The sequence below is a fragment of the Vipera berus genome (genome assembly GCF_964194415.1).
Source record: "Vipera berus genome assembly, chromosome: 5".
NCBI lineage: Eukaryota > Metazoa > Chordata > Lepidosauria > Squamata > Viperidae > Vipera > Vipera berus.
Genome location: NC_138207.1, coordinates 46,695,653 through 46,938,445, shown reverse-complemented (window position 1 = coordinate 46,938,445; position 242,793 = coordinate 46,695,653). Strand labels below are relative to the sequence as shown.

General features: G+C 39.0%; 3 protein-coding genes across 4 annotated transcripts; 1 reads left to right on the top strand and 2 right to left on the bottom strand.

Moving 5' to 3' along the window:
* Positions 1-15,780: 15,780 nt before the first annotated feature.
* Positions 15,781-177,574, bottom strand: ARMH3 (armadillo like helical domain containing 3). Its single transcript, XM_081328954.1, has 26 exons — positions 177,556-177,574; positions 169,629-169,740; positions 169,353-169,409; positions 169,088-169,234; positions 168,410-168,517; positions 167,511-167,603; positions 166,328-166,402; positions 165,536-165,622; positions 162,805-162,861; positions 161,906-161,949; positions 160,777-160,837; positions 160,495-160,541; positions 156,487-156,562; positions 154,235-154,328; positions 148,663-148,764; positions 145,554-145,612; positions 141,421-141,486; positions 139,871-139,940; positions 135,051-135,111; positions 131,465-131,553; positions 118,899-118,981; positions 116,307-116,433; positions 113,597-113,672; positions 67,900-67,978; positions 22,191-22,307; positions 15,781-17,196 (listed from the first exon to the last, which is right to left on the bottom strand). Exons 2-26 carry the CDS (start codon positions 169,728-169,730, stop codon positions 17,104-17,106), a joined length of 2,070 nt encoding a protein of 689 aa, XP_081185080.1. The 5' UTR covers positions 169,731-169,740; positions 177,556-177,574; the 3' UTR covers positions 15,781-17,103.
* Positions 177,575-180,217: 2,643 nt separating this feature from the next.
* On the top strand, positions 180,218-185,813 carry HPS6 (HPS6 biogenesis of lysosomal organelles complex 2 subunit 3). Its single transcript, XM_081328291.1, has one exon. It carries the CDS (start codon positions 180,816-180,818, stop codon positions 183,261-183,263), a length of 2,448 nt encoding a protein of 815 aa, XP_081184417.1. The 5' UTR covers positions 180,218-180,815; the 3' UTR covers positions 183,264-185,813.
* Positions 185,814-186,046: 233 nt separating this feature from the next.
* On the bottom strand, positions 186,047-229,641 carry LOC308668414 (prominin-1-A-like). Of its 2 annotated transcripts, XM_081328293.1 has the most exons (26): positions 229,616-229,641; positions 229,395-229,433; positions 226,890-227,184; positions 213,122-213,183; positions 212,652-212,857; positions 211,125-211,245; positions 208,606-208,669; positions 207,998-208,087; positions 207,117-207,307; positions 206,558-206,632; positions 206,136-206,199; positions 202,568-202,727; positions 201,780-201,938; positions 201,244-201,367; positions 200,784-200,875; positions 199,136-199,220; positions 198,758-198,907; positions 197,619-197,687; positions 196,343-196,435; positions 196,202-196,255; positions 195,594-195,674; positions 190,860-190,928; positions 190,287-190,376; positions 189,220-189,332; positions 188,835-188,861; positions 186,047-188,206 (listed from the first exon to the last, which is right to left on the bottom strand). In XM_081328293.1, the coding sequence occupies exons 3-26, from the start codon at positions 227,017-227,019 to the stop codon at positions 188,158-188,160; spliced, it is 2,418 nt and encodes an 805-aa protein (XP_081184419.1). In that variant the 5' UTR covers positions 227,020-227,184; positions 229,395-229,433; positions 229,616-229,641; the 3' UTR covers positions 186,047-188,157. The 2 variants fall into 2 exon arrangements, with proteins under 2 accessions (XP_081184419.1, XP_081184418.1); XM_081328292.1 differs by lacking the exons at positions 229,395-229,433; positions 229,616-229,641 and adding an exon at positions 228,587-228,855.
* Between the last annotated feature and the right edge of the window lie 13,152 nt (positions 229,642-242,793).

Genomic DNA, 242,793 nt, shown 5'->3' with positions numbered 1-242,793 from the left:
GCCTGTGGGTTCGGCAGTTGGGTCGGACGATTCAGAGGAGGAGGAGGGGGGTGTTGGAGAGGCTGCTGAGGGTGTTGGAGAGCTTGCTGATGAGAGCCCTCAGCCAGGCCCCTCCCACCTGGTTACGACGCAGACCCAGCTGTGTGAGCCTGACAGCGTGGATGAAGATGACCCACAGCTGGTCCTGTTCAAGGACGCCCGACGCAGGAGGCAGTCAATCAGGAGTAAACAGAGGAAGGCAATGGGGCACCTCGGAAGGAGGCAGAGAAAACCCACGCCCTGAACTGTTTAAAAGGGGAATGCGCGGGAGGGCTGGTTTGCTGAAGGCAACCGTTTGAATAGCTCCTGGTTCATGGTTCGTGTCTTGTTTTTGCTCTGTTTGCTTTTGTGTCCATAAATTTAGCAGGCTTAATTCCAGCGTCTTTCCTTCTTGTAAAGGGGTTGTCCCTGCGTTATCTGCAGGGCCGGTAGTAGGCTGGTACAGAACAGTGTCTTTTGTATATGTTGTAAGTGTTTGCCCTTGTTGCACTGCTTGCTAATTGCTTGCATTCAATTGCTAAGTGCTAGTTCACGTGTATATTGTAATGGTTGCTAGCCGGCCCAGACTGGTGGTCTCCAGCTGGCAAAGTAGGTCTTTGGGCAGGAAACCTATGCTTCAAACCTATTGGTCGCTGCCTATCAGCCAACCATATAAATAGCTGCGCAGCAGCTCCCTTGTTGCTTCTGTTCTGTTCTGACCTTCAATAAAGCATGTTGCTGTTTTGAACCTTTCATCTCGCTCAATGCCTGCAAAGAACCAGCTACACAACACTGGAGACAAAGGTGGGATGGGATGCTTCATCGTAAGAGCCTGAAGTCACTAGGGGGTGAGACCAACACGGAGCCTGGTAGGGAACAGCATTCCCCCCCCTCGGTCTGCCTAGCAAGCCACACTGGTGACCACCCCGCCCTGAGGATCAGTCCCAATGCCTACAGAGAAGCCAGCAGCATGAGGCAATGCGAGAAATGAGCCGTGGAGACTACGCACCATGGCGAAGGTCGGAAAGCTCGAATTCAACATGATGTGCTCGAGATGGTCGTTCTACATTTCCCGCGTAGAGAACTACCTGCATGCAAATCAAGTCAGCGAAGATGGGCTGAAGGCCGCGACCCTCCTCTGCGTGTGCGGCCCAGCCACCTTCGATATCGCTGAGAACTTGGTCGCCCCACTGCTTCTAGAAACTGTCACGTATGCTGACCTCAAGAAGAAACTGCACCACCATTTTGAGCCTAAGCTATCGGTGATAGCATGGAGGCACACCTTCGAAAAACACGAACAACAACCCAGTGAGTCAGTGACAGAATTCATTGCAACACTTCGTCAAGCTTCGCGACTCTGCAAATTCTCCAACCTAGAGGAGCGACTAAGAGACCGCTTAGTCCACAGGTCGGCAACCCGCGGCTCCGGAGCCGCATGCGGCTATTTAAGCCGTCTCCTGCGGCTCCCAGTCGCCCAGTGCGTGTGCACCTCTCCGAACGGGCAGTGGTGCGTGCGCACCTCTCCGAACAGGCAGTGGTGCGCGCGCACCTCTCCGAACAGGCAGTGGTGCGCGCGCACCTCTCCGAACAGGCAGTGGTGCGCGCGCACCTCTCCAAATGGAGAGTGGCACCTCCCGTTTAGAGAGGTGCGTGCGCACCTCTCCGAACAGGCAGAGGTGCGGGCGCAGCTCTCCAAACCTTTGGAGAGGTGCACGCGCACCTCCGCCCAAATGGGCAGTGGTGCTGCATTTGGAAAGCTGCCGCGGCCCGTTTGCAGGCTGCTGCCTTCCTCCGAAGGCAGTAGCTTTGCAAACAGGCCGCGGCAGCTTTCCAAACAAGCAGCGCCACTGCCCGTTCGGGTGGAGGTGCGCCCGCACCTCTGCCCATTCAGAGAGGTGCGCGTGCAGCTCTCCAAACCTTTGGAGAGGTGCGCGTGCACCTCCTCCCAAACGGACAATGGTGCCGCATTTGGAAAGCTGCTGCGGCCCATTTGCAGGCTGCTGCCTTTCTCCAAAGGCGGTAGCTTTGCAAACGGGCCGCAGCAGCTTTCCAAACAAGCAGCGCCACTGCCCGTTCAGGCAGAGGCGCGCGCGCACCTCTCCAAACCTTTGGAGGGCTGCACGCACACCTCTGCCCGTTCAGAGAGGTGCGCGCGCAGCTCTCCAAACCTTTGGAGAGGTGCGCGTGCACCTCTGCCCGAACAAACAATGGCACCGCGTTTGGAAAGCTGCCAGATCCCCCGCAACCTCCAGGTGAAAATCCTCCATTTTCCCTCTCACAGCCCTCCCTTAAAAATTCCGTTCCCAGCGAGGCCCCGGGCTTTTAAAAGCCACCGGGGCCCGGCCGCTGTAGGCAAGGACCAGCTTCCTGGCTCGCTCCCTATCTTTTCCGCAGGCATTATTTGCTCGAAAGTGTTTAGGTTTATTGCTCAAATGATGTTTCTAATTAGTGCTTCGGACCATAAATCCGAGCTGCTTGTTTTCCAACTGATTTATTATTTACCAGACCATCGACCTCAGACGGGGAGAGAGGGATGGGGAAGCCTCAAACTGAGAGAACAGTGGGGATCCATCCACTCGAGGCCTGCGAATAAAAAGGAGGCTGGTGCCGAGCTAAAGCTGCCAACCCGCGCCTTCTCCCTGGCAGGAGCCCCGGGGATGGGGGGGGTTGTTGAGAAGACTGGCCCCTCGAGCGTAACTCGGCTCTGGGACACAGCCACTGGGAAACCGAGTTGGGGGACCTCTAAGTAGCAGGCGTGACCAGCGGAGACGCGGCTGTGGATGGGTTGGAGCACTCTCGGGTGTGGAGGCGAGGGCGCGGGGCCCTGGGCCGGAGTTGTTTCCTTGGCCTCTCCGGAAAGGCACGGATTCCAAGAGAGGCAATCTAGCCTGCGCCAGGAGATGGGAGGTGTCGTCGATGAAGCCGTTTGCCTCCCGCCTTGTGCCCGAGCCCGTCCCAGTTCCGGGATTTCTACTCCTGGCCAGATTAGATCTTCAACTGTACCTCGCCACCCAGGTCCCTCTATTTTTGAGGGAGGGGAGAGGGAGGAGAAACTTATTGTAAAAAAAAAATAAGAGGGAAAAGACTCCACTGGAATGTTTTTTGCACATGCGCATGTGTGGACGCACGCGCGTGCACTTTTTGCAGCTCCCACTTTTTTGTTTGTGTGATGGAACCGGTTCTGAGTGGCTCTTTTCCTTTTTCCGGTTGCTGACCCCTGGCTTAGTCTGTAGACTCAGGATCAGAGAGCTCCAACAAAACTCTTTGTGAAGGAGACTCTCTCACTTCAAGAATCCTTAAAGGAAGTTATGGCAGATGAAGCCGCCGGAGGGGCCGTGAAGGCATTGCGGCCCTCCAAAAGCACGCCATCTACAGAAACCATCCACCATGAGGACACCGAATGAGTGGAAGACACCGACTCTGACCACGAAATCGACAAGATTCAGCAGCACCACGAAAGAGGAATGAGGCCAGCTGACAAGGCAGTTCTGTTCCCGAGGTGCTTGGGCTGCGGAGGCCGCCATCAATGCACATATTGCCATTTCAGGACAGCCACGTGCCGGGCGTGTAGAAAACCAGGCCACATCACTGTCTGTCGAGGCTGCCAGAGGGAATGCCAGCCAGACGAGACTTTCAGGAGAGGTACCAGGGCCCCAGGGGCAACACTAAGTAGGGTTCTGCTCCAGCCGCTGGAGCATTCTTCACACTGGTGCCCACCGACCTCTTAGACAGAAGGTGCAACTGCAGGTTGAACTTCAAGGAATTCCATGTAAAATGGAACTGGACACAGGATCCGCTATGTCCATCATCTCCATCGGAACTTTTTGGCACGTTTGCAGCCGTAGTAACAGATGGGTCAAGCTACGACCATCTAATATCCTACTTACTTACTTCCAGAATTCCAGAGTGGCGGTCAAGGGTGAGGCCACACTTGCAGTGAAGTTCAAGGGGTTTTCAGACCCGCTAAATGTTATTGTGGTAGATGGCCAACGAACAAGCCTCATAGGGCTCGATTGGTTCGATGCATTGGGCATCCAGGTCATGGCATTCACCGGACTCAAACAACAGATTTGTCTTCTGTCTGCAAGGAATTCACAGATGTTTTTGGCCCAAGTTTGGGAGAGTACAAGGGCACTCCGATAGCTTTTAAACTTAATCCCCAGGTCGCACCAATTTGGGTTAAGCCCCGCCATGTGCCATTTGCATTAAAGCATAAAATCAATGCAGAGCTGGACAACCTTGTTAGTCAGTGGTTTTTAGAGCCTGTAGACAGTGGGGAGTGGGAGACCCATATTGTAACACCACTCAAGGCCAATGGAGAGGTACGAATATGTGCTGACTACAACTGTAGCATTAACCGGGCAGTACAGCAGTACGTGTACCCCGTCCCAGTCATCAGCCATATTCTGGTGTCGTTGCAAGGTGGCCATATGTTCGCTAAATTAGATTTAGCGCAGGCCTAGCAACAGCTGCCAGTGGATGAGGCCACGGCAGCCGCACAAACGATTGTTACGCACAGGGAGGCCTTCAAGGTAAAGCGCCTTCAATTCGGGGTAAGTGTAGCCCCAGGGGATCATGGAGCACATGCTCAAGGGTATTCCAGGGGTCTGCTCCTACTTCGACAATGTAGTCATCGTCAGGGAGTCCACAGAAGTTCTGGCTGAGTGGCTTGGAGCTGTCCTTCAGCGGTTCTGCGCCACGGGACCTAGATTAAGGAGAGACAAATGTAAGATTGGGGTTCCATCCACAGAATTCCTTGGGTTTAGAATCGATGCTGAGGGCATCCATCCTGCACAGTCAAAGCTGAAAGTGATTCAGCTGGCACCAAGCCCTAGGTCCAAGAGAGTTTCAAGCCTTCTTGGGCCTCCTGAATTTTTATCATTCATTCCTCCCCAACAAGGCTGCAGTGGCAGAGTCGCTATACCAGTTCTTAGACAAAAACTCCCCATGGCAGTGGACCAAGCTCCACGAAAGAAGTTTTCAGGCAGTCAAGGCGTTGTTGTCCTCAAACTCAGTGCTCACGCACTTTAACAAAAAGCTGGCAGTTTGCATCGCGTGTGATGCATCCCCATATGGGGTTGGAGCTGTGCTGAGTCACTTGTCAGTGGATGGGAGACAGTCACCCATCGCCTATTACTTGAGGACCTTGTCCTCAGCAGAGCGCAATTATGCACAAATCGACAAAGAGGCCTTGGCCATCATGGCTGGGATTAAGAAGTTCCATGATTATTTATATGGGAGGCAGTTCATGGTCTTTACTGACCACAAGCCCTTGCTAGGCTTGTTCACAATGGACAAGCAGACACCTCAAATTCTGTCACCACGAATGTTGAGGTGGTCTATCTTCCTTTCGGCCTATGACTACAGGCTGGTTCACAAACTCAGCAAAGAAATGGGCCACGCAGACGGCCTTAGTAGATTGCTCTTGCTGCATGTAATTCAAGACTTGCCAGAGTTTCCCCTACATGTGGGAGATGTTGCTGCAGAAATGGCAGCCAACAAAATCCTAAGTCGCATGTTGGCTTGGATTCACACAGGATGGCTGGAAAATAGCAGGCGGCCCAAGTTCCAGAGTTTTTTCAGTCAGAAAAATGAGCTTTTGGCTCACAAGGGGTGCATCCTTTGAGGTAGCAGGGTCGTAGTCCCCAGTGCACTCAGGCCCAGAGTTCTCCTGTCTCTGCACGAAGGCAATCTGGGCATTGTCCGGATGGAGGCACTGGCAAGGAGCTACCTCTGCTGGCCAGGGCTAGATAAAGCTATCGAGGCAAGTACAAGGGTGTTACACATGTCAACAGTCCAGACCAGAGATGCCGCAGGCCCCTGTCCACCGATGGAAGGAAACGCACACACCGTGGTCAAGGATACATGTAGATTTTGCCAGGCCCTTTCAGGGATAATTGTTTTTAATAGTGGTTGATAGCCATTCTAAATGGTTGGAGGTGGTTCCAATTCCCAATATGACTACTGCAAGGACCATCCCAGTGTTGCGGTCACTATTTGCAATGCATGGGCTTCCGGACATCTTAGTCTCTGACAACGCAGCCCAGTTCACCACGTCAGAATTCCAAGCCTTCCTCAGGGCTAATCTCATCAGGCATGCCACATCAGCTCCCTTTCACACGTCGTCAAATGGGCAAGCAGAATGGATGATTCGCACAACCAAAGAGTCCCTCAAACACATTACTACAGGCTGGCTGACTTCTTGTTATGCCAGCATACAACGCCTTGTACGGCTACTGGCAAGAGCCCCACAGAGCTGCGCTGGGGCAAGAGACTAATAACAAAACTGGACAGACTGCACCCAGATAGAGTAGCCTCCGACACGGCACGCCCAAAGGCACCTAGGCATTTACAGGTGGGGCCCAGGTTTGGACTTGGAACTATGGGCAGTTGTGGGTACCAGTGAAAGTTGTTAAAGTGTCAGGACCACTCTCCTACAAGGTGGTCCTGGAAGATGGGCGAGTCATTCGCCGACATGTTGATCAGTTGCACCAGTGACTAGCGGAACAGTCATTGGCTCAGGACTTCCAAGGGGAGCAGACTGGGAGCCCACAACCTCACACTTCAGCAGAGCAGTTCAGGCGCTGAGACATTTTGCGTGACAGAGAACGGGACGGGGCTGTAAAAGCGCTTCCCCTGACCAGACTGCAGGGGTTGGGCAGTCACCCAACACCCAGCAGCAGCCATGCCGATTTAGCAGCACCGTTAGACTTTGGGCTAGGCCAACCGGGACAGGCCAGCCAAAGGGACCTGAGTTGTTTTGACTCCACCAAACCACAGAGCCCGGGTCTACCAAGCACGGCAGACGAACCGGTAGACCAGGAGATTCCGGCAACCCCTCAATGCTCTGAACGAGCCTGAAGACACCCGAAATATCTTCAAGATTTTGTAACCAAATAATTGTGTGTTCCATCCAGGGGGAAAGGGTGTAATGTATTGGCATTTTGTATATGTTGTAAGTGGTTAGACTTGCACAACACACTGAGCCCCAATCAACCAACTGTATTTCAACCTAGTGAGTTGTGCAAACTCAACCACGTAAATCATGGTTTGATATCTTAGTATGTTGTACAAACTGATAAACTTACAAATTTACAAACTATAGTTCAATGAACAATGGTTTAATTGTATGTATTAACAGACCACAGCATAGTTTGCTTTGGTGCTGACATTTTCTCATTCTAAATGATGTTGCTGACCACAGTATGAAAGATGCTTACTGGGAATCTACTGGTTAAACAAATGATGCCAATTACCCAAAGTCCAACATTTAAAGGCAATATAACAGTTTTGAGCCAAGTTCAGAAACTCTGTTTCTGTGCCAATAGAATGAAATATGTTATGCCACATGGTGGCTTACAATTAGACAAGAAAAAAATGAGAATAAACATTTGCCAAGCTGATCTCAAATAGATAGCAATGTGCTGTATTATTGGTCCATCACTAAGTATTAAGCTTATCCACTAATTATTGTTCTATTGAGGATATACAGTATACTTTCCTACAGCCAAACAAGAACCGTAAGTTCTTTTATGTAAAGCAGAAACAATATTCTCCAGTTTTTTATAATAGCGTTTGAATCACTATTTAGTTGATCACCCTCTTCAAAGCTTGTTAGGTTCATAAGGCAGAACAAGAGCAAAAAGAAGAAAGCAGCAAAAACAGATTACGTTCTGTGGAAGACAGGCCAAAAACTGTTCAAAAGTCCCAGCTTATCCTGAAAAAAAAATTCCAAGTACTGTTTTTGTTTTGTTTTTTTATATCTCAGCAATCAAGGAACACACATTTTTGGAAACTGATTGGCTCACATCATTCTAGGACAGCACTTATGTAACACTGAGCAAAAAGTAAACTTCCATTGTTTGGGGTATAACAAATCCAAGGTTGAATCAAAAGTATTTCATCCAAATACGATCTAACTGTAGTTCTCACCACAGGTAGACCTCAATGTCCGACTGGTATTAGCAACTGTTCAAAATTATGATAGCCCTGAAAAAAATGATTTACAACTGATCCTCATACTTACGACTGTTGCAGTGTCCCTGCAGCCATGTGATCCAAAATTTTGGCACTTGGGAATTGATAGGGTCACATGAAAATTTTCAGTCTTCCCAGTCAGTTTCCAACAAGCAAAGCGAGGGAGAAGCTTGATTTGATTAACAACCACATGATTTAGTTATTTACTGCAAAGGTTTATCTTCTGTTACATGTAACATCTATAAAAAAAATCTGCCTTTAAAGGTTTGAAATAGGTTAAAATCACATATTGTTTCCTTGATCTTTCAACTCTTTGACATTAAGACTAACTTAATTATTTTAGCCTACGAATATACAGTATATCACTCAAATATCAATATTTTATGGGACTAAAACACATGTTTGTGTGTATACATATAAAGTATTCTTAAAGTATAAAAATAAATCTTGCTTTCAAAGTTGTGCATTAACAGCTGAAATTCACCTGAATACAAAGTAGGCATACAATATGTATATATGTATATACACACATACACACACATACAGAGCAATATACATTATTATTACAATAGAACATTATTACAATAATATTCTAGGACAAAATGTTATTTCTTCCTTTAACTGGAGTGGCCTGTTTTGCCATATCTAATTAAACTAGTAGCCATTTGTCACATTGTGTAACTAAAATCAGATGTGTCTTTAATGGAATTCTCTTTCTTGGCATGTCATATGGATTGATGATAAATTTGTACAAACCTGTCATAATGTCAGTCATGTGTCCAGTAGGCATATAAAGTAGCACTTCTTCAAGAACAAAGTGTTGAGATCCGCAACCAACAAACATAAAAGAAGCAACACACAGTGCAAATTATGGCAATCCCCTATAACTTCTATATATGTAGTTTGCTCCATGTTTTCTTCATCCCGCCCCCATCCCCAAACTATGAAGGAGGAACCCTAGCTTCAATCTTGTACTATACTGCAAATATTTTGTAGAGTACGACCAACCTAGAGTTGTGTTTAATAAATTGCTAATTATTTAATGCATTCACTTTTATTTGAACAACTCTTGCCTTTACACTGTTCACACTAGGCACTAGCAAGAGCTGCTATTTAATTGGCTATTATGGTCTGCTTTTCCCTTCTTTGGGCTCAAAAGGATGATGGAAAACAAGAAGCCTCCTCCTTAGTAGTATGATTCCATGGGAGCCAAGGAATAAGAGTGTACAGTGGTGACCTCTATTTACATATCCAAATCCCAAACTGCAGTGTGTGACAGCAGCTCTTGGACTCAATTGCTATCACCATTTGTGCCCAATGAAAATGAAGAAGTAACACAGAATAATATAGGGCAGGATTACACCAAAATTGCTATAATATAGCAATGCCATGTACAAGTTGTAGCAAAATTTAGATTGGTGAGGTCCAGGAAGAGAGCCTTCTCTGTCATCACTCCTACCCTTTGAATATTCTCCCCCCCTCCCCAAGGTGAGGCGGGCCCCACTCTCCTGGCCTTTGGCAGGTATCTGAAGAACTGGCTCTACTGACTTGCTTGAGGTTCACAAAGGAGCATGCAAGCTTGGGGTTGATAGCACATTGAAAACCCTCTGCCCACCTTTTTAATTTAAATTATTCTATTCTTGTTTTAACGACTTCCTATTGATATATATTTATATGTTTTTTATGTTTTAATCAAGATGAGAAATAAGCAAGCAAGCAAGCAAGCTTCTTGGATGAGAAGCAAAACATCTACAAGGAAAAACAAAGTCCCGTTGCCTTTTGAAAAAACACCTTTGGGATGTACACTGCAAAAGTAGCTCTATGAGTGAGATGGGTGATTTCTAAGTTTGATAGATAAATAAATAATAGCAAAATGCATCCTTTCTCGCACCCCAAATGTTAATGTGGTATAGGTAAAGGTAAAGGTTCCCCCGCACATGTGTGCTAGTCGTTTCCGACTCTAGGGGCCGGTGCTCATCTCCGTTTCAAAGCTGAAGAGCCAGCGCTTGTCCGAGGACGTCTCCGTGGTCATGTGGCCGGCATGACTAGACGCCAAAGGCACACGGAACGCTGTTACCTTCCCACCGTAGTGGTCCCTATTTTTCTACTTGCATTTTTACGTGCTTTCGAACTGCTAGGTTGGCAGAAGCTGGGACGAGTAACAGGCGCTTACTCTGTTACGCGGCACTTGGGATTCGACCCGCCAAACTGCCGACCTTCTGATCGACAAGCTCAGCGTCCTAACCCACTGAGCCACCGCGTCCCTAATGTGGTATATTTGTCTGCAAATGTTCATATTTGCTTAAAAGGAGTACCAAGCCTATATGTGTCACCTTTATGCATGGGCAAAGGGCCATTTGAAATAATGGCAGCTAAGCAAGCAGATCAAAACATGGCCACAACCACCCATCTTATACTGAGCACAACATCTGCAAAATCAGAGATGATGCATTTCTCCTTAAAGCAGTGATTTCCAAATCTGGGTAAATTATCCAAAACTGGGCAAAAGTGGTTTTCGTAACAACATACAAACCCATTACCCAATGACAACAGGGACATCAAAATTGACTAAAGGGTTTGACCTATATTGGATAAAAAGCATTTTCTGATAAGCAGTTTTGGGTAATGGGAGGAAAATATTTTGGGAAGTGCTGCCTTAAAGTATGGATAGTAAATAATATTTTGGGCTAGCTGGTATATTTTACTACCAGATCCAGTATTTGTAGAAGTGCTACTGCACAGCAAAGAGGATGAAACTTTGATTTTTATCCAACCTTTATTACTTTATTGTCAAAGCGGCAGGCATACCTAATATTCTTCCCCCTTATTTTCCCTACAACCCTGTGAGCTGAGTTTGGGCTAAGAGTGATTGGCCAAAAGTCACTTTCAAACCCAAGGCTTTGGGAGTAGAGTATCTAGGCCAGGGGTCTGCAACCTTGACAACTTTTAAGACTTGTGGACTTCAGCTCCCAGAATTCCTCAGCCAGCTATGCTGAAGTCCACAAGTCTTAAAGTTGTCAAGGTTGTAGAACCCTGATCTAGGCCAACACTTTCACTATTACACCAAACTGGCTCTTCTTCATTCTTATTCTTCACTGTGAAACATGCTCTCCTCTCCAGTGTGAATCATGTACCAAATTTGTGTTTCGTAATAAGTTTAGGGAGGTGTAGTGAGTATTGCAACAGTGGTACTGTGTTAGGCAAGTTTCCATCAGAGGAAACAGTGTTTAAATTCTGCTCTTGAGGGAAAGTTATTGAACAGATAAATATGCAGAAGACTATAAGCAAAATGCTAATCGCTATCATAAAGGCAGCCAAGACAAGCACATTCAGGCTTATAATGAGAATTGGTCTAACGCCTTACTGTTCACAGAGACAGCTTATTTTCTGAGTACTTAAGTGGAAATTCTGTCCAGTTTTGCAGGGAAATTTGGCCACATTCACATTCTACAAAAGTTGAAGACAAGACAGCGTTTTACATTTCTTGTCACTTCCTCACCTGGAGACTTACAATATGAAAGGAACCCATCATACTGAAAGAAAGAGGAAAGAAAAAAAGAATGCAGACCCAGAAAATATGCTAATCAATTTGGCTCCACCACCTTCACTCCAAGCAGTTACATGGATGCTTCAACTGGATTATCAAACTAACTGTTGTAGGTTAAGAAAATGATGAAGCCTATTGGATTCCTGCTCCCAAATGCTTCTGACTTTAGTTAGACTTGAATATCCTTCAATATACTACCAGGTTACAGGATTGCAAGTAACCCATTGACTGAAAAATCTCCTGATAAATATACTGTATGTAGGAAGGCATGAATCCTGGTAATCACTATGCTGAGAGTTATGCGGCCTCCAAAACTGCCTTACCTAAAGGATTTTATATCCAACAAAAAGGTTTTAAAAACAGTTAGAAAAAGAAGCATACACACAGATTTGTACATCATCATATAGGTACACCAACTATAGAAGAGTGATTCTTGCAAGCAGCGTAGATTCTTTTTTTCTTTGTGTCATCTCTATAGTTTGGACTCCAATTAATACTTTTGTAGTTTACTAGAATACTCCAAACCTCAAATTTTGCTCTAGAAATTTCTAGAACTATAGATGAATAACCCAATTTTAGCAGTTAATTTTTTTTTCATCTGCTTCTGTTTTTTGGAAGGTAAAATTAGATAACAAAATAATCTAGTTCCTATGTTAACATCTCTGCAATGAAATCAATAAAGGTAACAGGAAAGAAATGAGAAACATTTTTCTCAATGTAATATGTCTAATTTAGCTGATGCTAGGGAAAAAAATAGTAACTTTTGTACATACTCTTGAAAACTATTTTGAATCTAACCATTTATTACAACTAAACCACTTTAAACAATTATTAAGAATGAAATATTCTTAATTTGGATTTTACTTTTACTGTTTGGACTGTTGTGTGTTTTGAAAAATAGATTATTAAGAATCTAGTTATGTTTTACTTCAGTCTTTAAATAATTAACCTTGTATATACATAACAATATATGATGTTTTCCATGGTGAGCTTAACATCGATAACAACATTTATTAAAAAGGCTAAAATAATTTCTGGTGATTATTATCTGTACATTTAAATTTTGTTTAGTCACAATCTTTCACTTTTCACATTCTGGAAAAGCAGTGGTCATGTATCCTAGCAAAAGATGTTACATATGTGCATAAGCGTAGTCAGTACCATATGCCTTTTTTAAAAATATCAAACATGCAAAGGAACAAAAATGTCCAAAATATCTGGATTACATCCAGAAATGCCAACTTTGCAACCAATATTTCTCATCCATAACTATGGCACCCTAAGGATACCTGCATACATGCAAATGCTTCTCTAGGATCAGTAATGTAGCAGGGATTGCTTTTTCCTTCCAGTAACAGATTGCTTGGAAATACCAAACATGGCATTGAGAATTCCAATGTTTGTTACAAATTTTTCTGGATGTGGTTGGAAAGAGGCCTAGAAATGCCAGCACAAATACATCACACTTGCTGAATGTGCACACACAACTAATTACAATCTTCAATTATATGTGATATATCCAGGGCTTTTTTTTCCCCATAGAACGCTCAGAACGGCATTCTGGCACCTTTTTTTGCACACACACAAAAAAAACCTGAAGGAAACTGTTCCGGAGAGCCAAATACTCTTCAGGCAGCCAGGTTGCAGAGCAGCAGAATGCATTGCAGCGACAGGCCTTCAGATGGCTCAAATCGAAGGAAATGCAATCCGTACAGGCTAATTTAAAAGTGGGAGGGCCGAGTGTGAACAGGTTGCTTAGCAACCTGCTTAAACAGTCTCTGTAACTTTCAGCTCCCGGTGCCTTGCCTTTTTTAAGCTGGGAAGTTGAAAAAAAGGCTAAAAAGAAGGCAATAGAGTGCTATCAAGGAAAATGTATAGATATAGCCAGCACACGTTTAGGTAACCTTTATTTTTCATACACTGTTCAAATTCTGTTTTAATGCCATGGTGATATACAATCAAATGTAGTCAGTCTTTTTTTTTTTAATCCCAAAGCATCTGATCGTTAAATACAGTATAACAAAGTTTTGGATGATGGAATTATTTTTTATCTAAGGATAACTAATGATAATAGCTCTTAAATCTGTTATTTTGTTTTATTTTTGCACAAAAAATTGTAAAATTTGCATTTGCATTCATTTACAAATAGAATATGTTGTTAAAATGTATCGGTGTTGAAATAATTAGTGCACACATATACCTAAAACCAGTTTATTGCATTTGGCAATTGTACTAAAAAAATCTCATTGTCAACCAATATAATTCATTTAATTTGAAATCAAGTGAAAAATTGATTTAAATTGTTTTATTAAAACAAATTAATGGCAATTCTTTTATAAGAAGTTGCCTCAAACAAAATGAGTTTGACATGCCTGCTCTAGATAGTTGAATGCTCCAAAATAAATTCTAGACCAGGCCTGTACAGGCAGCCTACCAAGCACCCTTGGACAGAGCACAGACTTTTTTTTTTAAAAAAAAAGTAATAAAATCACCACCACTGCCCTGAAAGTCATGTTGCCTAGTGCTTCCATGGCTTACCATGACCACGAACTCCAACACTGTAGATGCTCCAAATCATTGATTAGCCCACCAGCGTTCCTTTGCAGACAACAAAGATTTTTAATTTATCAGTGTGGACCTTTCCCTTCTACAAGTTGCACAGACTTCTTCTAGATTTTCCTCTTGCCTTTCCGAGTTAACTCCTTGGTCTGTCATTGAGCAAGAACTGACTTTGTAGGGAAGCATATTATCATTTGATGTATATTTAACATATGCTCTACCTTTATTTACCGATTATATAATATTTGTATGCAATCCACATGGCAAGGTTTGAGGCAATTTACAATATTTTTAAAATCATAAGATTAAAACATAAAAGCAGGGCTTTTTTTCTCATAGAATGCTTAGAATGGCGTTCCGGCACCCTTTTTTGCACACACAGAAAAAAAGCTTTTGCACAAGCTATGCTATTCCCTTTATTGGCTTTCAAAAGCCTATTGGCTTTCAAAAGCCAATAGGAATTGCTGCTGAGCAAGTCAAAAGACCTGGCCGGCAAACGTTGCACCGGCAAGTTGTCTGCAGCGAAGGTGAGTTGGCAGGAACTTTGCATCCCTCCCTGCTGCCCAACTACACCATCTCAACTAGGTAAGTAAGAGAGGACAAGGAGTGGGAGGTGGGTTCTGCAAAGTCCATGTGCACTCCTTCCTTGTGCTCACCCGTGTCAGCCAGGCTGGTGGCCTACCTGGTGCTGGACCTGTGCCACCGTCACCTCGCCCTGCATGCCTAAGTGGCCGCCCTGCATCGCCTGGCCCGCACCGCCTCCACCACCTGCCCCGCGCAGCCCCGCCATATAGAGCAGGCCCCGCTGCTCCCACAGCACCAGCCGTGCCGGCTCTGGTCCCGGGGGGCAGCCTGCCACCAATACCCCTCACACCCGAGACCACAGCAGCACCGCCCCCCCGCCTCCTGCACCCGCAGAGTTCCGGCACCTTTTTTTTTTTTAAAAAGAAAAAAAGCACTGGTGGTAGACATACCCTGTTAAAGTCAGAGGATACTGGTATTACTCTTCCAAGCCAGCTAAGGCCCAGTCCAAGTCACCTGGGAGAAAATGGATGCAATAGCAATTTATACAGAAATCTTGAATTAAATGAAAAATTGCCACATTTTCAACTCCATTTTCTCTCCAACACAAATGTTCAAGTCTAGGCTTTAATTAGATATTAAGGATCCTAAAATAAAGATCTGTGTACTTTTATCAACTATGATATACCAGGTATACCAGCTATGTACCAAGGAAATACAACTAGTAGTGGTAATAATATTACTCCCCAAATGATTCACAAAAAATACATTGTCTGCAAAAAGCCATGGACATTGTAATCCCTTCCAAAGCTTTATTGAGTTCTAATGATAGCTTCTTGAAGGTGCTGTTGGGCAGCACAACTTGTCCCTTGCATCTCTAAACTCATAGTTCAGTACTAGGAGTAGGTGAGTTCATCCGTAGGTAAGAGAAGAGCCCAGGGTTTTCTCTGTTCAAAATAGCAAGAATTTACCCCAAATTACAGTCATCTCTGAATTGAAATCTCTCTGGTTATCATTGTGTTAGTAAGAATGCCCAAAGTGGTTTGGGAAGAAAAAAAATAATATGAATTCGGGGAACACTGAATACATCTTGAATCAAAAATTAAGATTACCGTAAATTATAGATCTAAGAACATACCTATATAAGGAGCACAGAATGCCAGAATCACAACTTTTAATTTTCCAACAAAGTGCAGTTGTGTGAATTCTTTACATACAATGCAAAAAATTGTGTCTTAGTTATCATTTTCATTAAAAATGCCTGGAAAATAAATCCTTCAAATGATGAGAAAAAAATTGACAGAATAATTGTACAACGCTAGTTCACATGAGTTATTTCATTTGATGGGACAGGAGTAAAGAATGAATACAAATATATTTCCCCTCCCAAATAAATATTTCTTTTTAAAAAAGTAAGACCTGATAAAGTAGACAAATTATTATTTTAATTCTGAATTTCCAATGAAGTACTTTATTGGAATGCATAAATTGTGAACTGACTTAAACATCTGCAATCACTGTGGAATTCAAAGAGGTTATTTTTGATAGAAAGGACAGTGACAAGCCTGATGGGAGCACTTGATTACCCTACCAGTACGTAGAGAACCTAAGGCTACAAGGCCAGAAAAAAGTTAAGGACTCTAGGGCAAGACCTCAGTCATTCTTCTGGGTACAGGAAGAACTAGCTTCTTTTGATGCACAACAATGGTAGAAGTAAAACCATACAATGTTTTTCCTTATTGCTCCTTTGGGGAGAAAAATCACTGATCCATCTTAATATCTTCATTCCCAAGGTTTTAAAGCATGGCACAGTGGAATAGTAAGAATATACTCATAGAGGTAATCTCTCAACTAAGAAACTCCAAACAGCGAGAACTTTAGGTTGGGCACCAAGACCATCCTGAGGTGGAGTTCTGTCAAGACCATTAGAATAGTAGGAGGCCTTGTGCAGAATGAAGACAGAGCCCGTAGCTGTTAATTTCAGCACCAACTAAAATGGACCTAACAATATACATGAAGTACAGATTCAAAGCATCCAAGTACAAATTTACATAAAATAAGTGTCCAACCAGACTGTTCCATATTATCAAGATCTTGGTTCCTGTTTCCCTTTCTTGCTTCAGGCTTCAGCAGTCTTCAGAGAACCATTAACTATGCACTCTCTAAGCAACACCCTTCTGCTCTATTCTTGCTCACTCAGTAAACAATTCTTATCTCTACACAACAGTTGTCACAAAGAAATTAAAAAAGAGAAATAACCCCGTGCCCCTTCTTTCCCACTCCCAATGCAGTCTATATTGTTAATTCTCTATGCTCAAGAGTATGGGGTAAGTCTAGGCCTTCCCTTCATCTTCTCTGTAAAAACAAAAGAAAACAAAAACAAAACCACACAGTAGAGTTAGACTGTTCCACATCCAGGAGCTATTCTGCAGGAAGTGATACGGTAATACCAGGACTAGTTATGAAGGAAGTAGATAACTTCAGGAGATAGTTGAAAATTCTTTTAGCAGGGCTTCCTGGCTAAGAGTGTTGAATGCCAGATTTCGCCGTACATTGATGCTGATGGACCGAACCTGTAGGAGACAGAACATTCATTATAATATTCCTTTCATCATACATTTGGCCCAGTACTCCAGCATTAAGGAGGCCTTGAATAGGCCAGTGTTCAATGCAGTAGACTGTTTTGCGTGGAAGTCCATATTTGTTAGATGCAGTTTGCATTACTACTAGATGAGAAAAATGAGCTTTTGTGGTTATACTGTAGCGTTAGCTGCATAAAAATATCTTTATGAAAAAAAGAAACATAACCCAGTGTCAAGGCTTAGTCTACAAGCCCAGACATGATAAGAAGGCATTCCTATCCTGAGCAACGATGAATTTATCAAATTTTTCCTATACTTTATTTAAGAACAGACACGTATTTTCATTCCTTCCACCAGGTACGTTCCATATAGAGATATTAATTTTTTTCTTCAATCAATTAGTTCCACATGCCTGCCCCTAAATAAAGACATAGATACTGTATGTACCTACAAAGCTATCTAAGAGCAAGCATATTATGGTTCCATTAACAAGGAAAATTCTTATTTGATAGGGATCCTGGAACAAGCAGTGCATACCAATCAAACAACCAGTTTGAATATCTAATAAGCCACTTCATTTGTTAACTCTAAACCATGTCTATCAGTGGTTCATTCATTCAAGAAGTTAATAGACCCTTCAAGAGAAAATAGACTAGAACATAAGTTTTTTTTAAGTGGTCAAAGTCTTAAAAGTTTTGTAAGTTACAGGGTCTGACCTACTTTAAAAGTTAGTTTTGTACAAATGTTTGTATCAATCTTAGTCGTCTCCCAATTTTCATGACTGCAGGACTTTTACAAGCTGTGGGTCAGACTCTTAGTATATGATTATTTCCTGAATTTACCTCCATGTGATTCTGCTCATTTTCCCAAAACTCTGCTTCATCATGCTTAAATGAGGGAATAGAAGGGGAACTCATCAAATTTTCAGATGACACTAAACTGGCAGGAATAGCCAACACCCCAGAAGACAAGCTCAGGATCCAAAAAAATCTTGACAAACATGAACAATGGGCTCCTTGGTGGAGCAGTGGGCTAATGCCTCCTTAAGTAACACCAGCTGCCTGCAATTAGTGCAGGTTCGCATCCCACCAGGCTCAAGGTTGACTCAGCCTTCCATCCTTCCGAGGTAGGTAAAATGAGGACCCAGATTGTTGGGGGCAATAAGCTGACTTTGTAATAATGCCGCTTGGGGTGTGTGTGTGTGTGAAAGCCCTAATAAGCAGGCATATACATAGAATGAAGGCTACTGCTAAGCTTGTAAGCCGCCCTGAGTCTTAGGAGAAGGGCGGGATATAAATGGAATTAAAATAAATAAATAAAAAATAAAAAATAAAATGAATTTTAATGTGGAGAAAAGCAAAGTTTTACATTTAGGCAGGAAAAATCAAAGATACAAGTACAGATTGGGCGAGACCTGGCTCAAAAACAGTAACTCTGAAAGGGACCTTGGAGTTCTAGTGGACAATCACTTAACCATGAGCCAGCAGTGTGCAGCAGCAGTCAAAACAGCTAACACAATCCTGGGTTGTATAAACAGAGGCATAGAATCAAGATCACACAAAGTATTAGTACCGCTTCATAAAACCCTAGTAAGACCATACCTGGAATACTGCAACCAATTTTGGTCACCATACTACAAAAAAGATGTTGAGACCTTGGAAAAAGTTCAGAGAAGAGCAACTAAAATGATCAATGGGCTGGAGACTAAAACATACGAAGAACTGCTGCAGGACTTGGGTTTGGCTAGTCTAAAGAAAAGAAAAAAACAGGCAACATGACAGAAGTATTCCAGTATTTGAGGAGCTGCCACAAAGAAGAGAGGGGGGGGGGGTCAAACTATTCTCCAAAGCACCAGAGGGCAAGACAAGAAACAATGGTTGGAAACTGACCAAAGAGAGAAGCAACCTGGAATTAAGAAGAAACTTTCTAACAGTGAGGACAATTAACCAGTGGAACAGCTTGCCTTCAGAAATCGTGGGCACTCCATCACTGAAGGTTTTTAAGAAGAGACTAGACAGTCACTTGTCTGAAATGGTATATGTTCTTCTGCTTGAGCAGGGGGCTGGACTAGAAGACTTCCAAGGTTCTGTTCTGTTCTGTTCTGTTCCTATTCCTATTCATACTGTAGGTTCCCTGAAATGTGTGACCAAGCAGAGTTTTGGGGAAATGAGCAGAATCACATGGAGGTAAATTCAGGATGAAACCATATACCAAGAGTCTGGCCCACAGCTTGGAAAAGTCCTGCAATCATGGAAATTGGGAGATGACTACGATTGATACAAACATCTGTAAATTGTAAGGAAGAGTGAGGAGGCGGATTTTGCATTTGTCTATTAGACTATCATTCAGCACAGTTTTTATTTATGCTGTTTCTACATTGGTTTTCCTCCTGGGGAGCTCAGAGTGCTTTACGAGAGAACAATTAAAAACAATCTTAAATAAAATCATCACAATAAATGAATAAATTAGAAAAGTACACTTTGTACAAAAAGGTAAACAGCTTTGACCTTATTCAGCAACCTATGTGACAAAATCTTATGGAAATATATATTCTAGAGATTGTGAACCTAAAAGGAAAAAAAAACATTGTAATGGTAAAAAGAGAAGTAAGGTATTTTGTCAGCAGAGGATTACACTGGATCAGCTTGATTCCTTTCTTCTACTCTGAAATTGAACTCAGGAAATGCAATATCAGGAGGTTGTAGCTTTCAGTAAAAGGTTGGCTTGGATGAGGCTAAATTAGTCTCTAGGTAAATAGAGATAAATATTCCTCTATAAATAAATTACCGTATATACTTGAGTATAAGCCGACTCGAGTATAAGCCGAGACCCCCAATTTCACCCCCAAAAACTGGAAAAAGTTATTGACTCGAGTATAAGCCGATCCGCCGTTCTGCAAGCCTCCGCCACCGGCGGAGGCTGGATCCGCGCTCTGCAAGCCTCTGCCGCCAGCAGAGGCTCGATCCGCCATTTTGCAAGCCTGAATACACAGGAATACCCTGTGTGGCCGCGGCTCTCGGGGAAGCCCTGGCTGTCCGCTTCCTCGCTCCACGCTGCCATTCGGGGCCCGCGCGTTCCTCGGGCAAATCGCGGCGCCCAGCAGGCGAGGAAACACGCCCGCTCCAGTCGCCCCCCCTTCCCTCAGGAGACGCGAAGCAAGTGACCGCCCGGAGCTTACCGAGGACTTGCGCGCGGCCGAGGCTTCGGTGCTTCCAGGATCGCGCGCACCTCTCCCAAGCCGCCGCCGTCCGGAGACCTGCCGAAGTTTGGGGAGGTTTGGGGAGGTGCGCGCCTCCCCAAACCTCCCCAAACGTCGGCAGGTCTCCGGACCTCCGCGCCCTGCCTGCCTGCTTCTTTCCGCTGCGGAAAGAAGCAGGCAGGCAGGGCGCGGAGGTCCGGAGACCTGCCGACGTTTGGGGAGGTTTGGGGAGGCGCGCACCTCCCCAAACCTCCCCAAACTTCGGCAGGTCTCCGGACGGCGGTGGCTTGGGAGAGGTGCGCGCGATCCCAGAAGCACCAAAGCCTCGGCCGCGCACAAGTCCTCGGTAAGTTTTTTTGTTGACTGGAGTATAAGCTGAAGTGGAATTTTTCAGCCCAAAAAGTGGGCTGAAAAATTCAGCTTATACTCAAGTATATACGGTAAATTGGTTGATGTTTAATCACCAACTGAAAAATAATGAAAAAGGCTTCCCGGTCCCTCATTTGGGCATACCACACATTGAGAACGAGAGAGAGAGAGAAACATTTGTTGGCAGTGACATGAATTATTCTCAGTGATAAAGAATTGAACTCTTAAGTGTTTATCAGAATAGTTTCTTCAAAGAAACAAAATTTCCATGAATTAGGAAAAACAATGTCCTCATTTTAATCAAAACAAAGGTAAAGCTCTTCATCTAATGAATAAAAGGATATTTAAAAAGTGACAGTGGCCAAAGGGGAAAAAAAGAGAACAGAAGCAGCATATTTGCTCCCTCCTATCCTCAAACACAGCACTTGAGGATAAGAAATGCTTCCCCCCACCTTCTCTTCAGCTTCTTGGATGACAAGTGAAACATCTTCAAAGAAAAACAAGGAAGTCCAATTGCTTCTTGAAAAAAACACCTTTGGGACAACCATGACCTGGATGACTGAGAATCTCCATAATTTAGGAACAGGTTACTATCATGATACAGTATTTTACAAATGAAAAGCATTAATGGTAGCTAGCAGCCATTGTTTTATATTTGCAATGAGGAATATAGGAATAACCTGGGAAGGAATGCCCAATAAAGCACAGGAATAGGTTTGAGTGGAAAAAACATTTTGAAGCGGTGGGGGAATAGGAAACTAAGCTGTGCCTATCAATGAAGGTTTAGTGACGTATCCCCTTGAAGCTGTTTCCCAAAGCAGCACAATTCCTCCTGACTAAAGTGGCTTTTGCAAATGTCAAAAGGTATAAGGGCATCATGCCCAGGCAATTCCTATTGCCACTTCATCTCAGTGAGGTAAATGGCCTCATTTTCATAGTGCAAAGCATCTTGTCAAAATGAATCAAGGCTGCTTGCACAAGTCCAATAAGCAGTCAGTTCTTGGTATGCACAACTTGTGAGAATTGGATATCCTAACAGAGCATTTCAAATTACAGCATAAAGTCTGCTTGGGGAGAAAACATTTTTATTTTTCCTTCATCAATAGATTTATTGTAAAATGCTGATCTAGTAAGCACAGGATATCTCTGCTTTGGAGAAAAGTCTTCATGATAGCTCTCCAAGACTTATCTCCAACTTTCTTCAAGACTTCAAGGAATCCCAAACCAAGCAGAGATAAAACATGTATTTAAATATACTTGCCCACCATCCAACTGAAATCAATAACCAGGCCTCTACAGTGATATAATTCATACATTTTGTGAATATACACGACAGTTTTTGTTGCATTATGGCTGTAACTGTAAGCTGGATCATGAGCCAATTATATGACCCTTTTATGACAAAATTAAAACTCACCAGCTCTTTAAAGAAAGAGGCTTCTTTGTGTTGCTCTGAGTAGCGCTCATATTGGTCAAGCCCATCCTGTAATTTTAAGGTAAGTGTATCATAGTTGGAGCGCACCACTTCCAAAACCTGCAACCCAAAAACACAATGGAAATTAAATGTCAACATGCTAAATACCATTATATCTGAAATACATAACCCCAACATCATACAGTTCTCTACAGGGAACTCAACTCCAAGATTACAAAAGTCTCAAATCTGCTGGGGAAAAAAAAGAACAAATGATTTATTATTTAATTATTAATGAATTAATTAAATTATTTTAATTCAAATAAATAATTCAATTAGATATACAGTCTGTGTAAAAGATGCATTATGTTTTTTATTCCCAATTTGATTTGCGGTCCATGGCATTAGAAATGCCCCCATCCTCATCAATAAGTCTATTGGACAGTAAATTGAGAGGTTAAGGACTCCCAAATTCAGTTTAGCAGATTAAAAGCCTGAAATCCTATGAAGCATCCAACACAACAGAACAAGAATATTTAGAAAAGACAGATCGGAAGATGGAAACTTGGTAAAATGTACTTTTATATTGTCTTTCAAAGGTATGTGGAGATATCCCTACAACTGTTCTTTCTTATTTATGTTCTCCAAGTGCATAATTTCACAAAGGTCTTCTCTAGATGAACCTTTTATCAGAGGCATTGTGAAAGAAAAGCTCAATTGCAGGAGAAAGAGCATTTTAGCACAGTTTCTTGGCATCTATGCTACAATCTTTCAATGCCAGACTGAGAATTGTTTTTAATTGCATTTTTAAAATTGTTCTTTTACTTAATTTTAAGCATATTTTCTGTTTTGTCTGTGTTAATTGCATATTGCTTTGAAATGTCAAAAAAACCTGATGCATAAATATATAATTAACCCCATTTCTAAAATTGCAGAAGTAATTATTTTGCAAAATAATAACCTATCAGTACTCTGATTCAAACATAGTTTGCAAATACCCAGCCCTCTGGCAAAGGCTCTGATCCTGGGAAAGGAGGGGGAAAAAAGGATGATCAAGCGGCAAGGTGGATGGACTCAGTTACAATGGCAATAAGCACAGAAATGGAACAGCTGAAGGTCCAGGTTCAGGACAGATTATCATGGAGAAAATCTATCTATATGGACACTAAGAGTCGGCACTACACTGACAACATATATGCAATCAATCAATCTCATGAAGAGCAACATACAGTAACAGCAGATAGCACCACTATATCTCAGAATGATAGAAATTTATATCTGCTTTCCCTAAGAGATAAGCACAAGAGAAAATGAGACTTCTCAAATTTGGTCACGTAACCTTAAAGCCTGCTTGAGTGAATGCAAATGTCTGCCTCTATTCCAGAATGCCGGATCATGTAGAAAGAAATAATTTTTATAATTTAGGAACCAGCATACTGTAATTAATTTGAAAGAGCTGCTAAATGTCAGCTCCTCCAGGCCCGTAGGTCCTTATTTGCTGACATGAATGTCCAGGAAGTACACGCCTGACCTGAAAAAAAAGTTTAGCCATTTAAGCATCTTCCAGTTTCCTACCATGCCATTCTCTGTCGAGCAGCAGTTACTGATAAAAGGAATACATGTACAAATATATCCAGACTCCTCTACTCTTGTCATAGAATTCAACAGGATATTGCCAAATAGAATTTGCTGCCTAATCCCCACACAGCACACCATTTCCAAAACAATGCACAGACACAAAGAAATGAATAAAAGTTGATACACTGCAAGATTACTTTTGAATAGTTTGTCAACAATCCTTGGTGGAGCAGTGGGCTAATGCCTCCTTAAGTAACACCAGCTGCCTGCAATTAGTGCAGGTTCGCATCCCACCAGGTTCAAGGTTGACTCAGCCTTCCATCCTTCCGAGGTAGGTAAAATTTATTTATTTTATTTTATTTTTATTACATTTATATCCCGCCCTTCTCCGAAGACTCAGGGCGGCTTACAAGCTTAGCAGTAGCCTTCATTCTATGTATATGCCTGCTTGTTAGGGCTTTCACACACACACCAAGCGGCATTATTACAAAGTCAGCTTAATTGCCCCCAACAATCTGGGTCCTCATTTTACCTACCTCGGAAGGATGGAAGGCTGAGTTAACCTTGAGCCTGGTGGGATGCGAACCTGCACTGATTGCAGGCAGCTGGTGTTACTTAAGGAGGCATCAGCCCACTGCTCCACCAAGGCTGAGGACCCAGATTGTTGGGGGCAATTAAGCTGACTTTGTAATAATGCCGCTTGGGGTGTGTGTGAAAGCCCTAACAAGCAGGCATATACATAGAATGAAGGCTACTGCTAAGCTTGTAAGCCGCCCTGAGTCTTTGGAGAAGGGCAGGATATAAATGGAATTAAAATAAAATAAATAAATAAATCCTGCTGCAGGAGAATATGCTGCCCGCTTTGCAAGCAGGCTCATTTAATTCGGTTGTCAGTTTTATTGGCAATGAAAAAATTACCCAGCAAAAACCACTATGCCTAAATTCAATTGACCATTTTCTTGCATATCTGCTGAGACTGTGATAGGAATAGGAATAGTAACTTACAGTGAAATGCAACTACCCATGAGAGACTAAGCATAATAAATAACAATTCTCCACCAAACAATAAAATAGCAGGCTATCACCAGAAGTTCCATGAATCACATCTCTGTCCATTTGTCAAAGAGAGGGCTTTGGATAATAAGCAATAAGCCAGAGAGCGGAGGGAAAATAGATCTAAAAGGTCAGGGGAACTCTGGCAGAACTCTTCTGGAGTTATCCTTTAAGGCTACAAACTGGCATGGCATGGCAGGCATATGGATGGTACCGTATTTTCCGGTGTATAAGACGACTGGGTGTATAAGACGACCCCCCAACTTTTGAGATGATTTTCAAGATTTTTTGTCTTATACGCCGGAAAATCAGCAAGCCCGGGAAGGCACGGCCTCCCCTCTCACTGTGGAGGAAGCAGGGCAGGCTGGCGTCTGGCGGGAGCCGGCAGGGCAGTCCTGCGCACGCACGCGCACCCTGGCTGTTAAGGAGCGTGTGCAGGACTGCCCTGCCGGCTCCCGCCAGACGCTCTTCCCTCTTGAGGCAGCATTGCTCCCCGGCTCCTAAGGAGTCCTCGGGGATGCTGCCTCAAGAGGGAAGAGCGTCGGGCGGGAGCCAGCAGGGCAGTCCTGCACACGCGCGCACTCCCCGGCTGCTAAGGAGTGCTCCTTAACAGCTGGGGAGTGCGCGCATGCGCAGGACTGCCCTGCTGGCTCCCGCCAGACGCCAGCCTGCCCTGCTTCCTCCACAGTGAGAGGGGAGGGCGTGCCTTCCCGGGCTCGCTGATTTTCCGGCGTATAAGACGACTGGGCGTATAAGACGACCCCCCAACTTTTGAGGTGATTTTCATGGGTTAAAAAGTCATCTTATACGCCGGAAAATACGGTACATAAGGTTAAAGTTTAATGTTGATTTTAGAAACCACTTTATTAGGTCAGCCATTTTGAGAATTTGGAATACTGTAAACATGAGACTATGCCCAAAACAAAACATATTATAGAAAAGGGTCAGACAAAAATAGTTATGGTACGCAGATTTATTGGAATACTCCACAGATGATACTAAATTAAAACCCAGAGAATACCCAGAACTAGGTTTCAATGGCCAATGGTTTTCGTATTTGCAACTCACAGAGAGGTGTAAAGTTGGTAAGAAATTGTACAATTTCAAACATGATAAAACTATCTTTGACATGAAAACGTGTACAAATGATGACCACCTTATCACTAAAATATATAAACTTTTGTTAAAATCAGAAACAGAAGATGAATTATTTAAAAACTGTATGACAAGCTGGGCAAAAAAAATTCAATATAACATACCAATTGATCAATGGGAAAATATGTAGATAAAGTAACTGAAATTTACCTTATGCTTTAACCTCAAAGTGAATTGCTATAAAATGATATATAGATGGTATTTATCCCCAGATACAATGGCTAAAATGTACCCCCAAATTAGTTGCTGGAAATGTCAGAAAATGTTGGTGGAATCTTTTATCACCTTTGGTGGATTTGTAAAAGTGCTAAACAATTTTGGATGGAAATTAGTAAGGTAATTTAAAAAAAAGAACATTAATATACAATTTAGATTACAAACCTTTTTGTTAGGGTCTATGGAGAAAACAGGAAAAAAATTGCATGTGATTGGTGTTTTATTGTTATATATGATAACAACAGCATAACTTTTATATGCTTAGGGTTGGAAAGGATCCTACGACACCCACAACAGGGGAATAGTTAATAAAGGTGACAGAACTGGCAATGGAGGCCAAGTTAATAGCCCTTGTGAGAGAAAAGTCACTGAAGAAATTCATCTAAAATTAGAAGCCCTCAGTGGACATTTTGCAGGAGATGGAAAAACATAAAACTGACATATGGATTTGATGATTCTTAAATTTAAAAAAGAGAAAAGAGGTTTTTTTAATTTCCCTTTTCTTTTTTGTGGAAAATAGACATTTTAGTATAGTCTTAAACTAAGAATTGAATGTAAGTGTTCCTTTATATTCTTGAAAGAAGACATCAGTAGTCATTCTTTGTGTTTACATTTGTGTTATCTTTTTCTCTATACCTTTTTCTTTTTCTCTATACCTTGTCACACTTCTCTCCATATTCTCTTTTTACCACTTCTCTTGTTTATATTGTTTTTAGATGTATTCTTTGTAAAATGGAAATGACTGCTCATACAGGAAAGCAGCAAATGACTAAATGTTATAATAAATGCCATAACAAAAGACTATAAAGTGTTCCTAAGCGCTAAGCTCCTTCTCACCTGGTCAAACTGAAAATATTCCGATCATCTGGTTTTGAAGTTTGAACCTAAGAGATGGTAAGAATTAAATTTGAATGCAGAGTTTTCTAGTTACATTTTAATTGCTTTCTCACGCTGTTCTAGTTTAAAGTTCCTGATATCATCCTCAGCAGAAGTACACGCTAGCCACCTCTACCAGCTTGGAATGAGTCTTGGAAAATGGGGGAGGGAAATAGAGAGACTGAACAATACAAAGATGAAGAGACTAAACTTGTTTCTTTCTTTTATAAACTGATTTTCAAGGTGAAAAATGTCTCAATTCGTAGGTAGCATTTTAAAAAACATAGAATTTTGGCAACAAGATAGAGCAGGTTGGAGAATAGCGAATCATTTTTTAGACAACAATTTTACAAGGAATACTTCTTTATCTATTTAAAATCCCCATTCTCAGCTGAAGATCATCATTTGAACCAGTATTATTAAAACTGTTATTTTCCATGGTTTTGCTGCATTCTGCCTAAATGAGCATCACTTTAACTCAACAAGAGTCCCAACAAGCAAAACAAGTAACATCTGAAGCATTATGCAACCCTTGCCCAATGAAGTTCTATAGCTTTCATGTCCTATAGCCGATTTTCCTTTATTTAACAAGACTTGCACTACCTGAATACCTGTGAATAGGTGGTCTCTAATTAGAAGAGTATGGCATATGAAGAGAATAATTGAATTGGTTTTGTGATAAATTCTTGCCCTAAGAAGGAATTTACTCCTTAGCTTTCACCATGATACCACTGAACAGACCTTAATTCCTTGATCTCTTTATAGATTTAGTTGAAGAAAAAAATTAATGTACCTCACTGCAAGAAAATAATTGTAACTCTAGGGACTGTGAAACAGCATATATAGAAATACAAGCTATTACACTTTAGTTGCTATGTTGGAAATAAAAACATTATTTCATTCCAATTTTGCTTTTCCTAATATCTCCCAGTTTGTGCATGCATAGAAAGTCACATGAACTAGCTTTACCTCTTGTCATAACTGTTACGATGTTATTCCCTATTATCTGCAAAGAGGAGAGGAAATTAACATTAATTAATTAGTAAGCTGCCCAGAGTTATTTCTGGACAAGATGGACAAAATGAATGAATGAATTAATTAATTTTGCCCATCTTGTCCAGAGACAACTCAGGGCAGCTTACAAATTAATTAGTTTAGTTTCTTCTGAAACTGACAATATATACAAGCTTCCACAAAAGCAAGTGTCGTGGTGTGGAATGTTTGGTCTCACTAGTACTGAGAGTTGGCTCCAGGTGCTAAGCTTCTGATTCAGATCTCCAGTAGGTGGATGAGTCAGTTCTGAACAGCATTCACACATTTGCTAATTTCAACTGTTCTACTGAAGGAGATAGTTGTGATAAATAAAGACATCTCTGACATGCAGAGAAATCTGGAAGAAAAAAGGAATTTTGATCAGGTGACCATCAGGATACTGCAATGGTCATAAGTGTGAAAAACAGTCATAAGTCACTTTTTTCAATGCTGTTGTAACTTTGAATAGCCATTAAACTGTTGTAAGTCGAGGACTACCTGTAAGTAGTGTCTATGGTAGACCATTATATAAGCAAAAATGCAAAATAATAATAATAATAATAATAATAATAATAATAATAATAATAATAATAATAATAATAATAATAATAATAATCCCATTACAGTTTATTTGAATCACATCAAGAAACCCCATATTTACCATGTCAATCTATTGTTCACAAAGATATCCTTTGTGGATAATATTAGCTGCTTATGGAATTACTTTTATCTGAAAGACTTACCGTATTCATTTTTTTAATATAAAGAAAAAACTAATTAAGAGCCTATCATAATATATGTTACCATTAAAATGGAAAAGGGTAAAAATTGCACCAGGGTCTGCAAATCACTTCTTGAGGTTTTGCTGATGTAGCTGGAACACTTATTTGAATCAATTCCCAGTAGCAGCAAGGACAAAGTAGGTGTCAAGGTCATTGGTTGTTAAATAAAAACAAAATACTGGGCACATTTTAGTAACCTTTATTAGAATTCTGGCCAAAATATTCCTTATTGTTTGATATCCTCAGTATATTTCCATTCATTCCATTCCATTTGTATTTAAATCCCATTTTTAAACAAAAACAAAAGACATATTTGTGTATTTCTTGTCTACTTGCAGTATTTGCTATTCACTTATATAAAGGTAAAGGTACCCCTGCATATGCGTGCTAGTCATTTCCAACTCTAGGGGCCGGTGCTCATCTCCGTTTCAAAGCCGAAGAGCCAGCGCTTGTCCGAAGACGTCTCCGTGGTCATGTGGCCGGCATGACTAGACGCCAAAAGAGCACAGAACGCTGTTACCTTCCCACCGTAGTGGTCCCTATTTTTCTACTTGCATTTTTACGTGCTTTTGAACTGCTAGGTTGGCAGAAGCTGGGACGAGTAACAGGCGCTCACTCTGCTACGCGGCACTCGGGATTCGACCCGCCAAACTGCCGACCTTCTGATTGACAAGCTCAGCGTCCTAACCCACTGAGCCACCGCGTCCCCATTCACTTATATACAAAGTATTTAAATAAATCTGACAAAAGGAAGAAAGCAAGGCTGGACATGAAGAATGAATAACAGTGGTTGTACAAAGTTTACAATTCTACAAAGAAAAAGAAAATATATAGCACAGAATCATAGGATTTGAAGGGACTTGGGAGGTCTTTTAGTCCAACTCCTGCCCAAGACAGGAGACCTTATACCACCCCAAACAATTCTCCAACTTTTGTCTAATCAATTCTATAAAGAAGTGACTTCTCCATTCATCACAGCTGTTCACATAGTCCTTGATTTATGACCATAATGGAGCCTGCCCATTAAGGTTGTAAGTCATGATGGTCATAAAGCGGGTCATCATGTGACCAACCCTATTTTACTGCCTTTTTTTGCAGCAGTCAAGCAAATCATCATAGTCATTAAGTGAATCCATGGTTAAGCGAATATCACGGTCATTAAGCAAACTCATTGTTTGGTATGCGGTGCTTTTGTCAAAACTGGAAATAAAAGCTGGTTTGCACCAGAACATTATAAATTGCAGTCATGTGACTACAGTTGCCAAGAGCCCAAAATAATGTGATCAAATGACAATGGAGGGGGGGGGGTTGTGTGGCCTTTGGAATCAGATTGCAAGTACCTTTGAGGACAAATGTCAAAATGTCAAACAATCTGATCGTAAGTGGAGGATTTTCTGTAAACAATTTTAGTAAGATAGCACCTTCTCTTGCAGTACAACACAAGGTCTCTTATTTCCATATCCTATCTATTATGTATAAACAAATCCACAAAAACCTCATCATTTCAGTCCTGATATCAGCAAAAGTCCATTAGGGGTTACTGGAGGAGATAAAAACTATTTAGAAACCTGACCAATAAACCAACTTTATATTCTTTCCTTTTACTTCCAATGATATCGATGTTTAATCTCTTTAAATAATGTTCTGAAATTTGATTTTTGAAATCATTTTTTTCTTTGTCCTTTCTCACAAAATTCTTCAAAGCTTTATCAGGCCTTTTTTGTAAATCTAATATTAAAAAAATCATCCAGATGCACTCTCTTGGTTTCAGAAAGTGATTACAAAAGGAAGTGTGCAAACCCAGTGTAGTTTTAAAGGTTCTAAGTACAGTTTCCCCTTCATGGATTACTGCCTTGTCGTGGCGAAGGGGCTTGCGTAATTCAATGAAGCTATGAACTATGCCGTGCAGGGCCACCCAAGACGGAAAGGTCATAGCAGAGAGTTCTGACAAAACGTGATCCACTGGAGAAGGAAATGGCAACCCACTCCAGTATCTTTGCCATGAAAACCCTATGGACAGTACCAAAAGGCAAAACGATATGACGCTGGAAGATGAGCCCCTCAGGTCGGAAGGCGTCCAATATGCTACTGGGGAAGAGCAGAGGGCTAGTACTAGTAGCGCCAGAAAGATTGAAGTGACTGGGCCAAAGCCGAAAGGACGCTCAGCTGTGGACGTGTCTGGTGGTGAAAGGGAAGTCCAATGCTGTAAAGATTTTCTCTCCATAGGAACCTGGAATGTAAGATCAATGAATCAAGGAAAGCTAGACGTGGTCAAACAAGAGATGACAAGACTGAACATCGACGTCTTAGGTATCAGCGAACTAAAATGGACAGGAATGGGTGAATTTAATTCAGATGACCATCAGGTATACTACTGCGGGCAAGAATCCCTCAGAAGAAATGGAGTAGCCTTCATAGTCAATAAAAGAGTAGGAAGAGCAATACTGGGATACAATCCTCAAAATGACAAAATGATCTCAGTTCGAATCCAAGGCAAACCATTCAATATCACAGTAGTTCAAGTCTATGCCCCAACCACCAGTGCTGAAGAGGATGAAATTGACCGGTTCTATGAAGCCCTACAGCACCTTATAGAACTAACACCAAAAAATGATGTTCTTATCATCATGGGGGATTGGAATGCTAAAGTAGGAAGCCAAAAGATAACTGGAATAACAGGCAAGTTTGGCCTTGGAGTACAAAATGAAGCAGGGCACAGGCTGATAGAATTTTGTCAAGAGAATACGATGGTCATAGCAAACACTCTTTTCCAACAACGCAAGAGACCGCTCTACACATGGGTATCACCAGACGGTCAACACAGAAATCAGATTGACTATGTGCTCTGCAGCCAAAGATGGAGAAGCGCTATACAGTCAGTAAAAACAAGACCAGGAGCTGACTGTGGCTCAGATCATGAGCTTCTCGTTGCAAAGTTTAGGCTTAAACTGAAGAAAGTAGGGAAAAGCGCTAGGCCACTCAGGTATGAATTAAATTATATCCCTGTTGAATTTACAGTAGAGGTGACAAATAGATTTAAGGAATTAGATCTGATAGACAGAGTGCCTGAAGAACTATGGACAGAGGTTCGCAACATTGTTACAACAGGTAGCAACCAAAACCATCCCAAAGAAAAAGAAATGCAAGAAAGCAAAATGGCTGTCTGAGGAAGCTTTGCAAATAGCTGAGGAAAGGAGGGAAGCGAAAGGCAAGGGAAAAAAAGAAAGATACGCCCAATTGAATGCAGAATTCCCGAGAATAGCTAGAAGAGATAAGAATGCCTTCTTAAATAAACAGTGCAAAGAAATAGAAGAAAACAATAGAATAGAGAGGACCAGAGATCTCTTTAAGAAAATTGGAGAGATGAAGGGAACGTTTTATGCAAAAATGGGCATGATAAAGGACCAAAATGGCAGGGACCTAACAGAGGCAGAAGAGATTAAGAAGAGGTGGCAAAATTACGCAGAAGAACTATACAAGAATGAGCTTAACATCCCTGATAACCACGATGAGGTGGTCACTGACCTCGAGCCAGACATCCTAGAATGTGAAGTGAAGTGGGCCTTAGAAAAGCTGAGCAACAACAAAGCTAGTGGAGGTGACAGTATTCCAGCTGAGCTATTCAAAATCTTAAAAGACAATGCAGTAAAAGTACTACACTCAATTTGCCAGCAAATTTGGAAAACTCAACAGTGGCCACAGGATTGGAAAAGATCAGTTTACATTCCAATTCCAAAGAAAGGCAGTGCCAAAGAATGTTCAAACTATCGCACCATTGCACTCATTTCTCATGCTAGTAAAGTTATGCTTAAAATCCTACAAGCTAGACTCCAGCAGTATGTGGATCGAGAACTACCAGAAGTACAGGCAGGATATCGAAGAGGCAGAGGAACTAGAGATCAAATTGCCAACATACGCTGGAGAAAGCTAGAGAGTTCCAGAAAAACATCTACTTCTGCTTCATTGACTATGCCAAAGCCTTTGATTGTGTGGATCATAATAAACTGTGGCAAGTTCTTAAAGAGATGGGCGTACCAGACCATCTTATTTGTCTCTTGAGAAACCTATATGTGGGCCAAGAAGCAACCGTGAGAACTGGACACGGAACCACTGAGTGGTTCAAAATTGGGAAAGGAGTCTGGCAAGGCTGTATACTGTCGCCCTGCCTATTTAACTTATATGCAGAGCACATCATGAGAAAGGCAGGGCTAGATGAATCAAAAGTTGGAATTAAGATTGCCAGAAGAAATATCAACAACCTAAGATATGCAGATGATACCACTCTAATGGCAGAAAGTGAAGAGGAACTAAAGAGCCTCTTGTTGCGAGTGAAGAAGGAGAGTGCAAAAGTTGGGTTGAAATTTAACATTAAGAAAACCAAGATCATGGCATCTGGCCCTCTCAATTCCTGGCAAATAGATGGAGAAGAAATGGAGGTAGTGACAGATTTTATTTTCCTGCTCCAAGATCACTGCAGATGGGGACTGTAGCCAAGAAATTAAAAGACGCTTGCTCCTGGGGAGGAAAGCAATGGCAAATTTAGACAGCACACTAAAAAGCAGAGACATCACCCTGTCAACAAAATTGCGTATAGTCAAGGCTATGGTCTTCCCAGTTGCAATGTATGGCAGTGAAAGCTGGACCATAAGAAAGGCTGAGCGCCAAAGAATTGAGGCCTTTGAACTGTGGTGCTGGAGAAGACTCCTGCGAGTCCCTTGGACTGCCAGGCAATCAAACCGGTCAGTCCTAGCGGAGATCAACCCTGACTGCTCTTTAGAAGGTCAGATCCTGAAGCTAAAACTCAAATACTTTGGCCACCTAATGAGAAGGAAGGACTCACTGGAGAAGAGCCTAATGCTGGGAAAGATTGAGGGCAATAGAAGAAGGGGACGACAGAGAATGAGGTGGCTGGATGGAGTCACTGAAGCAGTAGGCGTGAGCTTAAATGGACTCCAGAAGATGGTAGAGGACAGGAAGGCCTGGAGGAACGTTGTCCATAGGGTCGTGATGGGTCGGACACGACTTCGCAGCTAACAACAACAAAGTACAGTTTGAGCAAGATGGGTGTTTTCTTGTGTCCAAGAGCTCTGAACCTGCGAAAGATCACTTGCCTTGCTTGTAGGTTGCTTATAAAGTGCAATGGTCTGGAGCACTTGTGAGCAATCTGAAGTCCTCTCCTTGTCTCGAGAGGAATTATGAAGAGCAGGTCTACTCACCAGCTTTTCATTCCACTAAATTGTCAGTTCACCATTTCTTCCCCAGAGGTTCAGGCTATGCAAACTGTTCAGAAGGCCATTTTGAATTGCTACTTATACAGCCTGATGCCCTTTCTCAGTTTTTAGAGCATGCATTCCATGCATAAAAGACATTTCTGTAGGAGATATGCCAAGAAGCACACCAATTCCCATGCTCCAAGTCATGCCCCTCTGATGGCTTGCACAGCTCTAGTAAATATGAATATTGGACAGGAAAAGGGTGTGTGTGTGTGTGTGTGTGTGTGTGTGTGTGTGTACACACATGCATGCATTTGTGTGTCTGTATGTGTGTTTCTTTTTACGATCCTATAATCCCTTTTATCAGGGTGGAGTCTGGGTGACTGAATGAAGCTGAGCATTTATTGGCCAGATGTCCTTTCTGAGGCCTACACAGAGATTGCAGCAGACAATTACTGATTGTACTCAGACAGAGAAACATCTGTCGCTGTCTAGGATTGAACTCTCAACCTCCTGAGTGTGAGGGGAGCATCTGCATCTCTAGGCCACCATGCCATGTATGTGTGTCTGTGTATAATATCTATATTTAGATATTCAGCCTTTCTGTTCAGATTATTTTAATTTCCAAATCTTTAATTTGTTCCAATTTTCTTCAGTTTGGTCAATTTAGTTTTTATTGTTATTGTATTTAATTTAAATTGCCAGCCACATTGCTCTTCTAGTGAATGACATTGGGCAGTATATCAATTAGGAGCAATAAAAAAAGTACAAACAGAGAAAGAATGGCACCAAGAATAATCTATCAGTAATAAACTATCAATCCTTCATGGGCTCATCTAACTTCCTGACCCTCACAAGTGGAAGAACAACCCAGTCTTAAGTGTTTTTTGAAAGGCCAGCAGGACCTGATGACAAACGCACACATACTACAAAATCCTCATTCCTATAACCTTTAACTGGGTGAAATATTTGAACCAAAGTATTTGAACTGGCAACAATATTTGAACCAAAGTATCTCAGACAGGCCAACTTATAAAAACACACCCGAAGTTCTGAACCCAAGTTTCCCATGAGGTTGAAATTTGGCAAATTTTAAAAAATATTTTATGACATCAGAATTATCATAAAACAGTTTAGAAAACATTTGTGCTGATGTTGAACTATGCTGTACAGTTTAACATGAATATGATATATCTCTGAATATCTCCCTGAATTTTTAAGTACTTCTGAAGCATAACAGAAGTTTGGTTTTTTTATAGGCATTGGGGAATCTGGTAAGGAAATATCTCTGAAACAATGACCCAGAAGGTCACTGGTTGTCTAGTAAATTCCTATAATCTAATTACCCAAAGTAAAATCTATCAAATATCATCAATCCAATCTTCTGTCATGCACTATTCATTGCAGAATACAATTTCAAGAATAGGTCTGCATGCTTGAACTTTGCACAATTCCTTGAGGTCAGATCTGGACATTTCTTTTAAAATACTGTTAACACATGTCATTTAAAGTCAGAATAGAGGTGGAAGGGACCTTAGAGGTCTTCTAGTCCAACCCCCTGCTCAAGCAAGAGACCCTACACCATTTCAGACAGGTGGCTGTCTAGTCTTTTCTTAAAAGTCTGAGGCTGTGCAGCCATAAAACATATTATTCAAAGATGAAGTGCAGTCTTTGGCATGAAAAAGGTACTATACTTCTTTCCTTATGGGAGGTAGTAATGATACAGGCCAATTACTAAACATCCTTTAAAATAAGTATCTGTAAATTGATCTCTTTTTTAAATTGATTACTACTTTAGTCTCTGTTTTTACTATGTACACTATTGCATGATTCAAATATATTGTTTAGCTTTATATTGCATACAAAGAGAGGATATACATTTTAAAAAGAAGAGTACCATAGTGATCCCAACTGGACTAAATTCAATGTGCACAGTAGTTGCTTAGTTACAACCTGATCACTCAGACATGATGTACTGAAAAGAGACTCTGAGCTGCAATTTTCATCAGAGTACATGTTTTAAGACCAGGATCTCAACTGGGAGATCCCTTCTCCATACTCAGAGGAACCCAACCAAGAACTATACACAACTTCATTAAATGTGCTGTGGTTCATTAATAAGCCTCCCTTTATTTGTATAGCAATGCCACTTCTAACAAATAACAAATCGGTTGTTATTTCAAGATAAATCTCAAAATCAAACCAGATAGGATCATTGAAACATATGGTGCTCTCTTTTGGGACAGTCATCACATTTAAAGCTCTTCAAATACAGATTCTCATGCGGAATTGAAACTAGGCTCAATTAATACAGCCCCCCCACCAAAAAAGCTGGAGAAATCAGTAAAACGACAACAGTTATAAAACAGGATGGCATAACCTGAGTAAATATCAATTCATGTAGCTCCCTTTAGCTGGAATGAGGGCAATATTAAAATTTCATGATGACCGTGGCACATGGAAGATTGCATAAATAAAGAAATAATTTAAAAAATTAACTAATAGAATTAATGAAAGCAAATAGGTATCTTCTGTTTCTATGAAATTAAGAGGAAGAATGTGATAAAGCTAAATCCTGTATCATATACAAGTAGTTGTCAACTTATGAGAACAATTGGGATCATAATTTCCGACACTAAGCAATACGGTTCTAAAGTGCAACCTCATCCCTTAGCAATAGCAATCTCTGTAGTCCTGCTTGTCATTGTTAACCAAATCCCAGTCTTTAGATCCCACAGTCCTCAGGTCGGGCAGCTTCCTGCTGGCTACTCACATTTGTAGTCACTGGGCAAGCCAGCAGAACATAATTGGCTTCTGTCAGATGGGGGAGGGAGGAAGGGGTATTTGAGAGTAAGAACAGGCATAGCAAATGTCTGAGGGAATGCACGAGAGGTACAGTGAGAGTTGGGGAAGGGGTACAAAGAATGCATGAGAGATGTGATGCTGTGATTGAATGTTGTCTGATTTTCAAGAGGGGAGGGGCTACATTTCAAAGGGCAAAGAGGCAGCAAAGCTTAGATAATTTGGTACAGAGTACAGAGTACAGAGCAGAGCAACAAAGATGATTAGGGAACTGGAGGCTAAAACATATAAAGAACGGTTTCTAGAATTTGGTATGTGTAGTTTAATGAAGAGAAGGACTAGGCATGACAAGATAGCAGTGTTCCAATATCTCAGGGGTTGCCACAAAGAAGAGGGAGTCAAGCTATTCTCCAAAGCACCTGAAGACAGGACAAGAAGCAACAGATGGAAACTAATCAAAGAGAGAAGCAACCTAGAATTAAGGAGAAATTTCCTGACAATTAGAACAATTAACCAGTGGAACAACCTGCCTCCAGAAGTTGTGAATGCTCCAACACTTGAAAATTTTAAGAAGAGACTGGACAGCCATTTGTCTGAAATGGTAGGGTTTCCTGCCTGAGCAGGGGGTTGCACTAGAAGACCTCAAATGTCTCTTCCAACTCTACTATTGTTATTGGCTGGAAAAAAGACAATTAAAAAGGCTCCTCCCTAGCAATTATTTAAGTTATTTGGAAAAATAATAAAGGTAGGACACAAACAAACAAACAAATAATCTGAATTTGCTTGCAGTCTGGCATGCAATCTACAGTGATAATAACAGGTAATTCGGCTTTTATTCTATTGACTGAAATAAACTCATTGACCTAAAAAATTAATGATGTGAAGTGGAAATGTTTTTTCTTTTCTAATTTGTACATTTTTGCAGACATCTATTTTTAGCAATATATTGCTGCATGCAATTTGTTATAACACAAAGCATAAAATGTAAATAAAGCCAAGCAAGTGGGACAGACAAAATACTTGTCAAATATAAAATTTTGATTGCAATTATTTTTTTTCCGATTGACTATTCCCAATTCCTCTTCATGGGGTATTACTTGTAATGATAAAGAGATTACACACCCTATACTGTATACTATAAGAAAGTGCACACTCTAAAAACATCACCCATGAAGGCAGATTACAGTTTAGGGGTCGTACAAAATAAAACCTACTGGTAAAGAAAATGGCATTCCACTGAAGTATTGTGCTAAAAAACACAAAACAAATAGAAATTAATAATAGGATAATGAAAACATTATACAGTACTGAAATAGAATCCTCTAAGTTGGAAGATATTGGAACTGGACAACAGCAAATGGCAAAAGAAAGGTTTGATAATGCAAAGATTGCAATATGGAATGTAAAAATCATGAATCAAGACAAACTTAATAATGTCAGAACAGAAATATCAAGATCGAATATTAATATTCTGCAAATCAGTAAACTCAAATGGCTTGTGATGAGTCACTTCACATTAGAAGAGCATCAGATCTTCTAGCATAGACACATAACTATCATTAACAGAACGTTGTCAAAGTCACCCCTTCGAGACAACTCAGGCAACAACAGAATGGTCTCAATTTGAGTCCAAGGCAAGCCATAAAATTACAGCTCTCTAACCACAGGAGATAAAGCAGAAGTTATTATGGCAACCTGAAGTATCTTATCAAGACACAAAAAACAGTGATACAGTAATTATAGGATAATGGAATGAATGCTAAAGTAGCATTCATCCGGACTAATCAGAATATTTGGCCTCAGTATATAAAATGAAGCAGGACACAGATGAACAGTCCCACCAAAAATATCAACGTTTATAAGAAATATGTCCTTCCAATAACATAAAGGACAATTCTACATATGGAAAATGATAAAATCAATTGGCTATGCACTCTGCAAGCAAAGACACAGAAACTGTTATAGTCAGCAAAAAAAAAAAAAACCAGCCTTGGTGCTAATTGTACCTCAGGTCAAATTCCTCCTTGCAAAATTACAACTAAAGAAAATTAAAGAAAACTTCATGATATATCATTAAAGCTGAAGCAAACAAAATATGCCAAAATGAAAAAAAGAAAACAAAAAATGGAATGGCTGTCTGCTAAAATAGTAAAAATAGCAGGAGAGAAGTAGAAATAAAAAACAATAGATACACAGAAGATTTCCCTAGTTAAGCAATAAATTCCAGAGTAGAGTACAAACTGACAAAGAGTTATATCTAAATAAGCACTGCAAAGAATAACAATTGAACAGGAAGGAAAAGACAAGAAATTCTGTAAGTTACAGAAACAAAAAGGGGCAAAAGACAAGGCAAAGATCTAATGAAGAAAGATGTGTAAGGAACAGATACTAGGAATATAGGGAAGAGCTGCATCAAATATTTGTTTGTTTAATCAATTTATATAGCTGCCCATCTCAGTACATGATTCTGGGCAGCTCACAACATTTTAAAAAATCGAAAGATAATGAAGGTTTGATTGTTGAATTAGAGTGAGACATCATTGTGCAAAGTGAAGGGGGCCCTATCAGCACTGCTATTTAAAATTTTGCAAAGTGATGCAATTAAAGTACTATTTAATGTTTCTTAGCAGATATGTAAAATAAAAGAGCCAAAGCAAAGAAAAATGTCATTTTATATTTCAATACCAAAAAAGACAATGCCATGGAATGCTCAAACCACCGAACAATGTACCTACCTCACACACTATAAGTTAATGCTTACGTTTATCAACAACTGGAAGGAGAACTAACAAATATACAAACTAGATTCAGAAGAGGAAATGGCTTCCAAGATCACATTGCTGATTTCTAGTGACTAATGGAGAAAGCAAGGAAGCTGTAGAAAAATATCTATTTTTGTTTTATTATATACTTTTCCACTTAATCCACAACCAGTTAAAAACATGAACATATTAGGTCACCATCTATGCTTACCGAAGATGTTTATGATGATACTAAGCAACGATTAGAATAGAACTTGGAACAATGAAATGGTTCAAAATTGGGAAAGGAGTGTGCCAAGATTATGTAACATCTTCTTTATTTAATTTATATGCAGAATATTTCCCAAAAAGTGCTGGATTGGAAGAAATGCAAATCTGACTTCTACTTGCTACGAGAAACACTGACCACCTCAAATATGCTGATAGCTGTGATGACAAGATGAGAATGACTTCAAGTACTATGACCCTGCTAAGGGATGTCTTCAGATGAAGAAGAAATGGAGCCAGCAATACCAGTAGGAGCAGCAGCCTTGTCACTGAAGATTTCATCAGTCTTGCAGCCAGTAACTCCACTCTGACTCTGACAGGCCCTACTGAGGATAACTCAGAAGTTCAGATATTTGAGCCTAGGTAGAAGTATTGAATGAAGATCCCGGATCATCATTTCAACTCCGTCTCTTGCTTCTCCCTTTGGGTTTGTCACCTGATTGATAGTTTCCCAGTCTCAATCTGTAACTTGCTTATGGAACCATGAATGCAGTCTGTCCTCAAAGATATTGTGAAAGGACGTCTGAAAGACTGCTTTACTTCTGCTAGTTCTGATGGAGCCTGAGCTTGCTTACCTCTGGCTTGCAGAAATTTACTGCCTTCTTATTTACTCTTTGGCAGGCAGCCAAACATGGAATCTCTTGTTGAGGATAAAGACGCAAGTGCTAAAGTCAGTCTGCTGCTCCATTTAAAAAAAGAAAGAAAATAAACCCTAAGAATATATCAACAGGCAATCCTAATCTTACATAAATAGAGAGAGATGAACCTGAAGCAGTAAGAGACTTTTATCTTCCTAAGATCAAAAATTAATATGGTTGATTAATGTAGATATCTACTGGCTGGGGAAAAGACTGTTGCATATCTAGACAAAATATCAAAGTGCAGAGACATCAGACTGACAATAAAAATATGTACTCTATTGATTTCCCAAAAACTAGACTGCTCACTGGAAGCACCAATAATGAATCTAATGCCTAATTATCCTATATACACAATGTAAAGCAATAGTCACTGGAGAAGACATGACGCTTGGAAAAATGTAAGATTACTTGGAGGTTTACAAGGAATCAAATATATAATTACTGACATACTCAAAGAAATGGTGTCTGTTGCGTTGAAAAAGACTGGCAAATCACAATGAACAACGGAGAAGCAAAAATCCCTTAAAATAAATATATTTATGTACATGTTTCAGGACTTTTAAAAATAAGATTAACAGTTTTCAGTATTTTCCTTTTTTTCCTTTTCTTAAAATCTATGGTAAGGGAAGTGACTGCTGTAGAATTATAATGTAGAAACTTTGCTTTGAACTGTGGTATTACAACTAAAGTTACACTGATCAATTATTTTTGTTTCTAAAAAGCTTCTAATATGATGTTTGCGTGTTGGTTTTGTTTAATGCTAAGAATGATTTTGAAAATCTGGAGGAAACTGAAGGCTGCAGAAAAGGCAGCAGAAGGCTGGGACCCTCGATATCAGCCCATAGCCTGTGGAGGGGGGAGAAATCAAATCCTTCATTTTAAGAGATTTCAGGAAAGCATGAGTGAGGTGGTCCCTCTTACCTAGGGCCTTTCAACTTCAATAAAAAGCAAAAGCTATTGACTGACTGATTGATGAAAATTTATTATGGCTGCCCACCTCACTCTCACTGATTCTGGGCAGCTTGCTATGTAAAAACAATTTAAAAAAAACAACTCCTCCCACCAAATAAGCCATTTGATGGGTTCCATCCCAGTCTGGAGTCCCCGGGCCTGTTAGCATCCAATATTGACCTCCTCTATCAGTCCATAAATAGTCTTGTAGTCCCTGGATGAAATGTTGTCGTCATCTTGGTCTCACCAAAGAGCACCACCACCACCAAAAGATGACTTTGGGTAGTTTATCTACAGATTTAGTTGGATGCCTCTCTTAGAAAGTCAGCCCACATCTTTCTCAAGTATTAGTGATGGAGATGCTGCTGTCTACTTTATTCTTAGTACTTGCTCTTCCATTGGGCACACTGACCAAGTAAAACATTGTAAGTCTCAGCTGGCAGTATGGAGCTATGAGTGAGTGAAAGTGGGTTATAAGATTTAGATAAAATTGTAAATTTCTATTTTTTAAAAAAGATTGGAGTCTTTTAAAGTCAGCACACAAATAACTGATTATGGTGTAATTTTGTAGAATAACTCTCAAACAAAATTGGCTCTTTGTTGTTTGAATATGCTTTTTACTACTTACTGAACATGCATTAGTTCAGCCGGACAGAATATATATGAATAGAAAATTTGTAACTTTTAAAAAATATGCCTCAGGCAAGAGAAGAATTTGCACTAGGATGAACACTTTAAAATACAGGTAGCCCTTGACTTACAACCATTCTTTTAGTGACTGTTGGAAGTTACAACAGCACTGCAAAAAGTGACTTATGACCATTTTTCACATTTATGACCATTGCAGTATCCCCTGTCATGTGATCAAAATTCAAATGCTTGGTAACTGGATGTATTTATGATTGTAGTGTCCCGGGATCTGACAAGCAAAGTCAATGGGGAAGCCATATTCACTTAACAACCATGTTAACAACCTGACTACAATGATTTACTTAACAACTGTGACAAAAAAGTTTGTATAATGGAGCAAAACTCAATAACTGACTTGCTTAGCAACAGAAATTTTGGGCTCAATTGTGGTCATAAATTGAGGACTACCTGTAAATGAATTCTACCCTATTTCATTAAGACAGAACAGCACTGACATATGGGAATAGTATGTATTTTTAATATAGCAGTAAAGGAATTAAGCAGAAAAGAAATTTCATACCCTTTTCTAGTTTTCCAAGTCTACCGATAGCTGTCAAGTGCTTTCTATAGGTACAAAGAAACATAGCACCAAAGAGACTGGCATGTCTCCTCTCATCAGATGAACTGTGTTAAGACTATAATTTTTTTATTAATATTGTAATAGACTAGTTTACTGCAACCTATAACTTTTTTCTTTGTTTACTCATTGTTTACCATTTAATTATAGAACATTTTCACTTTCTGTATGGAAGTTGGCAGCAAGAGTTGTAAGATATTATTGTTGCAATATATTTGTCAGTGCTCAACTAGGGGGGATAATATGTGTTTCTATTTTTTGTCTTTTTAATTCACGTTTTTAATGTCTTTATTTAGCTTCTTTTGTTCTTGTAAAATCTCCATTTCCCTCCCCTCTTGGAATTTGTGTTTTAATTTTCTGTATTAAAATGAAAAAATTAAAAATATAATAGAAATTAAATATTTGAAGAGTTTGGTTTGGAAAATGTTCTGGAACACTGATTTTGTAGTAAATTAAGGGAAAAATCTAAGGTGATTGTCAGAACCCACTGAATCCTGAGGGGAAAAAAGGAGCTGCAAGTAGAACACAGGACAAGTAGTAATATGAGCTTTCCCTGAGGAAGACGGCAAATAGAATAGTACTAAAATGGTGAACTTGAACAGCCAATCCAGGACCCTACAGACACATAGTTGTCAACGACTTGGGCAGTTATCTTCTATCAGTAGACACTACTTCATACAACTGTTGTAGAGATAGGTTTAGGGAAACCTCCATATATATCACCTACAGCTTTCATAGAAGAACTGAAATATAAATACAGTCAATCAGACATTACTGAATTGTTCAACAAAATAGTATGAACTCACCATTAAATAAATGGGAATTTAGTAGTTCAAGAGTAGGAGGATTTCTGGTCACTAGCTAGGACCCCACTTTCCAAATGTACTCAGCTATATACTTCTACTAATGTTAATTTTCTAAATAATAAGAAATAAGCTAATACTGTATATAAATCCAAAATAGCTATCATTTTTCTTTTTCTGTGTGATATACTTTAAAAACCAGAGATGCAGACACTGATTTTTACTTTTATTTTTTTATTTTTTGTTAATCACATCCAGGACTACTCTTCAGTCCAATTCTGGTCAATTTCCATCACAATAATTGATGTCAAATTCCTAAAGTGTTCCCTGCAGATTCAATCAGGGGAGCAATTTGTTACTATTTCTACGAATTTCTACTATTTCTCGTATTTTGATATCATTGCCATACCAATATAGAACATCTGCAATACTCCACCCAAGAGGCTGCTGAAGGCCACACATGCAGATGATATTCACCAATAAATTTTATTGAAGAAATTTATCTTCACTTTTTTAAAAAAAAAATAAATCAGTATAAACCTTAGTTCTAAATAGTACAATAAAAAACAAGTATTTGGCTGTTTGAGATCCGGGAGCTGCTGATTCACTTCTAACTGGTGCTATTTTTTAATGTTTGTACTCAGAACTAGATACATAGTAGCACTGGCAATCCTGCTTGATAGTAATGAAAAAGCACACAGTTCAAACTATTAGGGATTATTTTATTTTATTTTATTTAAAATAACTGTTTCCTATTTGCAATCAAGGATAAAGTATAGGTAGTCCTCAAGTTACAACTATAATGGAGCCTGCCCATTTCGGTTATAACCAGTGGTTTGATTCAAATATGTGAGCAACCGGTTCTCCGTGTAGATGCCGCTTCCAGAAGTCCATTCTGGGCCTGGACAACAAAAAATTAGCTACCGGTTCTGCCGAAGTAGTGCGAACCAACTGAATCCCATCACTGGTTGTAACGTTAAATGAATCAAATGAATGAGTCCCCATTCCTGCTCTCTCCAATGTATTCGTTAATTGGATGTGCTGGTTGTTAAATGTGCACAGGGTATCTCAGGCATGGGGAAGATTAGGGGGTGGGTCCTAGTGCAGGAAGACCACCTGTCGCCAGCCACCCAAGGCCTCCCCCCACTCACTAATATATTTCATGCTTGGGGTCCCCACAGCTGCTTGGGATTTCTCTGCACCAACCCCCTGCATCATTGATCACTCATTTACATTTCAAAGCTCTCTAGAGTTCAAGATGTCGGAGTAGGAAAGGAGAACAGGCTGGGCCGCATGGCAAAAAAGCTGCCATTTTTTTCCTCAGACATTGGTGAAACTGTTTTCCTTTCGTGGTCACTAGTTCTGCTAATCTTACACTAGCAGAGTTAATGGTGGAGGAAGGAAGGGGATGCAGCCAACAGCAAACCTCTCCTTCCTACAGGTTTGTGTGTGTGTATCCTTACACATGCTTGCCCCCTTTGCAAAAATGCTTTTCTGGAGAGGGGAAGCGTGCATGCACAATGATGCATACACACACACACATTTCCCCTTATTGTGGGTTGGCACTGTAAGTGCAGGAACAGATCATTATTTTGTTAAAGAAGACATGGTCCACAGAGGATATTGAGCTTGATAACTCTGTAGTACATTGTCTCAAGTCCATTTAATTAAGGAAAATGGGGAGGCCAAGTGGTGGTCTATGCACTGGTGTCTCAGATAAGATCCACCCTGTTGTGCCCAATGAAACTCTGTAGTTCAGTAGCTATAAGACTTTGGGTTGGCCACCTCAACCTTGTTATAAACACCTATGTCCCCCCCAAAATATACAAAAGCAAGTGAAAGAAAACATGTTACAATTATATTAACAGAATACATTCAAAGGAGACTCCTCAACATGCCTGCTGAGAACTCCTCTCTGACATGGCTGCTGAAGGGTAAGGAGTTTTTCTGCTCTCTGGCTGCTGATCTGCTATTTTTGCTGCCAAAGTTGGCTGTCTAGCAGTACTGCTCCCTGGATTTAAATGGTAACACTTAGAAATGACCCAAGATGACTTCCAAATGGCCATGGATCCACCTGGGCAGTCTTGAAGATTCGAGTTCCCTGTGGGAGTGGTCGGAGTCACTGGTCATCCATCTTCCTCTCAACAGTTGTTTTTCTTAAGCCTGCCTGGGTTTTAACTTCACTTTTTGAATGTTCTATTTTACTCTGCTTTTTATCTTTAAAAGTTGATTGGTTAGTTAAATGCTGATGTATTTTAACCCACTGCTGGACTCTAGTTGTTCTTTTTTCCTTTTTCCCTTTATTTTGTTATTTTGGAAAACTGTTGCCATTCCGTAAGAAAACAGCATGCTCTTGGATTCTGAAAATGCTTTACAATAATACTGGACTCTCATCACAGAGCAATGTAATGTAACAGATTACACACAAGCAAGGGTGGTTGATATCTGGAAAAAAATTGTTTGGTAATATACAATTTTTAGCTGAAAGCATTTTTAAAACGTTTGATGAAATGATAATGGCTGTGGAAAATATTCAGATGCATGTAGCTCTGGATAAATTAGATTCACAAAAGGAATGTGATTTGAAAGTTGCAGGCTCGTTAGAAAGATTTAGAACTAACATAAGTTGACTATATAGGCTTCTTTGAAGTTCAAGCCTGCATTATTTTACAACAGCAGAAGCCTGATTGAATGGAGGTGATAAATTGGCTTTCACTCAGAGGACTGAAGATTGGGGAATGGATTTATCACAATCAGAAACCATTTTCATATGGACTTTATTGGGAAGACAGACCATTTGTGGAGACTGAATTTATTATATTTAACCAGACAACAACTGATGAGATGATATTTGGAAACAAACATGGATATTTGATCCAGGATAAATTACTCTTAATTCTTGTAATGATTTGGGATAGATAAAATCCCTTGGTAAATTTTCTATGAGATGATTACAATAATATTTTGTTAACAGAGGTTTTGAAATTTTAACCTTGCCTTTCTTTGATTATTGTTGTTCTTATTTTATCACACACACACATACACATATGACAGATGAATAATCTGCAAATAGACTTAATAGTTTAAAAAATTTTTTTTGCAAGGATGGGAAAGTAATATTGTAGTAATGTATTCATCAGTATTCAATTGGGGGGATAATATGTATATATGTATTGGGGGTTTTTTAACACACTTTTTTGTTTCAATGTCTTGTTTGCTTTTGATTTTTTTCCTTCTTTTAAAATTTTTTTGGGAGTTTCATATTTCAACATTTTTTAAATAAAATAAAAATAGATTACAAAAAGAATATAGACAAAAGGACTTAGTACTACTAGCTGGATACTTTCATGCCAGGATTAGCAAAAATGATTATATTTTTTAATGAGCAATATTGTGTCCTTCTTGATCCAATCCAGAAGCCAGTTTTCCCATTAATGAGCAACTCTAGAGACAGAATAAATTTTGCAGGATGTTGTCTCTTCAACATGGTTAATAATTTAGATCTGCTAATCTTAAATGTTAGTTGAGAGCAATGCCTCTGGAGATCTCACTTATTTGGTTCCCCTTGGAGCAAACGTAATTGAGTACTTCATAGTCTTCCATTGGATGACAAATGTGATCTCTAATTTTAGAGAATAATGGGATATCCTTGAGCATGATCACTTTCTTCTAAACCTGTGTTTAGCTTTAAAAGAAAAATATAAATACAAAAAAGTTACTAGCCATAATTTCCCTCAAACTACAAATTATATTCATGTAAAATGGGCAGAAGAGATGGATAGAATACAGTTTATACGTAAATCTGGTAAGGTTCATAGTTTATATATTTCCTTAGCTAATGAAACATCCCCAGAAAGGATCTATAATTTGTATCATAGCCTAATCTAAATATAAAGATCAAAAGTGGAAAAGGGGTATATAACTAAGGCAGAATATCAGCAAATAGCCCAAACCTGCAAAGATGAGGTCAGGAAAGCTAAGACTTAAAATGAACTGAAGCTTGCAACAAATGTTAAAAATAAGAATGTAAAAAAACCAAGAAAAAATGTCAAGGAAGCAATTGGTCCATTAATAGAAGAAAATGGCAAGAAGATACAGTAACTAGCAGCAGGGAGAAAGCGGAACTGCTTAACTCATTTTTTGCATCTGTCTTTACACAAAAGGAAAAAAAACCAGTCCAGCCTATTAAAAAAATGCCATCAAATGCAGATTACGAATGCAAGTCAAAATAAGTAAGAAAATGATAACAGAACACCTATCCACTCTAGACAAGTTCAAATCACCAGTACCAGATGGATTACACCTCAAGGTTCAGAAGCAGCTGGCAGATGTGATCTCAAAATCACTGAACTATACCTTTCAAACATCCTGGAGCACTGGGGAACTAGCAGATGACTGGAAAATGGTTGCTATGGTTCCCATCTTCAAAAAAGGAAAAGGATCCAGGAAACTATAGACCTATCACCTGACATCAATATCTAGGAAGATTGGGAAAGATAATCAAGCAACGAATCTGCGAACACCTAGAGGCAAGCAAAAGAATACCCAGAAGCCAACATGTGTTTGTGACAAACAGATCATGCCAGACAAATCTTATTGCATTCTTTGACAATGTGACAAAATTAGTCGATCAGTGAAATACTGTAAACCTAATTTATTTGGATTTCAGTAAGGCATTTGATAAAGTAGATCACAGTCTATTACTTGATAACATAGAAAAATGTGGCTTGGACAGCATCACCACCAGATAGATTCATAGCTGGTTGACCAGCTGCACTTAGCGTGTAGTCCTTAATGGAACTGCATCTACATGGAAGGAAGTATGCAGTGGGGTATCTCAGCCTCTGCCTTAGGCTCAGTACTCTTCAATATTTTCATAAACAATTTTAGATGGTGGGATAGAAGGGGAACTCATCAAATTTGCAGATGACTCCAAGCTGGCAGGAATAGCAGGAATAGATTATGATACAGAAGGATCTCGACAGACTTGAATACTGGGCCATATCTAACAAATTAAACTCAAAGGTAAAAAAAGTAAGGTTCTACATTTAGGCAAGAAAAACCAAATGCACACATAGGTGGTATTTGGCTCAACAGTAGTAATGTCGGCTGGCGACCCCCAGAGGGAGGGCCTTCTTTGTTGGGGCACCTGCTTGGTGGAATCAACTCCCCCGGGAGCTCCAGATGACCCCAGACCTTCGGTCCTTTCGCCGTGACCTTAAGACATATCTTTTTCAACAGGCCGACCTGGACTGATGATAATGGGGTTTTTAATTATGATTTTAAATGTTTTATTGGTTTTAGTGGGACTTTGACACAATTTAATTCTTTTTTAATATTTGTATTTATTTGTATTTTATTGTTGTTAGCCGCCCTGAGTCCTTCAGGAGATAGGGCGGCATATAAGTCTCATTATAAATAAATAAATAAACTTGTAAGCCGCCCTGAGTCTTCGGAGAAGGGCGGGATATAAATGGAATTAAAATAAAATAAAATAAATCTTGGAGTCCTACTGGACAATCACTTAAATATGAGCCAGCGGTGTGTCGCAGCAGCCAAAAAAGCCAACACAGTACTAGGCTGCAATAACAGAGGGACAGAATCAAGATCACGTAAAGTGTTAACATCATTTTATAATGCCTTGGTAAGACCACACTTGGAATGCTGTATCCAGTTTTGGTTGCAAAAATATAAGAGAGATTTTGAGACTCTAGAAGGAGTGCAGAGAAGATGAATAGGGGACTCGAAGCTAAAACATAAGAACAATGGTTGCAGGAATTGGGTATGTCTAGTTTAATGAAAAGAAGGACTGGGGTGATATGATAACAGTGTTCCAATATATAAGAGGCTGCTAGAAAGAAGAGGTGGTCAACTCCCTTAATTCACTAAAACACCTAAAGCAGACATGTCAAACTCGCGATGTCACATGACATCGCGCAACATATCGGGATGGTTTTGCCATTGCCGGCAATGGGGTGGCTTACGAATGATGCATCCGGCCCGCGGGCCAGCAGTTTGACACCCCTGACCTAAAGGGAGAACAAGAAGCAATGGATGGAAACTAATCAAGGAGAAAACCAATCAAGAAAAAATTTCCTGACAGAACAATTAATTAGTAGAATAGCTTGCCTTCAGAAGTTATGAGTGCTCCATCACAGGAGGTTTTTAAGAAGAGATCTAGTTTTTTAAAATGGTATAGGGTCATCTGATCGAGTGTGGGGGGGTTGGACTAGAAGACCTTCAAGGTTCCTTCCGACTCTGTTATTCTGCTATCTACTAGTCAGTAAAACTAAACAAGGAATAAGTAAAAGAATTTCCCTGTGCCAGTGCAATGAAGAATATATAAAAGCTAAGAGCTTCCTAGCTGAATGTTTTAAATTATATAAGAGTAAAGGTTTTTTGTAATTCCTGAAATCTCTTCAGAAGCAAAAAAGGGAGTATAAAACTCTATGGGGAAAAAAGAGATATGCAGAAAGCTATTTGGGAAAAATTTATTCAGGTCACCAACATCAGGGATAACACATTTTGGTATATCATCTCTGACCATGTGAGTGAAACCAGCCCTAAATTAGAGGGTCCAATTACAGTTTCCACATGGGAGATTTAATAATGATCATTTTAAGGTTTTTAAAGTTGTAACCCTATAATCACCACAAGGTTCAGGAGAAGCTAAAATATTAGGCTCCTGTCACTCCAAATAAAATCTCCAAACTAGTTACACAACTGAAAAATGGCAAACCCCTTTGGAGAGACATCATCTCTGCAGACCTGATTGAACTGAGCATTGACTGGTAGGCATGAATTCTAAAAGTTCAGTTTAAAGCTGTAACTTCTACATTAAAAATGTCCCTGAATGGAATACCTCTATTGTCCCTATATTTAAAAGTCAAAGACATTGGGTCCATTCAATTAGCCTACTCAGCATTGCCATAAAACTCTATACCAGATATCTTTATTGAAATAAATGAACTGGTTGTAAGAAACTATTCTTGTGGAAGAACACACTGGGTTCAGGATAGGGAACAAAATTAGAACATCATCCTCCAATCCTGGCTGATTAACCTATTGCATGTTTCATGTATGCAGATAATACAGTCATCATTTCTACTTCATCCACAGATTTGAAGAGGACGCTAAAATAAAATTGCCTTCTATTGCACAGAGAATGATTTTATTAATTATGAAAAAAAAGAAAAATTATGGTCTTTTTAAAAAAAGCTTTCTAGACTCAATCATTAGTGACAAATACATGTGAATGATATTGCATAGGTTCAATTTTTCAAATACCTCAGAATTGTTTTTCATATTATCAACTTCAAACAGTTGCTAAGTCAGGGTCATAAGTCAAGGATGAGCTGTAAATAAATTGTCATGCAGGAGTTGAGATTACAGGAATACCTCATTTTATTGCATTTTGCTGTATTCTGCTTAACAAATACTACTACTTTTTTTTTTAACAAATTGAAGATTTCTGGTAATCTCAAGCAAGTCTTTTTTCCAGCAGCATTTGCTCACTTTGTATCTCTGTGTCACATTCTGGTAACTCTTGCAATATTTCATTTTTTCATTATTATTAAGATGATGATTAGCAATTTTAGCAATAAAGTATTTTTAATAAAAATTGTGTACATTTTTAAAAGAAATAATGCTATTGCACACTTACTAGGCTATCGGATAGCGTAAACATAACTTTTATAGGCACTGAGAAACCCCAAAATTCATATGACTCACTGTGATATTTGTTTTATTGCAGTGACCTGGAACCAAGCCTTCAATATATCTGAGGTATGCCTGTATAGAATTTCAGCATTTATATGAGAAGCCATTCATTTTTAAAAAACATCTTAGAGAGATGGCCAAGGATTCAGAACTGATTAATAAATGAAAAGGTGGATCTGACCTGGCAGTGTGTGAAAACAGTTAATGGAAAGGCAATGAGAAAAGCCTATACTTTTCACACACTAGGAAATTAGATATGATCCATTATGTGACATTGACGTTCGTTCAGTTTCCATTATGAATTTCCTCTACATAAATTCAACTCAGAAGCAAAAAGTCTCCGTTAAAATGTATCTAGAGCAATGAACAATGATATATATGTACAGTGATGTATGCATAGGGTTAGCATACAGTACAATATTTCAGTGTATGCACTCCTCAAACAGAAGTCAGATATACTGTACAGCATGCTCAGTCTTAATCAGTTATTTATTCATGACAAGTTCTCTGGGCTGTCTGGTTAATTTCTACTGATTACAGAGCAATGTACACTGCAGCAAATCTGTACACTACAGTAAAGCTGTTCTCTAGTTTCTTGAGAAAGAACAGCTCAATTCCTCTACGTATACCAATGAGGGTTTCCTGTGTAGGGGACCCCACATTATGCAACTTGCTTCTTCTGAAGGGTGCAAATGGTCTCTACCTTTCTTGCATCCAGGAAACTCCTTGAGATCATTTTAGTTCAGTGAGCTTTGGGCTTTCTGACTTACACTACACATGCTTATTATTATTTTCTACTACTGTTATACTGAATACAATTTTGATTTAAATTATTTAAATATTCTGTAGTTGGTTTGCCAGGTATACGCCCAGGAGTTGGCCAAATGGTTGTGCTTTAGTTATTTATTGTCAAATAAAGAAATAGGGCACTAGTGCATAGCTTCAAGCAATAAGCAGCATCTAGCCAATCAACATCTTGGCTGATCTTGGAAACTAAGCAGAGTTGGCTGTAGTTGGTACTTGGTTACAGGGCCAGCTGGGAATTCCACATTTGTTAGCTATGCTATGATGTTTTAAAAAATCCTGAAAGATGGCAATGATGAAGTACTTTCCCAATGCTGCCAAGAAAACAGCGTGCATGCTGCTAATCATCAAGAGTCAAACTTGAGGATGTCCTTATTGTTTTATCTTATTGGCATGTAGCAATAGCATGATGCAGCTGAAAGCATCAAACAAGCCAAAGGAAGAGCTGCTTACAAAGACAGTACTGATGGTTTCTACATGAGTGACAAAGCGAGAAGTGAACACAAATTTTTTTGAGCTGTCCTAACATCCTTCTCCAAATCTGTTGCAATGGTGGTTGGGCGGAGGAAAAAAAATATCACAGGGAAAAACTTCACAGAAATAACAAATGAAGAGACTGTGTGTGCAACAGTTCATTTATATGATCAAAAATAGGGAGGGAACAAGCTATTTTCACCTTTTACATAGGAAATGGTATAGCATGCAGGTAGAGGGGAGAGACAGCAATCAACTTTACAGAAGGCCCCATCTGCAGAAAGCACATTTCTATATCTCATATTTGTGGATCCCCCAATAAAGCAGGATGATCTATATAATTTTAAAATCATGCATTATTTGTTTTATTGCAGATACTGTTTGATATTGTATATAATGTTTGATTTTCCTGTGGTGTCCTTAGTTAATAAAATTATTACTCCTACATCTATCATTTTCATATACGATTTTGCTCAACATACATATAAGTATAGCAATTGTAACAGCAAAAGCAGTATGATTTTTTTCATTTTCAGGGAAGAAATATCAGACTGTCTCCTCTATACCACTTTACACTAATATCTTATGTATGGATTCGAAAAAGGCAAAGGCAGAGATGAAAGTTGGATTTCCAGATCTCATTGAATTACAGCTCCTAATACTGGTTTCTTTCCATTACCTACACTAGTAGGGATAACTGGTAGTTGTAGTTTAGCAACACTTGGAGAACATAAGCTCCCCAATCTTGCTTTTTGGAAAAACAATCTGACTAGCAACATAATCAACTGCCAGTCATAGTACACAATGGATAGTTCAAGGCAGTTCAATAATTAAATGAAGTAATTAATGATAAGATCCAGTATGTACAACATGGAGGTACTCTGTATGAAATTACAGCTGTTTACGATAAAACCATTAAATGTATGTTGAATTACAGATGCTAAAAATATATGCATCCAGCAGTTCTATGTTGTTTGCAACTGAACTATAATACAGTAAAAGCAAGATACTGGGAAGTTCTCATACAGGAATGTTTTTAATAAACCTGTTTTGGCACATAGGTTCGTGTGGTTCCTGTTTTTTATTCTAAATGCTATGCCCCTTCAGTAACATCAGCTTCTTAACACCATCAATTTAAGTTTACAGTAAATTTTGTCCCATTAAGCCCTATAAGTATAGATCTGAGGAATACAGAAAATTGATAGTGGAGGTTCTCTTTAGAAAAATTAATTAATCTTTATTCTGCCTTCTAGCCCAGGGTTAGAATGATTCTATGCCTAAAGGTTGCACTAAACGAAAGAGGGATAAAAAATTATCTTGAGTGCTGCCTACACACAACAAATGTGAAGCTAACTTTCTGGAGACTACAACAGGGAAGGGAAGAAATTAGTCCCAGATGCTATACCTAGGTACTTTAAGGGTGCTCCTGTGTCCTTAAAGGAACCTTTCTAAAATTGAATCTGAAAGCCCTACTATTTGTAACTTTATATAAAGAAACAAAATTGTTTACATTTGTTCATTAAACACTTATGGAATGGTGGAGGCAAAAAGCTTTTGCTCAGGCAATGTAGAGTGTTAAACAAAAGTACTATAGAAGTAGAAAAGCAATTACATTTGTTGGATTTCCCTAAAGATTTTTTTAAAAATAGCCCAGGTTCTTTGTTTAGATCAGCAGTACATTTAACCTGAATAGGGCACTAACTCTAACATTTAAAAAAAAAATCAAAGAGCTATTGTTGGGGGGAAAAAATCACGAAAACCCTTCATTCTTTGAGACTCTCTCCTTCTAGCAAAAAAGCTGTTGAAAATACAATTCATGTACAGTTGCATTAACTATTTTATATAAAAAAAAACACAGCTAAATTTTATATTCTCCTTATTAAGTAAATTTCCAGGTTTTTCAGATTTATTTTATTTACAGTTGTTATTAGATGGTCAGTATGACTGAGTTGTTGAAATACTGAGATTCTAGAAAGACTGAAGAACAGCAACAAGATGATTAAGGGGAGTGGAGGCTAAAACATATTAAAAATGGTTGCAGGAACTCGGTATGTCTCGTCTAATGAAGAGAAGGATTAGGGATGATATGATAGCAGTCTTCCAATAAATAAGGGGCTGCCACAAAGAAGAGGGGGTAAATCTATTCTCCAAAGCATCTGAAAGCAGGAAAAGAAACAATGGATGGGGGACTTCTGCTTTTGCGTCATGGTGAGACGGATGCAGGAAGGCAAGGCTCTGCCTTCTGCGCCCGATTTCAGCCTGATGGGGGCCCTGAAAAGGGCCTAAAGTCGCCCTGAAGAGGCAATGAAGAAGGAGGGGTGCCTTGTCGATCTGATCCAAGGAAAGCCCTCCAAACCAGCAGGGGAAAGACTGGCTACATCTCTGTGGCCGACCATTAGCTGCTGACAACTGAAGAACAAAAGCACCAATTAGCACATCATAAACAGCAAGTTTGGAACTGGGTGAGAACATTGATCCTTTCTTTACTATTTTACAACTGAATTTCCTGGGAAACGCTCCCAAGAAGCTAAAAATCTCTGGATGTGAAAGGAAGTGGTGTTTCAAATTTTTTATGGGGGACAGAAATACACAATACTGAAGTGGAAGTAACACAAAGCTACAGTATTGATGAATTTGAGATAATTGTTAAGATTTTTCTCTTTGGAAAAACAAACAAACCATTGAGGTAAAATATAAGAAATCAACCCTTTGATTTAAGAATGGAAAATGGATTTTGAATATCCATGGATACTGTCAGGCTCTTGAACGGGAAATAACTTTATGTATGACTGACTTGCAAGGCCGGTGTGTTGTGTGCAATTAGCTCACATGGTGTAATAAGATGGTGGATTTGTTGCCACTGTGAGTTTTGATGGGGGCACGAAGGGAGGCTCAGCCAATCTCAATGTATACATGGTTGTACTTTGACAATAAAGGTTCATTTGTTCGTTAATTTGAGTATAGCACTACAACTAGCTCCTTGGCTGCTTGGTGATTTTTGGCTTAAGGGAGAACAGCTGGCAATAAAGGAAAATATTTTGGCATACTTATCATCTTGACCTTCTTGGACTATAAATACCTACTGAGTTTGGACTCAGTAGTGGGAGAGAAAGAAAAAAATGACTTTTGAATATGTCTGGCTGGGAGAGACTTTTGAGCTGTTTTCAGGGAGGCTGAACTTTTTGAACACTTTGAACATTGTGGATTACAACCTTGCCTGACTGACAATTTTCAGGATACTTGAGACAAAGGATTAATACTATAAAATATTGCCATTAGGACTGGATCATAAAGGTTACATATAAAGACCAGAAAACTAGAGGAAACTTTGTTCCACTCTTACTGAGACTGGTGATACTAGAGGATTTCTAGGAATGATGCCTCAAGAAAAAACAAACACCCTTCAGAAGGAAATATACTCGATGCTACAGCTAATTCATCAAACAATTGTTGCACACAAAGAGAACATAAAAAGAAAACATGAATAACCTAGATGATAAAAATGACGAAATCTCCAAATTAAAGCTACAAGTGGAAAGTCCCCAGACAACGACTACAAAGTATAAACAAATAAACCAGAAATCAGAAGATGAAGCAGAAGAAATGGACCTAGATATGGAGGAGATAGGAGAAGAGAAATATGGACTGCCATATGCAAATAAAATACTGCAAGACCTACCTATATTAATGAAAATGCAAAAGACCCTTTACTTCTTAGGTCTTCAAAATACACCTGATGACAAAGAAGAAAATTTTAAAAAATGGAATATAGAGTTGTCAGGGGAAATGTTAGAACTTGGGAGACAAAAAATAAAAAGAGAAATTGAGGGAGAAGGAAAGTGGGAGTTGCTTAGGGAATGTGGATGGGCGGAGTTCCCCTCCCAAAAATATCCTATCTAAATTGTCTTCCTCATGCCAAGCAGCTTTCACAAAAGTAGAAAGAAAAATCCTGGGTGATTTAATTGCCTTGGCTTGGAAAGCTACTTGGCAAAGAAAGAAAGTCAGAGTTAGATTTTAAAAAACAGAGGATCTGATCTATTAGAAGGGGCATTATTTGTTTAAATACCTGTTTGAATATGAGTAAAAGAATGGATGACCCTTAGATATAACTAGATTTTTATAATGAAAGATATGATTTAGAATTAAAATAGCATTTTTTCTCTTTTTTGATATGGGAAATATGAAAATAAGAGGATTGATATGAATAAAACCTTTAGCTATATAAATGTAATTAATATTGAGAAAATCATAACTGACAAGGATACTTCAAATATTGATGGGAAATCAATAAAAGCACGAAAAACAAGATACTGATGTATGAATTGACATTATTTGTATAATATTAGTAAAATATGATGAAGATGTTTAACTATGTATACATCAATGTACTAAGAATTATAACTGTGTAATGAGAGGAAAAGGGAAAAAATTTGGGGAAGGAAGGTGAGCCAGAGAAAAATACTGGATTGTGCAGTACTGAACAGATTTATATTGAAAAAGCTAATGTTAAATATGTGAACCCAGACAACATGCTGTTTAATAAGCACTAAAGGTTGTAATGTTTAAAAAATCAATAAAACTTAAAAAAAGAAAGAAAGAAAGAAACAATGGATGGAAACTTATCAAACAGAGATTCAACCCAAAACTAAGGAGAAACTTCCTGGCAGTGGGAACAATTAACCAGTGGAATGGCTTGTCTTCAGAAGTCGTGGGTGCTCCATCTTTGGAGGTTTTAAGGAAGACATTGGCAGCCATATGTCTTACATGGCATATGGTCACCTGCTTGAGCAGGCTGTTGGACTAGAAGATCTCCAAGGTCCTTTCCAAGTCTGTTATTCTGAGTTTCTTTAAAGGTGGCCAAATTTTGTTTTATTGTCTGTCAAAATCACTGTATTGTTGTTATTTTATCTTTTACTTTGTAAGTTTTAATTTTTATCTTATTTTAAGTGGAATTTTGTTACTGAGCATAATAAAGGACTGACTGACAGAAGGAATTAATGGTGGAAACAGAAAAGCGTCTTGCTCATTTCAGTGCAACCATAGTCCATCCTAATTTATACACTCAAATAAAAACAAATAATACATTCATAATCAGATCTAGTAATCCTTCATGACTTTGAAAAATCATACTTTGCAAGTCGAAGTATATTTAAATATATTTTAGGCTATTTTCAAGAGTACAATTCTCAAAATATCTTATATGTAGTTAAACAAAAAAAGAAAACAACCACCACCTTTTTTAAAAAAGAAAATAAATGCTTCAAAGCACAATATTTATTTATTCATTTATTTGGCATTCACATAAAACAGATTATGATTAATGTTCACAAACAAGAAAGGATTCTGAACTTCAGTTTTATTAGCCCGAGGATAAAAATAATTACCAAGCCACTTTTTAATAATATAACTGATACTTTACCATTAAGTTTTTAATTCCTAGCTATTTCAGTTAGAGAACAGCACTGTATTACAAGATTCAAGACTGGGGCTTTTAATTCTTATTGGGCACATAACCATTGCTTCTGAGAACTAAAGTAAGAGATTCAAATAATTGAATCTGGCAAAGCTTTGTCTGCTCATATCCTCTACAGTAAGTTTATTTCTATCAACCAGTGGACCAAAGTAGCAAGCCACTTTAGAGTAATAGAAACCAGGAGAACAGGAGTTCTTTGGCACAAAGCCAGCTAGGTGACCTTGGGCCAGTCACTCTTTCTCAGCCCTAGGCAGCAGGCAATGGCAAGCCACTTCTAAAATCTTGCCAAGAAAACTGCTGGTACATGTCACCAGGAGTCAATGCTGACTTGAAGGCATAGGGAAAAAAGTGAACTGAAATGCCCACTTCAACATGTTATTTCTGGATTCTAACCCATCTACTTCTAATAGAAATTTAAATCTTCCCTTTTCAATATAGAATTATTACACCAGTTCTTGTTTGCTAACTGCAAAAAGTTTTATTGTGTATTCAAACTGCTGAACCTGCCAGTGATAATTGTCAGGTCTTGAAATGAAAACTTCCATGGAAAAGAGAGCCCATCAAAATGGTCTCTGCCTTTTTCTCTCTCTTGGGCCTGTTAGGCTTTGCCGATAACACCTTACACTTCAATTTGTAGCATTGGAAAATCAGAGGGAAATTAACCTCAAGGGCAGCACTCATAGTTTAGCTTTCATGCAATTTTACTACAGACAGTGCACCTTTTTGAAAGACAACTAGATGACACGTTGATGGATTTGCTACATTACCATTTTACAGAGAACAGGGGGGAAAATAACAGATGCCCTAGTTTATCATCAGAAAAAGATTGTCACCCACGCAGGCTGAATAATCTAGGACAAAGCAATGAGGCAAAGAACCAGTCTCTATTGAAATGTCCCAAATGTAGTAAAAAAAAATAATATAATCACAATGTATTTAAGCCTTGGTAATGAAGGCTTTAGAAGGCCAGATCCTGAAGCTAAAACTCAAATACTTTGGCCACCTAATGAGAAGGAAGGACTCACTGGAGAAGAGCCTAATGCTGGGAAAGATTGAGGGCAATAGAAGAAGGGGACGACAGAGAATGAGTTGGCTGGATGGAGTCACTGAAGCAGTAGGCGTGAGCTTAAATGGACTCCAGAAGATGGTAGAGGACAGGAAGGCCTGGAGGAATGTTGTCCATAGGGTCGCGATGGGTCGGACACGACTTCGCAGCTAACAACAACAACAAATGAAGGCTTATCTCCAAACATGGAGCTTGGAAGCATCTGGTATCTACTGCTGCCTTAACTTCAGGGAAGATTTAAAAGAGTAAAAATACACTGAAAAGGCAAATAATTAAAGGTTTTAATCTTAAATCTAATAAATTGTAAAATAATCTCTCTTAAATGTAGATTATTTTGATCTTATTTCACTAATCCACAGAGGCACATTAGCAAAGTGCATGAGACAGTTAATGGCAAGGTTGACCAACAGCATGCTTTTGAACTTGAGAATATTCTGTTTTAAGAAGAAGTCTCAATATATACCACAAATTCCACAATATTAACTTACGATACTAGGGAAGTTAATTTCTCATGAAGAAATGAAGTTTAGGAGATTATTAGGATTTTTTTTTAACGAGCAGTCACTGACCATCTCAAAAAACAATAACAACTCAACTTGGTGTGTAGGAACCACTGGCCCACAACCTAGTGCTTCTTTTACTTAAAACCGCTAAGGAATTCTTAACTTTCTATTTTGGCAATAGCAATTTTATTGGTGCTGGATCTTCCCTCAGAAATTACCAAATGTATTCTTTAGATATAAATATTAAAAGTAATATTTAGCAAGGGAAATGAAGAAGTAGCTAGTACTTGGATCTATGCTCTACTTCTCTGGTTATCAGTACTTTTTAAAAAATTAGTACACTAACATTGTTACTATTCTAAAAGAGCCAGACTGGTCTAGTGACTAAGAAGGCTAGAAATCAGAAGTCTGTGAGTCCCGTCTTAGGTGTGAAAGCTGGCTGGGTGATATTGGCCAGGTTCTCTCTCTCTCAACCCAATTCACTTCGTAGGGTTGTTGTTGTGGGGCAAACAGGAAGGATGTTTCCTGCCTTAAGTAATTTTATAAAAATAATAAAGGTGGGATAAAAAAAGCTTGTATATGCTTTCTAATTAGCAAAATTAAGTCCTATCCTTTTTTCTTATATATATGTAAATCACCCTGATAAATTAAAAAAAAATATGTTACCATAAATAGCCACAATGTTTTTATGTAGTTAATACACAGCTGAAACAATTAAGAGAGCAGTGGCATGGTTGGGATTATTTCTTCATAGCAAATAAAAATGAAATTCCTCTTGGTACACCATAAACAATCTTAGCTCAGGAAAGGTTCTTTTGTCCATTTCATTCTGTTTCGCTGACATTTGTTTTAATGCATATGGCACATTAAATTTAATGGAAATCACTAAAATGCACTAAAACAATTATTGTGAGGCTTAATTCTCCCTCTCCTGTTAAAGAATTATATTTTCTGGATACAATTAGTGCTGTCATAAGGATGCTCTAAAGCAATCAAAAGATATTATTGAATTTGAATGTGTAACCACCGCTGTAAATGAGCACTATGCATACTAAAAATAAATATATATATATGCAAAACTGCTACTTCAGCAGTTCAACACAATCAGTTTGTCTGGTATTTAAACCCTGATGACAAAGGTTAAGATTCTAATAATGTTTTCATACTTCATGAAAGCCATGAAATTTTGATAGATGTAAGTATAGGATGTTGTTAATGAGGGCCAGCTTACTTCCTGCATCTGTTTTGAGTACAGTACTGAATATATCTGAATAATGCAATTTATTAATGGATTCAATACATATTTTTATAAAGAGACATACATGCATGCATGCATGCATGCATACATACATACATAGTGTACCTAGAGATTCAATCAAAATACTGTTGGTTTATTTAGCCATGGTCATTTCTGCTTAAACCATACAAGAGGTATGTTTCATTTTTACCTATTTCTGTTGGGGCTTTGTACATTCCCAAGCAAATCCAATATAGAACAGTAGAGAACCTGGGTACAACAGCAGTTGTGCAAACAAAGTTCTGGAAAGGGTGTTTTTGGAGTGGGGTATGTTTGAAATAAAAGAATGAAAATAAATGGATAAAAGGTTTTTTTAAAAAGTGCTAATGCTATACTGTATACAAAAAACAGACTACTAAGAGTAACAGAACTCTCGCAGTATAATAATAAACTATGACTATTAAACACATAAGATCTATAAGTGTACCAAAAGAAATTAAAAATTGCTATTAGATAGCCTGGGAAGGAAAAATCTTATGATGCAAAGTTAACCATTTCTGGACATCTTTCAGTTACTTTATCTTCAGTTACTTTAGTTGTACTGCTGTAAAAATGGTATATGGACAAATATGCTTTGTATGCATATTTAAAGGCTATCAGAATATCTAGTACTCTGGTATTATACAATTACATGATTTCACCATCCTCTGAGAAAGGAAAACTGATCAACAAACTCAGCAAGCCACTCTTAGAATCAAACTCAATTACTCTGCCATGAGCACTCTTGCCAAATGCAGAAGGTAGGAAGAGGCAACCAAAGATACACAAAGATACACCCATATATTATGTGAGTGAAAAAGTCTGCACTGGGTCAGACGCAATTCTTCCTGCTTAATATGAAGTTCAGAAGCTTAATATAATTTAGGACAAATTTCCTAGCCAGAGAAAATAGACTATTTCAGTGATGAGTAACTGTATGGAATATGAAAAAAGGCTGTTTAACTGTTCCCACAATGGCACACCTGTGGTAAATCAAATAGAACTACAAATGATTACCTAGGCTTAACTGAATAGACAGCATGCAATAACTGCAAACAAATAAATAAATATTGATGTAGATTTCACTTGCAGGAAGTAGATAGATTAGTGTGTAAACGCAAGGGTTCTCGCAGCATGGATGAAGTGTTGAAGTTGACTTTTTATCTGAACCTTTCCTTTTAAGCCTCAAGGTCAAAGTTTATCTAGAACAAGCTAGTTCCTTGTAAAAGTTTTGGTTTTGTAACCAACAAACAGGATGCTAAAGGGGAGTAGGAAGAATAAAACAAAGAGCAGCTCAAGTATAAGGCTTCAAAATCTTTTTATAACAGAATTCTGCAGGTTGTCTTCTAACTGATAAACGTGATACACTGATCCCAACTAGGAAGCTTCAATGTCCAACTGAAGGTCAGTATTTGATAATTTTATAACACAAAATAGGAAAATCCTGGAGGAGTTTGACGAAAGGCAGATTAGAATTCTTTTTTTTTTTCTACACTGAATACAGGCGGAGGATTTTTCAACTACTGCATAGTGTCAAGTTCTTTCTGTGAAATCTGATTTCTCTATTCCTGTCCTTCCTTCTTAATTAGATGCTCTATCAAGTACCAAGATCCACTTTCTCTTTGATGGTTTACAGTATTATTATCAATTTGTTTCCAAATTGCCCAAAGTATGCTAAAACCTGTATGAAACAGGTTAAAGAGAATCCACACCTCATGAGTAAAGTGGTGCTGTACTTCATCACAATTAACTATTTTGTTAGAACTGATGCAGTAACATAAACGACAAACTGTTCACTTAGTCAACCTATAGCTCAAAATACCATGATATATATTTTAATGCAATTTAAATCAAGTGGCTGGTTAAAGTTTAATCATTACTCAAAATACAGATTGGTCCTATATCCAGCATTATAGTGCCAAATACAGATCTCAGGCTCTTGTAAGATGTTTATCTAGATTAGAGTTATGGGTGGGTGGGAGAGGTTAGGTCTCTCAAAACTATCCAATAACTGCAAAATATAGCCATTCTTCTTTCAGTGATTTTTGTGATGACTCTGGAAAGGAGCTTCAAAATTTAAGTACGTAGTATCTTCCAACGAATCTTCCAGGTAGTTTGGCTAACTCAGCACCAGGGTTAAATTCATTCTTTCTTCATCCGAGTTTGCTGAGCAAGGAATATAGTTGAATAAATCTATCCTAACATCCTTGTCATCTATATACAATTAAAATTCTTGTGTCTTTTTGTAATTTTCACTCGGGCAAAACAGTGCATCATAGGAAATCAGTTATTGAGCTACGGTGCCTCAAATGGGTTAACTTACAGAATGTGTCCGAAATGAGAGACCCATCACTTTGAAATTGGAAATTGAAATTTGGCAAAGTTGCAATTGTTCAACACCGCTGTGCCTTTCAACTACGCTTCCTATAAACCTGTAGATTGAATGATGCAAGGGTACATGGGACGGGAGTGTCCCTGCCCTGTTTCTTGCCTCCCTTTGTCTCCTGTTGGTGATGGAGGATGATGGGTGAACAGTTGGCTGCTTTGGAACTGTGGCCCAAATCTGAAACCTCTTAACAGTGGTGGGCAGTAAGGGAAGGGTAAGACAACAATTTGGATGTCTGCCAGAGCAAACCCTCTTCCTCCTGGGAGGGAGGGGTCCTTGGGGGACACACCAGAATGGGGACAGTGGGTTCAGTTTCCCTTGCAGTACACAATTCCCTTTGTTCTCCTCCACCCAGCAAAGTTGCAGGCAGTTGCTTGGCATAGCCATGGAGGCAGATGAGTGATTTTCACACTCCCTACCACCTTCCCAGAAGTAACATCAATAGGGAGGCCGGCAGGAAAATGGAAGTCATTCCCATTCCCACTACTTTTTTGCTTGTCTGGGGTCATTCTGTTTCTCTGTTTAGGTAAGGATTTCTGAAAGGATGACCCAATGGGTCACAGGTTATCTAGTTTATTCTGTAACAGTCTGCTTGCCAGTTTTTAGAAAGGTAGTTCAAAACAAATATGTTCCAAGTCAGGAGTCAAATTACACAGCACATAAAATGGAAGATAACTTAAGAAAAGTAGACATTTCTACATTTGGTTAAAATGTGGCACCTAAGCCAAAGCTTTAATTTGGAAAACCAAAGCTGGCTACCACTTAACGCTGCTCTAGCTTAATTCCTCTCTTCCTTGGTTATTGTTTTATGGATTTTTTACTTCTTTGGGCATTTCTGCCAATTTACGATAATACTTCTCTTTGAAATAGGAAGCCAAACTGTTTCTCTGCTTCCTAATAATCTCTCTTCAAACTGTTCTATGTAGCAAAGCCGATTTCGTTACCTGCCACCTGCTGCTGTTGCTACTGCTGATGGTTTTATTTAAAGCACAGGCATATGGTGAAGAAAGAATTCATCATGACCCCCCGAACTACTGCAGATGAATGCTGTACTGTAGTGACAGAGAGAAGCTGCTGATGCTGCTGCTCTTTCTTATGACTCGGTGTCAAAACCAACTAATGGGAAGGAAACCTCCCACGTTCAGTCCTTGCCACCCTTCCTCTCAGCCATTTTTAAATACTATAAAGGATTAAAGGATTTTTTTTTCAAGGCTTCTCTAATCAAGAGTAAACAGATACAATATAGGAGGTTCTGCAAAACATAACATCATTGAAAACAGTAGTATGACCAGCAAATTTTGCCAGGAAAATTGAGTTGGCAAATTAAATATCTTAAATGTTCATGAAAAAGCATGCTGGAGGCTAACCTACAAAGTTGAAAAAAAATCCAGAAGGTGACAATCATGTTCATATTATTACAAAAAACCTCTATGTGTACTTTTCCACAAAGCCAGGAGGAGTAAAGTTTGGCTCAAAAAAGATCTTCCCTTTTTATTCTTTCTGAATATCAGCCCCATAAACTGAACCCATCAAGAATGAGAATCTGCCATCAGCTGCCTTTTACTTTACTCACTTCTTGTAGAACATCTCAATCATTAACTACAGTAGAGAAAAATGGACCCAGGCTATGACAAGTAGCTGCCTTAGTCTGAAATTCACAAAACCCCATTTCTTTTCTACAGATGGTATTTCAACACAGTTGACAATTTTTTCTTCCCTCAACCTATTACTTTCTTCCATTGGGCAGAGAGAAACCAGGCCAAATTATGGGGAAAAATATCCAATTATTCTTTTTTTTTATTTTATTGAAAAGTTTTAACATACAATTTTTCCCTTAAAAATCCCCCCTCCCCCTCCCTTCTCCCTCCCCCCTTCCTCTCCCCCCTCCCCCCCTCCCCCCCGACTTCCCAGAGCTAAATACAAGGTATATATAAAAAAAAACAATCATAAACAACCATATACTAACAACCATAAACTCTAAAATCTATCACTCTCTAGCTTATATAGGATAAAACAAACCTTAGTAATATTAAATATATATATAAAAAAACTAATATAGAAAAAGAAAAAAAGAAAGAAGACTTATTCAAATATGAAACTTCTTAACCCTATACTTATTCTGGATAAACTCAAGCCATTTTCTCCCTTCCATAATATAGCGTTCTTGCAAGTAATCTTTCAAATAGGCCGAAATCTTCGCCATTTCAACCAGGTCGGAAACCTTTAAAGTCCACTCTTCTATGGTCGGCAGTTCCTCTTTCCAGTACTAACCTATCAAAAGTTTTGCTGCCGTAATTAAATTCAACATCAACTTAGTATGTTCCACCAGACTTTTATCCAAAAAGCCTTAACCTTTTTACAAGTCCACCATATATGAAAATATATTGCGTCTTCATCACCGCACCTCCAACATTTAGGCTAATAATTCAGATACATACTTAGCTTTTTAAGATCTAAATACCATCTATAAAACATTTTGTAAAAATTCTCTCTTAGATTTCAAACTTGTGTAAATTTTACATTCCTCACCCAAATCTTTTCCCACCTCCCACTGCTTGGCTATAAGTACGTTGTGAAAGTTCCATAGACTTCTGCTGATCTTGTTCTTTTATCTTTTTTGATCGTTTTAAAGCAGCACGCGTCACCCTCTGTTCTCTGGGATCATCCAAAGATATTATAACTTGATCTCCTCCAGCACCATTCTCCTCTGTCTGTCCATCTTCAGCCTCTTGATGTTCTCCTTCTCCAGATCCCTTTGCAGCTTCCAGAAGTGTTAATGGGGTTGCTTTTAAAACATTATTGTAAAAATCACGCGCTTGCATCACAGTAACCAGACGGTACCTTTTACCTTCATGCATCACCATCAACCCAGCTGGGATCTCCCATCTGAACCTTATATCTCGTTGCTTGAGCTCTTGCACAAGAAATGTAAAATCCTTCCTTCTCCTTAAAATCTTTGGAGGAATTTCTTTTAGAACCAGAACTTCTTGATCAGCAATCACGACTTTAGTATCATAGGCAGCTTGTATAACTTCATCTCTAATTTCCCTTTTTGCAAAATAAACCACCACATCTCTAGGCAACTTTCTCTGTCTAGCAATCCATGAGTTCACACGAAACACTTTATCCATGCCTCCTTTTATTTCAGATGCTGGCTGATTCAATACCACTTCGAGAGCCTCAGAAACCAGCTGCTTTAGATCTTCCTTAATATTCTCCTTTAAACCTCTGATTCTAATGGCAAACTGCATCTGGAAATATTGAGCAAGACTCAATTCTCTATCCATTTTGTCTCTTAAATCTTCATTCTCCAATACTTTTGCTTCTAATATGGCATTCTTTTGAGTCAAATCTTCCACTTTTTCATCCAAATCTTCCACACATTCAGCCACTTTATACACTGAAGACAAAATGTCTACCTTCATCACACTGAACTTCTGTTCCATCCTCTCCTCCATTCTCTCCTCCAACTTCTTCAATTTCTCCTCCATCTGTGCAAATTTATCACCCATTGATTCCAAAATTACCTGGGTATGTTTTTCAAGAGCATCTTGTAAATCCTTCGATGTCAATACATCAGGAGGATGCAATGCCTGCAATGATGATTGTTGCACCGGAGAAGTTCCAGCACTCCGAAGAGTTTTAGGGGGAGGTTTAGCCGCCATCTTTTACTTTCAATTGTGACGCACTTTCACTTTAAGTTTAAAAAGTCCATCAAGCTCGAGAGTAAAATAAAATAATCCTCTTCACCTTTTCCTCTTGTACCGCTCTGCCTGCTCTTTTTATTCCATAGTCCTTCCTTCAGGCAGGGGTGGTCGCAGACGCCTGGCTCTGCTCCATGAAATCAGGAGCAGAGGCGCTGGCCAGCTGGGAGCGACCCAGGCTACGGGGGAGTTCGATCCTTCGGCCGCCCAAGCTGCAAGCTCAGGCGGCCCCGGAGAACTCGACCCCTACCTGGGGCCTCACCCCCTCCTCTTCTCCCGAGGAGGGGGCTTCAAATTCGCCCGAACAGCTGATCGGCGCTGTTTCGGGCGAAAATCACTCAGCTGAGCCGCGGGCAGCCCGGGAAGGCTGTCTCCGGTGCCGCGCAGCCACCGGAAGTCCATATCCAATTATTCTTATGAAAAATATTTTTATCCAGAGATGTACTTAAAATAGATATTTAAGATTTAGTGAATCATTAATCATGAAAACACTACATTTACCCACTATATATGTCTTAACTTTGTTTACCACAATAAAGCAGCATCCCATCTCTATTGCTCTAATAGTACCTGTCAATACCTTATTACATATTTCCAAATCCATTAGTTATGAGGAGCGCACATTTAAAAAGGAGAACATTTTGATTCCGTTGCCACCCTTATGCAATTCTAAATCATTCTTGCGGACGTCTTTCTTACTTGTCATGCTGCTTTCCAGGATTATAACTGTCTAAGATCTGAAGTTCCATTTCCTGCTATAGGAACTGCTATAATAAAAGTTTGGTAAGTATGTGCTTTGCTACAAAACTCCTTTTGTCTTAGCTAAATGGGAGAATAATCCTTTCCAGACTACAGTGTATAATCAAGAATGATCTAGGTATCACTAGCAAAAAGAAGTATGCAACTTACCTGTTCTTCAGAGAGCTGTGAGATGTGATTAACAGCAGCATAGGACTCTATCTTTGGATTGAAGTGGTTGATGATAGCTCTGAAAGGGAGAAGAATATTATGCTATACGTGAAGGTTAGAAAGGGGCAATAGAAATATTTTAATCCACAGTAGCATATTAGCAGATAAAACTTAAAGTGAACAGTTGTAAGAATATATGGCTCTAAATAGAAAAATGGGAACAAAATTGAATCGTTCATTTGTCACCAAGCTTTCTTTTCATTTTATATTTAAAACTGGTCCATTTTTGGACTTTGCCTAGAATTGAAACTATGATGTTTGTTTAGAAACTACATAGGCATGAGCATGTGCATACTATTTCTTTGCTGATATGCAATTACTGAGATGTTTACATTTGAGAGAACTTTTCCTCTTTCACAGCCAAAAATGACGTCTTTACAATGAAAACATAATATAAAACACTTTCATCCTTGATTTAAAAAGAGTCAAAAGACATTCATTACTTTTCATAACCAAAGTAACTGCCCCGTCAGCAACTTCATAGTTATTTAAGTTAAAGACTAAGGGCAATCCATGGCCAAATTGTGATATACATCGTAGGCTTTATATGCAATGTACTAACCGATGAGTCATGGCAGATGGGATAATCTAAATACAGATGTCTCCATAATATTTAATCCGCCAATTAAATATTATACACAATGCAATGCAATTATAATTTGGGAAGTGAAGATAATGTATAATAGGAAGTTAAAATTATGAAGATAATGAAATACTGCTAAAAAGATTTCATAAAGTTCTTATGTTTTAAAAAATCAGGATCTATGGCTATAGAAACCATCCAACTACGGTATTATCTTTTTCAAAAATTTGTTTTTGTAGTAAATGTGATAATAGTTCTTACTATAGAGATAAAAAAAGAGAAAATAAGGGCACAATTTCATATAGTGCAAGAACTTCCCCACTGGGGAAAAAAAATTAAACAGTAGCACTTTCTAAAATAAATAGGCTTTCTCATTTGTAGGAGGTTAACAGCTAAACAAAAGTATTTCAGAAAATATGCAAATATATTTTATGTAATATAAGTCCAAAGATATAGGGTATGTTCTTTATATGCAAAGGAATTATTTTATTTCTATTTTATTTGAGCTGAAGGAATTAAAGTTTCAAGGCTAATAATGGTCTCATTTATTCTCTCTATGCTCTATCATTAGCTTAAGGGATAAATACCGTATATACTTGAGTATAAGCCGAATTTTTCAGCCCACTTTTTGGGGTGAAAAATCCACTTCGGCTTATACTCCAGTGAACAAAAAAAAAAAAGAACTTCGGTGCTTCCCTCCAGAGGAAGAAGGCGCTGGATGCGGCCGGCTCCGCGGGGAAGGGGGAGTGGCGGCGGGGGCGACGGAAAAGCCGCAAAAACGGTAGGAGAGATGCTGACTGGCGGCGGCCTCGGAGGAGGCGGAGGGGGAGGAGGGAGGGAAGGGTGACCGGGCGGGGGAGGGGGGGTTGAGCCAGAAGGAAAAGGGAAACTCATCCCGCAGAGCGGTTGCGAAAAGAGGGAGGAGATAAGCCAGCCCGGTACCTGGATCCGCTTCCTGTGTCTCCTCCGCTCTGCCATGATGTCCCTGTTTTGGTCTCCTGGTGACGTGGGGCTGAGCCGGAAAAGGGGGAGGGGGAGACCGAGGGAGGGAGGGAGGGAGGAAGGAAGAGAGAGAGAGAGAGACGGAGCCAGCGTCAGCCAGCGGGCTCACGAGGGGCAGCAACCTCGCGATTAGGACGCGCGCGAGCCCTTGGGGAGGCAGGGCGGGAGCGCAGTCCGGCCGCTCGGCTTCCTTTCCCTCTTGTCCGCATCGCTGCAAGGAATTGCGTTGTTTGGGGACGGCGACGCTCGCCCATTCACACGCTGTCCAAACGCTGGTCATTTGCTGCGGGGCTCCCGCTTGGAAGGGAAGGGAAGATTTGTGAGGGGAAGATGCCCTATTGGGGTGGACATAAGGATCCTCCTCCTGAAAAATGTTACCCCAAGTATTCAAGCCAGTCTGTCCCAATAACCTGGGAAGCCTTTCCAAATCCGAGGCTGGTTGTAGTCAGGGTGACCTTTGCGCATCTGGAAGGCACCGAGAGAGCGTTTTTTGTTGAATTGGAGCCATGGGCTAGTCGTGGTTAAGGCACTTGTAGGCGAAGCAAATCACAAAAGCCCCCAAATCCTTCTAAATGCAGCCCACGGGCGAGCTTCCCAAGTTGTTTTAATTTAGCTTGCACGTGGCAATAGAAATAAGCTTTTTTCCTCCTCAGCGGATCGGTGCGGTGAAGAGGCTGGGCTTCCTTGGGGGGCCTTTCATTCCTGTACAAGGGGGAAGGGGAACTCTCTGCTTTTGTGTGTGTGTGTGTGTGTGTGTGTGTGTGTGTGTGTGTGTGTGGCCCATCTGCAAAGCTGCCGAGGAAGGAGAAGCGGGATACTGGTTGGGTGGAGGAGGCAGTGGCCCCTCACAAATCTTCCCTTCCCTTCCAAGCGGGAGCCCCGCAGCAGATGACCAGCGTTTGGACAGCGTGTGAATGGGCGAGCGTCGCCGTCCCCAAACAACGCAATTCCTTGCAGCGATGCGGACAAGAGGGAAAGGAAGCCCAGCGGCCGGACTGCGCTCTCGCCCTGCCTCCCCAAGGGCTCGCGCGCGTCCTAATCGCGAGGTTGCTGCCCCTCGTGAGCCCGCTGGCTGACGCTGGCTCCGTCTCTCTCTCTCTCTTCCTTCCTCCCTCCCTCCCTCCCTCGGTCTCCCCCTCCCCCTTTTCCGGCTCAGCCCCACGTCACCAGGAGACCAAAACGGGGACATCATGGCAGAGCGGAGAATATACTGATAATATATTGTTTTTGTTGACCCTCTTTTCCACATGCCTCAATTAAAGCAATTTTATTGTTATCTACCTGTATTTTTATTTTTGAAATTTACCGTGAGCTGCTGCATTTCCCAGCCTCGGCTTATACTTGAGTCAATAACTTTTTCCAGTTTTTTGGGGTAAAATTGGGGGTCTCGGCTTATACTCGAGTCGGCTTATACTCAAGTATATACGGTACATGAAATGAGTATATCCAGCAGATTAGAAAATGAACCTTATCTAAGATCCTTTGTCACACAAGAACCTCTTTTTTTGTTGTCTGTCTGTAACTGCATGTGGAAAAGACCTTGGGAAAGTGGGCAAAGAGACACTAGCAAGGGAACAGTCAAAGAAGAGACAGCATAGCCCACAACTGGATAGTGGGTGGGGCAACAGGATCAGAATAGACTCTCCCTAGTTTTTTGGACTGTAAAAGAGCCTGGGTTGGGGGTGAGTGGGAAGAATTGTATTTTCAGACTTGCAAGATTGATGTTTATGAGGTAAACCAGAAAGGAAAGACAACCAGATGAGCTAATTCTATTTTACTGTAAAGCTACATTAATAGAATCTTGCAAGACTAAAATTAAAAAAAAATCCTCTACTCTCTTCTTTATATCATCAATTTACAACTACTGTGCACACTTACATCCATATTCCTGTACCTAACAACAAGGCATACCAGAATGAGAGTTAACACTGGGGTTGCTGCACAAGCGAATTTTATCTAAATGAGGCAGAAGCAACCAGTGACCCTTATAGTCTGTCTGCCTGTCTTTCTTTCTCTTTTTCTCTCTCTCTCTCTCACACACACACAGTCACTTAGTGATCATGCACTTGACAAACATTTCACCAGACTGTATTGCAATTTTCTATTGTTTCAAGTTACCTTCCCTGTAAGCTTCCTCCAAATTGAATCTTTAAAATTAATTGTATTCTTTAGCTTCTAGAGAATGTTGCAGAAGTTATTTACTTTTCATTTGAAGGATTTCATTTTATCAAACAGTTATACAGTACAATTCAATATTCCATAATGAGAAAAAAGGACAAGGAAAACCAATTTTAAATAGACAATTCTGCTTATCTGCAAAAAGTAATTCTCAATTATTCTTTATAACAAGGAAAATGTCTGACTATAAAGTCTTATCTGTGATAATAAACTTTGGATTAAAACTCCACTTAATTCTATAGAAAAGATGAGAACATGAATTTATTTTTTCCTTATTTTCCTTATGAGCTAAGACTGTGGCCTTGTAAAGGAGGATCCATTGAATTAACTGGCTATTTTGTGCCATAGTGCAACTTCTATAAGGAAGCAAGGAACTCTTCCATATCTCTCAGACTATCCTGATTCATTTTATATAAAGCTGCTTCTGTCAGATTAGTATGATTTTGTTTGCTTGGATATGGCAAAAAAATTGTTATATTGTTTGTAAAACCTGACACATCACATCTTGACTGCCTCAATTATTTAATTACAATTTTATGTTTCTGTTTTATTTTACTTGAAATAGAAAGTGTTTAATCATTTTGTTAACTTTTGGAACTATGGTCAGTGAAAGAGAGAGGGAGAGGGAGAGGGGGAGGGAGAGGGAGAGGGAGAGAGGGGGGGGAGAGAGAGAGAGAGAGAGAGAGAGAGAGAATATCACTCCCCCACTTAGTCTTATATCAAAACTACATTCCACATGAAACAGCAGGAAAAACAACTGAATCCAAAAATATACTGCTTTCCTCCACCTACTGAGGAGGTTAGATTTCACTATGCTGGCATCATAATGCAGTGCTAATGTAGTGTAGGAGCAGAAAAATAATTAACTTTTCTGAGGCTTGGTACTTATAAAAGTTACTGATTCGCTATAATTTACATCAAGCATGACCTTTCTTCTTACTGTGCTAGCATTTGGAAAAGGAATATTTGTTATTCATAAACTGCTGGTAAGGAACTCCTTCACTAACAATAACATGGGATTGAAAGAATATTTCAATCATCCTTGCCACACATTCTCATTTCACCTAAGCTATTTGTTGGAGAACAGGGCATTTGTTGTGCACTATACTCTTCCTATCTATTCAAGAGTTTGCAAATTGTTATTTTTGAAATATGAGTTCAGTAGGAAGATTTGGTGATTTCAGTGTTCTCTATCAACAGCACTATCAATATGTCTGAATAGTTGGAAAGGATTAGCAAGCATTCAAGAAAGAGAAGGCAAAGATGTAGTATTTTGTCACTTACTTCTAATCTCATTTTCAGCCTATGTCACACTAAAGTGTCATAATCCCATATATATTGGAGATATTAGAGACCAAGTTGTGAAAAAGGCAACTAATCAGCCAGAAATACTGCCCACCTCTCGGAGAGTGTCTCTGGATAATGTACACAATCTAACTTACCAACAGAAAACATTCAGTATCAGTAGATCAGAAAACAAGCCAGGGAAATAGAAGCTTACCATATCTGATAAACCAGGGAATACTGTAACAGGTTTTTTGTTTTTTAAGTGGGAACTTCTGAGAAGACAATGAAAACAGGGTTCCTCGTTGCTTGTTAATTCCTCAGTATAAATTACCAACTAGGATGGTCAGACTGGTTCCTTTCTCAAAGTCCACCTTGGATCCAGACAGAAATGCACCTAAACAATTTGTATCATTCAAGACTGTTTTGATGGTGGAACCACTACCCATTCTGGAATCTTATTCAGAAGATCTGATACTAGTGGACTATGTCTAAAGGAAAGTCTTAATTCCTCTCTCTTTTAAGGCAAATGTCTCAAAGAACTATATGAAGTACTGCACCTAATAACATGGTGAAATCTAGAACAAGATTTCCCTCTCACACACATACACTTTTTATCCATTGAATTTTTTTAAGCATAAATTCAAACATTTCGATTTTTTCAATTATTTCCCCAAAAAAGATATGATAACAAATCATTCTTACCACTGATTTACCCAAAGAAGGCAGCTGAACCTCTAAATCTCATAAATCAATGATTTTTGACCAACATTCATACGATACCAGGTCTACCCCATGACTACTTAGAATTTTGGAAGAGTGTTAGTATATTTCATTATTGCTGTCTGAAATTTCCTGATGATTTCATTATTGCTGTCTAAAATTTCCTGATGATTCTGCTACAGTGTAGCTTAAAGATTCTTGTTAGCTTTAGGCCAGAGGTCCCCAACCTTTCTCGGTTGGCGGACCAAAGGGAAAGGGAGAGGGAAGCATTTTAAGCGTACACACGGGCAAAGGGGGTCGCGAGCACGCAGCGATGCAAACAGAGCAGCGCTAACGCCTACGTGATGCAAACGGGGCGACACTAGCACCCAAGTGACACTCGCTAGCCCTGCCACGCCCCATTTAGGCCGTGGGGGCATTAGGGCACCCCATTTTGCCACACGGCGGCCTGTTTTTGCCACATGGCTGCAGCCTCTCCCATGGCCCACCTGTCCAGCGGCCCAGGAGCCAGCAGGCCATGGCCCGGTAGTGGGCCATGGCCCATAGGTTGGAGACCCCTGCTTAGGCAACACAGATTATTTTCTGAGTGTATTAAACTTGTTTCACAAACAATATGTATCTGGACCAATTTGATTCCACTGGGTTAAGCACTTTAGCTCAGATTCAATTCCCCACAACTTCAAGGGAAATTATGGGAAAGAGCTGTTTAACTTTCTGGGAAATTGTAGTAAGTTTAACAATGCTTATATGACCTAAATCAGTACATAGTGGTACTTTATACAGTAGTACACAATACTGTGATTGTGGTGCTGATATGCAAAATATTAAACATATTGTGCAAGACTGCCCACAACGTACATTCTCTGGTTCCCTAGAAGATCTGCACCAAGTGATGCCAAAGGTGATTGCCTGGATAGCTAAATTGGACATCCAGTTATGAGGCCACTGCCATATCCCCACAGAAGTTTTGTATATAATTATGTGTGTATATGTTTACTTCCATTCTGTCATGTTCTCATCATATCCTAAAAAAGTACACAGTAGCTTCCTATAATTTATTTATTCATTCATTTTCAAGGCTGACTTCACAGTGACTCTGGACAGCTTGCAATTAAAATTCTAAAAGAAATGTAAAAGAAAACAATATATACCAGAGAAAAAGAATACAGCTGGCTGAAAGATAGGAATAGCAATAGCACTTAAGACTTATATACTGCTTCACAGTGCTTTACAGCCCTTCCTAAATGGTTTACAGAGTTAGCATGTTGCCCCCAACAATCTGGGTCCTCATTTTACCAACCTTGGAAGGATGGAAGGCTGAGTTAATCTCGAGCCAGCAAGAATCGAACTGCTGGCAGTTGGCAGAATTAGCCTGCAATATTGCATTCTAACCTCTGTGCCACCACGACTCTGATAGTACCAAAGAACCCAAAGACATTCAACCATTATCCTAACCCAGGTGGGGGGGAGGTATAATTCCACAGACCAAGAGCTGTTACTAGGAAGGCAAACGTCTTGCATCCTGCAAGGTGGCACTGCTTAATCAATGAGACCCAGAGCATGCCCACTTTAGCTAATTTCACCAGATGGGAAGAAACATATCGAGACTGGGAGTCCTTCAATCATGCTATTGTACTATTTTAAATGTACGACCTTGTACAGAATTAGAGACCTAATTTATAATTTTTGAAATATAATTTGCCTCTGAGCAGATGTAATAAATCATTTATTGATCCTGCTCATACAAATTCTATGTAATCTACAAGTGCACAACCTGTGGCCCTATAGCAATATGCAGCTGCCATTGCTTTTAGCTTTCAAGAGAGTCCCAACACAAGACAGAAGAACAAAAAGAAAACTCTTTTGTAACTGCTTTGTATTATTCTCTCTAGTTTTTTTTTAAAAAAGAAGACAATTTGTTTTTAATTTGCTCTTAATTTTAGTCTCAGCAAACTGCAGTACCAGTTTGAATCCTAACAGGTATTTTCTTTTAACTGTTGAGAAATGTTGGGGGAAGAGGGTCTTAGCTTTAAAAAGATAACTTGTACTTGATAACTAAAGTATTAAATCTGCCTGCCTACCCTTTATGATCAGTTACTTTAGAGCTGCACAATGTGTCTGTCCTCTGACCCTCAGGATTTCATATTCATTAAGATGTCCCTTTAGACAAAATTTGTCTAAAGCAACATGCTTTCCAAAATCTTCCTTGGAAAAATTCAGACTAGAAAATATTTAACCATATTGTTTATTTTGGAATGTATTCCAGAGATATGAGAATTAAAAAATAAAACATTTTTTTATTTTTATTTTTTTAAAATAAAAGGGTCTGGAAACTAGAATAAAAAATATGTAAGTAGCTGTTCCAGGGGAAAGAAGAACTCCATTTGCTGGCAGTCACCACTTGATAACCTTGTCCTGGGTACTGGGTGGTCAAATTTCTGGCACCAATGGCCTCAAGGTCCTGGTAGTAAATGCCAGATCTGTTTGCCATAAGTCCATCATCATCATCCATGATTATGTATCACCTTTTCAATCAGAGTTCAAGCCCTATCTTGGGATGGAGACGGTATTAGTCACTGTCCTGAATTTTGTCATGACCTGAATAGAGGAAGTACACCCTATTTGTTCTTATTAGTTCTTTGGGCAACGTTTGATACTGGTGACCATGGTGTTTGTGACCATTTGCTGTTTGTGAGGGCTGGGGGTTGGGGCCATTGTCTTCCTCTCGTTCCTAAATGAGCAGTTGCAATCTGTGTTAGTAGGGGAGGATAGGTAAGCTCTAATTCAAGAAACTTGGAATGTTTAGCCTTGAAAAGCTAACTAAGGAGGAATAAGATACAAAATCCAACCTACCATGGTTGTCCGATAAGTCCATTTACACTAAAAGCCTCAACAGAAACAATAACATTTCCCAAGAAAATTTTCATCTAACCAAAAAAGAGGGCATTATCCATATCTTAGTAGAATAAGGAACAGAGCATGTACTGAAAAAATGTACTCCTGCCCAACAGTGTCACACTGAGGGACTATAAATATCCCAGCCTGAAAATAATGTACCAGATGCAATGAATTTACATGTAGGTGATAACTCCATACAGTACACACCCAAATACCAAGTCATAAGGGGCTTTATAACTTAAAACTATCACTATCTGACACTTACTGAAAGCCAAAGGAGTTCTTATAGTTCCAGTGAAATATAGCACTACAGCAGCTGGGGACCAGTTTCGTGGTAGAACTGGGGACTGGGGGGAGATGGTTTTTCTTCTGCTTGCTTGCCCACCACTCATCTCCATCTCTGCAGCCCAGCTCCTAACAGATTGGTATTAGTCCATGACCTGGAGGTTGGGGGGTTGCACTAGAGGTTCTCAGCAATAAGCATGTGAGCCACCACATTTTGCACTAAATGCAGCTTCTGAGTAACCTTCTAAGGCAGCCCCATGTAGACCTGTTATTTCTCATTCCAGAATGCAAAACAAGATATAATGGACTTAAGGTACAAGAAAGGATAATCTTGATTGAAATTTAGGAAAAAAAAACAAACCACTTTCCAGCAACAAGAACAGCACTACAGTGATTAGTTAAAGTGATGGTAGATCCCCTTCACTGGATGCATGTAATGGCTAAGCAATAACCTGTCTGGATGCTCCTGCATAAGCAAGAGGTTGGACTCAACAACGTAAATGGCTTTTTCCCTAGTCAGTAATTTTATAATTCTACCTATTCCCCTCCCCCATGCGTTTCTGCTATTGCACGTGCAATCCCATGAATCTGTGTCAAGCAAAGAGGCAGAAAGGTTTCTCCTTCTAGCCAAGCTTTAATCTCTTACTATGAACAAGGTTCTCTCTCTCTCTCTCTCTCTCTCTCTCTCTCTCTCTCTCTCTCTCTCTCTCTCTCTCTCTCTCTCAAGTAATAAATATAAAGTGGTTGGGTCATGGGTTAAAAGAGAACTCTAGTAGGCACACAAATAAACTGAATGGGCAAAGCTAAACAAAGAGATAGTTTAATCTGAGAGCAAAAGTGCATTCATTTTTCAGCCTGCAGGAAAAGATAGGAGTCAAAAGCATTGTGAGATGATAACAGAAAACGTCTTTCATACCTGTTCATTTCCATCAAATAGGGATGTATCCTTTGTGTAGCTGTTGTAGACAGATGAAGGAGGAGGAAATGTCAGCCTGCTTGGGCAGGCTGAAACTTCAATAGCTTTTCAAAGCTTTTTTTCCTTTTATCTGGCCCTGGCTTGCTTGCAAGAGGGAACACACTGAATGCTTTTGATTTCTTCCCTGGCATGTAATTTTCTATATCTCATCACATTCTAGATATCAAGCAAATGGACCTATCTCCTTGGTTTGAAGAATGAGCTAATTTTCTGCCACATCTCACAGCTATAGATTTAAGACAGTGAGGAGTCAGAGTATTCTTCCTCCAACTCTGCTAAATCACTGCTCTTTGACTTCTTTGCTATGGCAAAAAGCAGAGGGGAAGAGATTAAATATCTCAGTATGACCATTTTTCATTTATCACTAATACTGCATACAATCAGTGGCTCTAAAAACATTTTACAGAGCACACAACAGCAAGAGCTTTCTTAAGAAGATGAAAAGATGGACAATTATCTGTGGATTACAGTACTGATTACTTAGCTAGGCAGAAACATAAAGACTGTAATTGGAAGTTTTTACAATGCAATTGTTAATTATTGCTGTTGCTGTTAATAATAGAGAATTAATCTAATAAACAGTACAACAGTCTCATTCAATCAACTATTCCCAGATTCATTGTACTCTGAAATGTAAAATTCAAAATTGCTTTTTAAGTGAATAAATGGAGTTGCCTTTATATCAAATATCCTCTGTTCATTCTGAACTAGTGTAGGACTAGTGTTCAAGGACTCAGAGACATGTATCTTAAATAATCCCTCTCATCTTTTTTTTTAATCAAATTTTCTGTGGTTCTTATCCAGAGTGCAGCACTGGATTTTAAATTTCTTTTAAAACCTGTTTCTAAAGCCTGATAATCAAATATTCAAAATTCTCAGAAATGTGAATAATGTGTATCTCTCCTATAATGAAGTTTTCATGAGCTGTATGATCACTGATTATTATGTATCATGGATAATATAAAATATGCATATAAATACAAGTCTCAAAGATTAGATTAGATATTTTGTATCTCTTTTAGCCCTTTATGATGGTGCTGAGTTTGCCTGCCTTCTTGAAATTTTATTTATTTCATTAAAATAAAAAATATTTTCACATTTTTGAATCATCCATTTGCTTTGAAGAGGGAAATAAGTAAGTGAAGGTCTAATTACTTTAATATGTAGATATATCTTTAATGTTACATTTAGTTCAGCTTTCAAATAATATTGGATCACTAATAAAGAGATACACTACAGTATGGAATAACTTATTTTTTTTAAAAAATAAGTTTTTATAAAATCAGATGCCATATTATAATTTCCTAGCCATGATTTTTAGCAAGTATTGATTTATCTTCTATAGCTGAGATTATACCTGGGCTTATAATTCTACTTAATACTTCAAAATAGTTGATAATAGATTTTGATTGCAGTCCTCCAACACTTAAAAACGTTTCAAGGTCTTGCAAAGGCAAAAAGTGAAAATATTTTAATTATACTTAGTAATCTAATTAGCCATTTCATTACATGCTTTTTCCATTTAAAAAGCATGATGCATCTGTGGTTCCTGTTACAGAGACATGTTTTGTGAATCATACCTAGTTTCCAAAAGTATAGAAAAATGTGTTTATCCTTTATATTAGAGATGCCCTTTCTAGATCAATTTAAAGGATTGTATCTTCAGTCTTCAAGAAGAGAATAAAGGGATCCAGAAAGTAAAGCATTGCCTAGTTGGCTAAAAATGGAAATACTATACTGTTATTAGAAATCAGGATAGGCAGATTTGGGAAAACAATATATTCTTGAATAAAAAGCCTATTTTAGCAATTGACTTGACCCCTACAGTAACCACGGAAGGGATTAATGTCATCCTGATTTTCCTTAAAGAACCGCAGTTTATTATGCATGTGAATAAAACGGTATGGAATCTTTTCAATTTTTCAGAATAAAAAATGAGTGTATTATTGTTGGGAATAAAATTATCAATCTTTTATGCAGGTTTACATTTGGTTCATACCTCTGGTTTATTTCTCCTTTTAAATGAAACTTTCAAATCACATCATGCTATTTGTTTACTGTCACATAATATGACTAACAAAATAAAGGAAAAACAATGTATATACTCATTCATGATGATGGGAGAATGTCTTCCAGTTACATAAATTCAAAATGTTACAGAAAGGTTGCTGAGGCACTTCAACCCCCTTCCTCCCCCCGATAGTTAACCCTTTCTAATAATTAATGGGGCACGATAGCTTAGCGGTTAAAGACGCTGAGCTTGTCAGCTGGAAAGCTAACAACCCGGGTTTGAGACCTGAGCAATGCACAAGAGGATGAGCTTCCATTTGTGCCCAAGCTCTTGCCCACCTAGCAATTCGAAAGCATGCAAATATGAGTAGATTAATAGGTACCACTTCACTGGGAAGGTAAACTGGAAGGGAAAGTAGTATTCTTGCTATTCCTTCCACCAAACGTTCACAGCATAAGAGAGAACAAGATCCTGGAAGTGAACAACTGGCAACATACCTGTAGATCAGGGATGTCAAGCTCAATTTCATTGAGGGCCACATCAGCATTGCAATTGCCCTCAGGGGGCCGGGTGGGTATGGCCAGGGTGGGCGTGGCTAGAGTGCGTATGGCCTACTGGATGGGCATGGCCAGCTCTACATCGTTTGCATCAAGGGTGCCTATGGGGGCCTGGGCAGGAGTGGGACAGATCTGAGGGTCTCTGGCAGGAGGAGGGTCTCTGGGCCAGGGCCAAGGCAGTGGAGGCCGTTCCCTCACTGTTTCCAGGATGGCTTCGCGGGCCACATGAAACCACTTCGCGGGCCGCATCCGGCCCCCAGCCTTGTGTTTGACATGTCTGACATAGATGGTGCTACCAAGTGTCTGGTTTCCTTGATTATGGACTATGCAACCTAACTGAAGACTTTGGTAAGACAGTCCACCAAAGACACCTTTCCAAACTAACAAAGTTTGGAAAGGTACGTTTGATGAGCTCCTTGCCAATTTCATCAGGCAGGTGCTAAATTAAGAAAAAAGGAAGGCAATGAGAAAAGCCCTGAATTGACTATTCTGTCAAGGACAACACCAAAGAGAAGGGAAAAGCAAAAGAATAAAGGAAGGACTTAAGAGTCTTGTAGGAAACTACAACAACGAAACCAGTAAGGGTGCCATTTACAGCTTCAAAAATGTCTACATTGGGGCAGAAAGTATAGGAAACAAATATGGACAACTTGAAGTCCTATTGCAGGGGGATAAATAGGATCGGCATCAGTGAAATTTGATGGGATGACCAAATGATTTGAATATAGCTGTGGATGCTACGTCTTACTCAGAAGAAAAAGACTTAACAGAAAGGAAAAAGGTATTTTGAAGTATATCACTGTAGAGAGGAAGAGAGATATCTTTGATAAAAATATGGAAGAACTGTTACATGAGGAAAGAAGGCAGACACATCATGCCTTCCCATAATTAGACTCTAGAATTCTTTTCCAGCTATATATGCAAACATATATTATCTGCCATTTAGTGTATGGAAAGTCACTATCCGATTTCTTCTAAACAATAAACTTGATAGCGAACTAACACTGCTTATTTGCAAAATGGTTCTTCTATGTGTCTCTATAAATCAGTTTCAGTTATACTTCCAGTTCCTAAAATAATAATAAGAAACAGTGATATGCTTGCATAAAATCTAGGACAGAAAGTATAATCATAGCAAACTGATATTTTTTTAAACTATGAAAGATGGTGAATAAATAGTCAAACCCCAAAGTCACAGAAGAAGCAGTCTTACAAATGGATTCAAGGATATTTCTATGTTCTGCATCAACAGAGGACTCTTCTGATGTTATGATATCCATAATTTTAACATGTACACTCAATTCATACTCTGCATCAAGCCACTGTTTGTTTATTCATAGAATTCTGAACAAGCATAATTTGGATATAACACTAAATTGTATGCCACAATTTACAAACAATAATAGTTGGATTCCCACTTCTCATAAAGTCAAACCAAACCACCCTATGGCTTAATATGATGATTAAGCTAAAACATAGACAGCACAGGGTCAGATACCCCAAATTCCATATACATCTACTGTTCAAACTAGAGAAAGCTGAGACATGTACACGTAATTGCATGTAAAAGTAGTGTATCTTTCAGTAAGACATTTAGAAAATAATTATCACAAGCTATGTAAGTCTGTAGATACATTTTAATACTTTCCATAATGGTTAGAACTTAAATGTTATCTCATAAACATGTTAACTAGTCATTAATTGCCTTGAGAAGAAAAAGCTTATCAGTATTTTTAAACAATTATTTAGCAACCAGGATCTTCTAATAGAAATATTATTGATGGTAAAGTTACAAGGAATTATTGGTTGCATTCTTACTGCATTTTGTACAGTAATTTCCCCTTTGCTAACCATATCATTAAGTTTAAAAAGAAAAGAAAGGGACCAGAGATTTTAAAGGAGTAGCAACAAATCTAAAACCAAAACATGCTGTGCAAGAATTAATAATCATTAAAAGTACAGAATAAAGTAGTGTAATTAACATACAAAACTGTGGACTGGTCTAACTAATCATGCCATGAAGAAATTGATTTTTTTTAAAAAAAAGTATGCAGTTTTATGAAGCAATTTAGTGTGGCAAGCAATTAATCCTCAAAGTACTACCGTATTTTCCGGCATATAAGACGACTTTTAACCCATGAAAATCATCTCAAAAGGTGGGGGGTCGTCTTATACGCCCAGTCGTCTTATACACCGGAAAATCAGCGAGCCCGGGAAGGCACGCCCTCCCCTCTCACTGTGGAGGAAGCAGAGCAGGCTGGCGTCTGGCGGGAGCCGGCAGGGCAGTCCTGCGCATGTGCGCGCTCCCCAGCTGTTAAGGAGCACTCCTTAGCAGCCGGGGAGTGCGCGCGTGTGCAGGACTGCCCTGCCGGCTCCCGCCCGACGCTCTTCCCTCTTGAGGCAGCATCCCCGAGGACTCCTTAGGAGCCGGGGAGGGATGCTGCCTCAAGAGGGAAGAGCGTCGGGCGGGAGCCGGCAGGGCAGTCCTGCACACGCGCGCACTCCCCAGCTGCTAAGGAGTGCTCCTTAACAGCTGGGGAGCGTGCGCGTGCACAGGACTGCCCTGCCGGCTCCCGCCAGACACCAGCCTGCCCTGCTTCCTCCACAGTGAGAGGGGAGGGCGTGCCTTCCCGGGCTCGCTGATTTTCCGGCGTATAAGACGAAAAATCTTGAAAATCATCTCAAAAGTTGGGGGGTCGTCTTATACGCCCAGTCATCTTATACGCCGGAAAATACGGTAAATCAAATGAAAAGATTTCTCTTTAAGAAGATCACATTTATCATCACTAATGTATTCTAAGCAATTTATCAGATATAACAGAATTTTACAAGAGGAACCTTCTTCTCAAAACACAACTTTTTGACCACCAACAACAAAGGCAATAGGCAGAGCTGTCCACAGGGTACCGTCAAAAAAGTCAAGGTGAGAATCATAATAGAGGGATTGAAGTTCTGCCTGACAATAATAAATATTTATGTGCAACATCAATAAAAAAATAGAACTTTGATTGCACCGTCACAGCCACCATTTTGACTTCTTAAATCATATACTGTAAAATTAATTATGGTACAGATCACCCTCACACTGTTTATTAAACAGAAAAGGAATAGAATAATTGTCAACACTGCAAACATCTTGGCTGAAGCCATTTTTGCTTCGTTTTTGGTTGCCACAGTACTGGGAGCGGGGATGGGGTGTTTTTAATGTTAGACTAAATTATATTGTGTCCCGTAGAAACCAAGGTCATTGCTGCCTGACTTTTGGCGGGCTGAGCCTTCCATTAGAAAGTCCACTAAAGTATTCTATTGGGGAACGTAGTTGATTACATCGTGCTGGGGGTGGGAAGTTCAACTTTGTAACATGGTAACACTTTGGAGGGAACTCCAGACTTGGTTTCACTTTTGACTGTGCCGATACTTTGTAGCCCATAAACATGTTCTTTAAGGAAACCTCTTGCCAAGGAGTTCTGCTTTTATTGGTCTCATCTATCAGAACCTTGACATTAAACCAAGTCTGCTTAAAATTTTAAAACTTGGGGTCTTGGGCCCCAGTCACCTACTAACCCTTTTAGGAGGATGACAAAGACTCAGGGAAGAGATCCAGATGGAGAAGAAGGGAGGATTGGCCACTGGCCTCAGCGCGACATAGGGTGACAGGACACAGGCTACAGCCCAAGCAGAGTACAGCCCCTGCAGCTGGAGCGAGGCCAAAAGCCTGGACAATCCCATTGGAGATGCTGAGGAAGCAAGAAGTAATACTGACTCTCAGAGAGAATGGGCGATTGGGTATTGCCCTGCATGGGGGAATACCTTTAAGGCTGCCGAGGCCAAGGAAGGCAAAGCGGCCGGCTGGGTGGGATGAATCCGTCAAGCGGCTGAGGGAGAAGTTTGACCGACCTGAGATGGGGAAAGTGGAGCCGATTGCCCGCCAGGTGATTTCCAGTGGATAAGGCAACAGACACTCCTGAACTCTTTCACCTCCTCGGTGAAGCCCAAGTCCCATAGTGATGGCTCGTGCTGCATCCCCACTGCCTAGACCAGCCTTAACATTGATTCCAGTGCGCTGGTAGAGCCCTGACCAAGATCGACACCCTGCAAGCCCAGGAGCCCAGCCGAGGGATTTCCAGGGATGGGCCCTTCTGCGACCCCAGCGCCAGCAACCAGGTATACAACCATCTTACTGGGGGCAATGGCCTGTGGATCCACCTCATATCAAACCCACGTTTGATGGAGACCCTGAGAAACTGTCTTTCTTCCTGTATCAGGTGTGGCTCACCTGAATCGTTATGCAAATTCTTACCCGTATGGGGGCCAGAACGGCTGATGCTGTAGCAGCAAACCTGGAAGAGGAAGCTGCCGAATGGGTGACTGGCCTACACGATGAACAGGCACCAGAATTGTGGGACATCAATCTGTTTATAAGCGAACTGAGAGCCACATTCAAAGAGGAATCTCAAGCCCTGCAAGCTGAAAAGGACATCCATAATTTGAAGCAGAGGGGCCAGCCAGCAAAAGAATATGTAAGAGAATTCCGGAAAGTGGCTGGACGGATCAGGCAGTGGCCTGAGCAATCACTAATTCACCACTTCAAGGCAGGCTTAGATCGTGAATTATTCCATGCGTGTACCTACAGGGGGATCCCTGACCAGGTCCACGAATGGTACCGCCTGGCTATCAGGTGGTTATCAGAGACCCACAACATCAGAGTCCAGACCAAGGCAAACCCAAGAAAGATGCCCGGTGGCCTGACACCCCCCCACCTACCACAGCCTCTGATTTTCCTTGAGTACCTTCTGGACCCCCAATCAAGTGTTTCAGGTGTGGATAGCTTGGATATCGAGCAGCTGATTGTCCAGTCCCATTTCCTCCAGCTAAGAGCATGCCTACTGCCTCCACAAAGCCCAAGAGGAAATCTTGTGCAGTGCGAGAGAAGTCAAACAGGGCTAGCCAGGAGCAAGCTGCGTGGGTCACTTCTCCTTCCCAGGGAAAACATGAGACCCTGGCAGAGCGCTTGCCTATACCAGCCCCTTATGACAGTGACGAGGGAGAAGACGACCTGATGGGGAGTCAACTCGTCCAGCCTTTTGCCCTCTCTGCAAAGCTCTTAGTCCCTAAGACAGGTGCCCAAATGGACTTGCATGTTTTAATGGACTCAGGCTGCACCAGATGCCTAATCTACTTCCCCATAGTACTTAAGACAGGCATTTGTGCAAAATTATTGCCCATAGCTATGAGGTTTGAACAAGCTCTTAAAGGGGGAGCTCCTGCCCTTCACCTAACCGAACCAGTGCAACTGGAAATGGGGGAGCATTGGGAACTCATCCATTTCGTAGTGGTCCCCAAAATGATTGAAACTGTAATTTTGGGATTAGCCTGGCTTGATAAGTGACACCCTATGATCTGATGGGAAAATGGAGTGAGGACATTAAGATTGGCGATGGGACTCTTGCCTCCTACTCTGGCCAGTGATACACGAGGGGCTATTTCAAATGAGGACCAAGGGAGATTCCTTGAGGACCCTTGAGATTCTGAAATCCATTGTGGTCCCCCCACCTGGGACTCAGCTCATCCCAAGCGAATACTGAGACTTAGCTGATGCATTCAGAGAGAAGGAATGTGACATCCTCCCACCCCACCAAACGACTGACTGAGATTTTGCTGGGCACCAAACTTCCCAAGCCCAAAATGTACTCTATGACCTCCCAAGAGTTAAAAGAGCTGAGATAGTATATTGATAAGAACTTAGCCAGGGGATTCATTCAGCCAGCTAAATCCCGTGTAACTGCCCCTATGCGTTGACTTCTTAAATCATATAGTGTAAAATTAATTATGGTACAGATCACCCTCACACTGTTTATTAAACAGAAAAGAAAAGGAATAGAATAATTGTCAACACTGCAACAATCTTGGCTGAAGCCGTTTTTTGCTTCGTTTTCAGTTGCCACAGTACTGGGAGTGGGGATGGGGTGGTTTTAATGTTAGACTAAATTATATTGTGTCCCATGGGAACCAAGGTCATTGCTGCCTGACTTTTGGCGGGCTGAGCCTTCTGTTAGAAAGTCCACTAAAGTACTCTATTAGGGAACGTAGTTGATTACATTGTGCTGGGGTGGGAAGTTCAACTTTGGAACATGGTAACACTTTGGAGGGAACTCCAGACTTGGTTTCACTTTGGACTGTGCCAATACTTTGTAGCCAATAAACATGTTCTTTTAAGGAAACCTCTTGCCTAGGAGTTCTGCTTTTACTGGTCTCATTTATTGGAACCTTGACATTAATAATGAATTTGCAAATCAGTTGTTGACTGAAAAATATATTAACTGAAAAACATTTTATGTCCACTGATGATAATCAGATTTTTAGCATCAGAAGATAACTGACCAACTTAGCAATGGACAGACATCCATTTTCTCGAAAATATAGCTCCCTTTTACAACTGTCAGTTTTTTCCCATATAAATTCTAAGAAACATTAACAAATTTATAATGTAGTTTATACAATTTTATATATTTTACAGAGAAAACTATCAGTTATTTTCTATTATGACAAGAATTTTGTATCTCTCCACAACATACACATTCTGTCCCTTTCCATGCATCTAGAGTTTTAGCAGTTCAATGGCAAGTTAAGGAGGCTTAAAATTCACCCAGTGCACATCAGAAGCGAGAAAGCTACTGACTTTAGAAGTATTGGAAAACTGACCACATCTTGCCAAGGAACCTGAAGATAAAACAACAAAACATCAGCCTAAGTAGTGTCATTTGGACTTGATTTCATCATCTCTAGTATTTGCCACACCAATTATTTACCTATAGCATAGCTAACAATTTACCTACTGTGCATACTGACTCTTCAAATAAGGTATAGGTAGTCCTTGACTTATGACCACAATTGACCCCAAAATTTCTGTTGCTAAATGAGACTGTTGTTAAGTGAGTTTTGCCCCATTTATAAACTTTCTTGCCCCAGCTGTTAAGTGAATCACTGCAGTTGTTAAGTTAACAGTATGGTTAAGTGAATCTTGGCTTCCCCATTGACTCTGCTTGTCAGAAGGTCACAAAAGGTGATGACATGACTCCAGGGCACTGCAACTGTCATAAATATGAACCAGTTGCCAATCGTCCAAATTTTGATTATGAGGCCATGTCAGTGCTGCAATGGTTGTAAGTGTGAAAAACTGTTACAAGTAACTTTTTTGAGTGTTGTTGCAACTTCGAATGGTTACTCAACGAATGGTTGTAAGCCAAGGTCTACCTGTACTGACTTCTCTAAGGTAGCAATGGATCACAGAGTGTTCTACAATGCAGGCATACTATTCCTTTTGAGCACATACCATCCTAGAGTTAGCCACTAATCATTATTAGAGAAGCAGGTGATGGAACAGATTGCAAGGATCGTAAGAATGGTACTTTCTTCTAGTATGGAATTTGATTGTTAATAGTAAAATAGCAAAATTTGAAAAGCTTGATATTTCCATCTGCCACCTATTATACCAAACAGAATCTAGATGCAAGTATTTTGAGATTTTTTTTCTCACACCTTCCCCTTTCCCAGGACAGTTGTCTATTTTTCCCCCCTCTTTAATGGCTCCTGCATACTTTTGCCAAAGTTATCTCTGCACTGTACATATTTTGCCAAAGACCAAGTTTCTGTCCCAATTGTGTTCACAATTGGTGGACTATCTTTGTTAGTGAACCCTTATTGAACTCTTGTAAGAAACTGTAATTTTCCATTTCTTGGTGTTCTTGTTGACCAAACCAACCATGCTTCCATTAAAATAATCCGTTCTGCTATGACAGTAATATTTGTGTTATTGTCAGCTTACATTGTATTATCTCTATGATCTCTACTTTGTTTTAGAGTTAAATCAACTTAAATGTGATCTCACACTGGTAGGACAATCCTTCATCTACACCACAAACCTAATCCTCTCTTGCCATCCATACTACAATACTGCAATACATCTTGTTATAACGGATTAACCTGAATACGGTTTGATGAATTCATCTGAGAGATACCAAATATGAAGAAAACTGCAAAAAAAATTTATAGAACTTCCATCTCTTCCTCTGTGGCCCATAATCACTCTAAATTGTTTCAAAATGTAATTTTTTGAATCTCAAACTAGGCCACTGGACAAAGAAAAATGACAATAAACAGAAATAAATTATTTGTGGGGTAGTCAGGTCAGAGGGGGTGCAGGAAAAAATCAACATGATAGAAGGACAGAGAGGAAACCTGGATATCATCTACTTCAAATCCCTGCTCAATTCAAGAACAGCCACAGATGATTCTGTTACATTATCCCCAATAGATAATTGTCCAATATTTCCATAGGCCTGCCTATCCTCCCTATGGCAGACTGAACAGCTCTTACAATTAAGAAATTTCTACTAACAGTTACCCAAAAATCTGTTTTCTTACAATTGCTATCCACTGATTCTACATCGACTTTCTGGTGTAACAGAGAACAATTCTGCTCCTTTTTATTCATTACAGTACTACCAACATTTCAAGATCGTGATTCATCACTGCTTAATCTCCTCAACTTAGGTTAAACATATCCAGCTGTTTCAATTTCTTCTTCTATGGCTTATTTCTAAACCCAATTGCCACAGTGCTAGTTCCTCTCTGGACAAACAAGATGCAAATCCAGTCAAGAGCGCATTTTCAAATTGCTATTTCTAATAGAGAATTTACCTTGCCCGTCTAGAAGAGGTTAATTTAATTTATTTGGCCATTAATCCACAGTGCATTTTTATGGAACATTAACTGGAAATTTTAACACATTCCGTTTCAGACAGACAGCAATGAGTCTTTCCCAGATACACAGTGGAAATACAATATTCTGTTTGCAAGTGAACTGGGAGCTCCAGTTCAGAGCATTAATCATACTCAAGCTCATTTTCCCACACAAGTGACTACTTTCAAAAATGGAATTCATTTGCAAGAGACAGTATACTGACAATTGATAACAAGTAGAACTAGGGCAGCTACTCAGGCTTCTCTTCCGAGCTTTTTTCCCCCCAGAAATTATTTGAAAAATGCTATATTAGCCAATTTAAATTCAGTTTACTAGATCTGAACTTATGGCAGCCTGGCAGAATTTCATACTAATATTGTTAAATCTCTCCCAGTGCAAAACAGATACCTCCCTCCTTTAGACATTTCACAGTAATACTACTTCTCAAAGACCAGACAAGTCAGGCTAACTTACAGTTCTGAAACAGCCCAATTCATTTTTACCCTTTATCACCTCTCTCAAAAATCATACGGTTCATCCTTAAGGTTGTGAACTATTTTATAGATAAGCAATTAACTTGAAATGGTGCAATATCCCAAATCTACAAATGGGTTTGTTTTTCAAAGGGACATAATGTACATAATCCCACAAATCAAAAATAACAACCTTAGATCTCTTAATTTTCAATCTATAAGAATAGCAGCAGTGTATCAGAGAACATTGTGGCAAAGTACCCTATGCTGTGCAATGTGTATGCATAATGTTTCAGGCTATTCTCATATAGAAAAAAATATTACTTTTATCAAAAGAATTAAAATAAATAAAATAAACACTATGATCTCCTGGCTCATCCTTCTTGTATGCCTTCAATTGAACCCAATGTGCAAGACTTTTGTACTTGCAATTATCCTGATGTGTTCTCAAAAGCATCAAGAGTTTTTCAACATTAAACAATCACAACAATAACAACTAGCATATGATAGACATGCCCAGAAAAACATGGAACACTTGCATCATACCAGCTTGCCTCAGACAACGATGAAAAGCGAATGCAAAAAAATCAGAATTTGAAGAAGGCACTAAGCAAAAAGCAAGGTCTTAAATAATTAATTAGAGGAAGAAAGTGTATATAATAAAAATATCTCTGCTTTGCTGATACACTATCTGTGTCCCTAGAGAGTCAGCAAAATAGGTAACACAGAGATAAAGCATGGGAATTATGACACCAGCCTATTTTTACACAAATAAAAATTACATTGATTTGAAAAACAAAAACTCTATGGTACAGCTTAGTAGCATTTCCCCTTTATTCCAAATCAGAGGCTTGTGGTTATTATAGTATTTGTATGTCAAAATTATTGTTCCTAGCAGTCTGTACCACCTACTCCATTTCCTATAAATAATAACAGGATTTCAGAATTAACCTAGGCAATTACTTCTTTCCAAGTTCAAGAGCTGGATTATATTCTCTTCTGACAAACGTAGCAAGTTCTAAAAATATTAGAAGCTTCATAATTCAAGTGAAGGGGGGAAAGAATTATAATAATTAATGCATGAAATGATGGCTGTTGATTAATTAATCATTAATCAACAGTGAGAAAAGTATATTCCTTGGACAAGGTCTTATGAAAATAAATAACCAGACTCTTCTAATAGACCACCAAGTATAAAATCATATAAAAATGTAATTTTTATACCAAGCTTCAATCTGTTAAAGAAATCATAACAGTCCCTAATCGTAGGCTACATAGAACACTCGAAATATGTTAAGGAAAACAACATATATTCCAATATTTGGGACATGCACTTATTTCGACAACTAGAGGCTGCTTTAATATGTGTGTGTGTGCGTGTGTGTGCGCGCGCACCTATCAACCTCATCACTGTACATTGTACATAAAAGAAGCTTCTGTGTGAGTTCTTTGAATATACATCTTCTATAAGTACTTATTGTAAGAATGTTTACCATATGTGTTTTATTCTAAAGATATGTATATTATTGAGGCAATGTATAACAATAAACCAGGGAATAGTTTCTTTACAAGTATGAAAAAGTTCAAATCTATTCAAATAAAATAGAAGATTCAATAATGTTTAAATTTATTACAAAGATAAAAAAACTAATCAAGCTAAGTAAAATATAAAAAAGAAAAAAAGTGTAAGGAAATGAAAAAAAGAGAAGAAACAGAAGTTATATAAAAGATGAGTCCCCTCTAGACAAATAATAACAACTTTATTGTCACTTTGAATGTACACCAATTTTGTTGAATACAGCTCTCAGGGCCACCACCTCCGATATACACTCCTTGTTCGTGGCCAGCTCAAGTTTCAGATCAATCATTTTCATCTCTAGGGAGTGAATGATGGCAAACAGGACAGATGGAAACGGAGCTTCATGTGGATTAGCCCTCAAATTAGCTTGTATTCCTGCACGACAACCTTGCCTCCTTTCCTTTTTCTGATCCTGACTCTTCCACTTTTTCCTTGGCTTGCTTCTTTTCCCCCCTGGAGCATGCTGCCGCTGCCACAAACTACTCCAAAAGCCTCTCTCCCTTCCTCTGGGCCTGCCGACAGCCTCATCCAGTTCCTTCGCTCCATTAAGCCCCGGGACCTCTCCTCCTCTGCCTCCTTTGGAAACAGCCCTGATTTACAATAGAATCCGTTGCTAGGCCAGCAATCAGATCTTGCTTCGAGAGCCAATGCAGCTGCAGCCGATCCAGGCGCCGCCATCTTAGAACAATTTCAGTAATTTAACACCTTCTCTAATATTTCAATTAAAAATATCTTTTTCTCCTAGCTCATTCCTTATCAATAATCAAATTATAAAAGCTCAGCATTCAATCCTAACTGCAAAAGTCTATTAAAATCTCCCAGAAACAGTAATGCATATATTTTAAGCTTGATGAAATAAATCCACATTGTATTCCAACTTACCACTTTTCTAAGAAACAAAGCAAAAAAAAATATATCTTCCCATTTATAAATAGGCCTTTAAAGCCTTGGCATCCAGTTCTGGTTGCACATAAACACAAAAAATCCATTAATAGTGACGAGAAACAACAATACATGTATTTTAACTCTGGTAAAATAAGCTCACTTTATACTTCTTCTGTTTACTTTTAAAAAGCTTGATCTTTAATCTCATCAAATAATGTCCCACAAGTTGATTCCTTATCATTTTCTCTTTGTCTCCTTTCAGGAACAATTTTAGTAGTATAACATGCCCCCTTTATAAGTCTAAGATAAGAAGGCTTTCCACAACATTGTTATGATTTATTATTTGTATGTCCTCTTTAGTTATTAAGATATCAGCCAGTTTCAAATGTAAATCCACTGTGGCATGTTTTCTCATATTACTCTTGCAGATTAGCATTTCTAAATCCTTTTCAACTCAACTCTTTTTCCATATAACTTGCATCTAGCATTTTTTGCCCCAATCCATTTTCAAATCCACATTCAAAGCAGCTTCAGTTTTTGTTTTATTTAGTAAAATCTGTTCTTCTTTTTCTTCTATATCTTGTTAATTCCATTTTCATAGCAAACGATTTTGTAAGTAAGCCAACCCAGTATGGGGCAAACGTATAGGTGATATGGAAACCATATGACTTTATAGATTTAACAGCCAAACTGGCTGATGTCTTAATGATTAAAGGAAATTATAAATAATGTATTAGAAGAGTGACTTGGAAAGCCTTCTTATTAGAGATATACAAGAGAGACATGTTAAACTACTGAAGTTGTTCATGACAGGGGACAAAAAGAAAATGATTAGAAATCAACTTGGGAGACATTATTTGAAGGGATTAAAGATCAAGCTTTTAAAAGTAAATGGAAGGAATATAAAGTGAATTTATTCAACCACAGTTAAAATATATATGATGTGGTTTCTGGGAAGTATTAGTGGATATTTTTTTTACCAGAACCGGATGATGCTTTAAAGATTTGTGTATAAATGGGGGAAGATTTTATTGCTTTATATTGCAAAGAAAATTATAACTTGGAATACAAAATGGATTTATTTGATAAATATTAAAATATATAGTTACTATTTTTAGTTGGTCTCTTGCTGATTAAGACTGAATAATGAGACTTTATGTATTGTTTATTGATGAGATGAGTGATCACATGGCTGAAGTTTGATTTTTTAAAAAAACATTTCTCCATCTCCACTTCCAGATGTCCTTAGTAATCCTTTGAAATTTAGCATTGGCAAAAAAGGCAAGATGGGATGTGTAATATAAATAGCAAGGCAATTGCTATACATTAAGAAAAAAGTCAAATGAGAATCAAAATGATATATTATATAAGGAACAAAAAGAGAGATTTAAGAAAAAAAGAAGCAAATTGTAAGTAAATATAATTACCCTGTTGAAAAGCAACAAAAGCATTAAGGGCATCAATTATATTATGGATACTTCAAATATACAACATAGGAAAAAAGTAGAACTTAAACTAGGGAGATGGGTTTCTCCATAGACATAAGTTACATTGCAGAAAAAAATTTAAAAACTTGGCAAGAAACAAAGTAAACTAGAGGCAAGGGGGAAAATAGAACTTGCTAAACAGTTATCCCAGAAAGTTTAAAAACTGATTAAACAGTGGTGTATGAATTAAGCTTTAGCTAACCCTAACCCTCAAAATGCTTTAAATTCTTTGCTAGATCACCAACCGCCATTTGCCTTAAAACAAGAAACCTATCGCCATAAAGCAGACATGTCAAACACAAGGCCCGGGGGCCGGATCCGGCCCACAAAGTGGTTTCATGTGGCCCGCGAAGCCATCCTGGAAACAGTGAGGGAATGGCCCCCACTGCCTTGGCCCTGGCCCAGAGACCCTCCTCCTGCCAGAGACCCTCAGATCTGTCCCACTCCTGCCCAGGCCTCCCATTGGCACCCTTGATGCGAACGATGTAGAGCTGGCCACGCCCACCCAGTAGGCCATACACAGTCTAGCCACGCCCACCCAGTAGGCCACGCCCACCCTGGCCATACCCACCTGGCCCCTTGAGGGCAACCGCAATGCTGATGCGGCCCTCAATGAAATTGAGTTTGACACCCCTGCCATAAAGCATCAACAAATAGCAATAGCACTTAGACTTATATACCGCTTCACAGTGCTTTACAGCCCTCTCTAAGCGGTTTACAGAGTCAGCCTATTGCCCCCAACAATCTGGCTCCTCATTTTACCCACCTTGGAAGGATGGAAGGCTGAGTCAACCTAAAAGCAGGGAGCTTAGACGTTTAGCTACAACATATTTGGAGGCAGAATGTCAACGGTATGCACAAGACAAACATCTCTCCAGACAAAAACAACAGTTTAAGAAAAAGAGGGAGAGTTCTCTGGTTTAGACATTACATAGAGTAAAGGCAACACTAGAAAAGATCACCTTATGAGCTGATGGGGTTCAAGCAAACTCTGGGTTAATGTAACTGAGCTCATAATGTCATTTGCTATGTATTCAAACAAAACAAAAGAGTAACCGACACACTCAAAGGTAAGTTATAAACTTCCCAAAAATATATGGTCCTGGAAAATAGAGGGGCTTTGCAGATTATCTGATTGAATTCAAACTGATTGACTTTACAGTATAATAAATACTACACAAACCACACTGTCACTAGTAAACACAATAAAATTTATGAATACTCCGACTACACGTAATTTATGGCAATAAGAATGTTTTAGGACTGAGCCATTCTTCCCACTAGAGTTCCAGCTTGTTTTGTTCATCTTGCTATTATGCCAGTTGGACAGCACCTTGGATTAATAACATTTACTGTACACATATCTGCAACTTTGCTGAAGTTTAATCAACCAAAAATGCAAAGAGAAATATATTGTGAGATCTTTACAGCCATTTATAAGCAAACTCTCATTCTGCTGTCCCAAAGGTGCTTTTTCAAAAGGCAATTGGACTTTGTTTTTGGAAAAACAAAGTCCAGTTGCCTTTTGAAAAAGCACCTTTGGGACAACCATGACTTGGATGACTGAGAATCACCACAGACACTCTCATTCTGCTGCTTTTCCCAGAAAATAATGGATTTCTGAGGCAAAGTGTCAAAATAATGTCAAGGGAGGGAGGGAGATAAGCATATCTACCCATAACTAGAGGACCATTCTGTGCACTGTGTATTTTTGCAACAATACACTTGCTCCTATTACAAAACACTAAATGGAAATATCAGAAATGGGCCACTGACTCCAATTGACCTAGAACTGGCTCAGACGGAATCTTTTCTTCGTACAACAGCATTTGTAGACAGACAGATGGGAACATGACTTAAGTAGTACCTTCTGTGATGGAAAAGAAAACATTGACTCATTTAATTTGCATTTCAATCTCTGTCCATCAGTGTTTTGGTGACAACATATTCCCTGTTGTATCATTTTCTGAATGACATTGCATTCACTATCCAGTTCTAACCAATACGCCATATCTTTGCACTGCACAGTGTCCCTGAGTATATGAATGGTAATCTTTACTTTTAGCTCAGGATTGTTTTCTTGTTATATTCTTAACCTCTCAGGAACTGGAGCTCTGCCAGTCTCTATAACCACTGTTTTAGCTGGCAATAAAGGTAGCCACTGTGTTACCTTAATGAGCAGATGTACTTAATGAGCTGATGCTTTATTAATTCAGTGCTAAAGGGAAAAAATTCAAAAATAAGAATTTGTTTCCTCAGTAAAACAACTCTCACCTCAATTTTATTACCTATTAATTAAAATATTAATGGATTTTGGAGTATCTCTTATTCAATAAATTCAAGTCTTAAAGTACCAAGAGTAAAATAATTATACTTCCCACATCAGGGATAAATCACTTTGTTGTCCAACCGACATCAAGAGGGATACAATACATTTTTTAAGCTTATATGCAAAGCATTCAAACTGTTGGATGAGGAACATAGGCCTTCCTTCAGTCATCCTAGATCAGACAAGTCAAACTCGCAATGTCACATGACATTGCATGATGTATCAGAGCTTTTTCTCCATTGCCGGCAATGGGGTAGGCATGGTTTCCTTGTGACACGTCCGGCCTGCGGGCCGGCAGTTTGACACTCCTGTCCTAGATACTTGCTATGAATCTGCCTACCTACTGGACATTCACAATTCATTTAATATACTACCCAAAGAGAGAGATCCTCTTTGTCATATACAATCCTAGTCTCTTCCCTTAAACATTGCCATCTTATGAGATGCAGAAAGTGTGCCTTTTCTATGGCATCCATTTCTTTATGGAACACCACTGCTTTTGCCTCTGTCCTCCTAGCCTTCCAAAAAAAAAAAGGACTTAACACTTGGATTTTCTGCAAAGTGGTGTGTCAGAATAAGGTGAATGAGAGGTTTTAACAAGGATGTTGGAAGCCTAACTTTTAATGTTTATGGTTTTAATAGGTATATGTATTATGCTCTTTTTGACTGACATTGTCTTAATCAGTGCTTTTTTTTGTAAAAGAAAAAGGTGCCGGAACTCACACGTCATACAACCCGCCTTGCCTACCCTACAAGGTTCCATCCAAAAAAGGTGAGCGTTCTATGAGGAAAAAAGCCCTGGTCTTACTTGATTGGGAACCACTCAATAAACTAAGCAGCTGTATAATTCAACAGAAGAATATTTATAGCTATATTTATATAGCATATGTTTTAAATAAACAAAGAATTGAGATAGCTCCTTGCCTCTCTTGATGAAAGACAAATCGTGATTTTGGTTATTTCCAAATTAGGACAGAATTACAGAGAAGTTAAGGAAAATAGCTGGGTGAAGAATAAGTTTCCATTTCCCAACAGCCAAGGAAAAGGTAGAACCAGGAAGCTGGAGTAATCCTGGAAACTTGTAGCAAAGTATGATTTTGTTTCAGGAAAATCTCTGCTTCTGTTGAAACAGGTACGCTGTTTGCGTTAGGTTCAACATTTGATTCTGTATTTAATGTTAAATCTAGCCTTCAGTTCATAATTTTATGCAAACTGGTGAATTCTGTGTGATTTCATGTTATGGCAGAGATCCTTGTACGGAGTGGGTGGGAAGCAGATCAAAAATAATGGAAAAGAAATGCTGCAGTCTCCAAAGATTTATTTTTATTTATTTTATTTTAATTCCATTTATATCCCGCCCTTCTCCGAAGACTCAGGGCGGCTTACAAGCTTAGCAGTAGCCTTCATTCTATGTATATGCCTGCTTATTAGGGCTTTCATACACCCCCCAAGCGGCATTATTACAAAGTCAGCTTAATTGCCCCCAACAATCTGGGTCCTCATTTTACCTACCTCGGAAGGATGGAAGGCTGAGTCAACCTTGAGCCTGGTGGGATGCGAACCTGCACTAATTGCAGGCAGCTGGTGTTGCTTAAGGAGGCATTAGCCCACTGCTCCACCAAGGCTCAAGATGTAAAGAACTTGATAAAATTTATTCTCCTCAGTTTCTTGAGCACTGGGGATACAATCTGGAAACAGAAATAGACTCTTTGGAGCCTCAGATGTCCAGATCTGAAAGTAGTGATCAAAATAAAAAACCATTCTGGCAACAGCAGTTTGAGGCTTTTCTTCTGCTCTCTCACCAATTGGCCCTCCAGCTTCAGCTGTACATGTGTAGGCAGTGCACTGCTTGCATGGTCTCTGTTTTAACTTTTCTTCCTCCTGACATTTTAGCTTGAGGAAACAGCTTTATTCTCAGGATAATCAGTAGGTTGTTTCAAGGCCACGCAGCATAGAAATATGGGGAAAGTTGTTAGTGCAAGTCTGAAAAGGGTAGTGCAACAAAGTTTTCCTGTTTTTAGTTTTTTTTCCTGCTGATCAATGGCATCTACCATCACCATTTCATCCTCCTTCTCCAGCCTCCCACCCTATCCCGGTTCTCCTAAGATTTAAGGTAGTCTGGGGATACTGAAAAATATCCTGAAAGATGGCAATGATAATCTATTCTGTTCTGTTGCCTTGCAAGCTATAAGGCTATATTCACATAGTCACCAGAAATCAAGTGTGTCATTGTCTTCAAGGAATTCAAATGAAATAAAAACAGGTGTTCATGTAATATGGGCTTGAAATGCCTTCCTTTAGAAAAAGAGGAGACCATTGTCTCATTAATAAATAATAAATAAATAATAAATTATTCTAATCCTCCTGAACCACCGTTCACCTTCATTAATAACTTGACTATCAAGAGATTCTATGAGATTTTCCAAGAGAAACGATCACAGAATTATTACATTTGTTAACAGCATTCAGGCAGGGGGTTTTAGGTAGTTCCCTGAAAAACTCAACTAAGCAAATCGCAAACAAAATTCAAGGCTTGTTCTTCTTCACAGACATCTGAAGAAAGGAAAGCATTCTTCTGAGTAATTAGTGAATCTGATGAATTGCAATAACTTCAGCTTAGTCATCCTGCAGTGGCTGGCTGCGACTTTTTCACATCATGTTCATCAACAATGTATCCCCATGGAAAAGGGTATGCCAGGATAAGCTATAATTCTGGCTACACCACAGCAGAGACAGGCAAAATTGGCCAGCATTTAGTGTAGCTCTGGGAAGCTTCCATTAAATGCCTAATCTGTCAGCAGCTCCATTAAGTATTAGTTATACTGTTTACTGTCATGGCTGGAGTTCCCAGCACTCAAGGCAAGACCTTGCAGACTGAGAAAAATAAGTTGCAAAAAGCCATACAAATCTCCAACCTGAGGATTAGGACCTCTCACAGGGATCCCTATTCAATACTATGAAACAGAAAATAATGTTTTTCCTTTAGACTCTAAGATACTAACAAACAGTTAGCACCTATGAAGCAAAAGACCGCAGGAGCCCTTTGAATTAGCAGTATATTTTCTCCTGAAAGGGAAGATACTTTCTTTGGCTGGAGTCAGGAAGAAAAGCATCTGTTCATTCGATCACTTCCAATTCTGAAATTGTTAGTCTACTGATTAATTCTTGAGCTCAAATCGTTTACTTAGGACTGACAAACTTATTTTCCTTCTGTCCCCAGTACTGTTGCTCTGCCCTTTGATTGTAAACTTTGCAATATAGTCTCATTTTCTTGTCACTGTCTTTCTGGATTCGGATTCTGAATGGTTCAGTTTTGCTTTATATGCTCCAGACCAGGGATGAATAAACTTCACACAGCTAGAGGTCTCACATTTAATACTTTATTCAGTTGCTGAGGACCCCAAAGAATGCAATGGTGAAATGGTGGGACACAATTGAAATTGATTGTGCTTTTTGGTTTTTTATTACTTTTGGGGTGATAAGGGATTAAGCTGTAAAATAGTTATACTAAGCCTTATAGTAAAGTTCAATACCTTTTGGGAACTACAACTGACCATGTTTTCCCACTAAAAAGGAGCAGTTTTGTTACTGAATCTTGCCACTATGTTGTTCTGGCATGCAAACATGAGACTGGGAGGTGAGTACAACCAATGGATTTCCCAGTCATACACTACCTGCCTCATTTCAATCAATCACTTGGTGCTAAATTGACAGCTTTTGAAAAAAAAGTATGGACTAAAGACTTTTAAAGATGAAAGACAAGATGAAAGAAGAAGTCAAGATGGAAAACTGTGTAAAGCAAGTTATCTGGAGATGTAAAACAAATGGAGAAAGTGGATGTTTTGAACAGTTGAAGCCAATCTGGTGTAATTCCTTTCTTTGCAAATTGCTCAAGCAATCCTCTCCACCCTTCCATTTTTGGCCCCTCTTCTGTTGTTTGCCATTATGATATTATAAATGAAATAAATAAATGAGATTGACAAATAAAGATAGATAGATAATGGATGGATAGAAAGATAATGGATAGACAGACAAACAAATATATAGATGTAATGCAAAAATGAAAGTTTTTCAAACAAGATAAAAAGGCAACTTTCCCACTTCCAATTTTTCTCTTATTTTCTTGTGCTTTCATCTGTTTTAATACTTTCATCTCTAATAGCACAATCTAGATCACAGTCCATATTTCCACAGTTATGGTCAGTTATGGTCAGTTATGGTCACAATCTAGCTCATATTGCCCTGATCTTTTGGTTTGTAAAATCCATCAATTTTTTACATTCTTTAATAATAAAAATTATTCCACAAAAATCCAATTCATTTGTCTAATTTAATTTCAATTTGTTCAAAAGCTCCTTCATCAATCAATCAATAAACAATGATAATCTTTCAAAATAACTGTCCCTTTCTCTGTTTTAAAATTTCTTACTCAACTTCTTCAGCTTTTTGGCAAAATTTCTTAAGTCTTTAAAACTTTTAAAAATTCCTTTATAACCCATAAAAATAATAGCTCACCATGTGGAATATTAATCTACTGCTTAGAAAAACCTAACTATAAATTAATTAAAGGCAGTGCCAAAGAATGTTCAAACTATCGCACCATTGCACTCATTTCACATGCTAGTAAAATTATGCTTAAAATCCTACAAGCTAGACTCCAGCAGTATGTGGATCGAAAACTACCAGAAGTACAGGCAGGATTTCGAAGAGGCAGAGGAACTAGAGATCAAATTGCCAACATACGCTGGATCATGGAGAAAGCTAGGGAGTTCCAGAAAAACATCTACTTCTGCTTCATTGACTATGCTAAAGCATTTGATTGTGTGGATCACAACAAACTGTGGCAAGTTCTTAAAGAGATGAGAGTACCAGACCATCTTATTTGTCTCTTGAGAAACCTATATGCGAGTCAAGAAGCAACAGTGAGAACTGGACACGGAACCACTGACTGGTTCAAAATTGGGAAAGGAGTCCGGCAAGGCTGTACTGTCACCCTGCCTGTATAACTTATATGCAGAGCACATCATGAGAAAGGCAGGGCTACATGAATCAAAAGTTGGAATTAAGATTGCCTGGAGAAATATCAACAACCTAAGATATGCAGATGATACCACTCTAATGGCAGAAAGTGAAGAGGAACTAAAGAGCCTCTTGTTGCGAGTGAAGAAGGAGAGTGCAAAAGTTGGGTTGAAACTGAACATTAAGAAAACCAAGATCATGACATCAGGCCCTCTCAATTCCTGGCAAATAGATGGGGAAGAAATGGAGGTTGTGACAGATTTTATTTTCCTGGGCTCCAAGATCACTGCAGATGGGGACTGCAGCCAAGAAATTAAAAGATGCTTGCTCCTGGGGAGGAAAGCCATGGCAAACCTAGACAGCACACTAAAAAGCAGAGATATCACCCTGACAACAAAAGTGCGTATAGTCAAGGCTATGATCTTCCCAGTTGCAATGTACTGTATGGCTGTGAAAGTTGGACCATAAGAAAGGCTGAGCGCCAAAGAATTGAAGCCTTTGAACTATGGTGCTGGAGAAGACTCCTGCAAGTCCCTTGGACTGCAAGGCGGTCAAACCGGTCAGTCCTAGAGGAGATCAACCCTGACTGCTCTTTAGAAGGCCAGATCCTGAAGTTGAAACTCAAATACTTTGGCCACCTTATGAGAAGGAAGGACTCACTGGAGAAGAGCCTAATGCTGGGAAATGTTGAGGGCAAGAGAAGAACGGGACGACAGAGAATGAGGTGGCTGGATGGAGTCACTGAAGCAGCAGGCATGAGCCTAAATGGACTCCAGAAGATGGTAGAGCACAGGAAGGCCTGGAGGAACATTGTCCATGGAGTTGTGATGTGTCGGACACAACTTCGCAACTAACAACAACAACAAGGTTACAATCCATATAGGTTACAATATGACTGTGAGCTTGATTGTACCCTTCAAATTATTCTGTCTGATCAGCATATCATGGTAAATGACTGGCAATACCCAGAGCTCTTACTATTGAAAAATATTATGCAGCATTTCTATGTAGCTTTAATTATAATCCTGTTTCTGAGAATCTTTCTCAATATATTTAGATCAGTATCATTTCCTTTAAAGCTTATACTTCACAGCATTCTTTTTAATGTACAAACATTTGTCAGAACCATAATCTAGCTGCCTACAGAATCCAGTAAAACAGATGTGATATCATTGAACAGAGTGAGGAGAGAGATAGATGTCACACATAATCTATGAGAATAGATTTAATCTACTTTATACTCCTGGGAGAATATCGCACTGCTTCAGCAGGAAAAACAGGCTGATTGTCTGGCAAACACTGTAACAGAAAGACCCTCAAGGCAAGATATGAATTTTTATATTTAACTTGATATTGGCAAAGATAAGGATATAAATATGCGAGTAAAGGAGTCCCCTGTGGATTTTACTCTGCTATTGCTGATAATGGGGTGGTGCTCATCTCTCTTTCATGGCCATTGAGCCAACGCTGTCCAAAGACATTTCTGTGGTCATGTGGCCAGCATGACATCATGGAGAGCTGTTACCTTCCAATCGGAGTGGTACCTATTTATCTGCTTCTGAACTGTTAGGTTAGCAGGAGCTGGGATGAGGACAAGAACTCTCCCCGCAGCACGGCACCTAGGTCTCAAAACCTGGGCTGCCAGCTTTGCAGCCATCAAGCCCAGCATCTTAATCACTAAGCTACCACGCCACCCCAAACATATGAGTAGAGATGTAATATAATCAAAGTACCACCACTGCAATTTAAAAAGCTACTTTAGATAAGAAAAGCATCCTACATATTTTCTGGCTCCTATTGATCAGCGGAGTCCTATACCCCCATGTCACAAAAGTTTACTTAAGTAAGTTTATCAGAAAGGCTGTTCTTCATATATTGCATTAGACAAATGGAAAAATGGTACATTCCTTGGATCTAGCATATACTATCCTGGTGAGCAAGACTGTTGAAAGCTTACTGCTTGTGCCTTCACTTCATCAACTTCCTTTTAACTAGTTATGCTGATTGGATTAAAAGCAAAAATGCTATTCCTTTGGAGTCTATATATTCCCATTGCTTAAGTCTTCAGCCAAAGGCAAAATCCTTAGTTCAGCCAAAACCAGCTGCATTAAATGAAACTAAAGTACCATACTTGCTCTCTTTCTTCAAACCTTTTGGTGCATGAATTCCTGTTGCCTATCTTAGGAATCATAAATCTTATAACTGTGATTATAAATTAAGATGTCTGCTTAATCGAGATTTGGGGGAAAAATAGTTCTAGTCTATTGTTAACCTGAATTTAGATTCTGAGCAGAACTAAGAATGTCTATTTATTATAGGAGCATTTGAATTTGAGAAGATGCCAAGAGCCTGCAATTCCGCAAAGGCAATATAGGTAGTCCTCTATTTATGACAATTGAACCCAAAATTTCTGTTACTGAGACATTTGTTAAGTGAATTTTGCCCCATTTTTATGACCTTTCTTGCCTCAGTTGTTAAGTGAATCACTGCAGTTGATAAGTTAGTAACCCGGTTGTTAAGTGAATCTGGCTTCCCCACTGACTTTGCTGGTCAGAAGGTCGCAAAAGGTGATTTTGGGGCACTGCAACTGTCACAAATATGAACCAGTGGGGATGTTGGAAAAGTCTTAACTGAAAAACGGTCATAAGTCACTTTGTTCAGTGCTTTTGTAACTTTGAACAGTCACTAAGTGAACTGTTGTAAGTCAAAGACTACCTGTATGTAAATATTGTGTTCCACACTGAAGATATGTAGAGGGAAATGGCTGAACAAAAATATTTTTTCAGATCCTTTGCTCCTATTGGGAAGTGGTCATTATAAGCAATTTATCTGCTACTCTCTTTCCTCTCAGGAAAAGGATGATGATGATGATGATGATTTTCTCTTCCCCTTTCCTGAAAAATAATACATACTCTGGGGTGTTGATATTCCCTATAGGTTTGTTTTGTATACAGCCAAAACAAGAAAATTACATCTGTAAGTTTTCTAATAGAAAACACCTTCCCTTTCAGAAAAAAGCAAATGTACATTTAATAGCATTTCAGAACCTGTTCTGGACATAATCTCAACAATAATTTTGAGAAGGTTAAAAGCAATACTAACCATAACAGCATTTTAGCTTTTTGGTTGTTCTTTGTTACTCTACAATTTGAGTTCTGCCTGAATTGATTAGCAGTGACAGTATGCCAGAGGTCATTACTGTTAAAGTATACCTCAATGAACAATTTAAAATGAGTTATTACATTACTACTAAATGAAGTTGATTAAGGGATATAATTATCAACCCTGATCAAACAAAAAAACAAACATAAAACAAGGCCTCAGAAAATGGCCATTCATACTTGTGCTGATGGACTTGTGCTCATTTCTGAAGCGACTGTATAGGACACTGGGCTAGCTAAGAAAAAGGAAAGTGATACTGTATATTTAATTTTTTTCAGAACAACACTAACAATTGTATATACAGAAATAATTTCCCCAACAGAAAAATTTCAGATATCTGACAATTTAGACTTCTAAGATGTCTAATAGGTACAGCTTTTAAGATACAGGTGAAACTCAAAAAATTAGAATATCGTACAAAAGTTCATTTATTTCAGTAATGCAACTTAAAAGGGGAAACTAATATATGACATAGACTCATTACATGCAAAGCAAGATAGTTCAAGCCGTGATTTGTCATAATTGTGATGATTATGGCGTACAGCTCATGAAAAGTCCAAATCCACAATCTCAGAAAATTAGAATATTACATGCAATCAATAAAACAAGGAGTCTACATAGAACAATATCGGACCTCTGAAAAGTATAAGCATGCATATGTACTAAGTACTTGGTTTGGGCCCCTTTTGCAGCAATTACTGCCTCAATGCGGCCTAGCATGGAAGCTATCAGCCTGTGGCACTGCTGAGGTGTTATGGAAGACCAGGATGCTTCAATAGCGGCCTTCAGCTCTTCTGCATTGTTTGGTCTCATGTCTCTCATCTTTCTCTTGGCAATGCCCCATAGATTCTCTATGGGGTTCAGGTCAGGCGAGTTTGCTGGCCAATCAAGCACAGTAATCTCACAGTCTTAATATATGATCTTTTTTGCCCCACTATAATTTGGTAAACTCATGTTCTTCAGGATAAATTACTTAAAAATTAATTTAAATGTCAGAATCATAACCCTACTGTCAACATAACTTGACAACTGAAGATCTATTATATAAATGCAGAAGTGCTCAAAGAACAGTCTCTCTCTCTTTTATAACAGCAGTCCCTTCTGTATAAAAGAGCAACCAGAACAGAGTGAATCTGAGTTTGAGATGAAAAATCCAATAGAACTGACTATTACTCCAGGTTGACTGATAAAGACTTTATTAGCCAATTTCATGTTCTATAACAAAATATAAAATAAAATGGCACAAAAATGATGTGACTGCCCTATAGTAATAATGTAGCAATTGTATGTATTAATCATAGGGTTAACTAAGTTAATCACCTTCAAAAAAAATTACTGATCAGAAGAAAGTCCACAAAAGAATTAAATGTTTCAGATGCCACTTCCTTCATTTAGCAAGTAATCAGAGAATGCCTCTTCAAATTTTGCATTAATAAAGATCTCATCAAATGCAAACCTGCAAGAATTAATGTAAAAATCTTATTAACCTGGTAAAAATGCTTGTCTTGAAAGGTGCTTATTTCTTTACAAAAGTGAAGGTCAATTGTTCAGTTACCAATTATCTCTGTGCTGAGCTGATATTTACATGGCAAATCATCATTTAACACAGATGATTTGAGAAAGCACATTGCAAGTGTAGCACAGTCAAGTCTAAATCGAAGCTTCAATTGCAAAGAAAGACATTTGTTTCATTGGCCAGGTTTATGAGATAGACCAATGGGGTGTATATTTTAAACTATCAATTAATAAGCTGTTATGAAACTAAATTGCCAGATGTTAGAGTAGGTAATAATTCAGGCATGACTTCAATCCTGTGCTCTCACAGGGGCACACACTCACATGAGTTGGTGTTTCAACCAACTGAGTAATGCAATGTAACTCTTGGGCTTGCCAAGATAGTCCATTTAAACATTTAAAATAATATATCAAATACATATTTGAAGAGGAAACAACCAGCAAATCCCAAAACCGTTGGCTAGGCTGGATAATGGGGAAAAAAACATCCCTGAAAAGGACAGTAGCAAGCCAATATTATCAACACAGTTACATCCATTAAGTTATCAGGAGCCGAATTTGACCCAAGAGAATCTTGATTTTAGTATACTGTCATGACTGGGCTTTCAACTACATCTGTTATTCACTTTCCTCCCATAGTTCCAGTAAGTAGAAAAAACGTGTTCGGGAACCAACATTTAAGTCCTATTCTATTTCAGAACTTCTCTCAAATGAAAATTTTGGATTTGACTAATAGAAGTAAGTACATGTAACGTGTGGCTAAATAAGGGGATCAGTTAACTGTTCCTTCTGTTCTCTAATCAAAGCACAGAAAGAATACATTTCTATTTCAACCTCTTACGAACTGAAATATTAGAAACCTGTCATTATCCTTTGGACAAGAAAATGAAATATAGGAAAAATGAAAAGATTTTGCCTTTTTTTCTGACAAACTATATTAAGTTTCATGTCTGCAAGCTAACATGAAAATACCTATTTATCAATGTTCTGATTCATTCCCAGTGCCAGGACACAAAGTGGTTTGTTTAACGTATTGCATTAATTTTGCATTTACGGCACAGCAGATTGTTATAATTTATACAACAAAGACTGATTTTAAAATTCCTAGTTTAGGGTTATATGCAATACCTCTTGAGAAATGCACCTTGTATTTTTAGCAAATGAGAAAAACAACAATGTAAAGTAGTTCAAAAACAAGACAAACTGAATAAGCTTGTATTGCTTTATTAACTTCTTGCAATATTCTTTTAAACATGTTCAGCTTTGTCACTAAGCATACGAGAACCAGCAGTGATGGATATTATGTCCATTATAGCGCTCACTAGTATGCAGACAACTTAAATTGGGAATTCACTGTAACTCCAATAAAACTTCACTGATCTTTACCACACTGTACAGTATGTGAAGGTGTTTGTTGGATCATCATTTTTAAAACAAGATTTCTGGTCAGATTAAATTATGCAGTAAAGGCTACACATTAAAGCAGAGTTCCCCAATCTTTTGGGCACGAGACCAGTTCCGCGGAGAGAGGTTTTTCTGCGGACTAGGGGATGCATGGTATTGTGCGCTGCCCTTGTTTGTTTGTGCGGACCGGTTGCTGGCATGCCGTGGACCAGTACTGGTCCATGGACCGGGGGTTGGGGCCCCCTGCATTAAAGGTTTTTGTTTTCTATTTTTAAGAATAGCATTAAAGCATATATTGAGGAATCTAAATGGATGCAAAAGATATATTTAGATTTTTAAAGTTTTTTAAAAAAAGAAAACTATATCATAATGGCAAAGTTTTACACTTTGGTTTTAGCATTAACAAAATTAAAGAATTTAATTTTTAATTAAAGAATAGTATTGACAGAGAATGTATCAAGTCAAAAAAAATGAGAATAGTTGTGAAGCAATAAGCAACAAGAACCAATTTTCAGTTAATTTTACCATTATACTTAAAATTTATAGATGTGTAAATATTTTCTTGTATCCAACAGATATGTAGAATAAAATGACTTTCTATATTAGTAGAAAAATAGTAGAAATAATTCATGTTATTTTTAAAAAGAACTCAAATAATAGATTATTAAACATGAAATAATACCCAGTGACCAAAGATATTTAAACTATTTTTTTAAATAGTATATTTTTATTACTTATAACACTGGGGATATATTCACCTAAAACAAGCAAGCCAAAAAACAAAAGTTATCTCTGTCTGCAGAAGCAATATGGAATCTATAGCTCAGTTTTGCAAAACCATCCAGGGAAGTTGATTGTTAGGGAAATCTAATATAATTTAAAGAGCATTGAAATAAAGAATTTGACCCCTTTGTTAGTAAGACAGGAAAGATAAAGTAGGTCACAATAAATTCTGCCCTAATGGCAGAAGCCAGGATATTAGAGCAAAACATTTCAGTTGCATTTAGGGAAAAAGTTGCTTCTGTTCATCTTATCTGGGGGAAAAAACACATACCTCAAATCCTTTACGTTACAGACTACTGTGAATCTCCATAGTACCTCCAGAATAGTCATAATTGTTTTGGGAAAAGGAGGAGAAGATATGGATAAAAAATGCTTAGCCAGTTGAAAATCAGCAATGCTTTGCTATGCAGGTGATATTACATTATTTTGCTGCTTTAAATTTATTTCAGAGTAATGAATGAATACAACCTCACCACGCACAATTTTTTTAAGCGAGGGGACAATAATAAGGAAGACCTCATCACCAAAACGCAATTTCTATATCCATTTTAATATTAGAAACAATTAAGTCAATATTATTTTCTACTGAGTTCCTCAGCAGGCATTGGTACTTAGCTCTGCTTATTTCTTCTATGTTAATTTGGAATGGTTGATCTGAGACTTCTATATGTTAACACCTTAGGCAGACTGTTTTCCTGAGATTTTCTCATAGTGATGTATTTTAAGTCAGGTATCCAGGGTCTAGGACAACTTACCGCTGCTGGTTGCCACCACTGGCTCACCCCAGCCGATTCGACACACGACAACTCACCTGAGAGAATGCCAGAGATGAGGGGAATATCCTCCTCCTCCTCCTTTGTAGCTCAGACTGGGGGGGGGGAATCAGGGAGCACAAAGTGAGGAGGGGAAGAGGGACTTCCTCTCCGAACAGAAAAACGATCACTTTGGAGAGAGTCACACACTTTTTGGTGCACAGGAGTTTCTGCACAAAGTTCAAAGGATATTGGGGGGCGGGAGCTGGATCAGGGAGGGAGGGAGGGAGGAAGAGAGAGAAGAAGGAGGTCACCTCTTGTATTCCCCTGTGCTGAGTTGTCTTGAGGCAAGTTGCACATGGCAAGTTGTCCTGTGGTGAACTGGCCAGGGTGAGCCAACAATGGCGACCCGGCTATGGAAAGTTGTCCCATTCCGTGATATTCACCCAGAATTCTTGCTATATGCTGGGAAACATGCAATAACATGGCTAGCACAATTTTACTCTTCTATCTTACAGATAGGATTCATCCCTCGGTTTATGAAATGGATAAAGATCACTGCTGTCCAAGCCAGATAAACCTAGCCACAAACCTCAGAGTTACTGACCAATCATTCTTCCAAGTATGGTATTTAAATTACTGGAAAGACTACTAAGTAAAATTAGTCCAGTCATCCTTGAAAATGTGCCCATTGAGCAAAGAGGCTTCTGTGCCAACCGTAGTAGTACAGACCAGGATTCTCTGGTTAACTACATACATCAGACATGTCACATGATGTCGCACAATGTATCGGGACAGTTTTGCCACTGCCGGCAATGGGGTGGACGCAGCTTCCACAGTTTGACACCCCTGACATACATAGAAGCTGGATTTCAAAAACAACTTAAAACTTTTGTTGCTTTTGTGGACCCAACTACAGCATATGACACTGTTTGGAGACCAGGTGCCACCTATAAACTGTTTCGAGTAATACCCTGCAAGAAAATCACCTGGCTCATTGATGGAATGCTCACCAATAGGAAGTTCTGTGCAATCAAGGGAAACAATATTAGTAATGAGAATATGCTCAACAACAGCCTTCCCCAAGGATCAGTATTAGTTAGCACTGCTCTTGTTCAACCTATATACAGTATGGCCAACTTACCTGAAACTCGTTCCAGAAAATTTGGGCATGCAAATCATGGGGCATTAGCCATATGGGGAAATTCCATGGAATATACTGAAGAAACACTTGATTTAGCTATCTTAGGACAATATTTTCACAAATGGAAACTTCAGCCAAACCCAAGTACTGTAAGACTGAAGTAAAATGCTTCCATCTTAACAACAAGATGGCCCACTGTGAACTAAATGTGCAGTTTGAGAATATTCCTTTTATTCATAACAAATACCAGAAATACCTAGAGGTTATTCTTGATAGAACATTGTCCTTCAGAGAGCATCTCAATAAGACCACAGCCAAACTGCGACCAATGTGTGGCTCTACCTGGGTTTTCTCAGATTCTACCTTGCGATATTCAACTGTAGGTCTTGTCTTTTCAACAGGGTCTGCATAAATAGTAGCCATATTGGACTGATCAATACACAGCTGAATCACACTGTGTGCATTATATTGGGCACAAGAAGATCCAACCCCACTTTCTGATTACCAGTTTTGAACCATATTTCTCTGCCACATCTACGAATGCTCTACTGCGAGAGTGTAAGAAAATAATTAGCAATATTCACCTGCCAATCAATACAGTTATCATTGATGCCATAAGCCAGTTGTTCTCAATCTGTGGTTTGCAGACCCCTGGGAGGGCTGGAATGTCTTCATAGGGGATCCGCAAAGGTTTGAAGAAATGTTATGATTTAAATCTGGAGTTAAATTTGGGGGGCTTGTGGCCATGGCTACAAAAGGTATTTAAAAGGGGTATGTGGTGAAGAAAAGGTTGAGAACCACTGATATAAGCAACAGACTTTGCTCCAGATATCCACACATTAGAACAGCCAGAAAGTTGCTGGATAACAACTTCAATCTGCTTCAGGTTTTGATACAAGAATGGTTCTCTATTTCTCCTCCAGAGAGTCATAACATTCTCTGCTTTACAGCTGAACCAAAAGGATTCAATCTCCTTAATAAGATTAGGACTCAGCATGGCAGGTGCGCTAGTCTCCTCCATCAATGGGGAAAGCTCTCCTTTTCCGAATGTAACTCTGGTGCTCCAAAGTAGACAGTAAAACATATTGGGGAACAGGGCCCTCTGAGCACATATCAGGGAAACTCCAGAGACTTTCTGTTTGCAACTCCATCATGTAATGTATCGACTATATAAATAGTCTACCTTTGAATTTGTAAATGGAGTAAATAATGCATATTCACTCATTAAGAATATAATTGTGATGTGCTTTTTAACATTTAACTATAGTAACTGGAGAATTTAAATGCATTAGCAACTGCCTTATTCAAAAGAACTGAGAATCAAATCTAAAATGCACAAAGAATGTCTACTTATTCTGTCTTCTTTGTTTGCAACATGAAAAATACACAATCAGAATCTGTTACTTCACAAAAATCATAGATGAAAATCAATTTCTCATTCAAATCACATTAAGGAGTTAATTGTTACGGTGGTGGTGGTAGCAATTAGATTCCAGATGTAGAATGAAAAGAATTGGACATCATGCTCAAATTAGCATTTTATACTGTTAAAAAAATCTATCCTTTACTATTGAATTGTCAAAAAAAAGTTGCTTTATTTCTTTAATGTCTGTTTCCCCACTGCAAAGAGATAATCAATTATTGTAAATAAATGTCAGTGAAAGTACTGTAGAGAGGAAGTAGCAGCTAGACTGTTTTTTGAACATTCCTCCGGCAAACATCCTCCACTTTGCTTTGACTCCCTATTCTAGGAACATTTTCATGGAAAGGTTCTGTTCCCTGGCTTGATCTTGGCATACGCTAATGAAGAGTTTACAGACACTCAGCACCTTTTATTGTATACACGAACAAATCCACTTTAAACAGTTGATTGCCCTCTGCCAACATGAACACTGTTCTTACACCCACAACAGTTAACTATTGTGCTTCTTTTTTATGCCTTTTATATAGCTTGACTACTATAGTACATTTTTTCTTACAATTCAATCAAGTCCAATTCTCAAAAATTGTCCAGACAGGTCCCTGCAGTTTTCTTGGCAATGTGTCCTCAGAAATGGTTTGCCATTGCCTCCTTCCTAAGGCTGAGAGAAAGTGACTGGCCCAAGGTCACCCAGCTGGCTTCGTGGCCAAGGCGAGACAAGAATTCAAGGTCTCCTGATTTCTAGCCTGATACCTTAACCATTACCCCAAACTGACTCTCACTGTGATACTTAGCCTCGTGTTTTTAAATTTTGGAGCTAGGTTAAGCTAAGCAATTACGGTAGTAGTTGTTGACATAATTAATATTTCTGCTCTAAGAAACTCTAGTTCTACATCCTCCTCCCCTCAATTCTCCACCTTCTGTATGTCTGGAAGAAACAAAGATCTACCTCCTCTTTCTCTGGTCTCAAAGAGGCAGATAAGGGAGAAAATCTTCCCCTCTTCATCTCTGTGGAGATTGGCTCTTCTTCCAAAGAGCAACAATTGTTGGCAACTTTCCCTCCCCTTCAGGTAGGTGCTTGATGGTGGAGTTTCTTTCAATCTCTCTCTGTCACTCTCTTCTTGACCATCTACCTGTCTTACTTACTCCACCTCAATAAATCCCCAACCTTCCCAGGGTCAGAATCATTGGCGGTTGTAACAATATCATTGTGTGACCAGACGGCTTTGGATTGCAAAGGCACTGTAACTAGAAATGGTGAAGATGGAAAGCTTGCATGCATATCATTCACTGCCCCCCAGGAACATTTAGTATCCAGGGAGTCTTTTCCAATAAATCAGCTTTTTAAGCCCAGTTATCCTGTGCTGAGTCCAAAAAGCATTTTATCTCAAGTTCTTCCTTGCCATGTCTCAGGATGAGAAATGGTGGCAGAGATAAGATGTGTTAAGGGGAATGAAACAGTGTAAAAGCAATTGTACTTTCAGCATAACCAAAAGCTGCAATAAACGCTGCTTGCGTTGCCGTGGGGAATCCAATACCCTTGACATCTAGCCTGACATGGTATAAACACACAAATATAAAAATGATAGTATAAACAGATGAAAGCCACATGTGATCCCCTGGGGAAAAGAGGAGTTTCCAGATAGTGATGGTTAGCAGAGTACTTTCAGGTAGATTTGCTAGATCTAGCTGCTCTTTCAGGATGTGTTTGAGCCATAAATTTATCTTTTCAATGTTTATCACCATAACAAATATCTATTTGATTTGATTAGCTCTCCAATGTGAAAGGACTGAGAGTGACAGAGTGACACTATTAGCCATTATTGGCCTAAAAGAATGACAGCTGATTTCATTCATAAGCAAATGCTGTCACAGGAAAAAAAGTTCTAGCCAATTGTCTTGCGGGTTACTATAGCAACAAAGATATTGCTCTGAGGTGTCCTTCCTTCTTGAATACGTACATGTGTGGCTCAACACCTCCTTAAAAAGCAGCTAGATTACTCAGGGGCCACCTACAAATAGTTTGCTAAGCATCACCATCTGAAAAGTTTCATATATTCCTCAGGAATGAGTTTGATTTGAGGATGTCTTTACAGTATAACATAGTAACATATGACCATTATAAAAAAGTCACGTGGATTATTATGTTCCAATTTGTTCCAAGCAAATTGGCAATGCTGGTTACTGTTGTTTTTTAAAATAAAACCTCAGCTCTCAAACTACTGGCCAAGATACTTGCTAATAAGGAAAAATAAGTAGCCATTTATTCACATTAAAAATTACAGAAAATAAACATGTTACATGCTTACAATGTTATCTTTCATTTATCTCAACCTGAGTTGAGAAATCTAAAATGTGTCTTGGTGTTGTTTTTTTTTTAAAAAAAGGGAAAATGAAAAAGCATAGAGTTAAAGAAAAAATCTGCAATTTTTTCCTTTTTCTTACCGTACGTTGACCAATGCATGAGTCACCTTACTGGCTGGCTCCTTCCACTGGCCAGCATTAGTAGAAAGCCTTAGAACTGAAAGAAAGAAAAAAAATATTCTGTGATACCTATTTGACTGCACTCAAAGAGTTTCCAATTTTTTGTGGCTTGGGACCGCATTTCCTCCCACACCATTTTTTAAAAACTGTCTCAGCATTCACAGGGACGGGCAATACGATACGTTATTATTGGAGGAGGTGGGGACAGGACGTTCAATCTTTTATATTTTCTGGGGCATTGGATGGGGAGAGACCTGGCATTTAAAAGCAACTAAGACAAACCGCCCCCTGTTGGGTCATCATTTCAGAGATATTTCTTAACTTAAACAGAGAAACAGAATCACCAGGGTAGGTCATTGGGATTAGGAGTGAGTTCCTGCCAGCTTCCCCGTTTTCCTTGTGGGAATCTGGCAACCAGAATCATAAATCTTTCCTTCCTTCCTTCCCTCCCCTCCCCTCCCCTTCCCTTCCCTTCCTCTGGTGCTGGGTGGCAGAGAGACTGGGTTAGAAAGTGTCACAGAATGTTGAAAATGATCATCACTCAGTAGCCACCACTTTCCCAAATTTCATTCCTTCAGGATTCACGGGTTGCAGATTGTGGACACATTCTGTAAGTTAGTCTATTTGAGTACCTTGGTTCAACAATTGTTGCCCTCTGATGCACCGTTTTGCTCAGTTAAAGGTTATGACAAGAGTTTTAATAGAAGATGTTATCTTAAGCCTACTGAAATCTTAATATACTATTTTCTTCAGTTTCTTGTTCAAACAGAACATAAAATTGTGACATTCTGTTTGGTGGCTTTGCTGGCAAATTTCAGAAACACTCTTGGAAAACTTCAGGAACAGTAAAAAAAAAAGTAATGTTCAGGTACATGTTTATTGTGTGTATTGTCCATCCCCAATATGAATACATACATTCATAGTAAAACACTTAATATACAGATCTCATCCCTTTCCAAATATGTCTAGATACATAAAACACAAGGCATGCTTTCTATGCTACATGAAGACAAGCTTGCTGAAAACGTAAATTATTAAATTAATTATTAAGCTACTATCTCCTTAATAATCCAACTTAGAAGAACCATATTTCTTCTTTAAACTGGCATGCAGTTTCCTTGGCAGCCAGGAAATGGGAAGCTGGCTAAAGAGTCCTTAACTTCCACTGTGCACTACCGTACTGTTTCAACATCCCAATACAACTACTTCTAAGCTAACTTAGAATTCTCAGTGAATTGAAGGAGGTACAATGTAATTATAAAGATAGTGGTGTATATAGAACATAGAAGCATAGGGCTGGAAGGGACCTCGGAGGTCTTCTAGTCTAACCTTCTCAAGGCAGAAGACCTTATACCATCTCAGTCAAATGGCTGTCCAGCCTATTTTTGAAAACTTCCACAACTCCCACAGCTTTGGGAGGCAAACTATTCCATTAATTAATTGTACAAACATTTATCTTTATTTCTAGGTTGGATTTCTCTTTAATAAGTTTCCATCCATTACTTCTTGTCTTGCCTTTTGATGCTTTGGAGAATATGTTAATCCTTTCTCTATGACAGTCCTTCAAGTACAGTTATCATATCCCTCCTAATCTTTCTCCTTGATAGGGTAGACATACCTAGCTCTTTCAACTGTTCATCATACGATTTAGCTGGACCTTTATCATCTTTGTCGCTCTTCTCTGCACATTTTATAGGGTCTCAGCATCTTTTTTGTACCATGAGGATAAGAATTGGACATGGTGGCATTATCACTTCTCGTGATCTTGATATTTACTAAAGGGTGGATGGATGTGATGATTGTTATATGCATGAATGCAAATGGGGAATAGGTTTGTACATCAGAGAATTACATGTCATAAACAGGGGAAAGAGAAAAGGATTTATCACACGTTTATAGCTTTGGCTCTCCATTAAGGAATCCAGTTTTCCAATTACAGAAAAACTGCCCCCCGCTCCCCTATAGCAATAGTAAATACATTACTCTACCACTTCCACTCCCTCACCCAAAAATATTATTTCTGGATAGTATTATTTTTCTGCCTTTCCAGCTTACACAAGCTGTTTTCTGACTGAATTTCTTTGAAGCACTGACCTGGTTCCATGATGCGCTCTATGTCTTTGGAGACAACATCTTACTGTGCTTTCATCAGAATAAGATGAAAGTACAACTTCCTGTTTTCACTTCCTGTTTACAATGATGCTTCCCTGCAGCTAAATGGTTCTGGGAGCTTGGCATACACTGTGATCTGAGACTAAGGTGCAGTTTCCCAACTGGGAGCATTCTACACATGCCAAATAGGATCATCCTAAATGGACATGGTGTGTTTTTGCTACTATTTATTATATGCCAGGAAACAGCAGCAACCATACTTTCACATGCAGCAGCCATATCAGTGTGCCAGGTGATCCTCTGTTCCCTTGACTATATTATTTATATATTACCATATCATTTATTATTATTTATATCAGCTTAAGAAAGAGCCATTCTAAAATATCTCTTTAGCCTGGAATGTCTTTTACAGGATTATTTCAACTCATGTATTAAAGGTTAATTAAAATTATATGACAAGCATATGTATTGAAGAGCAATCATACATTATTATTTGCTCTTAGCGACACTTATACAAATGTTACATTAACATAAAGTCAAGTCACCTAACGCTACTTACCCATGGAATACAGGTTATCAAAACTCTGGTGCATCCTGATTATTTCATAATAAAGCTCATCGTAGCTGCTAGGAGTTGGAAGAAAGGTATCTCCATAAGTGATGAACATATTAAACAGGTTTATCACCTTAAAAAAAAGATTATAGGCATTACTGAATAAAAATATATTAACTTTATTATTTAATCAAACAGAAACAGGAATTCTCTGGGCAAAATAAAAGGTTATTAAATAAATAAAAATGCTAACTATGTAAACCAACGTACTCTAACATTAACAGCATTGAAGTGGTCATTTAGCTTTCATACATAAAAAGTATATTTTCTTTACCTGACATATTCATCAGGACCTACAGTCACCCATGACAACAGTGAGAGCAAATACTATTCACCAAAAAGGCAAATTTGCATGGTCGAATGTGTACCAGCTTAGAAGTAAAATGAAGTCACTAAAAAAAACAACAGGCAAGCTGTTTCTATGTATTCAAGAGTTTCTTAAGGAACTTATAATTATGTAAAAGCATAAACCAAAAGCCAAAATTAAAAAAATTAAAGAAATTTCAAAATGTCAAGGGAAACATCTAAGAACAGTTGTACCCGTATTGTCAACTGTGTGGGAAACAAATGGAAAGAAAGAGAATGAATTTATTCAATTCTCTAATTTTCTCTGGATCTTCTGGACTACACGTGGCCCCTAAGCTTCTGAAACTCCGTCACTGCAGAATTGCTGTACATGAGTGGATATTTTCCACCATTTTAATCCTAGTAAGCACTTTAGAAGAGGAAAACTTGGAGCTTAAGCATATCTGCTGTGAAGTTAAAAATAAGAAGTACCTCCACTGTCAGCAATAAATAGAAACATTTCATGGAAAAAACAATAAAATGACACTCTCCAATTTACTACTATTCAAAGCGTACTTTCTTGGCTGCCCAGCTATGAAACTTTTGGATTTTCAGGTTAGCAATCAACATTTTAAAGACAGATCACTGCAATAAGCTCTTTCCTCATTTACAAGCCGCAAACAGAATTCCAAAGTTTCATTTCCAGCCTCTCTAAAGCCACAAAGATCATTGATATTAGAACATGAAGAAGCACTGGAAGATTTTTTTTTGGTGGGTTCCAATTGTGACACATAAAAAACACACCTCTCCATAATATGGCACTCAACTGAGTACATATTAAAACATTTCTTCTTCTATATACATTCCAAAAAATATCTAGAAGGAATATTCCTATCCTGGATCCAATTCTGTCTCCAGGCCTTTGGCAGCAATGACTGATATCTTTTTCTTCTTTCCCCTTTGGTTTGGTTTGCTTGTCATTGTTTTGCGTTTCCTAATGTTCTTTGTTTTAAAATGTTTTAATAATTGTAAACTGCCCAGACTTGCTGGGAATTGGGGGCATATAAATTTAATGAAGCATTATTCATTGTCTTTAAACTATCTACATGGGACACATGTAAGTATTATAATAGAGGGTACAAGTTCCTAAACTGAACTAAAATAACATAAAATATAAAGTAATATTCTTAACCTGGTTTAGCACAGGATTTGTATATATCTGTGTATGTGATTTATTACCCTCCTCACTCCAGAGCCTCTACCAAGTGCACAATGTAATAAAAATAAAACTGCAAGCAACAATAAGCAAAAATGCCATGGTTCTTCCTCTAGCAGCTACTCAACTAGCCTTCCAGAAATCCAGGTTTCAGCTATTTTGAAATAAGCCATTCTTTCCACTGGAGTAAACTGTTCTAAAGGAGGGAATCAGCCACTAAAATACCTTTGTGCCCCATTCTGTAAAACTTCCTGATAGGAGGGGACTTTTAGCAGGCCCTCCTTATTCATACAGGAACAATTTACTTGGGATAGATGATTTCTAGAATACCCAGATCCCAAGCCATAGACAGCTTTTTCATAATAAAGCTCCTTGAGAAACTTGGAAACAGATCAGTAACCAATGGAGCTCCATCAGTAGTGGAATAAAATGAAAGTATATTGGGATTGCCCAGTAAGCACACGGCCATTGCATATTGCATCATTTGAAATTTTCAGATAGTCTTGAAGGATGGTCCCATTCGAATTTTCCTATGTATTTTCATTAACCTATGAAAGACAGCCCCATTAGAATGAGTTGCAATAATTCAGGTACAAGGAGATAAGGGTGTACATAACCTTGTCCTGTTCTGGCTGAGACATTACACCAGCTGCACTTGGCAAATGCTAGCAAAAGCCATATATTCAGGAAGATCTCCAGATTGTGAGTCTGGTCTTTAAGGGTGGAGCAGAAACCCATCAAGTGCCAAAGTTGATATCACTCCAGAATCAGTTGGCTGCTGAACCAGCAACCATTCTATCATCACTGTTTTGAGTCTGAGCCCATTTCCCCCCCCCCCGAGCCATGGAAGCTTCCATACTTTCCCCCCATTTTCCATGTAGCCTGTGGCAGCATAGTAGGGTATCATAAACATAATGATAATACCTCAGTTGGTGCCAGCAGCTTCATGTAGATGTTTAAAGGTTCCCTTAAAAATAAATTAAAAATCAAGGGTTCTTTATCCCTGGTAGGGCTCATTTCTTTCCATAGATACTCACCATCAGAGCCAAGGTAAAGATGTTATGTTTTGCCAGCAAAACTGTTTCATTAGACATGAGGAACTTCAACAGATTAATCAGAGCTGAAGGAAGAATTTAAAAAAATACAGTTTTATTCTCATAAGCCAATACTTATAACCAAACTGAACTTCATTAGTTAAAAGCCTATACTTCACAGGCAAGAAAACTTCTGTTTTAGCCCTAGATTTATCCTACTTGCACATTTTTATGTTAAATTAACTTGTCAGTCATCAATAACAACAGGGATTTCCCCCTTACTGATCACTTTAAGTAGAAACAAGACTATGAAAAATGAATTCTTTTCAGCACAAAAACCAACAAATCAATATCAGATGTCACTTTTGTTGATGGTACACAAAGCAGAACCACATATGGTACAATTCTGCAAGAGCTTGACTAGGTTCACTTAGTATATGGTATTTATTTGAATACAATACATGTTATATCAAGTTATTTAGGACAGGGAAGATCGCTTTGGATTCAAGAGCTCAGAAGCACTGTCTTGATTACGTATTTTCTTTTAAATTTATTTTCAGCTAAACAGAGTAACCAAGGTAGTAAAAGATGAGAACACAAGTATGAGGCAAAAATATGTATCTGACAGCACTATTACAATCCCAAAATAACAATAGAAAATAATTACCAAAAAAGGCATTTATGTTTTACTTGAAGTTTCTGAATATGTGAACTTTAGCCTGAACATTTTCAGTTCTTAATAAGGAAATTCGGGTCCAAAGCACACATTTGACACAGGAAGTTAAAACTGTCCAGTTTAAGTCCATTTATAAATTGTTATGGAGAAATATTAACACATGAGATACACTGCAGGGTATGTGGAATTATCATAAACTATAGGATGAACACAATGACTGTCTACTACCTACTGATCACCTTGATTAAAAAGTTATGCTAGAATGAGCAGTTTATATGAAGATGTGAGCCATGCCAGATTGACCAGGAAGAATCCTATTTCAGATCAGCACTTCTGTATCAAGGATGGGCACACACTGGCTAGGACACGGGTCGGCAACCCGCAGCTCCTAGCCGCTAGGAGGACATGAAAAATGAGACCAAGGAACTGCAAAACAAACTAACAGTAAACAACAGCTTAACCAAGGAATCACCAAGACCAGTCCCACCAACACTGATAGAGCAAAGCCCACTTCCTATTAGCACTGATATTACCTAGTTTGTTAATGAAACATCTGCAAGAATACAACAAATCTCAGAAAGCATCAAAAACCCCACAAATGATGCCTACCCAAAACACATTCCAGACATACTTTTCTGGAGATTGGGGAGAAAAAACCAAGTTGGAACATCAGGGAGAGATTTATTATTTAAAATTGTAATAATGATTGGATTTGGCTAAATTGGAAATTGCCAATCAGAGTCCAACTTGCTATTCTTCTGAGAAGAGGAATAAGGTCTCATTAATTCATCTCCTTACTTGATTTTCTCTTGAATAATTTTCTCTTTAACTACTAATACCTTTCCAGCAATTTTAATTCCAATGGGAGGAAGTTTGTCTGTCTATCAACCCTTCTTAAACTTGTACTTAAACTTGTGTTCTTGTGGTTCATTCCTCCAATGGCAAAGGATATTTGCCCAAGTACTATGGGAGAAGAAATACTTTGTTGTGGCGGGACTGAATGGAATGATAAGTTGAAATATTCCCTTTGTCTTTCTGAGCGTTTATCTTTTCTCTCTACATGGGGCTGCCCTTGAGGACCACCCGGAAGCTCCAACTGGTACAGAATGCAGCCGCGAGAGTTGTGTTGGGAGTCTCCCGATACTCCCACGTTACACCTCTGCTCCGTGAGCTGCATTGGTTGCCAGTTGTCTTCCGGGTGAGATTCAAGGTACTGGTAACGGTGTTTAAAGCCCTCCATGGCATGGGGCCGGAGTACCTTAGGGAACATCTGCTGCCGGCATCAAGCTCCCTGCGCCCTGTGCGTTCCCACAGAGAGGGCCTCCTCAGGGTGCCACCGATCAGAGAATGTCGATTGGTGGCCCCCAGGGGGAGATCCTTCTCTGTGGGCGCCCCGGAGCTGTGGAATCAGCTACCGGTAGAGCTCCGGATGGCGCCCGATCTTCGCTCCTTTCGTCGCGATCTCAAGACGTTTCTGTTTGTTCAAGCCGGCCTAGCCTGATGGGGATTGGTGGGGTTTTTTATTTTTGGTGTCTTAATTTTAACTTGGTGTTTAGAATTTTATTCCAATTGTTTTAACTCGGGCAATCATTTAATCTCTTTTTAATGTTTGTATTTAGTATTTTATTCTGCCCTGTGAACCGCCCTGAGTCCTCAGGGAGAAGGGCGGTATACAAATATTATTAAATTAAATTAAAATTAAATTAATTGTATTAATTTACATCAACCTAAGCATGACCCCTTCCTAGCATAGAAATACAGTAGAGCACATTATTACCATTTCAACCAATTAGGACATGGTTACCTCCCCATCTGCTTCTCTGGGAAAGTTATGTATCAGCTATAATGATCTCTAGACAGTTTGTACCAGACTTGAGAGGCATATTAAAGGGAAAATTTGTAGAGACATTTGAATCAATAAACTTCTGCAACTGGTTTTAAAACATATTCCATTCTGCCCACAGGGAGCAAAAAGCCGAAACTGTCTTAAAATTAGCCAGCTCAACTCATATAATTAAATTGTTAATTATTTTAACCAGGGGCAAAGGATTGGTTATTTTAACAGCATGGCTGCCATATATTGTTTCTTTGAAAGAATTTCAAATAATCTTAATTTAGCAAACGTGAGACTATAAATTAACTTCTGACCTGTTAAGGAGTTCATTTGTGGATCACAGTTTTTGTTTGTTCTGGGGTTTTTTAGCTTGTTTTTTATTGCTCTTTGTTTAAGAATAAATGCTTTCTCTCTGGAAGATTTGAATATGTCGTGACCTATTTTGTGTTGTTGGGCAGAATCATCACAATAGCTAGACAGAAAACTAAGTGTATATGGCTCGCAGAAAAATTTATTCATTATACATGCATATTTACCTATTCAGAATGGTTTCAGTCTCTGATCATTAATAACTGGCAGAATGAAAGAAGACAAAGGGAAGAAGAACCATAGTCACAATGGTGACAGTAGTGCTGGTATTCTCTAAACTTTTAAAAGCATCTAATACTAAGTGATTGAAAGTGATCTGAAAAGGCAGTGGGAGGGTAAGAAGGATCCAATGTTCAAATAAATAAATTCAAAACACCAGAGTAAACATAACCAAGGAGAGAGATACAAATGTGATAAGAGACAAGATTGTGACTGGAAAATCACAAGCAAATATCACATTTCATCCTCACATGTACAGAACAGAGTATCACCCTCTGAGCACTTGCACAAATGGATACAGGACCATTATGCTCTTCTCACCAATATATCCAGTTTGATTTAAATGCCTAATACCATATTGATTCAGGTCAAAGTAGACTTTTGCTCATGTTGTGCTTAAAGACATCAGACTTCAAAGCAAAATAGTGGTTCTAAACAGGCTCTCCATATAGCAAAGATGCAGTTAAATAGGTTTCCAAGGTAACTAAGCTTCCATGGCAAACGTTGCCATTCAAGGCAATCGCTACTTGGGACTAAGACAGCTGCCCCGAGTCTCTGTGATAGCAGTTTATTGGGAACTTCTCCATGTAGTAGTAGGCATTAGGTATGTGTTTTATTCAATGGTTCAGCTTAAAAAATTAATTGTAAAATCATTCAGCCAAAGACTCTGAATGCTTCATATTCTACACTCAATAGAAACTTTCCTTCCTTCCATTCATATTTTTATCAATTTGGCTCCAGCAATTATCCAACAAGACAGAAATCACAGGCTAGTAACAATTTGTTCTAATCCAGCACTGGAGAAATTCTGTCAGATGAAACTTCTAGATCACAAGGTAATAAATATCTAAGGAACACTCTCATCTGTGCTCAGTTTGGTTCACTCTTCCATTTTCCTCCAGCAACATTTTAGGCATTTCATCCCCTGAAGCAAATCTGATAACCAACTGACCCTCTGGGGAACCAAGCAGGATACAATCCAAGGCCACTGTTGCCATCTCATTCCAAATGGTGATTATGGCCTCAGTTGAGCTATGTGCTGGAGCCTGAGGGAAAATCCCAAGCTCTCTCTGAAATCCTACTTGCTCTATCAGGGACCTGGACTAAACTCGTCAGTTCAGAGAACACTAAGGAAAAGGATATCCCTTCAAACTTTTATTAAAAAACAGTCCCAACATACTTAAGATCTGAAGACACCAGTCTTGAAGAAGAGAGAAAAAAATCTTTTGAGATGAAGAAATATCTTTCAGTTTAATGTAATCCAGACTAATTGTCCGGTGGCTGTAGAAACACACTTCTATTCCTTATGTTTTTTTTTCCAGTGCCTCTACCTCCTGAATTCATGGAAGAGAATTTTAGCATGAGAAACCTACTCTTCGTACCTTTCCTCCTTTGAAAGGCATAATTGCAAAAGGAAACAGCAATGCAGAAGAAAGCAACGACCTTGGATCCCTTCGTTACAATGTCCTTTCATAATAAGGATTATAAAATAAGGGCGGCAACAATATTTTTCTATCCAAAGTATGTTTTAAGAGGTTTAAGGTGACCTGGTCATTCTAGCTAGATAGGGCTCATTTTTCAGTTATCTGTGACTCCATTAGTCCTGATGAAATGGACTGAGTCCTTCATGCTGTGAGTTCAACTACTTGTGGTATAGATACATGTCTCTTCTGGATAGTTAAAGCTTCCCAGGAGTGACATGTAATTGGAGCCATGAAATATTTAATGCCTCCTTGTGGGAGGGTGAGATGTCTATAGGAAGCAATCATCCTCCACCTGAGGCCATTGCTGTACCCAGTGGAACTTGATACTTTCCATCCAGTGTCCAACCTTACAGTCATAGGAAATGCTGTTGAAAAGCTGGCTGGTTTGCAGTTTTAGAAGATCCCGAAGGAAACAAATTATATGGACTCCTTTATGTCAGGATTCAGATTTGGTTATAATACTGAGATGACACTGGTAGTCCCTTCTCAATATCAAGATGATCTAGTACTTTTCCTCCTAGTCTCTCCAGCAATGGCCTTCACAGGTAATCATACTGCTATCAAGGCTAATAACCACTGAGTCTCTTGACTTCCATGAATTCACCCAACCTTATTTGAAGCCAACTAAGCTGGAAGCTAGTATCATATCTCATGGTAAAGCAAGATAAAATTATAGAAGGTAATGGCCCCACACAGGAAGCAGTGGCATTTAGTTTAATTGAATCAATTACATCTCTTACCCAATTTCCTTTTGCTGTGATAACTCCAAAGGATAAAATATAAAGTAAGCTAGTTTTTCACTTATCTATAGATTTTTATTTTTAATAAATTGAGATTGCTACAAACCTTGGACTAATTAATTACAGATGGGCACTTCCCCTGTTTAGCACAGAGGAACTTTTCCATTTATAAGTATGAATTATCTCTCAGCACCAACCATTCAGGAAAGCAATGCTGAAGTCTTGTCTCTTTCAATAAAAACGACCTAGGAAAACAATTTATATTTTTTTTGCCAACTGCTACTCTTTCTAATTTTGCAACACTATCCTAAACTGAAATAAATCAATATCACATTTCTTTGCACCATGAAGTTATTATTTTGTTACATTACATAATAAATGGCCAATACAAAAGAAACATAAATGTTATACATCTTCTGTACGCAGGACAGATTATATACAGCAGAATGTAGAGGATATATCCTGCTTCTTTCTTCTAACCATCAGATTAAAATTTTGCTATAGTCAAATGCAGGTCAAACAGAAAACTCTGCTGAAAATATTTAGTGTAGAAACGTGCTAAAAAATTTAACTGCAGTGAACCCTGGGGATAAAGCAAGCTAACATTAAGTATTAGGGTACTGGATACTGTGTCTCTTAATGCAACTTGCTCATAAAGTCTTGGGGAAGGTTTTTCTGCTTGCTGCTTGAAAATCACACTTCACAGTTCTTACCCATATAGATGACCTACATCTTGAAGTATGAAAATACAAGTTGGCAAAAGCAGAAAGCAAGACTCTGGAAAGTTTTTACCTAATCTATGCCTCAAAACTTACATCACGTCAGCTGTTGCCTTAGGCCACGCTCACCTATTAGGGGAAAAAAAAGAAATCTTTTTCAATGTATTCTGCCCATGATTTATTAATAAACACTTCAGCTGAGAAGAGGCTGAGGGAAGAAACACCACAGTAATTGACTGTGCAGTTTTCTTAAAAAAAAATTCAGGAAAAAATATCCAAACGTAAGGCTATTTGCCACCTTATTCAAAAAGGCACAAGACACTGACTAATAAAGCAGTTATAAAAAGACAGGTTCTGGCTGAATATTAAGAAAAACAGCAAGAGTAGATCACAAATCCCCAAGGGAAGATTCCTGCACTGAACATAAGAACTTGGAAGATCTAAAATGGCTGTCTAAAACCCTATGATGCCATCAAAAAGTAGAAGTCATTGAAAGGCCCATGAAATACAATGGGAGAAAGGTTACACCTGATATGTGTCACTAAGATTAATTGCTTGAAATGGTAGCATTTGTTTTGATATCTTGCCAAGTCAAGAAAAGGAAGCTAAAGCATAAGAAGCAAGCCGCTATGGATGCCAGCTAGGTTACTCCAGCAGAAGGACCACTTGACCGTTATCTTCAGGCGTTTAAAGAGATATTTGGAAAGCATCGTTTAAATACTGCTAAAAAAAGTACTACATTTTCTCTCTTATGACAATAATTACTAAAAAAAATTGTGTGGTGTTGTTTTTAGCAATTCTAAGGCAAGAAACACAAGAAAACTGAAAGTCCTTATATAGGTTTAAAACAGCTGTCAAGTAGGGAAAGCAAAAATAAAGATAGAACTCCCCAAAATCCAAAGAAAGAAATACAAAAATCTAAGACCTATTCCTGAAATTCTTAAGCTTTGCCTAAACATGAAATGCTGCTTCTAAAAATTGGCCCACTTCTTTCTAAACAGGGTACGATCTCACAGATAATGTGGTAATCACATTAAACTGGATGACTCAGATCATAGGCCATATATCTCCTAGAAATGTTCACTGAATTAACAAGCAGTAATCAAGGCTAATAATTCTGAAAACTAAAAAAGGTTAATTATTAAATTAAATTAACTAATTATAATGAACAACCTTTTAGCATTGTCTACCAGCAGGTTTCTCATGCAATATATAAATTTATATATATGTGTGTGTGTGTGTGTGTGTGTGTGTGTGTGTGTGTGTGTGTGTGTATACACACATATACATACACATGTGTGTGTATGTGTATGTGTATATATATATAAAACAATAAAATCAACTCAATCAAATAAGAATAATCATAAGTATTCATTTTTCTCTAATAAGAGAATTGTAAATGTCCTTAAAGCCCCAATGATGGCAGAGTTTTCCTATGTTTTCTTAATCATAATCATAATAATAGTAAAGTTGGAAGGGACCTTGGAGGTCATCTAGTCCAACCCCCTACTCAGGCAAGAAACCCTATACCATTTCAGACAAATGGCTGGCCAGTCTCTTCTTAAATACTTCCAGTGTTGGAGCATTCACAGCTTCTGGAGGCAGGTTGTTCCAATGGTTAATTGTTCTAATTGTCAGGAAGTTTCTCCTTAGTTCTAGGTTGCTTCTCTCCTTGATTGGTTTCCATCTGTTGCTTCTTGTCCTGCCTTCAGGTGCTTTGGAGAATAGCTTGACTCCCTCTTCTTTGTGGCAGCCCCTGAGATATTGGAACACTGCTATCATGTCACCCCTAGTCCTTCTCTTCATTAAACTACCCATACCCAATTCCAGCAGCCGTTCCTTATATGTTTTAGCCTCCAGTCCCCTAATCATCTTTGTTGCTCTTCTCTGTACTTTTTCCAGAGTCTCAACATCTTTTTTACATCGTGGTGACCAAAACTGGATGCAGTATTCCAAGTGCAGTATTCCAAGGCACTGTAAAGTGGTATTAATACTTCACGTGCTCTTGATTCTATCCCTCTGTTAATGCAGCCTAGCACTGTGTTGGCTTTTTTGGCAGCTGCAGCACACTGCTGGCTCATATTGAACAAGGTACCACCTATACTATACCTGTGCATTTCATTTTTCCTGCCTAAACGTAGAACCTTACTTTTTTCACCATTGAATTTCATTTTGTTAGATAGCGGCGCCTAGTGTTCAAGTCTGTCCAGATCCTCCTGTATCTTAAGCCTATCTTCTGGAGTATTGGCTATTCCTGCCAGCTTGGTGTCGTCTGCAATTTTGATCAGTTCCCCATCTATCCCTTCGTCCAAATCATTGATGAAGATGTTGAAGAGCATTGGGCCCAGAACAGAGCCCTGGGGCACCCCACTACACACTTCCCTCCATGTAGATGCGGTTCCATTGAGGACCACACGCTGAGTACGACCGGTCAGCCAGCTACGAATCCATCTGGTGGTGATGCTGTCTTTTTCCAAAGTTAATATTTCAATGCTTGCTTGCTACATTTGTTAAGACAACCACTACTAAAAGGTAAAAATTAGAAGATGCAGAAATAAATAATAATAAAGTTCCTAAGGGAATAGCAGGCATTTGTTGGCTAACCAGGATACAAGAACTAGCTACACTGAACCCCAAATTGCCACATAAGTGTTCAAAAACACCGGCTGAGAGGTAATTATTTACAAATTGGGCCAAGCATCAGCCACATCCTCCAGGGAGTAAATCAGAGGATCAGCTTCTTTCTTATGAATAAGGGTATCAAACCTTCCCAAAGAACACCTTACTACAGATCCAGAGAGAGGGAAGGCAATTAGGACAGGATACTGTTTACACTGGCAGGCTGATTGTCAACGATCAAGCAAGCAAAGACATTTTGCCAAAAGTGAGTTGAGAACTAATTTTAAAACAACACATCCAAACATATCTTATAAACAAAAGCTGAGACACACTTAGCATATAACTTAGGCAGGAAAAAGGTACCTTTGTTATGAGTCACCATATAAGTGTAAGAAAATGACATACATGAATGTGAAACTTGACTGCTGCATGTAAAATGCAACTGAACCAGCAACTCCATGGATAATCTAGTATACTGGGCTTCCATGAAAGCAATAAAACTAATTGAAGCCCTGCCTTAACTGTAGCTTTTATTACATGAAACGTGATAGATATCATGCTCTAGAATGCTTCAAACTACAGATAGTCCTCAACTTACAACTGGTTGCATAACAACCACTCAAAATTATGATGGACTTCAAAAATAACTTACAACCTGTTCTTGAAATTGTAACTACAACAGACAGCCCTACAGTCATGTGATCACATTTGGGGGCTTGACAACTGGCTTGCAAGACCAGCTGCAGTCATGTGACTGTGATTTCAACATTTTTAAAATCCTTTTGATAGAAAATGCCAAAACATTACTCCTTGGTATACTGGATTTGCTTAATGACTGCAGTGATTTGCTTTATGACTGTCATATAAATGATCACAATATTGAGACCAGTCGTGTGGCCTCTTGATTTATGAATGCAATAACTGACAACCAAAATTCAGAATTCCACTGTGGTCGTACGTTGAGAACTACAGTAGTTGTATGCTCTCTACACCCTTTTTTGCTTTTTCTTGTTTCTATAAATCTTACCCTTGCAAGGCACCCACCATAAAATCATAGAAGTATGTATTCCTGACAGTGGGAATATTAGAACAGATTGGAAATTCTGCTGATACAGAAGCCAGAGAAAATATCAGAGTCAACACTGAGGCTAGCCAAAACAGTTTCTATGATGACACATTGCTTATTTATTCCAATTTGTTAAATGTTGCTTTCTGATTAGAATAAAATATCTAAAGCAATTCACAATCAAACAATGGACTAGTCCCACAATTATGTGAATAAACTTCTACCTGATAAATTTTTCAAGGATCTGGGGGGTTTCTAATGGAGGAGATTATAAAGCACCTCGATTTGTTTTATACCTAACCGTCAGTCTCCTGATTCCTCTTCTCTCCTGATCTTAGCCCAAAACTCTATTCTCATGTCTTGGTACAAAGCAAGGCCTGTATTGAGCCCCATTTGAGTCATACCAAATTACCGGTCCTTGTATTTCAAGGCCTCCGCCAATCACAATCCCCCACAAATATCTGTCTGCCTTTATTTCTCCCTAGGATTCTCTCTTTAAGTTGCTCTAAACAGGGCCTTCCTGCTATTCCCTCTAGGGTGATGGTTTCCAGATTCCAGTCTTTTATGAATTTTAGCCCTGTATTTCCTAAAGGACCCCCCTGTAAGAGGGATTTAAAAATCTTTATTACCGGTATATTAGTGTTCTGATATCTTTGGGGAGACTATTCCAAGTGTATTGAAAAGTTGCACTTCTAGCATTCTAATCCTTCACTTCCCAGCAGGCATTCTCTACAACTAACAGAGCTTCAAAAAGATGCCAAAGATCCTGGTGAAGATGATGAACGATCTACTTCCATATATTAATAGAGGACAGACAAATTAGGGCCATTTCTAAAGGACAACTGACCGCTCTTATTATACAGAATAAAAAGTACCTATTTAAATATTGGGTTCTTAGCAGTTTAAAGCTAGTATTTGGAATTAAGCTAGAAAGAAAATATTGACAGTAGATTAAGCTAAGGTTAACAGTCTGAGACCATGTTTTGAATTAGGGTTTCAAAAGTATCTCCAAAACTAAATTTCATTAAGTTAGGAAACAAACAAGTAGAATGAGTTTACACAAGATATTTAATCAAACAAGTAAAAGATCCACCAGCTGATGCACACAATATCTTACATTCAGTTAGTTCTAACTTAAAGGGTAGTGATGGTTATACAATCTGCAGTTATTTGGTAGAGGGATGCAGGTATCAATTAAACTTTACAAGAAATCACACTCACACAAACACACACACACACACACACACACACACATGCACCCGTGCACACAAACAATTTGAATAAAAACATATACAATAAAATGAAAAATAAAAACACTACATAAACCTTTAAGTGCAATTAAAGCACAATTAAAAGCCATCTAAAAGCCTGGAAAAATAAAATGGTTTTCCACCTGTAATTATTTATTGTGTAAAGTAAACATTCACTTAGCTTTAACTTAGAACTAGATTCTGCAAAAACTACTTTAGGTAGCATTAAATACAGCAGATATAAGATATATTTATCTTATATCTTACACATCTTATACTTTTTATCTCTAATACTTAGAGATGTGAACTATGTGATGCAACATTCTCTACATTATCCTAAGGCAAGGAGGCAACAATTATAAAGTTCTCAGAAAATCCAGTTCAAACATCAATTCTATCAACTAGCTTGCCAATAATATGCACAGAATACATTTAGAAATCTGTTAAAAGAAATATTCACAAAAAGAAATATTAATTAACTTATGTGGGATCAGAAAATAGCAGCAGTTTCATCTATTTGTACAGAGTTCCCATAAGGGAGACTGCTACCCAGCTATCCACAGTATTTTTAAGAACACAGCTTTCCAACAGCACTACCAGGAAGAAATTCATTGAAAACCTAAATTTCAAGTATAATGTACAGTTCCTTAAACACAGGAGGAATGTCTGAGCTTTTTGAGAAAAACTTAATTAAGTCATGGAAGATTTTGTAAAGACAGAACAGTTAGCTGTACTCAAAATCTTGTTCCATAGCAAGGAACATGACTAGATAGGTCTACTGGTGCAATCTAGCTCATTTCCAAAGTACATGCTAATCTCTGAGAATTAAGTTTTAATATCCCCCATCTCACTTGCAAAACATCCCTTCTGAGCATAGTGTATGGCAGAATTGCTATGCAAAGACCTGCTTGCTATCCCTCTGTAGTTTTCCATATCTCTGAATATGCTGCCAACAATAAGAAAACAGGAAACATGTCATCTTAACATGTCAGAATACAAAATTAGAAAAAGTCAGATAGCACGTTTTCCAACTAATCTATTTTAAGAAACAGCATAAACTTTCATGAACTTCAACTCACTTCATCCAATACCTGCACAGCTCATAAAACCTTATGCTTTTTTCATAAAATTGATTAGTTAGAGAATGTGCTACCAGGCTCCTTCTGATTTGGTTAACATGGCTCTCCTCCTGCCATGTCAGAATACAGATTCAGTACGCTGAAAACACACACAGAAAAAGAGCCTAACAGAATTGCCACCAAAATGGGGACTCTATGTTGAGATGAACATCTACAGCATCTCGATTCTAAAAATATGAAATTTATCACAGTGGATCCCATACAAAAGATTCTCTACATGGAAAACAGTCTCAGCACCAACAAAAAACAAAACTAGAACTTAAAAATATTAATTTACTTTTCTCGACGCTCCAAATTGCGTTTTCTGGTGAAATTACCTACAATCAAGTACTGGAATGTAGCATACAGTACATTAGCACTGCATTTCAGTTATTTAACATTTATTTTAAAACTATGAGCACTGACCCTATGAAGAAATATGTCAGGCCTTATGATGGTAAGACTAAAAATGTACCTGACCAGAGTTCCCTCCAAGTGTAATGAAGTCTCACTCTGCACTTTTTCTGGTAGCAAAGCAGCTTGTGTACTATCTGAATACAGCATCTGCAGCAAGAAGAGAGGAACCCCCAACATAATTAGCAGCAAAGAATTGGGAGTGGTGTATACTTTCAATAAATAGTTCTATAAAGGATGTGTCATATAGAACTGCGACTAGTGAGGTCAAGGCTGAAAATGATGAAACACATTAATATGCCCAACTATTTGTAAAACAGTAACTCAAATTATCAGTATTCAGTATATCAGTATACCACTGGTACATGTGAAAGAAAAAAAGGAGGTAGATGTGGAGTTATTAAATTTGGGGGTATTTAGTTGGAAATCGGAAATCTGAAGGTGGATTAAATACTTGGACCCAGATTGTTGGGGGCAATTAAGCTGACTTTGTAATAATGCCGCTTGGGGTGTGTGTGAAAGCCCTAATAAGCAGGCATATACATAGAATGAAGGCTACTGCTAAGCTTGTAAGCCGCCCTGAGTCTTCGGAGAAGGGCGGGATATAAATGGAATTAAAATAAAATAAAAAATAAATTCCACATAAATAATCTAGGTTCCAAGAAAAAGGAAAATGAAACATATTTACCAGCTTTTTTTAAATTTGGAATTCAAATCAGTCAAACCAAGAATAGTGCTTCCAACTAAACTGGATATAATATTAATTGGGTTCACACCAAATGCAAAATATGATTTGTATTATTTTGGGCTATATGTATTGCATGAACCCAACCATTAATACTTGCAAATCATGATTTATGGCTTAACATGTCCCCTGAACGTAATCAATAATTGTTTATTCAATAAATCATAATTAACAAACAGGCTTAGCACATTAACCAGATCATTTAGATTAACAAAAGCTATGACCACTAATAGAAGTTTGAAAGCTACAGCACTCTAACCCATCACAATATCATATACTCAGAGTTACTAGAAGCTCACCCTGGTTCACACATAATGCTAAACTGTGGCTTGTTTATTTAGGCTTAATATTATATAGAATCACTCGTTATGGTTTAAAATTATGTTATATGAAAATCATTGAATATCTGTAGGGAATAGGTAGAGTGGGGAAAAAGTTCCAAAAGCAAAAATAAAAAAAGTTTTAGCTAGCCGTAGTACTGGAAATACTTGGAAGCTATTATTTCTGCCAAGGGTGTATTAAAAAAATACTGAATGTAAGACTGTCAAAACTTCTGCACCTGCCATATTCATTTTTCCTTCTTTTGAATAATCTGTACACAAATAGTAAGCCTGCATTCCATTTTCCAGAAAGGTGTCATGTTTAATTTTATACAATTGAGAGGATATATCAGCTTCTGTTCACTTAGGTATGTATTGAAACATAAAATTTGACCAGAGGGGCCTTTTTACATGCAACTGTATGTAACCCTTTTGGTACTGTCCATAGGGTTTTCATAGCAAAGATACTGGAGTGGGTTGCCACTTCCTTCTCCAGTGGATAACCGGAATGACAGGCAAGTTTGGCCTTGGAGTACAAAATGAAGCGGGGCAACAGGCTGATAGAATTTTGTCAAGAGAATACGATGGTCATAGCAAACACTCTTTTCCAACAACCCAAGAGACGGCTCTACGTATGGACATCACCAGATGGTCAACACAGAAATCAGATTGACTATGTGCTCTGCAGCCAAAGATGGAGAAGCTCTATACAGTCAGTAAAAACAAGACCAGGAGCTGACTGTGGCTCAGACCATGAGCTTCTCATTGCAAAGTTTAGGCTTAAACTGAAGAAAATAGGGAAAAGCACTAGGCCACTCAGATATGAATTAAATCATATCCCTGTTGAATATACAATAGAGGTGACAAATAGATTTAAGGAATTAGATCTGATAGACAGAGTGCCTGAAGAACTATGGACAGAAGTTCGCAACATTGTACAAGAGGTAGCAACCAAAACCATCCCAAAGAAAAAGAAATGCAAGAAAGCAAAATGACTGTCTGAGGAAGCTTTGAAAATAGCTGAGGAAAGGAGGGAAGCGAAAGGCAAGGGAGAAAAAGAAAGATACGCCCAATTGAATGCAGAATTCCAGAGAATAGCTAGAAGAGATAAGAATGCCTTCTTAAATGAACAGTGCAAAGAAATAGAAGAAAACAATAGAATAGGGAGGACCAGAGATCTCTTCAAGAAAATTGGAGAGATGAAGGGAATGTTTCATGCAAAAATGGGCATGATAAAGGACCAAAATGGCAGGGACCTAACAGAGGCAGAAGAGATGGCAAAATTACGCAGAAGAACTATACAAGAATGAGCTTAACATCCCTGATAACCACGATGAGGTGGTCACTGACCTCGAGCCAGACATCCTAGAATGTGAAGTGAAGTGGGCCTTAGAAAAGCTGTGCAACAACAAAGCTAGTGGAGGTGACAGTATTCTAGCTGAGCTATTCAAAATCTTAAAAGACAATGCAGTAAAAGTGCTACACTCAATTTGCCAGCAAATTTGGAAAACTCAACAGTGGCCACAGGATTGGAAAAGGTCAGTTTACATTCCAATTCCAAAGAAAGGCAGTGCCAAAGATGTTCAAACTATCGCACCATTGCACTCATTTCACGCTAGTAAAGTTACGCTTAAAATCCTACAAGCTAGACTCCAGCAGTATGTGGATCGAGAACTACCAGAAGTACAGGCAGGATTTTGAAGAGGCAGAGGAACTAGAGATCAAATTGCCAACATACGCTGGATCATGGAGAAAGCTAGGGAGTTCCAGAAAAACATCTACTTCTGCTTCATTGACTATACTAAAGCATTTGATTGTGTGGATCACAACAAACTGTGGCAAGTTCTTAAAGAGATGCGAGTACCAAAATTAAAAGACACTTGCTCCTGGGGAGGAAAGCAATGGCAAATCTAGACAGCACACTAAAAAGCAAAGACATCACCCTGTCAACAAAAGTGCGTATAGTCAAGGCTATGGTCTTCCCAGTTGCAATGTATGGCAATGAAAGTTGGACCATAAGAAAGGCTGAGCGCCAAAGAATTGAAGCCTTTGAACTATGGTTCTGGAGAAGACTCCTGCGAGTGCCTTGGACTGCAAGGCAATCAAACCGGTCAGTCCTAGAGGAGATCAACCCTGACTGCTCTTTAGAAGGTCAGATCCTGAAGTTGAAACTCAAATACTTTGGCCACCTAATGAGAAGGAAGGACTCACTGGGGAAGTGCCTAATGCTGGGAAAGATTGAGGGCAATAGAAGAAGGGGACGAGGATGGAGTCACTGAAGCAGTAGGCGTGACCCTAAATGGACTCCAGAAGGTAGTAGAGGACAGGAAGGCCTGGAGGAACATTGTCCATGGGGTCGCGATGAGTCGGACACAACTTCGCAGCTAACAACAACGTAGGTAACCCACCATGATGTTCCCTTTGGAGATATGCAACTACCATATTATGTTAAATAATTTAGGAAAGTAAAATGGAGATTCAAATCATTTTTCTTAATTTTTTGATGGACTGAACAGAAATATCATTGTTTGGAATTTTGAAGAGCTCTTAAAATTGGCTAGTTTCATGTAGTTGTTACTCACACATAGAGATCCATGGGAAATTCTTTCATCATGTGTGTTATTATGAATTCCACCATCAGATCTGCAAAAAAAGTCATACAAATATTTAAAGATACAGGATTTATAATGAGTTACCATTCTAACTGAAAAGTCTATCGTTCTTGGCTAGTGTTATCCACTGTTAACCCTAACCCTAGACATAACATTATTATGTACAACGATTCCAAGCTATACTTGTTGGGAAGAGAGAAATCCTATAGCTTGTGCAATAAGTAACTAAGGGACAGGAAATATAACTGTAATTTGGAAGAGAGGAGGGACTCCATTCAGTATTTCAGGGAATGTGAAGTAGCTGTTACAGAAATGAGTATATTATAAAAAAGCTGAAGCTTGCTCAAAAGTCATAAGCAAGGGCACAGAAGAAGGGGGAAATAAACCCCTGCTCTTTGACATCAGACTGTCATTGCCTCACAATTTCTAAGACACTGCTTCAACTGGATTATCTTCCTAGTGCAACAAGAGTGCCACAAAAACAAGAAAAAATCGAAGAGAGCTAAAAGTGCACAAAAGTAAAGATAAAAGAAAAATAGAAAAGAAAAAAGTTGCAAAAAAGAAGCTTTCAATCTTTACAGAAGTTATAAATTTACTCTTATTAAATTTTTAGATTTTTTATCCCATCTTTATTAATTTACAATTAATAAAGGAACAAACATAATGCTCCATCCTCTTCTATTTTCCAACAACAACCCTATGAAGTTGATTAAGAGAATGACTGACCCAAAGTCACCTAGCCAGCTTTCATGCCTAAGATGATACTCAAACTCAGAATTTCCTAGTTTCTAGATCAGCACTTTAATCACTATACCAAACTCTCGATGGTTACGTCTTTTTTTATAATCTATCCTGTTTAATCGTCAAAACCACAAATCATAAATTCACTTTTTTCTGTTTTATGCCAAAAGTCCACAAGAGATTTCCAGCCAGCAATAAATGTAGATATTGTCTTTCCTCTAAATCAATATGTGTATTTGAATCATTTTTTTAAAAAATAAAATTTATTAAAATGCTGATGTAAAACTTGATCCCTTGTCTTCTTCCTGACAAAATGCACCAACACACCCCTTGGAATATTTCTTTTTCTCACAAATCTTGTTTTTGTTTATACAATTCGTTGATTTTTGCCTCTGTGTCCTCCTTATCCCAATCCCAAAAAAAATTGCTGAAGATTTAATAATCTTTTCTCTAACATATTAAGCAGAATCCTCTGGGATCTCCATAAATCTCAAACAAAAATCCTTTTCTCTCAATTCCAATTGAACCAGTTCTCTTTCCAACTCTTTGTCTAGAACATCTTTTTAAAATTTCCACTTTGTCATTAATTTTTTTTTACATCTGCCAACATTTGTTTGATTTCTTTCATCTCCTCTTTTATCTTTATAAGTCATATAATGCCAATTGCTCAAACAAATTTCTGAAACAAATCTGGCATAATTCCCCTCTCTGTAAGTTGCTCTGGCGATCCTGTCTTTTCCTTCATTTTTGCCATTTTTCTGTTGGTTGCTATTATAATCCAAAACTGAAAATGTCTCAAGAAAAGAAAAGAATAAAAGCAAGATTCCTTCTTTTTTCTATTTTGTCTTCTTGCACACTTAATACTTTTGCCTCACGTGGTATTCCATAGTTACAGAACAGCATCACAATCAGCATCTCTGTAATTACAGGCAACATCCCTGTCAAACATATAGTTTTAACTTTTGTTTCGTAAAATCCAATTCTTTGCACTCTTTAATAGTAAACAAAAAGCATCCCACAAAGGTCCAGTTCACACTTTCACCCAAAAATGATATTTCAAAATAAATTTCCTTTGTCTATTTTCAATTTTATTGCATCCACTTATTAAGCTTTTTGCCAAAAGTTTTAAAATCTTTAAAACTCTTTTTCTATTTGTAATCCAGAAAAAAATATGATTCATCAAGTGAATTTTTTTTTGATCCTGCTGCTCAGAAAATCTCTTTAGCAGTAAATTAATTACATCTGAAATTGTTCAGAAAATGAGGCTCATACAAACCTTATGTCCATATAGGCTCCATTAAAGCTATGAGCTTGGTTGAAAACTCTTGACTATCAGCAACTGATTTCACGAGCCAACAACAAAGACCTCAGTTCCTGCAGATTACTGATAAAGGGTGCAAGTAGGCAATCTCATGATCTTTCCTTTTTTCAGACTGTGCCAGCCAGAATTTATTGTTTGACCACAAATCTCTGCTGTAATGCCCTTTTTTCTCCTTCAGAAAGGACCTTGCTCCTAGTATATTATTAATCCTCACAGCTCGCAGGAATTCCATTTCTACGATAGGGAGACATCAAAGAAATGGTGTCTGTGATGTCTCCCTATCTAGTTAGTTGCTTATCTGCCTGAAAAAGATAGATATTTTGTCTATGAACTAGGACAGTGGTGGCGAACCTATGGCACACATGCCAGAGGCGGCACTCAGAGCCCTCTCTGTTGGCACGCGCACTGTCACCACCAGCAGCAGGTCCATCAGGCCTCCACCGCTGCCCGGAGCCGGAGCCCCGCCCAGCACAAAGGAGGTGAAGCGGCCGACTAGCAAGCTCGAGTAGAGATGGTAGAGCAGAGGTCAGCAACCATTGTCGATTGGTGGACTGGAAGAAAAGGGAGGGGGAAGCATTTTACATGCGTGCGCGTGCGCACAAGGCCGCGAGCATGCACACACTGCAAATGGGACGGGGCTATTGCCTGGGTGATACTCACTAGCCCTGCCCAGTTCTTGCGGGGTGCAGTGCCTTGCAGCACAGTGGCCTATTTTTGCTCCCCTGGTTTTTGTGTGCTAGAGGTGGCACTTGCCCCCCCCGAGGGCACCATAATGCTGATGCGCCCCTGGCACTTTGCAATAAATAAGTGGGTTTTGGGTTGCGGTTTGGGCACTCGGTCTCTAAAAGGTTCGTCATCAGTGAACTAGGAGTATGCATGAACTACAAAATGGTCCATCACAGAACTTTCATACCGTACTCCAACCCTCAAATGTTCCATAAAGAGAGCCATTAAAAGAAGCAGTTTAGTCAAGTGCTTCAGGCACTGGGCTAGAAAGCAAGAGACAGTTCAAATACTTTGGGTGACTTTGGACCAGTCAAATCTCTCTCAGCCCAGCTCACCTCACAGGGTTACTCTTGTGGAGAAAATAAGAGGAAGAAGGTGTTAGATATGTTCATCGCTTTGAATTATTTGTAAAAACAATAAAGGAAGCACTTGGAACATTCAGCTTAGCATATTCCAAGGTCAGAATGTTTTTGAATGAAATATTTTACAAAGCACTATTGTTAGCCTCTTACTCTTACATTAAAACTAAAATAATGGAATTACTTCTACTCCAATGGCAAACTAAGGGTTGATCTCTTCTTTTTGGCATAATAAATCAGAGATCTAACATGAAAGAAATTTTCCTTCAGCTGCTGTTTTATTGCATTTCCTGCCTTTCCTCCAAGAGCCCAAAGAGGTTTACATGTAGATCTCACTTCCTTTTATCCCATATCAACTCTGTGAGATAAATTGGAACAGTAAAGAATGTCTAGAACAAAGTTACCCAGTGAGTATCATGGATAAAAATGGACATGAACTCCAGCTTCTTATGATACTAATGACTCATAATTTGACTATCATCTAAAATTAATTTAGCACCTAGATGTCTCTCTTAAGGTATTAATTCCAAGGAATAAACTTGTGAGAATTGCAAGCATCCCATCTTCCAATTGTTATTTATCTTTTCCACTGTTACTTATATAAAAAAACTGTAATTGCTACAACTGGCATTATATCAAATTGGCAAATTCCTATAGGAAACAAGTATCAAAAAGTTGTTTCTCCAATGTATAAAAATATCTGACAAAAATCTTAATAGCAGTTCAAATTGTTCACGAACTCCAAGTCTTACAACATCACCTACACTCAGAAATATTTTACTCCAATACATAAACACAATATATTTATTCTAAGTTAACAAAATAACCCAAACAGCTTTGCTAGTTTTCCTCTTATCAGTATTCAAAAACCTGTAAAACAGAGGTCCTAAAGGATCCTTGCATTCAGTCCTCTATAAAAACATTCTATACTTAATTGTATTTATATACAGCACTCACCCTATATAGGTTGTCCTCGACATACAACAGTTCATTTGGCAACTGTTCAAAATTACAAGGACAGTGAAAAAAGTGACTTATGACCATTTTTCAATTACAACCTTTGCAGTATTCCCATAAGCATGTGATCTATGTTCAGATGCTTGGCAATTGGTTCATATTTACGACCATTTTTGTGTCCCAAGGTCATGTGATCAACTTTTATGACCTCCTGACAAGCAAAGTCAATGGGGAAACCAGATTCACTTAACTACCTGGTTACTAACATATCAACTGCAGTGATTCACTTAACAACTGTGGCAAGAAAGGTCACAAAATGGGGCAAAATTCACTTAACAAATGCCTCACTTAACAACAAAAAATTTGGGTTCCACTGTGGTCATATGTCAAGGACTACCTGTATAAAGGAATTTAACCACATAGTCCATTGTGATCTAAAAGTATTTTAAAATAAATATATTCCCTCACTCTCCAATTAGTTTGTGATGGATTTGTCTAAAATGTTTTTTTACTTCTTGCCAAAAGAAGGAAGCGGTAGGTGGGAAGCATAGAACTGTATTATATTGGTAAATGAAATGCACTTCGGAATTAGGTTATAAATATCTCCCCTCTTGCACCAACCCTTTATCCCCCCACACCATCTGTGAAGAAGCTGTTGACAAAATCTGGCCAGTACACTTACTTACCCAGCACTGCACAAACTAGAGGTCGACAGGGAAGATTCTTATCAGCAGCTTTCTTTCTGTGTCTCATAGGCTTCAAACAAGTGAATATGAATTAGTCAGAAGGTATAAAGCAAGGATCACACAAACCACTATTTTCCATATAAATCAAACTGCTCAGAAAAGGAATGTTTTCATCCTCTCATATAGGTATCCACAGTTGGCCACAATAATGGAAAAATCATGATGTTCACATGATGACATCATCATGCAAATCCAGCCTTTATCTGCTACCATTCTGATGTCAGATGCAAGTATGTAATTTTGGGAGTTTCTGTTATAGCATTATACTGCGTATTACTTCTCTTCCTGTCCCTGCAGACACCACTATCCACTTCTATCCTACAGCAGTTATTTTATTAATTAGGCTTTGAGCAAAAAGGTAGCTTAGGCAACTGCAATACCAACCAGAGTAGAGAGAAAATACTGAGATAGCTGAATAGATTTTCATGTTATGATTGTTCATTGCATCTTTATCTATCAACTGGAAAAATAGAAGCAGCAGCTATTCACACAAGATGCTTACAGGCTGCCTTTGCCCAATATACTTTGATTAGTTGACTCAGGGAAGGTTTAACATAACCCAGTCAGTGCATGAATTAGAATACATCAGATTTAGTTCAAAACAGGCCAGGGTTGTTTGTGGTTAAACTCACTTTCCTTTGACAGTTATGTTGTAAGAACACCAGAGAGAGTGTTAACAAAGGTTTAACTTTGTCTGCTGCTGAAACAAAATTAAATCCTACAGTTACTCTAAAAATGAGTGCTTTAGGAATTTCCACTCTTTCTCCATTCTATTTTTAACCTTTTCCTCCTGTAGTCACATAGTATAGGAAGAAACAGAAAGAAATTAATAGGGTTAGTAAATGTCCTGATTGCTTCTAAAAATGTTAAAAACAACAGGAAGTGATACATTTTAGCAACCATTGAAATAGCTGGGAACCCATGAAAAAATCCCATGGGATAGCAGATTGTCATATCATCTTAACGCTGCCTTGTCCACATATAAAATATGCATACATATATATTATTCCTTAAGATCTCCATAGATCTAGTTGTCTCTCATTGCCTCAATGGAAATTGCTCTCCATTGTGTTCTACAAGCTCACCCCACTCAAGAAATTAAGATGAGGCTGCTTGCCCCTGACTATGAACCAGTCTTGCATTATGCAATGAACTACTGGAATAAGGGTGAGAAGATTAAGAAAAATAAGCCCAGATCACCAAGTACACTTAACATTCACCAGAAACTTTGAGATGTTTACCAACATCACCATGCAAATGCTTAATACCAAAACATCCATTTTATTTATTGTGGTTAAACATCAACAACTGACTGTGTGGCAAACAGAATTAAATTAAAATAAAATTTAAAAAACAAACTTACAAAGGTTAAAATACAAATCAGCTGAAAAACATCAAACCCAAATCACTAATACAACCAAGAAGTGAAAGAGAAAAAAAATTCTAAGGCTGACTTTGCCCTAGCAGAGTTCCTGATCAAGACAACTTACCATTCTGTGGAGATTTACACGAAAATTCATATTGTCATCATGCAGAAAAGCATTAGCATACTGGTCCTATGGAAAAAGAAAAATAACCAAAGTAAGCAAAATCACACATAACATCAATGTAGTACTGAAAGACAACATTTATGAATGTAACAATAAGTAAATATTACAAGGCTTCCGGTTTGCGTGCGCAGCGCTTGCAGGAAAAGTCCACTCCCTACCGTCCGATTTTTCTTCCTTGGAGGACCCTGAAAAGGGTCGAAAGTCGCCCTGGAGGGGCGACCACCGTGAGGAGGCCCTCCCTGTGATCGTGGAAGGGCAGGAGCCCTCCGCTTGAATCCGGAGCAGCTCCTTTGGCCCAAAGAAGAAGAGACTGGCCATTAAGATGGCCAATCATTAAGCCGCTCCCTGCCGAAAGCCAAAAGCACTACCTAGCACTAAGAAGCAATCTGGAGGACTTGGGTGAGATTTTACCTTTCTTATTCCCCTAACCATCTTCCTGTGGGACTCTTCTGAAAATCTCCTTCCCTTTTTTGTGAAAGAACGGCAATTATATATTTGGGGAATAAATTTGAAGCCTTTAAAAAAATCAAGTAACTCAGCAAAGAAATTAAGCAATTTTATTTGTACTTACTAAAAAGCTTCTATTTTTTGTGGTGATCTACTACCCTATTTTCTGTTCAAGCTGTGAATTAAGGGAAAAAAAGAATGGACTAATGCTACAAAAGTTTTATATTAATTTGGAAAAAAAATTCTGTATCGCATTCTATATGCTATTGATGACATCTTGTGGCAAAACATGGTACAGCAAGTAAATCTTTTTCCTATTGTGAGAGCTGACTAACAGAGCTGTCCTTGACATTAGTTTCAAAGATAAGTGTGGGAACACCTGGCATCGAAAACAATTCTTTTGGAGGTGGATAAGCATTGTCTCTTATTAAAATAGCCTCCATGGAAGATTTAGCTGTAAACAACAACAAAATGGATGAATACATCCCACCACTTAATTACAAACCAATACTGGACACAATTTTGGCAATGACAGAGCATATTAAAGCCAAACTGCAAGATAAATCTGACAACTTAAAGCCACCAAATCAAACTCTGATCTTAAATGAGGAACTGACAATCCAAAAGCAAACAGAAGTGGAAACTAAACTAAAATAGGAGACTTCAAAGAACAACAAATGCAACCTACAGAGAACCTTAAAATCCAAATTTCAACATCAACTACAAAACTTGCAACTCAAAAAGCAATAGTAACCAAAGAAAGCAACATTAAGAGTGAAGATATTAAAGGCCTTCAAGTACACAATGTTGAAGATTCAGCTAATCTAATGACAACCATAACACCAGCTACTACTTTCTACCTAACCCAGATGGAATTGGAAGAAGAAAAAGACCAGACTGATCTAATGACAACTATATTACATCAAACATCAAAAACTGAGCTATTAAAAGCAAAATTTTAATGGTTACAAAGGGGACACTTTCTTTGCAAAACTGATATTTGGATGGTCTCCCTGGATTCAAATAAGGAGTGTAGGAAGAAAGGGAGATACATTTGAGAATTTAAAGACACCAAAAGGGAAGCCTGATTGGCACAAAAGGAAGGTGAGAGTTAGATTTTAAAAAATGAACTTGTCTCGTTTTTGGGATTTCTATCTTTTAATGGATTAAGGGGAATCTAAAAAATATAACTGATTTTACATTTAGGTTTTAGATCTGTAAGGGAAAACAAAGTTAAGCTTCTAGAATATAACTCTGAACTATATTATAGAATTTGGAATGATATAACAAAAAAGATAGTATTTTAACAATGAACGGTTAAGACGATATATAGAATATATTAGTTGTAATGATGTAGACAGAAACTTATCTTGTATTTAACTTTTAAAGGAAAGTTGGTTATTAGAATTGATATATATTATAGAATTTGGAAAGGTATAATGTAAGATATTTTGCTATAATTGGTGAATTGTTAAGATGATAAATAGACGTTATTGGTAAAAAATAAGAATGTTTTGAAATGAACAATGTAAGTTTTGTAGACAGGATAATTATTCTTTATTGAAATAGGGAAATGTGGGTTACCCAAAAAGTAAGCTTTCTTCCATTTATCACAGGCTACTCTAGATTATTTTATTGCAATTAGGTAAAACTTAAAAGCAGGATATTGATATGTATTAGTGAAAATATATTGAAAATTATTTTAATTGGCTAGGTCACAATTAGAAATGTATTAATTTGATTAATTTGACTATGTTATAACTAAGGGAATCGGAGAGGGAATTCTTGTTGATGTAACCTGAGCTATTTACAAATAACTTATTATTTGATAGTTTACTTTTGATTACCCAACCACCGTATTGCTTCACAAATATTTGAATGTAGATATTAAAAAATAAAACTTGTATAAAAAAAATAAGTAAATATTACTCTACGCAGATGATTCAAATGTATCTCTCATCCAGCTGACTAATTGTGATTATTCAAGTTGGTGCGAGTCTTAACGACCACACAGATCTTCTCCAGAATTTCTGCCCCAACCTGGTCCTTCAGGCTTTCCTGCAATACATCGATCTCCATTGCAATTGAATGTACACACCTTGCTAATAGTTATCCTCTTCCTCTATTCCTTCCACCTTTCCCACCTTTTCAAGACAGCTAAATGTTTGCATATGTTAAAGTATAAATTAAGCCTGGTCCTCTGTAGCTCTAGCTCAAGTGAGAACCCTGAATTGATTTTTCAATCAATTATGTTTGTTGTCTTACTGATCCATGGAATTCTCAGGAGTCCTCTCCAATACCAAAGTGTCAATATTCTTTTCTGCTTCTGTAATTTTAAAATTTTGCTTTCATAAACCATAATGGGAAAAACCATTGCCTTTACAATTTTGATATTTGTTGGAATAGACATATCACACATCCATTACTTCAGTATATCTTTATTGTTAGTTCTAAGACAGGTTGCAGTACTTGTCATTAGTTTGGTCTTCTTTAATATATAATCTTAGTCACTTTTTTTTACTGTACTTGCCATTCATTACTAGTTTCCAGATTATTTGCATCTTCAGCTACTACATTAATGTCTTCAGCATAATGCAGGTCATTGATATTTCTTTCTCCAATTTTAAAACCACAATCATCTTCCAACCCAGCCTCCCCCAAATATATAGTCTATCTACTTCAGTATCTCAGCTCAAAATATAAATAACTACAAGTACGGCACTAACATATACTTTGTCATTAGTTTCTTTTGCCCTTTATCATTGATGTGCATCAGGAACCTGAAGAGGTTTTACAAAATTCACACAGAAATGTATTTGTTTACTAAATAATGTTTACCATTTTAAAGGAAGCTCTGTTGCTGAAGTAGCAACATTAATTCTGAAGCAATTTCATTCCAGAATCAACCCTAAATACACTGTACTGTATATGATCCTCCCATTCAATTTCAAGATTAAATAATCCATAATTACATGATCAATGCATTTTTTCAAATTACTGCTTCAAGAAACTCAGAAGACAATTGTAGCAGTTAATGATGAACATCTGAATGAATTCAATGGTTGTTTTATGGCAGCTTGAGCTACCATTTCAAACATCCAAGACCTGGCAGCTTCCATGGATTTAAGATTATTAAAAACCAAAACTGATGGAGGCTAAGAATCATGGCATGTTTAGTCTAACAAGTTATCGAATTGTTAGGCCAATACAGAGTGAATCAGAAAAGGTAATTCCATCTATGAAATATGAACAAATACTTTCTCTGATAAAAATGGAAAGAGGAAAGCACTATTACATTTCAAAAGTTTCCCATTTTTGACTGTAAGTTCCCTTTCTCAGGTTTCCTTGTTTTCTAAGGCAAAAAGATGACCTCCTTTTATATATGAAAAACAAACAAGTGGTGTTCAATATTTACAGTCTTAAGATTTTTTTTATCCTAATAAAAATAGTAGCTCAATGAGAACTATTTTTCAGTTAGCCAAATCTCACTAAGTGATTACTTCTCAAAACTGCAGTGATTATCGTTCAGTTTCAGAGAGGAAGGAAGGTAAAGGAATGCATAGATCCTAAGGTACTGATTTTTAAATATGTTACTGAGATGGAGGATATGGACTGGGAAAACTTACCTCTGCTATGCAGGTTAAGATAATCAGACAGAGCTTTCCACTATGGAGTCGGTGTTCATCTGCAAATAAATATCATGAGGTCATATATATATACAACCATTCCTTAGCATGTGAAAAAGTCAATACACAAATCAGAAATCACAGAAATCCGTAAGCACAACAGAGCAAGTGGTGATACAACATGGTACTTCAACTGTACTTCAAAGATATTACCTAGGAGCCCACAATAATAACGATTTTGTTAATTTTTGTTTTTAACCCTGAAGCTATCTTCTTTTTAGTCTTCGGCATTAGCATTTTCCATTGTTAAAGAGATGATGATTCTCTTGACTATCAAACAGCAGCCAGCATTGCTGCTTGCCATGAGGTAGCAGGTTCTCAATGACCCACCCAAATGAATCCTGGTTTAATAAACTTGGAATTGCATGATTTTCATACACTTCCACACTGCTCTTTTGCTCTAGTCTTCCTGCTGAGAAAGCAGACTACCAATCTACATTAATCATAACTTCTGTAGTCAACCTTAATTTGTTCCAATATATGAATTATTTTATATGAGTATGTGACTGTATACCTGTATAGAGGTACCTTTAAATACCAGTAACACACCTGGCATCCACTGACAATTGAAAAACAAGCTGAAATGCTCTTTTTCCAGGAACAGCAGCTCTAGAGACCAATAATACTTTATAGAGTCTTGTTATCTTTTCACTGCAAAATCCAGAGATTTACTGCTCAGGTGTCACAGTTAAGTCTCATCCTTGGGGATTACACTGCACGCACTATTCCTTCATGCCAAGCATTTAACCCTAGATTCCTGCAGTTACATACTAGTGATATGTTTATTTACCAGCATTTTCTTAGCTACATAATTGCTTTAAGCAGTGCCATGCTTTGTGCTTTAGCACTGAAACAGCTTTCCAAATCTTAAATGCATTATACAATAGCACAGGTTCCCTGAGAACAACGCCAATTTTGACCCTCTGTTACGGGTGAGAAGAAACACAGAGTGAAGACTATTCCATGTAGTTACATATTGCTTGTTCTCATTGTCAAAGTAGAGACTATTAATAAAAAGAAAACACCAACATGATAATAGTAATTAGAGGATTCATTATAAAGTACTGCCATACTAAATATTTTAAGAATTGAACTAAGCATCAATTGTGAAAACTCCATTGTGGCAGATAATTAGTCACTTCCACTATAGCAAGCAGCATTCCATACTGAACTATTATCATATTCCTAATTAACAGAAAAAAGCACAAATAGAATTTATAAGCATTTTACATTTAAACATGGGGCAAATGAAAACTTTCATATTGAAAATGAAATTTAAATCAACCCATGACTTGCAGAAATTTCCCTTAATGCTTAATGTCGATATACATAATGATTCAAACTGCAATGCAAATATAAAAGGAACTGCATAATGCTACCTTGGTAAGTTTGGGGGCTCATCATATCTATTTCTATCATTTAACTCAATGGCATAGCCTGGACACAATACAAATCAGGACTGGTTTAACCAAAGTGTGGTAAATCAGAATGTCCAAAAACACTACAAGCAGTAACTCATAATTAACTTTCTAGAAATAAACCAGTTTGAATTTATGATTTCAGATGGTTTATAATTCCCATTTTAATGATACAGTATCACACATCCCAAATTCTTGGAGTGGTTTTACAACTAGATCACCAATGCATGTTGCTGTAAAGCGAAAACACAAACAGTTAAAGAAACATGCTTCAAGCTTATCCACCCCTCATTTGCTTTCTCCTTCCATCTCATCCTTTTTGGCAATATTTTTTCCCATAACTGTTAATGGTCATTAACTTCAACTCAAAGTGCAAGACACAGGATAAGACTTGACCTCACATGCAAAAAAAAAAACCCCACAACACTTTCATAGCTATTTCATAGAAAAGCAGATAGTAATTCTCTAAAAGAAAATCCCCAAGAAGAACATACACTACTTGTTTAGCAAGTATCACAGTGATTGCCCGCAAATCTAACTTTAATGAACAGTAGTAAAAAAAAATATTTTTGACCAATATGCACACTTACAACCAAATTTTTGCATCTGAACAATACATGCCAGAGTGAAAATAATGCCATTGTTGCTGCATGAGAGAACTTTGTCTAAGTGAGATAGTAGCAACCAGATGTCTCTTTCGCTTTCTGTCTGTCTGTCTGTCTGTCTCTCTCCCTCTCTCTGTCTTTCACATGGTTTACTTAGTGACCATTTTGCTTAACACCAAAGTTGCTGGTATAGAGTGGCTGAATTCTACATAAAAATTCATCATTTATCTTTACATAAAAATGTAGATTCAATAAGAAAACAGACACATATCTGACACAAAATCCAAAGATATAGCTCCAAGGGAGGGGGGGGAACACTTGAACAGACATTCCCCAAAAGACATAAAAGGCAAAATGTATTTCATAGTTCTATGCATATATGTGCATAGGCAAATACATACGTTAACACAATACACAGTATAACACAAACGCAAACACATACATATAGAAATACTGGGTTGAAAGGGTGAAGCAAAAACAACTATGAATACAGAGTTATCCATGTGTGAACCATCATCTTCCAATACTTTTTGTAGAAAGCCAAAACTTTTAAATTCAAGCTAAATCCTATCACCTTGTTGCAACTTTTACCAGCTCACAAGCCAGATTTGCTAGCTATGAAGCATCACATGTGTTTTGAAGAGTGCATAATGTTTATTCTCAACACAGACTTCTGTCTCACGCAGTATTCCCTTTGGGGTATTCTCAGAAATGCAGTGCTATATACCCTCTCTATCCTTTGCTAACTTAGGTATAATTGTCAACTATTTTATTTACTTGGAAGAACATGCCAAATCTCTTTTACACATTTTCTTCTATATATGGTTTTTCTCTCCTCCAGCATCAAAGCTCCTTGATCTTTTATAATTGTCATCTGGCAATAAGAAAGCAGCTCGTTCTGTCAGTCTGAAGAACTTTACTATCCATGAGGAATTAGCTGGAATTTTTTATGCAGTCAAGTTAGTAACAAGCTTTTCACCTCGGTTGATTTCAGAAATACAAAGCTGTTTTGATACAACTGCCTACCTTTGGTATCCTGCATGACAATAGAACTGTACTTTAAGAAGGTTATCAGCAAGTTGCTTGTCTGCACGTCAGCATCCAAGGGCAGCTCTACAGTGTTTATGACTGGGGAAAATCAAGAGAAGGTTTGCTCATCAGTAGAACTGAACCATCCAGAAATCCCTCCAAATGAAGATAAAGCAACATGTTTCTATTATTAAATATTACAAACATTTCTCTTTACTTTAACAGTTGTTTATGACAGGGGTCCTCAACCTTGGCAGCTTTAAGACTTTGTGGACTTCAACTCCCAGAATTCCTCAGCCAATTCTGGGAGTTGAAGTCCACAAAGTCTTAAAGCTGCCAAGGTTGAGGACCCCTGGTTTATGACATCCGGCAGAATCATTGTAGATTATCAATTTGGAGATAAGAAAAATCAAGCAACATTGCCATCTCAACCGCACACAATGAAACAGGATCACTCCCAAATGAAGCACATCGAGTTTCTCTTGGACAGGAATTTTGTTATGGTTGTTCCTTGGCATTTGTGAATTTATTTATTATTTTGTAATGCTTATGTTGTTAGTTTTAGTTATTACTGCTCTGGAGGTTGCTCAAAAATCAGATTTCATTAGAACAACATATAGAAAAAATAGGAAAAAAACAAATGTTAATTTTTTTTCAAGGTGTGGCCTAAACTTAGAGAAAAGACATTCAGCATCAATTTCCAGTTGCTTATTTCTTTGACAATAAGAAAGTTTACATGCAAGTAATGAAAACAAATAACTAGACTCTATTCTCCCAAATTAGCATACTTGATATACCAAAATATTCCATTACTCCTCAAGGACTGTTAAAAATTTAATTGTCCTACTTGCTTCTTCAGTCTTAACCAACATGGATCTTATAAGGTTCGTACAAACACCAGCCACAAAATTCAACTATTTATTTCCATCTAATGATCAGAACAGAAATATTTTGTTTTTGTTTTTTTCAGAATCCTCTTGAGCAGAAGAATTGTTTTTAAGACTTTAAGATAAAATGGCTTTATATTGCAAGTCGAGTGTGTTCTCTGCTTTCATGTCAGAAATAAAGGTAAAGGTAAAGGTTCCCCCGCACATGCGTGCTAGTCGTTTCCGACTCTAGGGGCCGGTGCTCATCTCCGTTTCAAAGCCGAAGAGCCAGCGCTTGTCCGAGGACGTCTCCGTGGTCATGTGGCCGGCATGACTAGACGCCAAAGGCGCACGGAACTCTGTTACCTTCCCACCGGAGTGGTCCCTATTTTTCTACTTGCATTTTTACGTGCTTTCGAACTGCTAGGTGGGCAGAAGCTGGGACGAGTAACAGGTGCTCACTCTGTTACGCGGCACTTGGGATTCGACCCGCCAAACTGCCGACCTTCTGATCAACAGGCTCAGCGTCCTAACCCACTGAGCCACCGCGTCCCATGTCAGAAATACCAAGGGATAATTGTAAGCATAATTAAGTATTTGAGATAGATACATTCAATAACAAATCTTTTCCATCACATAAAAACAGGAAAGAAAGATATTCTCATCAATGTCAGAAAAGTCTGAAACTCAGCAACACTGCCCAGAATCGCTTTTCAGAGTAAGATGGGCAGCATATAAATTTAATAAAGAAATGCAATTTCAGAAGCACTCAATCTTCCAATAGTAGCCTTGCTACACTGAGACTAGTTAATATTCAGCCAATAGCTAAAATAGGCCTTGAATGGTAACCTATGATGTATACGATGAATGAATATAACAAAAAGAGGCAAATTCCACATTAAAGATACCATGGTGATAGGTACTTTATACAGCTTTTGCAACAACAGAAAAAGGTAGGTCTTCTATCCTTAATCACTATGCAGAAACTTGCTACCTACTTATCTTTAAACCTGTGTCAAAAATAGATACTATTTGTGGGACTGCCTACCCATGAGGCAAAGTCATTTGATGGGGCCTAGGAGGTGTGGTTTTCCTGTGACAGCACCGGCCCCTTTGAATAATTCCATCCCCCCCCACCAAAAAAAAACTACCTAGGATGACACAAAGCTTCCAGAAAGCTTTAAAAACCTGGTCTCTCCCCCAGGCAGAGGAGAGGATTACGTATGAACCCATCTTCTGGGAGATGGTATGCATGTTAGATAACCCAGGCTGTGTGTGGTCTAATATATTGGTTATGGATTTTGTTTCTGTTTTGTATGTTTTTTTAATTTTAATTATTATTTTTTGGTTTTTTTTAACTTGATGTGTGCCATCTGAAATTGTAATTACACACATATTTGGAGGGCATAATAAATGTTCTAAATAAATATTAATTTGAAACATTACAACAGTTTTTAATGTGTGGTACAAGTCAAAAACAACACAACTAATCCGAGACTCGAGACTTATTTTGCAAAATCCGGCAGCAGCTAAAGTACTCAGGATCGTATCTTCAAGATATAAACTGCCTTTTGACTTTGAAAATGGCCATATCTAATATAAACTGTAAAGTAAAATATTGCTTTATTCATCTGCATTTTTTGTGGCACAGTATGAGTGGGAGTCATCCTGGCCTGCTTTTTTTTTAAAGGAAGTAAGAAATACTGGGGAATAAGAAAATGTGGACACATTCCTTGGGTCCAGAAAGTACAGAAAAAGTATGAGAACCATAAATAAACTCAGGTCTGTATTGATGTAGGCCAAATAAGAATTCCTTTTATAACATTAATCTCCAGGAAATAGGAAAGTAGCACTCTCTGTGCATATTTGGATTTGTCTATGTAAATTAGAAAATGAGAGGCAAAAAGAATTAAGGATAAGCACAAAAATTTTGCCTGCTGCATTAAAAAATGTGTGTAGGCAGATATATTTGCAGTGAATAATATGAAAGAAGCTTAAGCAGCTCTCAACCCTTAGCATCATATAGGATACATACACCAAGAGGTAGAAGACAGAATTATTTTTTAAAAAAACCTTAGGCTTTTGATATCCATGGCAACGAAGAATTTATCTTCTCAGAGAAGAATACTCTTCTACCAGGATACCAGAGTGACCTTAATAGCAGCTATTATAGGATAAGACTCTGTTCTCACCTAAATGCCTATAGGGTTTTATGAAATATATCTTATTTTTCCATTAAGATATCTGCAACACATAAAGTAGTCAACATACACAGGGCAACTATACAATAGGATACGGACAACTGATCCTATTATCTAGAATGGCCACCCACATGTGCTACCAGCCTAAGGGAAATGTCTCATCACAGTGATGGCGAACCTTTTAGAGACCGAGTGCCCAAACTGCAACCCAAAACCCACTTATGTGGTCACAGCCGACTGGGTGGGCATGGCCAGGGTGGGCGTGGCCACCTCGATGTTGCTCCTGGGGATGCATGAGGGGGCCGGGCAGGGTTGGAGGAGATCCAGGAGGTCTCTGGTGGGTGGGGCGTGGGTAGGAAGCTCGCCCTGCAGGGTGAGGCGAGGGAGGGGGCAGGGCAGGGGTGCCACTGCCGCGGGGCAAGGCAAGGCAAGGCAGGGGCTGGTTGCAGACAAAGGGGGGGCTCCGGTGAGGAGGAGGAGGAGGAGGAGGAGGAAGAGGGTTTAAGCAAGCTTAGCAACCAGAGTGGGGATCCCCCCCCAAAACCAAACATGCTTTGCGGGTAACCTCGCAGCACAATAGAAGAGACTGTGAACCGCCCTGAGTCCTATGGGAGAAGGGCGGTATATAAGTCTAATAATAAATAAATAAATAAATAAAACCTGCTGCAACCACCCAGCAGATGGGAGGAGAATAAAAACCAAACAGCTCCCCCACCAATCCTCAAAAGAAATGTTCATGACAACGAAAACCTCGGACAGGGGAAAGAATGTGGGCAGGCTGGCGTCTTGCTTAGCTGATGGCTTGGGGGGGGAAGGGGGCAGCTACACCCCCTCCCAAACGCTACCCTCTCACGAAAGCAGAATAAAAATTCCAAAAAGTGACAAAGAAAAAAAAGTAAAACAGAGGAGTGTCTCAGAACACCTGTATTAGCAGATGCAACTGATATAAAATCTGGATGAAGAACGGTCAATAAAGCATTCTTGGTTGTCTATTTTATCTTTCCTAATAAGCTGTAACAACTTCCTCTCTTCACTTTGCCAAACCTGTGGGTCCCATGCCATTCCACATTCCTGCAACAAAGCAGCTGCAATCAGAGTACTCTTAACTTTGAAATGTGGCACCACTGATTTAACTGCTGTCACACTGCAAGTACAGTTGTTTACAGTACTGGTTTATCCAGCATGTGTTATTTATTTTATCTTTCTTCTCCTTATACAAAACTACACCTTCTATACAGAGAATGGAGAGTTATTGTTGGTTTCTTGTCCAGTTTTAGTTTCCCTCTGCATCTGATTGGCCACTGGAGTAAAATAATGCCAAAATTTGCTTTTATTAAGTATTCTTATCCCAGTGTGTTTTTTTTGGGGGGGGGAGAGAAATGCTTTCTGCTATCCAAGGGTGTGTTTCAATACCATTTCCAAAGTCGAATTCCTCAACATATAGATTATTCCTTTACACTGGTTAAACCTCCCCCCCTCCGCCTGTTCCCCCAATTTAGGGACCTCCACTCACAAAAGAATAAAAGAATAGCCCACCCTTTTCCAATCCACACTCCAGATATTGCACGTTTCCATGTGATTCTGGAATTGAGGTCGTTCATTCACTTCTTAGCAACGTCCACCAAACTTTCCACGCCGAAGGAGCTCCTCTCCCAAGCTGGAGGGTTAACTTTGGCTGCCCCCGACTCAGAGGTTCCCCTTCCAATGTGCGCTTAATTCGGCCACCTGAGAGAAGCTGGGCCTCCCCTTCCCTAGCTGCCCATGCCAAAGTGCCCCTTAACTAAGGGGAGACGGGAAGGTGGAGGGGAGCAGCCATTCTCGCGAAGGCACCACAAACCCACGCGAAGTGAACTCAGCGCTTTGCTGAGTTTCGTCCCGTTGCTGCACTAAAACCTGGGGAGCGCCGAAACTCACTTGCAAGTCCGGGGCACTGGAGTTTCCTAGTGCAGCTGCGCCAAGCTGTGCTGCCAGGCTTCCCAGTGGCGAGCAGAAGGGAGATCATGGCAAGAGCGATCTTTTTCCCCATTCTCTCCCCAGCCCTTGAGCTCGTCTCGACACCTCTTTCTCTGCGCTGCTTCTGGCTTCTCCCCTCTCCATGCCCAGCTCTTGCAGCTGCTCCCTGACTCCCGGTGCAGAGAAAGAGTGAGAGCGCTGGCGCAAGTGAAGAAGGGAAGGGGAGCAGCCCAGCCCCGCATCCCTCTGGGGTGATGGTGCGCATGCCCACAGGGAACGGCTCTGCATGCTGCCTGTGGCACACGTGCCATAGGTTCGCCACCACAGTCTTATCACATAAAAATAACATTCATAGAGAGATTCACATTTGGGAACAATTCATGTTTAAGCCAAGTAATACCATGGTTCTATACTTTCTTCCTGGCAAGGGTTTCTGCTAGGGTTCCAGGATGTATAGACCCTTATGCTTTTCTGCATAAAAAGGCCACTTGTTCTCTTGCCTAGAGTACAGAAATGCAACAAGCATGTATATAAAATAGAACGGCTCACCATCAGAAGAAGGTGGTGTGGTTCCAAGTGGAGTAACGGGTGTAGTCGGAACTGGGCTTACCGGCATTGTCACTAAACCAATTTCAGGATGACTCTAGGCATTAAAACATATATCTAAATAAATTTACATTCAGTGACACCTGAAGTACCTTAAGTATCCTTTAGTGCAATTTCAACCTATTCCTGATATTACAACTATCTTACCACACCTACAATCCTTCCTACAATCTGTCATTATTTTCATGTGTATTAAGAAATTACTGAGAAGCTTCTTAAAAGTTAAGTCTCTTAAAATTAATCTCCTTAGAAAAGTTGCTTTGAAAGCAATATCTTCTTCCATTCCCTCTCTTAATTTATTCCTGATTATTCAGCAAGTCCATGCATCATGTTGCTACCCTGCTGCTTAACCCAGGTGCTTCAGAACACAAGGCTATACAAATATTATTACTGTTACCTGTTCTGCCTGCCTGCTTCTACTAGTTCTTTCTCCATTTCATCTCAGCCAGAAGCTCCGCATCTAATTGCTGATTTAACTATAGGGTTCCATTTGCAATGCTGTCGTCCATAAAAACAGGCAAGACTTTAAATCAGCATAGTATTCTATTTTATGCTCAACTGTGAAATAAGGAAGCCTGTTTTACACAGTACCTTTCATATCAACATATTTCCAAATGTTCTCTCAGCAGCAAGCAGATTTGAAGTGAATTTTGGAATTACCAATCTGTTTTTAATTGTACAATATTTCATGCAAGTTCACAGGGGAGCCTGCTGTGGATTCTTCACTATCTTATAAGGATTGACTAACATTTTATCAATTTTTGAAATTAACCTCCGAGGCCAACTTTGAAATAAACTGTCCACTGAAAATAATGCAAACAAACAACTCCATTTCCATAGTCGAATGACTTGGGTTCTCCTATAATCAGGTTTTATAACTTATCTTCCAGCTAAGTGTAACAGCACCGCCTAGCAGCAAGATGCTGTACTACTGCAGTAATTCCTATACTGTTTCAACTGAAAAAGCTTTTAACCCACATGTATCCATCCTCCTCAGCATTGCTCTAAAACATACAGGTCATACAAAAGTGATTAAACTGAACAAAGCAACTCTCATACATAAATTATTATCTTCATCATAGCTATGGTCCCAACATCAAACAAAACATGTATGTAAACTACTCACATCTTTATTCTAGATTTATTATTTATGATACAGACTTTCTTTTTAAAATGACAAGTACACCTTGAAATATTTATTTGGAGCAACTTAAATAACACTAGCAGCATGATTAAATTTTGATTTTATTCAGACTCATTTAAACCAGATTTGAACCAGTATTCACCACATATAAACATCAGTTAAAAGCACCCTAGAACAAAACTCAGAATGGCAGAGATAAAATTAAAAAAACCTATTTTTTCAAGCTTCTACAAACTCTGCCTAAATAAAAGAAAAATAGTGGAGATTGATCCCTGCCAGAATTTTCAAAAAACAAGATATTGTATAGTTTTGGATTCTAATCAGCTGAGAGATGTCTAGATGATCACAACTATGTATGATATTCTTGGCCCAATTTAGGGAGAATTTTATATGCTCCAGGTCTACTTATCTTCCCTTACCTTCACAAACAATCTGACCTGAAGAATTCAGAAGGGGGTGAAGCACCATTCTGTTCAACACTGGCTTGTTCTATATTATAGCATACATGCTGGCCAAATGAATTCAAACCAAACTTCTATCTTGATTCAGTAATTGATCATGATGTTTATTTGTTGAATTTGAATTCCATCTTTTGTACTGAAATTCAAAGCAATACTGTATACTGAATGTGCCTTTTTCCTATTTATCCCCACAACAGAATCCTGTGAGACAGTTTCAACTGAGACAAAGTGACTGGCCAAAATCACTCCTTGACTTTCCATAGCTGAAGTGGGACTAGAACCTAAATCTCATGGGGCTACTCCAACACTACAATCTTTAGACTGAACTGATTGACCCACCCCATTTTGGGGTGGTTGACCACTGTAGTCTCCTATCTTTTGGGGGCGTGGGAGAACAAACAGGAATGTTTTAATATTCAATTAAAGGAACATATGTTCCATCTTTCAAATCCAAACATTAGCAAGTTACTGAGATCAAACAGAGCACTTAACAAAAGATGAGTTTAAATCTCTTTTAGAGCAAAGGTCTAAGCTATTTTTCAATTTGGATTCTAGATTCCTCAGACGTACAAAAGTGAATTGTACTACACCTGTGCCAATACAGTGATAAAGTTTCGATTCAAGTGAACAGCTTCATAAAGAGCCAAAAGGATAGCTTCATTAGTTCTACAAAAAAGAGCAGAAGAGAAACACATTTATTGCAGTAATGAAATTTCTTGGAACACTTTGCCAGGTTACACTAATGGGAAGTGGTAATTTTGGACACTCAGACTAACAAAACAAAAGAAGCCACAGGACACTGCAGCCATCCTAAATATGAATCAGTTGTCAAGTGCCCGAATTTTGATCCCATGGCCATGGGAATGCTGCAACAATCAAACGTGTGAAAAATGGTCCTAAGTCACTTTTTTCAGTGCTGTTGTAACTTTGAACAGTCCCTAAATGAATGGCTGTATTTTGAGAACTACCGATGTATCAGATTACTGGAAAATCTTCAGAGCCAGCAACCAAACAGAATGCATTACCACAGTCTAACCTCAATATTCCAGAAATGTGGATACAGGTAGTCCTCTACTTCCAACCATTCATTTAGTGACCATTTGAAGTTAAAAATGCACTGGAAAACCATTTTTCACACTTACAACCGTTGCACATCACACTAGTCACATGATCAAACTTTGGAGACTTGTCAACTGGCATGTATTCATGATGGTTCCAGTGTCCTGGGTTCATGTGATCAATTTTTGTGATCTTCTGAAAAGTCAATGGGGAAGCCAGATTCAATTAGCAACCATGTTACCAACTTAACAACTGCAGTGATTCACTTAACAATTGCAGCAAGAAAGAACACAAAATGGGGCGAAACTCACTTAACAACTGTCTTGCTTAGCAATGGAAATTTTGAGCTCAATTGTGGTCAGAAGTCGAGGATTACCTGTATTTAGACGTGAAAATAAAACTGAAAGATTTTTCATCCAAGAGGCAGATCAGGCCTTAACAGATCAGGTTCAAATTCCAATGTACTTAGTTATATTTGGGGTACTGGATTAGGGTAGCTGCCTCTTTTTTTCATGCACATTCAGCAACAACTATACAGCACATTGATAAACCTCTCCAAGCTGGAAGTTTGTAGCGGGGCTGTGTTCTGTACCAGCCTGCTACCGGCCCTGCAGAAAAGGCAGGGACAACCCCTTTACAAACGGCAAGAGGCTGGAACTAAGCCTGCCAAATTTATTAACATAAAACAGAGCAAAACAAGACACGAACCATGAAACAGGAGCTATTCAAGCGGTTGCCTTCAGCAAACCAGCCCTCCCACGCATTCCCCTTTTATACAGTTCAGGGCGTGGCTTCTCTCTGCCTCCTTCCGAGGTGCCCCATTGCCTTCCTCTGTTTACTCCTGATTGACTGCCTCCTGCATCGGGCGTCCTTGAACAGGGCCAGCTGTGGGTCATCTTCATCCACGCTGTCAGGCTCACACAGCTGGGTCTGCGTCGTAACCAGGTGGGAGGGGCCTGGCTGAGGGCTCTCATCAGCAAGCTCTCCAACCCCCTCAGCAAGCTCTTCAACACCCCCCTCCTCCTCCTCTGAGTCATCCAACCCAACTGCTGAACCCACAGGCTGACCCTGAATCACAACAGGCTGGTTGAAAGGCTTTGCAGGAGCCTGCCCGGGGAAAGGGAAGCTCGGACAGCTGCTGCCGGGTTTGGGTGGGGTTTGGGTGCGGTGGGTGTGGATCAGGCGGAAGGAAAGAAAAAGGAGGAAAGAAAGAGGGTGGGGGTGGTTGCTGTTGCTGTTGTCAGAGAGACCAGGTAAAGTCAAAGAGGGATTTGAGGTTTTAGCAGATCCCTTTCTGTGAAGGAGAGGGAAGGAGACAGTGAGAAAGAGTGGAATTTTACTGCTTTCTTTCACAAGAGGCAAGAGAGAGATTGAGGAGAGAGAAAGTTGCTGGGGTTGCTAAATTCAGATTTTAACAATAAAGGAAAGGGGAGAGGGGTTTTGACACAGACGAGACCTGAGACTGCGAGCGACGACAGAAGAGAAGGAGGCTGGAGACTAGCGGCCATCCAAACTTTGATTATTGTTACTAGACACTGTGGGAGTTGCCCTTGCGGGGCGAACTGTTACTGCAGAACGCTGACTATCTTTCTTAGTGTTCCTATCGCTGCCTATCGGAGCCAGCTTTTTCCCCACCCCACTTGTTTCCAGTCGTTGTGAAATCATTGACTATTGCTGCTATGACTGTCTGGGGCTGTTAAAACACTGTCACACATTGACTATCGGGGCTAGGGGCTGGTCATCTTTGTTCCTGAAAGCCTCCCCTTTGACAATGAGTCTGCCACCTCCTCACTTCGTGTGAGCTGCACCTTGAGAGTGCAGCTGCAGAGTGTGACGGAGGAGAGCGGGGCTGGGAGGGCCTGGGCTTTGGCGGCCTCTGAGGGGGTAATGCTACATGTTGATGAAGAAGATGTTATCCATTCAGTCATGTTCAACTCTTGGTGATTCTATGGGCCAGCTCTCTTCACATCTTTGTATCTTGCACTACCTCTTTGAGTTGTTCTATGCTCTGGCTGGTGGTGTCCAACCACCGTGTTCTTGGGTGACCTGGTTTCCTTTTACCACTAATTCTTCCAAACATAATTGCTTTCTCCAGTGAATTGACATGGCCAAAATAGGTGAAATATAGTTTTGAGATTAAGACAAAAATAAGTGCATGTAATGAATTTAGGTAGCCTGGGGGGGGGGAAGGATTCTGTTGTTGACTTACCAAAATTCATACATTTCTTCATAACAGGAAAGTAAAAGACATCCAATTTTAAAAGACATCAAAAGAACACTAACATTTATGTGTGCCTGTGACTAAAACAGAATGAGTAGTAGATCTGATTCAAGAATTGACTCACTCCTCATATCGTTGGTGGTAAGGGTAAGCTGGGAAGGGTGGTAAGCCTGCATCATCCAAACAATTTATATACTGTATACTCCGACTGCATAAGCAGGTAAGTATCTGTATTAGAGCACAGGATGGTGCTCTCACTGACTTTTCCAAACCATAACATCTGACATTTCAAATTCATTGGTTTTTATCTATAAAATTTAAGACTACCGCAACAAGATGTTCTAGGCCTTTACAAGACTTTTAACATTTAATTACTTTAAATAGCTCCACCAGTCTATATTGCCAAGATGCAAGGGTAGCAAGGGACAGTAAAGCAAGCCTTCTTTCTCATTGCCACAGAATATGTTGGTAAATCAGGTATTATCTGGCTTTTATTATCCTCACTGTGAGCTTTCATTAACCCTCATTTTTATGGTCTTCAGCTCAAAATATCAAAAAAATTACTTATTTCTATACAGGTAGTCCTCAGCTTACGATCACACTTGAGCCCAAAATTTATGTTGCTAAGTGAGAAACAACAATTTTACAACTTTTCTTACCACACTTGTTAAGTAAATCACTGCAATTGCTTTTTAGGAGGTCGCAAAAGGGGATCACATGACCCCAGGACACTGCAACTGTCATAAATGTGAGTTAGTTGTCACGTATCCAAATGTAAATACACATGACCATGGGGATGCTGCAACTGTCACGTGTGAAAAATGGTCATAAGTTACTTTTTTCAATGCCGTTGAAACTTCAGTCACTATTGTAAGTCAAGGACTACCTGTAGTATCCTGGACTTAGCTTCTGAGGTTTTTTAGATACAGAATATTATGGGCTGAATGATGCTCCTGCTCCAAAATAATGCCACATTAGTCTCCTCTGTATTGCAATTTGCTTAAACAAATTTAAAATGCAAATGCAGCATCTGCTAGTTTGCCTGTATTCCAGAACAGAGGTGTCAAACTGGCGGCCTGCGGGCCCCATGTGTCAGGCATAGGCCACGCCCACCCCAGTTCCACAAAGGCAAAAAACGTCACGATACGTCACGTGGCGTGATTGAGTTTGACACCCGTATTCTAAAAGGTACTTATGCTATTATCTCCAGTACTGATTGTTAAGCTAGAAGATTCGGTGCCAGTTCTACTAAGCAATAGGTTATATTTTATACTTCTAAATGAAAGAATTAAATTAGTTATCTGATGGATGCACTTACTGGACTGAGATTTTTTCATCAGCATCAGCAATGAACATATTGCCCACCTATGGAAAAAAGCAGTATTGCATAGCTTTAGGATATGCTGAAGTCTTCCACTAACTTATCTGGTCCACAGGGCTAAAAGTAATAGAGAAGCCTTGTATTTTATATAGAACTTAAGCCCATTATAACATCTACAGAAACAGTCTACATTCTACGTCCTTCTCCTGCAAATCTTTTAAGCCACGCTCCTTTGCATGACAAGCACTGACTGACAACACAGAGTCACTGATTTCTTACCATGTTAGTCAAGGCTGAGAAAAATCCACTCTGATGTTCTTCTTCTTTGTCTCTGAACTGTCTGAACAAGAATAGCAGTGGGAGATAGAACAATAGAAGTTGCCAAGAGCATCGTTACAGAGCAAGAAAAATCTGTTCTTTTAATTATGACATAAACATTTTTTTTAAAAATACAGGTCCTCCAAGTGATATCTGGATGTATTTGAAAGGAAAGAAATAACATCAGATGCCAATGGGAAATACAAAAAGCTACCTAACAAACATGATAATGAAAGATATTTAAGAAGATGATATATAAAAGCCTTTTGAATGCAATGTTCTATCCATTCCAATGCTGCCTATTATACAAAATATGCTTCGAACTCTTTGTTTATTTCTATATTGATTTGTCTTCTTTTTCTCATGCAGAAACATAACCTTTTTCTATTTCTCAGCAGCACTGGTCCACAAGATGCTTCAACAGACAAATTTCAAGGATACAATTGGGAACTTCCCATGTAACCTGGCTGTCTTATAGCCCCTTGTCAGGTGTTTTAAAAAGTCTAAGCTAGCTTTCTTTATTCTTCTTTCTTGTGCACTCTTTTTGTCTCTCTACTGAGACACCAAACCAAATGGAGTTGCAATTTGCAAAAAGTGCATTTAAATTTCTGGGCAACTCTCTTACACCATTGAATTATTGCTAACATAGTGATAAAAAAGCAGAGTGTCAATGTACATCAGCCTAAAGAAAGTCCTGTCATCTTCAAAAAAGTAAGTCTGGAAACCAACTAGTGTTTACAACATGGTCTTTCCTGCTGGAATACTATCCTTCAAGCAATTCACACTAACTGACTTCAGGATATCTGAACTTTAAATGAAGGGGACCAAGATTTAGCTGGTCTATAGTACCAGTTTCTAATTTAAAATGCTTTCACCAAAACTGATTTTTTTACATATATTGGGGATCAAAACCTGCTAATAAATCTGTTCTGTGAAGCCTAGCCTATGTGTAAAAAGAAGGCCATATATAAGAATGTCAAAAATCCATTTATTTCACAACTTTGCTCATACATATTGCCAGTAGGAATATGAATACATTTTCTCAGGAAGATATTCATTTAATCCACAAACATTCCTTAATGTTACTTACCGATTGTATTCTGATAATGCCTGGGCAACTACAAGACCCATTCCCTGCAAGAAGAGAAAAAGAGAAAGGTCCATATAAATAAAAGGCAGAGGTGCAACTCTCTGCTCCCAAAATTTTTTAGATCGTGCACAGTAACACTTTTAACGCTAGTGAACTAAAGGCCTCATTTTATGCAAGATTCTGACTATTTTTCAAGTTGTATAATGCTTTCCAAGAAGCCTCATTTCAACTGGACCCAGGCTGGTGTATTGACTAGATTATGAAAGTAATTCTATGAAAATAATCACACTAAGTCAACGTTTTTGATTAAGTTCCCTAGGTGACCTTGGCAGTTTAACCTCACTCACAACTTTGTTATGGGGATTCAATGTACAGTATTGTGAGGACAATAGAAGAAGGGGACGACAGAGAATGAGGTGGCTGGATGGAGTCACTGAAGCAGTGGGTGTGAGCTTGAATGGACTCCAGAGGATGGTGGAGGACAGGAAGGCCTGGAGGAACGTTGTCCATAGGGTCGCGATGGGTGGGACACGACTTCGCAACTAACAACAACAACAATTGTGCCTTGAATTGGGGGGGGGGGGAAGGGGGCAAAATGCAGGATATAAAATGTCAGAAAAATGAGATAAACATTTTTAAATATTAGCAATTTTCCTGCAAGAGCCAAAATAATTTAACCACAGGCTTGCATCTTTTTTTAAAAGTCATGGGATCCTCAAAACCCAGAGAGTTAGGAATTAATAGAAATTAGCACAATATGTAGCATGCATATGCACTGCAATATTATTCAGCTGTGATATGGAAGCTAAACCATCTTTGCGCACCCTTTTTAATTCACTTTTCATTTCTCATTTTATTCCTAACATTCTATCACACAAAATTCACAACATCATACTCACATTCAGTGTAGCTTCATCATCTATAATAGATAGTTTTACTATATAAGGATTCACAGACTGCAAGAAGGAAAAGAAAGTCATGGGCTCATTTAATTATCAGCAAAGTTAACACAACCTCATTCAAACTTTGCTCATTTTTTAATCACAATAAATTCATACAATTTCTATTAGAACAGTTTTTTTTTTGTTTTCTGCATATACGGTAACTCAAGAGTTCACCCTTGGCATGAAAGTATTTTCTGAAGGAATTATTTCTATCACATGTATGTTTTGTTAAGACAACAGGCAGAGGTCAGAGACAGAAAAGATGCCTGGCATGCAAAAGGTCTCAATCTTGATCCCTGCCAGAATTTTCTTAAATAATAAAGCCGATAAACATCAGCACACTAAATTGACTGTTAATTTTTTAATACAGTCTTCTGAGACAAAAAAATAGTAACAAGGAATATCCATCACCTTTGATGTTGCCACTTTATGGTCAATAAAGTCACATAGTTATAAAGAAGATCCTTGGTGGTAGCAGCAAAGCTCTCACTCTGACAAGAAACTGAAATTCTGTACTAGTTTGGGCAATTTCTATAAATCAGAATGATTTTGTAGCAAAAATTACAAGGACCAGCTGCATCACTAATAAACACTAGAACAGCTGTTTCATTAAATATGGAATATGTCTAAAAACTTTATAGAAAATAAAGCACTAACATTATAAAACATAAATTATATTCAATGAAATTACTTTTTTAACCTAATGAAACAACTTAACCATCTTTAAGATTCTGGAGAAAATAGTATGATTAGCAACAGTAGCAACAAAATTAAAAGGATCAAAGAAAGCAAATAAAAGCATATACACACAAAACACACAGAGACATATTTACATATATGAGCAGCAAGAAAAGTTTTTATTGTTGCAGACAGGATGCACATAACACCAACAGAATTCTAGACATTTTAAGAATGTTTCCCATGCCTGATTAGAAGAAAGAAATATCTATTTTTAAAAAACATATCTTTATCTAACATTATATATACTATATGAAAATTCTTTCAGCTTCAAAGCAAAGCAATAATAAATACTTAGGAAAAAGTAAATCTTATGCAAAGGCTTTCAAAAGATTTTTTCTATTGGATAAGGTAATTAAAGATGCCAAATTTGCCAGCAGTACAGTAATATTTTAATGCTTATTTCCCATTTATGTATTTTGTGCTGACTAGAGATAGCATTATTATCCCAAAGGAACTATATAAATGAAAAAAGTTTGATAGACTTTGCTTCTCCAGTCAGAAAATTATAGAATTCAGCAACTTTTAGAAAACAATAAACTCATGCCCTAGATTAGAAATTCATCAAAAGCTAAAAATTATCAAAATATTATGTACACCTGCAAACTAGAGAGAAGGGGGGGAAAGAATGGTTTAAGAATAGCAGAATCTCAAATAAACATTTCCTTGTTTCCAGATTAGTATTTGTTTCTAAAGGAAAAAGAAACTTATATCTGCTTAATAAAATAATTATTTTCATAAGAAAGCTTCATACGTTCATATTTAATCCCATACTGCTCACTTTCAAAATTCAAGATGGTTTGCTAAAAAGTATATAGCCTCATATGAACAAACAGCCAAACCGAGTCACATAAACCAAAATCAATGAAAGTCAGTTTAGCATCCCGTCACCTATCAAAGGCCAGCTGAAAAAGGAGTCTTTGCTGCTAATAGGTTGGGGGCTTTAAACTTGTTGTTGCTGTTGGAGTATGTTGTTCCACAGAGTGGTGGGGCTTCCCTCAGGACCCTAACTTTCTAATTTCCCAATCTGCTCTCAGTCAAAACACATTATTTCAGAGAAAGATTACTTTGTACAGAGACTCAGCAATGTAGAATTTTCTAGATTAAAACCATCACTTTGTGCTGGGCTTGGAAACAAATATGGAAACCAGGGCGCTGGAGTTATACTGCCACACCCGTTTGTTTCATTGGCATACCGGTCATTGCATTTTGAGCCAACTACAGTTTGAGTGTTATTTTCAAAGGCTGCCCCACGCAATGTATGTAACAGCATAAAATATTTTTGAAACCTATAGAAAATAAAGTAGAAGCATAGCTGATATCTTTAACGTGATACCACAATCACTTTGTTATTAAACATCAGGATATAGATTCTCATTTCTCCTTGGGACTATATTTTATTACCATCAATTGAATGAAGCAATCTACACCTTGTTTGCCAACTTTTAATCTACTGAAAGGAGCAGATTCATTTCCCATTGTAATTTGTATGATTGCTCATATTTGTGAAACATAACCCAATAATGGGAATGATCCTTCCCTCCAGTTGTTTTTTCTGAACAATGTTGTGACTGTAGTTCTGAAACACACCCAAAGCAAGCAAATAGGTATTCCAGCAAGGAAAGAGACCACTCTGCAGTAGCAACATATTTCCAAGAAACAAGGAAATGTAATGATGCCCAATCCAGTGTCAACTCCAGTCTGGAAAGAAGAGCTTGGGCTATTTTTCACACTAAGCTTCAAAGAAATTTACTATGCCTCTAATAGGCAAAACTATTGCTGGAACAAGATGTACAAATAGTCCTCACATGAAAATTTACCACCAAGGAACAGTGTGCTACTAAGAACAAGAGTCTTTTCCATCGAGGGAAAGATGGAATATTTGTCCAGTTTTTTGGTTTTACAGCTTCACCAGATTAATACCTCACACTCTGTGTCAAGCACTCACCTCATACTTTCTATAGTTCACTAATAATGCAAGCAGGACCACAGCCTCATAACCGTGTTCCCTGCGACTGGGAAGATTGGAAAGGATCTGAAAATAACACAAGACAAAGCTTCGATTAATCAAAACAATGAATTTCAAGGAGTCATAGATGGGAGATTTCAAAAATATGTAGCGTGATGAGCTGAAAATTTCCCGCATCCAACATGAGTTTTGTAAGCTTAGCGTAGAGTGAAATTATCTTCTTTCATGTAGAAATTACAAACTGAAATGAAATTCTTGCATGAAAAATAATGAGCATTTTTGAGGAAATAAAAAATAGGTTAGTCCTAGAAGTCCCATCCAACTCTAGGAAATTAGATTCAATATCCTGTGTGATTCCTCTTGCATAAAGTTACTAAATTATCTGGATGAAGAACTCTTAAAACCTACCAATATGAAAATTGCTTTTACCACATTGCTTTCAATTATCCCACATTTGTATTTAAGCAACATGAAGGTAAAATCTATGATTACAGCAAGTGTGTTGGCAACCATTTCAGTTCTAAGCTTTACATCTGTTGCCAAATTAGGGTCAATGGAAACATAGCCACATGTATTATAGGGGTACTGCAAAAGGGAAGCCTTGCCCTTCTCACTCCTAAGAATCCTATTCTAGTTTCCTACTATGCCTATCCAGATGAAGGCAGAACAAAGCAGCCAAAAATGCATGTAGTCCCTGGGTTACTCACAACGTATACAAATGCTTCATCAAAGATTAGCAGCCCAGAGATAGAGGGGAATAAGGAGATTTACCTGTAAGATAGCTTCAAAAATGCTATTAATCATCACATATTCCAGAATTGTGTTCTGACTGATATTATCTGTCACCTGAATAGAATCAAAGAAATAGGAATTTTTAGTGTTTTCCAGTTCCAAAGTAACTCACACATGCTCTTATCACTTGCTAGCAATGAATCTGCATTTGTTATAATCCAATAGTTTTGGGGGGGGGAAGTCTCTCAATTTTATCTTTTATTGAACTCTCCTGTAAAGAGTTCTTTAAATTATGTGTTTCATACATATGTATTGTTATCCCAAGATTGTGGATTTGGGGTACATTAAACACCACATAGATAAACATGTTGTTAGTGGAAGACTTACTTTGTTTTCATGGTATAATTTTCCTTAATGATTTCTTTGAGGCTTTATAGCCTTAAGAATGTTTTCTAAACAGCAAACTCAAACATTTTTTTGGTAATAGTAAGATCAATACTTAATATTGGAAATAAAACCAGCAGAGTTTTTAACCTCTGTTTAACTATTGAACAATGAGTAAAGGAAATGCTAAAGGTTATTAAATTGAGTTGAAACCATATTAATGCTAATACCGAAGCTGAAGTTCCCAAATTTCCATTCGTTTTAGTCGCTTTAGTTATCACCCACTTCTTTTTCTTTATGATTTCCACTTTCTTTTTTTCTGTTTGGTTTGGATGACCAAAATTGGGTGTTTTAATTCAAATTGTATGCATTCATTTAAAAACATTAAAGCAGGGCCTATATATGGAAGCACCTTCATAACTGAAGCAAAAAAGGGACCTTCTCATTAATATATCTAATTCCACAGTTAGATAAAAAAAAACACCTTGATATAGAAGGCTGTAATATATCAGAGTCACTAAGAGGATGCCAGTTAAAGATATTATTTAATTTATTTGTAAAATATGTTACACTGGTTACCACAGTATCTCAATGGCTTATAATAGTTTAATGCAGGCATGTCAAACTGCTGGCTCACGAGCCAGATGCGTCACGCCAAAACCGTGCCCACCCCATTGCCAGCAATGGGGAAAAAGTCGCAATACGTCATCTGACGTCATCATACGTCGTGCAACATCACATGATGTCATGGGTTTGACACGCCTGGTCTAAAGGTACATTTCCCATATTTTCATAATAAATACTTTCTATAGTTAACCCATCGTTATATATTACTTACAGTCACCAAACAAAGCAAAAGCTTCAGGCACAAACTTTTGAGACTTTCAGAGCCTTCTGCACAAAGTAAAGCATCCAAACTCTCCATCAGATTCTGGAAAAGAGAAAAAGTTATTATAAATTGTTGCAAGCTCAAGTTGCTTTTAATCTTCACTACTGTTGTAAATATCTAAGTCATGCTAATTAATGTTCTTATTTCATTATTTATTTTGTGTTTAATTTCATTATTTATTTTGTGTTTAAAAAACCAAACTATGTGTTAATCAAGATATAACTTTAAAGACGCTACTTATTATCATGCTGTGATTTTCTGTTATTTCCTTGAGAAATAGACCAAATACATTTTGTCAGTTTCTAGACTAGGAGCTATCAGGACGCTAGGAAGAGAAAGGAGAAGCATGTTATTCTATCCATGGGCTACTCTGCCAACTGAACACATGTCTATTTTTGAACTTTAATGGCACACCACAACTTAAGTTAGGGATGAGGAAAATCTAGTCCGCAAATCACATAAAGCCAAATTTCTTCTCCAAGTGGGACTGTTTTTCTCTCTCTTGGGGCTGAGAAACTTTCATCTCTGAGAACTGGGGATAAAAAAAACCAAAAAACCTTCTGAGCTCTGGTTGACAGGAAAGGAATTCTTTTCTCTCTGTGCAGGAGCATACAAGAAACACTGCCTCTCTTCCATCTCACTCCTGCTTCTGCAGTAGGAGAAATGCAGCATTGAAGAGTGGAGGAAGAACAGCCTGAGGCCACAATGGGCTTCTCAAGATGAGTGGGGTTCTCCTTCCCCAAAATCCATGTCACGCTGACATCCTCTGACTAATTCAGAAATCAACATAACATACGTGTTATTAGAATGAAAACAAAATCCGTTATTTCAATATAGCAAGCTCTTACCTTCATGCACAATTCAGCCTTGTCAAAGCCCATTAGCATATTGATGATGTCAAAACCAGATGTGGATTTGTTCTTCTGATGAACCCCACGGATCAGCGCACATAGAGTCTAAAGCAGAAAACACAAACTCACATACGCAGGAATTGTGAGATAAAGCCTCCTGGGCAATGAAAACAGCCATCACAGAGGCAGAAATTTAAATTTATGGTATTTTGGTTTTTAAAAATATGATACCCTAGATCACTTAGTCTTAGAGTGAATTTCAATACCGTAAATCCAATAGGATGTGAGCAGAAATTTGTTTGTATTTTTTCTTTTCCACCAACAAGCAAACAAAAAAACAGACCTCCAAAGGCAGATAGGAAATATCTCGCTAAGGGAAACAGTGACATCAGAAGAAGAATTTCACAGGCTTCCCCTATAGTTTCTTTCTGATATTCTATTAAAGTTTACAACATGTCAAGCTCTCCTGAATCATCTAGCAATAAAAAAAGGAAAAGATATCATTGCCTCAGATATTAAAGTAATTAAGGATACCTGATTCAGCATATTGAACCAACAGATATTTTAGTGATCTCAATAATGCAAACTAATTCCTTCATTAGCACTAACATAACTGATTATTAGTTGTCAGTTTGTAAGTTTTGCTTAATGAAAGCCAAAGGAAATTCATAGCACCTGTAATGCATTGACCACTCTGATTGGATGCTCTTCTCCTAAAGCCCAAATGCAACGCTGGAACAAGCAATTAATGTTATCTTTTATCTTCACTAGCTCTTCACCATCCAGAGATTCCAGCTTTCCTTCCAGATATTCCAAATTCACCTGACAGATAAGAGGTAAAGCTTAAGCTGACGGTGGAATTACTGAGGGCAAGAAAAACTAGAAATTGATATTTGTAAGAATGAACATAAAGAAATGGTTTCAATCTTTAGCATATTACCTTCATGAGGAAGAGCTCCTCCCAAAACCGAGGGTTGTATTTACTAGGATCTTCTGTCTGAAAAGGAATGGGATCACTATTACAGTGACAACTATAAACTGAAGATAACAAGTTTAGTTTTACATTATACCGTTAACAGTCTGTCCATGAAAGTAAAAACATGCAAAGAGGTGTTTCATTAAGGACTATTAGTCTTCCTTCTCATTCATACGGCAAGAGGCTATACGAGAATACAGGACTCTGTTATGATAAAAGAAAAATAAATCCAGTGCTTACTGTGAAGATCTCATCATACATTAACACAACCTTCTCTTTCAGGGGTTTCTTACTAGATGAAGATTTCCGAAGTAAGCCACCTTTTTTCTCAGATTGTGCCATGACTTACAACCTGTGGATTAAAAGAAATGGTAGACATCAAAGAAATTGATCCTAAGAAAATGTCCACGTCTTTCTAAATTTCTCCTAATTGTTTTTACAATTTCTCAGAAGCAACCCATACCGGGAGGGATCTTCGGTGCTCTCTGAGCTTGGTTGCTTTCTTGCTGACGTTCCATTACTCAAACTAGGTAACATCAGCAGTGCAGTGCTAAGTGTTAGCTACTGATAGTAACTGAATATAGCTAGCATCACTAGCACGGAAGATGTTACCTAGTTTAGGTAATGAAATGTCTGCAAGAAAACAACCAAGCTTAGAAAGCCCCAACAAATAAGCTACAAATATCCTCCATTATCCAAACCCATACTAAACGTCCTATATAATACAGTAATGACCAGTGCTTTTTTTGTAAAAGAAAAAGGTGCCGGAACTCACACGTGTCATACAACCTGCCTTGCCTACCCTACAAGGTTCTATCCAAAAAAGGTGCCGGAACTCTGTTCTGAGCGTTCTATGAGGAAAAAAGCCCTGGTAATGACTATCATGACAATCAGTTTGGTGTAGTGGTTAAGGCATCAAGCTCGACACTGGGAAGTCATGAGTTCCAGTTCTACCTTAAACACAAAGCCACCTGGGTGACCCCTGAGCCTGTCACTTTTTCTCAGGAAGGAGACAGCCACAAACCACTTCTGGAAAAAAACTTTCCAAGAAAACGGCAGAGACTTGTCCAGGCAGTCTCCAAGAATTGGACATGATTAAACAGAAGGAAAAAAAGAAAATACTTCAGCCATACGTTTCCCACTGTGCAAGGTGCACAGAAAAAAAAGCTTACATATGCTTCACATACCCCAAAAGTTAGACATTACTTAATGTTTATACTTGTTCTATGTTTTTATATGGTGTAGGAGTTATTTCACTTGTAATGAAGAATCACGAGAGAAGCGTGTGCATTTTTCCCCCAGCAAACCAGTTTGTATGAAGCATTTGCATGACTAAAAAAAAATCGAATGTAGGCTCAACCACCCATCCATGTAGCTCAGAGAACAACTGTAGCTGATTTAAGTATACATTTTATTTTTCATTTCACAAATGAAATTGTGAAATATATGTAAGAACCATCCCACTGTCTGTAAATAAGGCTGGGTCCTAATGGGTTAATCACTCATCAGCCTAAGTAAAAAAAAACATATTTTATTTTAATTTTATCTTGTTTTATTTAACTGGCTTTATATGCTGCTCAAATCAATACCATCGGTATGGAGCCATCATGCTTAAAGTGAAAACAACAGAGTAACAATTGCAATTATAGCTTTGTGACACGCCAAGGAGCAATAAAATGCTATTAAACAGACACCTCAGTGGAAAAGGGAAGAGCCTCATAACAGCCTCATCTGTCCCTAAGAAAAAGCCAAGCTTAACACCTTTCCCAAATCACAGCAGGTAGAGGTTATTTGGATGGCAGGTGACCTTGTTTAAAACAAAACAAAAAGAGAGAGTGATTCAAGGTCTCTGGTGATAAAATCTTTGAGAAAGGGGACCTTAGGGAGCCCATCCTTCCTAAGCTTAGTAGATGGGCAGACAAAACTAGAAGATGGCAGTCCCAAAGGTACCTAGGTCCTGTAGAACTTCAAAGGTGACATAGCAATAGCACTTAAGACTTATATACACTTCACGGTGCTTTACAGCCCTCTCTAAGCGGGTTACAGAGTCAGCATATTGCCCCCAACAATCTGGGTCCTCATTTTACTGACCTCGGAAGGATGGAAGGCTAAGTCAACCTTGAGCCCTGTAAGGATCGAACTGCTGGAGTGAGCAGTGAGTTAGCCTGCAGTACTGCATTCTAACCACTGCTCCACCACAGTTAAATAAAAAAATAAGTGTATTTAATTTCACAGAAGCTAGTTAGTAACCCATGCAGCTTTGGAAGTGATTTTATAGATAAACTGAGACATATCCATAACTACTCAAATTGCTACATTCTGGCCTACTTATATGTCCAACCTACAGAGAAAATTAATTTAATCCATATTTGGGTAGATGGAACTCTTCCTTCCATATCAGTTATCCAATTTCTAAAATTTAATAGAAGGCTCTGTGACTTTTCTGTGGTAGTGACCTAATAGGGTAGAATAAGAAGAAAGTCTATTCTAACTGATCAGAACCAAACTGTAGAACTGTCTACCCAATGAAATTCAGGTAGTCTCTCTTTTGCCATCTTGTACTAATCAAGGAAGAATTTTTAAACATTTTATTTACTGATAAATATTTTTCACAATAAAAAATAATTCATATATTGTTTCATCATTATGAATTTATGGTTGTAAATATTCTATAGGATTCCTAGTAATGCACATGCATTTGAAAGGTCGTTCTATATAAATAAAACTTTGCCTTGTATCTTCATTTCAATTCCAATATATACAAATATTGTAGATAAGCCAGCACATAGATATATCTTGGATAGTATAAAGTGCATGCATGCATACAGCCAATTTTATCCACTTTTCCAGGTATACACATTGTGACAAACTAGTTAACATGTAACATGTAAAGCTTGATTCAGAACTATTCAAGTGTTTCTAGTGAAAAGATTAAATGTGTTGTAGTGCATAAAAAATAATAAAGCAAGTGACTCAATATGCCCCAATTCACTGAATACTGATTCCTTTTCCTTGGATTTTCTATAATACCTCCCATTCAATCACCTGTGTTCATGTAGTAATAAAGCAGAAGGGAAAGTGGTATTTCCAGATACAATATATAATATATTGAACAGCCTAGATATTGCAAAGTATGTTAAAAGGTAAAGGTAAAGGTTCCCCCGCACATGCGTGCTAGTCGTTTCCAACTCTAGGGGCCAGTGCTCATCTCCGTTTCAAAGCCGAAGAGCCAGCGCTTGTCCGAGGACGTCTCCGTGGTCATGTGGCCGGCATGACTAGACGCCAAAGGCGGACAGAACGCTGTTACCTTCCCACCGTAGTGGTCCCTACTTTTCTACTTGCATTTTTACGTGCTTTCGAACTGCTAGGTTGGCAGAAGCTGGGACGAGTAACAGGCGCTTACTCTGTTACGCGGCACTCGGGATTGTAACTAAAGATACAACAGTTACTTTTAAAAAAGAATAAATAACACAACAATCATGTTTGGTAGAATTCTCAGTGGCTAACATCCGTTTCAAACCATCGCACAGAATTTATTTTCTGCAAAACTCAGAAACAGGATATGCAGTAAAGAGCTAGCTATTATGTCATTACATTGTCTGTTTTATGAGAAATATAATATCATCAATCAGAAAAATAAAAGGGAAGAAAAAGGTTTTAACGGGGTAAAATAGCAATAACAATAGCACTTAGACTTATATATCGCTTCATAGTGCTTTATAGCCCTCTCTAAGCGGTTTAGATTATTGGGGACAATATTTTACCAACCTTGGAAGGATGGAAGGCTTAGTCAACCTTGAGCCAGTCAGGATCCAACTGCCAAACTGCTGGCAGTCAGCAATGAGCAGAATTAGACTGCAATACTGCATTCTAACCACTGCATCACCACGACTCTTCAAAAGATCTTGAAATTGGGCATAAGATAAAATCTAGACAGGCTCTCTCCCCTTCACTATCAGAATCAAGTCTTTTGAGCAGCAGCAGCATCAACACAAAACTGGGTACATGCACGCAGAATATTCTGATTGGATTATTTATATCATAGATGATAAAATACAGTAATATGCTTCTGGTGTGGTGGTGCCTCTTCTTGAGGTTTGTCATCCCCCTCCTAGGAACCTTCCCAAGTTTTCTCTCCATTCAGTTTTCCAAAACCGATGCCTTCCAAATGTTTTGGACTGAAATACCCACAAGTAATAGCAAATCTTACCCTGGTTTGGGATCGTGGACACCAGAATGAGAAAACTGTTTTTGTTAGGGTTAATGCAAGAAAATTTTCAGATCTGACTTTAGGCTATATAACCAAATAACTATTCTAAAAATCACATTTGTCCCATTAAAACTACTGAAGCAAAAGTGAAATAATTCCATCAGGTATTAATGGAAATGCTAATGCTGGCATATTAAGTGAAAAGGAAGAAACTGTTTAGACACTGGATTTTATCATCTTTCCTGCCCCCTCCCCTACCAAAGCAGCCTTGATCTTAACTTCAAAATCAGAGGCATATTTAGACAACAATGCTCCAGCATATAGAAGGTGTCACTTTTAGATATTATGAAGAGGTCTCCCAAATACAGTTTATTGTACCACACTAGAGGATCAACAATTTTCTAAATAAGATGGGGAAGGAGCTAAAGCATTACCATGTAGGGAAGAACAGAAAATTTTGTCTGCACTTTCATGGTCTGGATATATTATTTTACAATCATACTTACAATCTCATCCAATGGTAGGAACTCATGCTATGCTAAATTAAACTGTAAATGAATAAAATTAAGTCCATTATTATCTGTATCACCAAAATAGTCTCAGTGTCCCTAAATAAAGCCAAATGTGTCCTCATGTGTAGAAGTATAGGTAGTCCTCAACTTACGGCCATAATGGAATTTATCCAAATTGTGATGGTCATTAAGCAAGAAGCCCATATAATCACATTAATGACCCCCATTCCTGCCCCCCCCCGATGCAGTCGTTAAGCCACCATGTGGCTCATTAAACAGAGCACGGGGTGCCTCAGGGGTGGGAAAGACACTGGGAGACCTAATGTGGGCCCAGCCCCACACTGCAGCACTCATGAGCTCACACATGGCCTCCCAAAGTCTCCCCCACCCTGAGGCACTCCATGATCCACTTCCCACCCCTCAAGGTCCGTAAAGACCTTGGGTCTGTTTTCCCACTCCACTGGGTCTCATACACTCCTCCTCACTCTCCCCCATCCTTGATTGGTCACTTGCCTTTTATTCTAGATCTCCTTCCAGAAGCAGCTGCTACACCGTGGAGGCTCCGTGATTCTGCCTCAGAAGAGGACACCAAGTTGCAAGCAGCCACAATAAACTGCAGCTGCTCCAAAATGGCACCCATTTCCAGGATGGGAGTTATATGGCTTGCAGGGAAGTCAAGGGACATCTTTCTCAATACAATCTCCAGAGACCCAGCAGAGCAGGAAGGGTGGGGGTAGATAGGCAGGGGAGGCGCTAGAGCATACCTTCAGTTGGTTGCAAGAACAGGCAGATTGCCAAACACTTGAATTTTGTTCATGCAACTGTGGACACACTGCAGCTAACTTCAAAACCTGGCCATAAATAGTTATTTGGGGGGGAGGACTTCTGTCATAACTTCAAACGGTCACTAAGCAACTGATCATATGTGATAAGACTACTTTTTCCCCATTGCCGGCAATGGGGTGGGCACAGTTTCAGTATGATGCATCCGGCCCGCCTGTCATAAAGCCACTGCCCAGTAATAAAAGGGAGCAAAGAGCATTTATATCCCATCCTGAAATCTACAAGAATGAGTGTATCTACAGAAACAGTATGAAATTATTTTCTTCTGAGGGAAGTTATTACTGTATTAAGTAACCCTTGATCATCCCACTCTAAAAACATCGTGTCTGGTGTGGTTTTCAACCATACAAGTTCCAACTGTAATCTTCACTAAAATAAATCTTTGATTCTTTGATTATCATAGGTCACGATAAAAGCTTATGACACCATGACTCTCTATGAAGCATGTTACATAAGCAGGAAATAAAAGGAACAATCACTTATAAAACTGTTGCTTTCTTGCAATTCAGTTGGCCTTAAGGTTTGAGTTGAAAAACTCAACTCTTAAATTATCAATATTTAAAACTTAACTATCCACCATTCTAATGCTTCAGTAGCTCATATTCTCAGATTTCTCCATCTGGAATTCCAACAGCCTGTCCTTATTAGTTCTTCAAAAATAGAAGTGTGTGTGTGTGTATATCTATGTGTATATAGAAATGTAGTGAAGAGTTAATGGAAAAAACTAGCATGATTAAGCAAAAATATGTTTGAAGAATGATAGACATTGATAGCAACCCAACAGTGACTCACATTCAAAAACATGCAAACAAACCTTATTTATGATATTTACAAGTTTTACAAAATTGGCTGCTGTTCCTCAGTTGTTCAGAATGGCTTCTAAAAATTTTTCAAGAAGCATCTAGTCTAGGCATTTTACATTACCAATCCTGCAGTAAAATTGTTTTGTGTCTTTAGAATATTCTATTGACTGATTTCCATTATATTAAAGTGTAGGACTTTATGTCACACTAAGTCCTGGTTTGCCTAACCACATTTTTTAAAAAAATAATTAGCTAAAAAGTAAGTCTCTGTTTATAAGCCATGTGGCTGATTTTATGCAATATACTAAATTAATAGTTTAAAACATGGTATATGAACCAGACCCCCATCAAAACAGAAAACCAAATTTCAGGCAAGTTTGCAATCAATGTAAGGTGGTTCAGTGAACAATGTCATTTTCAAATGCAATATAACTGCATTTAAATCTCTATTTATTACGCATTCTGGCTGATCTTATCCTTATTCCGAACTTTCAAAAGGGAATATTAATGATTATGTTCATGTAACACACTTCTCCTTAGTTAGCTGAACCATGTTTTTAGCCAACCAGATTTCATGGATTTGTAGGTTGAAATATGGTCTAGTCCATACCCTTAAAAATTAATAATTAGGGAATGCAGTGATTAGGAATCACAAACATTAAATGTTTTATTTTGATAACTGCTTTTTTCTTCTGAAGAACAAGCAAAAAGCCTTTGATTCCTCATTAAGTGACTTGTACTGTACACTCCATTCCAAATTATACTAGGAGAGAAAAAATCTGCATTATGTTTAAAGGTGTTTAAAGAAAGAAGTAAAATTATTTAGAGTTCTGTGAATATAAGAGCCATGTGAGTAGAAAACCGTTTGGACAATAGTTTGCATTCCTCCAAGTTTACATTCCTTAAAAAGACATTACATCTTTTATAACAGGGTGGGCAGTTTTTATACTTATATTTTGATGAGAACCTTGCACTCTATCAACAGCAGCACTGTAGGAAAGGCATGGGCTTAATGAAGAGAGTTCAGGTCCAAGCATTTATTTTATTACTGTATCAGAACTTAGCAGAGTCCTTTTAGATTCTCAGTTATATCCAGTAAACCTTCATTGCAAGCGAAATTCAGAGGGGGGAGAATTATTTTGCTGCTGTTATTCTGAAATAATTAGGAATGTGATCATAACTGACTGCCAGTTACCCAGAGATCCGTCAATAAATCCATCTTTACCGTATGCAGCAAAGGGGGCAGAAAACTGAAAGCCCTCAAAGGGAAAGGCATATTAAGTATCCTGATGTCCATGCATATGCTTGGACTTCAACTCCCATAATTTCTGATCAGTTATCATCCTGGCTAACGCTCATGGGTTCAAGACAGCTGGGAAGAAACACACGACAGCGTTTGGAACAGAGGTTAAAACTGCCTCACCAACGGCACCAAAATATTCCACCTCTAAGACAATCAGGTTTTCCTCTTTCCGCCCCAGAAAAAGTTCCTTAACAATTAAGTATACAGAAATGGAGAAAGAAAAACGGGCTGTCTTCCCCGCGAACATGGCCTAAGCACCCACGTTTTCCCGAAATAATTCCGAGGGGCACTCCAACGCTCCCCCCTCTCCTCCCCCCTCATTACACTATGAGCCCTGATCCTCATCGATCCCATCAGCGCCTCTAAGCTAGACCCGGGCTTTTCCCTCCTCCCCGCCCCCCCCCCCGACTCTCATCAGCAAGGGCGGCCGGAGCACCGATCAGGGGGCACAAGGAAGGCCAGATTTTGAGGGGTGGGAAAGGAACATTTCTGTTACCTGCGCGGGGCGATGCCTGCCAGAGCGCATGCGTCGACGAGAAATCCTTCGCTCCACCTTCTTCGGATCACGCAGGCGCGTCATTCTTGATCGGCTCGGTTCAGCCTATTATCGGCTCGCGAAATCCCTGGCCTGCGAGTTCCCAATGAGAGCGGGCCGCGGAGGGGGGGGGCTGACTTTTGGAAGATACGTTACGGGATTGTAAATGAAAACGAGTAATTAGGCCGTAATACTATTAGCCTTTTGGATTGCATAGAAGATGGTGCGCACTTTTTCCTTGGCGTTGAAATAGTCTCAGTGCAATGGTGTTCATTCCAGAGGGGCGGGGGAGATCGATTCAGCAGGACTTCGCTGTAGGAATTTTAAGGCGTTCTACGATCTAGATTTAATTAGCTGTCCCTTACCCTCTTAAGAAGGAAATTGGCCTGATTCCACAGATCTCATTACTGAATAATAGTGGTAAAGAGCTCGTTTTCAGTGGTAGGTTTACAAAATGCATAATTCTTAACATGGTCAAATTCATTAAGACGCCAAAGCTGCCCAGCAGTATGTTGTCAATGGTGTACACAACATGCATTTTTTGAGGGGCACAAATTGATAGCATGCGGTTTCCTGCTGGTTGTAAATGCTACTGATTTACAGGAATGCCCCAGTTCATCTGTTAAAGCTCTGTTCTGAATTCCCAGAGTTATGGGTAAAGCTGGAGGAGAGGGAAACTCCAAGTAAGCCAAAGACTTTATTATGATGTTGAAAGAAAAATCATCAGGGTCCAGTCCAAGCTGGGAATAAACAAAATGGAGACTGCTTTAGGAAAGAAAGTTAGAGTTTATTGAAGAGCAAAGCCAGAGAGAAGCATGGCTCTGGGAAAGCTGACCACATGTTGCTGGGACTGGTGGGTTTTTATACCTTATTGGGCTTTTGAGGTTGTTTCTTGTTCCTGTTTGAGGCTTTGTATTTCCTCTGTCATGTACTTTGACCTGAATGTGCCCTCTTGGTATTGGTGGGTTAATCCTATTATGTCCCCAAAGGTCATGTCTTTTAGAGTTTGGGTGGGGTATGTAGATTTTAGAGATCTTTGTCTTCCTAATTTCATAGCTTCTAGCTTCCTGGCCCCAACCTTCCTGAATGGATTATTGAATTCGCATTTCTAAAAGCTGGCCTCTGCCTAGTTTCTGTTTGGGGCTATTAAGAAAACTGGGCTTGCTTTTCTGCCTTTTAGATCTTCTCCATTATTCCTTTGGATCAGGGGTGTCAAACTGCTGGCCTACAGGCCAGATTCGTCACGCCAAAACCGCACCCACCTCATTGCCAGAAATGGGGGAAAAGTCACAATACGTCATGACACGTCATGTGATGTTGTGAGTTTGACACCCGTGCTTTGGATAAATGCATTCTGCCTTTTTAATATTTCCTAAAATATTACTTTCTCTGGATTCTTCCCACAATGACTAATCAAAAATGTTACAGGAGAGTGAGGTTTTCGGTTTCCTCAGAACTCTCCTTCAGGCCAGTGATTGCAAATGCATCAAATGGAGAGAAATAGGACAGTCCAAAAGTTGAGCCACATATTTCAGCCATGGTCTATTGGTCAGAAGTTACCCCGAAATAGATTGTGGCCTGAATGCATTCTTCACTGCTGGGTGTGGATATTTTTCTGGTGTAAGCCCAGTAACTATCCATGGGTCAAAGTGCTTATGTATTTTGCTTGCAACTCCATATACACTTCAAAATATGGGACTATTATGTTACTGCTATAATCTCTGAAAGCCAAATTTTATAATGGCTTATGTCACCCACAACTCACTGGGTCATCAGAAAACATTGTCAACCTAAAGGTGATTTCAAGGATTGAAAATTCAGTTTTAATATATTTTTATTTGCAGTTAAATATTATTTCCAACATAGGATTAAAACATATAAAGATTATAAAATACCTAATTGTGCTGGACCTAAATTTTTTAAAAGTGAGGAAGCAGGGAAAATTTCTTATTTTCCATTTATTTGACAAGAAAAATGGTGGTATGGATGCCAACTAGTGACCAGAAGGGATTTGACCACAACTTTGAGTAGACCTATAACCATGACAATATGCTAAAGCAGATCTCCTAGTGATCTAATTGTCTTGAAGAGAGGCTACAGTCTTGAAGAGAGGCTACAAGTTGCAATTGTTAAGAGGAAAAAATGTTAATCTTGAATGTAATTAAAACAGCAATGCTATGTGTACTTTTGAAGAAAAATGTCATTAACCAGCATTTTCAAGATGCAAGTAAAAAAAATTTTTTGTCAACGGATTCCAAAACTTGCACATAATCCAAATCTTCCTTCTTAGTCATTTGTTTCTTCATCAGGGATGGGCAGAAAGGTATTACCGGTACTAGTTTTCTGAGTGATTCCTTTTTGTCTAAATACTTTTCTTGATTTAACAATAAAGTTCCACTCAACCTTAACCCTAACAGCAAAATATAGGCTGAACTCTTTGCGCCTAAGTGTGCGCAGTTGGTGCTTCCCCGCCCACCGGACGCATCGTCCCTTTAAGAGTTCTCGTTTTCCTCCGGGCCTTGCGCGCTACCGAAAAGCAGCTTAATTGGGGCGGCCAGGTTTTAACCTCATCGGGCAGAGACGGAAGTAGAAGAATTGTAGGGAGTTCGGATTTGGTGCCGAAGTAAGTACCGGAGGGGAGTGCCTCAGTCCGGAAACGAAAGACCTCGTGATTGCAATAAGCAGGAATTCGGCGCTGGCTATTTCTGAACTGCGGAGGGGCTGGTGGATTTCCTAGCGTGCTGCTTTGCGGAAGAAACGGCTGGAGCGAGCCGGGGTCTGGCGTTTGGCCTGTTCCGGAGAGAGCTAAGGCGCCTAGAAGCAACTACGCCGTCTGAGCGCCGGCAGCTCGAGCGGAATTCCGCGCTGGGGTGAGCGACAAGAGAAGGCACCGCAGACTTTCGGAGTAGGCAATGCCGAGAGCGTTGGAGTCCGAAACCATAAGAGGCAGTGAGAATAGCGAGCGGGGCGCGGCAGCTCGAATGGAGCGAGGTTTGAAAGCTTCAGCTAAGGTTCCTGTAAATAAAGGGGGCGCGCAGATCCAGGAGCGCTAGAATCGGCGGGAAGAGTTGCGAGGACCCCCGTTTCTCTCTCCGCTGCAAGAAGCCGGAATAAAATAACGCCTCGTTTGCCTCCGGGATCGGTGAAGCTTGGCCTAGTCTCGCTCGTCAGCCTTTTTTTTCCGGCCCTATGTGGTCGGCCGCCGCTCCGGACATCCCAAAATGAAGGGAGCGGTGGAGCTTCGGCAGGTCTCGGACTGGAGTGACTATGTTCGAGGCCGCTGGCTGCGGGAGCTGCTGGATCAGCGTCGTTCCGGGGAGCCTCCCAGCCGCATCCTAACCAGCCCCGACAAGCACCATCTGCTGCTCCTGTGGAATCAGCCGGCCTCCCAGCCTCGAGTGGTGGCTTTTCAGCGCCTGGGGCTCGATGGAGGGGAGCTGGAGAGGACCTGGAAGCCACTTCAACCCTCAGTGGTGGAGCTGCTTTTCTTGGAAAGTCCTGCCACAACTGTCTCCTGGGTGTTGGCTATCATTTGGGAGCAAGGCAGGACCGAAGTCTGGCGCTTTGTGCCCACCGCTGGATGGCACTTGCTGCAGAGTCTGGAACTGTGCCATGGAGCCCGTGCTCGGATTGTCTCCGTTTGCAGCTTGGGGGAACAGCTTGTGTGGTGTGAAGAGAGGCCTCCTTTGGATGCTCAACCGACTCCTGAGAAAAGAGCCTTCCAGTATTGTATTTGTGTTCGAGGCCTTCAGATTGGAGAGCAGGGTGTCCAGCTGAGCCCTCTCAGGGTTATCTTGCACAATAGCCCTGTTTACCAAGTCTTGGCCAAACCCTCTGGAGTCTTCCTTGTCCCCACCCCAGCCACCTTCCCAAGAATAGCCAAGTTTGTCCTCATCTGGCGACCTGAAATGTCTGATATTGTTATTGCTGCACCACATGGTCCGTGCGTTTCCATAAAAGCCTCACATGCAGGCAGCGATGTAGACTTCAAAAAGCTAATGCTGAGTTATGTGGGATTCTTGAAAACCATGAAAAATTTGGCTATACACAGCTGTGCCCTATCCAATTGCGGAGAGCTGCTCTTGATCATGCAAACAGGCACAATACAGGGAGTCCAACCTAATGGCCTGTGGCGACCTGTCTTTGACTTTTCAGGAGGCATTTTGTCTTCAGGAGAGCAGGTCCAACTAAAGGTGTTTGGGCACATCCTGGCTTGCTTGCTGAAGGAGACTCTTTATCTCGTGGATTTGAACAGTAGAGAGTTGATAGAAAACAAAGTCCTGAGCACTGAGAGAGTACACTTTTTGGACACTCCTACCATAGAAAACGAAATCCAGCTCCTTGCTCAGGATGGCATTTATACTCTTGACTTCTCAGACTCTGATCAAGGCTGTCAGTCAGAATCCAACCTCGTGCAGATGATATTTGAAGAAGCCTGCAAATACTATCAAAGACGGAGTCTCAGCAGTTCCCAACTCACTGTGGAGAAACTGAAGAGGGGGGGCATGTTTCAGGCTCCTGTGGCACTCTCTTCCATCCTGTGCTATAGTCTTGATCCCAAAGGAAAAAAGCTCCGGGTCCTCCCGGAATCTTATACCAAGCTCCTGGGCACGATGCAATTAGAACTGCAGAATTATCAAGATCTGGAGTTCCTCAAGTTGCGTGTGGTTCAATCTTCAGAAAGTGAGGCAAAGACCTATGGCGAAGCACTGGTGGAACAAGAACTTGGCCGCCTTCTTCACTTGGACTTGAACAGAGAGAACGTGGCATACCTGAATGTCGTGTTCACAGCTTTCCCTGGAGCTTTCTGGAAAGCTATCCAGAACCATCTCCAGCTACAAGAGAATGGGGATGGCATTCTGGTAGCTAGAGCCACTCCAGATGTGTGGAAAAAAATTCTGGGGGGAGCTGCTCTTAGCCCAAGTAAGCAAGAAGAAAGCCCTCTAAATGGAGTATTCCCCTTCTTTGAACTTGTCTGTCTTTCTCTTCTTGAGTTCAGGCCTAAATGGTTGCCTCACTTTGTAGAGCTATCCCAGCAGTATTTGGGTGCCTCCTGGACTTACAAAAGCAAAGAAGGGCCCGAGGGTGGTGTGCCCCTTTATAAGAGAGCACTAGCTGTACTGCCAAGGTGTGCCAGATGTCCAGTAGCAGATGGAGAAATGGAAATTGAGCTCTTGCTCTGTAGCCAGAGGCCCAAAGCAATCCTCCAAGCCATGGATCTCCTTATCCAATATGGGAGATGGCAGCATGTGATGGAGACAGCAGAGAAATTCTCCTTGTTGAGCCCTTTGCTAAACAAAGAGATGTTTATTAATCTCCTGGGGGAGTTTTCCCGGCACCGGGCCCTGGACCCCTATTTGGACAAGTTGTGGGAGCTCTGCCCTGCAGATATGAGTGCCCCTGATGTCCTGAGCATTATTCAGCAAAATCTAGCATCAGCTGAGCTCAGTCCATTTCCTTTTGCACAAGATGGGTCATCCCAACTTACTATTGCCCTGCTCAAACCACTGTTGTACAGACTGGCACAAAATCAAACATCCCAGAATGAAGTTTTTGGACATGTCTTACAGGTCCCATCCTTTCCCCCACCAACACCACCCAGGAACCAGCAGTCTCTTCCGAAAGCAGATTACCAGGAAGAGCTAACCTTCTTTCAAAACCAAACGTAGTTTTTATCGTGTCACAATTAGAACAAGCAAAATGGTATTTAAAAATGGTTCTGCAAAATCAGGAGCTGCAGTCTTTATATTCCAAGCTCATCCAGTTAAAGTGGGAAGTTAAATCACAGAATCATCTATTGTCAATGACTTTGTTTGGAAGAGTGCAGAGCTTCTAGGAAGGATTGGAAACCTTTTATATCTTTAAACTAGGGCAAATAAAGGCATCTCTTCCTTAACCTTTCAGATATATTGGGATTATAATTCTCAAAATGAGAATTCTGGATTGTACAGTATTTCTAGCACATCTGGAGGGCATCGATTGGGGACAGCTGTGTATCAATGACATAATTGTTTCAGTAAAATTTGAAATATTACTGATATACTCCCACCCCTTAATGAATGATATTATGGGAGTGGTTGATATTCTGATAACATGCCCATCTTTATTCATCAACTATATTTGTATAGGAGTGTCACTGAGTAGTAGCAGTGTTTGTGCTCAGAAATAGTCTTCCTCCAATACTCTTGGCTTTATGTGGATTAGGGTTTATAATTATTATAGTCTAAGGCATCTGAAGATATCTGGTTGGAGAAGGTTTCTCTGTTATTTCGTGAGGAAAGAGGAGGTTTTTGATAATAACCCTAAAAGTTTCATTTGCCAGCGTTACTTCCTCCTAAATTAATGCTTTTGAAACTCCCTATATGTAATCATCGGTTGTTGCTTCTCTGAAAATAATTACTCCTCAGGTTTATCACAGATTTAAGCAATATTTATTTCAAGCAGGGGAAGTCCTGCTGTTTTGACTGCATTTATCTAAGCACACCTTTGTCCCCTGTATAGCCTTTATCTTTTGCTTTTTAGAAAAGTGGAAAAGATTCACTATAATAATTTGTGCCATATTTCTTTGTAAGACAGTATTATTCTCCCTAGTGCTGCATCTCATATTTAAGCAAATTCTTCTTTGCTTTAAAATGGCAAGACTTGAAAAGAGGTGCTATTGTAATGCAACTTCTGACAATGTTCTTAGTACACTTCTGCTTAAGACTAATTACCCTTTTAAGTAAAACTAGCCCTCTCCATGAGGGATTGAGAATTTATGCCTTCCAAACGTTGCTGTGCTGCAATTTCTGGCATCCTCATGTCCTACATGCATGGGCCTTTTTCTATATAGATTTAACAGAAAGAGAGGAATCCTTAAGTGGTCTAACCATGAATATTTTTTCCTATGTGTAGGTAGTTCGTGATACAGCATCATTTTAATTCTCATGAAACTGACAGGATTGTTTTTAAAAATGCATATTTTCCCTGATATAATTCAAAAAGGAGGTAGCTTGTTGAATGTAACAAGAGCTAGGCTACTTCAGTTCTCCATATCAAAGTGAGTTTTAACAGCTGCTTTGCTGCCAACTTCTGATTTGAAAGGGAATGGGATCCACGTGAAAAGTGTCAGAGATGGAGAATCTGAAGCCCTCCCAAAATTGCTGAAGCATTTGGAATCCCAAGCAGTTTCATTAAGGCTCAGAAATGCTAGAAATTAAGGATGGTCACAGGTTTCCCACCCATTTTGAAAAGATGGTTGTGAGCAGATACTTTGTCTACCGTTTATGCTGTAATTCTGTTGCCCTGTCTTACAGTTTGGAAAGTTTTCTAAGTGATTGTATAGCAGGGAAAGGCTCTGTGGTTATAGAGGACCCTGCCCTGATATCTGAGAAATGTGAATGAAAGTTAACGTATCCATTGACTAGGCTTGAGTGGCCTTCACTGCCTTGGCAATCTGGGGGTTTTAGTGTAAAGGAAACATTTTTCTTTCCAGCTGTGAACTTCCCCTTTCTAGACAGACATGTAGGAGAAAGTGTCCCTTTTACTCTCTCAGAAGCAAACAAGGGAGGCACGGGTGATGAAGGAACACAAAACACTTGGCTCATACCAAACTGCCCATCCCAAATCTACAATATCTGCTACTTTTTACAGGTGCATATTCTTCAAAAACCTCAAGCTTCCTCATTCCAGAGCCATTTTGAAGTTATTTTAAGAGTTGGAAATTACTGTAAAATGCCCCTCGATTATAAAGAGGCAAGCTTCTTTGTCCTCTCTAGAGATTAATGGGATTCTTTGTTAGTGCTGGACTTCAAACAGGGGTTGGCTCTTTGTTCTCATGAAGAAGGGGTGAAAGGATGATAAGTAACCTTAAGATTTGTCTGGATGCTTTATACCATGCCTATCTCAAGTACCTTGGCAGAGAAATAGTAGGCTTTTAAGGCTCCTTTTTATTGAATAATTTTAATGAATAAGCATTATATACTCCCAGCTGTATCTTCTGTAGTATTTTTGTTAATTCAGTCTCTTGTTAATGGGGACCAGCACTAGTAGATAATTCATACTCTGACCTGGAAGAATGTCAGCCAAGAGAACAAATCACGTCTGGGAAGAAAAAATACAGCAAGCAAACTGCTAGCACGGTCTCTGTCTCTTGAGCCATAACATAAGAGCTGTAACCTTAACTTCCCAGCTTCTTCTATAAAACTGGGAATGTCCCTGCCTTTAGATTATCTAACTGGACTGTTCAGGGAAGAGTTGATTAAGTGTCTCTTAACATAATTGATCAGATATTAGCTTTCATAATATGATGGGAAGGGAGTTGGAAGTGAGTGCAAAACATCAAGAAAACAATTGTTACAATTATTAATTTAATGAAACAACTATCTTAGTGAATGTTCTGGCTTGGTCAATCATTGAATTTTGAGACAGATAAATTCCTGTTGAATAAGCATTTGTCACACCATTGCAAAAATACACCAAAGTTATATTTAATAGCAGCATTAAGAAATTATGGTTTCTTTTATTAATTAAAATACTTTGAGTCCAACAAAACATAGCTTCCTGACCATTTGGGATTCCCTTCTTATACTGTGGCAGCCAGGGGCAGCCAGATAATTTTTATATAAGGTTCCAAAACTGATATCCTGATTCTTTCTTCTTGTTTTATGTTAATATTTAAAACTGTAATTCCAGTAACAGCAAGATGTCATTCTTGGGGATCAACAATTTATAAATTCTAAGTATCCAAGGCCTACCTCAAATCCTATAAAAGCTATGAAAAATATAATTTCCTTGAATTTACAAATGAAAATACATTAATAAAAATAATTATATTCATTCAAATGAAAAGCAAAAGCATTTGTACAGATTCAAGTATCTTTCTTGGCAAAGTAGTTAGGGAGGAGGGGAGTGGTGTAATTTTCACTCTAGATTAGACTTTTTCACTCCTGGTCTTCCATAGAATCAAATAAAATTTATTATATAATAGAAATCATATAATTCAGGCAACTGAAAATATCTTTATCAAACTTAGTGGAAATAAGACATAATTTAAGTAAGACAGAAGCTGCTAGGAACAATTACTATCCTAGGCTAAGTGATAGCATGCTATCTTGAATTGCTTCCCATATATTGTAGGTTTTCACAAACCCCTTAGGAAAAAAAGAAATGGAGTTGTGGATAATTTGCTAAGACAAGGTCAGTCTTAATGATGTCGTAGCAGTGAGTGAATAAAAGTGAGAATGTGTATATTAAAATCTGATTGTTTGCATGTTGCTCAAAAAATCTGAAATATGAGCCACTCCCCCACCCCCAATATCTGGATGAGATAAGAAAATGTTACATTTTATATAATGTTTTCATTTTTCCTTGATTAATGAGATTTCATTTGTTACTATTGCTTTAGGTAATCCTTCACAAATTCTTCTAAAAGCTATTTGGTCAGAAGGTTGCACATGGTGATCATATGACTCCAGCCCACTGCAACTGACATAAATATGACTCTCTTGCCAAGTGTCTGAATTTTGATCAGATGACCATGGAGATGCTGAATTGGTCGTCAGTGAAAAATAGTCATAAGGTCACTTTTTTCAGTGCCATTGTAACTTTCAAATATCATTAAGTGAACTGTTGTAAGTTGAGGACTACCTGTATTATCTGCTACTAGTCCAGTCTTGCCCTAAACTTCAAATTTCCAATACTGACTAGGAATTATGTCACACATTTGGAGCGCCACAGATCAGGCAAGACTAATCTAAAAGGAATACAATTCTTGTGTTGTTCCTCTTCCAAATGGTTATCGTATCATCTTTTCATTATTCATTTTGCATTAATCTAAATGCATTCATTTCTATTAAATAAATATTACTAATTCTATTCACCTGATGAATTTCCCCCATTCTCATGAGAGAATCACACTTCTGACAAATTCATGGTTCAGTATTATTGGGGAGGAGATAAATGCCCAAAATATGCAAATCAAGTATTGGAGAATGTGAGGAAGGAGAAAAGAGAGAAACATACATCTGTAGATTGCAATGATGTACTGAAGCACAAGACAAACTCTTCAAAGTGCTCTAGATAAAATTTAAGGCAATTCACTCTTCCTGATGCAGAATTGTCAGTAGTATTTCATTATGGCTCATATTTGCTTTCTCTTCCAGAGTATTAACCTTTAGAGTAGGTATGGAGTAGGTATCCAGCAAGGCATTATTTGCAATTCAGCTTAATTCAACAAAGATTTCTAAATCTGTTGAGGGTCAAAGAATTACTGTAAAGATGTTTTGCTATATATTGGTTCTGTATAGTAATTCAGTAGAATGCAGCCTCTTGAGTATGGACAGCATTAAGACTGCAAGCCTAATGCCTATAATAGAGCACAACCCTGTTGATACCCTGGGCATACAGCCGTACTACACTTCTCTGTGACAGGGCTTATGACACAGGTCTCTTGCAGGGAAAAGGTTGTTGCCATCTTACAAACTTGTTCAGGGAAAATTTTTGGCAATGTCAAGAGAAACCCAAGAATTCTCTAGACCATTGTTGTCTTCATAGCAGTTCAGAGATGGAATGCTGAAAAAAAAGTTATTTCTTCAGCTCAACCCGGGGCATTTTGAATGTGTTTGGCCTTGACCTATAATGGGAAAAGAAGAAGAAATTAAGAAAATTGAATCTTGACGGTTGGTAAGCAACAATAAGAGTAAGGATGATATGGGAGTAAGAAACTTTGATGTTGTTGTTGTTTGGCAGTTCTCAATCCCTTACTATAGGTTCATTCTAAGATAGGGCTTTAAAAATCCTCTCTACCCTGATAAATATACTACCACAGTACTATTTAGCATCCCAAACATTATTTGTTTGCAAATGAAACTTACAGCATGCAAAACTTACAGTATTGTAATTATGGCTGTTTCCCACTCCACAGAAAATTATGTTCATTTTCTTTTTTAAGTATTAACACCAGAACAGTGAGCTGCCTACACTATTTGGTATTCTCTACACCCCAAATGGCTTTCATGCTCTAGTGCAGGGGTGTCAAACTCGCAACGTCACATGACGTGTCATGACGTATCACGACTTTGCCATTGCTGGCAATGGGGTGGGCGCAGTTTTGCTATGATGCATCCTGCCTGCAGGCCAGCAATTTGACACCCCTGCCCTAGTGGCTAATTAAATGGCTCTTCTTTAGCTTAATACTGACATTTGCTTGAACTACAATGCTGCCTAGCAAAGATTGATCACAGCTATGGAAAGATACTCACAGTTCAAAGTTTTCCATAATCTCATCCCTAATAGAAAAAAGGGACAGTGTCAATGACATATTTAAATATAAATATAAATATAAATATAAAATCACTCCCACATGATAGTTCTCACAAAAACCAGACTAGGAACCACAAAAAAGTAGTGATTGAACTGGACATCATCACAAAGAGAGGCAGGGAAAATAGTCTCCAGTTATATTATGGCAAGATCACATTTCTGAAGCAGTTCTCCTAGGAAATGTAGCCCCAAGAAGTTGGGGGTATTTGCACAGATGATTCTAAAGAAATTTTCAAGCTAGTTCATAAGACAATATTGGGAAAATGAAAGACTGAAGCCCACAGCCATGGCAGCATCCCCTATTAGATAATAAATCATCCTTACTGATATATGTCATCGACGCTCATTTGACGATAAAACTTGGCAAGCCGCACAGCCAAGATGATACTTGGCAACAGAAAGATTGTGCACCAGGCCAGACTGAACCAGAAAGCATTCTAGGAGGGGGAAAGAGAAGAGATGGAGAGTTGGAGGCAAAGCTTCAAGTGTTTCAGTTCAGATTTAGTTGGTTGAGACTGCCAAGAGAAATACACAATCTCTAATAATGGACATATCCTCATACAGTAAGTATTTGCACATTCCAGTCCTAACACGCACTAGACTAGAGCCTTCTTTATGTACCTCCCACTCCCGTTTCTGTTCAGAAGGCATAGCTTTCATTTGTGCATATGCACCTCTGTTTCCCTACGTTTTTTTTCAAAATTAAGACATTACAACAAACTGACCCCCAAGACAATTATAGTGATATGCTCCTCTTATTGTTGTGATTCAGGGTCAGCCTGTGGGTTCGGCAGTTGGGTCGGACGACTCAGAGGAGGAGGAGGGGGGTGTTGAAGAGCTTGCTGAGGGGATTGGACAGCTTGATGAGAGCCCCCAGCCAGGCCCCTCTCATCTGGTCACGACGCAGACCCAGCTGTGTGAGCCTGACAGTGTGGATGAAGATGACCCACAGCTGGCCCTGTTCAAGGATGCCCGACGCAGGAGGCAGTCAATCAGGAGTAAACAGAGGAAGGCAATGGGGCACCTCGGAAGGAGGCAGAGAGAGGCCATACCCTGAACTGTATTTAAGGGGAATGTGTGGGAGGGCTGGTTTGCTGAAGGCAACTGCTTGGATAGTTCCTGTTTCTTAAAGCTCCTGTTTCTTGGTTCGTGTCTTGTTCCGTTTGTTTTTGTAGCAATAAATTTGGCAGGCATAATTCCAGCCTCTTGCCTTCTTGTAAAAGGGGTTGTCCCTGCCTTTTCTGCAGGGCCGGTAGCAGGCTGGTACAGAACACTTATTTACAATTTAGTGTTACACCCTTTGTAACTATCTCTTGCCTTAAATCCATGTTGACACAATTAGCAATCCCACATCTCAATTAATGCTCTCTGATTAGTATTGATTTCCTCACCAAAGAATCAACAAGGTAATTGCAGACAACGGTATTCATGCTGTCCAGTGCCCAGGCTACAGGGCCACAACGACCCAATTGTCCCATGATCTGTCAACGAAGATTTAAAAGCAAAACAAAACATTTCATTAGAGAAGTTTCATCAGACAAAACCAAGCCCTGGTGTTCTGGGCAACAATTTTCATTATTTGATCACCATATTTGAAATCTACAATTTCTTTTCCAACCCAGAAAAAAAGGTTCAATCCCTCAATAATTGTATTCCGTATTTTCATTTTAAAAAATAAGGAAAAAACTTAATGGTTGCCCTCATACAACATGCTTAAATTCAGATTAACAAAGCACAATTGGTATATTGAAACAAATAGATAAGTTTTTTCTGGCTTGTCAAACAATTCTAATGATCTTCATACAACATACCAAGGGAATGGAAAGGTTCTTGGATCATGCCTCTGAATTTACATGTTGTTTGGTAAGGATTTGAACAAGTACAGATAAGTGTACTTGGCAAGATAAAAGTATAAATCCAGCAAGTCCATCCTTATTCCACTAGAAATAATTGATAGTACTTACAACACGCTGAGCCCAGCTCACATAAGAGGAAAAATAATTCAGTATGTGCCATATAAAAGTCTTGATCTCCTAGATGGAAATAGAGAAGGAAACTCAGGAAATGGTTTGGTTTTGGTGCAAATATCCTGTATAACAGACATGTCAAGCACAAGGCCCGGGGGCCAGATCTGGCCCGCGAAGTGGTTTCATGCGGCCCGTGAAGCCATCCTGGAAACAGTGAGGGAACGGCCCCCACTGCCTTGGCCCTGGCCCAGAGACCCTCAGATCTGTCCCACTCCTGCCCAGGCCCCCATAGGCACCCTTGATGCGAATGATGTAGAGCTGGCCATGCCCACCCAGTAGGCCATACGCACTCTAGCCATGCCCACCCAGTAGGCCACGCCCACTCAGGACATACCTACCCGCCCCCTGAAGGCAACTGCAACACTGATGCGGCCCTCAATGAAATTGAGTTTGACATCCCTGCTGTATAAATTGCATTGCAGATCTGTGAATTTTGGAGCATAAATTTCCTATATGTCCATGAATGGAAATGAAGTTCTAGAAAACTTGGGGGGCAGGGAGAGAAGGAGAAAGCAAGCAGAGTTCTTTCGTGCAAGATCTGCTAGAGGTACTAAGGTTCTCCATACTTAAATTACTCAGAATAACTTTCAGATTTCAGGCAAGCATAAGAAGCAGGACCATACTGCTACAGGTAGTCCTTTACTTACGACTATTTGTTTAATGACTGAAGTTCCAACAGCCTAGAAAAAGTGCCTTATGACCAATTCTCAAAGCTAAGACCTTGATACAACTCTTACGTATCAAGGTTCTGGTTGAATAATCCAATGAAGCACACTGGAGACATTACGATCTCTAATGCAAAACTTTATTGGGCAAAGCATACTGGCACTAAAGAATGGAAAACCAGCTCTGGCAATATGACGGGAAAAAGATAATTAAAAGAGTAAAATTTTCTCTCTCCTCTCTGACAGTTCAGGTCACATTGTCCAATTAGTCTTCAAGCATTTATTATGAGAAGACAGTCTCCATTCGCCACATTTAACTGGTGACCTTGTTTCCCATACTGATAGAACCACCTGTATGCATTCCAAACCTTCCACTCCCCATAAGTGTAGGTAAGCTAGAAGCAGCATGGCAGTCCTAATGCAAGAAATCTTCATAGTTTGACACTATGGCCACATGAATGCAATTTGTGCACTTGGCAACTCGCTCCCATTTACAACTGGTTGCAGTATCTTGTAGTCATGTGATTTGAGATTTGTGATCTGCCCAGCCATTTTCCTACAAGCAAAGTCAGTTAGGGAAGCCAGACTCACTTAAAGACTATGTGATCCTCTTAATGACACATGATTTGCTTAATGACTGCAGTAAACATGATCATAACTTTGGATCCAATCATGTGATGACTTCCTTAATGACAATATTGTTTATCAACCAACATTCTGGTCCCAACTGTGACATAAGTCAAGAACTACCTAGGACTTCTGGTTTTTGCACCCACAGCACATGGCTGCAGAAGAGTGGACTCTGCTCCCCACAGCTAGTTTCTTCCTGCTTGGGGGACCCTAGATGGGTCCAAAGTTGCCCTGGAGAGGTGACTGTGAAGGAGGGGTGCCCCGTCGATCACAAAGCGGCAGCAATCACTCCGTTTGATCCGGGGAAAGCCCTCCAAACCCGACAAGAGAAAGGCTAGCATGAGATCAGCATCTAGCTCAAGAGCACAAACTTAAACATCGGTGAACAGCGTGCTTGGAATTGGTGAGAGTACTGATCTTCTTTCTTCTATCTACTATTTAAATCCTTGAAAAGGTCCCCAAAGCAAGAAAACCTCCAGAAGTAAAGGGAGGGGATTATATCCCCATTCCCCTATAGACAGAAGCGGCAAATTAACATAAAAGGTTGAAAGAGATATACTAAAATTTGATTTAAAATATATCAGTCTGGACAAATCTAGGAACTAAAAAACTGTCAAGATTATACCCTAAAAATTTCTGATGGAATTATAAAAATATATAACAAACATAACTTTTTGATGGAAAGAAAAACTGAAAAAAGAAATAACTGCTGACACCTAGTGGAGAATCAAAGAATAGAACACTAACAATAAGGACTCAGAAATTGGCAGAATGCACAGAAACAAAGAAAAAGTTGTTCCTTTGAATTGCAAATAATCTTGAAGACAGCTGGGAACAAAGGAAGAGCCAGCTATAAGATTAAAAAGTGTTTGAAAGAAGAAAAAAACACCTGGACTGTTGCTTAAATCTAAGAACTATTTATGAAAAAAAAACTTTGGCTTTTTGGCTAATCTTTTAGAGGAGAATTTGCAGGATTTAAAGTGGCTTAATATACTGAATTAATTTTGACTGATAAATTTACTTTTGAATTAAAACATTGATGAAAGATTATTTAAAGGGGGCGAGACAACATGGATATCACATGCGTATGAAAAAATGACAAGATGCCACATTCAATATTTTCTCCTGAAGGACTTAGGCTGGAAAATCAAGGGCCTCCAGGAGCAATACTTCAAGGGAAGATAAATACTTTCCCAGAGGAAATATATGTAATGTTAGGACAAATACAAATGACAATAGATTCAAACCACGATGAAATTTGAAACTTTGAAAATATGCTTATTTAAATCCTCAGTCTAAATCTACAATTAAAAAATACCCAGGAAATAACAACAAAGGAACAAACAAATCAGACAGCAGATTACAAACTAGAAGAGTATGATCAAATTGATGAAATAATAAAGGAAAATAATTACAATTTGACACAAACAGGAAAAAATCTACAAGGTTCTGATACAACAAGAAAAATGGAATTATTAGAACTATTAAAGTTTGGGGGGTAAAAAGAATGTATCTTACTTACTTCATCTTTTGTATTCCCAACAACATTTGTAAAAATACAGGAACTGTTGGGTAAGCGGATTGCATCAACTTGGAAAATTACTTGGCAAAAGAAGATCAGAGACAGATTGTGCTGCCACCACGTGGCTGTTTTGGAGTAATTACAATGTGGGCAGTCAGACCCTCCTACCCTATGATGTATTTCCTCTTCCCTCCCCTTTCTGGGATGGACTTCCTCCTCCTTTGTCTCTGGAGAGAATCCCATCCTCCATTGTCTAGCTAACATGTGACAACAGCAGATGTGCAGTCGCTAGGAATATTACCATTTTCTGACCTTGGAGATACCTTGGAAATATCTTGGAAATGCTGTACAAACGTCATCTTAATCTACATGCAATAAAGGTATTTCTATATGATAAAGGGTGTTTCCACGAGTTCAAACTATCTGGAGAGAACTGTTAATGGTAATGGCCTGCTTATATAGACCATAGAAGTCTTATCAAGGGGTTAATTACAGTACAACAGCTTTGGATCCAGAATAGTCAGAAAATGGTAATATTCCCAGCAACTGCACATCTGCTGTTGTCACATGTTAGCTAGACAATGGAGGATGGGATTCTCTCCAGAGACAAAGGAGGAGGAAGTCCATCCCAGAAAGGGGAGGGAAGAGGAAATACATCATAGGTTAGGAGGGTCTGACTGCCCACACTGTAATTACTCCAAAACAGCCACGTGGTGGCAGCACACAAATACAAGAGATTTAACTCGCCCTACCAGATGGACTATTACATGAATAAACATTTGTTTGAATATGGCTAAAAGAACAGAGAAGTTCGAACATAAATAGGCCTTATAACAAGAAGGATAATGAGATTTAAGTAATATAGTATGTTTTATAATATATTAAATGTTAAAATAGGTTGATGTAACTTTTATTAATATATAAGTAAAATATAAACTGATTAAAAAGGATTTTACATCTAGATACTATAAGATAGATAAAAAGTATAGTATTTTTATAATGCATGACATAAAATATTGGGATGATGTACCTAAATGGGAAAATTTAGACAGTGAGATGACTAATATGAAGAAATTATGACTGATAAGAATTGGATTGAATATAAGGTAATCTAAGCAAACAAAAATTATAAAAATAGGATGTATGCTGAACTAATGAGATGGTTATGAGAATAATATAAGCTGAAAAAAATGTTATATAGAAAGATTTGTATAAATATAAAAATGCCTATACCTAATTTTATATATTGAAAATATTAAGAATTATATTTTGGCTAAGGTTGAAGAAGCAAAATACAAATGGGCGAAGGGAAGATCAAAGTAATGTATTAATTAATTTATTAATTATGTAATTATCAAATTTAATCATTATTGACTGTTAATTATTAGTCCTTTTTTTTCTTGTTAAAATATAAACCAAGACAATACGCTGTATACCAGGCACTGGAGATTGTTATAGTTAAAAACCAATAAAATATCTATAAAAAAAAGAACTACCTATATTCATGAAAGTAGCACAATGTTTTTCAGGATTTGAAGCTAGCCTAAGGAATCTACCATGAGTGGATTCCTTAAAGTAGCAGCATTTTCCTTCAGGCCACTTAATGAACAAGAGCACTCCCGCAATGTCTGAAGCTCTTTTTCTAAATCCTTTTTTTAAGCATGTACAGCCCTAGGAAGTAACATATTGTATTCTGGCACTTCTGCTCATCCCCTCCTCTGTTTTTGTGTCCCCCTTCTCACTTTAGATTGCTGATGTCAGTTCTGACCAAAGTACTGGGGCCAACTGGCACAGTTTACTCACACAGTAAATAAATAAACAAATAAACATACTAAGGTACTGATGAAGACTTACCCTGTTTATAATTTCCTCTGTTTGGTGCTGTATAAATGAACTGGTCTCATTTATTTCCGACAGCGTGAAGTTTACCTTATTCTAGTGGGATACATTGGTGTTAGGTTCTTTCAAAAGCTTCTATTCAAGTATACCTGAGCTGTCTGCCCAGGAAAAACAGCTTACACACCTAGCATCACATATCCCACAGCATATTGAAAGCTGGGACAAGTCCTTTGATATATTTTATTAAATTAAACATGAAGGGAATGATGTCAATAAGCATTTTAAATCAAAGATATTCAGCTTCACACAAATAGCTCTTCTAATGCTATAGATGGACTTTCCACACCTATTCTCTCCTTTGTGTGATGTCTACTAACCTCTTAACTGTTTTCAGTCTTTTAATAAATTTAAAACATTTTTATGCCAAGAAAAATTTCTGAACTCCCCAACTGGCACTTAGTAATATGAAGTGACAAATTTATATTTCTATCTCAAGGCCCGAACAGATTGGCCTCTAGCAGAACATCTGAAATATCTCAAGGAAGGTCCCTTACAGAAATCTTTAGGAACCCTAGAATCAAATGCCTCTTTTCCAATTTTTCACTTCCACCCAGCCTGCTTACTGGAATTTGAGGTGCAGAGTTCTGCAACTTCTGGATGCTCCTCTTCAAGTCTTTCTGAGGGAGAGAAAAAATAAATTCCTCATTCAGTGATACCAGGTTTGGTCAAAGAAGATAAAGAGAGACAAGGGAAACTACACTCACAATTTCTGAAGGAAATTTGAGGTTAATCCAATCTTGGATCTTCTTCAGCTCATCAGCTTGATGTTGCAGTTTGCTACTTGTGCTACCAGTTGTCTGAAAATAAATGAATGAAAGTGTGTGTGTGCTCATTAAACTTGACATGGAGTCATATCCAATTAGCATTTGTGCTCTGTAATTTCAGTGCCCCATTTCATTCCACTCACCCTCAACAATTACCTTCTAGTTCAAAACAGGTCCTACTCCAATTGTTTCAGTGAAGTTTCAGGCCAGGATTTAGTACTGAGACAGCCTTGGTCATGCTTATTGATGGAGCATGTGGTTGAGCCAAAATGGAGATTATGTGCTCCTTAATCTCTTAGCAGCTTTCAGTATCACTGACCACGGTATCCTTCAGAGATAACTCCATGGATTAGGGATTGCGGGAGGAATTTTAGAGGTGTTCTTTTCCTTTCTCTAAGCCCAGAATATTCCATTTTTGATCATGGAAGAGTTAACATTCCTCTTCAAATTTGGTGTGCAATCTGGGAATCTTCCTGGACTTGCAGCTCCTGCTTGATGACCAGGTGTTAGCTGCAACCAGGAGGGTATTTGCACAATTTCATCTGGTGTACAAGTTTTGACCTTTCCTAAATTGGGAGTCCCTTGCTCATGCCCTAGTCACCTTATGGTTTGACTACTGCAATGTGCTCTACACTGACAGCCCTTTAAACATCTAGGAGACTTTCCAGAAGCTTCAACTGGTCCAAATGCAATGGCAGGAGCAGTGATGTGCATCCCTTGGCATGCCCATGTAACATATCTGCTTCACAAGATGCACTGGTTGCTAGTTTGCTTCTGGGTATGATTTAAGGTGCAATTCAAGGCTACCACCCATGCCTTTGGTGAGGGAGAGCGAGACCCATTCCATCTGGTCTGTTATGTTTGTCATATTTTTTCTTAAACTTTTGATTTTATCATAATGTATTTATTTCTGAGCTCTCCAGAGTTGTAGGGAGTCACATAGGATACTGGTTTTTTATTATTAATATCCAGAACTTCCTGATCTCTTATTATTTTTGTGCAGTTCACTGCCAAAGGTACTTGAAGGCCACATTCCAAGACACAATTTAGAACACAATCACTTTACATCTTCCAGTGGCAGCTGGGAGAATAGCTGCATCTACAAAATTCTGTGTCTACTCAAAAGGATTTCCCATAACATCTGCTGTATATCTTAGAAGTTGAGGAAGACAGTTATATAGGACCATGTGGGTATCCTTGCCCAAGGACTACTCACGGTATTTGCCAGTTCTTCCAATTTATTAGCCAAGACATTCAGGTCTTGTTTGGTCAGATTCTGGTTAAGCTATAGAAAAAGGAGAAAAAGAGAACACAGAATTCAAGCAAGCAAAATACACTTGAATTAATTAAATACAGAATTGAAGGCAGATTTACTTAAGTATTTCTGCATACTGTATTTTACTAGTCAATAAAAAGTAAAGGTAAAGTTTCCCCCGCACATGTGTGCTAGTCATTTCCGACTCTAGGGGCCGGTGCTCATCTCCGTTTCAAAGCCAAAGAGCCAGCGCTTGTCCGAGGACATCTCCGTGGTCATGTGGCCGGCATGACTAGACGCCAAAGGCGCACGGAACGCTGTTACCTTCCCACCGTAGTGGTCCCTATTTTTCCTCATCCCATCACTAGGAGGTGTGAGTTCACTTTATCCCTCTTTTCTGCTGAACTGCTAGCAGAGATTTTTCAAATGTCCACTAGCAACTATTAGATTTGCTTTTGGATACATAGGCATTTTTATGACTGTTTTCTGACAGGAGAGCAATCCGTCAGGTTTTCTGATTATCCTTTAAGGACTAGGTAAAGTCTCTCCTCTTTATAACAGCATTAGCAGACAAATTGATCAATCAAGTTGGCCTGTCTGATCACTGCTGAATTACTCATTGTGGTTACTATTATTTATAAAGAATGACATGTTTTCATTGCATTTTTATTTTATTATACTATTTATTTATACTATACTATATATTTATTATTGAGATGTTAACCTATACCAGATGCCAAAAAGAAACATACATGTTAAAGAAATGAACAGTTTAAAAAACCCACACAAAACTTTAGAAGTACATATTTTAAATATTCTCTCAACTACTGTTTGGCTATAGATGCAAACCTCAGGGCTTCACCAAACACAGTTACAACTGGAGGAGTTGCCAATAAATTACTGTGACATCAACTCAGAATCCTTCTGTGACAGACTCTTAGCTCCTGTTGCCAGGAAACACCAATGTGTTCCCCAACAAATGTGAACATCACCCATTCTCTAACAAATACAGAAGAATGGTGAGCTCCTGTTCTGGGAAGGAAATTATATCAACATTCTTCCTTTCTTTCATAAGCCTTTTCCTTAATTTTCCATCTTACTTCTTCAAGAGTACTGTTAAAATCCACATTCAGAGGCCCATCTTTTGAACTCAGTTTCATCAAGTTGCGTTTTTGTTCATCCTTCAGAAGTTCAATAGAGCCAATATCGATTTTTGTTTTACTCAGGGTTGAATCAATGTCTTGAGTGTACTAGAGGAAAAACAGAAATGCCAGATGAGTATATGCAGAGCACAACATCATTTGTTCTGCAGTACATTCTCCAGAACTGTCCAAGAGGGCTGTAGCTGTGCCCTATACCCAAATGCTTAAAATATTCCTGGTGACAACCCTAAGCTGATGTCTGGGAGCAAAAGATTAACTGATGATGGCATTTCTCTATCACTGGATTGATTCATTATATAGGCAGCCATCATTTACCTTGCTGATGTTAAAGGTGTCATTCAAAGAAATGACCTCATTGAGATGAAAGGTACTCCACAAGGGTGCATTGTCTTCACAATTCCTTTAGAAGAGGAAAACAGGATGCATAATATTATATCAAGGATAAATTGGATAAGAACATTACCCCACAGAACAAGCTCTCCAGTCCTGCACATTAGGTCTCCCCACCCCTCTGGCCAATAGCTAGAAAGCTCTTCAGGGTGGCTCAAATATGTGTTTTCCAAAACAAAAAAACCCAACCCAACTGAGCTTTCTTAGTACTTTCTTTGAGCTGAAGAAGCTTCTTTAATGAGAAGTAAATGTTGTCAAAGAAAACATTAACAAAGTGCAGTTGCTTCTTGGAAAAAACACATTTGGGACAACCATGACCTAGATCAGGGGTAGGCAACCTCGGCTCTTTTATGACTCATGGACTTCAACTCCCAGAATTCCTGAGTCAGCTATGCTGACTCAGGAATTCTGGGAGTTGAAGTCCATGAGTCATAAAAGAGCCGAGGTTGCCTACCCCTGATCTAGATGATTGAGAATCTCCACAGATATCTTCAGAATGGCCTTACTGTAGAAGCAGGCACATTACAGGTAGTCCTTGACTTACAACAGTTCATTTAATGACCATTTAAAATTATAATGGCACTGAAAAAAGTAATTTATGACTGTTTTTCACACAACCATTGCAGCATCCCCATGATCATGTGATCAAAATTCAGATGCTTGGTAACCAATTCATATTTATGATGGTTGCAGTTTCCTGGGGTCATGTGATCACCTTTTGCAACCTTCTGACAAGCAAAGTCAGTGGGGAAGCCAGATTCCTTAACAATCATGTTACTAACTTAACAATTGCAGCGATTTGGTTGTGGCAAGAAAGATTGTAAAATGGGGCAAAACTCACTTAACAAATATCTCTCTTAGCAACAGAAATTGCACTTGCACACACAAACAAGTCTTCCTCTTCCTTGCAAGGAGCAGGTAAGAAAAATTCAGTTTTTGCTGTCACTGACAGCAAAAATATGTACACTATTTTCAGCTGCTTCAACTTGGTCCTATCATTTAGGTTAAGGGTGTCAAACTGCCAACCCAGGGGCCGGATGCATCATGGCAAAATTTCCTGGCAAAACCGCACCCACCCCTTTGCCAGCAACAGCAAAAAAGTCGCAGTATGTCGTGACATGTCACATGACGTTGGGAGTTTGACACCCCTGACTTAGATGATCTCTATAGACTATCCTGGACCAATGGAGGTGGAGGGATGGGATGGGGTAAGAGGAGCTCATCCACTGGGGAGGGGAAACTGAAGGGACTTGCTTAGGAGAATGCTTTCAAAGTAGGACTTAAAGCATATGATTTGTGCAGAGACCACATTCTGGGAATATGGTTCATATGCTATTCTAGCAAGCTTTAACTCATTTATCAATACTTTAACCTGTGTAGTGCTTCCATGTATTTCATTACAGATTGATAAGCAGCTATTTCTCTCTTCTGAACAAGGTTTCCCTCTGTACGCCCCCCCCCAAATTCTATTTCACTAAGCCTGCAACATTTATGTTCTCTCCAGATTCTCCTTCCTCGCAAGGAAATTGAGGACAAACATAATGGCAGTTCACCCAAGCATCTTGGCACTCACTTGTATATGCTGGTCAGGTTTACATCAGAACCATTCATATTCACGAGCTTTTTCACATTTAATTCAGGGAACAATCCAGGTGTGTCCAGATACTGGAAAAAAGATAAGTAGCAGCTGATGAAATCTTTTCTAAATTTTCTTAAACTCTTTACTGATCCCTCTAGCTGTATTTTCTCCTCTCCAAAGCTGAAACAGCTGCAGCTAGAGACTAAAATAACAATGACTTATGAAAGTTGGAAGAGGGAACTGCAAACAAAGGTTGCAAATTAATAAACCATTATTAATTCTATAACCATGAACTAACCTTTTTCTCTCTGTCATAATACTTATGCATTTATTTTATTAGGCTTATGTGCCACTTCAATTATCAACCAACTCTAAGCAGCCCCTTGTCTTCTCATTCCTAACCATGAGGGGACACTTAGCAGTTATGAGTACAATAGCAACCTAGGTGGCTTACCTGAAGGAGAATTCCATTAGACCAAGGCTGGCACACCAACATGTATGAATTGCCCCCAACTAAAAATAGCAGTAGAACCAGCAACATCAGCAACCATGAAAATATAAAGCTGAATCCAACACTCCTGTCATGAAAGATGAGAATTAATCAGAGGTCTACATTGCAACTATTGATTTGGATGTGAACAACCCATAGGACCTTCTACAGTTGGGTCTTATATTCTCATGGTACCACTTTAGTGTGAAGATCCGTAGAGCAAGGCAGGAAAACAATGTGCTGAGGCAAGTAGAGGACATTATCAACTTAGTAGTGTACCTTGGCATCAACAGTGACATTTGTGTACAGTAGCAATCTATGTTTTCCTGATAGGAATCTATGCTAAGGGTAAAATTAGAAAAGTTTCTATAAAGTATTCTCTCCAAAGCAACTAACATTACATAAAAATATCAGCAGTGGTTTTGGTTATGATCTGGAAGGATATAAAGAAGTTATTGTCAGTTATTTCCCTATACTGAACAGGAGATAACATTTCTTACGCCATAAAGGAGTTTCCACCGGTGTTGGAGAGGCAGCCCCGTTTGGTAGGCCATTGCATTCCATGTGGATCTAGCCCAAGACTACCAAGGAAAAGACCCAACACATTGAATGCAATTATTACAAGCAGCAGGCAGCAAAGGCAGACGCCAACACCCCACCTGTAGTGAAAGAAATCAACTAGTTAACACTCAGATCTCAAACAACAATGAAGGAAGGAAAGAGGTGAAAGTACATTCAGTTGAGTCAAATCAGTTCAATTCAGTTGAAATCAGAATAAGGAAGACTGTGCTGTGCTAGCATCTGCAAAAGACTAATTTTGTTCAAACAGGATGTTTACCAACCAGGATTATAATTTCCTCAAGTAACCAAATTTTCTCAGGTACTGTACATAACACATTAAACCACAAAGTACCTGCATGAGCTGGGTTTGCATCCTGCATGCCAAAATGTGCTTGGATCATTTGTAGTTCAGTGCATTATGAACATAGGCACTAGAAGATAAAGGAAGTAATGAAAATAATAAGACCTAATTCAAGGTCAGAGAATAAGAACTGGTATTAAATTCTGATTAAATGAATAAATAGATCCTTAAACTTTTGCAAATTAGAGGTGCTGGTCATCCAAACAACATGATTGAACAGTACCTCAGATTTCTAGAAGACTCATTTTTCTTCTGAGCTACACCATATTTTCTATAACTTGACTTTCTGCCTACTAAAATGGAATGTAGATATCATCCCAAGTAATTCTGCAACATATGAAAAATTGAGAAAAGTTTCATTCCTACCTGTAGCCATCATATTGGATCACAAGTGGCTTGTAGTCATTTGCCTTCTTTACAAGATTTTCCATGAATGCAGTGACATTCTTCAGTGAGACCATCTTGTGAAATTTATCACTGATTGCATTCATTCCCTTCTTGACATCATAAAGTATGCCCTGTATATCTTTAATAATTGGAGTCAACACAGGTAAATCGTTATACTATGTGTATTATCATGGATCACCTAAACAATAGCAGCAATTATCCAAGGACAATGGATATGTTAAGCTCTCCAACGTGTACTCTGTACAGATGCAACTTACACTGCATCTTAATCTAAGTGGGCAATTCCACTTTTTAATTACTTAAGAGGCATCTTTAACAAAGCAATAAACAACAAAATTGACTGCAAATTTTGGGAGTGAAGATTACATTCTTTTTGAGGGAACAGTTCCCATTAAGTGCCTTGGTGGAGCAGTGGGCTACTGCCTCCTTAAGTAACACCAGCTGCCTGCAATTAGTGCAGGTTCGCATCCCACCAGGCTCAAGGTTGACTCAGCCTTCCATCCTTCCCAGGTAGGTAAAATGAGGACCCAGATTGTTGGGGGCAATTAAGCTGACTTTGTAATAATGCCGCTTGGGGTGTGTGTGAAAGCCCTAACAAGCAGGCATATACATAGAACAGGGGTCTTCAAACTCGGCCCTTTTATGACTCATGGACTTCAACTCCCAGAATTCCTCAGCCAGCATGCCTGGCTGAGAAATTCTGGGAGTTGAAGTCCATGAGTCATAAAAGGGCTGAGTTTGAAGACCTCTGACATAGAATAAAGGCTACTGCTAAGTTTGTAAGCCGCCCTGAGTCTTCGGAGAAGGGTGGGATATAAATGGAATTAAAATAAAAAATAAAATAAAAAATTAAGTGAAACTAAAGTCAGGGTGTATTAGGGGCAGGAAAATAGCTACACATGGGAAGAATAAGTAGCATAATCCAGGATGGGAAGAATAAGTAGCATAATCCAGGAAACTAGATATGTTTGACCAAAGAGGCTGAAAAACAATAAATCATGAAAAACATAGGAATCTACCTAATACTGCATTAGATCTTTATCTTACACATATTATCTGCACTGTCTAATGTTCATATAAAATCCCAGAATTTTTAACTATGGTTAAGTAAGCAAGCCATTATGGGCTGATTCAAATATAGGTAGGTTGAATGGTTACATCTACACAAGTATGAAAAAAAGCAAACTGGTTAGACTGTGCAAGTCCTCAGAGGGGTACTTCACTTTGATGAAACTTCAAGTGAAATACTCTCTAAGGTGTGGCTAAAGAGAATAATTTGCTTCACATTGCTCTGCTTCTCCACCACCTTTCAACATCCTCTGGGAGTTACAAAAGCCAAAAGACCACCTGCATAGAAGTCTATCCCACCTTCTCAATGGCTGAGAGTTTCTTTGCAGCCTTCTTCTACTACGTGATTGGTGGAGTCTCCTCTACCTCTAACCAAAGTTGGAAAAGGCTTCTACACAAGTACAGTGCTTCACTGAAGCCATTCTCAACTTGCACAGATGTTAGAAACAGGAAACTTGGAGATGACATTGGTTTGGGCTAATTTTGTTGCACTCTTGATTCAGTGAGGGGGGAAAAAACTGCATCTACAATGTGAATATCTTCAGAGTGGCAAATAATTACATAGGACAATAAATCACCCCATAAGTTAATACAGTAAGCAAGCAGGCTACTTAATGGGCAGCAGTTCTTCAGACTTTCGGCTAGGGATCTCTCCAGTCCTACCTGAAAAAGCCAGAGACTGAACCTGGGCTTTTTGCATGCAAAAAGTGTGCCTTACTAGTAGATTTGGTATCTATGTGTACTGATTACTTAAAAGTCTACACAGTAGACCCTGTACTCATGCCAAGAGGGGAAACATCACTAGGCAAAAAATACTAACACTGGCATTAGTGTATTTAGGAAGCCAGCAAGACTGTGGCTTGGAAGGAACTGAAATAGTGGCATCCTAGCAGAGTAAAGCATCTAAATTTCTGACTACAATTCAAAATGCTCTTATGGTTTATAAAGGGGTACACAGTTTGGGCCAAGGCCTTTTGAAATGCCATCAATACTTGCCAAAATCCTTTGGAGACATCCTACCCTTTGAGGTACATTTGACGGAAATATATATATTCAGACAGGCTTTGGGCTATACCACAGACCTTTGTATTACAGAGAGATACATACAGAGAAATAGAGATACATGTATTTTTAACTCTGTTTTAATTATGAGTAAAACTTTAGTCTGTATTGTTATTAATAACTAGTTATTTGTAGCATCTTTCAACATTGTCATTAATTGTTTTAAATAAACAGTTGGCAGAAATGCTTATGAAATAGTAAGATGACATAAAAGTGGGTAGATAGCTAATACTGCAGGATAGTGTTGCCCAACCTGGGCTAATACTTGGAACATGTTTCCAGATGTATGATTTTCAACTCCCAGAATTTCACAGTCAGTATGGCCATTCCTGAAAATGCCAGAAGTTAAGTCTGTATATCTAGAAGTTTTCAGGTTGGAAAATATTAAAATTTAGGATTAAAACCCAATACAAAATTATATTAATAGATTTGAGAAAAATCACAAAAGCAAATCTACTAATGAAACAAAGGAAGATCTTAGGAAAAAATAAAGCAAATGCACAGGTAGAGAGCATGGAAGGATATCTGGCCTGATAATACTAAATCTGAAAAAAAATCTTAGAACTGAAGAGGAATTGGCAACTCAAAATATGGCTACTCAGACGTCAAATGCAGTTTTAGTCTGTGTGAACAGAATTTCATTTATCTAATCAGGAGAATTTATAATTATATTCTACTTTGAGTACTTTGTCCAGTTCTGGGCACCATGCTTTAAAAGAGCATCAGTTAAAAACTTGCAGAAAAGAGCAACAAGGGGATTAAAACGTAACTCTTATTTTTAAAACAAAGTCAAAGAAAATTGGTATGTTTAGACCTGAGCAAAGATTTTGGAAGGGGAATATAAAAGCACTTTTCAAGGAAATGAGGTGGTGTCATACAGAAGTTAAGAACTGTCCTCTATCATTGAGAGATTCCAGCTGAATGTTAGAAAATACTTCCAATAGTCATAGTTTGATTGTGGAGCTAAGTATGTGGAAGATGGTGAGCTGTGCTTCAGGGGATGTAATCTGGCATTATTTTACTTATTAATTCTGCATTAAGGAAGGGATTCAATTAATGTACCTAAAGGTTCCCTTTGAATTCTATGACTCTAGTGGAAATATGAGATATAAACATGATACATACATTATAAATTAATTAATTACATAATTTATGTGGAGAAAAATAGATTTTTTTGGGAAGGATGGGACTATTGGAAAATTGTATTTAGCTGAAGTGGGGATGCTTGTAAGGTATCCATAAATGAGGGAGAGGCATGTCAGACCTTTTCTTATAAATGCACCTCCTCCCCATATATAATGCCAGTCATATGAATAATTTCTTACACCTACATGCCTTTAGAAACCACAGCATAATGTTTGAAATGAAGAACAAATTCTATAACTGGGTTACTGACCAGACACCTCCTCTTTGGTTTGATTAGAGACTTTCTCTGGTATCTCTTTCACGAAATTTCTTGCCTACAAGCAAAAGACATCCAGACAGACATAGATGAAGACACATACAAACAAAGCTCAGATCTCAGAATGTAAGTCAAGTAAAACATGAGCCCAAGCTGTTGAAGAAAAGACAAAGCCCCCAAGATGATACATTTGCCATTTCCCCAGATTAACAGATTTAATCCCTTTCGAGGACATAGTACAAATAGGTCTCATCGGTCCATGAACAAAATGGCTCCAAATAAAATGGCTCCAAACAATGACTAATGATTGCTGAAGTGACCGTTTTGTCCTGTTCCTCATGGGCACCCATCTTATTGCACTGGCACTTGGAGTAGATACTTGGAAAGAGAATTATAGAAGAAAAGGAGGGTGTTACCTTTATTAGAGTACTGTTGAGATCTAAACGTGTCAGATCAGATATCAAATTAAGCGGTTCGCTGACATCAGGAATCTGCAGAAAGAAATAATGAGGAAACCTATCTTTTTATTGTTTGATCAACTCCAATTAAGCAATGGGGGATGTACTATTTTTCCAGTGGGATGAAGTGAAAACACACGAAGCAAGAGCTGCCACATAGAAATGTGTGTATACATATGGATGATTAGGAGTTAATGAACACAGAACTAGACAACTTGAAAACATACTCCTACATTGTAACCTATTCTGTATGGTGTTACAATTGGAATACATTTGGTTCTATGGCTTCTGATTTCAGCCTCTCGTGGGTCAATTATCTCAGCAATCTTATCCCAATTACATTATGCTTCCTTAGCCAGACTTTTAAGATGTATCATGAATTGCATTTCTATCACCCCACCACAAAAAACACTTAAAAGTTCACTGTACCCCTGGCCCAATCAGATCTTTTCCTATGCTGTCCAATAGTCCACCCTGCCAATTCATATATTTCTCTCTCTTCCAAACCCCATTCTACCGTATCAAAATTGGCCTCAGGCATCAGGTTCTCTACGGACACTTCCCCACAGGGGCTGCCACATTCTTTCAGAGTGGCATTGATCTCGGTTCTCAGGTCAGTCAGATTTTTGTTCAGCTGTTTTTGTATTTCCTGCAAGCGAGCACCAGTCTGGTTGACTTTCTGGAGTTCCTGGTCTATGCTCTGAATGTCTATAAAAAAAAGTAGGAAGGGCAGAGGAAAGACTGAGGAAGAATTCCACAACCTGAAGTGTCCACTTCATTCTTGATTGTAAAAGAGATGATCTTTTGCAAGATATAAAAGGCTATTAAGTAAGGAAAGAGTTGGACATGATTTTGCACTGTGAAGCGGTACATAAAGTCTAAGTGCTATTGCTGTAATTCATGGTCCAGAAATAGAAAGAAGCATGAGAAAGAAATTCAAAATAATACCACCTTGATTTTGTTTGGATAGGATGAGACAGAGAGAAACATGAGCAGGCTTTCAAGACTCTGTTATTATATCCTATAACAATAAATGACATTCCTAGAATCCCTTTGATGTCTGTTTCTTGACCTAGTATACCGCAAAAAGCTGGCACTGATTTTGTCCACAGGGAATTACCCCTCAAACATATAAAACATAATGAAATCAATCAATATGTATCCAGCAGTTTCCTAGTCTTTGGGTTCCCATGGTTTTGCTCTGGAGAGAAAAACAAGATTTTTTTTTTCTTCTCATGGCATCTTTTATGATAAAGTTAGCAAATCACTTGTTTCTAGAACTATAACTGTAAAAGTTCCTTCAACTTCTGGGTTGCCCTCTATTACCAAATGTATATGGGCTTCCATTCTACTATTATATCTCAATATCATTTTTTAATCCAGTCTCTCTTGCAATACCTTGAAGAAGCTGCTCAGTTGTGTCTAATACTTTGTTTGTTGGTCCACGTAATGTTTCCGTGATCTCGCTCCCCAAGGTATCACCAATATCTGCAAAGAAGGAAAGCATCAACACAAAGTTACTAACAGAAATATTTTTCCCACTGCCATTTGCCTGTAAAACCCCATGGCCATTTAAAATTTTTAGGATGGATGGACAGAAATGTGCAAATGTAAATATCTTTTTGCATATATTTTTTGATTTGACCATACCCATTTTTCCTTCACTTTACACATGGAACCCCCCCCAAAAGATGATATGATTCACATCACTCGGCCTAAAAAAGCTTGTGCACATATGCACTCAAAAATAACAATAAAAATTTATATCCCACCTTTATTTTGTACAACTCAAGGTAGTGTACACAACGCTTTGTCTATTTCTCTAGAATGCTCTGAAAATTCAGAGGTATCATCCTAATCTGGTTCTCTGTAATCATAGGATGCAGCGCAAAAATGATATTTCACAATTTGAGACATTTCTAATGTCATCGTGAATCTTTTTCTTTCTTTCACTAGAGATTGCATACGTCTTTTCCCCCAGAATTGTAGCCAAGGCATAAACTTACTCCACAAGCTCTCATTGACCTGATCCACTGGCACGTTACTAGACCTAATGATGTCATTAATCTCCTGTGGGAGAGATAAAATAAAATCCCATATGAACAAAACTAAAATCCTGAACTCGGGATTCATGGAAATTATGAGGAAAAATATAGGATGTCATATACAATTTGAACACAAGATTGTTAAAATATGTTTATTGTACCAAAAGGCCCTCCTATATATTTGTCAGATATAAAGTCATATATTGACTATCTGTATATAGATTCAGTTGGCAAAGTTGCTGGAACCATCAGAATTGTTGAACCAAAGAATCATTATATATAAACATCAAAGACTGAAATACAGTCACATACAAAATAGGTCCTATATTGCCCTGTTGAAGATCTTAGTGGATTACTTCTAAGGAACTGTCTTATGTGCTTTTTGTCACAGAGAAAAATAGGATACACAAAATAAATGCAATAATTGGTTTCTAGAGGTAAATAAATGAGGGAGGGAGAGAGGGAGAGAGAGAGAAAGAGATGGAGCTAATTTGGAAAATAGTGTAGAAATATCCATTAGTATAGGATACAGCAGCTACATAAATAATTGGAATGGGCATTATGATCATATGTTTCCTGTGCTGGCTCATTTCAAGTAAAAAGAGTTGATACCAACCAATAAAGTCCTTCACAACTTGGGGGCACAACTTCTGAAATGATGTACCTTTCTGTGAACTGCTAATTGTGCATTACAGTCATCTTTAGGAGTCCTGCTCTAAATGCCCTCCTGTCCTGAAGTATGGAGCACAACCATCTGAGTGACAGCTCTCCAATTTTGGCATGGTCTCGTTCAGGGCTTTTTTTCTCATAGACCGCTCAGAATGGAGTTCCGGCACCTTTTTTGGATGGAACCTTGTAGGGTAGGCAAGGCAGGTTGTATGACATGTGTGAGTTCCGGCACCTTTTTCTTTTACAAAAAAAAGCACTGGTCTCATTGGAGCTAAAGCTTGACAACCACTTTTTTGATACTAAAAACCAAGACTTTTTTTTAAAAAAAAATTCTAAGGCCTTTTTTTGTTTTTGCCATAAAGTGGTCATGTTAATTGATTCTTAAGATGATCTAACTGTTACTTTTTATAAGTCATTTTCACTAGATGTTTTATGCTGCTTTTTATATATTCAGATATTATTGACATTTTTAGGATATTTGGATTTATATTGTCTTATAAAAACCATTATGAAAGAAAGCATATAAATCAACCACAGTGACAAACTGCTACCCAAAAGTAATTTTAGTTCCAGTGAAAAGGAACCAGAGCACAGATATTCCAAGATTCTATTCTACAATCCTTTCTTGCCAAATCCCCTTTTTGCTAATCTTGCCATGTCCTTGGTTGCTAACGGTTAAAAAACATTCGTGGGTTTAGACACTTTTCTGATTTTTGCAAAGATTTCTTGGAACCATTGTTCTACAAAAGCAATTCTCAGAAGTACAGGTAGTCCTTGACTTACAACCACAATTGAGCCCAAAATTTATATTGCTAAGTGAGAAATTTGTTAAGTGATTTTTGCCCCATTTTTCTTGCCACATTTGTTAAATGAATCACTGCAGTTGTTAAGTTAGTAACACGGTAGTTAAGTGAATCTGGCTTCCCCATTGATTCTGCTTGTCAGAAGGTCGCAAAAAGGATCATGTGACCTTGGGACAATGCAACCGTCATAAATCTGAGTCAGTTGTCAAGCATCTGAATTTTGCTCGTGACAGTGAGGATGCTGCAATGGTCATAAGTGTGAAAAATGGTCATAAGTCACATTTTTCAGTGCCATTGTAACTTTGAATAGTTACTAAACAAACTATTGTAAGTCGAGAACTACCTGTATACAGTATGACATGATACAGTGGTCCAAGCAGAGCTGCCTTTGAAGGGAACTGCTACGGAAACAATGTTGTTGGTAAAAATCTAAATCAAAATCATTTTAAACATTTTTCTGTTAACAGCAATTATTGCTTGCTCCTTCGGCTATTCTGAAAATCATTACATTTTACTGCTTCTAACTTTAACTTTAATTGGTTATGGGCCATAATAGAAGGCACAGATAGATTGGATGAAAATGCAATGTCATCAGCAACAATAATGAACATTGACATATCTCTTTGATTTACTTAAGAGTTTTACTTTATGTTCTAGCCTTTTGCTAGGATATGGAAAAGCTTTAGACTGTTACCCTGTTTCTTTGGTGCGATCTTCCCCAGTATTAACAGGATCTAATGTTTATTTGCCAGCAGGCAATGGATAAGTAATTTAGTACAGGCACTGAAGTACTAAAACTATAGATAGAAAATAGTAACGTGCTGGTGGGTTAAAAGGAGCCAACCAATTTTCTCAAGAGAAGTAGAAGAAATGCTACAGAATGGAAGCAATGGAATGGAATGGAAGCAAAGATATTTTGGTGGAACACAGAGCAAGCCACATGGCAACTGGGACTGATAAAGAGTAAGGTATGAAAAAAACAGGATAAGATAGAGGGGTCACATTTACCTCAGGTATAGAATTCAGATAAACATTCAGGTTGCTCACTGTATTGTTGAAAATGACAAAACCTCTCTCTAGACCCTGGGATATACGTTGATTGCTGACATAGGCACATATATCTCCAGCCCTTTAGCAGAAGAAGTAAAAATAAAAGAACAAAGTTGTGAAGGGCAACTAAGTAACATCATTCAGTAGGCTGCAAACATAGCAATATGTTGAGGTCTCATCCAACTGATGTAAGATATAAATGCAATACACAAATAAAATTTATTTGGACATTGATGTTGTGTTAAGTATTTGAAAAGCTATGGGGATACAGCTCATGTAAAATATTTAGATTAAAATGAGTTGAATTTTTCTACCTTTGCATGAAGTATGAAGCCACCAATTCTGCCCTAACATTATCTATGAAGTAGTTTATTATGTTCAACAATACATGGTTTAAAAAGATACCTAAGCATTATGTGTGAAGCTAAACATAATATAAGGAAAAAATAAGTATGGCTCAGAGCCAGCACTTAATGCCTTTTGTTCTTTCTAATATTACAGAATCATAGTGTGATTTCAGCTGGTTATCCCTAGTTATGTGATTTGTCAACCTAATTTTATATTCTGTGGCACCTTCTCCCTCTAACCCCATCAACACACTTGTGGTTAATTATGCCACGCACAATATCTTTGTAATCCTGCCTGCATTAACAAAAATACATTATGGCTAACTTTGATCTTTGTGTCCTTCTGGGAATAGTATAGAAACAAATTATATAGTAAGGGTTCTCCAATGCGTGGGAATTTCTGTAAGGAAAAATAAGGGTGTGTGTGCAATCCACACATGCTCAAGGGCATATTTAGAATTTAACAATGTGCTTGCTTCTGAAAAAAAATTGCTGAGGGGAGTTTTGGCAAAATCAAGCATTACCAGGAATATTCCAGGCTATCACATGTTTGCACTCTTTGGCCATAGAGCAACCTCGTAACTGTTTAGTCCCACCCAGTGGAATCTACTCCCCCACCATGGCCATTTCCTTTACAACTTCCCTTCTTGGCCCATCCCATCCTAGGCCCAACTTACAGGAAACCATTCCCCAAGTACAAACAATCCTGACAGACTTGCCAAGGAGACAAAAGAACTGGCTCACATCTCAGTTAACTCTGTCCTTCAGCCACTGTGCATATTATATTAGGAACATCTGCTGTGTTAGTACAGTACCTATCCATAAAAATCAAGAAATCTGATTTCAGTGTTTCCAGAGGACTGATCACATTAGCCTCTTGCTGCCAAATCAACAAGAAGCATCTTAAAAGCGTAATCAATTTATTGCAACTTCATCTTTCATGGATCACTGTCCACTTCAGGACATACAACTATAAACTTTAAGGTGCTACCCAATTTTCTGTCAATGTAAACCAATCTAATGTAGAGGTGCAGGAGTAGCAACTTTAAACCAGAGGCTTATAAAGATAAGCAAAAGCCCACAGAATGGTCACATTCCCTCATGCTCGTTCTGTTATTTTTCATAGGATAAAACTTACAGAAGAACAGCAGTGATGCCCAGCAGAAAGCAAAAAAGAGTCCGTCTCTTGCAGGCAGTGTGCCTATTCTGCTTCTGGTACATGAAACCTCCACAATGTCCACAGCAGCGGCAGCAACAGAAATACAAGCCCACTAGAGGCACAAGGACAATGAACAGAAGACCAATGACAGTACAAACCAGGAAGCCCGTCTCATACTTGAGCATCTAGAGATGGAGGGAAGCAAGAGAGAGTTAACAGACTTAGCAATCTGTGGATGCTTGTCCATAATGCAGAGAGAAGGACAGAAAACTAAACAGGAGGTTGCCTTCAGGAGTGGGCATATTCTACTGGATTTATCTCAGATACCATTTTTACTGTCTCAAAAATAAAAATCACTAAACAGCAAGAATATTACTTCAAAGTCTCAATAGCAAAGGACAACGAGACCTCAGCATATCGAGTCTTAGACATCTTCACACTCTATTTACCTCTTTATACACTGTCTGGTTTTGAAGGAAATCTGGATGCATGATCATGTATGTCAGGAGATCTAGGGAAAAGCACAGAGAGGTTGACAGAAAATGCTATCGTTTATTTATTAACATCTATAGATAATCCGTAGGGACGTGGTGGCTCAGTGGGTTAGGATGCTGAGCTTGTCGATCAGAAGGTCGGCAGTTTGGTGGGTTGAATCCCGAGTGCCGCGTAGCAGAGTGAGCACCTGTTACTCGTCCCAGCTTCTGCCAACCTAGCAGTTCAAAAGCACGTAAAAAATGCAAGTAGAAAAATAGGGACCACTACGGTGGGAAGGTAACAGCGTTCCGTGTGCCTTTGGCGTCTAGTCATGCCAGCCACATGACCACGGAGATGTCCTCAGACAAGCGCTGGCTCTTTGGCTTTGAAACGGAGATGAGCACCGGCCCCTAGAATCAGAAACGACTAGCACACATGTGCAGGGGAACCTTTACCTTTATAGATAATCCAAAATCTGTAAAAAATTCCTATCTGGACTCTGGTTACCAGGCTGAAAATGTCATTTCTCCAGCTCCCTTTCTCCAAAGCCATTTTTACTGTTGCATATATGTATGGCAAATATAGTATTTTTAAAAGAGTGAAGACATTTTTCATTCAAGACAATTAAGTGAAAATAATGCCTAGAAGGATTTCAATATTTTGACTTTCCCCACATATTTCTGTGGGAAATCACTAACTTAAATGGCCAGAAAAGAAAAGGTTACAGTGGCATTGGATGTAGGAAGAATTCATGAACCTTTTTACCCATGGGCTTCTGGAAACTTTAGGGAGATACCAGCCTTCAAAATGCATAAAACCTTCCTCTTTAGTTCCAGGAACAGGAAATTTCAGGTAGCTGGATTTAATCCTATCACCCAAAGATTCCAGGTATTTCCTTTGGCACTGCTCTGCAAGCAGTATTCCCTCTCTGCCTCTAGGTGGTGTAATGCTACATGCTTTGCAAACATTCTCCATTTCAGAGGTTATCAGCTTGGAACCATAAGGAACAGACAGACAATGCAATGGAAAATAGCCATAACAAATATTCTACCAAGCTACTAAGCAAAGCAGTGCAAGTGAACACTATATGGGGATTGGATACAGCTACAAGGAAGTCAGCTGAAAATTAAAAGATTATAATATATCTGGGTCAGTAGAGGATCCAAATTCCATATAGCAATGAATGAACTGTTACCCTGCACCAGTGAAGATCCAACCCATCTGCAGATCTGAAAGTTCCCATTATTCTATCTAATCATGAGAAACTGGTAAAAAATGGCTCCATGACCAAACATTCTTTTTTTTTTCACCTTTTTTTCCTACCCACATGGCTGATAAATAACTCTTTAACATCAATCATCTTGTAACAATTTTGTACAACTTCAATAAAGGTGCCTTTATGAATTCTCATATTGGTTTTCCTAATGGTCAACACGTCTATAGCTTTTTAAACTAGAACAGTGATGAACAACTTTTTGATGGCTGAGGACCATATTTAAACTTGGGAAGAGATTAATAGATGTTAACAATGCAAATCATCAGTATTGAGCTGTTCAGCTTGTGGACTGCTGTCAGGACCCACCCCAATCCACATCTTAGGAAAATAAAGAACTCTTGGAGCCAGGGCTTGTCCAAAAGGAGGTTTTACTAGGATGTGATCAGTTGTGGAAATACAAGACAGGATCTGGCATTGTGTTACAACTTGATACTTTATAAAAAGTTCCCGGTTCAGCCCCCTCCCCTCAAAACCCATTTGGTCAGACCCACATCAATTAAACTTCGGTGTCAACCCTTTTGTGGGAAAGAGGGAACTTCCCATGTCTTTATGATTATTGCCTCCTTCCTTTTCAGGTTCAAATGGAGATACAAACCAGATCCCCCCTCCCTTCCCTTCCTTTGTTGTCCTAAGATCAAAAGGGTTTTCCCTGGTCTTTGAATGCAGTCTCCGGCCAGGCTGAATAAACACCTTCTCCTCTCCCCCTCAGAGAAATGGCAGAATCCAGGGAAGGCACCGTATTTTAAACATACATTTATGAATGCGATATAAATGGATTCTGACAGCTGCTCTAAGAGTTTTGCAGTAGACCTTTATTTTTTTAAAGCTATATTAAGGCAGTTTTATGACCTACACCAGAGGGGTAGGCAACCTTGGCTTTTTTATGCTGACTCAGGAATTCTGGGAGTTGAAGTCCATGAGTCATAAAACAGCCAAGGTTGCCTACACCTGACCTACACTATAGAGTTCATATGTTTTATGACCAAAATGGCAGCTGGCCCCAGTACTAATTTTCAAATATTATCTGAATGGCCTTGGGAAAAGGATGTAATTCACCCTTAAGTTAAAAGAAAAGTGCTTATCATAAGTATGGTTTTTGCTTGTTAAAATATATGATTTAATCTGAAGTAAACATTTAACATAGGGACACGGTGGCTCAATAGGGACGCGGTGGCTCAGTGGGTTAGGACGCTGAGCTTGTCGATCAGAAGGTCGGCAGTTTGGCGGGTCAAATCCCGAGTGCCATGTAGCAGAGTGAGCACCTGTTACTCGTCCCAGCTTCTGCCAACCTAGCAGTTCGAAAGCACGTAAAAATGCAAGTAGAAAAATAGGGACCGCCCCGGTGGGAAGGTAACAGCGTTCCGTGCGCCTTTGGCGTCTAGTCATGCCGGCCACATGACCACGGAGACGTCCTCGGACAAGCGCTGGCTCTTCGGCTTTGAAACGGAGATGAGCACCGGCCCCTAGAGTTGGAAACGACTAGCATGCATGTGCGGAGGAACCTTTACCTTTACCTTTAAACATTTAACACAAAAATACCCAGGATTCAGCAAGAATATTCAAGAGAATATAATAATAATAATAAGTTGCAAGGGACCTTGGAGGTCATCTAGTCCAACCCCCTGCTAAGGCAGGAAACCCTATACCATTTCAGACAAATGGCTGTCCAGTCTCTTCTTAAAAACTTCCAGTGTTGGAGCATTCACCACTTCTGGAGGCAGGTTGTTCCACTGATTAATTGTTCTAACTGTCAGGAAATTTCTCCTTAGTTCTAGGTTGCTTCTCTCCTTGACTAGTTTCCATCCATTGCTTCTTGTCCTGCTCTCAGGTGCTCTGGAGAACAGCCTGGCTCCCTCTTTTTTGTGGAAGCCCCTGAGATATTGGAACACTGCTTGTCACCCCTCACCCTTCTCTTCATTAAACTACACATACCCAATTCCAGCAACCGTTCCCTATATGTTTTAGCCTCCAGTCCCCCAATCATCTTTGTTGCTCTTCTCTGTACTCTTTCTAGAGTCTCGACATCTTTTTTACATCGTGGTGACCAAAACTGGATGCAGTATTCCAGGTGTGGCCTTACCAAGGCATTGTAAAGTGGTATTAGTACTTCACGTGATCTTGATTCTATTCCTCTGTTAATGCAGCCTAGCACTGTGTTGGCTTTTTTGGCAGCTGCAGCACACTGCTGGCTCATATTTAAGTGATTGTCCACTAGGACTCCGAGATCCCTCTCACAGTTACTACTATCGAGCAAGGTACCACCTATACTATACCTGTGCATTTGATTTTTTCCTGCCTAAATGCAGAACCTTACTTTTTTCACAATTGAATTTCATTTTGTTAGATAGTGCCCAGTGTTTGAGTCTGTCCAGATCCTCCTGTATCTTAAGCCTATCTTCTGGAGTATTGGCTATTGAATATGGGAGTGGCGCCATGGCCTAGAGGTGAAAATGCTTGCTTCCCACTTGAAAAGTTGTGAGTTCAATTCTAGGCAGTGGCAAATGTTTCTCTATCAAGGTGAAAAGGGGAAATATGTGCTGTGAACTCCGCATCAGGAAGGGCATCCGGCCGTAAATGCTCAGCTCCATTAGTCACTCCGACTCCACCCCAAAGCAAGGGATTAAAGGGTTGTAAAAAGAAAAAAAAGATGTAGCAATAGAATTAAATGGTTTTCAGGTTTGAAAACATATCTATCAGGCAGACTGATGCCTCAGCACATTTTATTTTCATAATTGTACACTGTGGCAGAATTGATGCTGCCATACTCCATCAAGAGACCTCATCTTGAAATATACCTTCTAAGCATCAAAATCTTTTTGAAGCTTTTGAACCCTCTTTCAGCTGTTTGCACTTCCAGTAAAACTCACTTTATTTGCATAAATATCTCCCTTGTTTACCCATAACAAACATTTTTGGTTTTGTTTCCTTTTAATGCATTATCTCGACTTCCCCTTGTGATCTTGATTTTCTTAATGCTACCTTGGGAACTGATCTCCTCTGAAAGACACTTTATATAACATATAAATAAATTTAACTGAATTAATTAGATTTAATTTAAATGACTTAGATTCAATATAAATTTAAATGAGTTAGATTTACTAAGATCTCCTGTGGCAAGTAAAAAAAGGCACTGAAGAAAGCACATAAGGTGTTTTACAGAGAATGAGGAATACCTTTTTTGTAAAAAGAAAAGCAGGCTTCTCATTTGCAAGAGTACAGTATGAATTTGGCAGACAACATTTTTGCTGGGACTGAAGCTCGTGTAGACTTTCCACAAGAGAGTTTGAGCACTGGGTCCTAAGCACTTAAGACAAATCAATAAAATAACGTTAAAAAGATAACTCTGCTTGAATGCAGGCTATATCCTACAGACGAAATCCAATGGTGGAGTGTAGTCTGGATTCCCGGGAGGGAGAGGCTGCATTCCAGATGACCAAGAAACAGTGAAGTTGAGATAGTTTGGTTGGGGGAAAGAGGATCAAGATAGCTGCCCCCCAGAAGTTTTCAGAGTATGTCTTTAATAATGCAAGTAGTTGCTTTAGTTTAGCAAGATTTCTGTATATAGGTAAGGAACGTTAAAGGAAACTGCTTACAGTGTAACTCTGCATGTCTTTCTTCCTTTTTTTTGAGCCTAACATCAAATTAAATATTGCTTTACCATAACATAGGATAGGATAGGAAAAGGGAAACACATTTTTTTTTTGTTCAAGGAACTTTTGTACAAAGATCTCTTAAATCCAGATACCTAAAGATATCCTGGCATCATCCTAGCAGACCATTGGAAATGGCTCTCGCTGCCTCCTAGGAAGACCACCAAGGCAATGTGAAGGATGCCAGTCTGGTTCCTTATAGAAGGCTGCTGTGAGCTTGCTTACCTTTAGCTCCTCCAAATAATTTCTACAGGGATATAGCTCTGCCAGTCTTTTGAAAATTAAAATGCCATTAGGCACTCTGTAGTTTCTCCTCTAGTCTAGAGGGTATCTCAGAGACTTCTAATTTTCTCCATATTTCTGTCAAAGTATAACATCAAAAGCCACCTTTAGATTTATCTAGGCAACGTAGAGGATTCCATTTGGGAGATTATTGTTATTTTTCTGTTAAATGATACAGAATTATATGCTGTCCTATATGCTAGCACTGTCCGGGCTGTACGTTCCTTATCATAACAGGGTTTGGATCTCGTAGCAGTTTGGATGAGGTTGGATAAGATTGGATAAGATGAGGTTGGAAAAGATTAAATATATTTTTGAGCAAAACTAATGAAACTTTGAAAAATTGAGATTATTTCAAGATGGTCATTTGAAGCAAGTAGTAACTGATGAAGAAGGAGAGTGCAAAACTTGGGTTGAAACTAAACATTAAGAAAACCAAGATCATGGCATCCGGCCCTCTCAATTCCTGGCAAATAGATGGGGAAGAAATGGAGGTAGTGACAGATTTTATTTTCCTGGGCTCCAAGATCACTGCAGATGGGGACTGTAGCCAAGAAATTAAAAGACGCTTGCTCCTGGGGAGGAAAGCCATGGCAAATCTAGACAGCACACTAAAAAGCAGAGACATCACCCTGTCAACAAAAGTGCGTATAGTCAAGGCTATGGTCTTCCCAGTTGCAATGTATGGCAGTGAAAGCTGGACCATACGAAAGGCTGAGCGCCAAAGAATTGATGCCTTTGAACTATGGTGCTGGAGAAGACTCCTGCGAGTCCCTTGGACTGCAAGGCGATCAAACCGGTCAGTCCTAGAGGAGATCAACCCTGACTGCTCTTTAGAAGGCCAGATCCTGAAGCTAAAACTCAAATACTTTGGCCACCTAATGAGAAGGAAGGACTCACTGGAGAAGAGCCTAATGCTGGGAAAGATTGAGGGCAATAGAAGAAGGGGACGACAGAGAATGAGGTGGCTGGATGGAGTCACTGAAGCAGTAGGCGTGAGCTTAAATGGACTCCAGAAGATGGTAGAGGACAGGAAGGCCTGGAGGAACATTGTCCATAGGGTCGCGATGGGCCGGACACGACTTCGCAACTAACAACAACAACAAGTAACTGATTCAGTTGGGTAACTTGTGGAACTTCAAAAAATTGATTTGTGGCCAAAGTCAACTTATATACCCACATTGATCTAAGATACCTGCCATTGGAGGGTAAATTCTTAATAAATTTCTGGTGGTTTTACTCACTTCTTATGGAAGTGAAAAGTCCCAGTAATGGTAGCTGATCATTCTCAAAATGAAAAGTTACTCTGCAATTTTTGCAATGAGGTATATAGCCACTAGAGTTAGATGTAGAGAATAATGAGGGTGGCCCTGAGGAAAAGAGGGAAGTAACATTACCAGAGATGAGAATGAAAATACAGTTAAAGTCCCGAACATGTAGAAAGTATGTGCAATGTCTCAGACATTTCCCTAATTCACACAGTTATAAAAGAAAGAAATAGAGGGAGCACAATTAAAAATGTTTATTTACTTACAGTTTATGAATAGACTGGATTAGACTAGACTAGACTAGACTAGACTAGACTAGACTAGACTAGACTAGACTAGACTAGACTAGACTAGACTAGACTAGAATAGAATAGAATAGAATAGAATAGAATAGAATAGAATAGAATAGAATAGAATTTCTTTATTGGCCAAGTGTGATTGGGCACACAAAGAATTTGTCTCCGGTGCATAAGCTCTCAGTGTACATACAAACAACAAAGTGATAAGTGCTTTTTTTATAAAGAAAAAAGAAAAAAAAGAAAAAAAGGTGCCAGAACTCACACACGTCATACAACCTGCCTTGCCTACCCTACAAGGTTCCATCCAAAAAAGGTGCCAGAACTCCGTTCTGGGTGTTCTATGACAAATAAAGCCCTGGTCATATATCATATTTACAATCATTAAAAGATACAAGAAGTGATAAATCATAGAAACCAATAGGAAAAGGTAGTAGGAGAGATGAGAAAGATGAGAAGATGAGAAGGATAATATCAATACAGCCTACTACATAGGTATATATCTTTAGGCCTAAAACAGTGCGCTGTGGGAATTAGGTGTTCAGCAGAGCAATGGCACGGGGGGGGGACTATTTTTGTCTCTCATTGTTTTGTTCAGTTAACAAAGCTGTCTTGAGTTACTTATCAAAACAATAAAGAGGGAAGACTTTATTGTTAGTCCTAGTACAGTATGTACAATATCAGGGGAAGTTATAGTATGCTGGTAGCTCTGACCAGACTATCACTCAGGGGATATTCTACTCAAAGAGATCACAACATTGAAAAAGCCAAAGGATTCCCCTCCTAAATTCTAGAAACAAAGGTAATAATAGAATATTGTAGTCTAATGGAAGATACAATGTTCAGGTGACAGCATATTCGATAAAGATATGGCTCCTGTGCATGAAGAAGAAACAGGATGTATGGATCATGACAATAAAAACCAGAAAGTGTTAGGGAAGAAACCTTGCCTCTCTTCATTCAGAATCTAGCTGAAGCAGCTTCTTCCTGCTGTGCTCTGTATTGGGAGAGCTCATCTGCTAACTGAATTTCTGTTTCTGATACATAGGATACTGAACTGATGTAGGCTTTGGTTCACTTAATAGAATTAGTAGGAACAAGTCAAGGACTGATCATTCCTGGTCAGTAGTAGAATATGGACAAACTTCTCATCAATTAAAATGCTTTCTTTTATAGGCCATCCAGGGAATGAATGCAGAAAAGAAACTGCCTTTACGCTTATTCAAAATGTATTTGGCTAAGGAGGATTACTGGCTTAGCAGTATAGCAGGGATAACTTAGCAGAGATAGTTTAGCAGGATAACAGGGATAAATTAGCAGGATAATTAATCCTGGCTTAACTCTAGATAACTGTCTTCACTGTTTCATTTATATTTAAGGAAATGAATTCACATAATGGTTGACATATTTTCATTGGTCCATGTCATGCTATCCTGTAACTGTTATAGAGATTGTAGAGATTCTCAGAGAGAATCATTATTTAAGACATTACTTGATTATCTGGATGCATTTTATGTTTAATATCTCTTATTAAAGTCTAAAATAACATATTCTGTGGTTAAATTTGCATTATTGCAATTCAAAACTTGCAAGCGATTAGTCGAGCTGTAGATTAGGTAGATAGACAAATTTTACAGACACAGTAATAATTTATTTCTAGTCCTTATTTGTTATTTATTTTGTATCCTACCTTTATTATTTTTACAAATAATTCAAGGCAGCGAACATATCCAACACAGCAATTACCATTAAAAATCGGTATTTCCTTAAGTGAAAACAGGATGAATTACTTATCTTAGTAAAAAAGTGAACAGACCTCTAAACTGACCTTCATTAAACGTTCAAATCTTCAAGACATTATATTCCATACCCCATCCCAACAGTGGAAAATTTGGAATAAATTAAGCAAACTTTAGATATGGCACAATGGCATGATTTAAAACTAGATGCACTGTTACATTAGTCTATAATCTACAGAATTACATTTAAGAAAGGAAAACAAAAAATCCAAATGTACAAGCTAGAGAAACTGGTTAAACTTCAGTATTATCAAACTTGTATTATCTTACTGGAATGTGATTCATATATGAGTCAACTGAGTGACCTTATAAAAAAGGAGATGTAGGAAGAAACAGTAAATTAAAATACTGAGCTATAATTCACACTCATTTTTCATAAGGCAGAATTTTCAAAGAAAAAGAAACACTCCAAAGGGTTAAATTTAAGCCTTAGGAGAAAAACCTGCTGGGTTTGATTTAATTCATAGGCCTAAACAATGGCAACTAGAAAAACAACAGAAAGCTTTAAAAACTCACATTCTAAAAGATAATGAAAAGCCATGTACAGTACTGTGTACAAATTATCCAAACATACATTGAGCACTAATAGGTCAGGGGACATGATTCTAAAATGAATTGGAAAGTTTTATAACATAGAATGTTGATAATTGGAGACCCTGCTAAGAGTCCTCTGAAAAGACACCACTCTTTCTTTGTCGTGTCACTTTTGTATCTCTTTTCCCATCTTAATATGCTGCTTTCCCTCCACCTACTCTAACTAATAGCTTTATTCTGCATTTGGAAACAAGCTGCCTGGAGATTAAACAAAAAAAAATTAATGATTGACTGAAACTGGAAAAGCTCCTTTACAATAAATAGAAATGTTGGTACTCAAGCCTTTAATGGAAAACACAGCAGCTGCCAAAGTGTAAAATGGACTTCAAAACAATCTTCATATCACCCTCAGCTCTCCACAGCCTATAAAACTACCTCCCTTTCCAAGGATGGTGGGGGGAAAACCCTCACATTTCCTTATGGCAAAACAGCTAAGAAAGGGTTGGATTCTGTCAATTATGTGGCCTTGTCGATTAGAATGCCTAGGTCCAGTGCTTCACAACAAATCTGCCCATGGAATCATTTTAGGATTATGTAAAAATGTCAATAGAAACAACAGAAACAGGAAAAGCCACCATAGATATATTTTACTTGACACCTGATACCCGAGAAAACCTAGCATTCTTAAGAATAAAAGAACTGGTGCCTTCATGGAAAGATAACTGTTAAATACAAGAAACACAGTTCCTCAATACACCTGTTGACCTTAGATTCATTTTTTCAACGTATAATATAAACTAACAGTATATACTTCTTAAATAGCTGTTTGCTATTTAGTAGTTAAAGAGAAGTAATAAAACAGAGAGTCTACCAAGTAAGAGGGGAATAGATGGATATTCTTCAAAGCAAAATATTGCACCAAGTGGACATTTAATGTTACTTATATCTAACTAATTTGTAGTTTCATATTCAATGACTGAAGGTCCAGAAAAACAGCAATTAGAAGACTCTCAACTTTCATTAGCTATTATTCTCAACCCCTTTAAGCTGCAACAGACTAAACACATGTGTTTAAAGAACTATCACTAGTCTTAAAAAAGAGAAAGAACCAATAACTTTCAGGAAGGCCACAAGGATTAGATTATCCAGTTGTATACAATCTGAATATGACTCAACATGCAACACTATTGTCAAAAGGATCTTAACATTTTGAGTTGCATCACAAGAAGCATTATATTCAAGATAAGAAATCGCAGCCTCAGAGCTTGCCTCATTATTCTAAAGAAAGAAGCAGTGTCCTTGGGGTCAAACTGAGACAGCCACTAGCATACTATTTAATCATGTTTCTGTCCTATGCTTGTATACAGTGGAGGGTGTATATGCTTCAACTGAGCTTCAGTTCAATCTGGATAGAAAACAACTTGACTGTAGTTAAGTGTGCTGTAGTTACTAGTACATTTCAGGTTAAGAATCTGAATGAATACCTTCCTGGCTGCCTTAGAACTCAGGGCTAGTTCAAAGCACAGACTTTGGGCTACTATGTGAAAGGAGACACTGCAAACCCATCTATCCAAGTTTTGAAAAGATATATATCAAGAGTGAGCGCCTGTTACTCGTCCCAGCTTCTGCCAACCTAGCAGTTCGAAAGCACGTAAAAATGCAAGTAGAAAAATAGGGACCACTACGGTGGGAAGGTAACAGCGTTCCGTGCGCCTTCGGCGTCTAGTCATGCCGGCCACATGACCACGGAGACGTCCTCGGACAAGCGCTGGCTCTTTGGCTTTGAAACGGAGATGAGCACCGGCCCCTAGAGTCGGAAACGACTAGCACGCATGTGCGGGGGAACCTTTACCTTTACCTTTTTATATCAAGTTTCTAATTTATTTTGAAACACTGTTCAAAGAGTGGCGCTTGTTATTTAAACCTTGTGCAGACACAATTTGTAAAAAAAAATCTTATCCCATGTTAATCTTTTCAGGGACCTGAAATATCTGATCCAAGGGAAAGGATAGGCTACAGGTATTTCCTGCTTTGGGCCTTGCCTGGAACTCTCCAGTGTATCAGATACAGACTGTTATTTCTTTCAGGTGTTTAACCCTGGAATATTTTTAGTAGATATATTTAGTAGATATATATTCATTCTGCTTTCTATTAAAATATCCTATTAAAATGTTGAAAGTACCACAGAAATATTTTTTAAGGAAAGAAAGAAGACACAACTTCCTCCAGCTTATTCAGTAGTGGTCAATCTCTTGGTCTTCACTTCTGAAATCAAAGCCATGAGGAAGAAAAAAGGGCTGGGAAGCCAACCCTGATAAAATAGCCCAGAAAAGGCTGTAGCTCCTTCTCTCCACCCCCACCCTATTTTTCCCTATTAAAACACAATCCTGCTGCATGTCAGCAGTGGCAGAATTAAATGAACAGAGCTTTGCTCTTGCACTTACACTTGCATTCAGCCATAATATTGGAGATTTCAGAAGACTGCTCTAAGATAGTTCATATACTTATTGCTCTTTTAATTGACTCGAGTAATGAAAAGGAGAATTTTCTGATTCCGATTCTAGATTTTTTTAAATCCCATCTTTATTATTTTTATAAACATCTCGAGACAGCAAATGTTCTAATACTCCTTTCTTCTCCTATTTTCTGCACAATAACAGTCCTATGAGGTGAGTCGAGCTGAGAAAGGGACTGACTGGCCCAAAGTCACCCAGCTGGCTTTCATGCCTAAGGCAGGGCTTATTTTAAATTAAGTGTTGTGCAATTAAATTACAAATTGTGTACATTTCTGGATAACTGCACCATTTAACACTTTTGAAGTCTTCCACAGAAGTTTCATCTGAAGTTTTGACACAATTTATTGGAAAACAGCATTAATCATATAACCAAAATTGCATGAAGACAAATGGAAGGTTTTGTGGATGTCCTTCCTGGACTAGCTATGGACAGAAAGTTCTTGGAAACAAGAAAAAAACTTGTGGGTTTTTTCGTTCTACTCCATGGAGAGCCTATAGGTGTTTCGTCCTTCACATTCAGACTATGAATTCAGTGTGTAGCTAGCATCTGCCCATAATTCAAGCAGATCTTTTGCTTCTGTTCTGTTCTCTTTTTCAAGTGACTGCACAATTGTCAGATCAAATGCTTTACACAAGATTCTTTGCACTTTAAAAAATCTGAGAAGAGTTGATTGACACTGGAGCTAGACCAGAAAGAGAAAGCATTTTCTAACTGGCATAAAGAAAAATCTATTTGTAAATAGCCTATTTTTACTGTAAACTGGAAAAACAGGTTATCCCAAGTTCTGATCAAGGAGGAAGACATATATGTAAAATGCCACAGACAGTTCTACTATATAGTTGTCCATTTCTTAGGGGGTTTGGAAAGCTAAATTTATGTGTGGAGTCATGTTACAGTTTCAATGCTTTAATATGCATTAGAAATATTTGACTCCCCAAACTCAGGTTTCATAGCTATCAGAAACTGGAATTGTGGTGGCAAAACACCAGAAGACAACAGTGAATTTTTTTTCAGGTGTTTTTAATTGAGAAAAAGGAAAATGAATACACATCTTTCACATTTAAAAATATATTACAAAATATTCTAAAAATGAATGTTTCTTGGGAGAACCAATCTCATCCATTCAGACTATTGCCACCCACTGAAGGCTGCAGCTGTATTTTATTTCTAATGAAAAACAGGTTTGGCCCAGAACTGCTTTTCATTAATAATGTTCATTAAAATCTTCTCTTCAAAAGAAAAATATTAAAATTGTATAGCAAATTACTGAAGAACATGAATCTTACCGATGACAAGGGGATGAATTAAAACTTTTTGAAAATTAATACTATTTTTTCTGAACAAAATTGTAGCATTCAATGATTTTTCAATTAATATGGGCATTTTCCAAAGGTTAGCTCATCTTTTTCAATATATGAAGAAAGAAATATTGTGAAGTAAATAAATGTACCATAGAAAAATAGTAGATGGTATTTACCTATCAGGCTCAAGTATACAGATTGACAAACCCCTCCCAACACCCTTATTATTATACTGTCCAGAATTTCAATGCCAGGTAAACCTGGTGCAATAAATCAACACCTTTCTCATTTCAGAATGATAGGTAAAGGTAAAGGTGCTAGTCGTTTCCAACTCTAGGGGCCGGTGCTCATCTCCGTTTCAAAGCCGAAGAGCCAGCACTTGTCCGAGGACATCTTCGTGGTCATGTGGCCGGCACGGAAGGCGCACGGAACGCTGTTACCTTCCCACCGTAGTGGTCCCTATTTTTCTACTTGCATTTTTACGTGCTTTCGAACTGCTAGGTTGATCAGAATGATAGCACTGAGTATTTTTTTTCCAGTACTGCTTTATTAAGACGGTTAAACTGGCTCTCTGCAGAGTGCCATAGCAAACGCACTGCCATTTGCCTATTAGCCAGCATCAACCTTGATATTCAAATAGTTAACACTTTCCTAAGAATTCTCAAATTAAATGTGTGTCCTTCACAACATTTAATCTGAGAAGTCCACAAAATAAGAAAAATAAGGGCTGAACAAGTTTTATCAAAAACCCAATGGCATTCTGTACTAAAGTGGATGTTGATGATATGAAAAGTACTTCTTGAATCATTATGATTCTTACCTTTTGGGAAACTGTTGGGTTGCACGAGTCCCAGGTAACCATGCACCATACTGAACAGGCCTTGTAAGTTATCTTGTGAGTTACTGGGTGGTTGGTAATAGGTGGGTTGTGTGAGGTTTTGAAGAGGCATCTTCAGAGAGTGAATAGGCAGCACAGTTCCAAATCCTAGACAAGTTGGAAAGACTTTGCGGATCTTCAGGAATTTGTTTCCTTCACAGGAATCTCTATCCAATGCTGCTCTGCAAGCACTTTCCCACGATACTCTTTGAAGCTTCCTCTGACAAGCCCTGGAAACCTAGTTGATGATAAAACAGGAGTGTGCTATAAAGTATGTATAGCCCAGCAACCAACCATAAAAAGTCAGATGAAATATCAAATATCATCTGCTTCCTTATGAGGAAAAAAAATAGGATAAGGGAAGTGGTTAATGTGGATTTTTTGGCCAGGGGACATTCAACTTCCAGTGCTCAGATAATAGAAGGGAGGGTTGAAAGCTCAAAAGCCCCTCACCCAGTTCTCCCCAAATCAAGTCATAAATATATAAGAACAGTCTGGAAAAATCAGACAAAAACCTTGTATTGTTTCTCACAATGGCCATTCAGACATCTCTTGGGGGCTAGAAGGAAAACATAGAGACATGTTTCTTCTGCTCCCTAGGAGACAAGTTATCCTAGGGAGCAGGAGAAACCAGAGTAACACTGACAGGTTTTGACAGATCTGTCCTCATTAAATTTACCAAGTCACTTTTCAAGACAATCCAAGTTAGTGGCCATCACCATGAACTCCATATTATAGCTATACATTACATGAAGAAGTACTGGGGTGAGGTGGAGTACTGTTCTAAATCTTCTTTGAATTAGTTTTATTGGATGATCACCGGTCCTAGTGTTTGAAGAGATGGTTTAAAAACCCTTCCCCCTGATGTATAATTTTTTTATGGCTCAGTCATGTTCCCAATCAATGCCTTCTTTTTTTCCTCAAACCTAAAGAATTTTTAGCCTTTTCTCAGAAGGAAAATATTGAAGCCCCCTCTACTCTACGTATACGCCTAAATATAGCAGCTTCCACAAAACATTAGGGAGCAGGAGTTCCTTTGCACTCCCCTTCATTTGAATACTTCCTATTATTTTTCCTTCTGCAGATCTGAGTCATCAACAGGACAGAGACATAAAGTATAGTGGTTACTCAAATGCCAGTATAAAATATGGCAGAGAAGGGCCCTTATTAGTAGGTCCATATTAGCAGATGGCAGACTTATTATTTAGTTGCTATGTTACAGTTAGAATGCAAAGATTATCCCACAATTCAACAAATATTGGGTCTTTGAAACACCTGTGTCATCTAGTAAAAGATCATCAGATTTATGAGACATAATCTTATAAACCCTATCCTTTAATACCTGCTTAACACAAGTACTCCAAGAGAGTACTTTCCTACTTTCACCTTTGGAAGGAGAGAACCCCATGTATTCCAGCGCTACTTTCAGAGATTAATGGGGGTTGGACATGAACCACGTCGCTCCGACTGAACATTCCATGCCCAGCCAGCCATCCTTAGCTCATGCTAACGGGGAAGGCTGGGGGGGGGGATACATCCTGTTCAATATTTGTCTGCCTTCCCGCCTTCTTCCGAAGTAAGACCCAGAGGAAAGTGCAGCCCCTGGCTACCTCAGCTTCCCACGCACCGTGTCCACGCACCTTTTTAAAAATAATTCCCAGCTTTATATCCAGACGCTTTTTCCTGCCTCTCCCTTCCCGGAGAAGAAATTAAGATGCCCCGGATGGGACGTGGGTCCAACTTTGCTGCCACGCGCCCAATTTTTTTTTTCCCAAAAGTTGCAGAGAAAAAGGAAAAAGACTCGCCACCTGGGAGGAGGTTGGCAGATGAGAAGGACCGGAAGGGGACCGCGGGCGCCGGAGGAGCCAGGGAGGAAAACAAAAAAAGGGGGGGCTTGGCGAGCCCTAGGCGTGCGCCTTTCCCAGGGTTTCTCCGCTTTGTGGCAGCGCCATAGAACCATTGTACTCAAGTCATTATTGAACTGCCCCACAGCTGCAAGTCTTCCCTGGATTAAGCAAACCGGGCTAGATGAAACGGCACTCCTGACCTCTCCACACAGAGATACGATAGATAAATAGTTGATAGATAGATGATAGATGTATAGACAGACAGACAGACGGATGATAGGAGAGAGAGAGAGAGAGAGAGAGCGCGCGCGGAGAAGGAGAGAGAGGGGTAGCGGCGAATCGCGCGGGTTCAATCCAGAGCAAGGCGCGCTGTTGCTCAGCTCCGATTTAGCCAGGCTACGAGAGGTTCCCGCCCCGCGATTCCCACCCTCGGTTTCCCCGGCCCTTGAGAGCAAGCGATCGCGCGCGCGATCGGTTAGTAAAATCTCAAGTTCCTAGATCTCACTTCTTTCTGCGGAAAATTCACAAGTCGGAGTAAGTGGGGAGGATGGAACCCCCCCCCCGCTTCCCTCCCCGTCGGAATAAACGAGGTTTAGCTCACTTAGCGCTGCAGCTCCGCGAACACTGGGGGGCGCCGCGCCTGCGAAAGGAGACCCAAATCTGTTAAGGAGGGTCGACGCGAATTCCCATCGCGGATTTGCCCTGTACAAGGTGGAGCTGGACACGCGAGATTAGTTTCGCTACCCTTGGGATTTTATCCAATCCCCGCCCGGCCCTTCCTTCTGCGCCCTCTCTTTCTGGGCGGCCTGGCCGTTCTCTGACCTCCAAAATGTGACTGGTCGACTCCACCTCAGCCCGGAGCCAACTGGAGACAGAGACGCTTAATGGTTGGTTTCCTTAACGACGTGAGCGTGGAGTCCGAAGCAACCACGACTCTTAGACTTTCCAAAGCCGGGAGTTTGGAAGCTCCCGAGAACTATTCGCTCCCATTTTCTCCGCAGCCCCCTGCACAGAAGAGTTCTCGTTGACTTGTTTTTCATGAGTGGTGCCTCTCGGGTTCCAAGGAAACAAATCTTAGAAAACTTTTTTTTTAAAAAACGTTTTCTTGGCGAGAGGGGTACGGCCAATGCAACATCCTCCTTTAGCAAACGGGACTTCAAAGGTTTCTCAACAAAAGTTGCTTCGCACTTCCTCTGTTGAAATTGCGCCCTGAAATTGCAAAGATAGCCTGTAGTTGGTATTTTTCAGTGTTAAATATCTCCAGTTGTTTTGTTGTTGTTGTTCTTTTTAAAAAAAAACCTAAAAGCAATCCAATTTTAAGCAGTATCTTTAAAATTCCTCAGAAAGATAAGACATGGTGTTAAAAGCATGGAATTCGTGGACCTGGAGGAAGAAACCAAAAGTGAGATAATTCTGAGAATATGAAATCCACCTAGTTACAATTTCCTTGGATTGGGAATAGAGAAATGACATTGAAACTGGACACCCAGATAAGGTGATAGGATGTTTGAAGTTGTGTCCTGGGTTGAATCTAGAGCAGCTGAAATGAGGAAAAAATATTGCTAGCCTCATGTTTGTTTGTTCTTCCTATTTCTTAACTGCCCATCTCCCTCAGAGGTGTTGCCCTGAGATATTTTCCTAAAATGGACTTAAAATTTTTCTTACAGCCAACATATCTTATTTTGGTTCTTCTGTGATTTGGAGAGGTTCTTGGAGCTGTCTCATAGTGGTTAACTTCCACATAGGATTGTCCAAAAATAAATTGGGCTCTTGCAAGAAGGGTCTTCTATATGTGACATCAATTCAAAAGTGAAAAAGACTTTAGAATAATTAACAAGGACTGAATCTGCAGAAGACACTGAATTGCAAGCTAGCTAATTATATTTTAGCCTATCATGTCAAACAAACATAAAAAAGTGGTTTGGGAAACTAATTCTTTTAAAGATACATAAGCCTATCAGCCACATACAAATACTGATTCTTTAGCAACCTTGCTAATTGCCACTGCCAGGACTTAACACTTTCTAATATGTGGCTTTGGAGGTGAGGGCTCTGCATATATGCTGCTCTCATGGAGCTGTTTTCTAAAAAAAATCAGTTACAGGTGAATGTACTGATGTAGGATTCAAAAACACTAATTTGGCCCGTACCTGGTTCCATAGACGTTCACAGATTTTGATTTACCAGTGAAGGTGGATTTAAGATGGAAATCAGATGCTAAATATTATGAGGTAAATGTAATAAGGCCACTGCTACCTGCCAAGGAAAGTCCAGAGAGATAATTTTGTTCATGAATACAGAGGGACAATCCCCAGAAAATCTGGTGAGAAATCAATACAGGTAGTCCTTGACTTACAACCACAATTGTAAGTGGTTGTTGTGGCTAAGTGAGACAGTTGTTAAGTGAGTTTTGCCTCATTTTATCGCCTTTCTTACAACCGTTAAGTAAATCACTGCAGTTATTAAGTTAGTAATAGGATTGTTAAGTGAATCTGGCTTCCCCAGAAGGTTGCAAAAGGTGATCACATGACTCTGAGACACTGCAACTGTCATAAATATGAGTCAGTTGCCACACGTCTGAATTTTGATCACATGACCATGGGGATGCTGCAACAGCCATAGGTGGGGAAAAACAGTAATATATCATTTTTTTCAGTGCTGTTGTAACTTCACATGATTACTAAACGGACTGTTTAGTAATTATCTGTCAGGATTGTCTGTAGTATCTCCTAAGCCCTATTAGGGCAGGTATCTAAACAGTGATAGAGGCTAATACAATGCCCTCTCCTCCTTTACATGAGAATAGGGAGAAGATCCAAAATAGCGGAGCAATTGAAAGAATAAGGACAAAGAGGGCCAAGAGAGAGGCTTAAGAAGAAGTCTCTGTTAATGTCTGACTATGCTGGAGGCCCAGCAAGAAAAAACAGTGCCATCAGAACAAGAAGCTAGGGGTCACATTTTTCAGACGACCAGGAAGCTAAGTGTATGGGTTGGCATCACACATTTGGTGGTGTGTTTTGGAGGAATTGGGATGAGTTTTTGGAGGCAAGCACATGCATGCTAGTCGTTTCCAACTCTAGGGGCCGGTGCTCATCTCCGTTTCAAAGCCGAAGAGCCAGCATTTGTCCGAGGACGTCTCCATGGTCATGTGGCCGGCATGACTAGACGCCAAAGGCGCACGGAACGCTGTTACCTTCCCACCGTAGTGGTCCCTATTTTTGTACTTCCATTTTTACATGCTTTCGAACTGCTAGGTTGGCAGAAGCTGGGACGAGTAACAGGCGCTCACTCTGTTACGCAGCACTCGGGTTGTAGGAGGTTATAGGGCCACAAAAAAAGAATTTGAGGGGCAAACACTGCTCATTTCGGGTCTGTGAAGAACAAAGGACCCAGAGTGGAGCATAGAGCAGGCAACCCTCTTGTGATTATTTTAATGTTTTCTGGAAATATTCAGATTCAGTGTTTTGATTTTCCATGATAAACTATATTTCTCTCTTTTATTGTTTTGTGGAATGTTTATTACTGAATATTACCAATTAATAGTAGACAAACATTCTAACGGGGTGAACACATAGTAGTTTTGATTCTTCTAGCAGATAGTTGATGATTTCTGATTTAAAATAATTTAACTGACAAAATTGCACTTGCTCTGCACATTTAGGGCACTAAGATACCCTAATATATTATAATGGGATGCATTGCATTACGTTACATTACACCACACCAGAGGTCTTCAAACTTGGCCCTTATATGACTTGTGGACTTCCAACTCCCAGAATTCCTCAGCAAGGCATGCTGGCTGAGGCATTCTGGGAGTTGAAGTCCAGAAGTCAAAAAAGGGCCAAGTTTGAAGACCCCCAGCATTGCACCATTTTCATGGGATACACTGACTAAAACATTTCATCATCCATCTGCCCTTTTATTTCTGGCCTCATTTAATTACATCACAGTTTTGGCCCAGATGATTCTGACTTGTGGATCTTGGAGCACTAATAAAGAGGAAAGTACTGCAAATGCAAACTCTGCCATTACTTACTATAAATTCTAACACTTACCTCTGGAGCTAAAGATACCACTTCATCAATTCATGCTTATGATAAAAAATAATGCTTCAAAATATATATTACTATTCACATCTACAAATAGCCATATTTTATTTATTTATTTATTTTAATTCCATTTATATCCCGCCCTTCTCCGAAGACTCAGGGCGGCTTACAAGCTTAGCAGTAGCCTTCATTCTATGTATATGCATGCTTATTAGGGCTTTCACACACACCCCAAGCGGCATTATTACAATATGAAGGTTCAATGACTGTTGGCAAGAACAGAGGGAGACAGAAGAATTTGTGAAGAGAACAAAAACACAAGAGATAAAAATCTACAGATAGGAAGAGGAGATCAAAAGAGGCCCATCATAGCTAGAGAAGCAGAAGACTCCAGAGTGTAATACATAATGCTGACCAACATACCCAAAGCATACAGTACTTTGTGCATTTTTAAATTTCAGTCTGAGCTCCATAAAAACATAACTCCATTAAAAAAACAGAATCTCAAAGAAACTGAGGGTCTGGCTGTATACATATGACACACTGAACCGTCACCACTAAGCCATATTTTAGCTTAGTATTTTGTGCAAACACCGTATTGTATGTGGTTCTGGTGGCCTTAGTTTGATCTATTCACTATACGGCACTTGTAGAACCTTACAACATAAAGTAGAAGCTTCTACTGGTACTAAATGGAATTTATTTGTACCGTTGACGTGATTATACCCGTCCTGTATCAGCTATATGAATTGCCAGAGCATTTCTGGTTTCCATTCAAAGTGCTGGTGTGCTCTTTCAAAAATTAAAATTATTAAAGGACAGGTGACTTCATTTTGTCAAAAAAAATTAGTAACTTTTCATAATTCACATGGCTATACAAGTCAGAGTTTTGAAATAAAAAAGCATGGGTGTGGCAATTTTATTAAGTATGAGAAATTTATATCTTAAATTTGAGGAAATGATGTGTTAGTGCATTTATTTTAAATCTGAACAGGAATTAGTGAAACAAGAATTAGTGAAGTTATTACTGCACCCCTCCTTTCCTTTGCCATCTAACCCAGGACAAAGTGTTTTATTTAGTCTCTTTTCCAGTGAGAGGAACTAGACCAGGGGTAGGCAACCTTGGCTCTTTTATGACTTGTGGACTTCAACTCCCAGAGCCGGCTCAGGAATTCTGGGAGTTGAAGTCCACAAGTCATAAAAGAGCCGAGGTTGCCTACTTCTGATTACTAGACCATCCCCTTCCACAGCATTGAGGTGTGGTCCTGTATCACACATGATAAATGGTCCTGGCAGAGTCTGGAGAATGAGGCACTTCTGACAGAAGGTTCTTGTTCACTTTGCTAAGAGTGCCCTGAGGTAGAGTGAAGCCCTGAGAGTCTGAACTGCTTTCATCCTGGCAGAAGGGCATTCTCTTTGAAATCAGCTCACACCTCTGGAAAACAAAATATCACTTTGCAAAACAAAACAAAATTCAAATGATGACATTTAACAAAGATTACTGAAGAAAGAATAAAGCTTTGCTTTCATAGTTTGCTCTCTGCCCTCAAAACATATGCTTTGCTGAAACTACAGTAACCTATTCTATTGGATGTGCTCTTTCCTAATGAGGAAAAAAAGGTAATTTCTAAATGATTAATATTTAAACTTAAAATGGTAACATAACAGAAACCTTTGGAGAGATGGAAGATTAGGTTTGTGTTTTTAATGGTTGTCAAACATGTCAGGTTTTACTTTCATTAGATCAGCAAGAATTTCTTTAACAATCCCAACGATAAAGTGATTTTGGTCCTTTCTGAAGTATATTGCTGAAATGAGGCAAGCTGAGGCAATTGTGTGGAAGGGAAGACAGCCCGACTATCTGGTAAATAGATAGGGGGGATGGTAGTGGCAACCTATCAAAAAACTCTGAAATCTCTTGAAGGTTGTACCAACACAAACATGGGTTTTAAGGATTGCCTTCAAGGATATATTTTTTTAAAAAAAATCAGTGTTTTCAAGCTATTCTAATAATACACTGAGGACTTCTTATAAATCCAAAATATTTTATTTTGAAGAAAAAGTGTTTTAAAATGTTATTTCATGGTCAATATAGGTGCTTTGGCAACATGGGACATGTACAGACCAGTTTTATTTGTTGACAAAAGAGGTGGGAATGTCTGACATGAAGAAACATTTGTTGGCTTAGTGATCGGAGGCAGTAAATGCAAATACAAAGCAAACAACTTCTGCAATTGAAAAGGGTCACACAAGTCAGCAAATTGTCTCTCTTCCTGATCAGGTATTATCCCTTGCTCTAGTTTTGTGGAACATCAAGAACAAGGAGAAAAGACACCTGGGTTTATAAGACAAAACACTACACAAATTAAGGCTTGTTATCCAAGCAATTAGTTAAAAAATAATGGGTGTGTCCTTTATAGCAACAATATAGAAAAGGCTAATTTCAGAGTACCTATTGGAATCTATGTGTATAGGAAACGGTATGTATATGCCCAAGGCTTTCAGTTCCACTCCCCCAAGAACCTTGTGGGGCTAATTCAGAGCGTGTGTTACCACATTGTTTTCTTAATGTCTAGAATAGCATATTAAAAAGCTTGCTACTAAATCTGCCTGGTTTACCTACCATAGTGTTTACAGACAAATATAAAAGAATGGACAATATCATCATCAGTGTTTGGGAGGTTTTGGCGGATGATGAAATTCACTTCGCACCTGAGGCCAACTGTTGGCCAGACTCACCTCAAATGTTGTTCAGGAGTACCACCTGTTTCATTTGGACTTCATGGGTCTTCTTAGCAGAGGAAAATACCATAATCTTGCTTGTAAATAGGCAGTTAAGAAATATCAGCAGGTATGGTGATAATATTTGCAAAATCTAAACTACTATGGCTTATACTTTTGACCCTCCCGCTAAAAAGGTTGCTGTCCATCCAAGGATCTCAGGGCAATTAAAATATACACACATACATATACATTAGGAAAAGCACATAGATCATGGCTTCTGGAGTACTTTCCAAATCTTTTTACCACTAGAGGCATTTTTATTTATAACACAATAATGTGTTACAACATATATGTGCGTATCATACAATGTGGAAGTTATATGCTCAACTCTATTTTCACATGATGAGGAAGAAGGGAAGAGGTTTCAAGTGGAAGAACAGGTGTTGAGACATTGCCCAGTTCTGTCTCCCATTGAGGGAGATTTTTTTACTTCCACAATTCCTGGCCCAATTTGGGCCAAGTTCTAAGACAATCTTTCTTTTTTTTTGCCAATTCTCTTTTTACACTAAATATGCATCTTGCATTCTGTACAAAATGCAGAGAGTTATCCTGTGGATAAACAAAGAACGTGAATATTTTTCATAATTTGTAATATTTGATTGGCTTTGAAAGAATCACAAAACAGGTATCATCTCCTAATTGCACTAGAGACAGAACTAAGATCTTCTAACATCAGATCCAAAAATTACAAGAAATCAAAGAAAGAAATCAAATAAAAATTGAAGACGTAAGAAAATAGAGACATGTTGGGTTCTGTACTGGTTGTGATTTTTCTTTTTGTGGCGTCTTTGAGTCAATGTTGACTCCTGGGGACTGCCTGAACAAGTCCCTGCAGTTTTCTTGGTGAGATTTCAAAAGTAGTTTTTCTAATGCAGTCTAAAGAACTATGCCTTTAATTTAAAGGTCTAGATGTGCCATATGTCTGTCTCCTAAGTCCAGATCTACCACATTCGTCCAGTGGGATCAGAGTCATAGGAAAATGGGACATACCAGAGATATCCCTAAGGATGGGAGGGCGAAGGGGGTGGGAAAGACCAGTTTCTGCTGAATACTATTTTCTGTAGTCGCTTCTGCTGAAGAATGCTTGAGTTAAGCCAGAAGAATTAATTTTACAGACTTCAAAAAAGAGGATCATATGGCCGTCCTATAGATGTCTGCCAGGACAGCATTATAATCAAGACCAGCTGAGGCAGCTATATTCCTAGAGAAAGGAGCTATAAGGGAAAGCTTATTTAGTTTTTTCCTCAGCCAGTTTGAGGCATTCATTCTTGTTGGGGATGACAATAAAGAGGGGGAAAGAAAATCTCATCCTCTACGGGACACGTTTAATAACCTAAATGTGCTGAAGGTGGTTTATGACTCTTAGAACCTGCCTACAGACTGTTTGGGCATTTTTGCACAATTTGGGGGAAAAGATTATTTAATGTTCTGGTGGGAGGGTACTCATAAATTTTGTAGGATAACTGGGTGAAACCATCCTTAGGACAAGTTTGATAGGTGGTTTAATTCTTCAAACCTTTTGCTCAGAATTGGTGTTTGCACATGCCACCCATTCTACTGATGAGGAAGATGTTTTGCTAGGATGGGTTTGGGGCCATTTGTTGCCCACCTCTTCATCTAGAGCAGGGGTAGGCAACCTCGGCTCTTTTATGACTCATGGACTTCAACTCCCAGAAATCATAGCATAGCTGGCTCAGGAATTCTGGGAGTTGAAGTCCATGAGTCATAAAAGAGCTGATGTTGCCTACCCCTGATCTATAGTAATACATGGCTAATTCAATATTTTGTTTCATGTAGGGCAGGCATGAAAGCAATGGGAATAGTTTGGAATTTTGCTGTTTTTGCTTTCATTTTTTTTAATTTGAATTTTTATCCTGCCTTTGTTACTTTGTAAGTAACTAGGCCAGTGGTGACGAAGCTTGACCGTGCCCAAACTGCAACCCAAAACCCACTTATGTATTGTTGGGTGCCGGGCAGGTGTGGCCTGCTGGGTGGGTGTGGCCCACTGGGTGGGCGTGGCTATAGTACTCATGGCAGACTGGGATGGCCATGGTGGGCGTGGCCAGCTTGATGTTGCTGCTGGGGAGGGATAGCTGTGGGGCCTGGGCAGTGTTGGGAGAGATCCAGGGGGTCTCTGGCAGGTTGGGCAGTGGGCAGGAGGGCGTCTTGCTCAGCTTATGGCTTGTGGGGGGAAGGGGGCAGCTACATCCCCTCCCAAATGCTGCCATCTCATGAAAGCAGGATGAAAACTCCAAAAAGCGACGAACGGCTCCATTTGCCTGGCAGGGCAGGGGGTGCCCTTGCACTCGGAGATGCATGGGAGGCTACTGCCTTGCTTGCTGTGTCGGGGCTGGGCATGGCATGAAGCCTCCTCGCTGTTTCTTCCCATGGCAGACATTGGGAGCACCCACCCCACCTACCGCTCGTCCCGGGACAGCTGCTGCCGTCTGGTGCTCTCCAGCCTGTCGCCGGCCAGCCGGGCGTGCCGAGCTCAGGCCTCAGAGATGGAGGCCGGAGGGGAGTGAGAGCCGCAGCTCCTCATCTCTGCTCTTCTGCCGCAGATGCCACAGCTGTGCTTGCCTTGCTGGCGGGCCTGGCCTTCCTTTCTTTCCCTCTCTCCTTCTTCCTCCCCTCCTTCCTTCCTCTCTCTCTCTCTCCCTTTCTCCAAAGTCCAAACTTATGTGTCCTCCTTTCCCTGCTAGCCTTCTGCAAAGCGCAAATGGACACTGTGTCCTACTTGTCCTCTCCAAACTCACGCCCACCATCGCTTCCAAAGGCCGTCTGCTCTCTCTCTCTCTCTCTGCACTCCTGCCAAAACCTGCTTTTATAGGTTTCCCTCTCCCCACCTAGCTCTTGCAATTGTTCCCGCAAGAGCGCTGTTGGATTCAGTTTCCCTGCCATCTCTAGTTCCCACTAGTCAGGCGCATGTGGAGAGGGAGAGAGGAGTGTCCCTCTGGCACACATGCTGACAGGGGGTCTGTGTGCCCAGTCTGGCATGCGTGCCATAGGTTTGGCACCAGGGAACTAGGCTATGTACATAAATAATTCTCCTTCCTTCTCCTCTTATCCTCAAAACATTATTAATCAGGGACAAGTCTTTATCTTTAGTTGCAATTAGAGCATCATCTTGAGCATCATCAAACAACATGCCCACCTTTGTTCTCAGAATGAGAACTTGTAACACTCTAGTTTTCAGCTGCAGTTCTCTTCTGATGCCTACACAATCTATCAGTCCTCTGCCTGGGAACTAGGCCCTGTCAAAACCAGCAGCCCACATTTTGGAGTGATAAAACTGGTCCAAAGGCAGAAATCCTGACAAAGATTGAAGTAGCCAGGGAGGCCCTTGTAGCTAGGACTGTTGTCTCATGTGGTCCATTTTCCTGTCCTCTATTTGAAGGTGTTCTCCTTGTCTGCATTTATGGTAGCTTTTGAAACCAGTGCTGCTTTGAGAACATCCACTGAGGGGTGGGGTGGAGTGAATAGAGCCGGTCTAGGTCTAGATACGGGGCTGCCTATGGGAAGGAACAGAATTTGGCAGCCAGAGAGAATCTCCCACTTGGCCTCTTAGGAAGGGCATGTTTGTTGAACAGTTCTGGGGAGACTAGGTATGACAGGCTTGCTAGCCCCTGGGAAGAAGTCTGCCACCAGCAGGTTCAGCAGAGGATCTGACTGGGCACGTGGGGAGGAGCTCTGCGTATTTTCTGTCAAGGTTCCATACACTTTCCTGAGTGGCTGGGAAAACTCTTGGGCCTCAGGAATGATTGTGTCTTCTCTCTCTAACTGGGTTTGAAAGTGCTGCTAAGGTACTCAGCACTGCCAGTACTTCTTCATTGCTTACTCCTGCGCCATCCCCACACTCCTTCTCCAGCCATGATAATTTTTAACCTAAATTTAGCAGTTTCAGAAGAATGGTAGATGATTTCTCAGAAATAAATTGAGTGACAGATCCTAGGTATGGAGCAAAACCTGACCTGTGACCATTCACTTGGGTAGCTTACGAGGTGGCTAAAACTCCATCATAGGAATCCTGTCTGGCCATTCAACCCCATGGAATGGTTGTTCTTCCTACTTAAGCAATGCTCATCATGAAAGGGAACAAAGCTGGAAAATCCATAAATGATCTTACAAGCCAAAGAGGCAGCGCCATTCTGCAGTTTTACTATTAAGACATAAACAGGGTTTGGCAGTCTAGGCAGAATAATTTATGCCAGCCACACTTTTCTGATGACTCAATTGCTGGAGGAATGCATGTTAATGCTGTTCCTTGAAAGAACCCTCTGTTTTGTGGAATACATCACGACTAGGTTCATATTAAGCTAAAACATCATACTTACCAGGAAAAGCACAATATGCTAAACCAAAGCCAAAAAGCTAAATTACAGCTTAGAATAGGGGTGGGGGAACCTGAAGCCCCAGGACCACTTGTGGCTCCCCACTCCCATTTTTGCCATGCACAGAGAGCTACTTCTAAGTACAGGTGCTAAAAATCAGCAGTATGATTTCCTGCCATTGTAAGGTGAGATAGACAGGGGGACACACACACACCCCACTTTGCTTAAGCACATATGTAAACTCCTTTATTGTGTGTGTGTGGAGTTCCATTTTTAATCTTTGCCAAAACCTTTAAAAGCCTTTGAAGTAGATATGCTTAATTGTAGAAATGTAACTTTCACTCTCTTATCTCAACTTTAACTCAAGAGTTGTTCACAACCTGTAGAACAAACTGTATCACTGTATATGGCTACAATGTTCTTTAAAAAAGAAAACGCAAGTGCCATTTTTCTATTTTTAGATTTTGGATTCTTTGACAAATTCTTAGTTCTACAGGAAACTTTATTTTTACAATGGGTGCGGCTGACAGGAACACCTTTGTATAGATTAGCAATGCATGAGAACAGAAGTAGGAAGCAGATTTACAATCAGCAGATGGAAGGGGGTATGGCCACACTGTTCTGGCTTTGAAATGGGATTTATTCTGTCTTTGGGGGCCATTCCTTGATACTGTGATTTTGTCTAGTATTGCATTGAAATATATTACATAAACATTAAGATGTTGAGTTCATAATACACAAAGCACATTCTATTTCTCCCCCATTATACATGTATTCTGGAATGCAAAATAGATTTTATAATATAATTAAGTTTACCAACTTATTAAATAGAAACATAATTCTCCAGCTGTCTGCACTGTTAGGACGGTTGATGCATTTTTTCTTTGCAATAGTCACAGGAAAGTGACAAGTGGTCATTTCCAGGAGACATTCCTTCCACACATATACCCAAAATGCAGCCCAACTGTTATTTCTTTCCCAGTGTTCATTAAGATATCCCAGGACAGGGAGTCATTTTAGCACTAACTTTTGGCTGACGTAGGGAAAGAAAATACATACAATAAATGATGGATCGTAAGCTGAACATGAACCCAACAGGATGATGCAATTGGAGAAACAGTAAATATATAACGTCAAGATTTACAGAAGTCTTAGTTTGGTACTTAAATCAGGATGATACTGACAAACTAGTTATATTCAAAGGAAAGACACCAAGAGGAGGTCTGGAAATAAAAATAGGAACAGTTGGGGGACCTGGATATCTTTGGCTTACAGAACACTGCAAGGAGACATAATAGTTTTCTTAACGGTAGTATCTGTAGTAGAAAAGATTGGGCAAAAATGTTTATAGTTGTTCCACCAGTCAAGACAAGAAACAATGAGTTTTAGTTATTTTTTTGTTGGACATAAGTGGAAACTTTCTTAAGAGTGATAGTTGTCAACTATCAAGCAGACTGTCTCTCCTTTGCTAAGATGTTTAAAGAGAGGCCAGATAGCAATCTGTCAGGGACAATATATAGTAGAAGTGGATTCTTGTACAGGGCAAGTAGTTGCTAGTATATTATCTTTAAGATGTTTTCCAACATTGATTTTATCATTCTAAATGAATAATAGATGGCACTTGAATTTTTCAAGCACAAAAAAGTAGAATAAGCTGGTATTCAAGGTTTCAATGCTAGTTAAATGACAATGGATAATGGGAGTAAAATTCAGTGTTATTTTAAAGGATGTGTGTCTATCCATACAGTAATAAAACAATGAGCATATAGTTTATTAGTGATGTAAATGGTCCACAATTGAAATGCGCCCGATACCAAGTTTATGTGTCACCAACATACCACAACAAAAACTAAAAAAACATTAAAAAAACATGTACAGTACCTGATCACTTTACAACGCAAGGCGGTCTGTTTTTCATGCCCCTGTACTTAGACTGAGTGGATTCATAAATGGTACAGATCAAAGTATAGATGGGACTGAATTTTTTTAGACACAGCAACACACACCCCATTTGGCATTTGTGGGCTTCGTAGGATGGAATAGGTGCCTTGAGCAACGCATAGGCTTCAAAAGACGTCCTTTAAAAAAGTTAAAAGTCTCCTAGTCAAACTCAGCTCCTGATAGATAACAAGAGACAAATTTACTTCCAATATGGAAGTGAGTTGGCCTTTTCTTCTGAGGGTTTTTTTTTTGGTTGTAACTTCCCAGACTATCCTCTGTTCTTGATTATCACTTTAAAACATGGGCAAGGCTTAATTCTATGAGGCTTAATTCTGCTTTAACCCTCTTAACCAAACTTTTAGCTGTCTCTTTAATGACTGGTCTGTACACTTGTTACTCTTTCTTTTGGGAAAAATAAAAATGTTATTAGAAATATGGTGGTATCCTGTATACAGCAACCCATGTTTTTCATTGCCAATCTTAGTGCAAACTACATTACAAACTTATTATGATCAGAATGATGCACTTTCTTATAATATTACCAAATTTTGTCCATCAGGACTTACTAGGAACAGTTTGAACTGACATTTAACTTACTTTGTAATCAAATCTCGATGTTATCAATCTTGTTATATTATTCAAGTTTAATTAAAAACAAAAATAAAAGTACTTTGAGTCTCCTTGCCTCCTTAGCCGTATGGGCATGACCCCCACCAATGACAGCTTTTTCTGCTGCTAAACCTACCATTTCTAATAATGAGACCAGAAGCTAGACATCAGAAAGTCAAGAATCCAATTAATACTAGAACAGCAGGTACATTTTCTCTTTCCATAAGAATCATTCTGGTAGGAAAATTATTGGGATGTGACTGTAGCTCCATCAGTTAAATGTTTA

Coding starts and splice junctions, on each gene's coding strand:
- ARMH3 (XM_081328954.1), bottom strand. CDS start 169,730: ATGGCACAATCTGAGAAAAAAGGTGGCTTACTTCGGAAATCTTCATCT. Junction 156,563..160,494: donor GATGAAAAAATCTCAGTCCA/GTAAGTGCATCC, acceptor TCTTTTTTGTAG/AACTAATGAAGCTATCCTTT. Junction 22,308..67,899: donor CACAGCTCTCTGAAGAACAG/GTAAGTTGCATA, acceptor TTTGGGTTGCAG/GTTTTGGAAGTGGTGCGCTC.
- HPS6 (XM_081328291.1), top strand. CDS start 180,816: ATGAAGGGAGCGGTGGAGCTTCGGCAGGTCTCGGACTGGAGTGACTAT.
- LOC308668414 (XM_081328293.1), bottom strand. CDS start 227,019: ATGCCTCTTCAAAACCTCACACAACCCACCTATTACCAACCACCCAGT. Junction 208,088..208,605: donor GGTCAATGAGAGCTTGTGGA/GTAAGTTTATGC, acceptor CCTTCTTTGCAG/ATATTGGTGATACCTTGGGG. Junction 202,728..206,135: donor AACCAAAGAGGAGGTGTCTG/GTCAGTAACCCA, acceptor CAATTATTAAAG/ATATACAGGGCATACTTTAT.